The sequence below is a fragment of the Triturus cristatus genome, chromosome 8 (assembly GCF_964204655.1).
Source record: "Triturus cristatus chromosome 8, aTriCri1.1, whole genome shotgun sequence".
Taxonomy (NCBI): domain Eukaryota; kingdom Metazoa; phylum Chordata; class Amphibia; order Caudata; family Salamandridae; genus Triturus; species Triturus cristatus.
This window is the reverse complement of record NC_140591.1, coordinates 761,341,834-761,630,191: the sequence shown is the minus strand read 5'-3', so window position 1 is coordinate 761,630,191 and position 288,358 is coordinate 761,341,834.

Sequence of the window (288,358 nt, the reverse complement as noted above, 5' to 3'; positions counted from 1 at the left end):
CAAAAAACAAAACATAAAAAAATTTCCATTTCTGACCATTTGGAGGACGTTCGACAGGTCACGGGTCATCGTTTTTCATCAGAAAATTGATTTTTTGGACTGTAGAAAAATTGATTCAAAATGTCATTTGGATTGTGCCTCATGTTGAATAACTACTTTTTGAAGCCTCAATGTCACCAAAATTGCCATTTTTACAGACTTTTTCTCCTACTCAGAAGCTTCTATTTCGACCAATTTCAGGCATTAAAATGACTCTAAACACACGTATTTTAGTTCCAAAAGTGATAATTCACATGCAATAGTCATTTACAGTCAAAAAACTTAAACATTAAATAATTTCCATTTCTGACCATTTGGAGGAAGTTCGACAGGTCACGGGTCATCGTTTTTCATCAGAAAATTGATTTTTTGGACTGTAGAAAAATTGATTCAAAATGTAATTTTGATTGTGCCTCATGTTTAATAACTAATTTTTGGAGCCTCAATGTGAACAAAATTGCCATTTTTACAGACTTTTCTCCTACTCAGAAGCTTCTATTTCCACCAATCTCAGGCATTAAAATGACTCTAAACACACTTATTTTAGTTCTAATAGTTCTAATTCACATGCAATAGTCATTTACAGTCAAAAAACAAAACATTAAATAATTTCCATTTCTGACCATTTGGAGGAAGTTCGAAAGGTCACGGGCCATCGTTTTTCATCAGAAAATTGATTTTTTGGACTGTAGAAAAATTGATTCAAAATGTCATTTGGATTGTGCCTCATGTTGAATAACTACTTTTTGAAGCCTCAATGTGACCAAAATTGCCATTTTTACAGACTTTTTCTCCTACTCAGAAGCTTCTATTTCGACCAATTTCAGGCATTAAAATGACTCTAAACACACGTATTTTAGTTCCAAAAGTGATAATTCACATGCAATAGTCATTTACAGTCAAAAAATTAAACATTAAAAAATTACCATTTCTGTCCATCTGGAGAAAGTTCGACAGGTCACGGGTCATCGTTTTTCATCAGAAAATTGATTTTTTGGACTGTAGAAAAATTGATTCAAAATGTAATTTTGATTGTGCCTCATGTTAAATAACTAATTTTTGGAGCCTCAATGTGAACAAAATTGCCATTTTTACAGACTTTTCTCCTACTCAGAAGCTTCTATTTCGACCAATTTCAGGCATTAAAATGACTCTAAACACACTTATTTTAGTTCTAATAGTCCCAATTCATATGCAATAGTCATTTACAGTCAAAAAACAAAACATTAAAAAATTTCCATTTCTGACCATTTGGAGGAAGTTCGACAGGTCACGGGTCATCGTTTTTCATCAGAAAATTGATTTTTTGGACTGTAGAAAAATTGATTCAAAATGTCATTTGGATTGTGCCTCATGTTGAATAACTACTTTTTGAAGCCTCAATGTGACCAAAATTGCCATTTTTACAGACTTTTTCTCCTACTCAGAAGCTTCTATTTCGACAAATTTCAGGCATTAAAATGACTCTAAACTCACTTATTTTAGTTCTAATAGTTCTAGTTCACATGCAATAGTCATTTACAGTCAAAAAACAAAGCATTAAAAAATTTCCATTTCTGACCATTTGGAGGAAGTTCGACAGGTCACGGGTCATCGTTTTTCATCAGAAAATTGATTTTTTGGACTGTAGAAAAATTGATTCAAAATGTCATTTGGATTGTGCCTCATGTTGAATAACTACTTTTTGGAGCCTCAATGTGATCAAAATTGCCATTTTTACAGACTTTTTCTCCTACTCAGAAGCTTCTGTTTCGACCGATTTCAGGCATTAAAATGACTCTAAACACACGTATTTTAGTTCCAAAAGTGATAATTCACATGCAATAGTCATTTACAGTCAAAAATTTAAACAGTAAAAAATTACCATTTCTGTCCATCTGGAGAAAGTTCGACAGGTCACGGGTCATCGTTTTTCATCAGAAAATTGATTTTTTGGACTGTAGAAAAATTGATTCAAAATGTAATTTTGATTGTGCCTCATGTTTAATAACTAATTTTTGGAGCCTCAATGTGAACAAAATTGCCATTTTTACAGACTTTTCTCCTACTCAGAAGCTTCTATTTCGACCAATCTCAGGCATTAAAATGACTCTAAACACACCTATTTTAGTTCTAATAGTTCTAATTCACATGCAATAGTCATTTACAGTCAAAAAACAAAACATTAAATAATTTCCATTTCTGACCATTTGGAGGAAGGTCGACAGGTCACGGGTCATCGTTTTTCATCAGAAAATTGATTTTTTGGACTGTAGAAAAATTGATTCAAAATGTCATTTGGATTGTGCCTCATGTTGAATAACTACTTTTTGAAGCCTCAATGTGACCAAAATTGCCATTTTTACAGACTTTTTCTCCTACTCAGAAGCTTCTTTTCGACCAATTTCAGGCATTAAAATGACTCTAAACACACGTATTTTAGTTCCAAAAGTGATAATTCACATGCAATAGTCATTTACAGTCAAAAAATTAAACATTAAATAATTTCCATTTCTGACCATTTGGAGGAAGTTCGACAGGTCACGGGTCATCGTTTTTCATCAGAAAATTGATTTTTTGGACTGTAGAAAAATTGATTCAAAATGTAATTTTGATTGTGCCTCATGTTAAATAACTAATTTTTGGAGCCTCAATGTGAACAAAATTGCCATTTTTACAGACTTTTCTCCTACTCAGAAGCTTCTATTTCGACCAATTTCAGGCATTAAAATGACTCTAAACACACTTATTTTAGTTCTAATAGTTCCAATTCATATGCAATAGTCATTTACAGTCAAAAAACAAAACATTAAAAAATTTCCATTTCTGACCATTTGGAGGAAGTTCGACAGGTCACGGGTCATCGTTTTTCATCAGAAAATTGATTTTTTGGACTGTAGAAAAATTTATTCAAAATGTCATTTGGATTGTGCCTCATGTTGAATAACTACTTTTTGAAGCCTCAATGTGACCAAAATTTCCATTTTTACAGACTTTTTCTCCTACTCAGAAGCTTCTATTTCGACCGATTTCAGGCATTAAAATGACTCTAAACACACGTATTTTAGTTCCAAAAGTGATAATTCACATGCAATAGTCATTTACAGTCAAAAATTTAAACAGTAAAAAATTACCATTTCTGTCCATCTGCAGAAAGTTCGACAGGTCACGGGTCATCGTTTTTCATCAGAAAATTGATTTTTTGGACTGTAGAAAAATTGATTCAAAATGTAATTTTGATTGTGCCTCATGTTTAATAACTAATTTTTGGAGCCTCAATGTGAACAAAATTGCCATTTTTACAGACTTTTCTCCTACTCAGAAGCTTCTATTTCGACCAATCTCAGGCATTAAAATGACTCTAAACACACTTATTTTAGTTCTAATAGTTCTAATTCACATGCAATAGTCATTTACAGTCAAAAAACAAAACATTAAATAATTTCCATTTCTGACCATTTGGAGGAAGTTCGACAGGTCACGGGTCATCGTTTTTCATCAGAAAATTGATTTTTTGGACTGTAGAAAAATTGATTCAAAATGTCATTTGGATTGTGCCTCATGTTGAATAACTACTTTTTGAAGCCTCAATGTGACCAAAATTGCCATTTTTACAGACTTTTTCTCCTACTCAGAAGCTTCTATTTCGACCAATTTCAGGCATTAAAATGACTCTAAACACACGTATTTTAGTTCCAAAAGTGATAATTCACATGCAATAGTCATTTACAGTCAAAAAATTAAACATTAAAAAATTACCATTTCTGTCCATCTGGAGAAAGTTCGACAGGTCACGGGTCATCGTTTTTCATCAGAAAATTGATTTTTTGGACTGTAGAAAAATTGATTCAAAATGTAATTTTGATTGTGCCTCATGTTAAATAACTAATTTTTGGAGCCTCAATGTGAACAAAATTGCCATTTTTACAGACTTTTCTCCTACTCAGAAGCTTCTATTTCGACCAATTTCAGGCATTAAAATGACTCTAAACACACTTATTTTAGTTCTAATAGTCCCAATTCATATGCAATAGTCATTTACAGTCAAAAAACAAAACATTAAAAAATTTCCATTTCTGACCATTTGGAGGAAGTTCGACAGGTCACGGGTCTTCGTTTTTCATCAGAAAATTGATTTTTTGGACTGTAGAAAAATTGATTCAAAATGTCATTTGGATTGTGCCTCATGTTGAATAACTACTTTTTGAAGCCTCAATGTGACCAAAATTTCCATTTTTACAGACTTTTTCTACTACTCAGAAGCTTCGATTTCGACAAATTTCAGGCATTAAAATGACTCTAAACTCACTTATTTTAGTTCTAATAGTTCTAATTCACATGCAATAGTCATTTACAGTCAAAAAACAAAACATAAAAAAATTTCCATTTCTGACCATTTGGAGGACGTTCGACAGGTCACGGGTCATCGTTTTTCATCAGAAAATTGATTTTTTGGACTGTAGAAAAATTGATTCAAAATGTCATTTGGATTGTGCCTCATGTTGAATAACTACTTTTTGAAGCCTCAATGTGACCAAAATTGCCATTTTTACAGACTTTTTCTCCTACTCAGAAGCTTCTATTTCGACCGATTTCAGGCATTAAAATGACTCTAAACACACGTATTTTAGTTCCAAAAGTGATAATTCACATGCAATAGTCATTTACAGTCAAAAATTTAAACAGTAAAAAATTACCATTTCTGTCCATCTGGAGAAAGTTCGACAGGTCACGGGTCATCGTTTTTCATCAGAAAATTGATTTTTTGGACTGTAGAAAAATTGATTCAAAATGTAATTTTGATTGTGCCTCATGTTTAATAACTAATTTTTGGAGCCTCAATGTGAACAAAATTGCCATTTTTACAGACTTTTCTCCTACTCAGAAGCTTCTATTTCGACCAATCTCAGGCATTAAAATGACTCTAAACACACTTATTTTAGTTCTAATAGTTCTAATTCACATGCAATAGTCATTTACAGTCAAAAAACAAAACATTAAATAATTTCCATTTCTGACCATTTGGAGGAAGTTCGACAGGTCACGGGTCATCGTTTTTCATCAGAAAATTGATTTTTTGGACTGTAGAAAAATTGATTCAAAATGTCATTTGGATTGTGCCTCATGTTGAATAACTACTTTTTGAAGCCTCAATGTGACCAAAATTGCCATTTTTACAGACTTTTTCTCCTACTCAGAAGCTTCTATTTCGACCAATTTCAGGCATTAAAATGACTCTAAACACACGTATTTTAGTTCCAAAAGTGATAATTCACATGCAATAGTCATTTACAGTCAAAAAATTAAACATTAAATAATTTCCATTTCTGACCATTTGGAGGAAGTTCGACAGGTCACGGGTCATCGTTTTTCATCAGAAAATTGATTTTTTGGACTGTAGAAAAATTGATTCAAAATGTAATTTTTGATTGTGCCTCATGTTAAATAACTAATTTTTGGAGCCTCAATGTGAACAAAATTGCCATTTTTACAGACTTTTCTCCTACTCAGAAGCTTCTATTTCGACCAATTTCAGGCATTAAAATGACTCTAAACACACTTATTTTAGTTCTAATAGTTCCAATTCATATGCAATAGTCATTTACAGTCAAAAAACAAAACATTAAAAAATTTCCATTTCTGACCATTTGGAGGAAGTTCGACAGGTCACGGGTCATCGTTTTTCATCAGAAAATTGATTTTTTGGACTGTAGAAAAATTGATTCAAAATGTCATTTGGATTGTGCCTCATGTTGAATAACTACTTTTTGAAGCCTCAATGTGACCAAAATTGCCATTTTTACAGACTTTTTCTCCTACTCAGAAGCTTCTATTTCGACAAATTTCAGGCATTAAAATGACTCTAAACTCACTTATTTTAGTTCTAATAGTTCTAATTCACATGCAATAGTCATTTACAGTCAAAAAACAAAACATAAAAAAAATTCCATTTCTGACCATTTGGAGGACGTTCGACAGGTCACGGGTCATCGTTTTTCATCAGAAAATTGATTTTTTGGACTGTAGAAAAATTGATTCAAAATGTCATTTGGATTGTGCCTCATGTTGAATAACTACTTTTTGAAGCCTCAATGTGACCAAAATTGCCATTTTTACAGACTTTTTCTCCTACTCAGAAGCTTCTATTTCGACCGATTTCAGGCATTAAAATGACTCTAAACACACGTATTTTAGTTCCAAAAGTGATAATTCACATGCAATAGTCATTTACAGTCAAAAATTTAAACAGTAAAAAATTACCATTTCTGTCCATCTGGAGAAAGTTCGACAGGTCACGGGTCATCGTTTTTCATCAGAAAATTGATTTTTTGGACTGTAGAAAAATTGATTCAAAATGTAATTTTGATTGTGCCTCATGTTTAATAACTAATTTTTGGAGCCTCAATGTGAACAAAATTGCCATTTTTACAGACTTTTCTCCTACTCAGAAGCTTCTATTTCGACCAATCTCAGGCATTAAAATGACTCTAAACACACTTATTTTAGTTCTAATAGTTCTAATTCACATGCAATAGTCATTTACAGTCAAAAACCAAAACATTAAATAATTTCCATTTCTGACCATTTGGAGGAAGTTCGACAGGTCACGGGTCATCGTTTTTCATCAGAAAATTGATTTTTTGGACTGTAGAAAAATTGATTCAAAATGTAATTTTGATTGTGCCTCGTGTTTAATAACTAATTTTTGGAGCCTCAATGTGAACAAAATTGCCATTTTTACAGACTTTTCTCCTACTCAGAAGCTTCTATTTCGACCAATTTCAGGCATTAAAATGACTCTAAACACACTTATTTTAGTTCTAATAGTTCTAATTCACATGCAATAGTCATTTACAGTCAAAAAACAAAACATTAAATAATTTCCATTTCTGACCATTTGGAGGAAGTTCGACAGGTCACGGGTCATCGTTTTTCATCAGAAAATTGATTTTTTGGACTGTAGAAAAATTGATTCAAAATGTAATTTTGATTGTGCCTCATGTTAAATAACTAATTTTTAGAGCCTCAATGTGAACAAAATTGCCATTTTTACAGACTTTTCTCCTACTCAGAAGCTTCTATTTCGACCAATTTCAGGCATTAAAATGACTCTAAACACACTTATTTTAGTTCTAATAGTTCCAATTCATATGCAATAGTCATTTACAGTCAAAAAACAAAACATTAAAAAATTTCCATTTCTGACCATTTGGAGGAAGTTCGACAGGTCACGGGTCATCGTTTTTCATCAGAAAATTGATTTTTTGGACTGTAGAAAAATTGATTCAAAATGTCATTTGGATTGTGCCTCATGTTGAATAACTACTTTTTGAAGCCTCAATGTGACCAAAATTGCCATTTTTACAGACTTTTTCTCCTACTCAGAAGCTTCTGTTTCGACCGATTTCAGGCATTAAAATGACTCTAAACACACGTATTTTAGTTCCAAAAGTGATAATTCACATGCAATAGTCATTTACAGTCAAAAATTTAAACAGTAAAAAATTACCATTTCTGTCCATCTGGAGAAAGTTCGACAGGTCACGGGTCATCGTTTTTCATCAGAAAATTGATTTTTTGGACTGTAGAAAAATTGATTCAAAATGTAATTTTGATTGTGCCTCATGTTTAATAACTAATTTTTGGAGCCTCAATGTGAACAAAATTGCCATTTTTACAGACTTTTCTCCTACTCAGAAGCTTCTATTTCGACCAATCTCAGGCATTAAAATGACTCTAAACACACCTATTTTAGTTCTAATAGTTCTAATTCACATGCAATAGTCATTTACAGTCAAAAAACAAAACATTAAATAATTTCCATTTCTGACCATTTGGAGGAAGGTCGACAGGTCACGGGTCATCGTTTTTCATCAGAAAATTGATTTTTTGGACTGTAGAAAAATTGATTCAAAATGTCATTTGGATTGTGCCTCATGTTGAATAACTACTTTTTGAAGCCTCAATGTGACCAAAATTGCCATTTTTACAGACTTTTTCTCCTACTCAGAAGCTTCTTTTCGACCAATTTCAGGCATTAAAATGACTCTAAACACACGTATTTTAGTTCCAAAAGTGATAATTCACATGCAATAGTCATTTACAGTCAAAAAATTAAACATTAAATAATTTCCATTTCTGACCATTTGGAGGAAGTTCGACAGGTCACGGGTCATCGTTTTTCATCAGAAAATTGATTTTTTGGACTGTAGAAAAATTGATTCAAAATGTAATTTTGATTGTGCCTCATGTTAAATAACTAATTTTTGGAGCCTCAATGTGAACAAAATTGCCATTTTTACAGACTTTTCTCCTACTCAGAAGCTTCTATTTCGACCAATTTCAGGCATTAAAATGACTCTAAACACACTTATTTTAGTTCTAATAGTTCCAATTCATATGCAATAGTCATTTACAGTCAAAAAACAAAACATTAAAAAATTTCCATTTCTGACCATTTGGAGGAAGTTCGACAGGTCACGGGTCATCGTTTTTCATCAGAAAATTGATTTTTTGGACTGTAGAAAAATTTATTCAAAATGTCATTTGGATTGTGCCTCATGTTGAATAACTACTTTTTGAAGCCTCAATGTGACCAAAATTTCCATTTTTACAGACTTTTTCTCCTACTCAGAAGCTTCTATTTCGACCGATTTCAGGCATTAAAATGACTCTAAACACACGTATTTTAGTTCCAAAAGTGATAATTCACATGCAATAGTCATTTACAGTCAAAAATTTAAACAGTAAAAAATTACCATTTCTGTCCATCTGCAGAAAGTTCGACAGGTCACGGGTCATCGTTTTTCATCAGAAAATTGATTTTTTGGACTGTAGAAAAATTGATTCAAAATGTAATTTTGATTGTGCCTCATGTTTAATAACTAATTTTTGGAGCCTCAATGTGAACAAAATTGCCATTTTTACAGACTTTTCTCCTACTCAGAAGCTTCTATTTCGACCAATCTCAGGCATTAAAATGACTCTAAACACACTTATTTTAGTTCTAATAGTTCTAATTCACATGCAATAGTCATTTACAGTCAAAAAACAAAACATTAAATAATTTCCATTTCTGACCATTTGGAGGAAGTTCGACAGGTCACGGGTCATCGTTTTTCATCAGAAAATTGATTTTTTGGACTGTAGAAAAATTGATTCAAAATGTCATTTGGATTGTGCCTCATGTTGAATAACTACTTTTTGAAGCCTCAATGTGACCAAAATTGCCATTTTTACAGACTTTTTCTCCTACTCAGAAGCTTCTATTTCGACCAATTTCAGGCATTAAAATGACTCTAAACACACGTATTTTAGTTCCAAAAGTGATAATTCACATGCAATAGTCATTTACAGTCAAAAAATTAAACATTAAAAAATTACCATTTCTGTCCATCTGGAGAAAGTTCGACAGGTCACGGGTCATCGTTTTTCATCAGAAAATTGATTTTTTGGACTGTAGAAAAATTGATTCAAAATGTAATTTTGATTGTGCCTCATGTTAAATAACTAATTTTTGGAGCCTCAATGTGAACAAAATTGCCATTTTTACAGACTTTTCTCCTACTCAGAAGCTTCTATTTCGACCAATTTCAGGCATTAAAATGACTCTAAACACACTTATTTTAGTTCTAATAGTCCCAATTCATATGCAATAGTCATTTACAGTCAAAAAACAAAACATTAAAAAATTTCCATTTCTGACCATTTGGAGGAAGTTCGACAGGTCACGGGTCTTCGTTTTTCATCAGAAAATTGATTTTTTGGACTGTAGAAAAATTGATTCAAAATGTCATTTGGATTGTGCCTCATGTTGAATAACTACTTTTTGAAGCCTCAATGTGACCAAAATTTCCATTTTTACAGACTTTTTCTACTACTCAGAAGCTTCGATTTCGACAAATTTCAGGCATTAAAATGACTCTAAACTCACTTATTTTAGTTCTAATAGTTCTAATTCACATGCAATAGTCATTTACAGTCAAAAAACAAAACATAAAAAAATTTCCATTTCTGACCATTTGGAGGACGTTCGACAGGTCACGGGTCATCGTTTTTCATCAGAAAATTGATTTTTTGGACTGTAGAAAAATTGATTCAAAATGTCATTTGGATTGTGCCTCATGTTGAATAACTACTTTTTGAAGCCTCAATGTGACCAAAATTGCCATTTTTACAGACTTTTTCTCCTACTCAGAAGCTTCTATTTCGACCGATTTCAGGCATTAAAATGACTCTAAACACACGTATTTTAGTTCCAAAAGTGATAATTCACATGCAATAGTCATTTACAGTCAAAAATTTAAACAGTAAAAAATTACCATTTCTGTCCATCTGGAGAAAGTTCGACAGGTCACGGGTCATCGTTTTTCATCAGAAAATTGATTTTTTGGACTGTAGAAAAATTGATTCAAAATGTAATTTTGATTGTGCCTCATGTTTAATAACTAATTTTTGGAGCCTCAATGTGAACAAAATTGCCATTTTTACAGACTTTTCTCCTACTCAGAAGCTTCTATTTCGACCAATCTCAGGCATTAAAATGACTCTAAACACACTTATTTTAGTTCTAATAGTTCTAATTCACATGCAATAGTCATTTACAGTCAAAAAACAAAACATTAAATAATTTCCATTTCTGACCATTTGGAGGAAGTTCGACAGGTCACGGGTCATCGTTTTTCATCAGAAAATTGATTTTTTGGACTGTAGAAAAATTGATTCAAAATGTCATTTGGATTGTGCCTCATGTTGAATAACTACTTTTTGAAGCCTCAATGTGACCAAAATTGCCATTTTTACAGACTTTTTCTCCTACTCAGAAGCTTCTATTTCGACCAATTTCAGGCATTAAAATGACTCTAAACACACGTATTTTAGTTCCAAAAGTGATAATTCACATGCAATAGTCATTTACAGTCAAAAAATTAAACATTAAATAATTTCCATTTCTGACCATTTGGAGGAAGTTCGACAGGTCACGGGTCATCGTTTTTCATCAGAAAATTGATTTTTTGGACTGTAGAAAAATTGATTCAAAATGTAATTTTTGATTGTGCCTCATGTTAAATAACTAATTTTTGGAGCCTCAATGTGAACAAAATTGCCATTTTTACAGACTTTTCTCCTACTCAGAAGCTTCTATTTCGACCAATTTCAGGCATTAAAATGACTCTAAACACACTTATTTTAGTTCTAATAGTTCCAATTCATATGCAATAGTCATTTACAGTCAAAAAACAAAACATTAAAAAATTTCCATTTCTGACCATTTGGAGGAAGTTCGACAGGTCACGGGTCATCGTTTTTCATCAGAAAATTGATTTTTTGGACTGTAGAAAAATTGATTCAAAATGTCATTTGGATTGTGCCTCATGTTGAATAACTACTTTTTGAAGCCTCAATGTGACCAAAATTGCCATTTTTACAGACTTTTTCTCCTACTCAGAAGCTTCTATTTCGACAAATTTCAGGCATTAAAATGACTCTAAACTCACTTATTTTAGTTCTAATAGTTCTAATTCACATGCAATAGTCATTTACAGTCAAAAAACAAAACATAAAAAAAATTCCATTTCTGACCATTTGGAGGACGTTCGACAGGTCACGGGTCATCGTTTTTCATCAGAAAATTGATTTTTTGGACTGTAGAAAAATTGATTCAAAATGTCATTTGGATTGTGCCTCATGTTGAATAACTACTTTTTGAAGCCTCAATGTGACCAAAATTGCCATTTTTACAGACTTTTTCTCCTACTCAGAAGCTTCTATTTCGACCGATTTCAGGCATTAAAATGACTCTAAACACACGTATTTTAGTTCCAAAAGTGATAATTCACATGCAATAGTCATTTACAGTCAAAAATTTAAACAGTAAAAAATTACCATTTCTGTCCATCTGGAGAAAGTTCGACAGGTCACGGGTCATCGTTTTTCATCAGAAAATTGATTTTTTGGACTGTAGAAAAATTGATTCAAAATGTAATTTTGATTGTGCCTCATGTTTAATAACTAATTTTTGGAGCCTCAATGTGAACAAAATTGCCATTTTTACAGACTTTTCTCCTACTCAGAAGCTTCTATTTCGACCAATCTCAGGCATTAAAATGACTCTAAACACACTTATTTTAGTTCTAATAGTTCTAATTCACATGCAATAGTCATTTACAGTCAAAAACCAAAACATTAAATAATTTCCATTTCTGACCATTTGGAGGAAGTTCGACAGGTCACGGGTCATCGTTTTTCATCAGAAAATTGATTTTTTGGACTGTAGAAAAATTGATTCAAAATGTAATTTTGATTGTGCCTCGTGTTTAATAACTAATTTTTGGAGCCTCAATGTGAACAAAATTGCCATTTTTACAGACTTTTCTCCTACTCAGAAGCTTCTATTTCGACCAATTTCAGGCATTAAAATGACTCTAAACACACTTATTTTAGTTCTAATAGTTCTAATTCACATGCAATAGTCATTTACAGTCAAAAAACAAAACATTAAATAATTTCCATTTCTGACCATTTGGAGGAAGTTCGACAGGTCACGGGTCATCGTTTTTCATCAGAAAATTGATTTTTTGGACTGTAGAAAAATTGATTCAAAATGTAATTTTGATTGTGCCTCATGTTAAATAACTAATTTTTAGAGCCTCAATGTGAACAAAATTGCCATTTTTACAGACTTTTCTCCTACTCAGAAGCTTCTATTTCGACCAATTTCAGGCATTAAAATGACTCTAAACACACTTATTTTAGTTCTAATAGTTCCAATTCATATGCAATAGTCATTTACAGTCAAAAAACAAAACATTAAAAAATTTCCATTTCTGACCATTTGGAGGAAGTTCGACAGGTCACGGGTCATCGTTTTTCATCAGAAAATTGATTTTTTGGACTGTAGAAAAATTGATTCAAAATGTCATTTGGATTGTGCCTCATGTTGAATAACTACTTTTTGAAGCCTCAATGTGACCAAAATTGCCATTTTTACAGACTTTTTCTCCTACTCAGAAGCTTCTATTTCGACAAATTTCAGGCATTAAAATGACTCTAAACTCACTTATTTTAGTTCTAACAGTTCTAATTCACATGCAGTAGTCATTTACAGTCAAAAAACAAAACATAAAAAAATTTCCATTTCTGACCATTTGGAGGAAGTTCAACAGGTCACGGTTCATCGTTTTTCATCAGAAAATTGATTTTTTGGACTGTAGAAAAATTGATTCAAAATGTAATTTTGATTGTGCCTCATGTTGAATAACTACTTTTTGAAGCCTCAATGTGACCAAAATTGCCATTTTTACAGACTTTTTCTCCTACTCAGAAGCTTCTATTTCGACCGATTTCAGGCATTAAAATGACTCTAAACACACGTATTTCAGTTCCAAAAGTGATAATTCACATGCAATAGTCATTTACAGTCAAAAAATTAAACATTAAATAATTTCCATTTCTGACCATTTGGAGAAAGTTCGACAGGTCACGGGTCATCGTTTTTCATCAGAAAATTGATTTTTTGGACTGTAGAAAAATTGATTCAAAATGTAATTTTGATTGTGCCTCATGTTTAATAACTAATTTTTGGAGCCTCAATGTGAACAAAATTGCCATTTTTACAGACTTTTCTCCTACTCAGAAGCTTCTATTTCGACCAATCTCAGGCATTAAAATGACTCTAAACACACTTATTTTAGTTCTAATAGTTCTAATTCACATGCAATAGTCATTTACAGTCAAAAAACAAAACATTAAATAATTTCCATTTCTGACCATTTGGAGAAAGTTCGACAGGTCACGGGTCATCGTTTTTCATCAGAAAATTGATTTTTTGGACTGTAGAAAAATTGATTCAAAATGTAATTTTGATTGTGCCTCATGTTTAATACCTAATTTTTGGAGCCTCAATGTGAACAAAATTGCCATTTTTACAGACTTTTCTCCTACTCAGAAGCTTCTATTTCGACCAATCTCAGGCATTAAAATGACTCTAAACACACTTATTTTAGTTCTAATAGTTCTAATTCACATGCAATAGTCATTTACAGTCAAAAAACAAAACATTAAATAATTTCCATTTCTGACCATTTGGAGGAAGTTCGACAGGTCACGGGTCATCGTTTTTCATCAGAAAATTGATTTTTTGGACTGTAGAAAAATTGATTCAAAATGTCATTTGGATTGTGCCTCATGTTGAATAACTACTTTTTGAAGCCTCAATGTGACCAAAATTGCCATTTTTACAGACTTTTTCTCCTACTCAGAAGCTTCTTTTCGACCAATTTCAGGCATTAAAATGACTCTAAACACACGTATTTTAGTTCCAAAAGTGATAATTCACATGCAATAGTCATTTACAGTCAAAAAATTAAACATTAAATAATTTCCATTTCTGACCATTTGGAGGAAGTTCGACAGGTCACGGGTCATCGTTTTTCATCAGAAAATTGATTTTTTGGACTGTAGAAAAATTGATTCAAAATGTAATTTTGATTGTGCCTCATGTTAAATAACTAATTTTTGGAGCCTCAATGTGAACAAAATTGCCATTTTTACAGACTTTTCTCCTACTCAGAAGCTTCTATTTCGACCAATTTCAGGCATTAAAATGACTCTAAACACACTTATTTTAGTTCTAATAGTTCCAATTCATATGCAATAGTCATTTACAGTCAAAAAACAAAACATTAAAAAATTTCCATTTCTGACCATTTGGAGGAAGTTCGACAGGTCACGGGTCATCGTTTTTCATCAGAAAATTGATTTTTTGGACTGTAGAAAAATTGATTCAAAATGTCATTTGGATTGTGCCTCATGTTGAATAACTACTTTTTGAAGCCTCAATGTGACCAAAATTTCCATTTTTACAGACTTTTTCTCCTACTCAGAAGCTTCTATTTCGACAAATTTCAGGCATTAAAATGACTCTAAACTCACTTATTTTAGTTCTAATAGTTCTAATTCACATGCAATAGTCATTTACAGTCAAAAAACAAAACATAAAAAAATTTCCATTTCTGACCATTTGGAGGACGTTCGACAGGTCACGGGTCATCGTTTTTCATCAGAAAATTGATTTTTTGGACTGTAGAAAAATTGATTCAAAATGTCATTTGGATTGTGCCTCATGTTGAATAACTACTTTTTGAAGCCTCAATGTCACCAAAATTGCCATTTTTACAGACTTTTTCTCCTACTCAGAAGCTTCTATTTCGACCAATTTCAGGCATTAAAATGACTCTAAACACACGTATTTTAGTTCCAAAAGTGATAATTCACATGCAATAGTCATTTACAGTCAAAAAACTTAAACATTAAATAATTTCCATTTCTGACCATTTGGAGGAAGTTCGACAGGTCACGGGTCATCGTTTTTCATCAGAAAATTGATTTTTTGGACTGTAGAAAAATTGATTCAAAATGTAATTTTGATTGTGCCTCATGTTTAATAACTAATTTTTGGAGCCTCAATGTGAACAAAATTGCCATTTTTACAGACTTTTCTCCTACTCAGAAGCTTCTATTTCCACCAATCTCAGGCATTAAAATGACTCTAAACACACTTATTTTAGTTCTAATAGTTCTAATTCACATGCAATAGTCATTTACAGTCAAAAAACAAAACATTAAATAATTTCCATTTCTGACCATTTGGAGGAAGTTCGAAAGGTCACGGGCCATCGTTTTTCATCAGAAAATTGATTTTTTGGACTGTAGAAAAATTGATTCAAAATGTCATTTGGATTGTGCCTCATGTTGAATAACTACTTTTTGAAGCCTCAATGTGACCAAAATTGCCATTTTTACAGACTTTTTCTCCTACTCAGAAGCTTCTATTTCGACCAATTTCAGGCATTAAAATGACTCTAAACACACGTATTTTAGTTCCAAAAGTGATAATTCACATGCAATAGTCATTTACAGTCAAAAAATTAAACATTAAAAAATTACCATTTCTGTCCATCTGGAGAAAGTTCGACAGGTCACGGGTCATCGTTTTTCATCAGAAAATTGATTTTTTGGACTGTAGAAAAATTGATTCAAAATGTAATTTTGATTGTGCCTCATGTTAAATAACTAATTTTTGGAGCCTCAATGTGAACAAAATTGCCATTTTTACAGACTTTTCTCCTACTCAGAAGCTTCTATTTCGACCAATTTCAGGCATTAAAATGACTCTAAACACACTTATTTTAGTTCTAATAGTCCCAATTCATATGCAATAGTCATTTACAGTCAAAAAACAAAACATTAAAAAATTTCCATTTCTGACCATTTGGAGGAAGTTCGACAGGTCACGGGTCATCGTTTTTCATCAGAAAATTGATTTTTTGGACTGTAGAAAAATTGATTCAAAATGTCATTTGGATTGTGCCTCATGTTGAATAACTACTTTTTGAAGCCTCAATGTGACCAAAATTGCCATTTTTACAGACTTTTTCTCCTACTCAGAAGCTTCTATTTCGACAAATTTCAGGCATTAAAATGACTCTAAACTCACTTATTTTAGTTCTAATAGTTCTAGTTCACATGCAATAGTCATTTACAGTCAAAAAACAAAACATTAAATAATTTCCATTTCTGACCATTTGGAGGAAGTTCGACAGGTCACGGGTCATCGTTTTTCATCAGAAAATTGATTTTTTGGACTGTAGAAAAATTGATTCAAAATGTAATTTTGATTGTGCCTCATGTTTAATACCTAATTTTTGGAGCCTCAATGTGAACAAAATTGCCATTTTTACAGACTTTTCTCCTACTCAGAAGCTTCTATTTCGACCAATCTCAGGCATTAAAATGACTCTAAACACACTTATTTTAGTTCTAATAGTTCTAATTCACATGCAATAGTCATTTACAGTCAAAAAACAAAACATTAAATAATTTCCATTTCTGACCATTTGGAGGAAGTTCGACAGGTCACGGGTCATCGTTTTTCATCAGAAAATTGATTTTTTGGACTGTAGAAAAATTGATTCAAAATGTCATTTGGATTGTGCCTCATGTTGAATAACTACTTTTTGAAGCCTCAATGTGACCAAAATTGCCATTTTTACAGACTTTTTCTCCTACTCAGAAGCTTCTTTTCGACCAATTTCAGGCATTAAAATGACTCTAAACACACGTATTTTAGTTCCAAAAGTGATAATTCACATGCAATAGTCATTTACAGTCAAAAAATTAAACATTAAATAATTTCCATTTCTGACCATTTGGAGGAAGTTCGACAGGTCACGGGTCATCGTTTTTCATCAGAAAATTGATTTTTTGGACTGTAGAAAAATTGATTCAAAATGTAATTTTGATTGTGCCTCATGTTAAATAACTAATTTTTGGAGCCTCAATGTGAACAAAATTGCCATTTTTACAGACTTTTCTCCTACTCAGAAGCTTCTATTTCGACCAATTTCAGGCATTAAAATGACTCTAAACACACTTATTTTAGTTCTAATAGTTCCAATTCATATGCAATAGTCATTTACAGTCAAAAAACAAAACATTAAAAAATTTCCATTTCTGACCATTTGGAGGAAGTTCGACAGGTCACGGGTCATCGTTTTTCATCAGAAAATTGATTTTTTGGACTGTAGAAAAATTGATTCAAAATGTCATTTGGATTGTGCCTCATGTTGAATAACTACTTTTTGAAGCCTCAATGTGACCAAAATTTCCATTTTTACAGACTTTTTCTCCTACTCAGAAGCTTCTATTTCGACAAATTTCAGGCATTAAAATGACTCTAAACTCACTTATTTTAGTTCTAATAGTTCTAATTCACATGCAATAGTCATTTACAGTCAAAAAACAAAACATAAAAAAATTTCCATTTCTGACCATTTGGAGGACGTTCGACAGGTCACGGGTCATCGTTTTTCATCAGAAAATTGATTTTTTGGACTGTAGAAAAATTGATTCAAAATGTCATTTGGATTGTGCCTCATGTTGAATAACTACTTTTTGAAGCCTCAATGTCACCAAAATTGCCATTTTTACAGACTTTTTCTCCTACTCAGAAGCTTCTATTTCGACCAATTTCAGGCATTAAAATGACTCTAAACACACGTATTTTAGTTCCAAAAGTGATAATTCACATGCAATAGTCATTTACAGTCAAAAAACTTAAACATTAAATAATTTCCATTTCTGACCATTTGGAGGAAGTTCGACAGGTCACGGGTCATCGTTTTTCATCAGAAAATTGATTTTTTGGACTGTAGAAAAATTGATTCAAAATGTAATTTTGATTGTGCCTCATGTTTAATAACTAATTTTTGGAGCCTCAATGTGAACAAAATTGCCATTTTTACAGACTTTTCTCCTACTCAGAAGCTTCTATTTCCACCAATCTCAGGCATTAAAATGACTCTAAACACACTTATTTTAGTTCTAATAGTTCTAATTCACATGCAATAGTCATTTACAGTCAAAAAACAAAACATTAAATAATTTCCATTTCTGACCATTTGGAGGAAGTTCGAAAGGTCACGGGCCATCGTTTTTCATCAGAAAATTGATTTTTTGGACTGTAGAAAAATTGATTCAAAATGTCATTTGGATTGTGCCTCATGTTGAATAACTACTTTTTGAAGCCTCAATGTGACCAAAATTGCCATTTTTACAGACTTTTTCTCCTACTCAGAAGCTTCTATTTCGACCACTTTCAGGCATTAAAATGACTCTAAACACACGTATTTTAGTTCCAAAAGTGATAATTCACATGCAATAGTCATTTACAGTCAAAAAATTAAACATTAAAAAATTACCATTTCTGTCCATCTGGAGAAAGTTCGACAGGTCACGGGTCATCGTTTTTCATCAGAAAATTGATTTTTTGGACTGTAGAAAAATTGATTCAAAATGTAATTTTGATTGTGCCTCATGTTAAATAACTAATTTTTGGAGCCTCAATGTGAACAAAATTGCCATTTTTACAGACTTTTCTCCTACTCAGAAGCTTCTATTTCGACCAATTTCAGGCATTAAAATGACTCTAAACACACTTATTTTAGTTCTAATAGTCCCAATTCATATGCAATAGTCATTTACAGTCAAAAAACAAAACATTAAAAAATTTCCATTTCTGACCATTTGGAGGAAGTTCGACAGGTCACGGGTCATCGTTTTTCATCAGAAAATTGATTTTTTGGACTGTAGAAAAATTGATTCAAAATGTCATTTGGATTGTGCCTCATGTTGAATAACTACTTTTTGAAGCCTCAATGTGACCAAAATTGCCATTTTTACAGACTTTTTCTCCTACTCAGAAGCTTCTATTTCGACAAATTTCAGGCATTAAAATGACTCTAAACTCACTTATTTTAGTTCTAATAGTTCTAGTTCACATGCAATAGTCATTTACAGTCAAAAAACAAAGCATTAAAAAATTTCCATTTCTGACCATTTGGAGGAAGTTCGACAGGTCACGGGTCATCGTTTTTCATCAGAAAATTGATTTTTTGGACTGTAGAAAAATTGATTCAAAATGTCATTTGGATTGTGCCTCATGTTGAATAACTACTTTTTGGAGCCTCAATGTGATCAAAATTGCCATTTTTACAGACTTTTTCTCCTACTCAGAAGCTTCTGTTTCGACCGATTTCAGGCATTAAAATGACTCTAAACACACGTATTTTAGTTCCAAAAGTGATAATTCACATGCAATAGTCATTTACAGTCAAAAATTTAAACAGTAAAAAATTACCATTTCTGTCCATCTGGAGAAAGTTCGACAGGTCACGGGTCATCGTTTTTCCTCAGAAAATTGATTTTTTGGACTGTAGAAAAATTGATTCAAAATGTAATTTTGATTGTGCCTCATGTTTAATAACTAATTTTTGGAGCCTCAATGTGAACAAAATTGCCATTTTTACAGACTTTTCTCCTACTCAGAAGCTTCTATTTCGACCAATCTCAGGCATTAAAATGACTCTAAACACACTTATTTTAGTTCTAATAGTTCTAATTCACATGCAATAGTCATTTACAGTCAAAAAACAAAACATTAAATAATTTCCATTTCTGACCATTTGGAGGAAGGTCGACAGGTCACGGGTCATCGTTTTTCATCAGAAAATTGATTTTTTGGACTGTAGAAAAATTGATTCAAAATGTCATTTGGATTGTGCCTCATGTTGAATAACTACTTTTTGAAGCCTCAATGTGACCAAAATTGCCATTTTTACAGACTTTTTCTCCTACTCAGAAGCTTCTTTTCGACCAATTTCAGGCATTAAAATGACTCTAAACACACGTATTTTAGTTCCAAAAGTGATAATTCACATGCAATAGTCATTTACAGTCAAAAAATTAAACATTAAATAATTTCCATTTCTGACCATTTGGAGGAAGTTCGACAGGTCACGGGTCATCGTTTTTCATCAGAAAATTGATTTTTTGGACTGTAGAAAAATTGATTCAAAATGTAATTTTGATTGTGCCTCATGTTAAATAACTAATTTTTGGAGCCTCAATGTGAACAAAATTGCCATTTTTACAGACTTTTCTCCTACTCAGAAGCTTCTATTTCGACCAATTTCAGGCATTAAAATGACTCTAAACACACTTATTTTAGTTCTAATAGTTCCAATTCATATGCAATAGTCATTTACAGTCAAAAAACAAAACATTAAAAAATTTCCATTTCTGACCATTTGGAGGAAGTTCGACAGGTCACGGGTCATCGTTTTTCATCAGAAAATTGATTTTTTGGACTGTAGAAAAATTTATTCAAAATGTCATTTGGATTGTGCCTCATGTTGAATAACTACTTTTTGAAGCCTCAATGTGACCAAAATTGCCATTTTTACAGACTTTTTCTCCTACTCAGAAGCTTCTTTTCGACCAATTTCAGGCATTAAAATGACTCTAAACACACGTATTTTAGTTCCAAAAGTGATAATTCACATGCAATAGTCATTTACAGTCAAAAAATTAAACATTAAATAATTTCCATTTCTGACCATTTGGAGGAAGTTCGACAGGTCACGGGTCATCGTTTTTCATCAGAAAATTGATTTTTTGGACTGTAGAAAAATTGATTCAAAATGTAATTTTGATTGTGCCTCATGTTAAATAACTAATTTTTGGAGCCTCAATGTGAACAAAATTGCCATTTTTACAGACTTTTCTCCTACTCAGAAGCTTCTATTTCGACCAATTTCAGGCATTAAAATGACTCTAAACACACTTATTTTAGTTCTAATAGTTCCAATTCATATGCAATAGTCATTTACAGTCAAAAAACAAAACATTAAAAAATTTCCATTTCTGACCATTTGGAGGAAGTTCGACAGGTCACGGGTCATCGTTTTTCATCAGAAAATTGATTTTTTGGACTGTAGAAAAATTGATTCAAAATGTCATTTGGATTGTGCCTCATGTTGAATAACTACTTTTTGAAGCCTCAATGTGACCAAAATTTCCATTTTTACAGACTTTTTCTCCTACTCAGAAGCTTCTATTTCGACCGATTTCAGGCATTAAAATGACTCTAAACACACGTATTTTAGTTCCAAAAGTGATAATTCACATGCAATAGTCATTTACAGTCAAAAATTTAAACAGTAAAAAATTACCATTTCTGTCCATCTGGAGAAAGTTCGACAGGTCACGGGTCATCGTTTTTCATCAGAAAATTGATTTTTTGGACTGTAGAAAAATTGATTCAAAATGTAATTTTGATTGTGCCTCATGTTTAATAACTAATTTTTGGAGCCTCAATGTGAACAAAATTGCCATTTTTACAGACTTTTCTCCTACTCAGAAGCTTCTATTTCGACCAATCTCAGGCATTAAAATGACTCTAAACACACTTATTTTAGTTCTAATAGTTCTAATTCACATGCAATAGTCATTTACAGTCAAAAAACAAAACATTAAATAATTTCCATTTCTGACCATTTGGAGGAAGTTCGACAGGTCACGGGTCATCGTTTTTCATCAGAAAATTGATTTTTTGGACTGTAGAAAAATTGATTCAAAATGTCATTTGGATTGTGCCTCATGTTGAATAACTACTTTTTGAAGCCTCAATGTGACCAAAATTGCCATTTTTACAGACTTTTTCTCCTACTCAGAAGCTTCTATTTCGACCAATTTCAGGCATTAAAATGACTCTAAACACACGTATTTTAGTTCCAAAAGTGATAATTCACATGCAATAGTCATTTACAGTCAAAAAATTAAACATTAAAAAATTACCATTTCTGTCCATCTGGAGAAAGTTCGACAGGTCACGGGTCATCGTTTTTCATCAGAAAATTGATTTTTTGGACTGTAGAAAAATTGATTCAAAATGTAATTTTGATTGTGCCTCATGTTAAATAACTAATTTTTGGAGCCTCAATGTGAACAAAATTGCCATTTTTACAGACTTTTCTCCTACTCAGAAGCTTCTATTTCGACCAATTTCAGGCATTAAAATGACTCTAAACACACTTATTTTAGTTCTAATAGTCCCAATTCATATGCAATAGTCATTTACAGTCAAAAAACAAAACATTAAAAAATTTCCATTTCTGACCATTTGGAGGAAGTTCGACAGGTCACGGGTCTTCGTTTTTCATCAGAAAATTGATTTTTTGGACTGTAGAAAAATTGATTCAAAATGTCATTTGGATTGTGCCTCATGTTGAATAACTACTTTTTGAAGCCTCAATGTGACCAAAATTGCCATTTTTACAGACTTTTTCTCCTACTCAGAAGCTTCTATTTCGACAAATTTCAGGCATTAAAATGACTCTAAACTCACTTATTTTAGTTCTAATAGTTCTAGTTCACATGCAATAGTCATTTACAGTCAAAAAACAAAGCATTAAAAAATTTCCATTTCTGACCATTTGGAGGAAGTTCGACAGGTCACGGGTCATCGTTTTTCATCAGAAAATTGATTTTTTGGACTGTAGAAAAATTGATTCAAAATGTCATTTGGATTGTGCCTCATGTTGAATAACTACTTTTTGGAGCCTCAATGTGATCAAAATTGCCATTTTTACAGACTTTTTCTCCTACTCAGAAGCTTCTGTTTCGACCGATTTCAGGCATTAAAATGACTCTAAACACACGTATTTTAGTTCCAAAAGTGATAATTCACATGCAATAGTCATTTACAGTCAAAAATTTAAACAGTAAAAAATTACCATTTCTGTCCATCTGGAGAAAGTTCGACAGGTCACGGGTCATCGTTTTTCATCAGAAAATTGATTTTTTGGACTGTAGAAAAATTGATTCAAAATGTAATTTTGATTGTGCCTCATGTTTAATAACTAATTTTTGGAGCCTCAATGTGAACAAAATTGCCATTTTTACAGACTTTTCTCCTACTCAGAAGCTTCTATTTCGACCAATCTCAGGCATTAAAATGACTCTAAACACACTTATTTTAGTTCTAATAGTTCTAATTCACATGCAATAGTCATTTACAGTCAAAAAACAAAACATTAAATAATTTCCATTTCTGACCATTTGGAGGAAGGTCGACAGGTCACGGGTCATCGTTTTTCATCAGAAAATTGATTTTTTGGACTGTAGAAAAATTGATTCAAAATGTCATTTGGATTGTGCCTCATGTTGAATAACTACTTTTTGAAGCCTCAATGTGACCAAAATTGCCATTTTTACAGACTTTTTCTCCTACTCAGAAGCTTCTATTTCGACCAATTTCAGGCATTAAAATGACTCTAAACACACGTATTTTAGTTCCAAAAGTGATAATTCACATGCAATAGTCATTTACAGTCAAAAAATTAAACAGTAAAAAATTACCATTTCTGTCCATCTGGAGAAAGTTCGACAGGTCACGGGTCATCGTTTTTCATCAGAAAATTGATTTTTTGGACTGTAGAAAAATTGATTCAAAATGTCATTTGGATTGTGCCTCATGTTGAATAACTACTTTTTGAAGCCTCAATGTGACCAAAATTGCCATTTTTACAGACTTTTTCTCCTACTCAGAAGCTTCTATTTCGACAAATTTCAGGCATTAAAATGACTCTAAACTCACTTATTTTAGTTCTAATAGTTCTAGTTCACATGCAATAGTCATTTACAGTCAAAAAACAAAGCATTAAAAAATTTCCATTTCTGACCATTTGGAGGAAGTTCGACAGGTCACGGGTCATCGTTTTTCATCAGAAAATTGATTTTTTGGACTGTAGAAAAATTGATTCAAAATGTCATTTGGATTGTGCCTCATGTTGAATAACTACTTTTTGGAGCCTCAATGTGATCAAAATTGCCATTTTTACAGACTTTTTCTCCTACTCAGAAGCTTCTGTTTCGACCGATTTCAGGCATTAAAATGACTCTAAACACACGTATTTTAGTTCCAAAAGTGATAATTCACATGCAATAGTCATTTACAGTCAAAAATTTAAACAGTAAAAAATTACCATTTCTGTCCATCTGGAGAAAGTTCGACAGGTCACGGGTCATCGTTTTTCATCAGAAAATTGATTTTTTGGACTGTAGAAAAATTGATTCAAAATGTAATTTTGATTGTGCCTCATGTTTAATAACTAATTTTTGGAGCCTCAATGTGAACAAAATTGCCATTTTTACAGACTTTTCTCCTACTCAGAAGCTTCTATTTCGACCAATCTCAGGCATTAAAATGACTCTAAACACACTTATTTTAGTTCTAATAGTTCTAATTCACATGCAATAGTCATTTACAGTCAAAAAACAAAACATTAAATAATTTCCATTTCTGACCATTTGGAGGAAGGTCGACAGGTCACGGGTCATCGTTTTTCATCAGAAAATTGATTTTTTGGACTGTAGAAAAATTGATTCAAAATGTCATTTGGATTGTGCCTCATGTTGAATAACTACTTTTTGAAGCCTCAATGTGACCAAAATTGCCATTTTTACAGACTTTTTCTCCTACTCAGAAGCTTCTTTTCGACCAATTTCAGGCATTAAAATGACTCTAAACACACGTATTTTAGTTCCAAAAGTGATAATTCACATGCAATAGTCATTTACAGTCAAAAAATTAAACATTAAATAATTTCCATTTCTGACCATTTGGAGGAAGTTCGACAGGTCACGGGTCATCGTTTTTCATCAGAAAATTGATTTTTTGGACTGTAGAAAAATTGATTCAAAATGTAATTTTGATTGTGCCTCATGTTAAATAACTAATTTTTGGAGCCTCAATGTGAACAAAATTGCCATTTTTACAGACTTTTCTCCTACTCAGAAGCTTCTATTTCGACCAATTTCAGGCATTAAAATGACTCTAAACACACTTATTTTAGTTCTAATAGTTCCAATTCATATGCAATAGTCATTTACAGTCAAAAAACAAAACATTAAAAAATTTCCATTTCTGACCATTTGGAGGAAGTTCGACAGGTCACGGGTCATCGTTTTTCATCAGAAAATTGATTTTTTGGACTGTAGAAAAATTGATTCAAAATGTCATTTGGATTGTGCCTCATGTTGAATAACTACTTTTTGAAGCCTCAATGTGACCAAAATTTCCATTTTTACAGACTTTTTCTCCTACTCAGAAGCTTCTATTTCGACAAATTTCAGGCATTAAAATGACTCTAAACTCACTTATTTTAGTTCTAATAGTTCTAATTCACATGCAATAGTCATTTACAGTCAAAAAACAAAACATAAAAAAATTTCCATTTCTGACCATTTGGAGGACGTTCGACAGGTCACGGGTCATCGTTTTTCATCAGAAAATTGATTTTTTGGACTGTAGAAAAATTGATTCAAAATGTCATTTGGATTGTGCCTCATGTTGAATAACTACTTTTTGAAGCCTCAATGTCACCAAAATTGCCATTTTTACAGACTTTTTCTCCTACTCAGAAGCTTCTATTTCGACCAATTTCAGGCATTAAAATGACTCTAAACACACGTATTTTAGTTCCAAAAGTGATAATTCACATGCAATAGTCATTTACAGTCAAAAAACTTAAACATTAAATAATTTCCATTTCTGACCATTTGGAGGAAGTTCGACAGGTCACGGGTCATCGTTTTTCATCAGAAAATTGATTTTTTGGACTGTAGAAAAATTGATTCAAAATGTAATTTTGATTGTGCCTCATGTTTAATAACTAATTTTTGGAGCCTCAATGTGAACAAAATTGCCATTTTTACAGACTTTTCTCCTACTCAGAAGCTTCTATTTCCACCAATCTCAGGCATTAAAATGACTCTAAACACACTTATTTTAGTTCTAATAGTTCTAATTCACATGCAATAGTCATTTACAGTCAAAAAACAAAACATTAAATAATTTCCATTTCTGACCATTTGGAGGAAGTTCGAAAGGTCACGGGCCATCGTTTTTCATCAGAAAATTGATTTTTTGGACTGTAGAAAAATTGATTCAAAATGTCATTTGGATTGTGCCTCATGTTGAATAACTACTTTTTGAAGCCTCAATGTGACCAAAATTGCCATTTTTACAGACTTTTTCTCCTACTCAGAAGCTTCTATTTCGACCAATTTCAGGCATTAAAATGACTCTAAACACACGTATTTTAGTTCCAAAAGTGATAATTCACATGCAATAGTCATTTACAGTCAAAAAATTAAACATTAAAAAATTACCATTTCTGTCCATCTGGAGAAAGTTCGACAGGTCACGGGTCATCGTTTTTCATCAGAAAATTGATTTTTTGGACTGTAGAAAAATTGATTCAAAATGTAATTTTGATTGTGCCTCATGTTAAATAACTAATTTTTGGAGCCTCAATGTGAACAAAATTGCCATTTTTACAGACTTTTCTCCTACTCAGAAGCTTCTATTTCGACCAATTTCAGGCATTAAAATGACTCTAAACACACTTATTTTAGTTCTAATAGTCCCAATTCATATGCAATAGTCATTTACAGTCAAAAAACAAAACATTAAAAAATTTCCATTTCTGACCATTTGGAGGAAGTTCGACAGGTCACGGGTCATCGTTTTTCATCAGAAAATTGATTTTTTGGACTGTAGAAAAATTGATTCAAAATGTCATTTGGATTGTGCCTCATGTTGAATAACTACTTTTTGAAGCCTCAATGTGACCAAAATTGCCATTTTTACAGACTTTTTCTCCTACTCAGAAGCTTCTATTTCGACAAATTTCAGGCATTAAAATGACTCTAAACTCACTTATTTTAGTTCTAATAGTTCTAGTTCACATGCAATAGTCATTTACAGTCAAAAAACAAAGCATTAAAAAATTTCCATTTCTGACCATTTGGAGGAAGTTCGACAGGTCACGGGTCATCGTTTTTCATCAGAAAATTGATTTTTTGGACTGTAGAAAAATTGATTCAAAATGTCATTTGGATTGTGCCTCATGTTGAATAACTACTTTTTGGAGCCTCAATGTGATCAAAATTGCCATTTTTACAGACTTTTTCTCCTACTCAGAAGCTTCTGTTTCGACCGATTTCAGGCATTAAAATGACTCTAAACACACGTATTTTAGTTCCAAAAGTGATAATTCACATGCAATAGTCATTTACAGTCAAAAATTTAAACAGTAAAAAATTACCATTTCTGTCCATCTGGAGAAAGTTCGACAGGTCACGGGTCATCGTTTTTCATCAGAAAATTGATTTTTTGGACTGTAGAAAAATTGATTCAAAATGTAATTTTGATTGTGCCTCATGTTTAATAACTAATTTTTGGAGCCTCAATGTGAACAAAATTGCCATTTTTACAGACTTTTCTCCTACTCAGAAGCTTCTATTTCGACCAATCTCAGGCATTAAAATGACTCTAAACACACTTATTTTAGTTCTAATAGTTCTAATTCACATGCAATAGTCATTTACAGTCAAAAAACAAAACATTAAATAATTTCCATTTCTGACCATTTGGAGGAAGGTCGACAGGTCACGGGTCATCGTTTTTCATCAGAAAATTGATTTTTTGGACTGTAGAAAAATTGATTCAAAATGTCATTTGGATTGTGCCTCATGTTGAATAACTACTTTTTGAAGCCTCAATGTGACCAAAATTGCCATTTTTACAGACTTTTTCTCCTACTCAGAAGCTTCTTTTCGACCAATTTCAGGCATTAAAATGACTCTAAACACACGTATTTTAGTTCCAAAAGTGATAATTCACATGCAATAGTCATTTACAGTCAAAAAATTAAACATTAAATAATTTCCATTTCTGACCATTTGGAGGAAGTTCGACAGGTCACGGGTCATCGTTTTTCATCAGAAAATTGATTTTTTGGACTGTAGAAAAATTGATTCAAAATGTAATTTTGATTGTGCCTCATGTTAAATAACTAATTTTTGGAGCCTCAATGTGAACAAAATTGCCATTTTTACAGACTTTTCTCCTACTCAGAAGCTTCTATTTCGACCAATTTCAGGCATTAAAATGACTCTAAACACACTTATTTTAGTTCTAATAGTTCCAATTCATATGCAATAGTCATTTACAGTCAAAAAACAAAACATTAAAAAATTTCCATTTCTGACCATTTGGAGGAAGTTCGACAGGTCACGGGTCATCGTTTTTCATCAGAAAATTGATTTTTTGGACTGTAGAAAAATTTATTCAAAATGTCATTTGGATTGTGCCTCATGTTGAATAACTACTTTTTGAAGCCTCAATGTGACCAAAATTGCCATTTTTACAGACTTTTTCTCCTACTCAGAAGCTTCTTTTCGACCAATTTCAGGCATTAAAATGACTCTAAACACACGTATTTTAGTTCCAAAAGTGATAATTCACATGCAATAGTCATTTACAGTCAAAAAATTAAACATTAAATAATTTCCATTTCTGACCATTTGGAGGAAGTTCGACAGGTCACGGGTCATCGTTTTTCATCAGAAAATTGATTTTTTGGACTGTAGAAAAATTGATTCAAAATGTAATTTTGATTGTGCCTCATGTTAAATAACTAATTTTTGGAGCCTCAATGTGAACAAAATTGCCATTTTTACAGACTTTTCTCCTACTCAGAAGCTTCTATTTCGACCAATTTCAGGCATTAAAATGACTCTAAACACACTTATTTTAGTTCTAATAGTTCCAATTCATATGCAATAGTCATTTACAGTCAAAAAACAAAACATTAAAAAATTTCCATTTCTGACCATTTGGAGGAAGTTCGACAGGTCACGGGTCATCGTTTTTCATCAGAAAATTGATTTTTTGGACTGTAGAAAAATTGATTCAAAATGTCATTTGGATTGTGCCTCATGTTGAATAACTACTTTTTGAAGCCTCAATGTGAACAAAATTGCCATTTTTACAGACTTTTCTCCTACTCAGAAGCTTCTATTTCGACCAATCTCAGGCATTAAAATGACTCTAAACACACTTATTTTAGTTCTAATAGTTCTAATTCACATGCAATAGTCATTTACAGTCAAAAAACAAAACATTAAATAATTTCCATTTCTGACCATTTGGAGGAAGTTCGACAGGTCACGGGTCATCGTTTTTCATCAGAAAATTGATTTTTTGGACTGTAGAAAAATTGATTCAAAATGTCATTTGGATTGTGCCTCATGTTGAATAACTACTTTTTGAAGCCTCAATGTGACCAAAATTGCCATTTTTACAGACTTTTTCTCCTACTCAGAAGCTTCTATTTCGACCAATTTCAGGCATTAAAATGACTCTAAACACACGTATTTTAGTTCCAAAAGTGATAATTCACATGCAATAGTCATTTACAGTCAAAAAATTAAACATTAAAAAATTACCATTTCTGTCCATCTGGAGAAAGTTCGACAGGTCACGGGTCATCGTTTTTCATCAGAAAATTGATTTTTTGGACTGTAGAAAAATTGATTCAAAATGTAATTTTGATTGTGCCTCATGTTAAATAACTAATTTTTGGAGCCTCAATGTGAACAAAATTGCCATTTTTACAGACTTTTCTCCTACTCAGAAGCTTCTATTTCGACCAATTTCAGGCATTAAAATGACTCTAAACACACTTATTTTAGTTCTAATAGTCCCAATTCATATGCAATAGTCATTTACAGTCAAAAAACAAAACATTAAAAAATTTCCATTTCTGACCATTTGGAGGAAGTTCGACAGGTCACGGGTCTTCGTTTTTCATCAGAAAATTGATTTTTTGGACTGTAGAAAAATTGATTCAAAATGTCATTTGGATTGTGCCTCATGTTGAATAACTACTTTTTGAAGCCTCAATGTGACCAAAATTGCCATTTTTACAGACTTTTTCTCCTACTCAGAAGCTTCTATTTCGACAAATTTCAGGCATTAAAATGACTCTAAACTCACTTATTTTAGTTCTAATAGTTCTAGTTCACATGCAATAGTCATTTACAGTCAAAAAACAAAGCATTAAAAAATTTCCATTTCTGACCATTTGGAGGAAGTTCGACAGGTCACGGGTCATCGTTTTTCATCAGAAAATTGATTTTTTGGACTGTAGAAAAATTGATTCAAAATGTCATTTGGATTGTGCCTCATGTTGAATAACTACTTTTTGGAGCCTCAATGTGATCAAAATTGCCATTTTTACAGACTTTTTCTCCTACTCAGAAGCTTCTGTTTCGACCGATTTCAGGCATTAAAATGACTCTAAACACACGTATTTTAGTTCCAAAAGTGATAATTCACATGCAATAGTCATTTACAGTCAAAAATTTAAACAGTAAAAAATTACCATTTCTGTCCATCTGGAGAAAGTTCGACAGGTCACGGGTCATCGTTTTTCATCAGAAAATTGATTTTTTGGACTGTAGAAAAATTGATTCAAAATGTAATTTTGATTGTGCCTCATGTTTAATAACTAATTTTTGGAGCCTCAATGTGAACAAAATTGCCATTTTTACAGACTTTTCTCCTACTCAGAAGCTTCTATTTCGACCAATCTCAGGCATTAAAATGACTCTAAACACACTTATTTTAGTTCTAATAGTTCTAATTCACATGCAATAGTCATTTACAGTCAAAAAACAAAACATTAAATAATTTCCATTTCTGACCATTTGGAGGAAGGTCGACAGGTCACGGGTCATCGTTTTTCATCAGAAAATTGATTTTTTGGACTGTAGAAAAATTGATTCAAAATGTCATTTGGATTGTGCCTCATGTTGAATAACTACTTTTTGAAGCCTCAATGTGACCAAAATTGCCATTTTTACAGACTTTTTCTCCTACTCAGAAGCTTCTATTTCGACCAATTTCAGGCATTAAAATGACTCTAAACACACGTATTTTAGTTCCAAAAGTGATAATTCACATGCAATAGTCATTTACAGTCAAAAAATTAAACAGTAAAAAATTACCATTTCTGTCCATCTGGAGAAAGTTCGACAGGTCACGGGTCATCGTTTTTCATCAGAAAATTGATTTTTTGGACTGTAGAAAAATTGATTCAAAATGTCATTTGGATTGTGCCTCATGTTGAATAACTACTTTTTGAAGCCTCAATGTGACCAAAATTGCCATTTTTACAGACTTTTTCTCCTACTCAGAAGCTTCTATTTCGACAAATTTCAGGCATTAAAATGACTCTAAACTCACTTATTTTAGTTCTAATAGTTCTAGTTCACATGCAATAGTCATTTACAGTCAAAAAACAAAGCATTAAAAAATTTCCATTTCTGACCATTTGGAGGAAGTTCGACAGGTCACGGGTCATCGTTTTTCATCAGAAAATTGATTTTTTGGACTGTAGAAAAATTGATTCAAAATGTCATTTGGATTGTGCCTCATGTTGAATAACTACTTTTTGGAGCCTCAATGTGATCAAAATTGCCATTTTTACAGACTTTTTCTCCTACTCAGAAGCTTCTGTTTCGACCGATTTCAGGCATTAAAATGACTCTAAACACACGTATTTTAGTTCCAAAAGTGATAATTCACATGCAATAGTCATTTACAGTCAAAAATTTAAACAGTAAAAAATTACCATTTCTGTCCATCTGGAGAAAGTTCGACAGGTCACGGGTCATCGTTTTTCATCAGAAAATTGATTTTTTGGACTGTAGAAAAATTGATTCAAAATGTAATTTTGATTGTGCCTCATGTTTAATAACTAATTTTTGGAGCCTCAATGTGAACAAAATTGCCATTTTTACAGACTTTTCTCCTACTCAGAAGCTTCTATTTCGACCAATCTCAGGCATTAAAATGACTCTAAACACACTTATTTTAGTTCTAATAGTTCTAATTCACATGCAATAGTCATTTACAGTCAAAAAACAAAACATTAAATAATTTCCATTTCTGACCATTTGGAGGAAGGTCGACAGGTCACGGGTCATCGTTTTTCATCAGAAAATTGATTTTTTGGACTGTAGAAAAATTGATTCAAAATGTCATTTGGATTGTGCCTCATGTTGAATAACTACTTTTTGAAGCCTCAATGTGACCAAAATTGCCATTTTTACAGACTTTTTCTCCTACTCAGAAGCTTCTTTTCGACCAATTTCAGGCATTAAAATGACTCTAAACACACGTATTTTAGTTCCAAAAGTGATAATTCACATGCAATAGTCATTTACAGTCAAAAAATTAAACATTAAATAATTTCCATTTCTGACCATTTGGAGGAAGTTCGACAGGTCACGGGTCATCGTTTTTCATCAGAAAATTGATTTTTTGGACTGTAGAAAAATTGATTCAAAATGTAATTTTGATTGTGCCTCATGTTAAATAACTAAGTTTTGGAGCCTCAATGTGAACAAAATTGCCATTTTTACAGACTTTTCTCCTACTCAGAAGCTTCTATTTCGACCAATTTCAGGCATTAAAATGACTCTAAACACACTTATTTTAGTTCTAATAGTTCCAATTCATATGCAATAGTCATTTACAGTCAAAAAACAAAACATTAAAAAATTTCCATTTCTGACCATTTGGAGGAAGTTCGACAGGTCACGGGTCATCGTTTTTCATCAGAAAATTGATTTTTTGGACTGTAGAAAAATTTATTCAAAATGTCATTTGGATTGTGCCTCATGTTGAATAACTACTTTTTGAAGCCTCAATGTGACCAAAATTTCCATTTTTACAGACTTTTTCTCCTACTCAGAAGCTTCTATTTCGACCGATTTCAGGCATTAAAATGACTCTAAACACACGTATTTTAGTTCCAAAAGTGATAATTCACATGCAATAGTCATTTACAGTCAAAAATTTAAACAGTAAAAAATTACCATTTCTGTCCATCTGGAGAAAGTTCGACAGGTCACGGGTCATCGTTTTTCATCAGAAAATTGATTTTTTGGACTGTAGAAAAATTGATTCAAAATGTAATTTTGATTGTGCCTCATGTTTAATAACTAATTTTTGGAGCCTCAATGTGAACAAAATTGCCATTTTTACAGACTTTTCTCCTACTCAGAAGCTTCTATTTCGACCAATCTCAGGCATTAAAATGACTCTAAACACACTTATTTTAGTTCTAATAGTTCTAATTCACATGCAATAGTCATTTACAGTCAAAAAACCAAACATTAAATAATTTCCATTTCTGACCATTTGGAGGAAGTTCGACAGGTCACGGGTCATCGTTTTTCATCAGAAAATTGATTTTTTGGACTGTAGAAAAATTGATTCAAAATGTCATTTGGATTGTGCCTCATGTTGAATAACTACTTTTTGAAGCCTCAATGTGACCAAAATTGCCATTTTTACAGACTTTTTCTCCTACTCAGAAGCTTCTATTTCGACCAATTTCAGGCATTAAAATGACTCTAAACACACGTATTTTAGTTCCAAAAGTGATAATTCACATGCAATAGTCATTTACAGTCAAAAAATTAAACATTAAAAAATTACCATTTCTGTCCATCTGGAGAAAGTTCGACAGGTCACGGGTCATCGTTTTTCATCAGAAAATTGATTTTTTGGACTGTAGAAAAATTGATTCAAAATGTAATTTTGATTGTGCCTCATGTTAAATAACTAATTTTTGGAGCCTCAATGTGAACAAAATTGCCATTTTTACAGACTTTTCTCCTACTCAGAAGCTTCTATTTCGACCAATTTCAGGCATTAAAATGACTCTAAACACACTTATTTTAGTTCTAATAGTCCCAATTCATATGCAATAGTCATTTACAGTCAAAAAACAAAACATTAAAAAATTTCCATTTCTGACCATTTGGAGGAAGTTCGACAGGTCACGGGTCTTCGTTTTTCATCAGAAAATTGATTTTTTGGACTGTAGAAAAATTGATTCAAAATGTCATTTGGATTGTGCCTCATGTTGAATAACTACTTTTTGAAGCCTCAATGTGACCAAAATTGCCATTTTTACAGACTTTTTCTCCTACTCAGAAGCTTCTATTTCGACAAATTTCAGGCATTAAAATGACTCTAAACTCACTTATTTTAGTTCTAATAGTTCTAGTTCACATGCAATAGTCATTTACAGTCAAAAAACAAAGCATTAAAAAATTTCCATTTCTGACCATTTGGAGGAAGTTCGACAGGTCACGGGTCATCGTTTTTCATCAGAAAATTGATTTTTTGGACTGTAGAAAAATTGATTCAAAATGTCATTTGGATTGTGCCTCATGTTGAATAACTACTTTTTGGAGCCTCAATGTGATCAAAATTGCCATTTTTACAGACTTTTTCTCCTACTCAGAAGCTTCTGTTTCGACCGATTTCAGGCATTAAAATGACTCTAAACACACGTATTTTAGTTCCAAAAGTGATAATTCACATGCAATAGTCATTTACAGTCAAAAATTTAAACAGTAAAAAATTACCATTTCTGTCCATCTGGAGAAAGTTCGACAGGTCACGGGTCATCGTTTTTCATCAGAAAATTGATTTTTTGGACTGTAGAAAAATTGATTCAAAATGTAATTTTGATTGTGCCTCATGTTTAATAACTAATTTTTGGAGCCTCAATGTGAACAAAATTGCCATTTTTACAGACTTTTCTCCTACTCAGAAGCTTCTATTTCGACCAATCTCAGGCATTAAAATGACTCTAAACACACTTATTTTAGTTCTAATAGTTCTAATTCACATGCAATAGTCATTTACAGTCAAAAAACAAAACATTAAATAATTTCCATTTCTGACCATTTGGAGGAAGGTCAACAGGTCACGGGTCATCGTTTTTCATCAGAAAATTGATTTTTTGGACTGTAGAAAAATTGATTCAAAATGTCATTTGGATTGTGCCTCATGTTGAATAACTACTTTTTGAAGCCTCAATTTGACCAAAATTGCCATTTTTACAGACTTTTTCTCCTACTCAGAAGCTTCTATTTCGACCAATTTCAGGCATTAAAATGACTCTAAACACACGTATTTTAGTTCCAAAAGTGATAATTCACATGCAATAGTCATTTACAGTCAAAAAATTAAACAGTAAAAAATTACCATTTCTGTCCATCTGGAGAAAGTTCGACAGGTCACGGGTCATCGTTTTTCATCAGAAAATTGATTTTTTGGACTGTAGAAAAATTGATTCAAAATGTCATTTGGATTGTGCCTCATGTTGAATAACTACTTTTTGAAGCCTCAATGTGACCAAAATTGCCATTTTTACAGACTTTTTCTCCTACTCAGAAGCTTCTATTTCGACAAATTTCAGGCATTAAAATGACTCTAAACTCACTTATTTTAGTTCTAATAGTTCTAGTTCACATGCAATAGTCATTTACAGTCAAAAAACAAAGCATTAAAAAATTTCCATTTCTGACCATTTGGAGGAAGTTCGACAGGTCACGGGTCATCGTTTTTCATCAGAAAATTGATTTTTTGGACTGTAGAAAAATTGATTCAAAATGTCATTTGGATTGTGCCTCATGTTGAATAACTACTTTTTGGAGCCTCAATGTGATCAAAATTGCCATTTTTACAGACTTTTTCTCCTACTCAGAAGCTTCTGTTTCGACCGATTTCAGGCATTAAAATGACTCTAAACACACGTATTTTAGTTCCAAAAGTGATAATTCACATGCAATAGTCATTTACAGTCAAAAATTTAAACAGTAAAAAATTACCATTTCTGTCCATCTGGAGAAAGTTCGACAGGTCACGGGTCATCGTTTTTCATCAGAAAATTGATTTTTTGGACTGTAGAAAAATTGATTCAAAATGTAATTTTGATTGTGCCTCATGTTTAATAACTAATTTTTGGAGCCTCAATGTGAACAAAATTGCCATTTTTACAGACTTTTCTCCTACTCAGAAGCTTCTATTTCGACCAATCTCAGGCATTAAAATGACTCTAAACACACTTATTTTAGTTCTAATAGTTCTAATTCACATGCAATAGTCATTTACAGTCAAAAAACAAAACATTAAATAATTTCCATTTCTGACCATTTGGAGGAAGGTCGACAGGTCACGGGTCATCGTTTTTCATCAGAAAATTGATTTTTTGGACTGTAGAAAAATTGATTCAAAATGTCATTTGGATTGTGCCTCATGTTGAATAACTACTTTTTGAAGCCTCAATGTGACCAAAATTGCCATTTTTACAGACTTTTTCTCCTACTCAGAAGCTTCTTTTCGACCAATTTCAGGCATTAAAATGACTCTAAACACACGTATTTTAGTTCCAAAAGTGATAATTCACATGCAATAGTCATTTACAGTCAAAAAATTAAACATTAAATAATTTCCATTTCTGACCATTTGGAGGAAGTTCGACAGGTCACGGGTCATCGTTTTTCATCAGAAAATTGATTTTTTGGACTGTAGAAAAATTGATTCAAAATGTAATTTTGATTGTGCCTCATGTTAAATAACTAAGTTTTGGAGCCTCAATGTGAACAAAATTGCCATTTTTACAGACTTTTCTCCTACTCAGAAGCTTCTATTTCGACCAATTTCAGGCATTAAAATGACTCTAAACACACTTATTTTAGTTCTAATAGTTCCAATTCATATGCAATAGTCATTTACAGTCAAAAAACAAAACATTAAAAAATTTCCATTTCTGACCATTTGGAGGAAGTTCGACAGGTCACGGGTCATCGTTTTTCATCAGAAAATTGATTTTTTGGACTGTAGAAAAATTTATTCAAAATGTCATTTGGATTGTGCCTCATGTTGAATAACTACTTTTTGAAGCCTCAATGTGACCAAAATTTCCATTTTTACAGACTTTTTCTCCTACTCAGAAGCTTCTATTTCGACCGATTTCAGGCATTAAAATGACTCTAAACACACGTATTTTAGTTCCAAAAGTGATAATTCACATGCAATAGTCATTTACAGTCAAAAATTTAAACAGTAAAAAATTACCATTTCTGTCCATCTGGAGAAAGTTCGACAGGTCACGGGTCATCGTTTTTCATCAGAAAATTGATTTTTTGGACTGTAGAAAAATTGATTCAAAATGTAATTTTGATTGTGCCTCATGTTTAATAACTAATTTTTGGAGCCTCAATGTGAACAAAATTGCCATTTTTACAGACTTTTCTCCTACTCAGAAGCTTCTATTTCGACCAATCTCAGGCATTAAAATGACTCTAAACACACTTATTTTAGTTCTAATAGTTCTAATTCACATGCAATAGTCATTTACAGTCAAAAAACCAAACATTAAATAATTTCCATTTCTGACCATTTGGAGGAAGTTCGACAGGTCACGGGTCATCGTTTTTCATCAGAAAATTGATTTTTTGGACTGTAGAAAAATTGATTCAAAATGTCATTTGGATTGTGCCTCATGTTGAATAACTACTTTTTGAAGCCTCAATGTGACCAAAATTGCCATTTTTACAGACTTTTTCTCCTACTCAGAAGCTTCTATTTCGACCAATTTCAGGCATTAAAATGACTCTAAACACACGTATTTTAGTTCCAAAAGTGATAATTCACATGCAATAGTCATTTACAGTCAAAAAATTAAACATTAAAAAATTACCATTTCTGTCCATCTGGAGAAAGTTCGACAGGTCACGGGTCATCGTTTTTCATCAGAAAATTGATTTTTTGGACTGTAGAAAAATTGATTCAAAATGTAATTTTGATTGTGCCTCATGTTAAATAACTAATTTTTGGAGCCTCAATGTGAACAAAATTGCCATTTTTACAGACTTTTCTCCTACTCAGAAGCTTCTATTTCGACCAATTTCAGGCATTAAAATGACTCTAAACACACTTATTTTAGTTCTAATAGTCCCAATTCATATGCAATAGTCATTTACAGTCAAAAAACAAAACATTAAAAAATTTCCATTTCTGACCATTTGGAGGAAGTTCGACAGGTCACGGGTCTTCGTTTTTCATCAGAAAATTGATTTTTTGGACTGTAGAAAAATTGATTCAAAATGTCATTTGGATTGTGCCTCATGTTGAATAACTACTTTTTGAAGCCTCAATGTGACCAAAATTGCCATTTTTACAGACTTTTTCTCCTACTCAGAAGCTTCTATTTCGACAAATTTCAGGCATTAAAATGACTCTAAACTCACTTATTTTAGTTCTAATAGTTCTAGTTCACATGCAATAGTCATTTACAGTCAAAAAACAAAGCATTAAAAAATTTCCATTTCTGACCATTTGGAGGAAGTTCGACAGGTCACGGGTCATCGTTTTTCATCAGAAAATTGATTTTTTGGACTGTAGAAAAATTGATTCAAAATGTCATTTGGATTGTGCCTCATGTTGAATAACTACTTTTTGGAGCCTCAATGTGATCAAAATTGCCATTTTTACAGACTTTTTCTCCTACTCAGAAGCTTCTGTTTCGACCGATTTCAGGCATTAAAATGACTCTAAACACACGTATTTTAGTTCCAAAAGTGATAATTCACATGCAATAGTCATTTACAGTCAAAAATTTAAACAGTAAAAAATTACCATTTCTGTCCATCTGGAGAAAGTTCGACAGGTCACGGGTCATCGTTTTTCATCAGAAAATTGATTTTTTGGACTGTAGAAAAATTGATTCAAAATGTAATTTTGATTGTGCCTCATGTTTAATAACTAATTTTTGGAGCCTCAATGTGAACAAAATTGCCATTTTTACAGACTTTTCTCCTACTCAGAAGCTTCTATTTCGACCAATCTCAGGCATTAAAATGACTCTAAACACACTTATTTTAGTTCTAATAGTTCTAATTCACATGCAATAGTCATTTACAGTCAAAAAACAAAACATTAAATAATTTCCATTTCTGACCATTTGGAGGAAGGTCGACAGGTCACGGGTCATCGTTTTTCATCAGAAAATTGATTTTTTGGACTGTAGAAAAATTGATTCAAAATGTCATTTGGATTGTGCCTCATGTTGAATAACTACTTTTTGAAGCCTCAATGTGACCAAAATTGCCATTTTTACAGACTTTTTCTCCTACTCAGAAGCTTCTTTTCGACCAATTTCAGGCATTAAAATGACTCTAAACACACGTATTTTAGTTCCAAAAGTGATAATTCACATGCAATAGTCATTTACAGTCAAAAAATTAAACATTAAATAATTTCCATTTCTGACCATTTGGAGAAAGTTCGACAGGTCACGGGTCATCGTTTTTCATCAGAAAATTGATTTTTTGGACTGTAGAAAAATTGATTCAAAATGTAATTTTGATTGTGCCTCATGTTAAATAACTAATTTTTGGAGCCTCAATGTGAACAAAATTGCCATTTTTACAGACTTTTCTCCTACTCAGAAGCTTCTATTTCGACCGATTTCAGGCATTAAAATGACTCTAAACACACGTATTTTAGTTCCAAAAGTGATAATTCACATGCAATAGTCATTTACAGTCAAAAATTTAAACAGTAAAAAATTACCATTTCTGTCCATCTGGAGAAAGTTCGACAGGTCACGGGTCATCGTTTTTCATCAGAAAATTGATTTTTTGGACTGTAGAAAAATTGATTCAAAATGTAATTTTGATTGTGCCTCATGTTTAATAACTAATTTTTGGAGCCTCAATGTGAACAAAATTGCCATTTTTACAGACTTTTCTCCTACTCAGAAGCTTCTATTTCGACCAATCTCAGGCATTAAAATGACTCTAAACACACTTATTTTAGTTCTAATAGTTCTAATTCACATGCAATAGTCATTTACAGTCAAAAAACAAAACATTAAATAATTTCCATTTCTGACCATTTGGAGGAAGTTCGACAGGTCACGGGTCATCGTTTTTCATCAGAAAATTGATTTTTTGGACTGTAGAAAAATTGATTCAAAATGTCATTTGGATTGTGCCTCATGTTGAATAACTACTTTTTGAAGCCTCAATGTGACCAAAATTGCCATTTTTACAGACTTTTTCTCCTACTCAGAAGCTTCTATTTCGACCAATTTCAGGCATTAAAATGACTCTAAACACACGTATTTTAGTTCCAAAAGTGATAATTCACATGCAATAGTCATTTACAGTCAAAAAATTAAACAGTAAAAAATTACCATTTCTGTCCATCTGGAGAAAGTTCGACAGGTCACGGGTCATCGTTTTTCATCAGAAAATTGATTTTTTGGACTGTAGAAAAATTGATTCAAAATGTCATTTGGATTGTGCCTCATGTTGAATAACTACTTTTTGAAGCCTCAATGTGACCAAAATTGCCATTTTTACAGACTTTTTCTCCTACTCAGAAGCTTCTATTTCGACAAATTTCAGGCATTAAAATGACTCTAAACTCACTTATTTTAGTTCTAATAGTTCTAGTTCACATGCAATAGTCATTTACAGTCAAAAAACAAAGCATTAAAAAATTTCCATTTCTGACCATTTGGAGGAAGTTCGACAGGTCACGGGTCATCGTTTTTCATCAGAAAATTGATTTTTTGGACTGTAGAAAAATTGATTCAAAATGTCATTTGGATTGTGCCTCATGTTGAATAACTACTTTTTGGAGCCTCAATGTGATCAAAATTGCCATTTTTACAGACTTTTTCTCCTACTCAGAAGCTTCTGTTTCGACCGATTTCAGGCATTAAAATGACTCTAAACACACGTATTTTAGTTCCAAAAGTGATAATTCACATGCAATAGTCATTTACAGTCAAAAATTTAAACAGTAAAAAATTACCATTTCTGTCCATCTGGAGAAAGTTCGACAGGTCACGGGTCATCGTTTTTCATCAGAAAATTGATTTTTTGGACTGTAGAAAAATTGATTCAAAATGTAATTTTGATTGTGCCTCATGTTTAATAACTAATTTTTGGAGCCTCAATGTGAACAAAATTGCCATTTTTACAGACTTTTCTCCTACTCAGAAGCTTCTATTTCGACCAATCTCAGGCATTAAAATGACTCTAAACACACTTATTTTAGTTCTAATAGTTCTAATTCACATGCAATAGTCATTTACAGTCAAAAAACAAAACATTAAATAATTTCCATTTCTGACCATTTGGAGGAAGGTCGACAGGTCACGGGTCATCGTTTTTCATCAGAAAATTGATTTTTGGACTGTAGAAAAATTGATTCAAAATGTCATTTGGATTGTGCCTCATGTTGAATAACTACTTTTTGAAGCCTCAATGTGACCAAAATTGCCATTTTTACAGACTTTTTCTCCTACTCAGAAGCTTCTTTTCGACCAATTTCAGGCATTAAAATGACTCTAAACACACGTATTTTAGTTCCAAAAGTGATAATTCACATGCAATAGTCATTTACAGTCAAAAAATTAAACATTAAATAATTTCCATTTCTGACCATTTGGAGGAAGTTCGACAGGTCACGGGTCATCGTTTTTCATCAGAAAATTGATTTTTTGGACTGTAGAAAAATTGATTCAAAATGTAATTTTGATTGTGCCTCATGTTAAATAACTAATTTTTGGAGCCTCAATGTGAACAAAATTGCCATTTTTACAGACTTTTCTCCTACTCAGAAGCTTCTATTTCGACCAATTTCAGGCATTAAAATGACTCTAAACACACTTATTTTAGTTCTAATAGTTCCAATTCATATGCAATAGTCATTTACAGTCAAAAAACAAAACATTAAAAAATTTCCATTTCTGACCATTTGGAGGAAGTTCGACAGGTCACGGGTCATCGTTTTTCATCAGAAAATTGATTTTTTGGACTGTAGAAAAATTTATTCAAAATGTCATTTGGATTGTGCCTCATGTTGAATAACTACTTTTTGAAGCCTCAATGTGACCAAAATTGCCATTTTTACAGACTTTTTCTCCTACTCAGAAGCTTCTTTTCGACCAATTTCAGGCATTAAAATGACTCTAAACACACGTATTTTAGTTCCAAAAGTGATAATTCACATGCAATAGTCATTTACAGTCAAAAAATTAAACATTAAATAATTTCCATTTCTGACCATTTGGAGGAAGTTCGACAGGTCACGGGTCATCGTTTTTCATCAGAAAATTGATTTTTTGGACTGTAGAAAAATTGATTCAAAATGTAATTTTGATTGTGCCTCATGTTAAATAACTAATTTTTGGAGCCTCAATGTGAACAAAATTGCCATTTTTACAGACTTTTCTCCTACTCAGAAGCTTCTATTTCGACCAATTTCAGGCATTAAAATGACTCTAAACACACTTATTTTAGTTCTAATAGTTCCAATTCATATGCAATAGTCATTTACAGTCAAAAAACAAAACATTAAAAAATTTCCATTTCTGACCATTTGGAGGAAGTTCGACAGGTCACGGGTCATCGTTTTTCATCAGAAAATTGATTTTTTGGACTGTAGAAAAATTGATTCAAAATGTCATTTGGATTGTGCCTCATGTTGAATAACTACTTTTTGAAGCCTCAATGTGACCAAAATTTCCATTTTTACAGACTTTTTCTCCTACTCAGAAGCTTCTATTTCGACCGATTTCAGGCATTAAAATGACTCTAAACTCACTTATTTTAGTTCTAATAGTTCTAATTCACATGCAATAGTCATTTACAGTCAAAAAACAAAACATAAAAAAATTTCCATTTCTGACCATTTGGAGGACGTTCGACAGGTCACGGGTCATCGTTTTTCATCAGAAAATTGATTTTTTGGACTGTAGAAAAATTGATTCAAAATGTCATTTGGATTGTGCCTCATGTTGAATAACTACTTTTTGAAGCCTCAATGTGACCAAAATTGCCATTTTTACAGACTTTTTCTCCTACTCAGAAGCTTCTATTTCGACTAATTTCAGGCATTAAAATGACTCTAAACACACGTATTTTAGTTCCAAAAGTGATAATTCACATGCAATAGTCATTTACAGTCAAAAAACTTAAACATTAAATAATTTCCATTTCTGACCATTTGGAGGAAGTTCGACAGGTCACGGGTCATCGTTTTTCATCAGAAAATTGATTTTTTGGACTGTAGAAAAATTGATTCAAAATGTAATTTTGATTGTGCCTCATGTTTAATAACTAATTTTTGGAGCCTCAATGTGAACAAAATTGCCATTTTTACAGACTTTTCTCCTACTCAGAAGCTTCTATTTCGACCAATCTCAGGCATTAAAATGACTCTAAACACACTTATTTTAGTTCTAATAGTTCTAATTCACATGCAATAGTCATTTACAGTCAAAAAACAAAACATTAAATAATTTCCATTTCTGACCATTTGGAGGAAGTTCGACAGGTCACGGGTCATCGTTTTTCATCAGAAAATTGATTTTTTGGACTGTAGAAAAATTGATTCAAAATGTCATTTGGATTGTGCCTCATGTTGAATAACTACTTTTTGAAGCCTCAATGTGACCAAAATTTCAATTTTTACAGACTTTTTCTCCTACTCAGAAGCTTCTATTTCGACAAATTTCAGGCATTAAAATGACTCTAAACTCACTTATTTTAGTTCTAATAGTTCTAATTCACATGCAATAGTCATTTACAGTCAAAAAACAAAACATAAAAAATTTTCCATTTCTGACCATTTGGAGGACGTTCGACAGGTCACGGGTCATCGTTTTTCATCAGAAAATTGATTTTTTGGACTGTAGAAAAATTGATTCAAAATGTCATTTGGATTGTGCCTCATGTTGAATAACTACTTTTTGAAGCCTCAATGTCACCAAAATTGCCATTTTTACAGACTTTTTCTCCTACTCAGAAGCTTCTATTTCGACCAATTTCAGGCATTAAAATGACTCTAAACACACGTATTTTAGTTCCAAAAGTGATAATTCACATGCAATAGTCATTTACAGTCAAAAAACTTAAACATTAAATAATTTCCATTTCTGACCATTTGGAGGAAGTTCGACAGGTCACGGGTCATCGTTTTTCATCAGAAAATTGATTTTTTGGACTGTAGAAAAATTGATTCAAAATGTAATTTTGATTGTGCCTCATGTTTAATAACTAATTTTTGGAGCCTCAATGTGAACAAAATTGCCATTTTTACAGACTTTTCTCCTACTCAGAAGCTTCTATTTCCACCAATCTCAGGCATTAAAATGACTCTAAACACACTTATTTTAGTTCTAATAGTTCTAATTCACATGCAATAGTCATTTACAGTCAAAAAACAAAACATTAAATAATTTCCATTTCTGACCATTTGGAGGAAGTTCGAAAGGTCACGGGCCATCGTTTTTCATCAGAAAATTGATTTTTTGGACTGTAGAAAAATTGATTCAAAATGTCATTTGGATTGTGCCTCATGTTGAATAACTACTTTTTGAAGCCTCAATGTGACCAAAATTGCCATTTTTACAGACTTTTTCTCCTACTCAGAAGCTTCTATTTCGACCAATTTCAGGCATTAAAATGACTCTAAACACACGTATTTTAGTTCCAAAAGTGATAATTCACATGCAATAGTCATTTACAGTCAAAAAATTAAACGTTAAAAAATTACCATTTCTGTCCATCTGGAGAAAGTTCGACAGGTCACGGGTCATCGTTTTTCATCAGAAAATTGATTTTTTGGACTGTAGAAAAATTGATTCAAAATGTAATTTTGATTGTGCCTCATGTTAAATAACTAATTTTTGGAGCCTCAATGTGAACAAAATTGCCATTTTTACAGACTTTTCTCCTACTCAGAAGCTTCTATTTCGACCAATTTCAGGCATTAAAATGACTCTAAACACACTTATTTTAGTTCTAATAGTCCCAATTCATATGCAATAGTCATTTACAGTCAAAAAACAAAACATTACAAAATTTCCATTTCTGACCATTTGGAGGAAGTTCGACAGGTCACGGGTCATCGTTTTTCATCAGAAAATTGATTTTTTGGACTGTAGAAAAATTGATTCAAAATGTCATTTGGATTGTGCCTCATGTTGAATAACTACTTTTTGAAGCCTCAATGTGACCAAAATTGCCATTTTTACAGACTTTTTCTCCTACTCAGAAGCTTCTATTTCGACAAATTTCAGGCATTAAAATGACTCTAAACTCACTTATTTTAGTTCTAATAGTTCTAGTTCACATGCAATAGTCATTTACAGTCAAAAAACAAAACATAAAAAAAATTCCATTTCTGACCATCTGGAGGACGTTCGACAGGTCACGGGTCATCGTTTTTCATCAGAAAATTGATTTTTTGGACTGTAGAAAAATTGATTCAAAATGTCATTTGGATTGTGCCTCATGTTGAATAACTACTTTTTGAAGCCTCAATGTGACCAAAATTGCCATTTTTACAGACTTTTTCTCCTACTCAGAAGCTTCTATTTCGACCGATTTCAGGCATTAAAATGACTCTAAACACACGTATTTTAGTTCCAAAAGTGATAATTCACATGCAATAGTCATTTACAGTCAAAAATTTAAACAGTAAAAAATTACCATTTCTGTCCATCTGGAGAAAGTTCGACAGGTCACGGGTCATCGTTTTTCATCAGAAAATTGATTTTTTGGACTGTAGAAAAATTGATTCAAAATGTAATTTTGATTGTGCCTCATGTTAAATAACTAATTTTTGGAGCCTCAATGTGAACAAAATTGCCATTTTTACAGACTTTTCTCCTACTCAGAAGCTTCTATTTCGACCAATTTCAGGCATTAAAATGACTCTAAACACACTTATTTTAGTTCTAATAGTTCCAATTCATATGCAATAGTCATTTACAGTCAAAAAACAAAACATTAAAAAATTTCCATTTCTGACCATTTGGAGGAAGTTCGACAGGTCACGGGTCATCGTTTTTCATCAGAAAATTGATTTTTTGGACTGTAGAAAAATTGATTCAAAATGTAATTTTGATTGTGCCTCGTGTTTAATAACTAATTTTTGGAGCCTCAATGTGAACAAAATTGCCATTTTTACAGACTTTTCTCCTACTCAGAAGCTTCTATTTCGACCAATTTCAGGCATTAAAATGACTCTAAACACACTTATTTTAGTTCTAATAGTTCTAATTCACATGCAATAGTCATTTACAGTCAAAAAACAAAACATTAAATAATTTCCATTTCTGACCATTTGGAGGAAGTTCGACAGGTCACGGGTCATCGTTTTTCATCAGAAAATTGATTTTTTGGACTGTAGAAAAATTGATTCAAAATGTAATTTTGATTGTGCCTCATGTTAAATAACTAATTTTTAGAGCCTCAATGTGAACAAAATTGCCATTTTTACAGACTTTTCTCCTACTCAGAAGCTTCTATTTCGACCAATTTCAGGCATTAAAATGACTCTAAACACACTTATTTTAGTTCTAATAGTTCCAATTCATATGCAATAGTCATTTACAGTCAAAAAACAAAACATTAAAAAATTTCCATTTCTGACCATTTGGAGGAAGTTCGACAGGTCACGGTTCATCGTTTTTCATCAGAAAATTGATTTTTTGGACTGTAGAAAAATTGATTCAAAATGTAATTTTGATTGTGCCTCATGTTGAATAACTACTTTTTGAAGCCTCAATGTGACCAAAATTGCCATTTTTACAGACTTTTTCTCCTACTCAGAAGCTTCTATTTCGACAAATTTCAGGCATTAAAATGACTCTAAACTCACTTATTTTAGTTCTAACAGTTCTAATTCACATGCAGTAGTCATTTACAGTAAAAAAACAAAACATAAAAAAATTTCCATTTCTGACCATTTGGAGGAAGTTCAACAGGTCACGGTTCATCGTTTTTCATCAGAAAATTGATTTTTTGGACTGTAGAAAAATTGATTCAAAATGTAATTTTGATTGTGCCTCATGTTGAATAACTACTTTTTGAAGCCTCAATGTGACCAAAATTGCCATTTTTACAGACTTTTTCCCCTACTCAGAAGCTTCTATTTCGACCGATTTCAGGCATTAAAATGACTCTAAACACACGTATTTTAGTTCCAAAAGTGATAATTCACATGCAATAGTCATTTACAGTCAAAAAATTAAACATTAAATAATTTCCATTTCTGACCATTTGGAGAAAGTTCGACAGGTCACGGGTCATCGTTTTTCATCAGAAAATTGATTTTTTGGACTGTAGAAAAATTGATTCAAAATGTAATTTTGATTGTGCCTCATGTTTAATAACTAATTTTTGGAGCCTCAATGTGAACAAATTGCCATTTTTACAGACTTTTCTCCTACTCAGAAGCTTCTATTTCGACCAATCTCAGGCATTAAAATGACTCTAAACACACTTATTTTAGTTCTAATAGTTCTAATTCACATGCAATAGTCATTTACAGTCAAAAAACAAAACATTAAATAATTTCCATTTCTGACCATTTGGAGGAAGTTCGACAGGTCACGGGTCATCGTTTTTCATCAGAAAATTGATTTTTTGGACTGTAGAAAAATTGATTCAAAATGTCATTTGGATTGTGCCTCATGTTGAATAACTACTTTTTGAAGCCTCAATGTGACCAAAATTGCCATTTTTACAGACTTTTTCTCCTACTCAGAAGCTTCTTTTCGACCAATTTCAGGCATTAAAATGACTCTAAACACACGTATTTTAGTTCCAAAAGTGATAATTCACATGCAATAGTCATTTACAGTCAAAAAATTAAACATTAAATAATTTCCATTTCTGACCATTTGGAGGAAGTTCGACAGGTCACGGGTCATCGTTTTTCATCAGAAAATTGATTTTTTGGACTGTAGAAAAATTGATTCAAAATGTAATTTTGATTGTGCCTCATGTTAAATAACTAATTTTTGGAGCCTCAATGTGAACAAAATTGCCATTTTTACAGACTTTTCTCCTACTCAGAAGCTTCTATTTCGACCAATTTCAGGCATTAAAATGACTCTAAACACACTTATTTTAGTTCTAATAGTTCCAATTCATATGCAATAGTCATTTACAGTCAAAAAACAAAACATTAAAAAATTTCCATTTCTGACCATTTGGAGGAAGTTCGACAGGTCACGGGTCATCGTTTTTCATCAGAAAATTGATTTTTTGGACTGTAGAAAAATTGATTCAAAATGTCATTTGGATTGTGCCTCATGTTGAATAACTACTTTTTGAAGCCTCAATGTGACCAAAATTTCCATTTTTACAGACTTTTTCTCCTACTCAGAAGCTTCTATTTCGACAAATTTCAGGCATTAAAATGACTCTAAACTCACTTATTTTAGTTCTAATAGTTCTAATTCACATGCAATAGTCATTTACAGTCAAAAAACAAAACATAAAAAAATTTCCATTTCTGACCATTTGGAGGACGTTCGACAGGTCACGGGTCATCGTTTTTCATCAGAAAATTGATTTTTTGGACTGTAGAAAAATTGATTCAAAATGTCATTTGGATTGTGCCTCATGTTGAATAACTACTTTTTGAAGCCTCAATGTGACCAAAATTGCCATTTTTACAGACTTTTTCTCCTACTCAGAAGCTTCTATTTCGACCAATTTCAGGCATTAAAATGACTCTAAACACACGTATTTTAGTTCCAAAAGTGATAATTCACATGCAATAGTCATTTACAGTCAAAAAACTTAAACATTAAATAATTTCCATTTCTGACCATTTGGAGGAAGTTCGACAGGTCACGGGTCATCGTTTTTCATCAGAAAATTGATTTTTTGGACTGTAGAAAAATTGATTCAAAATGTAATTTTGATTCTGCCTCATGTTTAATAACTAATTTTTGGAGCCTCAATGTGAACAAAATTGCCATTTTTACAGACTTTTCTCCTACTCAGAAGCTTCTATTTCCACCAATCTCAGGCATTAAAATGACTCTAAACACACTTATTTTAGTTCTAATAGTTCTAATTCACATGCAATAGTCATTTACAGTCAAAAAACAAAACATTAAATAATTTCCATTTCTGACCATTTGGAGGAAGTTCGAAAGGTCACGGGCCATCGTTTTTCATCAGAAAATTGATTTTTTGGACTGTAGAAAAATTGATTCAAAATGTCATTTGGATTGTGCCTCATGTTGAATAACTACTTTTTGAAGCCTCAATGTGACCAAAATTGCCATTTTTACAGACTTTTTCTCCTACTCAGAAGCTTCTATTTCGACCAATTTCAGGCATTAAAATGACTCTAAACACACGTATTTTAGTTCCAAAAGTGATAATTCACATGCAATAGTCATTTACAGTCAAAAAATTAAACATTAAAAAATTACCATTTCTGTCCATCTGGAGAAAGTTCGACAGGTCACGGGTCATCGTTTTTCATCAGAAAATTGATTTTTTGGACTGTAGAAAAATTGATTCAAAATGTAATTTTGATTGTGCCTCATGTTAAATAACTAATTTTTGGAGCCTCAATGTGAACAAAATTGCCATTTTTACAGACTTTTCTCCTACCCAGAAGCTTCTATTTCGACCAATTTCAGGCATTAAAATGACTCTAAACACACCTATTTTAGTTCTAATAGTCCCAATTCATATGCAATAGTCATTTACAGTCAAAAAACAAAACATTAAAAAATTTCCATTTCTGACCATTTGGAGGAAGTTCGACAGGTCACGGGTCATCGTTTTTCATCAGAAAATTGATTTTTTGGACTGTAGAAAAATTGATTCAAAATGTCATTTGGATTGTGCCTCATGTTGAATAACTACTTTTTGAAGCCTCAATGTGACCAAAATTGCCATTTTTACAGACTTTTTCTCCTACTCAGAAGCTTCTATTTCGACAAATTTCAGGCATTAAAATGACTCTAAACTCACTTATTTTAGTTCTAATAGTTCTAGTTCACATTCAATAGTCATTTACAGTCAAAAAACAAAGCATTAAAAAATTTCCATTTCTGACCATTTGGAGGAAGTTCGACAGGTCACGGGTCATCGTTTTTCATCAGAAAATTGATTTTTTGGACTGTAGAAAAATTGATTCAAAATGTCATTTGGATTGTGCCTCATGTTGAATAACTACTTTTTGGAGCCTCAATGTGATCAAAATTGCCATTTTTACAGACTTTTTCTCCTACTCAGAAGCTTCTGTTTCGACCGATTTCAGGCATTAAAATGACTCTAAACACACGTATTTTAGTTCCAAAAGTGATAATTCACATGCAATAGTCATTTACAGTCAAAAATTTAAACAGTAAAAAATTACCATTTCTGTCCATCTGGAGAAAGTTCGACAGGTCACGGGTCATCGTTTTTCATCAGAAAATTGATTTTTTGGACTGTAGAAAAATTGATTCAAAATGTAATTTTGATTGTGCCTCATGTTTAATAACTAATTTTTGGAGCCTCAATGTGAACAAAATTGCCATTTTTACAGACTTTTCTCCTACTCAGAAGCTTCTATTTCGACCAATCTCAGGCATTAAAATGACTCTAAACACACTTATTTTAGTTCTAATAGTTCTAATTCACATGCAATAGTCATTTACAGTCAAAAAACAAAACATTAAATAATTTCCATTTCTGACCATTTGGAGGAAGTTCGACAGGTCACGGGTCATCGTTTTTCATCAGAAAATTGATTTTTTGGACTGTAGAAAAATTGATTCAAAATGTCATTTGGATTGTGCCTCATGTTGAATAACTACTTTTTGAAGCCTCAATGTGACCAAAATTTCCATTTTTACAGACTTTTTCTCCTACTCAGAAGCTTCTATTTCGACAAATTTCAGGCATTAAAATGACTCTAAACTCACTTATTTTAGTTCTAATAGTTCTAATTCACATGCAATAGTCATTTACAGTCAAAAAACAAAACATAAAAATTTTCCATTTCTGACCATTTGGAGGACGTTCGACAGGTCACGGGTCATCGTTTTTCATCAGAAAATTGATTTTTTGGACTGTAGAAAAATTGATTCAAAATGTCATTTGGATTGTGCCTCATGTTGAATAACTACTTTTTGAAGCCTCAATGTCACCAAAATTGCCATTTTTACAGACTTTTTCTCCTACTCAGAAGCTTCTATTTCGACCAATTTCAGGCCTTAAAATGACTCTAAACACACGTATTTTAGTTCCAAAAGTGATAATTCACATGCAATAGTCATTTACAGTCAAAAAACTTAAACATTAAATAATTTCCATTTCTGACCATTTGGAGGAAGTTCGACAGGTCACGGGTCATCGTTTTTCATCAGAAAATTGATTTTTTGAACTGTAGAAAAATTGATTCAAAATGTAATTTTGATTGTGCCTCATGTTTAATAACTAATTTTTGGAGCCTCAATGTGAACAAAATTGCCATTTTTACAGACTTTTCTCCTACTCAGAAGCTTCTATTTCCACCAATCTCAGGCATTAAAATGACTCTAAACACACTTATTTTAGTTCTAATAGTTCTAATTCACATGCAATAGTCATTTACAGTCAAAAAACAAAACATTAAATAATTTCCATTTCTGACCATTTGGAGGAAGTTCGAAAGGTCACGGGCCATCGTTTTTCATCAGAAAATTGATTTTTTGGACTGTAGAAAAATTGATTCAAAATGTCATTTGGATTGTGCCTCATGTTGAATAACTACTTTTTGAAGCCTCAATGTGACCAAAATTGCCATTTTTACAGACTTTTTCTCCTACTCAGAAGCTTCTATTTCGACCAATTTCAGGCATTAAAATGACTCTAAACACACGTATTTTAGTTCCAAAAGTGATAATTCACATGCAATAGTCATTTACAGTCAAAAAATTAAACGTTAAAAAATTACCATTTCTGTCCATCTGGAGAAAGTTCGACAGGTCACGGGTCATCGTTTTTCATCAGAAAATTGATTTTTTGGACTGTAGAAAAATTGATTCAAAATGTAATTTTGATTGTGCCTCATGTTAAATAACTAATTTTTGGAGCCTCAATGTGAACAAAATTGCCATTTTTACAGACTTTTCTCCTACTCAGAAGCTTCTATTTCGACCAATTTCAGGCATTAAAATGACTCTAAACACACTTATTTTAGTTCTAATAGTCCCAATTCATATGCAATAGTCATTTACAGTCAAAAAACAAAACATTAAAAAATTTCCATTTCTGACCATTTGGAGGAAGTTCGACAGGTCACGGGTCATCGTTTTTCATCAGAAAATTGATTTTTTGGACTGTAGAAAAATTGATTCAAAATGTCATTTGGATTGTGCCTCATGTTGAATAACTACTTTTTGAAGCCTCAATGTGACCAAAATTGCCATTTTTACAGACTTTTTCTCCTACTCAGAAGCTTCTATTTCGACAAATTTCAGGCATTAAAATGACTCTAAACTCACTTATTTTAGTTCTAATAGTTCTAGTTCACATGCAATAGTCATTTACAGTCAAAAAACAAAACATAAAAAAATTTCCATTTCTGACCATCTGGAGGACGTTCGACAGGTCACGGGTCATCGTTTTTCATCAGAAAATTGATTTTTTGGACTGTAGAAAAATTGATTCAAAATGTCATTTGGATTGTGCCTCATGTTGAATAACTACTTTTTGAAGCCTCAATGTGACCAAAATTGCCATTTTTACAGACTTTTTCTCCTACTCAGAAGCTTCTATTTCGACCGATTTCAGGCATTAAAATGACTCTAAACACACGTATTTTAGTTCCAAAAGTGATAATTCACATGCAATAGTCATTTACAGTCAAAAATTTAAACAGTAAAAAATTACCATTTCTGTCCATCTGGAGAAAGTTCGACAGGTCACGGGTCATCGTTTTTCATCAGAAAATTGATTTTTTGGACTGTAGAAAAATTGATTCAAAATGTAATTTTGATTGTGCCTCATGTTAAATAACTAATTTTTGGAGCCTCAATGTGAACAAAATTGCCATTTTTACAGACTTTTCTCCTACTCAGAAGCTTCTATTTCGACCAATTTCAGGCATTAAAATGACTCTAAACACACTTATTTTAGTTCTAATAGTTCCAATTCATATGCAATAGTCATTTACAGTCAAAAAACAAAACATTAAAAAATTTCCATTTCTGACCATTTGGAGGAAGTTCGACAGGTCACGGGTCATCGTTTTTCATCAGAAAATTGATTTTTTGGACTGTAGAAAAATTGATTCAAAATGTCATTTGGATTGTGCCTCATGTTGAATAACTACTTTTTGAAGCCTCAATGTGACCAAAATTGCCATTTTTACAGACTTTTTCTCCTACTCAGAAGCTTCTATTTCGACAAATTTCAGGCATTAAAATGACTCTAAACTCACTTATTTTAGTTCTAATAGTTCTAGTTCACATTCAATAGTCATTTACAGTCAAAAAACAAAGCATTAAAAAATTTCCATTTCTGACCATTTGGAGGAAGTTCGACAGGTCACGGGTCATCGTTTTTCATCAGAAAATTGATTTTTTGGACTGTAGAAAAATTGATTCAAAATGTAATTTTGATTGTGCCTCATGTTGAATAACTACTTTTTGAAGCCTCAATGTGACCAAAATTGCCATTTTTACAGACTTTTTCTCCTACTCAGAAGCTTCTATTTCGACAAATTTCAGGCATTAAAATGACTCTAAACTCACTTATTTTAGTTCTAACAGTTCTAATTCACATGCAGTAGTCATTTACAGTAAAAAAACAAAACATAAAAAAATTTCCATTTCTGACCATTTGGAGGAAGTTCAACAGGTCACGGTTCATCGTTTTTCATCAGAAAATTGATTTTTTGGACTGTAGAAAAATTGATTCAAAATGTAATTTTGATTGTGCCTCATGTTGAATAACTACTTTTTGAAGCCTCAATGTGACCAAAATTGCCATTTTTACAGACTTTTTCCCCTACTCAGAAGCTTCTATTTCGACCGATTTCAGGCATTAAAATGACTCTAAACACACGTATTTTAGTTCCAAAAGTGATAATTCACATGCAATAGTCATTTACAGTCAAAAAATTAAACATTAAATAATTTCCATTTCTGACCATTTGGAGAAAGTTCGACAGGTCACGGGTCATCGTTTTTCATCAGAAAATTGATTTTTTGGACTGTAGAAAAATTGATTCAAAATGTAATTTTGATTGTGCCTCATGTTTAATAACTAATTTTTGGAGCCTCAATGTGAACAAATTGCCATTTTTACAGACTTTTCTCCTACTCAGAAGCTTCTATTTCGACCAATCTCAGGCATTAAAATGACTCTAAACACACTTATTTTAGTTCTAATAGTTCTAATTCACATGCAATAGTCATTTACAGTCAAAAAACAAAACATTAAATAATTTCCATTTCTGACCATTTGGAGGAAGTTCGACAGGTCACGGGTCATCGTTTTTCATCAGAAAATTGATTTTTTGGACTGTAGAAAAATTGATTCAAAATGTCATTTGGATTGTGCCTCATGTTGAATAACTACTTTTTGAAGCCTCAATGTGACCAAAATTGCCATTTTTACAGACTTTTTCTCCTACTCAGAAGCTTCTTTTCGACCAATTTCAGGCATTAAAATGACTCTAAACACACGTATTTTAGTTCCAAAAGTGATAATTCACATGCAATAGTCATTTACAGTCAAAAAATTAAACATTAAATAATTTCCATTTCTGACCATTTGGAGGAAGTTCGACAGGTCACGGGTCATCGTTTTTCATCAGAAAATTGATTTTTTGGACTGTAGAAAAATTGATTCAAAATGTAATTTTGATTGTGCCTCATGTTAAATAACTAATTTTTGGAGCCTCAATGTGAACAAAATTGCCATTTTTACAGACTTTTCTCCTACTCAGAAGCTTCTATTTCGACCAATTTCAGGCATTAAAATGACTCTAAACACACTTATTTTAGTTCTAATAGTTCCAATTCATATGCAATAGTCATTTACAGTCAAAAAACAAAACATTAAAAAATTTCCATTTCTGACCATTTGGAGGAAGTTCGACAGGTCACGGGTCATCGTTTTTCATCAGAAAATTGATTTTTTGGACTGTAGAAAAATTGATTCAAAATGTCATTTGGATTGTGCCTCATGTTGAATAACTACTTTTTGAAGCCTCAATGTGACCAAAATTTCCATTTTTACAGACTTTTTCTCCTACTCAGAAGCTTCTATTTCGACAAATTTCAGGCATTAAAATGACTCTAAACTCACTTATTTTAGTTCTAATAGTTCTAATTCACATGCAATAGTCATTTACAGTCAAAAAACAAAACATGAAAAAATTTCCATTTCTGACCATTTGGAGGACGTTCGACAGGTCACGGGTCATCGTTTTTCATCAGAAAATTGATTTTTTGGACTGTAGAAAAATTGATTCAAAATGTCATTTGGATTGTGCCTCATGTTGAATAACTACTTTTTGAAGCCTCAATGTGACCAAAATTGCCATTTTTACAGACTTTTTCTCCTACTCAGAAGCTTCTATTTCGACCAATTTCAGGCATTAAAATGACTCTAAACACACGTATTTTAGTTCCAAAAGTGATAATTCACATGCAATAGTCATTTACAGTCAAAAAACTTAAACATTAAATAATTTCCATTTCTGACCATTTGGAGGAAGTTCGACAGGTCACGGGTCATCGTTTTTCATCAGAAAATTGATTTTTTGGACTGTAGAAAAATTGATTCAAAATGTAATTTTGATTCTGCCTCATGTTTAATAACTAATTTTTGGAGCCTCAATGTGAACAAAATTGCCATTTTTACAGACTTTTCTCCTACTCAGAAGCTTCTATTTCCACCAATCTCAGGCATTAAAATGACTCTAAACACACTTATTTTAGTTCTAATAGTTCTAATTCACATGCAATAGTCATTTACAGTCAAAAAACAAAACATTAAATAATTTCCATTTCTGACCATTTGGAGGAAGTTCGAAAGGTCACGGGCCATCGTTTTTCATCAGAAAATTGATTTTTTGGACTGTAGAAAAATTGATTCAAAATGTCATTTGGATTGTGCCTCATGTTGAATAACTACTTTTTGAAGCCTCAATGTGACCAAAATTGCCATTTTTACAGACTTTTTCTCCTACTCAGAAGCTTCTATTTCGACCAATTTCAGGCATTAAAATGACTCTAAACACACGTATTTTAGTTCCAAAAGTGATAATTCACATGCAATAGTCATTTACAGTCAAAAAATTAAACATTAAAAAATTACCATTTCTGTCCATCTGGAGAAAGTTCGACAGGTCACGGGTCATCGTTTTTCATCAGAAAATTGATTTTTTGGACTGTAGAAAAATTGATTCAAAATGTAATTTTGATTGTGCCTCATGTTAAATAACTAATTTTTGGAGCCTCAATGTGAACAAAATTGCCATTTTTACAGACTTTTCTCCTACCCAGAAGCTTCTATTTCGACCAATTTCAGGCATTAAAATGACTCTAAACACACCTATTTTAGTTCTAATAGTCCCAATTCATATGCAATAGTCATTTACAGTCAAAAAACAAAACATTAAAAAATTTCCATTTCTGACCATTTGGAGGAAGTTCGACAGGTCACGGGTCATCGTTTTTCATCAGAAAATTGATTTTTTGGACTGTAGAAAAATTGATTCAAAATGTCATTTGGATTGTGCCTCATGTTGAATAACTACTTTTTGAAGCCTCAATGTGACCAAAATTGCCATTTTTACAGACTTTTTCTCCTACTCAGAAGCTTCTATTTCGACAAATTTCAGGCATTAAAATGACTCTAAACTCACTTATTTTAGTTCTAATAGTTCTAGTTCACATTCAATAGTCATTTACAGTCAAAAAACAAAGCATTAAAAAATTTCCATTTCTGACCATTTGGAGGAAGTTCGACAGGTCACGGGTCATCGTTTTTCATCAGAAAATTGATTTTTTGGACTGTAGAAAAATTGATTCAAAATGTCATTTGGATTGTGCCTCATGTTGAATAACTACTTTTTGGAGCCTCAATGTGATCAAAATTGCCATTTTTACAGACTTTTTCTCCTACTCAGAAGCTTCTGTTTCGACCGATTTCAGGCATTAAAATGACTCTAAACACACGTATTTTAGTTCCAAAAGTGATAATTCACATGCAATAGTCATTTACAGTCAAAAATTTAAACAGTAAAAAATTACCATTTCTGTCCATCTGGAGAAAGTTCGACAGGTCACGGGTCATCGTTTTTCATCAGAAAATTGATTTTTTGGACTGTAGAAAAATTGATTCAAAATGTAATTTTGATTGTGCCTCATGTTTAATAACTAATTTTTGGAGCCTCAATGTGAACAAAATTGCCATTTTTACAGACTTTTCTCCTACTCAGAAGCTTCTATTTCGACCAATCTCAGGCATTAAAATGACTCTAAACACACTTATTTTAGTTCTAATAGTTCTAATTCACATGCAATAGTCATTTACAGTCAAAAAACAAAACATTAAATAATTTCCATTTCTGACCATTTGGAGGAAGTTCGACAGGTCACGGGTCATCGTTTTTCATCAGAAAATTGATTTTTTGGACTGTAGAAAAATTGATTCAAAATGTCATTTGGATTGTGCCTCATGTTGAATAACTACTTTTTGAAGCCTCAATGTGACCAAAATTTCCATTTTTACAGACTTTTTCTCCTACTCAGAAGCTTCTATTTCGACAAATTTCAGGCATTAAAATGACTCTAAACTCACTTATTTTAGTTCTAATAGTTCTAATTCACATGCAATAGTCATTTACAGTCAAAAAACAAAACATAAAAAATTTTCCATTTCTGACCATTTGGAGGACGTTCGACAGGTCACGGGTCATCGTTTTTCATCAGAAAATTGATTTTTTGGACTGTAGAAAAATTGATTCAAAATGTCATTTGGATTGTGCCTCATGTTGAATAACTACTTTTTGAAGCCTCAATGTCACCAAAATTGCCATTTTTACAGACTTTTTCTCCTACTCAGAAGCTTCTATTTCGACCAATTTCAGGCCTTAAAATGACTCTAAACACACGTATTTTAGTTCCAAAAGTGATAATTCACATGCAATAGTCATTTACAGTCAAAAAACTTAAACATTAAATAATTTCCATTTCTGACCATTTGGAGGAAGTTCGACAGGTCACGGGTCATCGTTTTTCATCAGAAAATTGATTTTTTGAACTGTAGAAAAATTGATTCAAAATGTAATTTTGATTGTGCCTCATGTTTAATAACTAATTTTTGGAGCCTCAATGTGAACAAAATTGCCATTTTTACAGACTTTTCTCCTACTCAGAAGCTTCTATTTCCACCAATCTCAGGCATTAAAATGACTCTAAACACACTTATTTTAGTTCTAATAGTTCTAATTCACATGCAATAGTCATTTACAGTCAAAAAACAAAACATTAAATAATTTCCATTTCTGACCATTTGGAGGAAGTTCGAAAGGTCACGGGCCATCGTTTTTCATCAGAAAATTGATTTTTTGGACTGTAGAAAAATTGATTCAAAATGTCATTTGGATTGTGCCTCATGTTGAATAACTACTTTTTGAAGCCTCAATGTGACCAAAATTGCCATTTTTACAGACTTTTTCTCCTACTCAGAAGCTTCTATTTCGACCAATTTCAGGCATTAAAATGACTCTAAACACACGTATTTTAGTTCCAAAAGTGATAATTCACATGCAATAGTCATTTACAGTCAAAAAATTAAACGTTAAAAAATTACCATTTCTGTCCATCTGGAGAAAGTTCGACAGGTCACGGGTCATCGTTTTTCATCAGAAAATTGATTTTTTGGACTGTAGAAAAATTGATTCAAAATGTAATTTTGATTGTGCCTCATGTTAAATAACTAATTTTTGGAGCCTCAATGTGAACAAAATTGCCATTTTTACAGACTTTTCTCCTACTCAGAAGCTTCTATTTCGACCAATTTCAGGCATTAAAATGACTCTAAACACACTTATTTTAGTTCTAATAGTCCCAATTCATATGCAATAGTCATTTACAGTCAAAAAACAAAACATTAAAAAATTTCCATTTCTGACCATTTGGAGGAAGTTCGACAGGTCACGGGTCATCGTTTTTCATCAGAAAATTGATTTTTTGGACTGTAGAAAAATTGATTCAAAATGTCATTTGGATTGTGCCTCATGTTGAATAACTACTTTTTGAAGCCTCAATGTGACCAAAATTGCCATTTTTACAGACTTTTTCTCCTACTCAGAAGCTTCTATTTCGACAAATTTCAGGCATTAAAATGACTCTAAACTCACTTATTTTAGTTCTAATAGTTCTAGTTCACATGCAATAGTCATTTACAGTCAAAAAACAAAACATAAAAAAATTTCCATTTCTGACCATCTGGAGGACGTTCGACAGGTCACGGGTCATCGTTTTTCATCAGAAAATTGATTTTTTGGACTGTAGAAAAATTGATTCAAAATGTCATTTGGATTGTGCCTCATGTTGAATAACTACTTTTTGAAGCCTCAATGTGACCAAAATTGCCATTTTTACAGACTTTTTCTCCTACTCAGAAGCTTCTATTTCGACCGATTTCAGGCATTAAAATGACTCTAAACACACGTATTTTAGTTCCAAAAGTGATAATTCACATGCAATAGTCATTTACAGTCAAAAATTTAAACAGTAAAAAATTACCATTTCTGTCCATCTGGAGAAAGTTCGACAGGTCACGGGTCATCGTTTTTCATCAGAAAATTGATTTTTTGGACTGTAGAAAAATTGATTCAAAATGTAATTTTGATTGTGCCTCATGTTAAATAACTAATTTTTGGAGCCTCAATGTGAACAAAATTGCCATTTTTACAGACTTTTCTCCTACTCAGAAGCTTCTATTTCGACCAATTTCAGGCATTAAAATGACTCTAAACACACTTATTTTAGTTCTAATAGTTCCAATTCATATGCAATAGTCATTTACAGTCAAAAAACAAAACATTAAAAAATTTCCATTTCTGACCATTTGGAGGAAGTTCGACAGGTCACGGGTCATCGTTTTTCATCAGAAAATTGATTTTTTGGACTGTAGAAAAATTGATTCAAAATGTCATTTGGATTGTGCCTCATGTTGAATAACTACTTTTTGAAGCCTCAATGTGACCAAAATTGCCATTTTTACAGACTTTTTCTCCTACTCAGAAGCTTCTATTTCGACAAATTTCAGGCATTAAAATGACTCTAAACTCACTTATTTTAGTTCTAATAGTTCTAGTTCACATTCAATAGTCATTTACAGTCAAAAAACAAAGCATTAAAAAATTTCCATTTCTGACCATTTGGAGGAAGTTCGACAGGTCACGGGTCATCGTTTTTCATCAGAAAATTGATTTTTTGGACTGTAGAAAAATTGATTCAAAATGTAATTTTGATTGTGCCTCATGTTGAATAACTACTTTTTGAAGCCTCAATGTGACCAAAATTGCCATTTTTACAGACTTTTTCTCCTACTCAGAAGCTTCTATTTCGACAAATTTCAGGCATTAAAATGACTCTAAACTCACTTATTTTAGTTCTAACAGTTCTAATTCACATGCAGTAGTCATTTACAGTAAAAAAACAAAACATAAAAAAATTTCCATTTCTGACCATTTGGAGGAAGTTCAACAGGTCACGGTTCATCGTTTTTCATCAGAAAATTGATTTTTTGGACTGTAGAAAAATTGATTCAAAATGTAATTTTGATTGTGCCTCATGTTGAATAACTACTTTTTGAAGCCTCAATGTGACCAAAATTGCCATTTTTACAGACTTTTTCCCCTACTCAGAAGCTTCTATTTCGACCGATTTCAGGCATTAAAATGACTCTAAACACACGTATTTTAGTTCCAAAAGTGATAATTCACATGCAATAGTCATTTACAGTCAAAAAATTAAACATTAAATAATTTCCATTTCTGACCATTTGGAGAAAGTTCGACAGGTCACGGGTCATCGTTTTTCATCAGAAAATTGATTTTTTGGACTGTAGAAAAATTGATTCAAAATGTAATTTTGATTGTGCCTCATGTTTAATAACTAATTTTTGGAGCCTCAATGTGAACAAATTGCCATTTTTACAGACTTTTCTCCTACTCAGAAGCTTCTATTTCGACCAATCTCAGGCATTAAAATGACTCTAAACACACTTATTTTAGTTCTAATAGTTCTAATTCACATGCAATAGTCATTTACAGTCAAAAAACAAAACATTAAATAATTTCCATTTCTGACCATTTGGAGGAAGTTCGACAGGTCACGGGTCATCGTTTTTCATCAGAAAATTGATTTTTTGGACTGTAGAAAAATTGATTCAAAATGTCATTTGGATTGTGCCTCATGTTGAATAACTACTTTTTGAAGCCTCAATGTGACCAAAATTGCCATTTTTACAGACTTTTTCTCCTACTCAGAAGCTTCTTTTCGACCAATTTCAGGCATTAAAATGACTCTAAACACACGTATTTTAGTTCCAAAAGTGATAATTCACATGCAATAGTCATTTACAGTCAAAAAATTAAACATTAAATAATTTCCATTTCTGACCATTTGGAGGAAGTTCGACAGGTCACGGGTCATCGTTTTTCATCAGAAAATTGATTTTTTGGACTGTAGAAAAATTGATTCAAAATGTAATTTTGATTGTGCCTCATGTTAAATAACTAATTTTTGGAGCCTCAATGTGAACAAAATTGCCATTTTTACAGACTTTTCTCCTACTCAGAAGCTTCTATTTCGACCAATTTCAGGCATTAAAATGACTCTAAACACACTTATTTTAGTTCTAATAGTTCCAATTCATATGCAATAGTCATTTACAGTCAAAAAACAAAACATTAAAAAATTTCCATTTCTGACCATTTGGAGGAAGTTCGACAGGTCACGGGTCATCGTTTTTCATCAGAAAATTGATTTTTTGGACTGTAGAAAAATTGATTCAAAATGTCATTTGGATTGTGCCTCATGTTGAATAACTACTTTTTGAAGCCTCAATGTGACCAAAATTTCCATTTTTACAGACTTTTTCTCCTACTCAGAAGCTTCTATTTCGACAAATTTCAGGCATTAAAATGACTCTAAACTCACTTATTTTAGTTCTAATAGTTCTAATTCACATGCAATAGTCATTTACAGTCAAAAAACAAAACATAAAAAAATTTCCATTTCTGACCATTTGGAGGACGTTCGACAGGTCACGGGTCATCGTTTTTCATCAGAAAATTGATTTTTTGGACTGTAGAAAAATTGATTCAAAATGTCATTTGGATTGTGCCTCATGTTGAATAACTACTTTTTGAAGCCTCAATGTGACCAAAATTGCCATTTTTACAGACTTTTTCTCCTACTCAGAAGCTTCTATTTCGACCAATTTCAGGCATTAAAATGACTCTAAACACACGTATTTTAGTTCCAAAAGTGATAATTCACATGCAATAGTCATTTACAGTCAAAAAACTTAAACATTAAATAATTTCCATTTCTGACCATTTGGAGGAAGTTCGACAGGTCACGGGTCATCGTTTTTCATCAGAAAATTGATTTTTTGGACTGTAGAAAAATTGATTCAAAATGTAATTTTGATTCTGCCTCATGTTTAATAACTAATTTTTGGAGCCTCAATGTGAACAAAATTGCCATTTTTACAGACTTTTCTCCTACTCAGAAGCTTCTATTTCCACCAATCTCAGGCATTAAAATGACTCTAAACACACTTATTTTAGTTCTAATAGTTCTAATTCACATGCAATAGTCATTTACAGTCAAAAAACAAAACATTAAATAATTTCCATTTCTGACCATTTGGAGGAAGTTCGAAAGGTCACGGGCCATCGTTTTTCATCAGAAAATTGATTTTTTGGACTGTAGAAAAATTGATTCAAAATGTCATTTGGATTGTGCCTCATGTTGAATAACTACTTTTTGAAGCCTCAATGTGACCAAAATTGCCATTTTTACAGACTTTTTCTCCTACTCAGAAGCTTCTATTTCGACCAATTTCAGGCATTAAAATGACTCTAAACACACGTATTTTAGTTCCAAAAGTGATAATTCACATGCAATAGTCATTTACAGTCAAAAAATTAAACATTAAAAAATTACCATTTCTGTCCATCTGGAGAAAGTTCGACAGGTCACGGGTCATCGTTTTTCATCAGAAAATTGATTTTTTGGACTGTAGAAAAATTGATTCAAAATGTAATTTTGATTGTGCCTCATGTTAAATAACTAATTTTTGGAGCCTCAATGTGAACAAAATTGCCATTTTTACAGACTTTTCTCCTACCCAGAAGCTTCTATTTCGACCAATTTCAGGCATTAAAATGACTCTAAACACACTTATTTTAGTTCTAATAGTCCCAATTCATATGCAATAGTCATTTACAGTCAAAAAACAAAACATTAAAAAATTTCCATTTCTGACCATTTGGAGGAAGTTCGACAGGTCACGGGTCATCGTTTTTCATCAGAAAATTGATTTTTTGGACTGTAGAAAAATTGATTCAAAATGTCATTTGGATTGTGCCTCATGTTGAATAACTACTTTTTGAAGCCTCAATGTGACCAAAATTGCCATTTTTACAGACTTTTTCTCCTACTCAGAAGCTTCTATTTCGACAAATTTCAGGCATTAAAGTGACTCTAAACTCACTTATTTTAGTTCTAATAGTTCTAGTTCACATTCAATAGTCATTTACAGTCAAAAAACAAAGCATTAAAAAATTTCCATTTCTGACCATTTGGAGGAAGTTCGACAGGTCACGGGTCATCGTTTTTCATCAGAAAATTGATTTTTTGGACTGTAGAAAAATTGATTCAAAATGTCATTTGGATTGTGCCTCATGTTGAATAACTACTTTTTGGAGCCTCAATGTGATCAAAATTGCCATTTTTACAGACTTTTTCTCCTACTCAGAAGCTTCTGTTTCGACCGATTTCAGGCATTAAAATGACTCTAAACACACGTATTTTAGTTCCAAAAGTGATAATTCACATGCAATAGTCATTTACAGTCAAAAATTTAAACAGTAAAAAATTACCATTTCTGTCCATCTGGAGAAAGTTCGACAGGTCACGGGTCATCGTTTTTCATCAGAAAATTGATTTTTTGGACTGTAGAAAAATTGATTCAAAATGTAATTTTGATTGTGCCTCATGTTTAATAACTAATTTTTGGAGCCTCAATGTGAACAAAATTGCCATTTTTACAGACTTTTCTCCTACTCAGAAGCTTCTATTTCGACCAATCTCAGGCATTAAAATGACTCTAAACACACTTATTTTAGTTCTAATAGTTCTAATTCACATGCAATAGTCATTTACAGTCAAAAAACAAAACATTAAATAATTTCCATTTCTGACCATTTGGAGGAAGGTCGACAGGTCACGGGTCATCGTTTTTCATCAGAAAATTGATTTTTTGGACTGTAGAAAAATTGATTCAAAATGTCATTTGGATTGTGCCTCATGTTGAATAACTACTTTTTGAAGCCTCAATGTGACCAAAATTGCCATTTTTACAGACTTTTTCTCCTACTCAGAAGCTTCTTTTCGACCAATTTCAGGCATTAAAATGACTCTAAACACACGTATTTTAGTTCCAAAAGTGATAATTCACATGCAATAGTCATTTACAGTCAAAAAATTAAACATTAAATAATTTCCATTTCTGACCATTTGGAGGAAGTTCGACAGGTCACGGGTCATCGTTTTTCATCAGAAAATTGATTTTTTGGACTGTAGAAAAATTGATTCAAAATGTAATTTTGATTGTGCCTCATGTTAAATAACTAATTTTTGGAGCCTCAATGTGAACAAAATTGCCATTTTTACAGACTTTTCTCCTACTCAGAAGCTTCTATTTCGACCAATTTCAGGCATTAAAATGACTCTAAACACACTTATTTTAGTTCTAATAGTTCCAATTCATATGCAATAGTCATTTACAGTCAAAAAACAAAACATTAAAAAATTTCCATTTCTGACCATTTGGAGGAAGTTCGACAGGTCACGGGTCATCGTTTTTCATCAGAAAATTGATTTTTTGGACTGTAGAAAAATTTATTCAAAATGTCATTTGGATTGTGCCTCATGTTGAATAACTACTTTTTGAAGCCTCAATGTGACCAAAATTTCCATTTTTACAGACTTTTTCTACTACTCAGAAGCTTCTATTTCGACAAATTTCAGGCATTAAAATGACTCTAAACTCACTTATTTTAGTTCTAATAGTTCTAATTCACATGCAATAGTCATTTACAGTCAAAAAACAAAACATAAAAAAATTTCCATTTCTGACCATTTGGAGGACGTTCGACAGGTCACGGGTCATCGTTTTTCATCAGAAAATTGATTTTTTGGACTGTAGAAAAATTGATTCAAAATGTCATTTGGATTGTGCCTCATGTTGAATAACTACTTTTTGAAGCCTCAATGTGACCAAAATTGCCATTTTTACAGACTTTTTCTCCTACTCAGAAGCTTCTATTTCGACCAATTTCAGGCATTAAAATGACTCTAAACACACGTATTTTAGTTCCAAAAGTGATAATTCACATGCAATAGTCATTTACAGTCAAAAAACTTAAACATTAAATAATTTCCATTTCTGACCATTTGGAGGAAGTTCGACAGGTCACGGGTCATCGTTTTTCATCAGAAAATTGATTTTTTGGACTGTAGAAAAATTGATTCAAAATGTAATTTTGATTGTGCCTCATGTTTAATAACTAATTTTTGGAGCCTCAATGTGAACAAAATTGCCATTTTTACAGACTTTTCTCCTACTCAGAAGCTTCTATTTCGACCAATCTCAGGCATTAAAATGACTCTAAACACACTTATTTTAGTTCTAATAGTTCTAATTCACATGCAATAGTCATTTACAGTCAAAAAACAAAACATTAAATAATTTCCATTTCTGACCATTTGGAGGAAGTTCGACAGGTCACGGGTCATCGTTTTTCATCAGAAAATTGATTTTTTGGACTGTAGAAAAATTGATTCAAAATGTCATTTGGATTGTGCCTCATGTTGAATAACTACTTTTTGAAGCCTCAATGTGACCAAAATTGCCATTTTTACAGACTTTTTCTCCTACTCAGAAGCTTCTTTTCGACCAATTTCAGGCATTAAAATGACTCTAAACACACGTATTTTAGTTCCAAAAGTGATAATTCACATGCAATAGTCATTTACAGTCAAAAAATTAAACATTAAATAATTTCCATTTCTGACCATTTGGAGGAAGTTCGACAGGTCACGGGTCATCGTTTTTCATCAGAAAATTGATTTTTTGGACTGTAGAAAAATTGATTCAAAATGTAATTTTGATTGTGCCTCATGTTAAATAACTAATTTTTGGAGCCTCAATGTGAACAAAATTGCCATTTTTACAGACTTTTCTCCTACTCAGAAGCTTCTATTTCGACCAATTTCAGGCATTAAAATGACTCTAAACACACTTATTTTAGTTCTAATAGTTCCAATTCATATGCAATAGTCATTTACAGTCAAAAAACAAAACATTAAAAAATTTCCATTTCTGACCATTTGGAGGAAGTTCGACAGGTCACGGGTCATCGTTTTTCATCAGAAAATTGATTTTTTGGACTGTAGAAAAATTTATTCAAAATGTCATTTGGATTGTGCCTCATGTTGAATAACTACTTTTTGAAGCCTCAATGTGACCAAAATTTCCATTTTTACAGACTTTTTCTACTACTCAGAAGCTTCTATTTCGACAAATTTCAGGCATTAAAATGACTCTAAACTCACTTATTTTAGTTCTAATAGTTCTAATTCACATGCAATAGTCATTTACAGTCAAAAAACAAAACATAAAAAAATTTCCATTTCTGACCATTTGGAGGACGTTCGACAGGTCACGGGTCATCGTTTTTCATCAGAAAATTGATTTTTTGGACTGTAGAAAAATTGATTCAAAATGTCATTTGGATTGTGCCTCATGTTGAATAACTACTTTTTGAAGCCTCAATGTGACCAAAATTGCCATTTTTACAGACTTTTTCTCCTACTCAGAAGCTTCTATTTCGACCAATTTCAGGCATTAAAATGACTCTAAACACACGTATTTTAGTTCCAAAAGTGATAATTCACATGCAATAGTCATTTACAGTCAAAAAACTTAAACATTAAATAATTTCCATTTCTGACCATTTGGAGGAAGTTCGACAGGTCACGGGTCATCGTTTTTCATCAGAAAATTGATTTTTTGGACTGTAGAAAAATTGATTCAAAATGTAATTTTGATTGTGCCTCATGTTTAATAACTAATTTTTGGAGCCTCAATGTGAACAAAATTGCCATTTTTACAGACTTTTCTCCTACTCAGAAGCTTCTATTTCGACCAATCTCAGGCATTAAAATGACTCTAAACACACTTATTTTAGTTCTAATAGTTCTAATTCACATGCAATAGTCATTTACAGTCAAAAAACAAAACATTAAATAATTTCCATTTCTGACCATTTGGAGGAAGTTCGAAAGGTCACGGGCCATCGTTTTTCATCAGAAAATTGATTTTTTGGACTGTAGAAAAATTGATTCAAAATGTCATTTGGATTGTGCCTCATGTTGAATAACTACTTTTTGAAGCCTCAATGTGACCAAAATTGCCATTTTTACAGACTTTTTCTCCTACTCAGAAGCTTCTATTTCGACCAATTTCAGGCATTAAAATGACTCTAAACACACGTATTTTAGTTCCAAAAGTGATAATTCACATGCAATAGTCATTTACAGTCAAAAAATTAAACATTAAAAAATTACCATTTCTGTCCATCTGGAGAAAGTTCGACAGGTCACGGGTCATCGTTTTTCATCAGAAAATTGATTTTTTGGACTGTAGAAAAATTGATTCAAAATGTAATTTTGATTGTGCCTCATGTTAAATAACTAATTTTTGGAGCCTCAATGTGAACAAAATTGCCATTTTTACAGACTTTTCTCCTACTCAGAAGCTTCTATTTCGACCAATTTCAGGCATTAAAATGACTCTAAACACACTTATTTTAGTTCTAATAGTCCCAATTCATATGCAATAGTCATTTACAGTCAAAAAACAAAACATTAAAAAATTTCCATTTCTGACCATTTGGAGGAAGTTCGACAGGTCACGGGTCATCGTTTTTCATCAGAAAATTGATTTTTTGGACTGTAGAAAAATTGATTCAAAATGTCATTTGGATTGTGCCTCATGTTGAATAACTACTTTTTGAAGCCTCAATGTGACCAAAATTGCCATTTTTACAGACTTTTTCTCCTACTCAGAAGCTTCTATTTCGACAAATTTCAGGCATTAAAATGACTCTAAACTCACTTATTTTAGTTCTAATAGTTCTAGTTCACATGCAATAGTCATTTACAGTCAAAAAACAAAACATAAAAAAATTTCCATTTCTGACCATCTGGAGGACGTTCGACAGGTCACGGGTCATCGTTTTTCATCAGAAAATTGATTTTTTGGACTGTAGAAAAATTGATTCAAAATGTCATTTGGATTGTGCCTCATGTTGAATAACTACTTTTTGAAGCCTCAATGTGACCAAAATTGCCATTTTTACAGACTTTTTCTCCTACTCAGAAGCGTCTATTTCGACCGATTTCAGGCATTAAAATGACTCTAAACACACGTATTTTAGTTCCAAAAGTGATAATTCACATGCAATAGTCATTTACAGTCAAAAATTTAAACAGTAAAAAATTACCATTTCTGTCCATCTGGAGAAAGTTCGACAGGTCACGGGTCATCGTTTTTCATCAGAAAATTGATTTTTTGGACTGTAGAAAAATTGATTCAAAATGTAATTTTGATTGTGCCTCATGTTAAATAACTAATTTTTGGAGCCTCAATGTGAACAAAATTGCCATTTTTACAGACTTTTCTCCTACTCAGAAGCTTCTATTTCGACCAATTTCAGGCATTAAAATGACTCTAAACACACTTATTTTAGTTCTAATAGTTCCAATTCATATGCAATAGTCATTTACAGTCAAAAAACAAAACATTAAAAAATTTCCATTTCTGACCATTTGGAGGAAGTTCGACAGGTCACGGGTCATCGTTTTTCATCAGAAAATTGATTTTTTGGACTGTAGAAAAATTGATTCAAAATGTCATTTGGATTGTGCCTCATGTTGAATAACTACTTTTTGAAGCCTCAATGTGACCAAAATTGCCATTTTTACAGACTTTTTCTCCTACTCAGAAGCTTCTATTTCGACAAATTTCAGGCATTAAAATGACTCTAAACTCACTTATTTTAGTTCTAATAGTTCTAATTCACATGCAATAGTCATTTACAGTCAAAAAACAAAACATAAAAAAATTTCCATTTCTGACCATTTGGAGGACGTTCGACAGGTCACGGGTCATCGTTTTTCATCAGAAAATTGATTTTTTGGACTGTAGAAAAATTGATTCAAAATGTCATTTGGATTGTGCCTCATGTTGAATAACTACTTTTTGAAGCCTCAATGTGACCAAAATTGCCATTTTTACAGCCTTTTTCTCCTACTCAGAAGCTTCTATTTCGACCGATTTCAGGCATTAAAATGACTCTAAACACACGTATTTTAGTTCCAAAAGTGATAATTCACATGCAATAGTCATTTACAGTCAAAAATTTAAACAGTAAAAAATTACCATTTCTGTCCATCTGGAGAAAGTTCGACAGGTCACGGGTCATCGTTTTTCATCAGAAAATTGATTTTTTGGACTGTAGAAAAATTGATTCAAAATGTAATTTTGATTGTGCCTCATGTTTAATAACTAATTTTTGGAGCCTCAATGTGAACAAAATTGCCATTTTTACAGACTTTTCTCCTACTCAGAAGCTTCTATTTCGACCAATCTCAGGCATTAAAATGACTCTAAACACACTTATTTTAGTTCTAATAGTTCTAATTCACATGCAATAGTCATTTACAGTCAAAAACCAAAACATTAAATAATTTCCATTTCTGACCATTTGGAGGAAGTTCGACAGGTCACGGGTCATCGTTTTTCATCAGAAAATTGATTTTTTGGACTGTAGAAAAATTGATTCAAAATGTAATTTTGATTGTGCCTCGTGTTTAATAACTAATTTTTGGAGCCTCAATGTGAACAAAATTGCCATTTTTACAGACTTTTCTCCTACTCAGAAGCTTCTATTTCGACCAATTTCAGGCATTAAAATGACTCTAAACACACTTATTTTAGTTCTAATAGTTCTAATTCACATGCAATAGTCATTTACAGTCAAAAAACAAAACATTAAATAATTTCCATTTCTGACCATTTGGAGGAAGTTCGACAGGTCACGGGTCATCGTTTTTCATCAGAAAATTGATTTTTTGGACTGTAGAAAAATTGATTCAAAATGTAATTTTGATTGTGCCTCATGTTAAATAACTAATTTTTAGAGCCTCAATGTGAACAAAATTGCCATTTTTACAGACTTTTCTCCTACTCAGAAGCTTCTATTTCGACCAATTTCAGGCATTAAAATGACTCTAAACACACTTATTTTAGTTCTAATAGTTCCAATTCATATGCAATAGTCATTTACAGTCAAAAAACAAAACATTAAAAAATTTCCATTTCTGACCATTTGGAGGAAGTTCGACAGGTCACGGGTCATCGTTTTTCATCAGAAAATTGATTTTTTGGACTGTAGAAAAATTGATTCAAAATGTCATTTGGATTGTGCCTCATGTTGAATAACTACTTTTTGAAGCCTCAATGTGACCAAAATTGCCATTTTTACAGACTTTTTCTCCTACTCAGAAGCTTCTATTTCGACAAATTTCAGGCATTAAAATGACTCTAAACTCACTTATTTTAGTTCTAACAGTTCTAATTCACATGCAGTAGTCATTTACAGTCAAAAAACAAAACATAAAAAAATTTCCATTTCTGACCATTTGGAGGAAGTTCAACAGGTCACGGTTCATCGTTTTTCATCAGAAAATTGATTTTTTGGACTGTAGAAAAATTGATTCAAAATGTAATTTTGATTGTGCCTCATGTTGAATAACTACTTTTTGAAGCCTCAATGTGACCAAAATTGCCATTTTTACAGACTTTTTCTCCTACTCAGAAGCTTCTATTTCGACCGATTTCAGGCATTAAAATGACTCTAAACACACGTATTTCAGTTCCAAAAGTGATAATTCACATGCAATAGTCATTTACAGTCAAAAAATTAAACATTAAATAATTTCCATTTCTGACCATTTGGAGAAAGTTCGACAGGTCACGGGTCGTCGTTTTTCATCAGAAAATTGATTTTTTGGACTGTAGAAAAATTGATTCAAAATGTAATTTTGATTGTGCCTCATGTTTAATAACTAATTTTTGGAGCCTCAATGTGAACAAAATTGCCATTTTTACAGACTTTTCTCCTACTCAGAAGCTTCTATTTCGACCAATCTCAGGCATTAAAATGACTCTAAACACACTTATTTTAGTTCTAATAGTTCTAATTCACATGCAATAGTCATTTACAGTCAAAAAACAAAACATTAAATAATTTCCATTTCTGACCATTTGGAGAAAGTTCGACAGGTCACGGGTCATCGTTTTTCATCAGAAAATTGATTTTTTGGACTGTAGAAAAATTGATTCAAAATGTAATTTTGATTGTGCCTCATGTTTAATAACTAATTTTTGGAGCCTCAATGTGAACAAAATTGCCATTTTTATAGACTTTTCTCCTACTCAGAAGCTTCTATTTCGACCAATCTCAGGCATTAAAATGACTCTAAACACACTTATTTTAGTTCTAATAGTTCTAATTCACATGCAATAGTCATTTACAGTCAAAAAACAAAACATTAAATAATTTCCATTTCTGACCATTTGGAGGAAGTTCGACAGGTCACGGGTCATCGTTTTTCATCAGAAAATTGATTTTTTGGACTGTAGAAAAATTGATTCAAAATGTCATTTGGATTGTGCCTCATGTTGAATAACTACTTTTTGAAGCCTCAATGTGACCAAAATTGCCATTTTTACAGACTTTTTCTCCTACTCAGAAGCTTCTTTTCGACCAATTTCAGGCATTAAAATGACTCTAAACACACGTATTTTAGTTCCAAAAGTGATAATTCACATGCAATAGTCATTTACAGTCAAAAAATTAAAAATTAAATAATTTCCATTTCTGACCATTTGGAGGAAGTTCGACAGGTCACGGGTCATCGTTTTTCATCAGAAAATTGATTTTTTGGACTGTAGAAAAATTGATTCAAAATGTAATTTTGATTGTGCCTCATGTTAAATAACTAATTTTTGGAGCCTCAATGTGAACAAAATTGCCATTTTTACAGACTTTTCTCCTACACAGAAGCTTCTATTTCGACCAATTTCAGGCATTAAAATGACTCTAAACACACTTATTTTAGTTCTAATAGTTCCAATTCATATGCAATAGTCATTTACAGTCAAAAAACAAAACATTAAAAAATTTCCATTTCTGACCATTTGGAGGAAGTTCGACAGGTCACGGGTCATCGTTTTTCATCAGAAAATTGATTTTTTGGACTGTAGAAAAATTGATTCAAAATGTCATTTGGATTGTGCCTCATGTTGAATAACTACTTTTTGAAGCCTCAATGTGACCAAAATTTCCATTTTTACAGACTTTTTCTCCTACTCAGAAGCTTCTATTTCGACAAATTTCAGGCATTAAAATGACTCTAAACTCACTTATTTTAGTTCTAATAGTTCTAATTCACATGCAATAGTCATTTACAGTCAAAAAACAAAACATAAAAAAATTTCCATTTCTGACCATTTGGAGGACGTTCGACAGGTCACGGGTCATCGTTTTTCATCAGAAAATTGATTTTTTGGACTGTAGAAAAATTGATTCAAAATGTCATTTGGATTGTGCCTCATGTTGAATAACTACTTTTTGAAGCCTCAATGTCACCAAAATTGCCATTTTTACAGACTTTTTCTCCTACTCAGAAGCTTCTATTTCAACCAATTTCAGGCATTAAAATGACTCTAAACACACGTATTTTAGTTCCAAAAGTGATAATTCACATGCAATAGTCATTTACAGTCAAAAAACTTAAACATTAAATAATTTCCATTTCTGACCATTTGGAGGAAGTTCGACAGGTCACGGGTCATCGTTTTTCATCAGAAAATTGATTTTTTGGACTGTAGAAAAATTGATTCAAAATGTAATTTTGATTGTGCCTCATGTTTAATAACTAATTTTTGGAGCCTCAATGTGAACAAAATTGCCATTTTTACAGACTTTTCTCCTACTCAGAAGCTTCTATTTCCACCAATCTCAGGCATTAAAATGACTCTAAACACACTTATTTTAGTTCTAATAGTTCTAATTCACATGCAATAGTCATTTACAGTCAAAAAACAAAACATTAAATAATTTCCATTTCTGACCATTTGGAGGAAGTTCGAAAGGTCACGGGCCATCGTTTTTCATCAGAAAATTGATTTTTTGGACTGTAGAAAAATTGATTCAAAATGTCATTTGGATTGTGCCTCATGTTGAATAACTACTTTTTGAAGCCTCAATGTGACCAAAATTGCCATTTTTACAGACTTTTTCTCCTACTCAGAAGCTTCTATTTCGACCAATTTCAGGCATTAAAATGACTCTAAACACACGTATTTTAGTTCCAAAAGTGATAATTCACATGCAATAGTCATTTACAGTCAAAAAATTAAACATTAAAAAATTACCATTTCTGTCCATCTGGAGAAAGTTCGACAGGTCACGGGTCATCGTTTTTCATCAGAAAATTGATTTTTTGGACTGTAGAAAAATTGATTCAAAATGTAATTTTGATTGTGCCTCATGTTAAATAACTAATTTTTGGAGCCTCAATGTGAACAAAATTGCCATTTTTACAGACTTTTCTCCTACTCAGAAGCTTCTATTTCGACCAATTTCAGGCATTAAAATGACTCTAAACACACTTATTTTAGTTCTAATAGTCCCAATTCATATGCAATAGTCATTTACAGTCAAAAAACAAAACATTAAAACATTTCCATTTCTGACCATTTGGAGGAAGTTCGACAGGTCACGGGTCATCGTTTTTCATCAGAAAATTGATTTTTTGGACTGTAGAAAAATTGATTCAAAATGTCATTTGGATTGTGCCTCATGTTGAATAACTACTTTTTGAAGCCTCAATGTGACCAAAATTGCCATTTTTACAGACTTTTTCTCCTACTCAGAAGCTTCTATTTCGACAAATTTCAGGCATTAAAATGACTCTAAACTCACTTATTTCAGTTCTAATAGTTCTAGTTCACATGCAATAGTCATTTACAGTCAAAAAACAAAGCATTAAAAAATTTCCATTTCTGACCATTTGGAGGAAGTTCGACAGGTCACGGGTCATCGTTTTTCATCAGAAAATTGATTTTTTGGACTGTAGAAAAATTGATTCAAAATGTCATTTGGATTGTGCCTCATGTTGAATAACTACTTTTTGAAGCCTCAATGTCACCAAAATTGCCATTTTTACAGACTTTTTCTCCTACTCAGAAGCTTCTATTTCAACCAATTTCAGGCATTAAAATGACTCTAAACACACGTATTTTAGTTCCAAAAGTGATAATTCACATGCAATAGTCATTTACAGTCAAAAAACTTAAACATTAAATAATTTCCATTTCTGACCATTTGGAGGAAGTTCGACAGGTCACGGGTCATCGTTTTTCATCAGAAAATTGATTTTTTGGACTGTAGAAAAATTGATTCAAAATGTAATTTTGATTGTGCCTCATGTTTAATAACTAATTTTTGGAGCCTCAATGTGAACAAAATTGCCATTTTTACAGACTTTTCTCCTACTCAGAAGCTTCTATTTCCACCAATCTCAGGCATTAAAATGACTCTAAACACACTTATTTTAGTTCTAATAGTTCTAATTCACATGCAATAGTCATTTACAGTCAAAAAACAAAACATTAAATAATTTCCATTTCTGACCATTTGGAGGAAGTTCGAAAGGTCACGGGCCATCGTTTTTCATCAGAAAATTGATTTTTTGGACTGTAGAAAAATTGATTCAAAATGTCATTTGGATTGTGCCTCATGTTGAATAACTACTTTTTGAAGCCTCAATGTGACCAAAATTGCCATTTTTACAGACTTTTTCTCCTACTCAGAAGCTTCTATTTCGACCAATTTCAGGCATTAAAATGACTCTAAACACACGTATTTTAGTTCCAAAAGTGATAATTCACATGCAATAGTCATTTACAGTCAAAAAATTAAACATTAAAAAATTACCATTTCTGTCCATCTGGAGAAAGTTCGACAGGTCACGGGTCATCGTTTTTCATCAGAAAATTGATTTTTTGGACTGTAGAAAAATTGATTCAAAATGTAATTTTGATTGTGCCTCATGTTAAATAACTAATTTTTGGAGCCTCAATGTGAACAAAATTGCCATTTTTACAGACTTTTCTCCTACTCAGAAGCTTCTATTTCGACCAATTTCAGGCATTAAAATGACTCTAAACACACTTATTTTAGTTCTAATAGTCCCAATTCATATGCAATAGTCATTTACAGTCAAAAAACAAAACATTAAAACATTTCCATTTCTGACCATTTGGAGGAAGTTCGACAGGTCACGGGTCATCGTTTTTCATCAGAAAATTGATTTTTTGGACTGTAGAAAAATTGATTCAAAATGTCATTTGGATTGTGCCTCATGTTGAATAACTACTTTTTGGAGCCTCAATGTGATCAAAATTGCCATTTTTACAGACTTTTTCTCCTACTCAGAAGCTTCTGTTTCGACCGATTTCAGGCATTAAAATGACTCTAAACACACGTATTTTAGTTCCAAAAGTGATAATTCACATGCAATAGTCATTTACAGTCAAAAATTTAAACAGTAAAAAATTACCATTTCTGTCCATCTGGAGAAAGTTCGACAGGTCACGGGTCATCGTTTTTCATCAGAAAATTGATTTTTTGGACTGTAGAAAAATTGATTCAAAATGTAATTTTGATTGTGCCTCATGTTTAATAACTAATTTTTGGAGCCTCAATGTGAACAAAATTGCCATTTTTACAGACTTTTCTCCTACTCAGAAGCTTCTATTTCGACCAATCTCAGGCATTAAAATGACTCTAAACACACGTATTTTAGTTCCAAAAGTGATAATTCACATGCAATAGTCATTTACAGTCAAAAAATTAAACATTAAATAATTTCCATTTCTGACCATTTGGAGGAAGTTCGACAGGTCACGGGTCATCGTTTTTCATCAGAAAATTGATTTTTTGGACTGTAGAAAAATTGATTCAAAATGTAATTTTGATTGTGCCTCATGTTAAATAACTAATTTTTGGAGCCTCAATGTGAACAAAATTGCCATTTTTACAGACTTTTCTCCTACTCAGAAGCTTCTATTTCGACCAATTTCAGGCATTAAAATGACTCTAAACACACTTATTTTAGTTCTAATAGTTCCAATTCATATGCAATAGTCATTTACAGTCAAAAAACAAAACATTAAAAAATTTCCATTTCTGACCATTTGGAGGAAGTTCGACAGGTCACGGGTCATCGTTTTTCATCAGAAAATTGATTTTTTGGACTGTAGAAAAATTTATTCAAAATGTCATTTGGATTGTGCCTCATGTTGAATAACTACTTTTTGAAGCCTCAATGTGACCAAAATTTCCATTTTTACAGACTTTTTCTCCTACTCAGAAGCTTCTATTTCGACCGATTTCAGGCATTAAAATGACTCTAAACACACGTATTTTAGTTCCAAAAGTGATAATTCACATGCAATAGTCATTTACAGTCAAAAATTTAAACAGTAAAAAATTACCATTTCTGTCCATCTGGAGAAAGTTCGACAGGTCACGGGTCATCGTTTTTCATCAGAAAATTGATTTTTTGGACTGTAGAAAAATTGATTCAAAATGTAATTTTGATTGTGCCTCATGTTTAATAACTAATTTTTGGAGCCTCAATGTGAACAAAATTGCCATTTTTACAGACTTTTCTCCTACTCAGAAGCTTCTATTTCGACCAATCTCAGGCATTAAAATGACTCTAAACACACTTATTTTAGTTCTAATAGTTCTAATTCACATGCAATAGTCATTTACAGTCAAAAAACAAAACATTAAATAATTTCCATTTCTGACCATTTGGAGGAAGTTCGACAGGTCACGGGTCATCGTTTTTCATCAGAAAATTGATTTTTTGGACTGTAGAAAAATTGATTCAAAATGTCATTTGGATTGTGCCTCATGTTGAATAACTACTTTTTGAAGCCTCAATGTGACCAAAATTGCCATTTTTACAGACTTTTTCTCCTACTCAGAAGCTTCTATTTCGACCAATTTCAGGCATTAAAATGACTCTAAACACACGTATTTTAGTTCCAAAAGTGATAATTCACATGCAATAGTCATTTACAGTCAAAAAATTAAACATTAAAAAATTACCATTTCTGTCCATCTGGAGAAAGTTCGACAGGTCACGGGTCATCGTTTTTCATCAGAAAATTGATTTTTTGGACTGTAGAAAAATTGATTCAAAATGTAATTTTGATTGTGCCTCATGTTAAATAACTAATTTTTGGAGCCTCAATGTGAACAAAATTGCCATTTTTACAGACTTTTCTCCTACTCAGAAGCTTCTATTTCGACCAATTTCAGGCATTAAAATGACTCTAAACACACTTATTTTAGTTCTAATAGTCCCAATTCATATGCAATAGTCATTTACAGTCAAAAAACAAAACATTAAAAAATTTCCATTTCTGACCATTTGGAGGAAGTTCGACAGGTCACGGGTCTTCGTTTTTCATCAGAAAATTGATTTTTTGGACTGTAGAAAAATTGATTCAAAATGTCATTTGGATTGTGCCTCATGTTGAATAACTACTTTTTGAAGCCTCAATGTGACCAAAATTGCCATTTTTACAGACTTTTTCTCCTACTCAGAAGCTTCTATTTCGACAAATTTCAGGCATTAAAATGACTCTAAACTCACTTATTTTAGTTCTAATAGTTCTAGTTCACATGCAATAGTCATTTACAGTCAAAAAACAAAGCATTAAAAAATTTCCATTTCTGACCATTTGGAGGAAGTTCGACAGGTCACGGGTCATCGTTTTTCATCAGAAAATTGATTTTTTGGACTGTAGAAAAATTGATTCAAAATGTCATTTGGATTGTGCCTCATGTTGAATAACTACTTTTTGGAGCCTCAATGTGATCAAAATTGCCATTTTTACAGACTTTTTCTCCTACTCAGAAGCTTCTGTTTCGACCGATTTCAGGCATTAAAATGACTCTAAACACACGTATTTTAGTTCCAAAAGTGATAATTCACATGCAATAGTCATTTACAGTCAAAAATTTAAACAGTAAAAAATTACCATTTCTGTCCATCTGGAGAAAGTTCGACAGGTCACGGGTCATCGTTTTTCATCAGAAAATTGATTTTTTGGACTGTAGAAAAATTGATTCAAAATGTAATTTTGATTGTGCCTCATGTTTAATAACTAATTTTTGGAGCCTCAATGTGAACAAAATTGCCATTTTTACAGACTTTTCTCCTACTCAGAAGCTTCTATTTCGACCAATCTCAGGCATTAAAATGACTCTAAACACACTTATTGTAGTTCTAATAGTTCTAATTCACATGCAATAGTCATTTACAGTCAAAAAACAAAACATTAAATAATTTCCATTTCTGACCATTTGGAGGAAGGTCGACAGGTCACGGGTCATCGTTTTTCATCAGAAAATTGATTTTTTGGACTGTAGAAAAATTGATTCAAAATGTCATTTGGATTGTGCCTCATGTTGAATAACTACTTTTTGAAGCCTCAATGTGACCAAAATTGCCATTTTTACAGACTTTTTCTCCTACTCAGAAGCTTCTTTTCGACCAATTTCAGGCATTAAAATGACTCTAAACACACGTATTTTAGTTCCAAAAGTGATAATTCACATGCAATAGTCATTTACAGTCAAAAAATTAAACATTAAATAATTTCCATTTCTGACCATTTGGAGGAAGTTCGACAGGTCACGGGTCATCGTTTTTCATCAGAAAATTGATTTTTTGGACTGTAGAAAAATTGATTCAAAATGTAATTTTGATTGTGCCTCATGTTAAATAACTAATTTTTGGAGCCTCAATGTGAACAAAATTGCCATTTTTACAGACTTTTCTCCTACTCAGAAGCTTCTATTTCGACCGATTTCAGGCATTAAAATGACTCTAAACACACGTATTTTAGTTCCAAAAGTGATAATTCACATGCAATAGTCATTTACAGTCAATAATTTAAACAGTAAAAAATTACCATTTCTGTCCATCTGGAGAAAGTTCGACAGGTCACGGGTCATCGTTTTTCATCAGAAAATTGATTTTTTGGACTGTAGAAAAATTGATTCAAAATGTAATTTTGATTGTGCCTCATGTTTAATAACTAATTTTTGGAGCCTCAATGTGAACAAAATTGCCATTTTTACAGACTTTTCTCCTACTCAGAAGCTTCTATTTCGACCAATTTCAGGCATTAAAATGACTCTAAACACACTTATTTTAGTTCTAATATTCCCAATTCATATGCAATAGTCATTTACAGTCAAAAAACAAAACATTAAAAAATTTCCATTTCTGACCATTTGGAGGAAGTTCGACAGGTCACGGGTCATCGTTTTTCATCAGAAAATTGATTTTTTGGACTGTAGAAAAATTGATTCAAAATGTCATTTGGATTGTGCCTCATGTTGAATAACTACTTTTTGAAGCCTCAATGTGACCAAAATTGCCATTTTTACAGACTTTTTCTCCTACTCAGAAGCTTCTATTTCGACAAATTTCAGGCATTAAAATGACTCTAAACTCACTTATTTTAGTTCTAATAGTTCTAGTTCACATGCAATAGTCATTTACAGTCAAAAAACAAAGCATTAAAAAATTTCCATTTCTGACCATTTGGAGGAAGTTCGACAGGTCACGGGTCATCGTTTTTCATCAGAAAATTGATTTTTTGGACTGTAGAAAAATTGATTCAAAATGTCATTTGGATTGTGCCTCATGTTGAATAACTACTTTTTGGAGCCTCAATGTGATCAAAATTGCCATTTTTACAGACTTTTTCTCCTACTCAGAAGCTTCTGTTTCGACCGATTTCAGGCATTAAAATGACTCTAAACACACGTATTTTAGTTCCAAAAGTGATAATTCACATGCAATAGTCATTTACAGTCAAAAATTTAAACAGTAAAAAATTACCATTTCTGTCCATCTGGAGAAAGTTCGACAGGTCACGGGTCATCGTTTTTCATCAGAAAATTGATTTTTTGGACTGTAGAAAAATTGATTCAAAATGTAATTTTGATTGTGCCTCATGTTTAATAACTAATTTTTGGAGCCTCAATGTGAACAAAATTGCCATTTTTACAGACTTTTCTCCTACTCAGAAGCTTCTATTTCGACCAATTTCAGGCATTAAAATGACTCTAAACACACTTATTTTAGTTCTAATAGTCCCAATTCATATGCAATAGTCATTTACAGTCAAAAAACAAAACATTAAAAAATTTCCATTTCTGACCATTTGGAGGAAGTTCGACAGGTCACGGGTCATCGTTTTTCATCAGAAAATTGATTTTTTGAACTGTAGAAAAATTGATTCAAAATGTCATTTGGATTGTGCCTCATGTTGAATAACTACTTTTTGAAGCCTCAATGTGACCAAAATTGCCATTTTTACAGACTTTTTCTCCTACTCAGAAGCTTCTATTTCGACAAATTTCAGGCATTAAAATGACTCTAAACTCACTTATTTTAGTTCTAATAGTTCTAGTTCACATGCAATAGTCATTTACAGTCAAAAAACAAAGCATTAAAAAATTTCCATTTCTGACCATTTGGAGGAAGTTCGACAGGTCACGGGTCATCGTTTTTCATCAGAAAATTGATTTTTTGGACTGTAGAAAAATTGATTCAAAATGTCATTTGGATTGTGCCTCATGTTGAATAACTACTTTTTGGAGCCTCAATGTGATCAAAATTGCCATTTTTACAGACTTTTTCTCCTACTCAGAAGCTTCTGTTTCGACCGATTTCAGGCATTAAAATGACTCTAAACACACGTATTTTAGTTCCAAAAGTGATAATTCACATGCAATAGTCATTTACAGTCAAAAATTTAAACAGTAAAAAATTACCATTTCTGTCCATCTGGAGAAAGTTCGACAGGTCACGGGTCATCGTTTTTCATCAGAAAATTGATTTTTTGGACTGTAGAAAAATTGATTCAAAATGTAATTTTGATTGTGCCTCATGTTTAATAACTAATTTTTGGAGCCTCAATGTGAACAAAATTGCCATTTTTACAGACTTTTCTCCTACTCAGAAGCTTCTATTTCGACCAATCTCAGGCATTAAAATGACTCTAAACACACTTATTTTAGTTCTAATAGTTCTAATTCACATGCAATAGTCATTTACAGTCAAAAAACAAAACATTAAATAATTTCCATTTCTGACCATTTGGAGGAAGTTCGAAAGGTCACGGGCCATCGTTTTTCATCAGAAAATTGATTTTTTGGACTGTAGAAAAATTGATTCAAAATGTCATTTGGATTGTGCCTCATGTTGAATAACTTCTTTTTGAAGCCTCAATGTGACCAAAATTGCCATTTTTACAGACTTTTTCTCCTACTCAGAAGCTTCTATTTCGACCAATTTCAGGCATTAAAATGACTCTAAACACACGTATTTTAGTTCCAAAAGTGATAATTCACATGCAATAGTCATTTACAGTCAAAAAATTAAACATTAAAAAATTACCATTTCTGTCCATCTGGAGAAAGTTCGACAGGTCACGGGTCATCGTTTTTCATCAGAAAATTGATTTTTTGGACTGTAGAAAAATTGATTCAAAATGTAATTTTGATTGTGCCTCATGTTAAATAACTAATTTTTGGAGCCTCAATGTGAACAAAATTGCCATTTTTACAGACTTTTCTCCTACTCAGAAGCTTCTATTTCGACCAATTTCAGGCATTAAAATGACTCTAAACACACTTATTTTAGTTCTAATAGTTCCAATTCATATGCAATAGTCATTTACAGTCAAAAAACAAAACATTAAAAAATTTCCATTTCTGACCATTTGGAGGAAGTTCGACAGGTCACGGGTCATCGTTTTTCATCAGAAAATTGATTTTTTGGACTGTAGAAAAATTGATTCAAAATGTCATTTGGATTGTGCCTCATGTTGAATAACTACTTTTTGAAGCCTCAATGTGACCAAAATTGCCATTTTTACAGACTTTTTCTACTACTCAGAAGCTTCTATTTCGACAAATTTCAGGCATTAAAATGACTCTAAACTCACTTATTTTAGTTCTAATAGTTCTAATTCACATGCAATAGTCATTTACAGTCAAAAAACAAAACATAAAAAAATTTCCATTTCTGACCATTTGGAGGACGTTCGACAGGTCACGGGTCATCGTTTTTCATCAGAAAATTGATTTTTTGGACTGTAGAAAAATTGATTCAAAATGTCATTTGGATTGTGCCTCATGTTGAATAACTACTTTTTGAAGCCTCAATGTGACCAAAATTGCCATTTTTACAGACTTTTTCTCCTACTCAGAAGCTTCTATTTCGACCAATTTCAGGCATTAAAATGACTCTAAACACACGTATTTTAGTTCCAAAAGTGATAATTCACATGCAATAGTCATTTACAGTCAAAAAACAAAACATTAAATAATTTCCATTTCTGACCATTTGGAGAAAGTTCGACAGGTCACGGGTCATCGTTTTTCATCAGAAAATTGATTTTTTGGACTGTAGAAAAATTGATTCAAAATGTAATTTTGATTGTGCCTCATGTTTAATAACTAATTTTTGGAGCCTCAATGTGAACAAAATTGCCATTTTTACAGACTTTTCTCCTACTCAGAAGCTTCTATTTCGACCAATCTCAGGCATTAAAATGACTCTAAACACACTTATTTTAGTTCTAATAGTTCTAATTCACATGCAATAGTCATTTACAGTCAAAAAACAAAACATTAAATAATTTCCATTTCTGACCATTTGGAGGAAGTTCGAAAGGTCACGGGCCATCGTTTTTCATCAGAAAATTGATTTTTTGGACTGTAGAAAAATTGATTCAAAATGTCATTTGGATTGTGCCTCATGTTGAATAACTACTTTTTGAAGCCTCAATGTGACCAAAATTGCCATTTTTACAGACTTTTTCTCCTACTCAGAAGCTTCTATTTCGACCAATTTCAGGCATTAAAATGACTCTAAACACACGTATTTTAGTTCCAAAAGTGATAATTCACATGCAATAGTCATTTACAGTCAAAAAATTAAACATTAAAAAATTACCATTTCTGTCCATCTGGAGAAAGTTCGACAGGTCACGGGTCATCGTTTTTCATCAGAAAATTGATTTTTTGGACTGTAGAAAAATTGATTCAAAATGTAATTTTGATTGTGCCTCATGTTAAATAACTAATTTTTGGAGCCTCAATGTGAACAAAATTGCCATTTTTACAGACTTTTCTCCTACTCAGAAGCTTCTATTTCGACCAATTTCAGGCATTAAAATGACTCTAAACACACTTATTTTAGTTCTAATAGTTCCAATTCATATGCAATAGTCATTTACAGTCAAAAAACAAAACATTAAAAAATTTCCATTTCTGACCATTTGGAGGAAGTTCGACAGGTCACGGGTCATCGTTTTTCATCAGAAAATTGATTTTTTGGACTGTAGAAAAATTGATTCAAAATGTCATTTGGATTGTGCCTCATGTTGAATAACTACTTTTTGAAGCCTCAATGTGACCAAAATTGCCATTTTTACAGACTTTTTCTCCTACTCAGAAGCTTCTATTTCGACAAATTTCAGGCATTAAAATGACTCTAAACTCACTTATTTTAGTTCTAATAGTTCTAGTTCACATGCAATAGTCATTTACAGTCAAAAAACAAAACATAAAAAAATTTCCATTTCTGACCATCTGGAGGACGTTCGACAGGTCACGGGTCATCGTTTTTCATCAGAAAATTGATTTTTTGGACTGTAGAAAAATTGATTCAAAATGTCATTTGGATTGTGCCTCATGTTGAATAACTACTTTTTGAAGCCTCAATGTGACCAAAATTGCCATTTTTACAGACTTTTTCTCCTACTCAGAAGCTTCTATTTCGACCGATTTCAGGCATTAAAATGACTCTAAACACACGTATTTTAGTTCCAAAAGTGATAATTCACATGCAATAGTCATTTACAGTCAAAAATTTAAACAGTAAAAAATTACCATTTCTGTCCATCTGGAGAAAGTTCGACAGGTCACGGGTCATCGTTTTTCATCAGAAAATTGATTTTTTGGACTGTAGAAAAATTGATTCAAAATGTAATTTTGATTGTGCCTCATGTTAAATAACTAATTTTTGGAGCCTCAATGTGAACAAAATTGCCATTTTTACAGACTTTTCTCCTACTCAGAAGCTTCTATTTCGACCAATTTCAGGCATTAAAATGACTCTAAACACACTTATTTTAGTTCTAATAGTTCCAATTCATATGCAATAGTCATTTACAGTCAAAAAACAAAACATTAAAAAATTTCCATTTCTGACCATTTGGAGGAAGTTCGACAGGTCACGGGTCATCGTTTTTCATCAGAAAATTGATTTTTTGGACTGTAGAAAAATTGATTCAAAATGTCATTTGGATTGTGCCTCATGTTGAATAACTACTTTTTGAAGCCTCAATGTGACCAAAATTGCCATTTTTACAGACTTTTTCTCCTACTCAGAAGCTTCTATTTCGACAAATTTCAGGCATTAAAATGACTCTAAACTCACTTATTTTAGTTCTAATAGTTCTAATTCACATGCAATAGTCATTTACAGTCAAAAAACAAAACATAAAAAAATTTCCATTTCTGACCATTTGGAGGACGTTCGACAGGTCACGGGTCATCGTTTTTCATCAGAAAATTGATTTTTTGGACTGTAGAAAAATTGATTCAAAATGTCATTTGGATTGTGCCTCATGTTGAATAACTACTTTTTGAAGCCTCAATGTGACCAAAATTGCCATTTTTACAGACTTTTTCTCCTACTCAGAAGCTTCTATTTCGACCGATTTCAGGCATTAAAATGACTCTAAACACACGTATTTTAGTTCCAAAAGTGATAATTCACATGCAATAGTCATTTACAGTCAAAAATTTAAACAGTAAAAAATTACCATTTCTGTCCATCTGGAGAAAGTTCGACAGGTCACGGGTCATCGTTTTTCATCAGAAAATTGATTTTTTGGACTGTAGAAAAATTGATTCAAAATGTAATTTTGATTGTGCCTCATGTTTAATAACTAATTTTTGGAGCCTCAATGTGAACAAAATTGCCATTTTTACAGACTTTTCTCCTACTCAGAAGCTTCTATTTCGACCAATCTCAGGCATTAAAATGACTCTAAACACACTTATTTTAGTTCTAATAGTTCTAATTCACATGCAATAGTCATTTACAGTCAAAAACCAAAACATTAAATAATTTCCATTTCTGACCATTTGGAGGAAGTTCGACAGGTCACGGGTCATCGTTTTTCATCAGAAAATTGATTTTTTGGACTGTAGAAAAATTGATTCAAAATGTAATTTTGATTGTGCCTCGTGTTTAATAACTAATTTTTGGAGCCTCAATGTGAACAAAATTGCCATTTTTACAGACTTTTATCCTACTCAGAAGCTTCTATTTCGACCAATTTCAGGCATTAAAATGACTCTAAACACACTTATTTTAGTTCTAATAGTTCTAATTCACATGCAATAGTCATTTACAGTCAAAAAACAAAACATTAAATAATTTCCATTTCTGACCATTTGGAGGAAGTTCGACAGGTCACGGGTCATCGTTTTTCATCAGAAAATTGATTTTTTGGACTGTAGAAAAATTGATTCAAAATGTAATTTTGATTGTGCCTCATGTTAAATAACTAATTTTTAGAGCCTCAATGTGAACAAAATTGCCATTTTTACAGACTTTTCTCCTACTCAGAAGCTTCTATTTCGACCAATTTCAGGCATTAAAATGACTCTAAACACACTTATTTTAGTTCTAATAGTTCCAATTCATATGCAATAGTCATTTACAGTCAAAAAACAAAACATTAAAAAATTTCCATTTCTGACCATTTGGAGGAAGTTCGACAGGTCACGGGTCATCGTTTTTCATCAGAAAATTGATTTTTTGGACTGTAGAAAAATTGATTCAAAATGTCATTTGGATTGTGCCTCATGTTGAATAACTACTTTTTGAAGCCTCAATGTGACCAAAATTGCCATTTTTACAGACTTTTTCTCCTACTCAGAAGCTTCTATTTCGACAAATTTCAGGCATTAAAATGACTCTAAACTCACTTATTTTAGTTCTAACAGTTCTAATTCACATGCAGTAGTCATTTACAGTAAAAAAACAAAACATAAAAAATTTTCCATTTCTGACCATTTGGAGGAAGTTCAACAGGTCACGGTTCATCGTTTTTCATCAGAAAATTGATTTTTTGGACTGTAGAAAAATTGATTCAAAATGTAATTTTGATTGTGCCTCATGTTGAATAACTACTTTTTGAAGCCTCAATGTGACCAAAATTGCCATTTTTACAGACTTTTTCCCCTACTCAGAAGCTTCTATTTCGACCGATTTCAGGCATTAAAATGACTCTAGGAGGAGGAGCCTAGCGCGCAACCAAGATGGCCGCGTAGGTGCGAGGCTCCCGAGGACCACCGCGACCTCCTGAATTAATCCTGGCTATATCCTGTCCTTGTTGAGGGGACTGCATCGGTGAACTCGAGCTGAGGCGCCATCCGTTTTTTCTTTTCGAATCGGACCCCGGACACCGGTGGGAGCACCGATTGAAGGTTGCGGCCTTCTCCGCGCTGGCCCCCCGGATTGGAGTAGTGGGGCGATCCGGGGACAAAGCGAACAACAGCGGCGGGCAGGGCTGGGCGACTCGCGTACCCCGTGCTTTCACTTTCGCTTTCGCGCTCTCCTTGCCCTCAAGCGAGGTAGGGTTGCGGAGCGGGGTGCGGTGGTGTGGCCTTGTCCAGGTGCCCGGCTGACCCGCCGGCCGCGAGTCGTCCCGCGGCCCAGTGGTCGCCCTCCCCCCCCCGGAACCCGTGAACTGGTTTATCGGCCCTTTCGAGGAGATTGGCACGACGGTGGGAGAGCAGGCATGTCCACCAAACAAGATGGCGACCGGGCGAAGGTGAAGACGACCCGCCGCGGCCCGGCGCCTCAATCCAACAGTATGGACCGCTACACCCTCCAGAAGGGATCTCCGGAGACATCGCGCACATCCCCGGCGGGCCCGACGGAGGCATCTGCTCAACCGGTGGATCTGACCCTCCGGGACGTCATGGGCGCCATCGCAGAGATGAAGGCCTCGGTGGACCAGCGCTTCGACACCCTAGCGCAAAAGATAGACTCGGTCCTGGTGGATGTTAGCCTTGTGAGGGCTGACTTGTCCAAAACCAACGACCGGGTCGATTCCCTGGCCCACACCACAACGAGCCTCACGACGGACGTGGTGGCCCTCCAAAAGGAGGTGCGCCGGCTTGGCCAGGCGAGCGCCCTGATGGACCGGCGACTGGAGGATTCCGAGGGTCGGGCCCGGAGGAATAACGTTCGCATTGTGGGAGTGCCGGAGGGACGAGAGGCGGAGGCGGCAGATCTTTTTGTGGAAGAATTGATCCTTACCCATCTCCAGCCCCGGGGGCTGAGTAAGCTTTTTGCGGTGGAACGTGCTCACCGGGTCCCTGGGGGCAGACCTAAGGCCGGTGCCCCGCCGCGGCCTCTCATTGCCCGGATTTTTAATTTTCGGGACAGAGACGCTATCCTGCAGACCTCCAGGCAACAGGGACCGGTCAAGCTTGATAACATGGATGTGCATTTCTACCCAGACTTTACTCCGGCGGTCCAAAAACTGAGATTGAGTTTTCTCGGAGTTAAACGTCGCCTACGGGACCTGAACCTTAAGTATTCAATGCTTTTTCCAGCTAAGCTAAGGGTGGAGGTGGATGGACGCACGCACTTTTTTGACCAACCCGAGGCGGCTGGGGACTGGTTGGACACTCTACCTGGAGATCGGGGCCGAGGGGGTGGGGGGGGTGCGGTTGGCGGGGAGGGCCCGCCGGATCAGAACTGAGGGGTGAAGAATAGGCCTTGCTCTGGACAACATTCCTTTACCATTTACTGATCGTTTAGGTTCCCCTCCGATGGAGGTCGTGTGGGGTCTGTTGGGGGCTTCCCTCCTCCTCTGGGGGACTAGTTAGTTTTCATCTATGGGGCGACAGGCACACTGCACTTTGGGGGGGCTGTCTGGGCTCATGCAGGGGTGCAGGGAGGGGGGAGTTCTGTTGGGATGGGGGGGTGGGGGGGGTGTGTTGTTTGTTTGCACCGCAAGGCAAGCCCTTTACTGTATTGTTGCTCTCGAGAGGCTCTGTGGGGGACGACTGATTGCTTCTACGTATGATGGGGGGTAGGGATTTGACTGTGTTGTCATGGAATGTTAACGGCCTGGGGGACAGGATTAAGCGTGGTGTGGTCCTGCAGTACCTGAAACGTATCTCACCAGATGTTATCTTCCTGCAGGAGACACACCTTATAGGTAACTCCTTCCATGCCATGAATCGGCGAGGCTATCGTTTGGTGGCCCACTCGGGCTTCACCTCGGGCTCGCGGGGGGTGGGTATCATGATTAAGAACTCGCTCCCGTTGGAGATTGATGAGGTGCGCCATGATGAGAGGGGACGCTACACTGTTCTGGTGGGTAGAATGGAGGGTAGAGTGTTTGTTTTTATATCAGTGTACGTCCCGCCTGGGTTACAATCTACTACATTTGCGGATTTGGGGCGCCTCCTCCTGGACCTCCCGGGTGGCCTGCTGGTGGTTGGGGGGGACTTTAATGCGGTAGTTTCTGGGTCTATGGATCGCCATCCCCCTAGGGACCTCCCCCGGGCACAGGCCTGGCTGTCCGGCCTTTTAGATACTTTGGGCCTGGTGGATTGCTGGCGACTAAAGCATCCCGCACAGCGGCAATACACCTTCCACTCGGGTGCCCATGGTAGCCTCTCGCGGCTTGATTATATCCTTGTCCCGGCGGCCTATGCTGGGAGGGTGGGAGAGGTGTGCCATCTGGCGCGGGGCATTTCAGATCACTCCCCAGTACTGTTACACTTCGATGTCTTCCCTAGGGGGGAGGGCAGGGTGGCTCCAATCAATGCTTGGTACTTGCGTAACCCCACTATTCGTGCCGACTTGATCAAATCCTTACAGCGATATTTTGATGAGAATGTGGGGTCTGTCCCTTCGGCCATCTCCCTGTGGGAGGCTTTTAAGGTAGTTCTCAGAGGGGAGGCCCTCTCCTCTATCTCCCATGCCAGGAGGCGCGAGCGGGAGGAGGTAACCCGGGTGGAGGCCGAGATTGCGGAGCTGGAGGGTGACCTGGGGAGCGGGGTAACAGACGCCAAGTTGCATGTTCTGCACCTCAAGCAGGCGGCCTATAGGGCCCTCGTCACGGAGGCGGCCAGGGGCCTCAGTAGAGAGCAACAGGGGCGACTGTATGATGTGGGTGATAAGGCTGGTAAATTGATTGCGTGGTTGGACAAGAGGGAGAGAGCGAGTCGTGTGGTTCCTTTGATTGAGGGGATGGATGGTGTGCCTGTCACCGAGCCGGAAGCCATTGTCTCCTGCTTCGCGGATTACTTCCGCGAGGTGTACTCCCCGGTTTCTCCCTGCTCGGAGGAAGATTCCCATGCCCTGCTTCGGGACATCGCGCTGCCCTCCCTTACGGTGGAGGACAGGGATTTGTTGGACGCTCCTCCCACCTCGGACGAAATTGCCCTGGCTATTCGCTCGGTCGCATCCGGCAAGGCCATGGGCCCCAATGGTATCCCCATCGAGCTTTACAAGCTGCGACCGGATGTACTGGCGCCCCACCTGCGCGCCATGTTCCTGGCGGCCCACTCGCAGGGTTCCCTCCCGCCGGACCAGCGTCTGGCTACAATCGTGGTGATCCACAAAGAGGGGAGACCCCGTGAGCGGGTTACATCCTATAGGCCTATCTCGCTCTTGAACGCGGAACCCAAAATCCTCGCCAAGGTACTGGCCAACCGGCTGGTTGGCGTGGTGGGGGATTTGGTCCACCAAGACCAATCCGGCTTTATACCCCATCGCAACACGGCTCTTAATCTGCGACGCTTGCATGGGGTGCTCGCGCGTGTCCCGTTTGTGCGGGAGCCGGCCATCTTGGCGTCCTTGGACGCCACCATGGCGTTTGACACACTTGAATGGCCATACATCTGGGCGATGCTGGCGAAATTTGGATTTGGACCGGGATTCATTAGCTGGGTCAAATTGTTGTATTCGGGCCCATTGGCGCAGGTGGTGGTGAATGGGCGAGTCTCGGCCCCCTTTGCGCTGGGGCGGGGCACGCGTCAGGGTTGCCCCTTGTCACCGCTCCTGTTTGCATTGGCCTTGGAGCCCTTGGCGGAGTGGCTGCGGTGGCACCCCTCCATCCGTGGTCTCCGCTGGACCCCCGAGCATGAGGACCGCGTGTCCCTCTACGCCGATGATATCCTTTTGTATCTCGCCTCCCCGCGTAACTCGCTGATTGTCCTGGTTGATGTTTTGCGCTCCTTCGGTCGTAACTCAGGCCTTGTCATCAACTGGGCGAAATCCTGCGTGTATGTGCTCTCCGGGGAGGCTCCGGCCCTACCACGGGACTGCCCGATCCAGATTGCCTCCCAGGGGTTCCGGTACCTGGGTATATATATTACTCTAGACCCGGAGGCCCGCTACGAGCGGAACTTGCTACCCCCCCTCCAGCGCTTGCGGGAGGACGTTGCGCGCTGGCGGCGTCTTCCGCTTTCGCCGCTTGGCCGAGCGGCCTTGTTTAAGATGATGTCCTTGCCGCGCTTTCTGTATGCGCTTCAGAACACTATGGACTTGGTTCTGGCGCGCTACTTCCGTGAGGTGGAGAGCCTGCAGCGGCGCCTGTTCTGGGACGGGAGGCCGCGTATTGCTCTGGCTAAATTGACGCTCCCGTGGTACGATGGGGGGGTTGCCCTCCCGGACATTAAACGGTATTACTGGGCCTCCCAGCTAGCTGCGATTAATCATGGCCTTTACGGGCCCGCCCTGAACCCGGCATTTGAAATGGACAAGATGCTCCTGCCCGGTGGCGACTACAATCGAGCGCTCTACTCTGGCGCGCCCGACTCCCGTCTGACGGGACCGACGCGTGTCATGGTGCGTGTCTGGCACGCGGCTAATGCAGCGATGGGGTGGAAGGACCGTTTGACCCGGGCGACACCGCTATATGCGTCTGAGAGGTTGGGCTCCCTGTGGACATCGAAGGGCTTCGAGAAGTGGGACACGATCGGAATCAGCACAGTGGGAGACCTCTGGACAAGGGGTGGATTTAAAACTTTTGAGACGCTGCGGACGGAATTTCAGCTGCAAGGCAGTGAGTACTTTCGGTACTTACAAGTCCGCCACGCGCTGGGCTCCGTCTTCCCTGATGTCGCGTCCGTTCCGGAGTCTTCCCCCCTGGAGGACAGAGTGCTGGATGGCCATGTCCCAGACAGCACGATCTCCCTTATATATAAAAAACTGATCAACGACAGATCGTGCCTGCTGACTAGTCTCCGCGAGGCCTGGGTTGCCGACGGGCTGGAACTGGACGACGAGGACTGGATTTCCGCGGTGGCCTCTCCGAAGGAGGTGGCCATCCCGGCTCGCCTTCGCTTCGTCCAGCTTAAGATCCTCCACCGGGTTTACGTGACGGGGCCAAGGCTTCTACGTATGGGCTTTGTTGGTGACGGATTGTGTAAGCGTGGCTGTGGTGCTTTGGCAACTTTCATGCATATTCTGTGGGAATGCCCACAGGTGGAGCGATTCTGGCGTGGTGTGCATGAGGTCCTGCGTGTGGTGACGCGTGTTGCGCTGTTGCCTGAAGCGAGGAGATGCTTGCTGAATGTGTGGGAACCAAATGACTATTCGGTCCCGCAGACGCGGTGGGTGACTCTGGGATACATGATAGCTAAGCGTGACATTGCTCAATTGTGGGGATCCCAGAGACCCCCGGCGGTGTCGGCCTGGAAAGAACACATGGATTGGTGTATGTTTCGTGAAAAGGTGGTGTATGTTGTGAGGGGTAAGCCTGGGGCGTGGGTGAAAATCTGGGGCCCCTGGAACGCCTATCGCGGGGGTATTTGTGAGCCGCCACTGCTACCGGCCGCCTCACCGGCTCCGTCCCCTTAGCCGACCCCCTCCCCCAGCCGCGGGCATGTGGTTCCCCTGTCCCTGATCTATTCCCATTCCCCTCTTCAGAGTTTGGCTGCTGGTTGGGATCCCCCACTTAAGGAGCACGTGCCGTCACTTTGGATGGCGGGTTGCCTTGCGGGTGTGGTTTTTTGTGTTGTTCTGTTTGGAAAAAGGAAACCGTATTGTGGGCTTGGAGTTATGGGGCCTGCGCTATTGATATCTCCTGATTTACCGATCTGCACCGCCAAGAGACTCTTACTGTAGGTATGTCATATGCTTCTGCCACTCTAGCGGCCGGCCGGATGGTTGTAGGCCCATACTTGTAACCTTTTTTAACATGTAATAAACGGTTTAAAAAAAAAAAAAAAAAAAAAAAAAAAAATGACTCTAAACACACGTATTTTAGTTCCAAAAGTGATAATTCACATGCAATAGTCATTTACAGTCAAAAAATTAAACATTAAATAATTTCCATTTCTGACCATTTGGAGAAAGTTCGACAGGTCACGGGTCATCGTTTTTCATCAGAAAATTGATTTTTTGGACTGTAGAAAAATTGATTCAAAATGTAATTTTGATTGTGCCTCATGTTTAATAACTAATTTTTGGAGCCTCAATGTGAACAAAATTGCCATTTTTACAGACTTTTCTCCTACTCAGAAGCTTCTATTTCGACCAATCTCAGGCATTAAAATGACTCTAAACACACTTATTTTAGTTCTAATAGTTCTAATTCACATGCAATAGTCATTTACAGTCAAAAAACAAAACATTAAATAATTTCCATTTCTGACCATTTGGAGGAAGTTCGACAGGTCACGGGTCATCGTTTTTCATCAGAAAATTGATTTTTTGGACTGTAGAAAAATTGATTCAAAATGTCATTTGGATTGTGCCTCATGTTGAATAACTACTTTTTGAAGCCTCAATGTGACCAAAATTGCCATTTTTACAGACTTTTTCTCCTACTCAGAAGCTTCTTTTCGACCAATTTCAGGCATTAAAATGACTCTAAACACACGTATTTTAGTTCCAAAAGTGATAATTCACATGCAATAGTCATTTACAGTCAAAAAATTAAACATTAAATAATTTCCATTTCTGACCATTTGGAGGAAGTTCGACAGGTCACGGGTCATCGTTTTTCATCAGAAAATTGATTTTTTGGACTGTAGAAAAATTGATTCAAAATGTAATTTTGATTGTGCCTCATGTTAAATAACTAATTTTTGGAGCCTCAATGTGAACAAAATTGCCATTTTTACAGACTTTTCTCCTACTCAGAAGCTTCTATTTCGACCAATTTCAGGCATTAAAATGACTCTAAACACACTTATTTTAGTTCTAATAGTTCCAATTCATATGCAATAGTCATTTACAGTCAAAAAACAAAACATTAAAAAATTTCCATTTCTGACCATTTGGAGGAAGTTCGACAGGTCACGGGTCATCGTTTTTCATCAGAAAATTGATTTTTTGGACTGTAGAAAAATTGATTCAAAATGTCATTTGGATTGTGCCTCATGTTGAATAACTACTTTTTGAAGCCTCAATGTGACCAAAATTTCCATTTTTACAGACTTTTTCTCCTACTCAGAAGCTTCTATTTCGACAAATTTCAGGCATTAAAATGACTCTAAACTCACTTATTTTAGTTCTAATAGTTCTAATTCACATGCAATAGTCATTTACAGTCAAAAAACAAAACATAAAAAAATTTCCATTTCTGACCATTTGGAGGACGTTCGACAGGTCACGGGTCATCGTTTTTCATCAGAAAATTGATTTTTTGGACTGTAGAAAAATTGATTCAAAATGTCATTTGGATTGTGCCTCATGTTGAATAACTACTTTTTGAAGCCTCAATGTGACCAAAATTGCCATTTTTACAGACTTTTTCTCCTACTCAGAAGCTTCTATTTCGACCAATTTCAGGCATTAAAATGACTCTAAACACACGTATTTTAGTTCCAAAAGTGATAATTCACATGCAATAGTCATTTACAGTCAAAAAATTAAACATTAAAAAATTACCATTTCTGTCCATCTGGAGAAAGTTCGACAGGTCACGGGTCATCGTTTTTCATCAGAAAATTGATTTTTTGGACTGTAGAAAAATTGATTCAAAATGTAATTTTGATTGTGCCTCATGTTAAATAACTAATTTTTGGAGCCTCAATGTGAACAAAATTGCCATTTTTACAGACTTTTCTCCTACCCAGAAGCTTCTATTTCGACCAATTTCAGGCATTAAAATGACTCTAAACACACTTATTTTAGTTCTAATAGTCCCAATTCATATGCAATAGTCATTTACAGTCAAAAAACAAAACATTAAAAAATTTCCATTTCTGACCATTTGGAGGAAGTTCGACAGGTCACGGGTCATCGTTTTTCATCAGAAAATTGATTTTTTGGACTGTAGAAAAATTGATTCAAAATGTCATTTGGATTGTGCCTCATGTTGAATAACTACTTTTTGAAGCCTCAATGTGACCAAAATTGCCATTTTTACAGACTTTTTCTCCTACTCAGAAGCTTCTATTTCGACAAATTTCAGGCATTAAAATGACTCTAAACTCACTTATTTTAGTTCTAATAGTTCTAGTTCACATTCAATAGTCATTTACAGTCAAAAAACAAAGCATTAAAAAATTTCCATTTCTGACCATTTGGAGGAAGTTCGACAGGTCACGGGTCATCGTTTTTCATCAGAAAATTGATTTTTTGGACTGTAGAAAAATTGATTCAAAATGTCATTTGGATTGTGCCTCATGTTGAATAACTACTTTTTGGAGCCTCAATGTGATCAAAATTGCCATTTTTACAGACTTTTTCTCCTACTCAGAAGCTTCTGTTTCGACCGATTTCAGGCATTAAAATGACTCTAAACACACGTATTTTAGTTCCAAAAGTGATAATTCACATGCAATAGTCATTTACAGTCAAAAATTTAAACAGTAAAAAATTACCATTTCTGTCCATCTGGAGAAAGTTCGACAGGTCACGGGTCATCGTTTTTCATCAGAAAATTGATTTTTTGGACTGTAGAAAAATTGATTCAAAATGTAATTTTGATTGTGCCTCATGTTTAATAACTAATTTTTGGAGCCTCAATGTGAACAAAATTGCCATTTTTACAGACTTTTCTCCTACTCAGAAGCTTCTATTTCGACCAATCTCAGGCATTAAAATGACTCTAAACACACTTATTTTAGTTCTAATAGTTCTAATTCACATGCAATAGTCATTTACAGTCAAAAAACAAAACATAAATAAATTTCCATTTCTGACCATTTGGAGGACGTTCGACAGGTCACGGGTCATCGTTTTTCATCAGAAAATTGATTTTTTGGACTGTAGAAAAATTGATTCAAAATGTCATTTGGATTGTGCCTCATGTTGAATAACTACTTTTTGAAGCCTCAATGTGACCAAAATTGCCATTTTTACAGACTTTTTCTCCTACTCAGAAGCTTCTATTTCGACCAATTTCAGGCATTAAAATGACTCTAAACACACGTATTTTAGTTCCAAAAGTGATAATTCACATGCAATAGTCATTTACAGTCAAAAAACTTAAACATTAAATAATTTCCATTTCTGACCATTTGGAGGAAGTTCGACAGGTCACGGGTCATCGTTTTTCATCAGAAAATTGATTTTTTGGACTGTAGAAAAATTGATTCAAAATGTAATTTTGATTGTGCCTCATGTTTAATAACTAATTTTTGGAGCCTCAATGTGAACAAAATTGCCATTTTTACAGACTTTTCTCCTACTCAGAAGCTTCTATTTCGACCAATCTCAGGCATTAAAATGACTCTAAACACACTTATTTTAGTTCTAATAGTTCTAATTCACATGCAATAGTCATTTACAGTCAAAAAACAAAACATTAAATAATTTCCATTTCTGACCATTTGGAGGAAGTTCGAAAGGTCACGGGCCATCGATTTTCATCAGAAAATTGATTTTTTGGACTGTAGAAAAATTGATTCAAAATGTCATTTGGATTGTGCCTCATGTTGAATAACTACTTTTTGAAGCCTCAATGTGACCAAAATTGCCATTTTTACAGACTTTTTCTCCTACTCAGAAGCTTCTATTTCGACCAATTTCAGGCATTAAAATGACTCTAAACACACGTATTTTAGTTCCAAAAGTGATAATTCACATGCAATAGTCATTTACAGTCAAAAAACTTAAACATTAAAAAATTACCATTTCTGTCCATCTGGAGAAAGTTCGACAGGTCACGGGTCATCGTTTTTCATCAGAAAATTGATTTTTTGGACTGTAGAAAAATTGATTCAAAATGTAATTTTGATTGTGCCTCATGTTAAATAACTAATTTTTGGAGCCTCAATGTGAACAAAATTGCCATTTTTACAGACTTTTCTCCTACTCAGAAGCTTCTATTTCGACCAATTTCAGGCATTAAAATGACTCTAAACACACTTATTTTAGTTCTAATAGTCCCAATTCATATGCAATAGTCATTTACAGTCAAAAAACAAAACATTAAAAAATTTCCATTTCTGACCATTTGGAGGAAGTTCGACAGGTCACGGGTCATCGTTTTTCATCAGAAAATTGATTTTTTGGACTGTAGAAAAATTGATTCAAAATGTCATTTGGATTGTGCCTCATGTTGAATAACTACTTTTTGAAGCCTCAATGTGACCAAAATTGCCATTTTTACAGACTTTTTCTCCTACTCAGAAGCTTCTATTTCGACAAATTTCAGGCATTAAAATGACTCTAAACTCACTTATTTTAGTTCTAATAGTTCTAGTTCACATGCAATAGTCATTTACAGTCAAAAAACAAAACATAAAAAAATTTCCATTTCTGACCATCTGGAGGACGTTCGACAGGTCACGGGTCATCGTTTTTCATCAGAAAATTGATTTTTTGGACTGTAGAAAAATTGATTCAAAATGTCATTTGGATTGTGCCTCATGTTGAATAACTACTTTTTGAAGCCTCAATGTGACCAAAATTGCCATTTTTACAGACTTTTTCTCCTACTCAGAAGCTTCTATTTCGACCGATTTCAGGCATTAAAATGACTCTAAACACACGTATTTTAGTTCCAAAAGTGATAATTCACATGCAATAGTCATTTACAGTCAAAAATTTAAACAGTAAAAAATTACCATTTCTGTCCATCTGGAGAAAGTTCGACAGGTCACGGGTCATCGTTTTTCATCAGAAAATTGATTTTTTGGACTGTAGAAAAATTGATTCAAAATGTAATTTTGATTGTGCCTCATGTTAAATAACTAATTTTTGGAGCCTCAATGTGAACAAAATTGCCATTTTTACAGACTTTTCTCCTACTCAGAAGCTTCTATTTCGACCAATTTCAGGCATTAAAATGACTCTAAACACACTTATTTTAGTTCTAATAGTTCCAATTCATATGCAATAGTCATTTACAGTCAAAAAACAAAACATTAAAAAATTTCCATTTCTGACCATTTGGAGGAAGTTCGACAGGTCACGGGTCATCGTTTTTCATCAGAAAATTGATTTTTTGGACTGTAGAAAAATTGATTCAAAATGTCATTTGGATTGTGCCTCATGTTGAATAACTACTTTTTGAAGCCTCAATGTGACCAAAATTGCCATTTTTACAGACTTTTTCTCCTACTCAGAAGCTTCTATTTCGACAAATTTCAGGCATTAAAATGACTCTAAACTCACTTATTTTAGTTCTAATAGTTCTAATTCACATGCAATAGTCATTTACAGTCAAAAAACAAAACATAAAAAAATTTCCATTTCTGACCATTTGGAGGACGTTCGACAGGTCACGGGTCATCGTTTTTCATCAGAAAATTGATTTTTTGGACTGTAGAAAAATTGATTCAAAATGTCATTTGGATTGTGCCTCATGTTGAATAACTACTTTTTGAAGCCTCAATGTGACCAAAATTGCCATTTTTACAGACTTTTTCTCCTACTCAGAAGCTTCTATTTCGACCGATTTCAGGCATTAAAATGACTCTAAACACACGTATTTTAGTTCCAAAAGTGATAATTCACATGCAATAGTCATTTACAGTCAAAAATTTAAACAGTAAAAAATTACCATTTCTGTCCATCTGGAGAAAGTTCAACAGGTCACGGGTCATCGTTTTTCATCAGAAAATTGATTTTTTGGACTGTAGAAAAATTGATTCAAAATGTAATTTTGATTGTGCCTCATGTTTAATAACTAATTTTTGGAGCCTCAATGTGAACAAAATTGCCATTTTTACAGACTTTTCTCCTACTCAGAAGCTTCTATTTCGACCAATCTCAGGCATTAAAATGACTCTAAACACACTTATTTTAGTTCTAATAGTTCTAATTCACATGCAATAGTCATTTACAGTCAAAAACCAAAACATTAAATAATTTCCATTTCTGACCATTTGGAGGAAGTTCGACAGGTCACGGGTCATCGTTTTTCATCAGAAAATTGATTTTTTGGACTGTAGAAAAATTGATTCAAAATGTCATTTGGATTGTGCCTCATGTTGAATAACTACTTTTTGAAGCCTCAATGTGACCAAAATTGCCATTTTTACAGACTTTTTCTCCTACTCAGAAGCTTCTATTTCGACCAATTTCAGGCATTAAAATGACTCTAAACACACGTATTTTAGTTCCAAAAGTGATAATTCACATGCAATAGTCATTTACAGTCAAAAAATTAAACATTAAAAAATTACCATTTCTGTCCATCTGGAGAAAGTTCGACAGGTCACGGGTCATCGTTTTTCATCAGAAAATTGATTTTTTGGACTGTAGAAAAATTGATTCAAAATGTAATTTTGATTGTGCCTCATGTTAAATAACTAATTTTTGGAGCCTCAATGTGAACAAAATTGCCATTTTTACAGACTTTTCTCCTACTCAGAAGCTTCTATTTCGACCAATTTCAGGCATTAAAATGACTCTAAACACACTTATTTTAGTTCTAATAGTCCCAATTCATATGCAATAGTCATTTACAGTCAAAAAACAAAACATTAAAAAATTTCCATTTCTGACCATTTGGAGGAAGTTCGACAGGTCACGGGTCATCGTTTTTCATCAGAAAATTGATTTTTTGGACTGTAGAAAAATTGATTCAAAATGTCATTTGGATTGTGCCTCATGTTGAATAACTACTTTTTGAAGCCTCAATGTGACCAAAATTGCCATTTTTGCAGACTTTTTCTCCTACTCAGAAGCTTCTATTTCGACAAATTTCATGCATTAAAATGACTCTAAACTCACTTATTTTAGTTCTAATAGTTCTAGTTCACATGCAATAGTCATTTACAGTCAAAAAACAAAACATAAAAAAATTTCCATTTCTGACCATCTGGAGGACGTTCGACAGGTCACGGGTCATCGTTTTTCATCAGAAAATTGATTTTTTGGACTGTAGAAAAATTGATTCAAAATGTCATTTGGATTGTGCCTCATGTTGAATAACTACTTTTTGAAGCCTCAATGTGACCAAAATTGCCATTTTTACAGACTTTTTCTCCTACTCAGAAGCGTCTATTTCGACCGATTTCAGGCATTAAAATGACTCTAAACACACGTATTTTAGTTCCAAAAGTGATAATTCACATGCAATAGTCATTTACAGTCAAAAATTTAAACAGTAAAAAATTACCATTTCTGTCCATCTGGAGAAAGTTCGACAGGTCACGGGTCATCGTTTTTCATCAGAAAATTGATTTTTTGGACTGTAGAAAAATTGATTCAAAATGTAATTTTGATTGTGCCTCATGTTAAATAACTAATTTTTGGAGCCTCAATGTGAACAAAATTGCCATTTTTACAGACTTTTCTCCTACTCAGAAGCTTCTATTTCGACCAATTTCAGGCATTAAAATGACTCTAAACACACTTATTTTAGTTCTAATAGTTCCAATTCATATGCAATAGTCATTTACAGTCAAAAAACAAAACATTAAAAAATTTCCATTTCTGACCATTTGGAGGAAGTTCGACAGGTCACGGGTCATCGTTTTTCATCAGAAAATTGATTTTTTGGACTGTAGAAAAATTGATTCAAAATGTCATTTGGATTGTGCCTCATGTTGAATAACTACTTTTTGAAGCCTCAATGTGACCAAAATTGCCATTTTTACAGACTTTTTCTCCTACTCAGAAGCTTCTATTTCGACAAATTTCAGGCATTAAAATGACTCTAAACTCACTTATTTTAGTTCTAATAGTTCTAATTCACATGCAATAGTCATTTACAGTCAAAAAACAAAACATAAAAAAATTTCCATTTCTGACCATTTGGAGGACGTTCGACAGGTCACGGGTCATCGTTTTTCATCAGAAAATTGATTTTTTGGACTGTAGAAAAATTGATTCAAAATGTCATTTGGATTGTGCCTCATGTTGAATAACTACTTTTTGAAGCCTCAATGTGACCAAAATTGCCATTTTTACAGACTTTTTCTCCTACTCAGAAGCTTCTATTTCGACCGATTTCAGGCATTAAAATGACTCTAAACACACGTATTTTAGTTCCAAAAGTGATAATTCACATGCAATAGTCATTTACAGTCAAAAATTTAAACAGTAAAAAATTACCATTTCTGTCCATCTGGAGAAAGTTCGACAGGTCACGGGTCATCGTTTTTCATCAGAAAATTGATTTTTTGGACTGTAGAAAAATTGATTCAAAATGTAATTTTGATTGTGCCTCATGTTTAATAACTAATTTTTGGAGCCTCAATGTGAACAAAATTGCCATTTTTACAGACTTTTCTCCTACTCAGAAGCTTCTATTTCGACCAATCTCAGGCATTAAAATGACTCTAAACACACTTATTTTAGTTCTAATAGTTCTAATTCACATGCAATAGTCATTTACAGTCAAAAACCAAAACATTAAATAATTTCCATTTCTGACCATTTGGAGGAAGTTCGACAGGTCACGGGTCATCGTTTTTCATCAGAAAATTGATTTTTTGGACTGTAGAAAAATTGATTCAAAATGTAATTTTGATTGTGCCTCGTGTTTAATAACTAATTTTTGGAGCATCAATGTGAACAAAATTGCCATTTTTACAGACTTTTCTCCTACTCAGAAGCTTCTATTTCGACCAATTTCAGGCATTAAAATGACTCTAAACACACTTATTTTAGTTCTAATAGTTCTAATTCACATGCAATAGTCATTTACAGTCAAAAAACAAAACATTAAATAATTTCCATTTCTGACCATTTGGAGGAAGTTCGACAGGTCACGGGTCATCGTTTTTCATCAGAAAATTGATTTTTTGGACTGTAGAAAAATTGATTCAAAATGTAATTTTGATTGTGCCTCATGTTAAATAACTAATTTTTAGAGCCTCAATGTGAACAAAATTGCCATTTTTACAGACTTTTCTCCTACTCAGAAGCTTCTATTTCGACCAATTTCAGGCATTAAAATGACTCTAAACACACTTATTTTAGTTCTAATAGTTCCAATTCATATGCAATAGTCATTTACAGTCAAAAAACAAAACATTAAAAAATTTCCATTTCTGACCATTTGGAGGAAGTTCGACAGGTCACGGGTCATCGTTTTTCATCAGAAAATTGATTTTTTGGACTGTAGAAAAATTGATTCAAAATGTCATTTGGATTGTGCCTCATGTTGAATAACTACTTTTTGAAGCCTCAATGTGACCAAAATTGCCATTTTTACAGACTTTTTCTCCTACTCAGAAGCTTCTATTTCGACAAATTTCAGGCATTAAAATGACTCTAAACTCACTTATTTTAGTTCTAACAGTTCTAATTCACATGCAGTAGTCATTTACAGTCAAAAAACAAAACATAAAAAAATTTCCATTTCTGACCATTTGGAGGAAGTTCAACAGGTCACGGTTCATCGTTTTTCATCAGAAAATTGATTTTTTGGACTGTAGAAAAATTGATTCAAAATGTAATTTTGATTGTGCCTCATGTTGAATAACTACTTTTTGAAGCCTCAATGTGACCAAAATTGCCATTTTTACAGACTTTTTCTCCTACTCAGAAGCTTCTATTTCGACCGATTTCAGGCATTAAAATGACTCTAAACACACGTATTTCAGTTCCAAAAGTGATAATTCACATGCAATAGTCATTTACAGTCAAAAAATTAAACATTAATTAATTTCCATTTCTGACCATTTGGAGAAAGTTCGACAGGTCACGGGTCATCGTTTTTCATCAGAAAATTGATTTTTTGGACTGTAGAAAAATTGATTCAAAATGTAATTTTGATTGTGCCTCATGTTTAATAACTAATTTTTGGAGCCTCAATGTGAACAAAATTGCCATTTTTACAGACTTTTCTCCTACTCAGAAGCTTCTATTTCGACCAATCTCAGGCATTAAAATGACTCTAAACACACTTATTTTAGTTCTAATAGTTCTAATTCACATGCAATAGTCATTTACAGTCAAAAAACAAAACATTAAATAATTTCCATTTCTGACCATTTGGAGAAAGTTCGACAGGTCACGGGTCATCGTTTTTCATCAGAAAATTGATTTTTTGGACTGTAGAAAAATTGATTCAAAATGTAATTTTGATTGTGCCTCATGTTTAATAACTAATTTTTGGAGCCTCAATGTGAACAAAATTGCCATTTTTACAGACTTTTCTCCTACTCAGAAGCTTCTATTTCGACCAATCTCAGGCATTAAAATGACTCTAAACACACTTATTTTAGTTCTAATAGTTCTAATTCACATGCAATAGTCATTTACAGTCAAAAAACAAAACATTAAATAATTTCCATTTCTGACCATTTGGAGGAAGTTCGACAGGTCACGGGTCATCGTTTTTCATCAGAAAATTGATTTTTTGGACTGTAGAAAAATTGATTCAAAATGTCATTTGGATTGTGCCTCATGTTGAATAACTACTTTTTGAAGCCTCAATGTGAACAAAATTGCCATTTTTACAGACTTTTTCTCCTACTCAGAAGCTTCTTTTCGACCAATTTCAGGCATTAAAATGACTCTAAACACACGTATTTCAGTTCCAAAAGTGATAATTCACATGCAATAGTCATTTACAGTCAAAAAATTAAACATTAAATAATTTCCATTTCTGACCATTTGGAGAAAGTTCGACAGGTCACGGGTCATCGTTTTTCATCAGAAAATTGATTTTTTGGACTGTAGAAAAATTGATTCAAAATGTAATTTTGATTGTGCCTCATGTTTAATAACTAATTTTTGGAGCCTCAATGTGAACAAAATTGCCATTTTTACAGACTTTTCTCCTACTCAGAAGCTTCTATTTCGACCAATCTCAGGCATTAAAATGACTCTAAACACACTTATTTTAGTTCTAATAGTTCTAATTCACATGCAATAGTCATTTACAGTCAAAAAACAAAACATTAAATAATTTCCATTTCTGACCATTTGGAGAAAGTTCGACAGGTCACGGGTCATCGTTTTTCATCAGAAAATTGATTTTTTGGACTGTAGAAAAATTGATTCAAAATGTAATTTTGATTGTGCCTCATGTTTAATAACTAATTTTTGGAGCCTCAATGTGAACAAAATTGCCATTTTTACAGACTTTTCTCCTACTCAGAAGCTTCTATTTCGACCAATCTCAGGCATTAAAATGACTCTAAACACACTTATTTTAGTTCTAATAGTTCTAATTCACATGCAATAGTCATTTACAGTCAAAAAACAAAACATTAAATAATTTCCATTTCTGACCATTTGGAGGAAGTTCGACAGGTCACGGGTCATCGTTTTTCATCAGAAAATTGATTTTTTGGACTGTAGAAAAATTGATTCAAAATGTCATTTGGATTGTGCCTCATGTTGAATAACTACTTTTTGAAGCCTCAATGTGACCAAAATTGCCATTTTTACAGACTTTTTCTCCTACTCAGAAGCTTCTTTTCGACCAATTTCAGGCATTAAAATGACTCTAAACACACGTATTTTAGTTCCAAAAGTGATAATTCACATGCAATAGTCATTTACAGTCAAAAAATTAAACATTAAATAATTTCCATTTCTGACCATTTGGAGGAAGTTCGACAGGTCACGGGTCATCGTTTTTCATCAGAAAATTGATTTTTTGGACTGTAGAAAAATTGATTCAAAATGTAATTTTGATTGTGCCTCATGTTAAATAACTAATTTTTGGAGCCTCAATGTGAACAAAATTGCCATTTTTACAGACTTTTCTCCTACTCAGAAGCTTCTATTTCGACCAATTTCAGGCATTAAAATGACTCTAAACACACTTATTTTAGTTCTAATAGTTCCAATTCATATGCAATAGTCATTTACAGTCAAAAAACAAAACATTAAAAAATTTCCATTTCTGACCATTTGGAGGAAGTTCGACAGGTCACGGGTCATCGTTTTTCATCAGAAAATTGATTTTTTGGACTGTAGAAAAATTGATTCAAAATGTCATTTGGATTGTGCCTCATGTTGAATAACTACTTTTTGAAGCCTCAATGTGACCAAAATTTCCATTTTTACAGACTTTTTCTCCTACTCAGAAGCTTCTATTTCGACAAATTTCAGGCATTAAAATGACTCTAAACTCACTTATTTTAGTTCTAATAGTTCTAATTCACATGCAATAGTCATTTACAGTCAAAAAACAAAACATAAAAAAATTTCCATTTCTGACCATTTGGAGGACGTTCGACAGGTCACGGGTCATCGTTTTTCATCAGAAAATTGATTTTTTGGACTGTAGAAAAATTGATTCAAAATGTCATTTGGATTGTGCCTCATGTTGAATAACTACTTTTTGAAGCCTCAATGTCACCAAAATTGCCATTTTTACAGACTTTTTCTCCTACTCAGAAGCTTCTATTTCGACCAATTTCAGGCATTAAAATGACTCTAAACACACGTATTTTAGTTCCAAAAGTGATAATTCACATGCAATAGTCATTTACAGTCAAAAAACTTAAACATTAAATAATTTCCATTTCTGACCATTTGGAGGAAGTTCGACAGGTCACGGGTCATCGTTTTTCATCAGAAAATTGATTTTTTGGACTGTAGAAAAATTGATTCAAAATGTAATTTTGATTGTGCCTCATGTTTAATAACTAATTTTTGGAGCCTCAATGTGAACAAAATTGCCATTTTTACAGACTTTTCTCCTACTCAGAAGCTTCTATTTCCACCAATCTCAGGCATTAAAATGACTCTAAACACACTTATTTTAGTTCTAATAGTTCTAATTCACATGCAATAGTCATTTACAGTCAAAAAACAAAACATTAAATAATTTCCATTTCTGACCATTTGGAGGAAGTTCGAAAGGTCACGGGCCATCGTTTTTCATCAGAAAATTGATTTTTTGGACTGTAGAAAAATTGATTCAAAATGTCATTTGGATTGTGCCTCATGTTGAATAACTACTTTTTGAAGCCTCAATGTGACCAAAATTGCCATTTTTACAGACTTTTTCTCCTACTCAGAAGCTTCTATTTCGACCAATTTCAGGCATTAAAATGACTCTAAACACACGTATTTTAGTTCCAAAAGTGATAATTCACATGCAATAGTCATTTACAGTCAAAAAATTAAACATTAAAAAATTACCATTTCTGTCCATCTGGAGAAAGTTCGACAGGTCACGGGTCATCGTTTTTCATCAGAAAATTGATTTTTTGGACTGTAGAAAAATTGATTCAAAATGTAATTTTGATTGTGCCTCATGTTAAATAACTAATTTTTGGAGCCTCAATGTGAACAAAATTGCCATTTTTACAGACTTTTCTCCTACTCAGAAGCTTCTATTTCGACCAATTTCAGGCATTAAAATGACTCTAAACACACTTATTTTAGTTCTAATAGTCCCAATTCATATGCAATAGTCATTTACAGTCAAAAAACAAAACATTAAAAAATTTCCATTTCTGACCATTTGGAGGAAGTTCGACAGGTCACGGGTCATCGTTTTTCATCAGAAAATTGATTTTTTGGACTGTAGAAAAATTGATTCAAAATGTCATTTGGATTGTGCCTCATGTTGAATAACTACTTTTTGAAGCCTCAATGTGACCAAAATTGCCATTTTTACAGACTTTTTCTCCTACTCAGAAGCTTCTATTTCGACAAATTTCAGGCATTAAAATGACTCTAAACTCACTTATTTTAGTTCTAATAGTTCTAGTTCACATGCAATAGTCATTTACAGTCAAAAAACAAAGCATTAAAAAATTTCCATTTCTGACCATTTGGAGGAAGTTCGACAGGTCACGGGTCATCGTTTTTCATCAGAAAATTGATTTTTTGGACTGTAGAAAAATTGATTCAAAATGTCATTTGGATTGTGCCTCATGTTGAATAACTACTTTTTGGAGCCTCAATGTGATCAAAATTGCCATTTTTACAGACTTTTTCTCCTACTCAGAAGCTTCTGTTTCGACCGATTTCAGGCATTAAAATGACTCTAAACACACGTATTTTAGTTCCAAAAGTGATAATTCACATGCAATAGTCATTTACAGTCAAAAATTTAAACAGTAAAAAATTACCATTTCTGTCCATCTGGAGAAAGTTCGACAGGTCACGGGTCATCGTTTTTCATCAGAAAATTGATTTTTTGGACTGTAGAAAAATTGATTCAAAATGTAATTTTGATTGTGCCTCATGTTTAATAACTAATTTTTGGAGCCTCAATGTGAACAAAATTGCCATTTTTACAGACTTTTCTCCTACTCAGAAGCTTCTATTTCGACCAATCTCAGGCATTAAAATGACTCTAAACACACTTATTTTAGTTCTAATAGTTCTAATTCACATGCAATAGTCATTTACAGTCAAAAAACAAAACATTAAATAATTTCCATTTCTGACCATTTGGAGGAAGGTCGACAGGTCACGGGTCATCGTTTTTCATCAGAAAATTGATTTTTTGGACTGTAGAAAAATTGATTCAAAATGTCATTTGGATTGTGCCTCATGTTGAATAACTACTTTTTGAAGCCTCAATGTGACCAAAATTGCCATTTTTACAGACTTTTTCTCCTACTCAGAAGCTTCTTTTCGACCAATTTCAGGCATTAAAATGACTCTAAACACACGTATTTTAGTTCCAAAAGTGATAATTCACATGCAATAGTCATTTACAGTCAAAAAATTAAACATTAAATAATTTCCATTTCTGACCATTTGGAGGAAGTTCGACAGGTCACGGGTCATCGTTTTTCATCAGAAAATTGATTTTTTGGACTGTAGAAAAATTGATTCAAAATGTAATTTTGATTGTGCCTCATGTTAAATAACTAATTTTTGGAGCCTCAATGTGAACAAAATTGCCATTTTTACAGACTTTTCTCCTACTCAGAAGCTTCTATTTCGACCAATTTCAGGCATTAAAATGACTCTAAACACACTTATTTTAGTTCTAATAGTTCCAATTCATATGCAATAGTCATTTACAGTCAAAAAACAAAACATTAAAAAATTTCCATTTCTGACCATTTGGAGGAAGTTCGACAGGTCACGGGTCATCGTTTTTCATCAGAAAATTGATTTTTTGGACTGTAGAAAAATTTATTCAAAATGTCATTTGGATTGTGCCTCATGTTGAATAACTACTTTTTGAAGCCTCAATGTGACCAAAATTTCCATTTTTACAGACTTTTTCTCCTACTCAGAAGCTTCTATTTCGACCGATTTCAGGCATTAAAATGACTCTAAACACACGTATTTTAGTTCCAAAAGTGATAATTCACATGCAATAGTCATTTACAGTCAAAAATTTAAACAGTAAAAAATTACCATTTCTGTCCATCTGGAGAAAGTTCGACAGGTCACGGGTCATCGTTTTTCATCAGAAAATTGATTTTTTGGACTGTAGAAAAATTGATTCAAAATGTAATTTTGATTGTGCCTCATGTTTAATAACTAATTTTTGGAGCCTCAATGTGAACAAAATTGCCATTTTTACAGACTTTTCTCCTACTCAGAAGCTTCTATTTCGACCAATCTCAGGCATTAAAATGACTCTAAACACACTTATTGTAGTTCTAATAGTTCTAATTCACATGCAATAGTCATTTACAGTCAAAAAACAAAACATTAAATAATTTCCATTTCTGACCATTTGGAGGAAGTTCGACAGGTCACGGGTCATCGTTTTTCATCAGAAAATTGATTTTTTGGACTGTAGAAAAATTGATTCAAAATGTCATTTGGATTGTGCCTCATGTTGAATAACTACTTTTTGAAGCCTCAATGTGACCAAAATTGCCATTTTTACAGACTTTTTCTCCTACTCAGAAGCTTCTATTTCGACCAATTTCAGGCATTAAAATGACTCTAAACACACGTATTTTAGTTCCAAAAGTGATAATTCACATGCAATAGTCATTTACAGTCAAAAAATTAAACATTAAAAAATTACCATTTCTGTCCATCTGGAGAAAGTTCGACAGGTCACGGGTCATCGTTTTTCATCAGAAAATTGATTTTTTGGACTGTAGAAAAATTGATTCAAAATGTAATTTTGATTGTGCCTCATGTTAAATAACTAATTTTTGGAGCCTCAATGTGAACAAAATTGCCATTTTTACAGACTTTTCTCCTACTCAGAAGCTTCTATTTCGACCAATTTCAGGCATTAAAATGACTCTAAACACACTTATTTTAGTTCTAATAGTCCCAATTCATATGCAATAGTCATTTACAGTCAAAAAACAAAACATTAAAAAATTTCCATTTCTGACCATTTGGAGGAAGTTCGACAGGTCACGGGTCTTCGTTTTTCATCAGAAAATTGATTTTTTGGACTGTAGAAAAATTGATTCAAAATGTCATTTGGATTGTGCCTCATGTTGAATAACTACTTTTTGAAGCCTCAATGTGACCAAAATTGCCATTTTTACAGACTTTTTCTCCTACTCAGAAGCTTCTATTTCGACAAATTTCAGGCATTAAAATGACTCTAAACTCACTTATTTTAGTTCTAATAGTTCTAGTTCACATGCAATAGTCATTTACAGTCAAAAAACAAAGCATTAAAAAATTTCCATTTCTGACCATTTGGAGAAAGTTCGACAGGTCACGGGTCATCGTTTTTCATCAGAAAATTGATTTTTTGGACTGTAGAAAAATTGATTCAAAATGTCATTTGGATTGTGCCTCATGTTGAATAACTACTTTTTGGAGCCTCAATGTGATCAAAATTGCCATTTTTACAGACTTTTTCTCCTACTCAGAAGCTTCTGTTTCGACCGATTTCAGGCATTAAAATGACTCTAAACACACGTATTTTAGTTCCAAAAGTGATAATTCACATGCAATAGTCATTTACAGTCAAAAATTTAAACAGTAAAAAATTACCATTTCTGTCCATCTGGAGAAAGTTCGACAGGTCACGGGTCATCGTTTTTCATCAGAAAATTGATTTTTTGGACTGTAGAAAAATTGATTCAAAATGTAATTTTGATTGTGCCTCATGTTTAATAACTAATTTTTGGAGCCTCAATGTGAACAAAATTGCCATTTTTACAGACTTTTCTCCTACTCAGAAGCTTCTATTTCGACCAATCTCAGGCATTAAAATGACTCTAAACACACTTATTTTAGTTCTAATAGTTCTAATTCACATGCAATAGTCATTTACAGTCAAAAAACAAAACATTAAATAATTTCCATTTCTGACCATTTGGAGGAAGGTCGACAGGTCACGGGTCATCGTTTTTCATCAGAAAATTGATTTTTTGGACTGTAGAAAAATTGATTCAAAATGTCATTTGGATTGTGCCTCATGTTGAATAACTACTTTTTGAAGCCTCAATGTGACCAAAATTGCCATTTTTACAGACTTTTTCTCCTACTCAGAAGCTTCTTTTCGACCAATTTCAGGCATTAAAATGACTCTAAACACACGTATTTTAGTTCCAAAAGTGATAATTCACATGCAATAGTCATTTACAGTCAAAAAATTAAACATTAAATAATTTCCATTTCTGACCATTTGGAGGAAGTTCGACAGGTCACGGGTCATCGTTTTTCATCAGAAAATTGATTTTTTGGACTGTAGAAAAATTGATTCAAAATGTAATTTTGATTGTGCCTCATGTTAAATAACTAATTTTTGGAGCCTCAATGTGAACAAAATTGCCATTTTTACAGACTTTTCTCCTACTCAGAAGCTTCTATTTCGACCGATTTCAGGCATTAAAATGACTCTAAACACACGTATTTTAGTTCCAAAAGTGATAATTCACATGCAATAGTCATTTACAGTCAATAATTTAAACAGTAAAAAATTACCATTTCTGTCCATCTGGAGAAAGTTCGACAGGTCACGGGTCATCGTTTTTCATCAGAAAATTGATTTTTTGGACTGTAGAAAAATTGATTCAAAATGTAATTTTGATTGTGCCTCATGTTTAATAACTAATTTTTGGAGCCTCAATGTGAACAAAATTGCCATTTTTACAGACTTTTCTCCTACTCAGAAGCTTCTATTTCGACCAATCTCAGGCATTAAAATGACTCTAAACACACTTATTTTAGTTCTAATAGTTCTAATTCACATGCAATAGTCATTTACAGTCAAAAAACAAAACATTAAATAATTTCCATTTCTGACCATTTGGAGGAAGTTCGACAGGTCACGGGTCATCGTTTTTCATCAGAAAATTGATTTTTTGGACTGTAGAAAAATTGATTCAAAATGTCATTTGGATTGTGCCTCATGTTGAATAACTACTTTTTGAAGCCTCAATGTGACCAAAATTGCCATTTTTACAGACTTTTTCTCCTACTCAGAAGCTTCTATTTCGACCAATTTCAGGCATTAAAATGACTCTAAACACACGTATTTTAGTTCCAAAAGTGATAATTCACATGCAATAGTCATTTACAGTCAAAAAATTAAACATTAAAAAATTACCATTTCTGTCCATCTGGAGAAAGTTCGACAGGTCACGGGTCATCGTTTTTCATCAGAAAATTGATTTTTTGGACTGTAGAAAAATTGATTCAAAATGTAATTTTGATTGTGCCTCATGTTAAATAACTAATTTTTGGAGCCTCAATGTGAACAAAATTGCCATTTTTACAGACTTTTTCTCCTACTCAGAAGCGTCTATTTCGACCGATTTCAGGCATTAAAATGACTCTAAACACACTTATTTTAGTTCTAATAGTCCCAATTCATATGCAATAGTCATTTACAGTCAAAAAACAAAACATTAAAAAATTTCCATTTCTGACCATTTGGAGGAAGTTCGACAGGTCACGGGTCATCGTTTTTCATCAGAAAATTGATTTTTTGGACTGTAGAAAAATTGATTCAAAATGTCATTTGGATTGTGCCTCATGTTGAATAACTACTTTTTGGAGCCTCAATGTGATCAAAATTGCCATTTTTACAGACTTTTTCTCCTACTCAGAAGCTTCTGTTTCGACCGATTTCAGGCATTAAAATGACTCTAAACACACGTATTTTAGTTCCAAAAGTGATAATTCACATGCAATAGTCATTTACAGTCAAAAATTTAAACAGTAAAAAATTACCATTTCTGTCCATCTGGAGAAAGTTCGACAGGTCACGGGTCATCGTTTTTCATCAGAAAATTGATTTTTTGGACTGTAGAAAAATTGATTCAAAATGTAATTTTGATTGTGCCTCATGTTTAATAACTAATTTTTGGAGCCTCAATGTGAACAAAATTGCCATTTTTACAGACTTTTCTCCTACTCAGAAGCTTCTATTTCGACCAATCTCAGGCATTAAAATGACTCTAAACACACTTATTTTAGTTCTAATAGTTCTAATTCACATGCAATAGTCATTTACAGTCAAAAAACAAAACATTAAATAATTTCCATTTCTGACCATTTGGAGGAAGGTCGACAGGTCACGGGTCATCGTTTTTCATCAGAAAATTGATTTTTTGGACTGTAGAAAAATTGATTCAAAATGTCATTTGGATTGTGCCTCATGTTGAATAACTACTTTTTGAAGCCTCAATGTGACCAAAATTGCCATTTTTACAGACTTTTTCTCCTACTCAGAAGCTTCTTTTCGACCAATTTCAGGCATTAAAATGACTCTAAACACACGTATTTTAGTTCCAAAAGTGATAATTCACATGCAATAGTCATTTACAGTCAAAAAATTAAACATTAAATAATTTCCATTTCTGACCATTTGGAGGAAGTTCGACAGGTCACGGGTCATCGTTTTTCATCAGAAAATTGATTTTTTGGACTGTAGAAAAATTGATTCAAAATGTAATTTTGATTGTGCCTCATGTTAAATAACTAATTTTTGGAGCCTCAATGTGAACAAAATTGCCATTTTTACAGACTTTTCTCCTACTCAGAAGCTTCTATTTCGACCAATTTCAGGCATTAAAATGACTCTAAACACACTTATTTTAGTTCTAATAGTTCCAATTCATATGCAATAGTCATTTACAGTCAAAAAACAAAACATTAAAAAATTTCCATTTCTGACCATTTGGAGGAAGTTCGACAGGTCACGGGTCATCGTTTTTCATCAGAAAATTGATTTTTTGGACTGTAGAAAAATTTATTCAAAATGTCATTTGGATTGTGCCTCATGTTGAATAACTACTTTTTGAAGCCTCAATGTGACCAAAATTTCCATTTTTACAGACTTTTTCTCCTACTCAGAAGCTTCTATTTCGACCGATTTCAGGCATTAAAATGACTCTAAACACACGTATTTTAGTTCCAAAAGTGATAATTCACATGCAATAGTCATTTACAGTCAAAAATTTAAACAGTAAAAAATTACCATTTCTGTCCATCTGGAGAAAGTTCGACAGGTCACGGGTCATCGTTTTTCATCAGAAAATTGATTTTTTGGACTGTAGAAAAATTGATTCAAAATGTAATTTTGATTGTGCCTCATGTTTAATAACTAATTTTTGGAGCCTCAATGTGAACAAAATTGCCATTTTTACAGACTTTTCTCCTACTCAGAAGCTTCTATTTCGACCAATCTCAGGCATTAAAATGACTCTAAACACACTTATTGTAGTTCTAATAGTTCTAATTCACATGCAATAGTCATTTACAGTCAAAAAACAAAACATTAAATAATTTCCATTTCTGACCATTTGGAGGAAGTTCGACAGGTCACGGGTCATCGTTTTTCATCAGAAAATTGATTTTTTGGACTGTAGAAAAATTGATTCAAAATGTCATTTGGATTGTGCCTCATGTTGAATAACTACTTTTTGAAGCCTCAATGTGACCAAAATTGCCATTTTTACAGACTTTTTCTCCTACTCAGAAGCTTCTTTTCGACCAATTTCAGGCATTAAAATGACTCTAAACACACGTATTTTAGTTCCAAAAGTGATAATTCACATGCAATAGTCATTTACAGTCAAAAAATTAAACATTAAAAAATTACCATTTCTGTCCATCTGGAGAAAGTTCGACAGGTCACAGGTCATCGTTTTTCATCAGAAAATTGATTTTTTGGACTGTAGAAAAATTGATTCAAAATGTAATTTTGATTGTGCCTCATGTTAAATAACTAATTTTTGGAGCCTCAATGTGAACAAAATTGCCATTTTTACAGACTTTTCTCCTACTCAGAAGCTTCTATTTCGACCAATTTCAGGCATTAAAATGACTCTAAACACACTTATTTTAGTTCTAATAGTCCCAATTCATATGCAATAGTCATTTACAGTCAAAAAACAAAACATTAAAAAATTTCCATTTCTGACCATTTGGAGGAAGTTCGACAGGTCACGGGTCTTCGTTTTTCATCAGAAAATTGATTTTTTGGACTGTAGAAAAATTGATTCAAAATGTCATTTGGATTGTGCCTCATGTTGAATAACTACTTTTTGAAGCCTCAATGTGACCAAAATTGCCATTTTTACAGACTTTTTCTCCTACTCAGAAGCTTCTATTTCGACAAATTTCAGGCATTAAAATGACTCTAAACTCACTTATTTTAGTTCTAATAGTTCTAGTTCACATGCAATAGTCATTTACAGTCAAAAAACAAAGCATTAAAAAATTTCCATTTCTGACCATTTGGAGGAAGTTCGACAGGTCACGGGTCATCGTTTTTCATCAGAAAATTGATTTTTTGGACTGTAGAAAAATTGATTCAAAATGTCATTTGGATTGTGCCTCATGTTGAATAACTACTTTTTGGAGCCTCAATGTGATCAAAATTGCCATTTTTACAGACTTTTTCTCCTACTCAGAAGCTTCTGTTTCGACCAATTTCAGGCATTAAAATGACTCTAAACACACGTATTTTAGTTCCAAAAGTGATAATTCACATGCAATAGTCATTTACAGTCAAAAATTTAAACAGTAAAAAATTACCATTTCTGTCCATCTGGAGAAAGTTCGACAGGTCACGGGTCATCGTTTTTCATCAGAAAATTGATTTTTTGGACTGTAGAAAAATTGATTCAAAATGTAATTTTGATTGTGCCTCATGTTTAATAACTAATTTTTGGAGCCTCAATGTGAACAAAATTGCCATTTTTACAGACTTTTCTCCTACTCAGAAGCTTCTATTTCGACCAATCTCAGGCATTAAAATGACTCTAAACACACTTATTTTAGTTCTAATAGTTCTAATTCACATGCAATAGTCATTTACAGTCAAAAAACAAAACATTAAATAATTTCCATTTCTGACCATTTGGAGGAAGGTCGACAGGTCACGGGTCATCGTTTTTCATCAGAAAATTGATTTTTTGGACTGTAGAAAAATTGATTCAAAATGTCATTTGGATTGTGCCTCATGTTGAATAACTACTTTTTGAAGCCTCAATGTGACCAAAATTGCCATTTTTACAGACTTTTTCTCCTACTCAGAAGCTTCTTTTCGACCAATTTCAGGCATTAAAATGACTCTAAACACACGTATTTTAGTTCCAAAAGTGATAATTCACATGCAATAGTCATTTACAGTCAATAATTTAAACAGTAAAAAATTACCATTTCTGTCCATCTGGAGAAAGTTCGACAGGTCACGGGTCATCGTTTTTCATCAGAAAATTGATTTTTTGGACTGTAGAAAAATTGATTCAAAATGTAATTTTGATTGTGCCTCATGTTTAATAACTAATTTTTGGAGCCTCAATGTGAACAAAATTGCCATTTTTACAGACTTTTCTCCTACTCAGAAGCTTCTATTTCGACCAATCTCAGGCATTAAAATGACTCTAAACACACTTATTTTAGTTCTAATAGTTCTAATTCACATGCAATAGTCATTTACAGTCAAAAAACAAAACATTAAATAATTTCCATTTCTGACCATTTGGAGGAAGTTCGACAGGTCACGGGTCATCGTTTTTCATCAGAAAATTGATTTTTTGGACTGTAGAAAAATTGATTCAAAATGTCATTTGGATTGTGCCTCATGTTGAATAACTACTTTTTGAAGCCTCAATGTGACCAAAATTGCCATTTTTACAGACTTTTTCTCCTACTCAGAAGCTTCTATTTCGACCAATTTCAGGCATTAAAATGACTCTAAACACACGTATTTTAGTTCCAAAAGTGATAATTCACATGCAATAGTCATTTACAGTCAAAAAATTAAACATTAAAAAATTACCATTTCTGTCCATCTGGAGAAAGTTCGACAGGTCACGGGTCATCGTTTTTCATCAGAAAATTGATTTTTTGGACTGTAGAAAAATTGATTCAAAATGTAATTTTGATTGTGCCTCATGTTAAATAACTAATTTTTGGAGCCTCAATGTGAACAAAATTGCCATTTTTACAGACTTTTCTCCTACTCAGAAGCTTCTATTTCGACCAATTTCAGGCATTAAAATGACTCTAAACACACTTATTTTAGTTCTAATAGTCCCAATTCATATGCAATAGTCATTTACAGTCAAAAAACAAAACATTAAAACATTTCCATTTCTGACCATTTGGAGGAAGTTCGACAGGTCACGGGTCATCGTTTTTCATCAGAAAATTGATTTTTTGGACTGTAGAAAAATTGATTCAAAATGTCATTTGGATTGTGCCTCATGTTGAATAACTACTTTTTGAAGCCTCAATGTGACCAAAATTGCCATTTTTACAGACTTTTTCTCCTACTCAGAAGCTTCTATTTCGACAAATTTCAGGCATTAAAATGACTCTAAACTCACTTATTTTAGTTCTAATAGTTCTAGTTCACATGCAATAGTCATTTACAGTCAAAAAACAAAGCATTAAAAAATTTCCATTTCTGACCATTTGGAGGAAGTTCGACAGGTCACGGGTCATCGTTTTTCATCAGAAAATTGATTTTTTGGACTGTAGAAAAATTGATTCAAAATGTCATTTGGATTGTGCCTCATGTTGAATAACTACTTTTTGGAGCCTCAATGTGATCAAAATTGCCATTTTTACAGACTTTTTCTCCTACTCAGAAGCTTCTGTTTCGACCGATTTCAGGCATTAAAATGACTCTAAACACACGTATTTTAGTTCCAAAAGTGATAATTCACATGCAATAGTCATTTACAGTCAAAAATTTAAACAGTAAAAAATTACCATTTCTGTCCATCTGGAGAAAGTTCGACAGGTCACGGGTCATCGTTTTTCATCAGAAAATTGATTTTTTGGACTGTAGAAAAATTGATTCAAAATGTAATTTTGATTGTGCCTCATGTTTAATAACTAATTTTTGGAGCCTCAATGTGAACAAAATTGCCATTTTTACAGACTTTTCTCCTACTCAGAAGCTTCTATTTCGACCAATCTCAGGCATTAAAATGACTCTAAACACACTTATTTTAGTTCTAATAGTTCTAATTCACATGCAATAGTCATTTACAGTCAAAAAACAAAACATTAAATAATTTCCATTTCTGACCATTTGGAGGAAGGTCGACAGGTCACGGGTCATCGTTTTTCATCAGAAAATTGATTTTTTGGACTGTAGAAAAATTGATTCAAAATGTCATTTGGATTGTGCCTCATGTTGAATAACTACTTTTTGAAGCCTCAATGTGACCAAAATTGCCATTTTTACAGACTTTTTCTCCTACTCAGAAGCTTCTTTTCGACCAATTTCAGGCATTAAAATGACTCTAAACACACGTATTTTAGTTCCAAAAGTGATAATTCACATGCAATAGTCATTTACAGTCAAAAAATTAAACATTAAATAATTTCCATTTCTGACCATTTGGAGGAAGTTCGACAGGTCACGGGTCATCGTTTTTCATCAGAAAATTGATTTTTTGGACTGTAGAAAAATTGATTCAAAATGTAATTTTGATTGTGCCTCATGTTAAATAACTAATTTTTGGAGCCTCAATGTGAACAAAATTGCCATTTTTACAGACTTTTCTCCTACTCAGAAGCTTCTATTTCGACCAATTTCAGGCATTAAAATGACTCTAAACACACTTATTTTAGTTCTAATAGTTCCAATTCATATGCAATAGTCATTTACAGTCAAAAAACAAAACATTAAAAAATTTCCATTTCTGACCATTTGGAGGAAGTTCGACAGGTCACGGGTCATCGTTTTTCATCAGAAAATTGATTTTTTGGACTGTAGAAAAATTTATTCAAAATGTCATTTGGATTGTGCCTCATGTTGAATAACTACTTTTTGAAGCCTCAATGTGACCAAAATTTCCATTTTTACAGACTTTTTCTACTACTCAGAAGCTTCTATTTCGACAAATTTCAGGCATTAAAATGACTCTAAACTCACTTATTTTAGTTCTAATAGTTCTAATTCACATGCAATAGTCATTTACAGTCAAAAAACAAAACATAAAAATTTTTCCATTTCTGACCATTTGGAGGACGTTCGACAGGTCACGGGTCATCGTTTTTCATCAGAAAATTGATTTTTTGGACTGTAGAAAAATTGATTCAAAATGTCATTTGGATTGTGCCTCATGTTGAATAACTACTTTTTGAAGCCTCAATGTGACCAAAATTGCCATTTTTACAGACTTTTTCTCCTACTCAGAAGCTTCTATTTCGACCAATTTCAGGCATTAAAATGACTCTAAACACACGTATTTTAGTTCCAAAAGTGATAATTCACATGCAATAGTCATTTACAGTCAAAAAACTTAAACATTAAATAATTTCCATTTCTGACCATTTGGAGGAAGTTCGACAGGTCACGGGTCATCGTTTTTCATCAGAAAATTGATTTTTTGGACTGTAGAAAAATTGATTCAAAATGTAATTTTGATTGTGCCTCATGTTTAATAACTAATTTTTGGAGCCTCAATGTGAACAAAATTGCCATTTTTACAGACTTTTCTCCTACTCAGAAGCTTCTATTTCGACCAATCTCAGGCATTAAAATGACTCTAAACACACTTATTTTAGTTCTAATAGTTCTAATTCACATGCAATAGTCATTTACAGTCAAAAAACAAAACATTAAATAATTTCCATTTCTGACCATTTGGAGGAAGTTCGAAAGGTCACGGGCCATCGTTTTTCATCAGAAAATTGATTTTTTGGACTGTAGAAAAATTGATTCAAAATGTCATTTGGATTGTGCCTCATGTTGAATAACTACTTTTTGAAGCCTCAATGTGACCAAAATTGCCATTTTTACAGACTTTTTCTCCTACTCAGAAGCTTCTATTTCGACCAATTTCAGGCATTAAAATGACTCTAAACACACGTATTTTAGTTCCAAAAGTGATAATTCACATGCAATAGTCATTTACAGTCAAAAAATTAAACATTAAAAAATTACCATTTCTGTCCATCTGGAGAAAGTTCGACAGGTCACGGGTCATCGTTTTTCATCAGAAAATTGATTTTTTGGACTGTAGAAAAATTGATTCAAAATGTAATTTTGATTGTGCCTCATGTTAAATAACTAATTTTTGGAGCCTCAATGTGAACAAAATTGCCATTTTTACAGACTTTTCTCCTACTCAGAAGCTTCTATTTCGACCAATTCCAGGCATTAAAATGACTCTAAACACACTTATTTTAGTTCTAATAGTCCCAATTCATATGCAATAGTCATTTACAGTCAAAAAACAAAACATTAAAAAATTTCCATTTCTGACCATTTGGAGGAAGTTCGACAGGTCACGGGTCATCGTTTTTCATCAGAAAATTGATTTTTTGGACTGTAGAAAAATTGATTCAAAATGTCATTTGGATTGTGCCTCATGTTGAATAACTACTTTTTGAAGCCTCAATGTGACCAAAATTGCCATTTTTACAGACTTTTTCTCCTACTCAGAAGCTTCTATTTCGACAAATTTCAGGCATTAAAATGACTCTAAACTCACTTATTTTAGTTCTAATAGTTCTAGTTCACATGCAATAGTCATTTACAGTCAAAAAACAAAACATAAAAAAATTTCCATTTCTGACCATCTGGAGGACGTTCGACAGGTCACGGGTCATCGTTTTTCATCAGAAAATTGATTTTTTCGACTGTAGAAAAATTGATTCAAAATGTCATTTGGATTGTGCCTCATGTTGAATAACTACTTTTTGAAGCCTCAATGTGACCAAAATTGCCATTTTTACAGACTTTTTCTCCTACTCAGAAGCTTCTATTTCGACCGATTTCAGGCATTAAAATGACTCTAAACACACGTATTTTAGTTCCAAAAGTGATAATTCACATGCAATAGTCATTTACAGTCAAAAATTTAAACAGTAAAAAATTACCATTTCTGTCCATCTGGAGAAAGTTCGACAGGTCACGGGTCATCGTTTTTCATCAGAAAATTGATTTTTTGGACTGTAGAAAAATTGATTCAAAATGTAATTTTGATTGTGCCTCATGTTAAATAACTAATTTTTGGAGCCTCAATGTGAACAAAATTGCCATTTTTACAGACTTTTCTCCTACTCAGAAGCTTCTATTTCGACCAATTTCAGGCATTAAAATGACTCTAAACACACTTATTTTAGTTCTAATAGTTCCAATTCATATGCAATAGTCATTTACAGTCAAAAAACAAAACATTAAAAAATTTCCATTTCTGACCATTTGGAGGAAGTTCGACAGGTCACGGGTCATCGTTTTTCATCAGAAAATTGATTTTTTGGACTGTAGAAAAATTGATTCAAAATGTCATTTGGATTGTGCCTCATGTTGAATAACTACTTTTTGAAGCCTCAATGTGACCAAAATTGCCATTTTTACAGACTTTTTCTCCTACTCAGAAGCTTCTATTTCGACAAATTTCAGGCATTAAAATGACTCTAAACTCACTTATTTTAGTTCTAATAGTTCTAATTCACATGCAATAGTCATTTACAGTCAAAAAACAAAACATAAAAAAATTTCCATTTCTGACCATTTGGAGGACGTTCGACAGGTCACGGGTCATCGTTTTTCATCAGAAAATTGATTTTTTGGACTGTAGAAAAATTGATTCAAAATGTCATTTGGATTGTGCCTCATGTTGAATAACTACTTTTTGAAGCCTCAATGTGACCAAAATTGCCATTTTTACAGACTTTTTCTCCTACTCAGAAGCTTCTATTTCGACCGATTTCAGGCATTAAAATGACTCTAAACACACGTATTTTAGTTCCAAAAGTGATAATTCACATGCAATAGTCATTTACAGTCAAAAATTTAAACAGTAAAAAATTACCATTTCTGTCCATCTGGAGAAAGTTCGACAGGTCACGGGTCATCGTTTTTCATCAGAAAATTGATTTTTTGGACTGTAGAAAAATTGATTCAAAATGTAATTTTGATTGTGCCTCATGTTTAATAACTAATTTTTGGAGCCTCAATGTGAACAAAATTGCCATTTTTACAGACTTTTCTCCTACTCAGAAGCTTCTATTTCGACCAATCTCAGGCATTAAAATGACTCTAAACACACTTATTTTAGTTCTAATAGTTCTAATTCACATGCAATAGTCATTTACAGTCAAAAACCAAAACATTAAATAATTTCCATTTCTGACCATTTGGAGGAAGTTCGACAGGTCACGGGTCATCGTTTTTCATCAGAAAATTGATTTTTTGGACTGTAGAAAAATTGATTCAAAATGTAATTTTGATTGTGCCTCGTGTTTAATAACTAATTTTTGGAGCCTCAATGTGAACAAAATTGCCATTTTTACAGACTTTTCTCCTACTCAGAAGCTTCTATTTCGACCAATTTCAGGCATTAAAATGACTCTAAACACACTTATTTTAGTTCTAATAGTTCTAATTCACATGCAATAGTCATTTACAGTCAAAAAACAAAACATTAAATAATTTCCATTTCTGACCATTTGGAGGAAGTTCGACAGGTCACGGGTCATCGTTTTTCATCAGAAAATTGATTTTTTGGACTGTAGAAAAATTGATTCAAAATGTAATTTTGATTGTGCCTCATGTTAAATAACTAATTTTTAGAGCCTCAATGTGAACAAAATTGCCATTTTTACAGACTTTTCTCCTACTCAGAAGCTTCTATTTCGACCAATTTCAGGCATTAAAATGACTCTAAACACACTTATTTTAGTTCTAATAGTTCCAATTCATATGCAATAGTCATTTACAGTCAAAAAACAAAACATTAAAAAATTTCCATTTCTGACCATTTGGAGGAAGTTCGACAGGTCACGGGTCATCGTTTTTCATCAGAAAATTGATTTTTTGGATTGTAGAAAAATTGATTCAAAATGTCATTTGGATTGTGCCTCATGTTGAATAACTACTTTTTGAAGCCTCAATGTGACCAAAATTGCCATTTTTACAGACTTTTTCTCCTACTCAGAAGCTTCTATTTCGACAAATTTCAGGCATTAAAATGACTCTAAACTCACTTATTTTAGTTCTAACAGTTCTAATTCACATGCAGTAGTCATTTACAGTAAAAAAACAAAACATAAACAAATTTCCATTTCTGACCATTTGGAGGAAGTTCAACAGGTCACGGTTCATCGTTTTTCATCAGAAAATTGATTTTTTGGACTGTAGAAAAATTGATTCAAAATGTAATTTTGATTGTGCCTCATGTTGAATAACTACTTTTTGAAGCCTCAATGTGACCAAAATTGCCATTTTTACAGACTTTTTCCCCTACTCAGAAGCTTCTATTTCGACCGATTTCAGGCATTAAAATGACTCTAAACACGTATTTTAGTTCCAAAAGTGATAATTCACATGCAATAGTCATTTACAGTCAAAAAATTAAACATTAAATAATTTCCATTTCTGACCATTTGGAGAAAGTTCGACAGGTCACAGGTCATCGTTTTTCATCAGAAAATTGATTTTTTGGACTGTAGAAAAATTGATTCAAAATGTAATTTTGATTGTGCCTCATGTTTAATAACTAATTTTTGGAGCCTCAATGTGAACAAAATTGCCATTTTTACAGACTTTTCTCCTACTCAGAAGCTTCTATTTCGACCAATCTCAGGCATTAAAATGACTCTAAACACACTTATTTTAGTTCTAATAGTTCTAATTCACATGCAATAGTCATTTACAGTCAAAAAACAAAACATTAAATAATTTCCATTTCTGACCATTTGGAGGAAGTTCGACAGGTCACGGGTCATCGTTTTTCATCAGAAAATTGATTTTTTGGACTGTAGAAAAATTGATTCAAAATGTCATTTGGATTGTGCCTCATGTTGAATAACTACTTTTTGAAGCCTCAATGTGACCAAAATTGCCATTTTTACAGACTTTTTCTCCTACTCAGAAGCTTCTTTTCGACCAATTTCAGGCATTAAAATGACTCTAAACACACGTATTTTAGTTCCAAAAGTGATAATTCACATGCAATAGTCATTTACAGTCAAAAAATTAAACATTAAATAATTTCCATTTCTGACCATTTGGAGGAAGTTCGACAGGTCACGGGTCATCGTTTTTCATCAGAAAATTGATTTTTTGGACTGTAGAAAAATTGATTCAAAATGTAATTTTGATTGTGCCTCATGTTAAATAACTAATTTTTGGAGCCTCAATGTGAACAAAATTGCCATTTTTACAGACTTTTCTCCTACTCAGAAGCTTCTATTTCGACCAATTTCAGGCATTAAAATGACTCTAAACACACTTATTTTAGTTCTAATAGTTCCAATTCATATGCAATAGTCATTTACAGTCAAAAAACAAAACATTAAAAAATTTCCATTTCTGACCATTTGGAGGAAGTTCGACAGGTCACGGGTCATCGTTTTTCATCAGAAAATTGATTTTTTGGACTGTAGAAAAATTGATTCAAAATGTCATTTGGATTGTGCCTCATGTTGAATAACTACTTTTTGAAGCCTCAATGTGACCAAAATTTCCATTTTTACAGACTTTTTCTCCTACTCAGAAGCTTCTATTTCGACAAATTTCAGGCATTAAAATGACTCTAAACTCACTTATTTTAGTTCTAATAGTTCTAATTCACATGCAATAGTCATTTACAGTCAAAAAACAAAACATAAAAAAATTTCCATTTCTGACCATTTGGAGGACGTTCGACAGGTCACGGGTCATCGTTTTTCATCAGAAAATTGATTTTTTGGACTGTAGAAAAATTGATTCAAAATGTCATTTGGATTGTGCCTCATGTTGAATAACTACTTTTTGAAGCCTCAATGTGACCAAAATTGCCATTTTTACAGACTTTTTCTCCTACTCAGAAGATTCTATTTCGACCAATTTCAGGCATTAAAATGACTCTAAACACACGTATTTTAGTTCCAAAAGTGATAATTCACATGCAATAGTCATTTACAGTCAAAAAACTTAAACATTAAATAATTTCCATTTCTGACCATTTGGAGGAAGTTCGACAGGTCACGGGTCATCGTTTTTCATCAGAAAATTGATTTTTTGGACTGTAGAAAAATTGATTCAAAATGTAATTTTGATTGTGCCTCATGTTTAATAACTAATTTTTGGAGCCTCAATGTGAACAAAATTGCCATTTTTACAGACTTTTCTCCTACTCAGAAGCTTCTATTTCCACCAATCTCAGGCATTAAAATGACTCTAAACACACTTATTTTAGTTCTAATAGTTCTAATTCACATGCAATAGTCATTTACAGTCAAAAAACAAAACATTAAATAATTTCCATTTCTGACCATTTGGAGGAAGTTCGAAAGGTCACGGGCCATCGTTTTTCATCAGAAAATTGATTTTTTGGACTGTAGAAAAATTGATTCAAAATGTCATTTGGATTGTGCCTCATGTTGAATAACTACTTTTTGAAGCCTCAATGTGACCAAAATTGCCATTTTTACAGACTTTTTCTCCTACTCAGAAGCTTCTATTTCGACCAATTTCAGGCATTAAAATGACTCTAAACACACGTATTTTAGTTCCAAAAGTGATAATTCACATGCAATAGTCATTTACAGTCAAAAAATTAAACATTAAAAAATTACCATTTCTGTCCATCTGGAGAAAGTTCGACAGGTCACGGGTCATCGTTTTTCATCAGAAAATTGATTTTTTGGACTGTAGAAAAATTGATTCAAAATGTAATTTTGATTGTGCCTCATGTTAAATAACTAATTTTTGGAGCCTCAATGTGAACAAAATTGCCATTTTTACAGACTTTTCTCCTACCCAGAAGCTTCTATTTCGACCAATTTCAGGCATTAAAATGACTCTAAACACACTTATTTTAGTTCTAATAGTCCCAATTCATATGCAATAGTCATTTACAGTCAAAAAACAAAACATTAACAAATTTCCATTTCTGACCATTTGGAGGAAGTTCGACAGGTCACGGGTCATCGTTTTTCATCAGAAAATTGATTTTTTGGACTGTAGAAAAATTGATTCAAAATGTCATTTGGATTGTGCCTCATGTTGAATAACTACTTTTTGAAGCCTCAATGTGACCAAAATTGCCATTTTTACAGACTTTTTCTCCTACTCAGAAGCTTCTATTTCGACAAATTTCAGGCATTAAAATGACTCTAAACTCACTTATTTTAGTTCTAATAGTTCTAGTTCACATTCAATAGTCATTTACAGTCAAAAAACAAAGCATTAAAAAATTTCCATTTCTGACCATTTGGAGGAAGTTCGACAGGTCACGGGTCATCGTTTTTCATCAGAAAATTGATTTTTTGGACTGTAGAAAAATTGATTCAAAATGTCATTTGGATTGTGCCTCATGTTGAATAACTACTTTTTGGAGCCTCAATGTGATCAAAATTGCCATTTTTACAGACTTTTTCTCCTACTCAGAAGCTTCTGTTTCGACCGATTTCAGGCATTAAAATGACTCTAAACACACGTATTTTAGTTCCAAAAGTGATAATTCACATGCAATAGTCATTTACAGTCAAAAATTTAAACAGTAAAAAATTACCATTTCTGTCCATCTGGAGAAAGTTCGACAGGTCACGGGTCATCGTTTTTCATCAGAAAATTGATTTTTTGGACTGTAGAAAAATTGATTCAAAATGTAATTTTGATTGTGCCTCATGTTTAATAACTAATTTTTGGAGCCTCAATGTGAACAAAATTGCCATTTTTACAGACTTTTCTCCTACTCAGAAGCTTCTATTTCGACCAATCTCAGGCGTTAAAATGACTCTAAACACACTTATTTTAGTTCTAATAGTTCTAATTCACATGCAATAGTCATTTACAGTCAAAAAACAAAACATTAAATAATTTCCATTTCTGACCATTTGGAGGAAGTTCGACAGGTCACGGGTCATCGTTTTTCATCAGAAAATTGATTTTTTGGACTGTAGAAAAATTGATTCAAAATGTCATTTGGATTGTGCCTCATGTTGAATAACTACTTTTTGAAGCCTCAATGTGACCAAAATTGCCATTTTTACAGACTTTTTCTCCTACTCAGAAGCTTCTTTTCGACCAATTTCAGGCATTAAAATGACTCTAAACACACGTATTTTAGTTCCAAAAGTGATAATTCACATGCAATAGTCATTTACAGTCAAAAAATTAAACATTAAATAATTTCCATTTCTGACCATTTGGAGGAAGTTCGACAGGTCACGGGTCATCGTTTTTCATCAGAAAATTGATTTTTTGGACTGTAGAAAAATTGATTCAAAATGTAATTTTGATTGTGCCTCATGTTTAATAACTAATTTTTGGAGCCTCAATGTGAACAAAATTGCCATTTTTACAGACTTTTCTCCTACTCAGAAGCTTCTATTTCGACCAATCTCAGGCATTAAAATGACTCTAAACACACTTATTTTAGTTCTAATAGTTCTAATTCACATGCAATAGTCATTTACAGTCAAAAAACAAAACATTAAATAATTTCCATTTCTGACCATTTGGAGGAAGTTCGACAGGTCACGGGTCATCGTTTTTCATCAGAAAATTGATTTTTTGGACTGTAGAAAAATTGATTCAAAATGTCATTTGGATTGTGCCTCATGTTGAATAACTACTTTTTGAAGCCTCAATGTGACCAAAATTGCCATTTTTACAGACTTTTTCTCCTACTCAGAAGCTTCTTTTCGACCAATTTCAGGCATTAAAATGACTCTAAACACACGTATTTTAGTTCCAAAAGTGATAATTCACATGCAATAGTCATTTACAGTCAAAAAATTAAACATTAAATAATTTCCATTTCTGACCATTTGGAGGAAGTTCGACAGGTCACGGGTCATCGTTTTTCATCAGAAAATTGATTTTTTGGACTGTAGAAAAATTGATTCAAAATGTAATTTTGATTGTGCCTCATGTTAAATAACTAATTTTTGGAGCCTCAATGTGAACAAAATTGCCATTTTTACAGACTTTTCTCCTACTCAGAAGCTTCTATTTCGACCAATTTCAGGCATTAAAATGACTCTAAACACACTTATTTTAGTTCTAATAGTTCCAATTCATATGCAATAGTCATTTACAGTCAAAAAACAAAACATTAAAAAATTTCCATTTCTGACCATTTGGAGGAAGTTCGACAGGTCACGGGTCATCGTTTTTCATCAGAAAATTGATTTTTTGGACTGTAGAAAAATTTATTCAAAATGTCATTTGGATTGTGCCTCATGTTGAATAACTACTTTTTGAAGCCTCAATGTGACCAAAATTTCCATTTTTACAGACTTTTTCTACTACTCAGAAGCTTCTATTTCGACAAATTTCAGGCATTAAAATGACTCTAAACTCACTTATTTTAGTTCTAATAGTTCTAATTCACATGCAATAGTCATTTACAGTCAAAAAACAAAACATAAAAAAATTTCCATTTCTGACCATTTGGAGGACGTTCGACAGGTCACGGGTCATCGTTTTTCATCAGAAAATTGATTTTTTGGACTGTAGAAAAATTGATTCAAAATGTCATTTGGATTGTGCCTCATGTTGAATAACTACTTTTTGAAGCCTCAATGTGACCAAAATTGCCATTTTTACAGACTTTTTCTCCTACTCAGAAGCTTCTATTTCGACCAATTTCAGGCATTAAAATGACTCTAAACACACGTATTTTAGTTCCAAAAGTGATAATTCACATGCAATAGTCATTTACAGTCAAAAAACTTAAACATTAAATATTTTCCATTTCTGACCATTTGGAGGAAGTTCGACAGGTCACGGGTCATCGTTTTTCATCAGAAAATTGATTTTTTGGACTGTAGAAAAATTGATTCAAAATGTAATTTTGATTGTGCCTCATGTTTAATAACTAATTTTTGGAGCCTCAATGTGAACAAAATTGCCATTTTTACAGACTTTTCTCCTACTCAGAAGCTTCTATTTCGACCAATCTCAGGCATTAAAATGACTCTAAACACACTTATTTTAGTTCTAATAGTTCTAATTCACATGCAATAGTAATTTACAGTCAAAAAACAAAACATTAAATAATTTCCATTTCTGACCATTTGGAGGAAGTTCGAAAGGTCACGGGCCATCGTTTTTCATCAGAAAATTGATTTTTTGGACTGTAGAAAAATTGATTCAAAATGTCATTTGGATTGTGCCTCATGTTGAATAACTACTTTTTGAAGCCTCAATGTGACCAAAATTGCCATTTTTACAGACTTTTTCTCCTACTCAGAAGCTTCTATTTCGACCAATTTCAGGCATTAAAATGACTCTAAACACACGTATTTTAGTTCCAAAAGTGATAATTCACATGCAATAGTCATTTACAGTCAAAAAATTAAACATTAAAAAATTACCATTTCTGTCCATCTGGAGAAAGTTCGACAGGTCACGGGTCATCGTTTTTCATCAGAAAATTGATTTTTTGGACTGTAGAAAAATTGATTCAAAATGTAATTTTGATTGTGCCTCATGTTAAATAACTAATTTTTGGAGCCTCAATGTGAACAAAATTGCCATTTTTACAGACTTTTCTCCTACTCAGAAGCTTCTATTTCGACCAATTTCAGGCATTAAAATGACTCTAAACACACTTATTTTAGTTCTAATAGTCCCAATTCATATGCAATAGTCATTTACAGTCAAAAAACAAAACATTAAAAAATTTCCATTTCTGACCATTTGGAGGAAGTTCGACAGGTCACGGGTCATCGTTTTTCATCAGAAAATTGATTTTTTGGACTGTAGAAAAATTGATTCAAAATGTCATTTGGATTGTGCCTCATGTTGAATAACTACTTTTTGAAGCCTCAATGTGACCAAAATTGCCATTTTTACAGACTTTTTCTCCTACTCAGAAGCTTCTATTTCGACAAATTTCAGGCATTAAAATGACTCTAAACTCACTTATTTTAGTTCTAATAGTTCTAGTTCACATGCAATAGTCATTTACAGTCAAAAAACAAAACATAAAAAAATTTCCATTTCTGACCATCTGGAGGACGTTCGACAGGTCACGGGTCATCGTTTTTCATCAGAAAATTGATTTTTTGGACTGTAGAAAAATTGATTCAAAATGTCATTTGGATTGTGCCTCATGTTGAATAACTACTTTTTGAAGCCTCAATGTGACCAAAATTGCCATTTTTACAGACTTTTTCTCCTACTCAGAAGCTTCTATTTCGACCGATTTCAGGCATTAAAATGACTCTAAACACACGTATTTTAGTTCCAAAAGTGATAATTCACATGCAATAGTCATTTACAGTCAAAAATTTAAACAGTCAAAAATTACCATTTCTGTCCATCTGGAGAAAGTTCGACAGGTCACGGGTCATCGTTTTTCATCAGAAAATTGATTTTTTGGACTGTAGAAAAATTGATTCAAAATGTAATTTTGATTGTGCCTCATGTTTAATAACTAATTTTTGGAGCCTCAATGTGAACAAAATTGCAGTTTTTACAGACTTTTCTCCTACTCAGAAGCTTCTATTTCGACCAATCTCAGGCATTAAAATGACTCTAAACACACTTATTTTAGTTCTAATAGTTCTAATTCACATGCAATAGTCATTTACAGTCAAAAAACAAAACATTAAATAATTTCCATTTCTGACCATTTGGAGGAAGTTCGACAGGTCACGGGTCATCGTTTTTCATCAGAAAATTGATTTTTTGGACTGTAGAAAAATTGATTCAAAATGTCATTTGGATTGTGCCTCATGTTGAATAACTACTTTTTGAAGCCTCAATGTGACCAAAATTGCCATTTTTACAGACTTTTCTCCTACTCAGAAGCTTCTATTTCGACCAATTTCAGGCATTAAAATGACTCTAAACACACGTATTTTAGTTCCAAAAGTGTTAATTCACATGCAATAGTCATTTACAGTCAAAAAATTAAACATTAAATAATTTCCATTTCTGACCATTTGGAGGAAGTTCGACAGGTCACGGGTCATCGTTTTTCATCAGAAAATTGATTTTTTGGACTGTAGAAAAATTGATTCAAAATGTAATTTTGATTGTGCCTCATGTTAAATAACTAATTTTTGGAGCCTCAATGTGAACAAAATTGCCATTTTTACAGACTTTTCTCCTACTCAGAAGCTTCTATTTCGACCAATTTCAGGCATTAAAATGACTCTAAACACACTTATTTTAGTTCTAATAGTTCCAATTCATATGCAATAGTCATTTACAGTCAAAAAACAAAACATTAAAAAATTTCCATTTCTGACCATTTGGAGGAAGTTTGACAGGTCACGGGTCATCGTTTTTCATCAGAAAATTGATTTTTTGGACTGTAGAAAAATTGATTCAAAATGTCATTTGGATTGTGCCTCATGTTGAATAACTACTTTTTGAAGCCTCAATGTGACCAAAATTGCCATTTTTACAGACTTTTTCTCCTACTCAGAAGCTTCTATTTCGACAAATTTCAGGCATTAAAATGACTCTAAACTCACTTATTTTAGTTCTAATAGTTCTAATTCACATGCAATAGTCATTTACAGTCAAAAAACAAAACATAAAAAAATTTCCATTTCTGACCATTTGGAGGACGTTCGACAGGTCACGGGTCATCGTTTTTCATCAGAAAATTGATTTTTTGGACTGTAGAAAAATTGATTCAAAATGTCATTTGGATTGTGCCTCATGTTGAATAACTACTTTTTGAAGCCTCAATGTGACCAAAATTGCCATTTTTACAGACTTTTTCTCCTACTCAGAAGCTTCTATTTCGACCGATTTCAGGCATTAAAATGACTCTAAACACACGTATTTTAGTTCCAAAAGTGATAATTCACATGCAATAGTCATTTACAGTCAAAAAACTTAAACATTAAATAATTTCCATTTCTGACCATTTGGAGGAAGTTCGACAGGTCACGGGTCATCGTTTTTCATCAGAAAATTGATTTTTTGGACTGTAGAAAAATTGATTCAAAATGTTATTTTGATTGTGCCTCATGTTTAATAACTAATTTTTGGAGCCTCAATGTGAACAAAATTGCCATTTTTACAGACTTTTCTCCTACTCAGAAGCTTCTATTTCCACCAATCTCAGGCATTAAAATGACTCTAAACACACTTATTTTAGTTCTAATAGTTCTAATTCACATGCAATAGTCATTTACAGTCAAAAAACAAAACATTAAATAATTTCCATTTCTGACCATTTGGAGGAAGTTCGAAAGGTCACGGGCCATCGTTTTTCATCAGAAAATTGATTTTTTGGACTGTAGAAAAATTGATTCAAAATGTCATTTGGATTGTGCCTCATGTTGAATAACTACTTTTTGAAGCCTCAATGTGACCAAAATTTCCATTTTTACAGACTTTTTCTCCTACTCAGAAGCTTCTATTTCGACCAATTTCAGGCATTAAAATGAATCTAAACACACGTATTTTAGTTCCAAAAGTGATAATTCACATGCAATAGTCATTTACAGTCAAAAACAAAACATAAAAAAATTTCCATTTCTGACCATTTGGAGGACGTTCGACAGGTCACGGGTCATCGTTTTTCATCAGAAAATTGATTTTTTGGACTGTAGAAAAATTGATTCAAAATGTCATTTGGATTGTGCCTCATGTTGAATAACTACTTTTTGAAGCCTCAATGTGACCAAAATTGCCATTTTTACAGACTTTTTCTCCTACTCAGAAGCTTCTATTTCGACCAATTTCAGGCATTAAAATGACTCTAAACACACGTATTTTAGTTCCAAAAGTGATAATTCACATGCAATAGTCATTTACAGTCAAAAAACTTAAACATTAAATAATTTCCATTTCTGACCATTTGGAGGAAGTTCGACAGGTCACGGGTCATCGTTTTTCATCAGAAAATTGATTTTTTGGACTGTAGAAAAATTGATTCAAAATGTAATTTTGATTGTGCCTCATGTTTAATAACTAATTTTTGGAGCCTCAATGTGAACAAAATTGCCATTTTTACAGACTTTTCTCCTACTCAGAAGCTTCTATTTCGACCAATCTCAGGCATTAAAATGACTCTAAACACACTTATTTTAGTTCTAATAGTTCTAATTCACATGCAATAGTCATTTACAGTCAAAAAACAAAACATTAAATATTTTCCATTTCTGACCATTTGGAGGAAGTTCGAAAGGTCACGGGCCATCGTTTTTCATCAGAAAATTGATTTTTTGGACTGTAGAAAAATTGATTCAAAATGTCATTTGGATTGTGCCTCATGTTGAATAACTACTTTTTGAAGCCTCAATGTGACCAAAATTGCCATTTTTACAGACTTTTTCTCCTACTCAGAAGCTTCTATTTCGACCAATTTCAGGCATTAAAATGACTCTAAACACACGTATTTTAGTTCCAAAAGTGATAATTCACATGCAATAGTCATTTACAGTCAAAAAATTAAACATTAAAAAATTACCATTTCTGTCCATCTGGAGAAAGTTCGACAGGTCACGGGTCATCGTTTTTCATCAGAAAATTGATTTTTTGGACTGTAGAAAAATTGATTCAAAATGTAATTTTGATTGTGCCTCATGTTAAATAACTAATTTTTGGAGCCTCAATGTGAACAAAATTGCCATTTTTACAGACTTTTCTCCTACTCAGAAGCTTCTATTTCGACCAATTTCAGGCATTAAAATGACTCTAAACACACTTATTTTAGTTCTAATAGTCCCAATTCATATGCAATAGTCATTTACAGTCAAAAAACAAAACATTAAAAAATTTCCATTTCTGACCATTTGGAGGAAGTTCGACAGGTCACGGGTCATCATTTTTCATCAGAAAATTGATTTTTTGGACTGTAGAAAAATTGATTCAAAATGTCATTTGGATTGTGCCTCATGTTGAATAACTACTTTTTGAAGCCTCAATGTGACCAAAATTGCCATTTTTACAGACTTTTTCTCCTACTCAGAAGCTTCTATTTCGACAAATTTCAGGCATTAAAATGACTCTAAACTCACTTATTTTAGTTCTAATAGTTCTAGTTCACATGCAATAGTCATTTACAGTCAAAAAACAAAACATAAAAAAATTTCCATTTCTGACCATCTGGAGGACGTTCGACAGGTCACGGGTCATCGTTTTTCATCAGAAAATTGATTTTTTGGACTGTAGAAAAATTGATTCAAAATGTCATTTGGATTGTGCCTCATGTTGAATAACTACTTTTTGAAGCCTCAATGTGACCAAAATTGCCATTTTTACAGACTTTTTCTCCTACTCAGAAGCTTCTATTTCGACCGATTTCAGGCATTAAAATGACTCTAAACACACGTATTTTAGTTCCAAAAGTGATAATTCACATGCAATAGTCATTTACAGTCAAAAACTTAAACAGTAAAAAATTACCATTTCTGTCCATCTGGAGAAAGTTCGACAGGTCACGGGTCATCGTTTTTCATCAGAAAATTGATTTTTTGGACTGTAGAAAAATTGATTCAAAATGTCATTTGGATTGTGCCTCATGTTGAATAACTACTTTTTGAAGCCTCAATGTGACCAAAATTGCCATTTTTACAGACTTTTCTCCTACTCAGAAGCTTCTATTTCGACCAATTTCAGGCATTAAAATGACTCTAAACACACGTATTTTAGTTCCAAAAGTGTTAATTCACATGCAATAGTCATTTACAGTCAAAAAATTAAACATTAAATAATTTCCATTTCTGACCATTTGGAGGAAGTTCGACAGGTCACGGGTCATCGTTTTTCATCAGAAAATTGATTTTTTGGACTGTAGAAAAATTGATTCAAAATGTAATTTTGATTGTGCCTCATGTTAAATAACTAATTTTTGGAGCCTCAATGTGAACAAAATTGCCATTTTTACAGACTTTTCTCCTACTCAGAAGCTTCTATTTCGACCAATTTCAGGCATTAAAATGACTCTAAACACACTTATTTTAGTTCTAATAGTTCCAATTCATATGCAATAGTCATTTACAGTCAAAAAACAAAACATTAAAAAATTTCCATTTCTGACCATTTGGAGGAAGTTTGACAGGTCACGGGTCATCGTTTTTCATCAGAAAATTGATTTTTTGGACTGTAGAAAAATTGATTCAAAATGTCATTTGGATTGTGCCTCATGTTGAATAACTACTTTTTGAAGCCTCAATGTGACCAAAATTGCCATTTTTACAGACTTTTTCTTCTACTCAGAAGCTTCTATTTCGACAAATTTCAGGCATTAAAATGACTCTAAACTCACTTATTTTAGTTCTAATAGTTCTAATTCACATGCAATAGTCATTTACAGTCAAAAAACAAAACATAAAAAAATTTCCATTTCTGACCATTTGGAGGACGTTCGACAGGTCACGGGTCATCGTTTTTCATCAGAAAATTGATTTTTTGGACTGTAGAAAAATTGATTCAAAATGTCATTTGGATTGTGCCTCATGTTGAATAACTACTTTTTGAAGCCTCAATGTGACCAAAATTGCCATTTTTACAGACTTTTTCTCCTACTCAGAAGCTTCTATTTCGACCGATTTCAGGCATTAAAATGACTCTAAACACACGTATTTTAGTTCCAAAAGTGATAATTCACATGCAATAGTCATTTACAGTCAAAAAACTTAAACATTAAATAATTTCCATTTCTGACCATTTGGAGGAAGTTCGACAGGTCACGGGTCATCGTTTTTCATCAGAAAATTGATTTTTTGGACTGTAGAAAAATTGATTCAAAATGTAATTTTGATTGTGCCTCATGTTTAATAACTAATTTTTGGAGCCTCAATGTGAACAAAATTGCCATTTTTACAGACTTTTCTCCTACTCAGAAGCTTCTATTTCCACCAATCTCAGGCATTAAAATGACTCTAAACACACTTATTTTAGTTCTAATAGTTCTAATTCACATGCAATAGTCATTTACAGTCAAAAAACAAAACATTAAATAATTTCCATTTCTGACCATTTGGAGGAAGTTCGAAAGGTCACGGGCCATCGTTTTTCATCAGAAAATTGATTTTTTGGACTGTAGAAAAATTGATTCAAAATGTCATTTGGATTGTGCCTCATGTTGAATAACTACTTTTTGAAGCCTCAATGTGACCAAAATTGCCATTTTTACAGACTTTTTCTCCTACTCAGAAGCTTCTATTTCGACCAATTTCAGGCATTAAAATGACTCTAAACACACGTATTTTAGTTCCAAAAGTGATAATTCACATGCAATAGTCATTTACAGTCAAAAATTTAAACAGTAAAAAATTACCATTTCTGTCCATCTGGAGAAAGTTCGACAGGTCACGGGTCATCGTTTTTCATCAGAAAATTGATTTTTTGGACTGTAGAAAATTGATTCAAAATGTAATTTTGATTGTGCCTCATGTTTAATAACTAATTTTTGGAGCCTCAATGTGAACAAAATTGCCATTTTTACAGACTTTTCTCCTACTCAGAAGCTTCTATTTCGACCAATCTCAGGCATTAAAATGACTCTAAACACACTTATTTTAGTTCTAATAGTTCTAATTCACATGCAATAGTCATTTACAGTCAAAAAACAAAACATTAAATAATTTCCATTTCTGACCATTTGGAGGAAGTTCGACAGGTCACGGGTCATCGTTTTTCATCAGAAAATTGATTTTTTGGACTGTAGAAAAATTGATTCAAAATGTCATTTGGATTGTGCCTCATGTTGAATAACTACTTTTTGAAGCCTCAATGTGACCAAAATTGCCATTTTTACAGACTTTTTCTCCTACTCAGAAGCTTCTTTTCGACCAATTTCAGGCATTAAAATGACTCTAAACACACGTATTTTAGTTCCAAAAGTGATAATTCACATGCAATAGTCATTTACAGTCAAAAAATTAAACATTAAATAATTTCCATTTCTGACCATTTGGAGGAAGTTCGACAGGTCACGGGTCATCGTTTTTCATCAGAAAATTGATTTTTTGGACTGTAGAAAAATTGATTCAAAATGTAATTTTGATTGTGCCTCATGTTAAATAACTAATTTTTGGAGCCTCAATGTGAACAAAATTGCCATTTTTACAGACTTTTCTCCTACTCAGAAGCTTCTATTTCGACCAATTTCAGGCATTAAAATGACTCTAAACACACTTATTTTAGTTCTAATAGTTCCAATTCATATGCAATAGTCATTTACAGTCAAAAAACAAAACATTAAAAAATTTCCATTTCTGACCATTTGGAGGAAGTTAGACAGGTCACGGGTCATCGTTTTTCATCAGAAAATTGATTTTTTGGACTGTAGAAAAATTTATTCAAAATGTCATTTGGATTGTGCCTCATGTTGAATAACTACTTTTTGAAGCCTCAATGTGACCAAAATTTCCATTTTTACAGACTTTTTCTACTACTCAGAAGCTTCTATTTCGACAAATTTCAGGCATTAAAATGACTCTAAACTCACTTATTTTAGTTCTAATAGTTCTAATTCACATGCAATAGTCATTTACAGTCAAAAAACAAAACATAAAAAATTTTCCATTTCTGACCATTTGGAGGACGTTCGACAGGTCACGGGTCATCGTTTTTCATCAGAAAATTGATTTTTTGGACTGTAGAAAAATTGATTCAAAATGTCATTTGGATTGTGCCTCATGTTGAATAACTACTTTTTGAAGCCTCAATGTGACCAAAATTGCCATTTTTACAGACTTTTTCTCCTACTCAGAAGCTTCTATTTCGACCAATTTCAGGCATTAAAATGACTCTAAACACACGTATTTTAGTTCCAAAAGTGATAATTCACATGCAATAGTCATTTACAGTCAAAAAACTTAAACATTAAATAATTTCCATTTCTGACCATTTGGAGGAAGTTCGACAGGTCACGGGGTCATCGTTTTTCATCAGAAAATTGATTTTTTGGACTGTAGAAAAATTGATTCAAAATGTAATTTTGATTGTGCCTCATGTTTAATAACTAATTTTTGGAGCCTCAATGTGAACAAAATTGCCATTTTTACAGACTTTTCTCCTACTCAGAAGCTTCTATTTCGACCAATCTCAGGCATTAAAATGACTCTAAACACACTTATTTTAGTTCTAATAGTTCTAATTCACATGCAATAGTCATTTACAGTCAAAAAACAAAACATTAAATAATTTCCATTTCTGACCATTTGGAGGAAGTTCGAAAGGTCACGGGCCATCGTTTTTCATCAGAAAATTGATTTTTTGGACTGTAGAAAAATTGATTCAAAATGTCATTTGGATTGTGCCTCATGTTGAATAACTACTTTTTGAAGCCTCAATGTGACCAAAATTGCCATTTTTACAGACTTTTTCTCCTACTCAGAAGCTTCTATTTCGACCAATTTCAGGCATTAAAATGACTCTAAACACACGTATTTTAGTTCCAAAAGTGATAATTCACATGCAATAGTCATTTACAGTCAAAAAATTAAACATTAAAAAATTACCATTTCTGTCCATCTGGAGAAAGTTCGACAGGTCACGGGTCATCGTTTTTCATCAGAAAATTGATTTTTTGGACTGTAGAAAAATTGATTCAAAATGTAATTTTGATTGTGCCTCATGTTAAATAACTAATTTTTGGAGCCTCAATGTGAACAAAATTGCCATTTTTACAGACTTTTCTCCTACTCAGAAGCTTCTATTTCGACCAATTTCAGGCATTAAAATGACTCTAAACACACTTATTTTAGTTCTAATAGTCCCAATTCATATGCAATAGTCATTTACAGTCAAAAAACAAAACATTAAATAATTTCCATTTCTGACCATTTGGAGGAAGTTCGACAGGTCACGGGTCATCGTTTTTCATCAGAAAATTGATTTTTTGGACTGTAGAAAAATTGATTCAAAATGTCATTTGGATTGTGCCTCATGTTGAATAACTACTTTTTGAAGCCTCAATGTGACCAAAATTGCCATTTTTACAGACTTTTTCTCCTACTCAGAAGCTTCTATTTCGACAAATTTCAGGCATTAAAATGACTCTAAACTCACTTATTTTAGTTCTAATAGTTCTAGTTCACATGCAATAGTCATTTACAGTCAAAAAACAAAACATAAAACAATTTCCATTTCTGACCATCTGGAGGACGTTCGACAGGTCACGGGTCATCGTTTTTCATCAGAAAATTGATTTTTTGGACTGTAGAAAAATTGATTCAAAATGTCATTTGGATTGTGCCTCATGTTGAATAACTACTTTTTGAAGCCTCAATGTGACCAAAATTGCCATTTTTACAGACTTTTTCTCCTACTCAGAAGCTTCTATTTCGACCGATTTCAGGCATTAAAATGACTCTAAACACACGTATTTTAGTTCCAAAAGTGATAATTCACATGCAATAGTCATTTACAGTCAAAAATTTAAACAGTAAAAAATTACCATTTCCGTCCATCTTTAGAAAGTTCGACAGGTCACGGGTCATCGTTTTTCATCAGAAAATTGATTTTTTGGACTGTAGAAAAATTGATTCAAAATGTAATTTTGATTGTGCCTCATGTTTAATAACTAATTTTTGGAGCCTCAATGTGAACAAAATTGCCATTTTTACAGACTTTTCTCCTACTCAGAAGCTTCTATTTCGACCAATCTCAGGCATTAAAATGACTCTAAACACACTTATTTTAGTTCTAATAGTTCTAATTCACATGCAATAGTCATTTACAGTCAAAAAACAAAACATTAAATAATTTCCATTTCTGACCATTTGGAGGAAGTTCGACAGGTCACGGGTCATCGTTTTTCATCAGAAAATTGATTTTTTGGACTGTAGAAAAATTGATTCAAAATGTCATTTGGATTGTGCCTCATGTTGAATAACTACTTTTTGAAGCCTCAATGTGACCAAAATTGCCATTTTTACAGACTTTTCTCCTACTCAGAAGCTTCTATTTCGACCAATTTCAGGCATTAAAATGACTCTAAACACACGTATTTTAGTTCCAAAAGTGTTAATTCACATGCAATAGTCATTTACAGTCAAAAAATTAAACATTAAATAATTTCCATTTCTGACCATTTGGAGGAAGTTCGACAGGTCACGGGTCATCGTTTTTCATCAGAAAATTGATTTTTTGGACTGTAGAAAAATTGATTCAAAATGTAATTTTGATTGTGCCTCATGTTAAATAACTAATTTTTGGAGCCTCAATGTGAACAAAATTGCCATTTTTACAGACTTTTCTCCTACTCAGAAGCTTCTATTTCGACCAATTTCAGGCATTAAAATGACTCTAAACACACTTATTTTAGTTCTAATAGTTCCAATTCATATGCAATAGTCATTTACAGTCAAAAAACAAAACATTAAAAAATTTCCATTTCTGACCATTTGGAGGAAGTTTGACAGGTCACGGGTCATCGTTTTTCATCAGAAAATTGATTTTTTGGACTGTAGAAAAATTGATTCAAAATGTCATTTGGATTGTGCCTCATGTTGAATAACTACTTTTTGAAGCCTCAATGTGACCAAAATTGCCATTTTTACAGACTTTTTCTCCTACTCAGAAGCTTCTATTTCGACAAATTTCAGGCATTAAAATGACTCTAAACTCACTTATTTTAGTTCTAATAGTTCTAATTCACATGCAATAGTCATTTACAGTCAAAAAACAAAACATAAAAAAAATTCCATTTCTGACCATTTGGAGGACGTTCGACAGGTCACGGGTCATCGTTTTTCATCAGAAAATTGATTTTTTGGACTGTAGAAAAATTGATTCAAAATGTCATTTGGATTGTGCCTCATGTTGAATAACTACTTTTTGAAGCCTCAATGTGACCAAAATTGCCATTTTTACAGACTTTTTCTCCTACTCAGAAGCTTCTATTTCGACCGATTTCAGGCATTAAAATGACTCTAAACACACGTATTTTAGTTCCAAAAGTGATAATTCACATGCAATAGTCATTTACAGTCAAAAATTTAAACAGTAAAAAATTACCATTTCTGTCCATCTGGAGAAAGTTCGACAGGTCACGGGTCATCGTTTTTCATCAGAAAATTGATTTTTTGGACTGTAGAAAAATTGATTCAAAATGTAATTTTGATTGTGCCTCATGTTTAATAACTAATTTTTGGAGCCTCAATGTGAACAAAATTGCCATTTTTACAGACTTTTCTCCTACTCAGAAGCTTCTATTTCGACCAATCTCAGGCATTAAAATGACTCTAAACACACTTATTTTAGTTCTAATAGTTCTAATTCACATGCAATAGTCATTTACAGTCAAAAAACAAAACATTAAATAATTTCCATTTCTGACCATTTGGAGGAAGTTCGACAGGTCACGGGTCATCGTTTTTCATCAGAAAATTGATTTTTTGGACTGTAGAAAAATTGATTCAAAATGTCATTTGGATTGTGCCTCATGTTGAATAACTACTTTTTGAAGCCTCAATGTGACCAAAATTGCCATTTTTACAGACTTTTTCTCCTACTCAGAAGCTTCTATTTCGACCAATTTCAGGCATTAAAATGACTCTAAACACACGTATTTTAGTTCCAAAAGTGATAATTCACATGCAATAGTCATTTACAGTCAAAAAATTAAACATTAAATAATTTCCATTTCTGACCATTTGGAGGAAGTTCGACAGGTCACGGGTCATCGTTTTTCATCAGAAAATTGATTTTTTGGACTGTAGAAAAATTGATTCAAAATGTCATTTGGATTGTGCCTCATGTTGAATAACTACTTTTTGAAGCCTCAATGTGACCAAAATTGCCATTTTTACAGACTTTTTCTCCTACTCAGAAGCTTCTATTTCGACAAATTTCAGGCATTAAAATGACTCTAAACTCACTTATTTTAGTTCTAATAGTTCTAATTCACATGCAATAGTCATTTACAGTCAAAAAACAAAACATAAAAAATTTTCCATTTCTGTCCATCTGGAGAAAGTTCGACAGGTCACGGGTCATCGTTTTTCATCAGAAAATTGATTTTTTGGACTGTAGAAAAATTGATTCAAAATGTAATTTTGATTGTGCCTCATGTTTAATAACTAATTTTTGGAGTCTCAATGTGAACAAAATTGCCATTTTTACAGACTTTTCTCCTACTCAGAAGCTTCTATTTCGACCAATCTCAGGCATTAAAATGACTCTAAACACACTTATTTTAGTTCTAATAGTTCTAATTCACATGCAATAGTCATTTACAGTCAAAAACCAAAACATTAAATAATTTCCATTTCTGACCATTTGGAGGAAGTTCGACAGGTCACGGGTCATCGTTTTTCATCAGAAAATTGATTTTTTGGACTGTAGAAAAATTGATTCAAAATGTAATTTTGATTGTGCCTCGTGTTTAATAACTAATTTTTGGAGCCTCAATGTGAACAAAATTGCCATTTTTACAGACTTTTCTCCTACTCAGAAGCTTCTATTTCGACCAATTTCAGGCATTAAAATGACTCTAAACACACTTATTTTAGTTCTAATAGTTCTAATTCACATGCAATAGTCATTTACAGTCAAAAAACAAAACATTAAATAATTTCCATTTCTGACCATTTGGAGGAAGTTCGACAGGTCACGGGTCATCGTTTTTCATCAGAAAATTGATTTTTTGGACTGTAGAAAAATTGATTCAAAATGTAATTTTGATTGTGCCTCATGTTAAATAACTAATTTTTAGAGCCTCAATGTGAACAAAATTGCCATTTTTACAGACTTTTCTCCTACTCAGAAGCTTCTATTTCGACCAATTTCAGGCATTAAAATGACTCTAAACACACTTATTTTAGTTCTAATAGTTCCAATTCATATGCAATAGTCATTTACAGTCAAAAAACAAAACATTAAAAAATTTCCATTTCTGACCATTTGGAGGAAGTTCGACAGGTCACGGGTCATCGTTTTTCATCAGAAAATTGATTTTTTGGACTGTAGAAAAATTGATTCAAAATGTCATTTGGATTGTGCCTCATGTTGAATAACTACTTTTTGAAGCCTCAATGTGACCAAAATTGCCATTTTTACAGACTTTTTCTCCTACTCAGAAGCTTCTATTTCGACAAATTTCAGGCATTAAAATGACTCTAAACTCACTTATTTTAGTTCTAACAGTTCTAATTCACATGCAGTAGTCATTTACAGTCAAAAAACAAAACATAAAAAAATTTCCATTTCTGACCATTTGGAGGAAGTTCAACAGGTCACGGTTCATCGTTTTTCATCAGAAAATTGATTTTTTGGACTGTAGAAAAATTGATTCAAAATGTAATTTTGATTGTGCCTCATGTTGAATAACTACTTTTTGAAGCCTCAATGTGACCAAAATTGCCATTTTTACAGACTTTTTCTCCTACTCAGAAGCTTCTATTTCGACCGATTTCAGGCATTAAAATGACTCTAAACACACGTATTTTAGTTCCAAAAGTGATAATTCACATGCAATAGTCATTTACAGTCAAAAAATTAAACATTAAATAATTTCCATTTCTGACCATTTGGAGGAAGTTCGACAGGTCACGGGTCATCGTTTTTCATCAGAAAATTGATTTTTTGGACTGTAGAAAAATTGATTCAAAATGTAATTTTGATTGTGCCTCATGTTAAATAACTACTTTTTGAAGCCTCAATGTGACCAAAATTGCTATTTTTACAGACTTTTTCTCCTACTCAGAAGCTTCTTTTCGACCAATTTCAGGCATTAAAATGACTCTAAACACACGTATTTTAGTTCCAAAAGTGATAATTCACATGCAATAGTCATTTACAGTCAAAAAATTAAACATTAAATAATTTCCATTTCTGACCATTTGGAGGAAGTTCGACAGGTCACGGGTCATCGTTTTTCATCAGAAAATTGATTTTTTGGACTGTAGAAAAATTGATTCAAAATGTAATTTTGATTGTGCCTCATGTTAAATAACTAATTTTTGGAGCCTCAATGTGAACAAAATTGCCATTTTTACAGACTTTTCTCCTACTCAGAAGCTTCTATTTCGACCAATTTCAGGCATTAAAATGACTCTAAACACACTTATTTTAGTTCTAATAGTTCCAATTCATATGCAATAGTCATTTACAGTCAAAAAACAAAACATTAAAAAATTTCCATTTCTGACCATTTGGAGGAAGTTCGACAGGTCACGGGTCATCGTTTTTCATCAGAAAATTGATTTTTTGGACTGTAGAAAAATTGATTCAAAATGTCATTTGGATTGTGCCTCATGTTGAATAACTACTTTTTGAAGCCTCAATGTGACCAAAATTTCCATTTTTACAGACTTTTTCTCCTACTCAGAAGCTTCTATTTCGACAAATTTCAGGCATTAAAATGACTCTAAATTCACTTATTTTAGTTCTAATAGTTCTAATTCACATGCAATAGTCATTTACAGTCAAAAAACAAAACATAAAAAAATTTCCATTTCTGACCATTTGGAGGACGTTCGACAGGTCACGGGTCATCGTTTTTCATCAGAAAATTGATTTTTTGGACTGTAGAAAAATTGATTCAAAATGTAATTTTGATTGTGCCTCATGTTTAATAACTAATTTTTGGAGCCTCAATGTGAACAAAATTGCCATTTTTACAGACTTTTTCTCCTACTCAGAAGCTTCTATTTCGACCGATTTCAGGCATTAAAATGACTCTAAACACACGTGTTTTAGTTCCAAAAGTGATAATTCACATGCAATAGTCATTTACAGTCAAAAATTTAAACAGTAAAAAATTACCATTTCTGTCCATCTGGAGAAAGTTCGACAGGTCACGGGTCATCGTTTTTCATCAGAAAATTGATTTTTTGGACTGTAGAAAAATTGATTCAAAATGTCATTTGGATTGTGCCTCATGTTGAATAACTACTTTTTGAAGCCTCAATGTGACCAAAATTGCCATTTTTACAGACTTTTCTCCTACTCAGAAGCTTCTATTTCGACCAATTTCAGGCATTAAAATGACTCTAAACACACTTATTTTAGTTCTAATAGTCCCAATTCATATGCAATAGTCATTTACAGTCAAAAAACAAAACATTAAAAAATTTCCATTTCTGACCATTTGGAGGAAGTTCGACAGGTCACGGGTCATCGTTTTTCATCAGAAAATTGATTTTTTGGACTGTAGAAAAATTGATTCAAAATGTCATTTGGATTGTGCCTCATGTTGAATAACTACTTTTTGAAGCCTCAATGTGACCAAAATTGCCATTTTTACAGACTTTTTTCCTACTCAGGAGCTTCTATTTCGACAAATTTCAGGCATTAAAATGACTCTAAACTCACTTATTTTAGTTCTAATAGTTCTAGTTCACATGCAATAGTCATTTACAGTCAAAAAACAAAACATAAAAAAATTTCCATTTCTGACCATTTGGAGGACGTTCGACAGGTCACGGGTCATCGTTTTTCATCAGAAAATTGATTTTTTGGACTGTAGAAAAATTGATTCAAAATGTCATTTGGATTGTGCCTCATGTTGAATAACTACTTTTTGAAGCCTCAATGTGACCAAAATTGCCATTTTTACAGACTTTTTCTCCTACTCAGAAGCTTCTATTTCGACAAATTTCAGGCATTAAAATGACTCTAAATTCACTTATTTTAGTTCTAATAGTTCTAATTCACATGCAATAGTCATTTACAGTCAAAAAACAAAACATAAAAAAATTTCCATTTCTGACCATTTGGAGGACGTTCGACAGGTCACGGGTCATCGTTTTTCATCAGAAAATTGATTTTTTGGACTGTAGAAAAATTGATTCAAAATGTCATTTGGATTGTGCCTCATGTTGAATAACTACTTTTTGAAGCCTCAATGTGACCAAAATTGCCATTTTTACAGACTTTTTCTCCTACTCAGAAGCTTCTATTTCGACCAATTTCAGGCATTAAAATGACTCTAAACACACGTATTTTAGTTCCAAAAGTGATAATTCACATGCAATAGTCATTTACAGTAAAAAAACTTAAACATTAAATAATTTCCATTTCTGACCATTTGGAGGAAGTTCGACAGGTCACGGGTCATCGTTTTTCATCAGAAAATTGATTTTTTGGACTGTAGAAAAATTGATTCAAAATGTAATTTTGATTGTGCCTCATGTTTAATAACTAATTTTTGGAGCCTCAATGTGAACAAAATTGCCATTTTTACAGACTTTTCTCCTACTCAGAAGCTTCTATTTCGACCAATCTCAGGCATTAAAATGACTCTAAACACACTTATTTTAGTTCTAATAGTTCTAATTCACATGCAATAGTCATTTACAGTCAAAAAACAAAACATTAAATAATTTCCATTTCTGACCATTTGGAGGAAGTTCGAAAGGTCACGGGCCATCGTTTTTCATCAGAAAATTGATTTTTTGGACTGTAGAAAAATTGATTCAAAATGTCATTTGGATTGTGCCTCATGTTGAATAACTACTTTTTGAAGCCTCAATGTGACCAAAATTGCCATTTTTACAGACTTTTTCTCCTACTCAGAAGCTTCTATTTCGACCAATTTCAGGCATTAAAATGACTCTAAACACACGTATTTTAGTTCCAAAAGTGATAATTCACATGCAATAGTCATTTACAGTCAAAAAATTAAACATTAAAAAATTACCATTTCTGTCCATCTGGAGAAAGTTCGACAGGTCACGGGTCATCGTTTTTCATCAGAAAATTGATTTTTTGGACTGTAGAAAAATTGATTCAAAATGTAATTTTGATTGTGCCTCATGTTTAATAACTAATTTTTGGAGCCTCAATGTGAACAAAATTGCCATTTTTACAGACTTTTTCTCCTACTCAGAAGCTTCTATTTCGACCGATTTCAGGCATTAAAATGACTCTAAACACACGTGTTTTAGTTCCAAAAGTGATAATTCACATGCAATAGTCATTTACAGTCAAAAATTTAAACAGTAAAAAATTACCATTTCTGTCCATCTGGAGAAAGTTCGACAGGTCACGGGTCATCGTTTTTCATCAGAAAATTGATTTTTTGGACTGTAGAAAAATTGATTCAAAATGTCATTTGGATTGTGCCTCATGTTGAATAACTACTTTTTGAAGCCTCAATGTGACCAAAATTGCCATTTTTACAGACTTTTCTCCTACTCAGAAGCTTCTATTTCGACCAATTTCAGGCATTAAAATGACTCTAAACACACTTATTTTAGTTCTAATAGTCCCAATTCATATGCAATAGTCATTTACAGTCAAAAAACAAAACATTAAAAAATTTCCATTTCTGACCATTTGGAGGAAGTTCGACAGGTCACGGGTCATCGTTTTTCATCAGAAAATTGATTTTTTGGACTGTAGAAAAATTGATTCAAAATGTCATTTGGATTGTGCCTCATGTTGAATAACTACTTTTTGAAGCCTCAATGTGACCAAAATTGCCATTTTTACAGACTTTTTTCCTACTCAGGAGCTTCTATTTCGACAAATTTCAGGCATTAAAATGACTCTAAACTCACTTATTTTAGTTCTAATAGTTCTAGTTCACATGCAATAGTCATTTACAGTCAAAAAACAAAACATAAAAAAATTTCCATTTCTGACCATTTGGAGGACGTTCGACAGGTCACGGGTCATCGTTTTTCATCAGAAAATTGATTTTTTGGACTGTAGAAAAATTGATTCAAAATGTCATTTGGATTGTGCCTCATGTTGAATAACTACTTTTTGAAGCCTCAATGTGACCAAAATTGCCATTTTTACAGACTTTTTCTCCTACTCAGAAGCTTCTATTTCGACCGATTTCAGGCATTAAAATGACTCTAAACACACGTATTTTAGTTCCAAAAGTGATAATTCACATGCAATAGTCATTTACAGTCAAAAATTTAAACAGTAAAAAATTACCATTTCTGTCCATCTGGAGAAAGTTCGACAGGTCACGGGTCATCGTTTTTCATCAGAAAATTGATTTTTTGGACTGTAGAAAAATTGATTCAAAATGTAATTTTGATTGTGCCTCATGTTTAATAACTAATTTTTGGAGCCTCAATTTGAACAAAATTGCCATTTTTACAGACTTTTCTCCTACTCAGAAGCTTCTATTTCGACCAATCTCAGGCATTAAAATGACTCTAAACACACTTATTTTAGTTCTAATAGTTCTAATTCACATGCAATAGTCATTTACAGTCAAAAAACAAAACATTAAATAATTTCCATTTCTGACCATTTGGAGGAAGTTCGAAAGGTCACGGGCCATCGTTTTTCATCAGAAAATTGATTTTTTGGACTGTAGAAAAATTGATTCAAAATGTCATTTGGATTGTGCCTCATGTTGAATAACTACTTTTTGAAGCCTCAATGTGACCAAAATTGCCATTTTTACAGACTTTTTCTCCTACTCAGAAGCTTCTATTTCGACCAATTTCAGGCATTAAAATGACTCTAAACACACGTATTTTAGTTCCAAAAGTGATAATTCACATGCAATAGTCATTTACAGTCAAAAAATTAAACATTAAAAAATTACCATTTCTGTCCATCTGGAGAAAGTTCGACAGGTCACGGGTCATCGTTTTTCATCAGAAAATTGATTTTTTGGACTGTAGAAAAATTGATTCAAAATGTAATTTTGATTGTGCCTCATGTTAAATAACTAATTTTTGGAGCCTCAATGTGAACAAAATTGCCATTTTTACAGACTTTTCTCCTACTCAGAAGCTTCTATTTCGACCAATTTCAGGCATTAAAATGACTCTAAACACACTTATTTTAGTTCTAATAGTCCCAATTCATATGCAATAGTCATTTACAGTCAAAAAACAAAACATTAAAAAATTTCCATTTCTGACCATTTGGAGGAAGTTCGACAGGTCACGGGTCATCGTTTTTCATCAGAAAATTGATTTTTTGGACTGTAGAAAAATTGATTCAAAATGTCATTTGGATTGTGCCTCATGTTGAATAACTACTTTTTGAAGCCTCAATGTGACCAAAATTGCCATTTTTACAGACTTTTTTCCTACTCAGGAGCTTCTATTTCGACCAATTTCAGGCATTAAAATGACTCTAAACACACCTATTTGAGTTCTAATAGCTCTAATTCACATGCAATAGTCATTTACAGTCAAAAAACAAAACATTAAATAATTTCCATTTTTGACCATTTGGAGGAAGTTCGACAGGTCACGGGTCATCGTTTTTCATCAGAAAATTGATTTTTTGGACTGTAGAAAAATTGATTCAAAATGTCATTTGGATTGTGCCTCATGTTGAATAAGTACTTTTTGAAGCCTCAATGTGATCAAAATTGCCATTTTTACAGACTTTTTCTCCTACTCAGAAGCTTCTATTTCGACAAATTTCATGCATTAAAATGACTCTAAACTCACTTATTTTAGTTCTAATAGTTCTAGTTCACATGCAATAGTCATTTACAGTCAAAAAACAAAACATAAAAAAATTTCCATTTCTGACCATTTGGAGGACGTTCGACAGGTCACGGGTCATCGTTTTTCATCAGAAAATTAATTTTTTGGACTGTAGAAAAATTGATTCAAAATGTCATTTGGATTGTGCCTCATGTTGAATAACTACTTTTTGAAGCCTCAATGTGACCAAAATTGCCATTTTTACAGACTTTTTCTCCTACTCAGAAGCTTCTATTTCGACCGATTTCAGGCATTAAAATGACTCTAAACACACGTATTTTAGTTCCAAAAGTGATAATTCACATGCAATAGTCATTTACAGTCAAAAATTTAAACAGTAAAAAATTACCATTTCTGTCCATCTGGAGAAAGTTCGACAGGTCACGGGTCATCGTTTTTCATCAGAAAATTGATTTTTTGGACTGTAGAAAAATTGATTCAAAATGTAATTTTGATTGTGCCTCATGTTTAATAACTAATTTTTGGAGCCTCAATGTGAACAAAATTGCCATTTTTACAGACTTTTCTCCTACTCAGAAGCTTCTATTTCGACCAATCTCAGGCATTAAAATGACTCTAAACACACTTATTTTAGTTCTAATAGTTCTAATTCACATGCAATAGTCATTTACAGTCAAAAAACAAAACATTAAATAATTTCCATTTCTGACCATTTGGAGGAAGTTCGACAGGTCACGGGTCATCGTTTTTCATCAGAAAATTGATTTTTTGGACTGTAGAAAAATTGATTCAAAATGTCATTTGGATTGTGCCTCATGTTGAATAACTACTTTTTGAAGCCTCAATGTGACCAAAATTGCCATTTTTACAGACTTTTCTCCTACTCAGAAGCTTCTATTTCGACCAATTTCAGGCATTAAAATGACTCTAAACACACGTATTTTAGTTCCAAAAGTGTTAATTCACATGCAATAGTCATTTACAGTCAAAAAATTAAACATTAAATAATTTCCATTTCTGACCATTTGGAGGAAGTTCGACAGGTCACGGGTCATCGTTTTTCATCAGAAAATTGATTTTTTGGACTGTAGAAAAATTGATTCAAAATGTAATTTTGAATGTGCCTCATGTTAAATAACTAATTTTTGGAGCCTCAATGTGAACAAAATTGCCATTTTTACAGACTTTTCTCCTACTCAGAAGCTTCTATTTCGACCAATTTCAGGCATTAAAATGACTCTAAACACACTTATTTTAGTTCTAATAGTTCCAATTCATATGCAATAGTCATTTACAGTCAAAAAACAAAACATTAAAAAATTTCCATTTCTGACCATTTGGAGGAAGTTCGACAGGTCACGGGTCATCGTTTTTCATCAGAAAATTGATTTTTTGGACTGTAGAAAAATTGATTCAAAATGTCATTTGGATTGTGCCTCATGTTGAATAACTACTTTTTGAAGCCTCAATGTGACCAAAATTGCCATTTTTACAGACTTTTTCTCCTACTCAGAAGCTTCTATTTCGACAAATTTCAGGCATTAAAATGACTCTAAACTCACTTATTTTAGTTCTAATAGTTCTAATTCACATGCAATAGTCATTTACAGTCAAAAAACAAAACATAAAAAAATTTCCATTTCTGACCATTTGGAGGACGTTCGACAGGTCACGGGTCATCGTTTTTCATCAGAAAATTGATTTTTTGGACTGTAGAAAAATTGATTCAAAATGTCATTTGGATTGTGCCTCATGTTGAATAACTACTTTTTGAAGCCTCAATGTGACCAAAATTGCCATTTTTACAGACTTTTTCTCCTACTCAGAAGCTTCTATTTCGACCGATTTCAGGCATTAAAATGACTCTAAACACACGTATTTTAGTTCCAAAAGTGATAATTCACATGCAATAGTCATTTACAGTCAAAAATTTAAACAGTAAAAAATTACCATTTCTGTCCATCTGGAGAAAGTTCGACAGGTCACGAGTCATCGTTTTTCATCAGAAAATAGATTTTTTGGACTGTAGAAAAATTGATTCAAAATGTAATTTTGGGTGGAGGAGCCTAGCGCGCAACCAAGATGGCCGCGTAGGTGCGAGGCTCCCGAGGACCACCACGACCTCCTGAATTAATCCTGGCTATATCCTGTCCTTGTTGAGGGGACTGCATCGGTGAACTCGAGCTGAGGCGCCATCCGTTTTTTCTTTTCGAATCGGACCCCGGACACCGGTGGGAGCACCGATTGAAGGTTGCGGCCTTCTCCGCGCTGGCCCCCCGGATTGGAGTAGTGGGGCGATCCGGGGACAAAGCGGACAACAGCGGCGGGCAGGGCTGGGCGACTCGCGTACCCCGTGCTTTCACTTTCGCTTTCGCGCTCTCCTTGCCCTCAAGCGAGGTAGGGTTGCGGAGCGGGGTGCGGTGGTGTGGCCTTGTCCAGGTGCCCGGCTGACCCGCCGGCCGCGAGTCGTCCCGCGGCCCAGTGGTCGCCCTCCCCCCCCCGGAACCCGTGAACTGGTTTATCGGCCCTTTCGAGGAGATTGGCACGACGGTGGGAGAGCAGGCATGTCCACCAAACAAGATGGCGACCGGGCGAAGGTGAAGACGACCCGCCGCGGCCCGGCGCCTCAATCCAACAGTATGGACCGCTACACCCTCCAGAAGGGATCTCCGGAGACATCGCGCACATCCCCGGCGGGCCCGACGGAGGCATCTGCTCAACCGGTGGATCTGACCCTCCGGGACGTCATGGGCGCCATCGCAGAGATGAAGGCCTCGGTGGACCAGCGCTTCGACACCCTAGCGCAAAAGATAGACTCGGTCCTGGTGGATGTTAGCCTTGTGAGGGCTGACTTGTCCAAAACCAACGACCGGGTCGATTCCCTGGCCCACACCACAACGAGCCTCACGACGGACGTGGTGGCCCTCCAAAAGGAGGTGCGCCGGCTTGGCCAGGCGAGTGCCCTGATGGACCGGCGACTGGAGGATTCCGAGGGTCGGGCCCGGAGGAATAACGTTCGCATTGTGGGAGTGCCGGAGGGACGAGAGGCGGAGGCGGCAGATCTTTTTGTGGAAGAATTGATCCTTACCCATCTCCAGCCCCGGGGGCTGAGTAAGCTTTTTGCGGTGGAACGTGCTCACCGGGTCCCTGGGGGCAGACCTAAGGCCGGTGCCCCGCCGCGGCCTCTCATTGCCCGGATTTTTAATTTTCGGGACAGAGACGCTATCCTGCAGACCTCCAGGCAACAGGGACCGGTCAAGCTTGATAACATGGATGTGCATTTCTACCCAGACTTTACTCCGGCGGTCCAAAAACTGAGATTGAGTTTTCTCGGAGTTAAACGTCGCCTACGGGACCTGAACCTTAAGTATTCAATGCTTTTTCCAGCTAAGCTAAGGGTGGAGGTGGATGGACGCACGCACTTTTTTGACCAACCCGAGGCGGCTGGGGACTGGTTGGACACTCTACCTGGAGATCGGGGCCGAGGGGGTGGGGGGGGTGCGGTTGGCGGGGAGGGCCCGCCGGATCAGAACTGAGGGGTGAAGAATAGGCCTTGCTCTGGACAACATTCCTTTACCATTTACTGATCGTTTAGGTTCCCCTCCGATGGAGGTCGTGTGGGGTCTGTTGGGGGCTTCCCTCCTCCTCTGGGGGACTAGTTAGTTTTCATCTATGGGGCGACAGGCACACTGCACTTTGGGGGGGCTGTCTGGGCTCATGCAGGGGTGCAGGGAGGGGGGAGTTCTGTTGGGATGGGGGGGTGGGGGGGGTGTGTTGTTTGTTTGCACCGCAAGGCAAGCCCTTTACTGTATTGTTGCTCTCGAGAGGCTCTGTGGGGGACGACTGATTGCTTCTACGTATGATGGGGGGTAGGGATTTGACTGTGTTGTCATGGAATGTTAACGGCCTGGGGGACAGGATTAATCGCGGTGTGGTCCTGCAGTACCTGAAACGTATCTCACCAGATGTTATCTTCCTGCAGGAGACACACCTTATAGGTAACTCCTTCCATGCCATGAATCGGCGAGGCTATCGTTTGGTGGCCCACTCGGGCTTCACCTCGGGCTCGCGGGGGGTGGGTATCATGATTAAGAACTCGCTCCCGTTGGAGATTGATGAGGTGCGCCATGATGAGAGGGGACGCTACACTGTTCTGGTGGGTAGAATGGAGGGTAGAGTGTTTGTTTTTATATCAGTGTACGTCCCGCCTGGGTTACAATCTACTACATTTGCGGATTTGGGGCGCCTCCTCCTGGACCTCCCGGGTGGCCTGCTGGTGGTTGGGGGGGACTTTAATGCGGTAGTTTCTGGGTCTATGGATCGCCATCCCCCTAGGGACCTCCCCCGGGCACAGGCCTGGCTGTCCGGCCTTTTAGATACTTTGGGCCTGGTGGATTGCTGGCGACTAAAGCATCCCGCACAGCGGCAATACACCTTCCACTCGGGTGCCCATGGTAGCCTCTCGCGGCTTGATTATATCCTTGTCCCGGCGGCCTATGCTGGGAGGGTGGGAGAGGTGTGCCATCTGGCGCGGGGCATTTCAGATCACTCCCCAGTACTGTTACACTTCGATGTCTTCCCTAGGGGGGAGGGCAGGGTGGCTCCAATCAATGCTTGGTACTTGCGTAACCCCACTATTCGTGCCGACTTGATCAAATCCTTACAGCGATATTTTGATGAGAATGTGGGGTCTGTCCCTTCGGCCATCTCCCTGTGGGAGGCTTTTAAGGTAGTTCTCAGAGGGGAGGCCCTCTCCTCTATCTCCCATGCCAGGAGGCGCGAGCGGGAGGAGGTAACCTGGGTGGAGGCCGAGATTGCGGAGCTGGAGGGTGACCTGGGGAGCGGGGTAACAGACGCCAAGTTGCATGTTCTGCACCTCAAGCAGGCGGCCTATAGGGCCCTCGTCACGGAGGCGGCCAGGGGCCTCAGTAGAGAGCAACAGGGGCGACTGTATGATGTGGGTGATAAGGCTGGTAAATTGATTGCGTGGTTGGACAAGAGGGAGAGAGCGAGTCGTGTGGTTCCTTTGATTGAGGGGATGGATGGTGTGCCTGTCACCGAGCCGGAAGCCATTGTCTCCTGCTTCGCGGATTACTTCCGCGAGGTGTACTCCCCGGTTTCTCCCTGCTCGGAGGAAGATTCCCATGCCCTGCTTCGGGACATCGCGCTGCCCTCCCTTACGGTGGAGGACAGGGATTTGTTGGACGCTCCTCCCACCTCGGACGAAATTGCCCTGGCTATTCGCTCGGTCGCATCCGGCAAGGCCATGGGCCCCAATGGTATCCCCATCGAGCTTTACAGGCTGCGACCGGATGTACTGGCGCCCCACCTGCGCGCCATGTTCCTGGCGGCCCACTCGCAGGGTTCCCTCCCGCCGGACCAGCGTCTGGCTACAATCGTGGTGATCCACAAAGAGGGGAGACCCCGTGAGCGGGTTACATCCTATAGGCCTATCTCGCTCTTGAACGCGGAACCCAAAATCCTCGCCAAGGTACTGGCCAACCGGCTGGTTGGCGTGGTGGGGGATTTGGTCCACCAAGACCAATCCGGCTTTATACCCCATCGCAACACGGCTCTTAATCTGCGACGCTTGCATGGGGTGCTCGCGCGTGTCCCATTTGTGCGGGAGCCGGCCATCTTGGCGTCCTTGGACGCCACCATGGCGTTTGACACACTTGAATGGCCATACATCTGGGCGATGCTGGCGAAATTTGGATTTGGACCGGGATTCATTAGCTGGGTCAAATTGTTGTATTCGGGCCCATTGGCGCAGGTGGTGGTGAATGGGCGAGTCTCGGCCCCCTTTGCGCTGGGGCGGGGCACGCGTCAGGGTTGCCCTTGTCACCGCTCCTGTTTGCATTGGCCTTGGAGCCCTTGGCGGAGTGGCTGCGGTGGCACCCCTCCATCCGTGGTCTCCGCTGGACCCCCGAGCATGAGGACCGCGTGTCCCTCTACGCCGATGATATCCTTTTGTATCTCGCCTCCCCGCGTAACTCGCTGATTGTCCTGGTTGATGTTTTGCGCTCCTTCGGTCGTAACTCAGGCCTTGTCATCAACTGGGCGAAATCCTGCGTGTATGTGCTCTCCGGGGAGGCTCCGGCCCTACCACGGGACTGCCCGATCCAGATTGCCTCCCAGGGGTTCCGGTACCTGGGTATATATATTACTCTAGACCCGGAGGCCCGCTACGAGCGGAACTTGCTACCCCCCCTCCAGCGCTTGCGGGAGGACGTTGCGCACTGGCGGCGTCTTCCGCTTTCGCCGCTTGGCCGAGCGGCCTTGTTTAAGATGATGTCCTTGCCGCGCTTTCTGTATGCGCTTCAGAACACTATGGACTTGGTTCCGGCGCGCTACTTCCGTGAGGTGGAGAGCCTGCAGCGGCGCCTGTTCTGGGACGGGAGGCCGCGTATTGCTCTGGCTAAATTGACGCTCCCGTGGTACGATGGGGGGGTTGCCCTCCCGGACATTAAACGGTATTACTGGGCCTCCCAGCTAGCTGCGATTAATCATGGCCTTTACGGGCCCGCCCTGAACCCGGCATTTGAAATGGACAAGATGCTCCTGCCCGGTGGCGACTACAATCGAGCGCTCTACTCTGGCGCGCCCGACTCCCGTCTGACGGGACCGACGCGTGTCATGGTGCGTGTCTGGCACGCGGCTAATGCAGCGATGGGGTGGAAGGACCGTTTGACCCGGGCGACACCGCTATATGCGTCTGAGAGGTTGGGCTCCCTGTGGACATCGAAGGGCTTCGAGAAGTGGGACACGATCGGAATCAGCACAGTGGGAGACCTCTGGACAAGGGGTGGATTTAAAACTTTTGAGACGCTGCGGACGGAATTTCAGCTGCAAGGCAGTGAGTACTTTCGGTACTTACAAGTCCGCCACGCGCTGGGCTCCGTCTTCCCTGATGTCGCGTCCATTCCGGAGTCTTCCCCCCTGGAGGACAGAGTGCTGGATGGCCATGTCCCAGACAGCACGATCTCCCTTATATATAAAAAACTGATCAACGACAGATCGTGCCTGCTGACTAGTCTCCGCGAGGCCTGGGTTGCCGACGGGCTGGAACTGGACGACGAGGACTGGATTTCCGCGGTGGCCTCTCCGAAGGAGGTGGCCATCCCGGCTCGCCTTCGCTTCGTCCAGCTTAAGATCCTCCACCGGGTTTACGTGACGGGGCCAAGGCTTCTACGTATGGGCTTCGTTGGTGACGGATTGTGTAAGCGTGGCTGTGGTGCCTTGGCAACTTTCATGCATATTCTGTGGGAATGCCCACAGGTGGAGCGATTCTGGCGTGGTGTGCATGAGGTCCTGCGTGTGGTGACGCGTGTTGCGCTGTTGCCTGAAGCGAGGAGATGCTTGCTGAATGTGTGGGAACCAAATGACTATTCGGTCCCGCAGACGTGGTGGGTGACTCTGGGATACATGATAGCTAAGCGTGACATTGCTCAATTGTGGGGATCCCAGAGACCCCCGGCGGTGTCGGCCTGGAAAGAACACATGGATTGGTGTATGTTTCGTGAAAAGGTGGTGTATGTTGCGAGGGGTAAGCCTGGGGCGTGGGTGAAAATCTGGGGCCCCTGGAACGCCTATCGCGGGGGTATTTGTGAGCCGCCACTGCTACCGGCCGCCTCACCGGCTCCGTCCCCTTAGCCGACCCCCTCCCCCAGCCGCGGGCATGTGGTTCCCCTGTCCCTGATCTATTCCCATTCCCCTCTTCAGAGTTTGGCTGCTGGTTGGGATCCCCCACTTAAGGAGCACGCGCCGTCACTTTGGATGGCGGGTTGCCTTGCGGGTGTGGTTTTTTGTGTTGTTCTGTTTGGAAAAAGGAAACCGTATTGTGGGCTTGGAGTTATGGGGCCTGCGCTATTGATATCTCCTGATTTACCGATCTGCACCGCCAAGAGACTCTTACTGTAGGTATGTCATATGCTTCTGCCACTCTAGCGGCCGGCCGGATGGTTGTAGGCCCATACTTGTAACCCTTTTTTAACATGTAATAAACGGTTTAAAAAAAAAAAAAAAAAAAAAAATGTAATTTTGATTGTGCCTCATGTTTAATAACTAATTTTTGGAGCCTCAATGTGAACAAAATTGCCATTTTTACAGACTTTTCTCCTACTCAGAAGCTTCTTTTTCGACCAATCTCAGGCATTAAAATGACTCTAAACACACTTATTTTAGTTCTAATAGTTCTAATTCACATGCAATAGTCATTTACAGTCAAAAAACAAAACATTAAATAATTTCCATTTCTGACCATTTGGAGGAAGTTCGACAGGTCACGGGTCATCGTTTTTCATCAGAAAATTGATTTTTTGGACTGTAGAAAAATTGATTCAAAATGTCATTTGGATTGTGCCTCATGTTGAATAACTACTTTTTGAAGCCTCAATGTGACCAAAATTGCCATTTTTACAGACTTTTTCTCCTACTCAGACGCTTCTTTTTCGACCAATTTCAGGCATTAAAATGACTCTAAACACACGTATTTTAGTTCCAAAAGTGATAATTCACATGCAATAGTCATTTACAGTCAAAAAATTAAACATTAAATAATTTCCATTTCTGACCATTTGGAGGAAGTTCGACAGGTCACGGGTCATCGTTTTTCATCAGAAAATTGATTTTTTGGACTGTAGAAAAATTGATTCAAAATGTAATTTTGATTGTGCCTCATGTTAAATAACTAATTTTTGGAGCCTCAATGTGAACAAAATTGCCATTTTTACAGACTTTTCTCCTACTCAGAAGCTTCTATTTCGACCAATTTCAGGCATTAAAATGACTCTAAACACACTTATTTTAGTTCTAATAGTTCCAATTCATATACAATAGTCATTTACAGTCAAAAAACAAAACATTAAAAAATTTCCATTTCTGAACATTTGGAGGAAGTTCGACAGGTCACGGGTCATCGTGTTTCATCAGAAAATTGATTTTTTGGACTGTAGAAAAATTGATTCAAAATGTCATTTGGATTGTGCCTCATGTTGAATAACTACTTTTTGAAGCCTCAATGTGACCAAAATTGCCATTTTTACAGACTTTTTCTCCTACTCAGAAGCTTCTATTTCGACAAATTTCAGGCATTAAAATGACTCAAAACTCACTTATTTTAGTTCTAATAGTTCTAATTCACATGCAATAGTCATTTACAGTCAAAAAACAAAACATAAAAAAATTTCCATTTCTGACCATTTGGAGGACGTTCGACAGGTCACGGGTCATCGTTTTTCATCAGAAAATTGATTTTTTGGACTGTAGAAAAATTGATTCAAAATGTCATTTGGATTGTGCCTCATGTTGAATAACTACTTTTTGAAGCCTCAATGTGACCAAAATTGCCATTTTTACAGACTTTTTCTCCTACTCAGAAGCTTCTATTTCGACCGATTTCAGGCATTAAAATGACTCTAAACACACGTATTTTAGTTCCAAAAGTGATAATTCACATGCAATAGTCATTTACAGTCAAAAATTTAAACAGTAAAAAATTACCATTTCTGTCCATCTGGAGAAAGTTCGACAGGTCACGGGTCATCGTTTTTCATCAGAAAATTGATTTTTTGGACTGTAGAAAAATTGATTCAAAATGTAATTTTGATTGTGCCTCATGTTTAATAACTAATTTTTGGAGCCTCAATGTGAACAAAATTGCCATTTTTACAGACTTTTCTCCTACTCAGAAGCTTCTATTTCGACCAATCTCAGGCATTAAAATGACTCTAAACACACTTATTTTAGTTCTAATAGTTCTAATTCACATGCAATAGTCATTTACAGTCAAAAAACAAAACATTAAATAATTTCCATTTCTGACCATTTGGAGGAAGTTCGACAGGTCACGGGTCATCGTTTTTCATCAGAAAATTGATTTTTTGGACTGTAGAAAAATTGATTCAAAATGTAATTTTGATTGTGCCTCGTGTTTAATAACTAATTTTTGGAGCCTCAATGTGAACAAAATTGCCATTTTTACAGACTTTTCTCCTACTCAGAAGCTTCTATTTCGACCAATTTCAGGCATTAAAATGACTCTAAACACACTTATTTTAGTTCTAATAGTTCCAATTCATATGCAATAGTCATTTACAGTCAAAAAACAAAACATTAAAAAATTTCCATTTCTGACCATTTGGAGGAAGTTCGACAGGTCACGGGTCATCGTTTTTCATCAGAAAATTGATTTTTTGGACTGTAGAAAAAGTGATTCAAAATGTCATTTGGATTGTGCCTCATGTTGAATAACTACTTTTTGAAGCCTCAATGTGACCAAAATTGCCATTTTTACAGACTTTTTCTCCTACTCAGAAGCTTCTATTTCGACAAATTTCAGGCATTAAAATGACTCTAAACTCACTTATTTTAGTTCTAACAGTTCTAATTCACATGCAGTAGTCATTTACAGTCAAAAAACAAAACATAAAAAAATTTCCATTTCTGACCATTTGGACGAAGTTCAACAGGTCACGGGTCATCGTTTTTCATCAGAAAATTGATTTTTTGGACTGTAGAAAAATTGATTCAAAATGTCATTTGGATTGTGCCTCATGTTGAATAACTACTTTTTGAAGCCTCAATGTGACCAAAATTGCCATTTTTACAGACTTTTTCTCCTACTCAGAAGCTTCTATTTCGACCGATTTCAGGCATTAAAATGACTCTAAACACACGTATTTTAGTTCCAAAAGTGATAATTCACATGCAATAGTCATTTACAGTCAAAAATTTAAACAGTAAAAAATAACCATTTCTGTCCATCTGGAGAAAGTTCGACAGGTCACGGGTCATCGTTTTTCATCAGAAAATTGATTTTTTGGACTGTAGAAAAATTGATTCAAAATGTAATTTTGATTGTGCCTCATGTTAAATAACTAATTTTTGGGGCCTCAATGTGAACAAAATTGCCATTTTTACAGACTTTTCTCCTACTCAGAAGCTTCTATTTCGACCAATTTCAGGCATTAAAATGACTCTAAACACACTTATTTTAGTTCTAATAGTTCCAATTCATATGCAATAGTCATTTACAGTCAAAAAACAAAACATTAAAAAATTTCCATTTCTGACCATTTGGAGGAAGTTCGACAGGTCACGGGTCATCGTTTTTCATCGGAAAATTGATTTTTTGGACTGTAGAAAAATTGATTCAAAATGTAATTTGGATTGTGCCTCATGTTGAATAACTACTTTTTGAAGCCTCAATGTGACCAAAATTGCCATTTTTACAGACTTTTTCTCCTGCTCAGAAGCTTCTATTTCGACAAATTTCAGGCATTAAAATGACTCTAAACTCACTTATTTTAGTTCTAATAGTTCTAGTTCACATGCAATAGTCATTTACAGTCAAAAAACAAAACATAAAAAAATTTCCATTTCTGACCATTTGGAGGACGTTCGACAGGTCACGGGTCATCGTTTTTCATCAGAAAATTGATTTTTTGGACAGTAGAAAAATTGATTCAAAATGTCATTTGGATTGTGCCTCATGTTGAATAAATACTTTTTGAAGCCTCAATGTGACCAAAATTGCCATTTTTACAGACTTTTTCTCCTACTCAGAAGCTTCTATTTCGACCGATTTCAGGCATTAAAATGACTCTAAACACACGTATTTTAGTTCCAAAAGTGATAATTCACATGCAATAGTCATTTACAGTCAAAAATTTAAACAGTAAAAAATTACCATTTCTGTCCATCTGGAGAAAGTTCGACAGGTCACGGGTCATCGTTTTTCATCAGAAAATTGATTTTTTGGACTGTAGAAAAATTGATTCAAAATGTAATTTTGATTGTGCCTCATGTTTAATAACTAATTTTTGGAGCCTCAATGTGAACAAAATTGCCATTTTTACAGACTTTTCTCCTACTCAGAAGCTTCTATTTCGACCAATCTCAGGCATTAAAATGACTCTAAACACACTTATTTTAGTTCTAATAGTTCTAATTCACATACAATAGTCATTTACAGTCAAAAAACAAAACATTAAATAATTTCCATTTCTGACCATTTGGAGGAAGTTCGACAGGTCACGGGTCATCGTTTTTCATCAGAAAATTGATTTTTTGGACTGTAGAAAAATTGATTCAAAATGTCATTTGGATTGTGCCTCATGTTGAATAACTACTTTTTGAAGCCTCAATGTGACCAAAATTGCCATTTTTACAGACTTTTCTCCTACTCAGAAGCTTCTATTTCGACCAATTTCAGGCATTAAAATGACTCTAAACACACGTATTTTAGTTCCAAAAGTGTTAATTCACATGCAATAGTCATTTACAGTCAAAAAATTAAACATTAAATAATTTCCATTTCTGACCATTTGGAGGAAGTTCGACAGGTCACGGGTCATCGTTTTTCATCAGAAAATTGATTTTTTGGACTGTAGAAAAATTGATTCAAAATGTCATTTGGATTGTGCCTCATGTTGAATAACTACTTTTTGAAGCCTCAATGTGACCAAAATTGCCATTTTTACAGACTTTTTCTCCTACTCAGAAGCTTCTATTTCGACAAATTTCAGGCATTAAAATGACTCTAAACTCAATTATTTTAGTTCTAATAGTTCTAATTCACATGCAATAGTCATTTACAGTCAAAAAACAAAATATAAAAAAATTTCCATTTCTGACCATTTGGAGGACGTTCGACAGGTCACGGGTCATCGTTTTTCATCAGAAAATTGATTTTTTGGACTGTAGAAAAATTGATTCAAAATGTCATTTGGATTGTGCCTCATGTTGAATAACTACTTTTTGAAGCCTCAATGTGACCAAAATTGCCATTTTTACAGACTTTTTCTCCTACTCAGAAGCTTCTATTTCGACCGATTTCAGGCATTAAAATGACTCTAAACACACGTATTTTAGTTCCAAAAGTGATAATTCACATGCAATAGTCATTTACAGTCAAAAATTTAAACAGTAAAAAATTACCATTTCTGTCCATCTGGAGAAAGTTCGACAGGTCACGGGTCATCGTTTTTCATCAGAAAATTGATTTTTTGGACTGTAGAAAAATTTATTCAAAATGTAATTTTGATTGTGCCTCATGTTTAATAACTAATTTTTGGAGCCTCAATTTGAACAAAATTGCCATTTTTACAGACTTTTCTCCTACTCAGAAGCTTCTATTTCGACCAATCTCAGGCATTAAAATGACTCTAAACACACTTATTTTAGTTCTAATAGTTCTAATTCACATGCAATAGTCATTTACAGTCAAAAAACAAAACATTAAATAATTTCCATTTCTGACCATTTGGAGGAAGTTCGACAGGTCACGGGTCATCGTTTTTCATCAGAAAATTGATTTTTTGGACTGTAGAAAAATTGATTCAAAATGTCATTTGGATTGTGCCTCATGTTGAATAACTACTTTTTGAAGCCTCAATGTGACCAAAATTGCCATTTTTACAGACTTTTTCTCCTACTCAGAAGCTTCTATTTCGACCAATTTCAGGCATTAAAATGACTCTAAACACACGTATTTTAGTTCCAAAAGTGATAATTCACATGCAATAGTCATTTACAGTCAAAAAATTAAACATTAAATAATTTCCATTTCTGACCATTTGGAGGAAGTTCGACAGGTCACGGGTCATCGTTTTTCATCAGAAAATTGATTTTTTGGACTGTAGAAAAATTGATTCAAAATGTAATTTTGATTGTGCCTCATGTTAAATAACTAATTTTTGGAGCCTCAATGTGAACAAAATTGCCATTTTTACAGACTTTTCTCCTACTCAGAAGCTTCTATTTCGACCAATTTCAGGCATTAAAATGACTCTAAACACACTTATTTTAGTTCTAATAGTTCCAATTCATATACAATAGTCATTTACAGTCAAAAAACAAAACATTAAAAAATTTCCATTTCTGAACATTTGGAGGAAGTTCGACAGGTCACGGGTCATCGTTTTTCATCAGAAAATTGATTTTTTGGACTGTAGAAAAATTGATTCAAAATGTCATTTGGATTGTGCCTCATGTTGAATAACTACTTTTTGAAGCCTCAATGTGACCAAAATTGCCATTTTTACAGACTTTTTCTCCTACTCAGAAGCTTCTATTTCGACAAATTTCAGGCATTAAAATGACTCAAAACTCACTTATTTTAGTTCTAATAGTTCTAATTCACATGCAATAGTCATTTACAGTCAAAAAACAAAACATAAAAAAATTTCCATTTCTGACCATTTGGAGGACGTTCGACAGGTCACGGGTCATCGTTTTTCATCAGAAAATTGATTTTTTGGACTGTAGAAAAATTGATTCAAAATGTCATTTGGATTGTGCCTCATGTTGAATAACTACTTTTTGAAGCCTCAATGTGACCAAAATTGCCATTTTTACAGACTTTTTCTCCTACTCAGAAGCTTCTATTTCGACCGATTTCAGGCATTAAAATGACTCTAAACACACGTATTTTAGTTCCAAAAGTGATAATTCACATGCAATAGTCATTTACAGTCAAAAATTTAAACAGTAAAAAATTACCATTTCTGTCCATCTGGAGAAAGTTCGACAGGTCACGGGTCATCGTTTTTCATCAGAAAATTGATTTTTTGGACTGTAGAAAAATTGATTCAAAATGTAATTTTGATTGTGCCTCATGTTTAATAACTAATTTTTGGAGCCTCAATGTGAACAAAATTGCCATTTTTACAGACTTTTCTCCTACTCAGAAGCTTCTATTTCGACCAATCTCAGGCATTAAAATGACTCTAAACACACGTATTTTAGTTCTAATAGTTCTAATTCACATGCAATAGTCATTTACAGTCAAAAAACAAAACATTAAATAATTTCCATTTCTGACCATTTGGAGGAAGTTCGACAGGTCACGGGTCATCGTTTTTCATCAGAAAATTGATTTTTTGGACTGTAGAAAAATTGATTCAAAATGTAATTTTGATTGTGCCTCGTGTTTAATAACTAATTTTTGGAGCCTCAATGTGAACAAAATTGCCATTTTTACAGACTTTTCTCCTACTCAGAAGCTTCTATTTCGACCAATTTCAGGCATTAAAATGACTCTAAACACACTTATTTTAGTTCTAATAGTTCCAATTCATATGCAATAGTCATTTACAGTCAAAAAACAAAACATTAAAAAATTTCCATTTCTGACCATTTGGAGGAAGTTCGACAGGTCACGGGTCATCGTTTTTCATCAGAAAATTGATTTTTTGGACTGTAGAAAAAGTGATTCAAAATGTCATTTGGATTGTGCCTCATGTTGAATAACTACTTTTTGAAGCCTCAATGTGACCAAAATTGCCATTTTTACAGACTTTTTCTCCTACTCAGAAGCATCTATTTCGACAAATTTCAGGCATTAAAATGACTCTAAACTCACTTATTTTAGTTCTAACAGTTCTAATTCACATGCAGTAGTCATTTACAGTCAAAAAACAAAACATAAAAAAATTTCCATTTCTGACCATTTGGACGAAGTTCAACAGGTCACGGGTCATCGTTTTTCATCAGAAAATTGATTTTTTGGACTGTAGAAAAATTGATTCAAAATGTCATTTGGATTGTGCCTCATGTTGAATAACTACTTTTTGAAGCCTCAATGTGAACAAAATTGCCATTTTTACAGACTTTTTCTCCTACTCAGAAGCTTCTATTTTGACCGATTTCAGGCATTAAAATGACTCTAAACACACGTATTTTAGTTCCAAAAGTGATAATTCACATGCAATAGTCATTTACAGTCAAAAATTTAAACAGTAAAAAATAACCATTTCTGTCCATCTGGAGAAAGTTCGACAGGTCACGGGTCATCGTTTTTCATCAGAAAATTGATTTTTTGGACTGTAGAAAAATTGATTCAAAATGTAATTTTGATTGTGCCTCATGTTTAATAACTAATTTTTGGAGCCTCAATGTGAACAAAATTGCCATTTTTACAGACTTTTCTCCTACTCAGAAGCTTCTATTTCGACCAATCTCAGGCATTAAAATGACTCTAAACACACTTATTTTAGTTCTAATAGTTCTAATTCACATGCAATAGTCATTTACAGTCAAAAAACAAAACATTAAATAATTTCCATTTCTGACCATTTGGAGGAAGTTCGACAGGTCACGGGTCATCGTTTTTCATCAGAAAATTGATTTTTTGGACTGTAGAAAAATTGATTCAAAATGTCATTTGGATTGTGCCTCATGTTGAATAACTACTTTTTGAAGCCTCAATGTGACCAAAATTGCCATTTTTACAGACTTTTTCTCCTACTCAGAAGCTTCTTTTCGACCAATTTCAGGCATTAAAATGACTCTAAACACACGTATTTTAGTTCCAAAAGTGATAATTCACATGCAATAGTCATTTACAGTCAAAAAATTAAACATTAAATAATTTCCATTTCTGACCATTTGGAGGAAGTTCGACAGGTCACGGGTCATCGTTTTTCATCAGAAAATTGATTTTTTGGACTGTAGAAAAATTGATTCAAAATGTAATTTTGATTGTGCCTCATGTTAAATAACTAATTTTTGGGGCCTCAATGTGAACAAAATTGCCATTTTTACAGACTTTTCTCCTACTCAGAAGCTTCTATTTCGACCAATTTCAGGCATTAAAATGACTCTAAACACACTTATTTTAGTTCTAATAGTTCCAATTCATATGCAATAGTCATTTACAGTCAAAAAACAAAACATTAAAAAATTTCCATTTCTGACCATTTGGAGGAAGTTCGACAGGTCACGGGTCATCGTTTTTCATCAGAAAATTGATTTTTTGGACTGTAGAAAAATTGATTCAAAATGTAATTTGGATTGTGCCTCATGTTGAATAACTACTTTTTGAAGCCTCAATGTGACCAAAATTGCCATTTTTACAGACTTTTTCTCCTGCTCAGAAGCTTCTATTTCGACAAATTTCAGGCATTAAAATGACTCTAAACTCACTTATTTTAGTTCTAATAGTTCTAGTTCACATGCAATAGTCATTTACAGTCAAAAAACAAAACATAAAAAAATTTCCATTTCTGACCATTTGGAGGACGTTCGACAGGTCACGGGTCATCGTTTTTCATCAGAAAATTGATTTTTTGGACAGTAGAAAAATTGATTCAAAATGTCATTTGGATTGTGCCTCATGTTGAATAAATACTTTTTGAAGCCTCAATGTGACCAAAATTGCCATTTTTACAGACTTTTTCTCCTACTCAGAAGCTTCTATTTCGACCGATTTCAGGCATTAAAATGACTCTAAACACACGTATTTTAGTTCCAAAAGTGATAATTCACATGCAATAGTCATTTACAGTCAAAAATTTAAACAGTAAAAAATTACCATTTCTGTCCATCTGGAGAAAGTTCGACAGGTCACGGGTCATCGTTTTTCATCAGAAAATTGATTTTTTGGACTGTAGAAAAATTGATTCAAAATGTAATTTTGATTGTGCCTCATGTTTAATAACTAATTTTTGGAGCCTCAATGTGAACAAAATTGCCATTTTTACAGACTTTTCTCCTACTCAGAAGCTTCTATTTCGACCAATCTCAGGCATTAAAATGACTCTAAACACACTTATTTTAGTTCTAATAGTTCTAATTCACATGCAATAGTCATTTACAGTCAAAAAACAAAACATTAAATAATTTCCATTTCTGACCATTTGGAGGAAGTTCGACAGGTCACGGGTCATCGTTTTTCATCAGAAAATTGATTTTTTGGACTGTAGAAAAATTGATTCAAAATGTCATTTGGATTGTGCCTCATGTTGAATAACTACTTTTTGAAGCCTCAATGTGACCAAAATTGCCATTTTTACAGACTTTTCTCCTACTCAGAAGCTTCTATTTCGACCAATTTCAGGCATTAAAATGACTCTAAACACACGTATTTTAGTTCCAAAAGTGTTAATTCACATGCAATAGTCATTTACAGTCAAAAAATTAAACATTAAATAATTTCCATTTCTGACCATTTGGAGGAAGTTCGACAGGTCACGGGTCATCGTTTTTCATCAGAAAATTGATTTTTTGGACTGTAGAAAAATTGATTCAAAATGTCATTTGGATTGTGCCTCATGTTGAATAACTACTTTTTGAAGCCTCAATGTGACCAAAATTGCCATTTTTACAGACTTTTTCTCCTACTCAGAAGCTTCTATTTCGACAAATTTCAGGCATTAAAATGACTCTAAACTCAATTATTTTAGTTCTAATAGTTCTAATTCACATGCAATAGTCATTTACAGTCAAAAAACAAAACATAAAAAAATTTCCATTTCTGACCATTTGGAGGACGTTCGACAGGTCACGGGTCATCGTTTTTCATCAGAAAATTGATTTTTTGGACTGTAGAAAAATTGATTCAAAATGTCATTTGGATTGTGCCTCATGTTGAATAACTACTTTTTGAAGCCTCAATGTGACCAAAATTGCCATTTTTACAGACTTTTTCTCCTACTCAGAAGCTTCTATTTCGACCGATTTCAGGCATTAAAATGACTCTAAACACACGTATTTTAGTTCCAAAAGTGATAATTCACATGCAATAGTCATTTACAGTCAAAAATTTAAACAGTAAAAAATTACCATTTCTGTCCATCTGGAGAAAGTTCGACAGGTCACGGGTCATCGTTTTTCATCAGAAAATTGATTTTTTGGACTGTAGAAAAATGTATTCAAAATGTAATTTTGATTGTGCCTCATGTTTAATAACTAATTTTTGGAGCCTCAATTTGAACAAAATTGCCATTTTTACAGACTTTTCTCCTACTCAGAAGCTTCTATTTCGACCAATCTCAGGCATTAAAATGACTCTAAACACACTTATTTTAGTTCTAATAGTTCTAATTCACATGCAATAGTCATTTACAGTCAAAAAACAAAACATTAAATAATTTCCATTTCTGACCATTTGGAGGAAGTTCGACAGGTCACGGGTCATCGTTTTTCATCAGAAAATTGATTTTTTGGACTGTAGAAAAATTGATTCAAAATGTCATTTGGATTGTGCCTCATGTTGAATAACTACTTTTTGAAGCCTCAATGTGACCAAAATTGCCATTTTTACAGACTTTTTTCCTACTCAGAAGCTTCTATTTCGACCAATTTCAGGCATTAAAATGACTCTAAACACACGTATTTTAGTTCCAAAAGTGATAATTCACATGCAATAGTCATTTACAGTCAAAAAATTAAACATTAAATAATTTCCATTTCTGACCATTTGGAGGAAGTTCGACAGGTCACGGGTCATCGTTTTTCATCAGAAAATTGATTTTTTGGACTGTAGAAAAATTTATTCAAAATGTAATTTTGATTGTGCCTCATGTTAAATAACTAATTTTTGGAGCCTCAATGTGAACAAAATTGCCATTTTTACAGACTTTTCTCCTACTCAGAAGCTTCTATTTCGACCAATTTCAGGCATTAAAATGACTCTAAACACACTTATTTTAGTTCTAATAGTTCCAATTCATATACAATAGTCATTTACAGTCAAAAAACAAAACATTAAAAAATTTCCATTTCTGAACATTTGGAGGAAGTTCGACAGGTCACGGGTCATCGTTTTTCATCAGAAAATTGATTTTTTGGACTGTAGAAAAATTGATTCAAAATGTCATTTGGATTGTGCCTCATGTTGAATAACTACTTTTTGAAGCCTCAATGTGACCAAAATTGCCATTTTTACAGACTTTTTCTCCTACTCAGAAGCTTCTATTTCGACAAATTTCAGGCATTAAAATGACTCTAAACTCACTTATTTTAGTTCTAATAGTTCTAGTTCACATGCAATAGTCATTTACAGTCAAAAAACAAAACATAAAAAAATTTCCATTTCTGACCATTTGGAGGATGTTCAACAGGTCACGGGTCATCGTTTTTCATCAGAAAATTGATTTTTTGGACTGTAGAAAAATTGATTCAAAATGTCATTTGGATTGTGCCTCATGTTGAATAAATACTTTTTGAAGCCTCAATGTGACCAAAATTGCCATTTTTACAGACTTTTTCTCCTACTCAGAAGCTTCTATTTCGACCGATTTCAGGCATTAAAATGACTCTAAACACACGTATTTTAGTTCCAAAAGTGATAATTCACATGCAATAGTCATTTACAGTCAAAAATTTAAACAGTAAAAAATTACCATTTCTGTCCATCTGGAGAAAGTTCGACAGGTCACGGGTCATCGTTTTTCATCAGAAAATTGATTTTTTTGGACTGTAGAAAAATTGATTCAAAATGTAATTTTGATTGTGCCTCATGTTTAATAACTAATTTTTGGAGCCTCAATGTGAACAAAATTGCCATTTTTACAGACTTTTCTCCTACTCAGAAGCTTCTATTTCGACCAATCTCAGGCATTAAAATGACTCTAAACACACTTATTTTAGTTCTAATAGTTCTAATTCACATGCAATAGTCATTTACAGTCAAAAAACAAAACATTAAATAATTTCCATTTCTGACCATTTGGAGGAAGTTCGACAGGTCACGGGTCATCGTTTTTCATCAGAAAATTGATTTTTTGGACTGTAGAAAAATTGATTCAAAATGTCATTTGGATTGTGCCTCATGTTGAATAACTACTTTTTGAAGCCTCAATGTGACCAAAATTGCCATTTTTACAGACTTTTTCTCCTACTCAGAAGCTTCTATTTCGACCAATTTCAGGCATTAAAATGACTCTAAACACACGTATTTTAGTTCCAAAAGTGATAATTCACATGCAATAGTCATTTACAGTCAAAAAATTAAACATTAAATAATTTCCATTTCTGACCATTTGGAGGAAGTTCGACAGGTCACGGGTCATCGTTTTTCATCAGAAAATTGATTTTTTGGACTGTAGAAAAATTGATTCAAAATGTAATTTTGATTGTGCCTCATGTTAAATAACTAATTTTTAGAGCCTCAATGTGAACAAAATTGCCATTTTTACAGACTTTTCTCCTACTCAGAAGCTTCTATTTCGACCAATTTCAGGCATTAAAATGACTCTAAACACACTTATTTTAGTTCTAATAGTTCCAATTCATATGCAATAGTCATTTATAGTCAAAAAACAAAACATTAAAAAATTTCCATTTCTGACCATTTGGAGGAAGTTCGACAGGTCACGGGTCATCGATTTTCATCAGAAAATTGATTTTTTGGACTGTAGAAAAATTGATTCAAAATGTCATTTGGATTGTGCCTCATGTTGAATAACTACTTTTTGAAGCCTCAATGTGACCAAAATTGCCATTTTTACAGACTTTTTCTCCTACTCAGAAGCTTCTATTTCGACAAATTTCAGGCATTAAAATGACTCTAAACTCACTTATTTTAGTTCTAATAGTTCTAATTCACATGCAATAGTCATTTACAGTCAAAAAACAAAACATAAAAAAAATTCCATTTCTGACCATTTGGAGGACGTTCGACAGGTCACGGGTCATCGTTTTTCATCAGAAAATTGATTTTTTGGACTGTAGAAAAATTGATTCAAAATGTCATTTGGATTGTGCCTCATGTTGAATAACTACTTTTTGATGCCTCAATGTGACCAAAATTGCCATTTTTACAGACTTTTTCTCCTACTCAGAAGCTTCTATTTCGACCGATTTCAGGCATTAAAATGACTCTAAACACACGTATTTTAGTTCCAAAAGTGATAATTCACATGCAATTGTCATTTACAGTCAAAAATTTAAACAGTAAAAAATTACCATTTCTGTCCATCTGGAGAAAGTTCGACAGGTCACGGGTCATCGTTTTTCATCAGAAAATTGATTTTTTGGACTGTAGAAAAATTGATTCAAAATGTAATTTTGATTGTGCCTCGTGTTTAATAACTAATTTTTGGAGCCTCAATGTGAACAAAATTGCCATTTTTACAGACTTTTCTCCTACTCAGAAGCTTCTATTTCGACCAATTTCAGGCATTAAAATGACTCTAAACACACTTATTTTAGTTCTAATAGTTCTAATTCACATGCAATAGTAATTTACAGTCAAAAAACAAAACATTAAATAATTTCCATTTCTGACCATTTGGAGGAAGTTCGAGAGGTCACGGGTCATCGTTTTTCATCAGAAAATTGATTTTTTGGACTGTAGAAAAATTGATTCAAAATGTAATTTTGATTGTGCCTCATGTTAAATAACTAATTTTTAGAGCCTCAATGTGAACAAAATTGCCATTTTTACAGACTTTTCTCCTACTCAGAAGCTTCTATTTCGACCAATTTCAGGCATTAAAATGACTCTAAACACACTTATTTTAGTTCTAATAGTTCCAATTCATATGCAATAGTCATTTACAGTCAAAAAACAAAACATTAAAAAATTTCCATTTCTGACCATTTGGAGGAAGTTCGACAGGTCACGGGTCATCGTTTTTCATCAGAAAATTGATTTTTTGGACTGTAGAAAAATTGATTCAAAATGTCATTTGGATTGTGCCTCATGTTGAATAACTACTTTTTGAAGCCTCAATGTGACCAAAATTGCCATTTTTACAGACTTTTTCTCCTACTCAGAAGCTTCTATTTCGACAAATTTCAGGCATTAAAATGACTCTAAACTCACTTATTTTAGTTCTAACAGTTCTAATTCACATGCAGTAGTCATTTACAGTCAAAAAACAAAACATAAAAAAATTTCCATTTCTGACCATTTGGAGGAAGTTCAACAGGTCACGGGTCATCGTTTTTCATCAGAAAATTGATTTTTTGGACTGTAGAAAAATTGATTCAAAATGTAATTTTGATTGTGCCTCATGTTGAATAACTACTTTTTGAAGCCTCAATGTGACCAAAATTGCCATTTTTACAGACTTTTTCTCCTACTCAGAAGCTTCTATTTCGACCGATTTCAGGCATTAAAATGACTCTAAACACACGTATTTTAGTTCCAAAAGTGATAATTCACATGCAATAGTCATTTACAGTCAAAAATTTAAACAGTAAAAAATTACCATTTCTGTCCATCTGGAGAAAGTTCGACAGGTCACGGGTCATCGTTTTTCATCAGAAAATTGATTTTTTGGACTGTAGAAAAATTGATTCAAAATGTAATTTTGATTGTGCCTCATGTTTAATAACTAATTTTTGGAGCCTCAATGTGAACAAAATTGCCATTTTTACAGACTTTTCTCCTACTCTGAAGCTTCTATTTCGACCAATCTCAGGCATTAAAATGACTCTAAACACACTTATTTTAGTTCTAATAGTTCCAATTCATATGCAATAGTCATTTACAGTCAAAAAACAAAACATTAAAAAATTTCCATTTCTGACCATTTGGAGGAAGTTCGACAGGTCACGGGTCATCGTTTTTCATCAGAAAATTGATTTTTTGGACTGTAGAAAAATTGATTCAAAATGTCATTTGGATTGTGCCTCATGTTGAATAACTACTTTTTGAAGCCTCAATGTGACCAAAATTGCCATTTTTACAGACTTTTTCTCCTACTCAGAAGCTTCTATTTCGACCGATTTCAGGCATTAAAATGACTCTAAACACATGTATTTTAGTTCCAAAAGTGATAATTCACATGCAATAGTCATTTACAGTCAAAAATTTAAACAGTAAAAAATTACCATTTCTGTCCATTCTGGAGAAAGTTCGACAGGTCACGGGTCATCGTTTTTCATCAGAAAATTGATTTTTTGGACTGTAGAAAAATTGATTCAAAATGTAATTTTGATTGTGCCTCGTGTTTAATAACTAATTTTTGGAGCCTCAATGTGAACAAAATTGCCATTTTTACAGACTTTTCTCCTACTCAGAAGCTTCTATTTCGACCAATTTCAGGCATTAAAATGACTCTAAACACACTTATTTTAGTTCTAATAGTTCTAATTCACATGCAATAGTCATTTACAGTCAAAAAACAAAACATTAAATAATTTCCATTTCTGACCATTTGGAGGAAGTTCGACAGGTCACGGGTCATCGTTTTTCATCAGAAAATTTATTTTTTGGACTGTAGAAAAATTGATTCAAAATGTCATTTGGATTGTGCCTCATGTTGAATAACTACTTTTTGAAGCCTCAATGTGACCAAAATTGCCATTTTTACAGACTTTTTCTCCTACTCAGAAGCTTCTATTTCGACAAATTTCAGGCATTAAAATGACTCTAAACTCACTTATTTTAGTTCTAATAGTTCTAGTTCACATGCAATAGTCATTTACAGTCAAAAAACAAAACATAAAAATTTTTCCATTTCTGACCATTTGGAGGACGTTCGACAGGTCACGGGTCATCTTTTTTCATCAGAAAATTGATTTTTTGGACTGTAGAAAAATTGATTCAAAATGTCATTTGGATTGTGCCTCATGTTTAATAACTAATTTTTGGAGCCTCAATGTGAACAAAATTGCCATTTTTACAGACTTTTCTCCTACTCAGAAGCTTCTATTTCGACCAATCTCAGGCATTAAAATGACTCTAAACACACTTATTTTAGTTCTAATAGTTCTAATTCACATGCAATAGTCATTTACAGTCAAAAAACAAAACATTAAATAATTTCCATTTCTGACCATTTGGAGGAAGTTCGACAGGTCACGGGTCATCGTTTTTCATCAGAAAATTGATTTTTTGGACTGTAGAAAAATTGATTCAAAATGTCATTTGGATTGTGCCTCATGTTGAATAACTACTTTTTGAAGCCTCAATGTGACCAAAATTGCCATTTTTACAGACTTTTTCTCCTACTCAGAAGCTTCTTTTCGACCAATTTCAGGCATTAAAATGACTCTAAACACACGTATTTTAGTTCCAAAAGTGATAATTCACATGCAATAGTCATTTAGAGTCAAAAAATTAAACATTAAATAATTTCCATTTCTGACCATTTGGAGGAAGTTCGACAGGTCACGGGTCATCGTTTTTCATCAGAAAATTGATTTTTTGGACTGTAGAAAAATTGATTCAAAATGTAATTTTGATTGTGCCTCATGTTAAATAACTAATTTTTGGGGCCTCAATGTGAACAAAATTGCCATTTTTACAGACTTTTCTCCTACTCAGAAGCTTCTATTTCGACCAATTTCAGGCATTAAAATGACTCTAAACACACTTATTTTAGTTCTAATAGTTCCAATTCATATGCAATAGTCATTTACAGTCAAAAAACAAAACATTAAAAAATTTCCATTTCTGACCATTTGGAGGAAGTTCGACAGGTCACGGGTCATCGTTTTTCATCAGAAAATTGATTTTTTGGACTGTAGAAAAATTGATTCAAAATGTAATTTGGATTGTGCCTCATGTTGAATAACTACTTTTTGAAGCCTCAATGTGACCAAAATTGCCATTTTTACAGACTTTTTCTCCTACTCAGAAGCTTCTATTTCGACAAATTTCAGGCATTAAAATGACTCTAAACTCACTTATTTTAGTTCTAATAGTTCTAGTTCACATGCAATAGTCATTTACAGTCAAAAAACAAAACATAAAAAAATTTCCATTTCTGACCATTTGGAGGACGTTCGACAGGTCACGGGTCATCGTTTTTCATCAGAAAATTGATTTTTTGGACTGTAGAAAAATTGATTCAAAATGTCATTTGGATTGTGCCTCATGTTGAATAAATACTTTTTGAAGCCTCAATGTGACCAAAATTGCCATTTTTACAGACTTTTTCTCCTACTCAGAAGCTTCTATTTCGACCGATTTCAGGCATTAAAATGACTCTAAACACACGTATTTTAGTTCCAAAAGTGATAATTCACATGCAATAGTCATTTACAGTCAAAAATTTAAACAGTAAAAAATTACCATTTCTGTCCATCTGGAGAAAGTTCGACAGGTCACGGGTCATCGTTTTTCATCAGAAAATTGATTTTTTGGACTGTAGAAAAATTGATTCAAAATGTAATTTTGATTGTGCCTCATGTTTAATAACTAATTTTTGGAGCCTCAATGTGAACAAAATTGCCATTTTTACAGACTTTTCTCCTACTCAGAAGCTTCTATTTCGACCAATCTCAGGCATTAAAATGACTCTAAACACACTTATTTTAGTTCTAATAGTTCTAATTCACATGCAATAGTCATTTACAGTCAAAAAACAAAACATTAAATAATTTCCATTTCTGACCATTTGGAGGAAGTTCGACAGGTCACGGGTCATCGTTTTTCATCAGAAAATTGATTTTTTGGACTGTAGAAAAATTGATTCAAAATGTCATTTGGATTGTGCCTCATGTTGAATAACTACTTTTTGAAGCCTCAATGTGACCAAAATTGCCATTTTTACAGACTTTTCTCCTACTCAGAAGCTTCTATTTCGACCAATTTCAGGCATTAAAATGACTCTAAACACACGTATTTTAGTTCCAAAAGTGTTAATTCACATGCAATAGTCATTTACAGTCAAAAAATTAAACATTAAATAATTTCCATTTCTGACCATTTGGAGGAAGTTCGACAGGTCACGGGTCATCGTTTTTCATCAGAAAATTGATTTTTTGGACTGTAGAAAAATTGATTCAAAATGTAATTTTGATTGTGCCTCATGTTAAATAACTAATTTTTGGAGCCTCAATGTGAACAAAATTGCCATTTTTACAGACTTTTCTCCTACTCAGAAGCTTCTATTTAGACCAATTTCAGGCATTAAAATGACTCTAAACACACTTATTTTAGTTCTAATAGTTCCAATTCATATGCAATAGTCATTTACAGTCAAAAAACAAAACATTAAAAAATTTCCATTTCTGACCATTTGGAGGAAGTTCGACAGGTCACGGGTCATCGTTTTTCATCAGAAAATTGATTTTTTGGACTGTAGAAAAATTGATTCAAAATGTCATTTGGATTGTGCCTCATGTTGAATAACTACTTTTTGAAGCCTCAATGTGACCAAAATTGCCATTTTTACAAACTTTTTCTCCTACTCAGAAGCTTCTATTTCGACAAATTTCAGGCATTAAAATGACTCTAAACTCACTTATTTTAGTTCTGATAGTTCTAATTCACATGCAATAGTCATTTACAGTCAAAAAACAAAACATAAAAAAATTTCCATTTCTGACCATTTGGAGGACGTTCGACAGGTCACGGGTCATCGTTTTTCATCAGAAAATTGATTTTTTGGACTGTAGAAAAATTGATTCAAAATGTCATTTGGATTGTGCCTCATGTTGAATAACTACTTTTTGAAGCCTCAATGTGACCAAAATTGCCATTTTTACAGACTTTTTCTCCTACTCAGAAGCTTCTATTTCGACCGATTTCAGGCATTAAAATGACTCTAAACACACGTATTTTAGTTCCAAAAGTGATAATTCACATGCAATAGTCATTTACAGTCAAAAATTTAAACAGTAAAAAATTACCATTTCTGTCCATCTGGAGAAAGTTCGACAGGTCACGGGTCATCGTTTTTCATCAGAAAATTGATTTTTTTGGACTGTAGAAAAATTGATTCAAAATGTAATTTTGATTGTGCCTCATGTTTAATAACTAATTTTTGGAGCCTCAATGTGAACAAAATTGCCATTTTTACAGACTTTTCTCCTACTCAGAAGCTTCTATTTCGACCAATCTCAGGCATTAAAATGACTCTAAACACACTTATTTTAGTTCTAATAGTTCTAATTCACATGCAATAGTCATTTACAGTCAAAAAACAAAACATTAAATAATTTCCATTTCTGACCATTTGGAGGAAGTTCGACAGGTCACGGGTCATCGTTTTTCATCAGAAAATTGATTTTTTGGACTGTAGAAAAATTGATTCAAAATGTCATTTGGATTGTGCCTCATGTTGAATAACTACTTTTTGAAGCCTCAATGTGACCAAAATTGCCATTTTTACAGACTTTTTCTCCTACTCAGAAGCTTCTATTTCGACCAATTTCAGGCATTAAAATGACTCTAAACACACGTATTTTAGTTCCAAAAGTGATAATTCACATGCAATAGTCATTTACAGTCAAAAAATTAAACATTAAATAATTTCCATTTCTGACCATTTGGAGGAAGTTCGACAGGTCACGGGTCATCGTTTTTCATCAGAAAATTGATTTTTTGGACTGTAGAAAAATTGATTCAAAATGTAATTTTGATTGTGCCTCATGTTAAATAACTAATTTTTGGAGCCTCAATGTGAACAAAATTGCCATTTTTACAGACTTTTCTCCTACTCAGAAGCTTCTATTTCGACCAATTTCAGGCATTAAAATGACTCTAAACACACTTATTTTAGTTCTAATAGTTCCAATTCATATGCAATAGTCATTTACAGTCAAAAAACAAAACATTAAAAAATTTCCATTTCTGACCATTTGGAGGAAGTTCGACAGGTCACGGGTCATCGTTTTTCATCAGAAAATTGATTTTTTGGACTGTAGAAAAATTGATTCAAAATGTCATTTGGATTGTGCCTCATGTTGAATAACTACTTTTTGAAGCCTCAATGTGACCAAAATTGCCATTTTTACAGACTTTTTCTCCTACTCAGAAGCTTCTATTTCGACAAATTTCAGGCATTAAAATGACTCTAAACTCACTTATTTTAGTTCTAATAGTTCTAGTTCACATGCAATAGTCATTTACAGTCAAAAAACAAAACATAAAAAAATTTCCATTTCTGACCATTTGGAGGACGTTCGACAGGTCACGGGTCATCGTTTTTCATCAGAAAATTGATTTTTTGGACTGTAGAAAAATTGATTCAAAATGTCATTTGGATTGTGCCTCATGTTGAATAAATACTTTTTGAAGCCTCAATGTGACCAAAATTGCCATTTTTACAGACTTTTTCTCCTACTCAGAAGCTTCTATTTCGACCGATTTCAGGCATTAAAATGACTCTAAACACACGTATTTTAGTTCCAAAAGTGATAATTCACATGCAATAGTCATTTACAGTCAAAAATTTAAACAGTAAAAAATTACCATTTCTGTCCATCTGGAGAAAGTTCGACAGGTCACGGGTCATCGTTTTTCATCAGAAAATTGATTTTTTGGACTGTAGAAAAATTGATTCAAAATGTAATTTTGATTGTGCCTCATGTTTAATAACTAATTTTTGGAGCCTCAATGTGAACAAAATTGCCATTTTTACAGACTTTTCTCCTACTCAGAAGCTTCTATTTCGACCAATCTCAGGCATTAAAATGACTCTAAACACACTTATTTTAGTTCTAATAGTTCTAATTCACATGCAATAGTCATTTACAGTCAAAAAACAAAACATTAAATAATTTCCATTTCTGACCATTTGGAGGAAGTTCGACAGGTCACGGGTCATCGTTTTTCATCAGAAAATTGATTTTTTGGACTGTAGAAAAATTGATTCAAAATGTCATTTGGATTGTGCCTCATGTTGAATAACTACTTTTTGAAGCCTCAATGTGACCAAAATTGCCATTTTTACAGACTTTTTCTCCTACTCAGAAGCTTCTATTTCGACCGATTTCAGGCATTAAACTGACTCTAAACACACGTATTTTAGTTCCAAAAGTGATAATTCACATGCAATAGTCATTTACAGTCAAAAATTTAAACAGTAAAAAATTACCATTTCTGTCCATCTGGAGAAAGTTCGACAGGTCACGGGTCATCGTTTTTCATCAGAAAATTGATTTTTTGGACTGTAGAAAAATTGATTCAAAATGTAATTTTGATTGTGCCTCATGTTTAATAACTAATTTTTGGAGCCTCAATGTGAACAAAATTGCCATTTTTACAGACTTTTCTCCTACTCAGAAGCTTCTATTTCGACCAATCTCAGGCATTAAAATGACTCTAAACACACTTATTTTAGTTCTAATAGTTCTAATTCACATGCAATAGTCATTTACAGTCAAAAAACAAAACATTAAATAATTTCCATTTCTGACCATTTGGAGGAAGTTCGACAGGTCACGGGTCATCGTTTTTCATCAGAAAATTGATTTTTTGGACTGTAGAAAAATTGATTCAAAATGTAATTTTGATTGTGCCTCGTGTTTAATAACTAATTTTTGGAGCCTCAATGTGAACAAAATTGCCATTTTTACAGACTTTTCTCCTACTTAGAAGCTTCTATTTCGACCAATTTCAGGCATTAAAATGACTCTAAACACACTTATTTTAGTTCTAATAGTTCTAATTCACATGCAATAGTCATTTACAGTCAAAAAACAAAACATTAAATAATTTCCATTTCTGACCATTTGGAGGAAGTTCGACAGGTCACGGGTCATCGTTTTTCATCAGAAAATTGATTTTTTGGACTGTAGAAAAATTGATTCAAAATGTAATTTTGATTGTGCCTCATGTTAAATAACTAATTTTTAGAGCCTCAATGTGAACAAAATTGCCATTTTTACAGACTTTTCTCCTACTCAGAAGCTTCTATTTCGACCAATTTCAGGCATTAAAATGACTCTAAACACACTTATTTTAGTTCTAATAGTTCCAATTCATATGCAATAGTCATTTACAGTCAAAAAACAAAACATTAAAAAATTTCCATTTCTGACCATTTGGAGGAAGTTCGACAGGTCACGGGTCATCGTTTTTCATCAGAAAATTGATTTTTTGGACTGTAGAAAAATTGATTCAAAATGTCATTTGGATTGTGCCTCATGTTGAATAACTACTTTTTGAAGCCTCAATGTGACCAAAATTGCCATTTTTACAGACTTTTTCTCCTACTCAGAAGCTTCTATTTCGACAAATTTCAGGCATTAAAATGACTCTAAACTCACTTATTTTAGTTCTAACAGTTCTAATTCACATGCAGTAGTCATTTACAGTCAAAAAACAAAACATAAAATTTTTTCCATTTCTGACCATTTGGAGGAAGTTCAACAGGTCACGGGTCATCGTTTTTCATCAGAAAATTGATTTTTGGGACTGTAGAAAAATTGATTCAAAATGTAATTTTGATTGTGCCTCATGTTGAATAACTACTTTTTGAAGCCTCAATGTGACCAAAATTGCCATTTTTACAGACTTTTTCTCCTACTCAGAAGCTTCTATTTCGACCGATTTCAGGCATTAAAATGACTCTAAACACACGTATTTTAGTTCCAAAAGTGATAATTCACATGCAATAGTCATTTACAGTCAAAAATTTAAACAGTAAAAAATTACCATTTCTGTCCATCTGGAGAAAGTTCGACAGGTCACGGGTCATCGTTTTTCATCAGAAAATTGATTTTTTGGACTGTAGAAAAATTGATTCAAAATGTAATTTTGATTGTGCCTCATGTTTAATAACTAATTTTTGGAGCCTCAATGTGAACAAAATTGCCATTTTTACAGACTTTTCTCCTACTCTGAAGCTTCTATTTCGACCAATCTCAGGCATTAAAATGACTCTAAACACACTTATTTTAGTTCTAATAGTTCTAATTCACATGCAATAGTCATTTACAGTCAAAAAACAAAACATTAAATAATTTCCATTTCTGACCATTTGGAGGAAGTTCGACAGGTCACGGGTCATCGTTTTTCATCAGAAAATTGATTTTTTGGACTGTAGAAAAATTGATTCAAAATGTCATTTGGATTGTGCCTCATGTTGAATAACTACTTTTTGAAGCCTCAATGTGACCAAAATTGCCATTTTTACAGACTTTTTCTCCTACTCAGAAGCTTCTATTTCGACCAATTTCAGGCATTAAAATGACTCTAAACACACGTATTTTAGTTCCAAAAGTGATAATTCACATGCAATAGTCATTTACAGTCAAAAAATTAAACATTAAATAACTTCCATTTCTGACCATTTGGAGGAAGTTCGACAGGTCACGGGTCATCGTTTTTCATCAAAAAATTGATTTTTTGGACTGTAGAAAAATTGATTCAAAATGTAATTTTGATTGTGCCTCATGTTAAATAACTAATTTTTGGAGCCTCAATGTGAACAAAATTGCCATTTTTACAGACTTTTCTCCTACTCAGAAGCTTTTATTTCAACCAATTTCAGGCATTAAAATGACTCTAAACACACTTATTTTAGTTCTAATAGTTCCAATTCATATGCAATAGTCATTTACAGTCAAAAAACAAAACATTAAAAAATTTCCATTTCTGACCATTTGGAGGAAGTTCGACAGGTCACGGGTCATCGTTTTTCATCAGAAAATTGATTTTTTGGACTGTAGAAAAATTGATTCAAAATGTCATTTGGATTGTGCCTCATGTTGAATAACTACTTTTTGAAGCCTCAATGTGACCAAAATTGCCATTTTTACAGACTTTTTCTCCTACTCAGAAGCTTCTATTTCGACAAATTTCAGGCATTAAAATGACTCTAAACTCACTTATTTTAGTTCTAATAGTTCTAGTTCACATGCAATAGTCATTTACAGTCAAAAAACAAAACATAAAAAAATTTCCATTTCTGACCATTTGGAGGACGTTCGACAGGTCACGGGTCATCGTTTTTCATCAGAAAATAGATTTTTTGGACTGTAGAAAATTGATTCAAAATGTCATTTGGATTGTGCCTCATGTTGAATAAATACTTTTTGAAGCCTCAATGTGACCAAAATTGCCATTTATACAGACTTTTTCTCCTACTCAGAAGCTTCTATTTCGACCGATTTCAGGCATTAAAATGACTCTAAACACACGTATTTTAGTTCCAAAAGTGATAATTCACATGCAATAGTCATTTACAGTCAAAAATTTAAACAGTAAAAAATTACCATTTCTGTCCATCTGGAGAAAGTTCGACAGGTCACGGGTCATCGTTTTTCATCAGAAAATTGATTTTTTGGACTGTAGAAAAATTGATTCAAAATGTAATTTTGATTGTGCCTCATGTTTAATAACTAATTTTTGGAGCCTCAATGTGAACAAAATTGCCATTTTTACAGACTTTTCTCCTACTCAGAAGCTTCTATTTCGACCAATCTCAGGCATTAAAATGACTCTAAACACACTTATTTTAGTTCTAATAGTTCTAATTCACATGCAATAGTCATTTACAGTCAAAAAACAAAACATTAAATAATTTCCATTTCTGACCATTTGGAGGAAGTTCGACAGGTCACGGGTCATCGTTTTTCATCAGAAAATTGATTTTTTGGACTGTAGAAAAATTGATTCAAAATGTCATTTGGATTGTGCCTCATGTTGAATAACTACTTTTTGAAGCCTCAATGTGACCAAAATTGCCATTTTTACAGACTTTTTCTCCTACTCAGAAGCTTCTATTTCGACCAATTTCAGGCATTAAAATGACTCTAAACACACGTATTTTAGTTCCAAAAGTGATAATTCACATGCAATAGTCATTTACAGTCAAAAAATTAAACATTAAAAAATTACCATTTCTGTCCATCTGGAGAAAGTTCGACAGGTCAGGGGTCATCGTTTTTCATCAGAAAATTGATTTTTTGGACTGTAGAAAATTTGATTCAAAATTTCATTTGGATTGTGCCTCATTTTAAATAACTACTTTTTGAATCCTCAATGTGACCAAAATTGCCATTTTTACAGACTTTTTCTCCTACTCAGAAGCTTCTATTTCGACCAATTTCAGGCATTAAAATGACTCTAAACACACTTATTTTAGTTCTAATAGTTCTAATTCACATGCAAGAGTCATTTACAGTCAAAAAACAAAACATTAAAAAATTTCCATTTCTGACCATTTGGAGGAAGTTCGACAGGTCACGGGTCATCGTTTTTCATCAGAAAATTGATTTTTTGGACTGTAGAAAAATTGATTCAAAATGTCATTTGGATTGTGCCTCATGTTGAATAGCTACTTTTTGAAGCCTCAATGTGACCAAAATTGCCATTTTTACAGACTTTTTCTCCTACTCAGAAGCTTCTATTTCGACCAATTTCAGGCATTAAAATGACTCTAAACACACGTATTTTAGTTCCAAAAGTGATAATTCACATGCAATAGTCATTTACAGTCAAAAAATTAAACATTAAATAATTTCCATTTCTGACCATTTGGAGGAAGTTCGACAGGTCACGGGTCATCGTTTTTCATCAGAAAATTGATTTTTGGACTGTAGAAAAATTGATTCAAAATGTAATTTTGATTGTGCCTCATGTTAAATAACTAATTTTTGGAGCCTCAATGTGAACAAAATTGCCATTTTTACAGACTTTTCTCCTACTCAGAAGCTTCTATTTCGACCAATTTCAGGCATTAAAATGACTCTAAACACACTTATTTTAGTTCTAATAGTTCCAATTCATATGCAATAGTCATTTACAGTCAAAAAACAAAACATTAAAAAATTTCAATTTCTGACCATTTGGAGGAAGTTCGACAGGTCACGGGTCATCGTTTTTCATCAGAAAATTGATTTTTTGGACTGTAGAAAAATTGATTCAAAATGTCATTTGGATTGTGCCTCATGTTGAATAACTACTTTTTGAAGCCTCAATGTGACCAAAATTGCCATTTTTACAGACTTTTTCTCCTACTCAGAAGCTTCTATTTCGACAAATTTCAGGCATTAAAATGACTCTAAACTCACTTATTTTAGTTCTAATAGTTCTAGTTCACATGCAATAGTCATTTACAGTCAAAAAACAAAACATAAAAAAATTTCCATTTCTGACCATTTGGAGGACGTTCGACAGGTCACGGGTCATCGTTTTTCATCAGAAAATTGATTTTTTGGACTGTAGAAAAATTGATTCAAAATGTCATTTGGATTGTGCCTCATGTTGAATAAATACTTTTTGAAGCCTCAATGTGACCAAAATTGACATTTTTACAGACTTTTTCTCCTACTCAGAAGCTTCTATTTCGACCGATTTCAGGCATTAAAATGACTCTAAACACACGTATTTTAGTTCCAAAAGTGATAATTCACATGCAATAGTCATTTACAGTCAAAAATTTAAACAGTAAAAAATTACCATTTCTGTCCATCTGGAGAAAGTTCGACAGGTCACGGGTCATCGTTTTTCATCAGAAAATTGATTTTTTGGACTGTAGAAAAATTGATTCAAAATGTAATTTTGATTGTGCCTCATGTTTAATAACTAATTTTTGGAGCCTCAATGTGAACAAAATTGCCATTTTTACAGACTTTTCTCCTACTCAGAAGCTTCTATTTCGACCAATCTCAGGCATTAAAATGACTCTAAACACACTTATTTTAGTTCTAATAGTTCTAATTCACATGCAATAGTCATTTACAGTCAAAAAACAAAACATTAAATAATTTCCATTTCTGACCATTTGGAGGAAGTTCGACAGGTCACGGGTCATCGTTTTTCATCAGAAAATTGATTTTTTGGACTGTAGAAAAATTGATTCAAAATGTCATTTGGATTGTGCCTCATGTTGAATAACTACTTTTTGAAGCCTCAATGTGACCGAAATTGCCATTTTTACAGACTTTTTCTCCTACTCAGAAGCTTCTATTTCGACCGATTTCAGGCATTAAAATGACTCTAAACACACGTATTTTAGTTCCAAAAGTGATAATTCACATGCAATAGTCATTTACAGTCAAAAATTTAAACAGTAAAAAATTACCATTTCTGTCCATCTGGAGAAAGTTCGACAGGTCACGGGTCATCGTTTTTCATCAGAAAATTGATTTTTTGGACTGTAGAAAAATTTATTCAAAATGTAATTTTGATTGTGCCTCATGTTTAATAACTAATTTTTGGAGCCTCAATTTGAACAAAATTGCCATTTTTACAGACTTTTCTCCTACTCAGAAGCTTCTATTTCGACCAATCTCAGGCATTAAAATGACTCTAAACACACTTATTTTAGTTCTAATAGTTCTAATTCACATGCAATAGTCATTTACAGTCAAAAAACAAAACATTAAATAATTTCCATTTCTGACCATTTGGAGGAAGTTCGACAGGTCACGGGTCATCGTTTTTCATCAGAAAATTGATTTTTTGGACTATAGAAAAATTGATTCAAAATGTCATTTGGATTGTGCCTCATGTTGAATAACTACTTTTTGAAGCCTCAATGTGACCAAAATTGCCATTTTTACAGACTTTTTCTCCTACTCAGAAGCTTCTATTTCGACCAATTTCAGGCATTAAAATGACTCTAAACACACGTATTTTAGTTCCAAAAGTGATAATTCACATGCAATAGTCATTTACAGTCAAAAAATTAAACATTAAATAATTTCCATTTCTGACCATTTGGAGGAAGTTCGACAGGTCACGGGTCATCGTTTTTCATCAGAAAATTGATTTTTTGGACTGTAGAAAAATTGATTCAAAATGTCATTTGGATTGTGCCTCATGTTGAATAACTACTTTTTGAAGCCTCAATGTGACCAAAATTGCCATTTTTACAGACTTTTTCTCCTACTCAGAAGCTTCTATTTCGACAAATTTCAGGCATTAAAATGACTCTAAACTCACTTATTTTAGTTCTAATAGTTCTAGTTCACATGCAATAGTCATTTACAGTCAAAAAACAAAACATAAAAAAATTTCCATTTCTGACCATTTGGAGGACGTTCAACAGGTCACGGGTCATCGTTTTTCATCAGAAAATTGATTTTTTGGACTGTAGAAAAATTGATTCAAAATGTCATTTGGATTGTGCCTCATGTTGAATAAATACTTTTTGAAGCCTCAATGTGACCAAAATTGCCATTTTTACAGACTTTTTCTCCTACTCAGAAGCTTCTATTTCGACCGATTTCAGGCATTAAAATGACTCTAAACACACGTATTTTAGTTCCAAAAGTGATAATTCACATGCAATAGTCATTTACAGTCAAAAATTTAAACAGTAAAAAATTACCATTTCTGTCCATCTGGAGAAAGTTCGACAGGTCACGGGTCATCGTTTTTCATCAGAAAATTGATTTTTTTGGACTGTAGAAAAATTGATTCAAAATGTAATTTTGATTGTGCCTCATGTTTAATAACTAATTTTTGGAGCCTCAATGTGAACAAAATTGCCATTTTTACAGACTTTTCTCCTACTCAGAAGCTTCTATTTCGACCAATCTCAGGCATTAAAATGACTCTAAACACACTTATTTTAGTTCTAATAGTTCTAATTCACATGCAATAGTCATTTACAGTCAAAAAACAAAACATTAAATAATTTCCATTTCTGACCATTTGGAGGAAGTTCGACAGGTCACGGGTCATCGTTTTTCATCAGAAAATTGATTTTTTGTACTGTAGAAAAATTGATTCAAAATGTAATTTTGATTGTGCCTCATGTTAAATAACTAATTTTTGGAGCCTCAATGTGAACAAAATTGCCATTTTTACAGACTTTTCTCCTACTCAGAAGCTTCTATTTCGACCAATTTCAGGCATTAAAATGACTCTAAACACACTTATTTTAGTTCTAATAGTTCCAATTCATATACAATAGTCATTTACAGTCAAAAAACAAAACATTAAAAAATTTCCATTTCTGAACATTTGGAGGAAGCTCGACAGGTCACGGGTCATCGTTTTTCATCAGAAAATTGATTTTTTGGACTGTAGAAAAATTGATTCAAAATGTCATTTGGATTGTGCCTCATGTTGAATAACTACTTTTTGAAGCCTCAATGTGACCAAAATTGCCATTTTTACAGACTTTTTCTCCTACTCAGAAGCTTCTATTTCGACAAATTTCAGGCATTAAAATGACTCTAAACTCACTTATTTTAGTTCTAATAGTTCTAGTTCACATGCAATAGTCATTTACAGTCAAAAAACAAAACATAAAAAAATTTCCATTTCTGACCATTTGGAGGACGTTCAACAGGTCACGGGTCATCGTTTTTCATCAGAAAATTGATTTTTTGGACTGTAGAAAAATTGATTCAAAATGTCATTTGGATTGTGCCTCATGTTGAATAAATACTTTTTGAAGCCTCAATGTGACCAAAATTGCCATTTTTACAGACTTTTTCTCCTACTCAGAAGCTTCTATTTCGACCGATTTCAGGCATTAAAATGACTCTAAACACACGTATTTTAGTTCCAAAAGTGATAATTCACATGCAATAGTCATTTACAGTCAAAAATTTAAACAGTAAAAAATTACCATTTCTGTCCATCTGGAGAAAGTTCGACAGGTCACGGGTCATCGTTTTTCATCAGAAAATTGATTTTTTTGGACTGTAGAAAAATTGATTCAAAATGTAATTTTGATTGTGCCTCATGTTTAATAACTAATTTTTGGAGCCTCAATGTGAACAAAATTGCCATTTTTACAGACTTTTCTCCTACTCAGAAGCTTCTATTTCGACCAATCTCAGGCATTAAAATGACTCTAAACACACTTATTTTAGTTCTAATAGTTCTAATTCACATGCAATAGTCATTTACAGTCAAAAAACAAAACATTAAATAATTTCCATTTCTGACCATTTGGAGGAAGTTCGACAGGTCACGGGTCATCGTTTTTCATCAGAAAATTGATTTTTTGGACTGTAGAAAAATTGATTCAAAATGTCATTTGGATTGTGCCTCATGTTGAATAACTACTTTTTGAAGCCTCAATGTGACCAAAATTGCCATTTTTACAGACTTTTTCTCCTACTCAGAAGCTTCTATTTCGACCAATTTCAGGCATTAAAATGACTCTAAACACACGTATTTTAGTTCCAAAAGTGATAATTCACATGCAATAGTCATTTACAGTCAAAAAATTAAACATTAAATAATTTCCATTTCTGACCATTTGGAGGAAGTTCGACAGGTCACGGGTCATCGTTTTTCATCAGAAAATTGATTTTTGGACTGTAGAAAAATTGATTCAAAATGTAATTTTGATTGTGCCTCATGTTAAATAACTAATTTTTGGAGCCTCAATGTGAACAAAATTGCCATTTTTACAGACTTTTCTCCTACTCAGAAGCTTCTATTTCGACCAATTTCAGGCATTAAAATGACTCTAAACACACTTATTTTAGTTCTAATAGTTCCAATTCATATGCAATAGTCATTTACAGTCAAAAAACAAAACATTAAAAAATTTCAATTTCTGACCATTTGGAGGAAGTTCGACAGGTCACGGGTCATCGTTTTTCATCAGAAAATTGATTTTTTGGACTGTAGAAAAATTGATTCAAAATGTCATTTGGATTGTGCCTCATGTTGAATAACTACTTTTTGAAGCCTCAATGTGACCAAAATTGCCATTTTTTCAGACTTTTTCTCCTACTCAGAAGCTTCTATTTCGACAAATTTCAGGCATTAAAATGACTCTAAACTCACTTATTTTAGTTCTAATAGTTCTAGTTCACATGCAATAGTCATTTACAGTCAAAAAACAAAACATAAAAAAATTTCCATTTCTGACCATTTGGAGGACGTTCGACAGGTCACGGGTCATCGTTTTTCATCAGAAAATTGATTTTTTGGACTGTAGAAAAATTGATTCAAAATGTCATTTGGATTGTGCCTCATGTTGAATAAATACTTTTTGAAGCCTCAATGTGACCAAAATTGACATTTTTACAGACTTTTTCTCCTACTCAGAAGCTTCTATTTCGACCGATTTCAGGCATTAAAATGACTCTAAACACACGTATTTTAGTTCCAAAAGTGATAATTCACATGCAATAGTCATTTACAGTCAAAAATTTAAACAGTAAAAAATTACCATTTCTGTCCATCTGGAGAAAGTTCGACAGGTCACGGGTCATCGTTTTTCATCAGAAAATTGATTTTTTGGACTGTAGAAAAATTGATTCAAAATGTAATTTTGATTGTGCCTCATGTTTAATAACTAATTTTTGGAGCCTCAATGTGAACAAAATTGCCATTTTTACAGACTTTTCTCCTACTCAGAAGCTTCTATTTCGACCAATCTCAGGCATTAAAATGACTCTAAACACACTTATTTTAGTTCTAATAGTTCTAATTCACATGCAATAGTCATTTACAGTCAAAAAACAAAACATTAAATAATTTCCATTTCTGACCATTTGGAGGAAGTTCGACAGGTCACGGGTCATCGTTTTTCATCAGAAAATTGATTTTTTGGACTGTAGAAAAATTGATTCAAAATGTCATTTGGATTGTGCCTCATGTTGAATAACTACTTTTTGAAGCCTCAATGTAACCGAAGTTGCCATTTTTACAGACTTTTTCTCCTACTCAGAAGCTTCTATTTCGACCGATTTCAGGCATTAAAATGACTCTAAACACACGTATTTTAGTTCCAAAAGTGATAATTCACATGCAATAGTCATTTACAGTCAAAAATTTAAACAGTAAAAAATTACCATTTCTGTCCATCTGGAGAAAGTTCGACAGGTCACGGGTCATCGTTTTTCATCAGAAAATTGATTTTTTGGACTGTAGAAAAATTTATTCAAAATGTAATTTTGATTGTGCCTCATGTTTAATAACTAATTTTTGGAGCCTCAATTTGAACAAAATTGCCATTTTTACAGACTTTTCTCCTACTCAGAAGCTTCTATTTCGACCAATCTCAGGCATTAAAATGACTCTAAACACACTTATTTTAGTTCTAATAGTTCTAATTCACATGCAATAGTCATTTACAGTCAAAAAACAAAACATTAAATAATTTCCATTTCTGACCATTTGGAGGAAGTTCGACAGGTCACGGGTCATCGTTTTTCATCAGAAAATTGATTTTTTGGACTATAGAAAAATTGATTCAAAATGTCATTTGGATTGTGCCTCATGTTGAATAACTACTTTTTGAAGCCTCAATGTGACCAAAATTGCCATTTTTACAGACTTTTTCTCCTACTCAGAAGCTTCTATTTCGACCAATTTCAGGCATTAAAATGACTCTAAACACACGTATTTTAGTTCCAAAAGTGATAATTCACATGCAATAGTCATTTACAGTCAAAAAATTAAACATTAAATAATTTCCATTTCTGACCATTTGGAGGAAGTTCGACAGGTCACGGGTCATCGTTTTTCATCAGAAAATTGATTTTTTGGACTGTAGAAAAATTGATTCAAAATGTCATTTGGATTGTGCCTCATGTTGAATAACTACTTTTTGAAGCCTCAATGTGACCAAAATTGCCATTTTTACAGACTTTTTCTCCTACTCAGAAGCTTCTATTTCGACAAATTTCAGGCATTAAAATGACTCTAAACTCACTTATTTTAGTTCTAATAGTTCTAGTTCACATGCAATAGTCATTTACAGTCAAAAAACAAAACATAAAAAAATTTCCATTTCTGACCATTTGGAGGACGTTCAACAGGTCACGGGTCATCGTTTTTCATCAGAAAATTGATTTTTTGGACTGTAGAAAAATTGATTCAAAATGTCATTTGGATTGTGCCTCATGTTGAATAAATACTTTTTGAAGCCTCAATGTGACCAAAATTGCCATTTTTACAGACTTTTTCTCCTACTCAGAAGCTTCTATTTCGACCGATTTCAGGCATTAAAATGACTCTAAACACACGTATTTTAGTTCCAAAAGTGATAATTCACATGCAATAGTCATTTACAGTCAAAAATTTAAACAGTAAAAAATTACCATTTCTGTCCATCTGGAGAAAGTTCGACAGGTCACGGGTCATCGTTTTTCATCAGAAAATTGATTTTTTTGGACTGTAGAAAAATTGATTCAAAATGTAATTTTGATTGTGCCTCATGTTTAATAACTAATTTTTGGAGCCTCAATGTGAACAAAATTGCCATTTTTACAGACTTTTCTCCTACTCAGAAGCTTCTATTTCGACCAATCTCAGGCATTAAAATGACTCTAAACACACTTATTTTAGTTCTAATAGTTCTAATTCACATGCAATAGTCATTTACAGTCAAAAAACAAAACATTAAATAATTTCCATTTCTGACCATTTGGAGGAAGTTCGACAGGTCACGGGTCATCGTTTTTCATCAGAAAATTGATTTTTTGTACTGTAGAAAAATTGATTCAAAATGTAATTTTGATTGTGCCTCATGTTAAATAACTAATTTTTGGAGCCTCAATGTGAACAAAATTGCCATTTTTACAGACTTTTCTCCTACTCAGAAGCTTCTATTTCGACCAATTTCAGGCATTAAAATGACTCTAAACACACTTATTTTAGTTCTAATAGTTCCAATTCATATACAATAGTCATTTACAGTCAAAAAACAAAACATTAAAAAATTTCCATTTCTGAACATTTGGAGGAAGCTCGACAGGTCACGGGTCATCGTTTTTCATCAGAAAATTGATTTTTTGGACTGTAGAAAAATTGATTCAAAATGTCATTTGGATTGTGCCTCATGTTGAATAACTACTTTTTGAAGCCTCAATGTGACCAAAATTGCCATTTTTACAGACTTTTTCTCCTACTCAGAAGCTTCTATTTCGACAAATTTCAGGCATTAAAATGACTCTAAACTCACTTATTTTAGTTCTAATAGTTCTAGTTCACATGCAATAGTCATTTACAGTCAAAAAACAAAACATAAAAAAATTTCCATTTCTGACCATTTGGAGGACGTTCAACAGGTCACGGGTCATCGTTTTTCATCAGAAAATTGATTTTTTGGACTGTAGAAAAATTGATTCAAAATGTCATTTGGATTGTGCCTCATGTTGAATAAATACTTTTTGAAGCCTCAATGTGACCAAAATTGCCATTTTTACAGACTTTTTCTCCTACTCAGAAGCTTCTATTTCGACCGATTTCAGGCATTAAAATGACTCTAAACACACGTATTTTAGTTCCAAAAGTGATAATTCACATGCAATAGTCATTTACAGTCAAAAATTTAAACAGTAAAAAATTACCATTTCTGTCCATCTGGAGAAAGTTCGACAGGTCACGGGTCATCGTTTTTCATCAGAAAATTGATTTTTTTGGACTGTAGAAAAATTGATTCAAAATGTAATTTTGATTGTGCCTCATGTTTAATAACTAATTTTTGGAGCCTCAATGTGAACAAAATTGCCATTTTTACAGACTTTTCTCCTACTCAGAAGCTTCTATTTCGACCAATCTCAGGCATTAAAATGACTCTAAACACACTTATTTTAGTTCTAATAGTTCTAATTCACATGCAATAGTCATTTACAGTCAAAAAACAAAACATTAAATAATTTCCATTTCTGACCATTTGGAGGAAGTTCGACAGGTCACGGGTCATCGTTTTTCATCAGAAAATTGATTTTTTGGACTGTAGAAAAATTGATTCAAAATGTCATTTGGATTGTGCCTCATGTTGAATAACTACTTTTTGAAGCCTCAATGTGACCAAAATTGCCATTTTTACAGACTTTTCTCCTACTCAGAAGCTTCTATTTCGACCAATTTCAGGCATTAAAATGACTCTAAACACACGTATTTTAGTTCCAAAAGTGTTAATTCACATGCAATAGTCATTTACAGTCAAAAAATTAAACATTAAATAATTTCCATTTCTGACCATTTGGAGGAAGTTCGACAGGTCACGGGTCATCGTTTTTCATCAGAAAATTGATTTTTTGGACTGTAGAAAAATTGATTCAAAATGTCATTTGGATTGTGCCTCATGTTGAATAACTACTTTTTGAAGCCTCAATGTGACCAAAATTGCCATTTTTACAGACTTTTTCTCCTACTCAGAAGCTTCTATTTCGACAAATTTCAGGCATTAAAATGACTCTAAACTCAATTATTTTAGTTCTAATAGTTCTAATTCACATGCAATAGTCATTTACAGTCAAAAAACAAAACATAAAAAAATTTCCATTTCTGACCATTTGGAGGACGTTCGACAGGTCACGGGTCATCGTTTTTCATCAGAAAATTGATTTTTTGGACTGTAGAAAAATTGATTCAAAATGTCATTTGGATTGTGCCTCATGTTGAATAACTACTTTTTGAAGCCTCAATGTGACCAAAATTGCCATTTTTACAGACTTTTTCTCCTACTCAGAAGCTTCTATTTCGACCGATTTCAGGCATTAAAATGACTCTAAACACACGTATTTTAGTTCCAAAAGTGATAATTCACATGCAATAGTCATTTACAGTCAAAAATTTCAACAGTAAAAAATTACCATTTCTGTCCATCTGGAGAAAGTTCGACAGGTCACGGGTCATCGTTTTTCATCAGAAAATTGATTTTTTTGGACTGTAGAAAAATTGATTCAAAATGTAATTTTGATTGTGCCTCATGTTTAATAACTAATTTTTGGAGCCTCAATGTGAACAAAATTGCCATTTTTACAGACTTTTCTCCTACTCAGAAGCTTCTATTTCGACCAATCTCAGGCATTAAAATGACTCTAAACACACTTATTTTAGTTCTAATAGTTCTAATTCACATGCAATAGTCATTTACAGTCAAAAAACAAAACATTAAAAAATTTCCATTTCTGAACATTTGGAGGAAGCTCGACAGGTCACGGGTCATCGTTTTTCATCAGAAAATTGATTTTTTGGACTGTAGAAAAATTGATTCAAAATGTCATTTGGATTGTGCCTCATGTTGAATAACTACTTTTTGAAGCCTCAATGTGACCAAAATTGCCATTTTTACAGACTTTTTCTCCTACTCAGAAGCTTCTATTTCGACAAATTTCAGGCATTAAAATGACTCTAAACTCACTTATTTTAGTTCTAATAGTTCTAGTTCACATGCAATAGTCATTTACAGTCAAAAAACAAAACATAAAAAAATTTCCATTTCTGACCATTTGGAGGACGTTCAACAGGTCACGGGTCATCGTTTTTCATCAGAAAATTGATTTTTTGGACTGTAGAAAAATTGATTCAAAATGTCATTTGGATTGTGCCTCATGTTGAATAAATACTTTTTGAAGCCTCAATGTGACCAAAATTGCCATTTTTACAGACTTTTTCTCCTACTCAGAAGCTTCTATTTCGACCGATTTCAGGCATTAAAATGACTCTAAACACACGTATTTTAGTTCCAAAAGTGATAATTCACATGCAATAGTCATTTACAGTCAAAAATTTAAACAGTAAAAAATTACCATTTCTGTCCATCTGGAGAAAGTTCGACAGGTCACGGGTCATCGTTTTTCATCAGAAAATTGATTTTTTTGGACTGTAGAAAAATTGATTCAAAATGTAATTTTGATTGTGCCTCATGTTTAATAACTAATTTTTGGAGCCTCAATGTGAACAAAATTGCCATTTTTACAGACTTTTCTCCTACTCAGAAGCTTCTATTTCGACCAATCTCAGGCATTAAAATGACTCTAAACACACTTATTTTAGTTCTAATAGTTCTAATTCACATGCAATAGTCATTTACAGTCAAAAAACAAAACATTAAATAATTTCCATTTCTGACCATTTGGAGGAAGTTCGACAGGTCACGGGTCATCGTTTTTCATCAGAAAATTGATTTTTTGGACTGTAGAAAAATTGATTCAAAATGTCATTTGGATTGTGCCTCATGTTGAATAACTACTTTTTGAAGCCTCAATGTGACCAAAATTGCCATTTTTACAGACTTTTCTCCTACTCAGAAGCTTCTATTTCGACCAATTTCAGGCATTAAAATGACTCTAAACACACGTATTTTAGTTCCAAAAGTGTTAATTCACATGCAATAGTCATTTACAGTCAAAAAATTAAACATTAAATAATTTCCATTTCTGACCATTTGGAGGAAGTTCGACAGGTCACGGGTCATCGTTTTTCATCAGAAAATTGATTTTTTGGACTGTAGAAAAATTGATTCAAAATGTCATTTGGATTGTGCCTCATGTTGAATAACTACTTTTTGAAGCCTCAATGTGACCAAAATTGCCATTTTTACAGACTTTTTCTCCTACTCAGAAGCTTCTATTTCGACAAATTTCAGGCATTAAAATGACTCTAAACTCAATTATTTTAGTTCTAATAGTTCTAATTCACATGCAATAGTCATTTACAGTCAAAAAACAAAACATAAAAAAATTTCCATTTCTGACCATTTGGAGGACGTTCGACAGGTCACGGGTCATCGTTTTTCATCAGAAAATTGATTTTTTGGACTGTAGAAAAATTGATTCAAAATGTCATTTGGATTGTGCCTCATGTTGAATAACTACTTTTTGAAGCCTCAATGTGACCAAAATTGCCATTTTTACAGACTTTTTCTCCTACTCAGAAGCTTCTATTTCGACCGATTTCAGGCATTAAAATGACTCTAAACACACGTATTTTAGTTCCAAAAGTGATAATTCACATGCAATAGTCATTTACAGTCAAAAATTTCAACAGTAAAAAATTACCATTTCTGTCCATCTGGAGAAAGTTCGACAGGTCACGGGTCATCGTTTTTCATCAGAAAATTGATTTTTTGGACTGTAGAAAAATTTATTCAAAATGTAATTTTGATTGTGCCTCATGTTTAATAACTAATTTTTGGAGCCTCAATTTGAACAAAATTGCCATTTTTACAGACTTTTCTCCTACTCAGAAGCTTCTATTTCGACCAATCTCAGGCATTAAAATGACTCTAAACACACTTATTTTAGTTCTAATAGTTCTAATTCACATGCAATAGTCATTTACAGTCAAAAAACAAAACATTAAATAATTTCCATTTCTGACCATTTGGAGGAAGTTCGACAGGTCACGGGTCATCGTTTTTCATCAGAAAATTGATTTTTTGGACTGTAGAAAAATTGATTCAAAATGTCATTTGGATTGTGCCTCATGTTGAATAACTACTTTTTGAAGCCTCAATGTGACCAAAATTGCCATTTTTACAGACTTTTTCTCCTACTCAGAAGCTTCTATTTCGACCAATTTCAGGCATTAAAATGACTCTAAACACACGTATTTTAGTTCCAAAAGTGATAATTCACATGCAATAGTCATTTACAGTCAAAAAATTAAACATTAAATAATTTCCATTTCTGACCATTTGGAGGAAGTTCGACAGGTCACGGGTCATCGTTTTTCATCAGAAAATTGATTTTTTGGACTGTAGAAAAATTGATTCAAAATGTAATTTTGATTGTGCCTCATGTTAAATAACTAATTTTTGGAGCCTCAATGTGAACAAAATTGCCATTTTTACAGACTTTTCTCCTACTCAGAAGCTTCTATTTCGACCAATTTCAGGCATTAAAATGACTCTAAACACACTTATTTTAGTTCTAATAGTTCCAATTCATATACAATAGTCATTTACAGTCAAAAAACAAAACATTAAAAAATTTCCATTTCTGAACATTTGGAGGAAGTTCGACAGGTCACGGGTCATCGTTTTTCATCAGAAAATTGATTTTTTGGACTGTAGAAAAATTGATTCAAAATGTCATTTGGATTGTGCCTCATGTTGAATAACTACTTTTTGAAGCCTCAATGTGACCAAAATTGCCATTTTTACAGACTTTTTCTCCTACTCAGAAGCTTCTATTTCGACAAATTTCAGGCATTAAAATGACTCTAAACTCACTTATTTTAGTTCTAATAGTTCTAGTTCACATGCAATAGTCATTTACAGTCAAAAAACAAAACATAAAAAAATTTCCATTTCTGACCATTTGGAGGATGTTCAACAGGTCACGGGTCATCGTTTTTCATCAGAAAATTGATTTTTTGGACTGTAGAAAAATTGATTCAAAATGTCATTTGGATTGTGCCTCATGTTGAATAAATACTTTTTGAAGCCTCAATGTGACCAAAATTGCCATTTTTACAGACTTTTTCTCCTACTCAGAAGCTTCTATTTCGACCGATTTCAGGCATTAAAATGACTCTAAACACACGTATTTTAGTTCCAAAAGTGATAATTCACATGCAATAGTCATTTACAGTCAAAAATTTAAACAGTAAAAAATTACCATTTCTGTCCATCTGGAGAAAGTTCGACAGGTCACGGGTCATCGTTTTTCATCAGAAAATTGATTTTTTTGGACTGTAGAAAAATTGATTCAAAATGTAATTTTGATTGTGCCTCATGTTTAATAACTAATTTTTGGAGCCTCAATGTGAACAAAATTGCCATTTTTACAGACTTTTCTCCTACTCAGAAGCTTCTATTTCGACCAATCTCAGGCATTAAAATGACTCTAAACACACTTATTTTAGTTCTAATAGTTCTAATTCACATGCAATAGTCATTTACAGTCAAAAAACAAAACATTAAATAATTTCCATTTCTGACCATTTGGAGGAAGTTCGACAGGTCACGGGTCATCGTTTTTCATCAGAAAATTGATTTTTTGGACTGTAGAAAAATTGATTCAAAATGTCATTTGGATTGTGCCTCATGTTGAATAACTACTTTTTGAAGCCTCAATGTGACCAAAATTGCCATTTTTACAGACTTTTTCTCCTACTCAGAAGCTTCTATTTCGACCAATTTCAGGCATTAAAATGACTCTAAACACACGTATTTTAGTTCCAAAAGTGATAATTCACATGCAATAGTCATTTACAGTCAAAAAATTAAACATTAAATAATTTCCATTTCTGACCATTTGGAGGAAGTTCGACAGGTCACGGGTCATCGTTTTTCATCAGAAAATTGATTTTTTGGACTGTAGAAAAATTGATTCAAAATGTAATTTTGATTGTGCCTCATGTTAAATAACTAATTTTTAGAGCCTCAATGTGAACAAAATTGCCATTTTTACAGACTTTTCTCCTACTCAGAAGCTTCTATTTCGACCAATTTCAGGCATTAAAATGACTCTAAACACACTTATTTTAGTTCTAATAGTTCCAATTCATATGCAATAGTCATTTATAGTCAAAAAACAAAACATTAAAAAATTTCCATTTCTGACCATTTGGAGGAAGTTCGACAGGTCACGGGTCATCGATTTTCATCAGAAAATTGATTTTTTGGACTGTAGAAAAATTGATTCAAAATGTCATTTGGATTGTGCCTCATGTTGAATAACTACTTTTTGAAGCCTCAATGTGACCAAAATTGCCATTTTTACAGACTTTTTCTCCTACTCAGAAGCTTCTATTTCGACAAATTTCAGGCATTAAAATGACTCTAAACTCACTTATTTTAGTTCTAATAGTTCTAATTCACATGCAATAGTCATTTACAGTCAAAAAACAAAACATAAAAAAATTTCCATTTCTGACCATTTGGAGGACGTTCGACAGGTCACGGGTCATCGTTTTTCATCAGAAAATTGATTTTTTGGACTGTAGAAAAATTGATTCAAAATGTCATTTGGATTGTGCCTCATGTTGAATAACTACTTTTTGATGCCTCAATGTGACCAAAATTGCCATTTTTACAGACTTTTTCTCCTACTCAGAAGCTTCTATTTCGACCGATTTCAGGCATTAAAATGACTCTAAACACACGTATTTTAGTTCCAAAAGTGATAATTCACATGCAATAGTCATTTACAGTCAAAAATTTAAACAGTAAAAAATTACCATTTCTGTCCATCTGGAGAAAGTTCGACAGGTCACGGGTCATCGTTTTTCATCAGAAAATTGATTTTTTGGACTGTAGAAAAATTGATTCAAAATGTAATTTTGATTGTGCCTCATGTTTAATAACTAATTTTTGGAGCCTCAATGTGAACAAAATTGCCATTTTTACAGACTTTTCTCCTACTCAGAAGCTTCTATTTCGACCAATCTCAGGCATTAAAATGACTCTAAACACACTTATTTTAGTTCTAATAGTTCTAATTCACATGCAATAGTCATTTACAGTCAAAAAACAAAACATTAAATAATTTCCATTTCTGACCATTTGGAGGAAGTTCGACAGGTCACGGGTCATCGTTTTTCATCAGAAAATTGATTTTTTGGACTGTAGAAAAATTGATTCAAAATGTCATTTGGATTGTGCCTCATGTTGAATAACTACTTTTTGAAGCCTCAATGTGACCAAAATTGCCATTTTTACAGACTTTTTCTCCTACTCAGAAGCTTCTATTTCGACCAATTTCAGGCATTAAAATGACTCTAAACACACGTATTTTAGTTCCAAAAGTGATAATTCACATGCAATAGTCATTTACAGTCAAAAAATTAAACATTAAAAAATTACCATTTCTGTCCATCTGGAGAAAGTTCGACAGGTCAGGGGTCATCGTTTTTCATCAGAAAATTGATTTTTTGGACTGTAGAAAATTTGATTCAAAATTTCATTTGGATTGTGCCTCATTTTAAATAACTACTTTTTGAATCCTCAATGTGACCAAAATTGCCATTTTTACAGACTTTTTCTCCTACTCAGAAGCTTCTATTTCGACCAATTTCAGGCATTAAAATGACTCTAAACACACTTATTTTAGTTCTAATAGTTCTAATTCACATGCAAGAGTCATTTACAGTCAAAAAACAAAACATTAAAAAATTTCCATTTCTGACCATTTGGAGGAAGTTCGACAGGTCACGGGTCATCGTTTTTCATCAGAAAATTGATTTTTTGGACTGTAGAAAAATTGATTCAAAATGTCATTTGGATTGTGCCTCATGTTGAATAGCTACTTTTTGAAGCCTCAATGTGACCAAAATTGCCATTTTTACAGACTTTTTCTCCTACTCAGAAGCTTCTATTTCGACCAATTTCAGGCATTAAAATGACTCTAAACACACGTATTTTAGTTCCAAAAGTGATAATTCACATGCAATAGTCATTTACAGTCAAAAAATTAAACATTAAATAATTTCCATTTCTGACCATTTGGAGGAAGTTCGACAGGTCACGGGTCATCGTTTTTCATCAGAAAATTGATTTTTGGACTGTAGAAAAATTGATTCAAAATGTAATTTTGATTGTGCCTCATGTTAAATAACTAATTTTTGGAGCCTCAATGTGAACAAAATTGCCATTTTTACAGACTTTTCTCCTACTCAGAAGCTTCTATTTCGACCAATTTCAGGCATTAAAATGACTCTAAACACACTTATTTTAGTTCTAATAGTTCCAATTCATATGCAATAGTCATTTACAGTCAAAAAACAAAACATTAAAAAATTTCAATTTCTGACCATTTGGAGGAAGTTCGACAGGTCACGGGTCATCGTTTTTCATCAGAAAATTGATTTTTTGGACTGTAGAAAAATTGATTCAAAATGTCATTTGGATTGTGCCTCATGTTGAATAACTACTTTTTGAAGCCTCAATGTGACCAAAATTGCCATTTTTACAGACTTTTTCTCCTACTCAGAAGCTTCTATTTCGACAAATTTCAGGCATTAAAATGACTCTAAACTCACTTATTTTAGTTCTAATAGTTCTAGTTCACATGCAATAGTCATTTACAGTCAAAAAACAAAACATAAAAAAATTTCCATTTCTGACCATTTGGAGGACGTTCGACAGGTCACGGGTCATCGTTTTTCATCAGAAAATTGATTTTTTGGACTGTAGAAAAATTGATTCAAAATGTCATTTGGATTGTGCCTCATGTTGAATAAATACTTTTTGAAGCCTCAATGTGACCAAAATTGACATTTTTACAGACTTTTTCTCCTACTCAGAAGCTTCTATTTCGACCGATTTCAGGCATTAAAATGACTCTAAACACACGTATTTTAGTTCCAAAAGTGATAATTCACATGCAATAGTCATTTACAGTCAAAAATTTAAACAGTAAAAAATTACCATTTCTGTCCATCTGGAGAAAGTTCGACAGGTCACGGGTCATCGTTTTTCATCAGAAAATTGATTTTTTGGACTGTAGAAAAATTGATTCAAAATGTAATTTTGATTGTGCCTCATGTTTAATAACTAATTTTTGGAGCCTCAATGTGAACAAAATTGCCATTTTTACAGACTTTTCTCCTACTCAGAAGCTTCTATTTCGACCAATCTCAGGCATTAAAATGACTCTAAACACACTTATTTTAGTTCTAATAGTTCTAATTCACATGCAATAGTCATTTACAGTCAAAAAACAAAACATTAAATAATTTCCATTTCTGACCATTTGGAGGAAGTTCGACAGGTCACGGGTCATCGTTTTTCATCAGAAAATTGATTTTTTGGACTGTAGAAAAATTGATTCAAAATGTCATTTGGATTGTGCCTCATGTTGAATAACTACTTTTTGAAGCCTCAATGTGACCAAAATTGCCATTTTTACAGACTTTTTCTCCTACTCAGAAGCTTCTATTTCGACCGATTTCAGGCATTAAAATGACTCTAAACACACGTATTTTAGTTCCAAAAGTGATAATTCACATGCAATAGTCATTTACAGTCAAAAATTTAAACAGTAAAAAATTACCATTTCTGTCCATCTGGAGAAAGTTCGACAGGTCACGGGTCATCGTTTTTCATCAGAAAATTGATTTTTTGGACTGTAGAAAAATTTATTCAAAATGTAATTTTGATTGTGCCTCATGTTTAATAACTAATTTTTGGAGCCTCAATTTGAACAAAATTGCCATTTTTACAGACTTTTCTCCTACTCAGAAGCTTCTATTTCGACCAATCTCAGGCATTAAAATGACTCTAAACACACTTATTTTAGTTCTAATAGTTCTAATTCACATGCAATAGTCATTTACAGTCAAAAAACAAAACATTAAATAATTTCCATTTCTGACCATTTGGAGGAAGTTCGACAGGTCACGGGTCATCGTTTTTCATCAGAAAATTGATTTTTTGGACTGTAGAAAAATTGATTCAAAATGTCATTTGGATTGTGCCTCATGTTGAATAACTACTTTTTGAAGCCTCAATGTGACCAAAATTGCCATTTTTACAGACTTTTTCTCCTACTCAGAAGCTTCTATTTCGACCAATTTCAGGCATTAAAATGACTCTAAACACACGTATTTTAGTTCCAAAAGTGATAATTCACATGCAATAGTCATTTACAGTCAAAAAATTAAACATTAAATAATTTCCATTTCTGACCATTTGGAGGAAGTTCGACAGGTCACGGGTCATCGTTTTTCATCAGAAAATTGATTTTTTGGACTGTAGAAAAATTGATTCAAAATGTCATTTGGATTGTGCCTCATGTTGAATAACTACTTTTTGAAGCCTCAATGTGACCAAAATTGCCATTTTTACAGACTTTTTCTCCTACTCAGAAGCTTCTATTTCGACAAATTTCAGGCATTAAAATGACTCTAAACTCACTTATTTTAGTTCTAATAGTTCTAGTTCACATGCAATAGTCATTTACAGTCAAAAAACAAAACATAAAAAAATTTCCATTTCTGACCATTTGGAGGACGTTCGACAGGTCACGGGTCATCGTTTTTCATCAGAAAATTGATTTTTTGGACTGTAGAAAAATTGATTCAAAATGTCATTTGGATTGTGCCTCATGTTGAATAAATACTTTTTGAAGCCTCAATGTGACCAAAATTGACATTTTTACAGACTTTTTCTCCTACTCAGAAGCTTCTATTTCGACCGATTTCAGGCATTAAAATGACTCTAAACACACGTATTTTAGTTCCAAAAGTGATAATTCACATGCAATAGTCATTTACAGTCAAAAATTTAAACAGTAAAAAATTACCATTTCTGTCCATCTGGAGAAAGTTCGACAGGTCACGGGTCATCGTTTTTCATCAGAAAATTGATTTTTTGGACTGTAGAAAAATTGATTCAAAATGTAATTTTGATTGTGCCTCATGTTTAATAACTAATTTTTGGAGCCTCAATGTGAACAAAATTGCCATTTTTACAGACTTTTCTCCTACTCAGAAGCTTCTATTTCGACCAATCTCAGGCATTAAAATGACTCTAAACACACTTATTTTAGTTCTAATAGTTCTAATTCACATGCAATAGTCATTTACAGTCAAAAAACAAAACATTAAATAATTTCCATTTCTGACCATTTGGAGGAAGTTCGACAGGTCACGGGTCATCGTTTTTCATCAGAAAATTGATTTTTTGGACTGTAGAAAAATTGATTCAAAATGTCATCAGGATTGTGCCTCATGTTGAATAACTACTTTTTGAAGCCTCAATGTGACCGAAATTGCCATTTTTACAGACTTTTTCTCCTACTCAGAAGCTTCTATTTCGACCGATTTCAGGCATTAAAATGACTCTAAACACACGTATTTTAGTTCCAAAAGTGATAATTCACATGCAATAGTCATTTACAGTCAAAAATTTAAACAGTAAAAAATTACCATTTCTGTCCATCTGGAGAAAGTTCGACAGGTCACGGGTCATCGTTTTTCATCAGAAAATTGATTTTTTTGGACTGTAGAAAAATTGATTCAAAATGTAATTTTGATTGTGCCTCATGTTTAATAACTAATTTTTGGAGCCTCAATGTGAACAAAATTGCCATTTTTACAGACTTTTCTCCTACTCAGAAGCTTCTATTTCGACCAATCTCAGGCATTAAAATGACTCTAAACACACTTATTTTAGTTCTAATAGTTCTAATTCACATGCAATAGTCATTTACAGTCAAAAAACAAAACATTAAATAATTTCCATTGCTGACCATTTGGAGGAAGTTCGACAGGTCACGGGTCATCGTTTTTCATCAGAAAATTGATTTTTTGTACTGTAGAAAAATTGATTCAAAATGTAATTTTGATTGTGCCTCATGTTAAATAACTAATTTTTGGAGCCTCAATGTGAACAAAATTGCCATTTTTACAGACTTTTCTCCTACTCAGAAGCTTCTATTTCGACCAATTTCAGGCATTAAAATGACTCTAAACACACTTATTTTAGTTCTAATAGTTCCAATTCATATACAATAGTCATTTACAGTCAAAAAACAAAACATTAAAAAATTTCCATTTCTGAACATTTGGAGGAAGTTCGACAGGTCACGGGTCATCGTTTTTCATCAGAAAATTGATTTTTTGGACTGTAGAAAAATTGATTCAAAATGTCATTTGGATTGTGCCTCATGTTGAATAACTACTTTTTGAAGCCTCAATGTGACCAAAATTGCCATTTTTACAGACTTTTTCTCCTACTCAGAAGCTTCTATTTCGACAAATTTCAGGCATTAAAATGACTCTAAACTCACTTATTTTAGTTCTAATAGTTCTAGTTCACATGCAATAGTCATTTACAGTCAAAAAACAAAACATAAAAAATTTTCCATTTCTGACCATTTGGAGGACGTTCAACAGGTCACGGGTCATCGTTTTTCATCAGAAAATTGATTTTTTGGACTGTAGAAAAATTGATTCAAAATGTCATTTGGATTGTGCCTCATGTTGAATAAATACTTTTTGAAGCCTCAATGTGACCAAAATTGCCATTTTTACAGACTTTTTCTCCTACTCAGAAGCTTCTATTTCGACCGATTTCAGGCATTAAAATGACTCTAAACACACGTATTTTAGTTCCAAAAGTGATAATTCACATGCAATAGTCATTTACAGTCAAAAATTTAAACAGTAAAAAATTACCATTTCTGTCCATCTGGAGAAAGTTCGACAGGTCACGGGTCATCGTTTTTCATCAGAAAATTGATTTTTTTGGACTGTAGAAAAATTGATTCAAAATGTAATTTTGATTGTGCCTCATGTTTAATAACTAATTTTTGGAGCCTCAATGTGAACAAAATTGCCATTTTTACAGACTTTTCTCCTACTCAGAAGCTTCTATTTCGACCAATCTCAGGCATTAAAATGACTCTAAACACACTTATTTTAGTTCTAATAGTTCTAATTCACATGCAATAGTCATTTACAGTCAAAAAACAAAACATTAAATAATTTCCATTTCTGACCATTTGGAGGAAGTTCGACAGGTCACGGGTCATCGTTTTTCATCAGAAAATTGATTTTTTGGACTGTAGAAAAATTGATTCAAAATGTCATTTGGATTGTGCCTCATGTTGAATAACTACTTTTTGAAGCCTCAATGTGACCAAAATTGCCATTTTTACAGACTTTTCTCCTACTCAGAAGCTTCTATTTCGACCAATTTCAGGCATTAAAATGACTCTAAACACACGTATTTTAGTTCCAAAAGTGTTAATTCACATGCAATAGTCATTTACAGTCAAAAAATTAAACATTAAATAATTTCCATTTCTGACCATTTGGAGGAAGTTCGACAGGTCACGGGTCATCGTTTTTCATCAGAAAATTGATTTTTTGGACTGTAGAAAAATTGATTCAAAATGTCATTTGGATTGTGCCTCATGTTGAATAACTACTTTTTGAAGCCTCAATGTGACCAAAATTGCCATTTTTACAGACTTTTTCTCCTACTCAGAAGCTTCTATTTCGACAAATTTCAGGCATTAAAATGACTCTAAACTCACTTATTTTAGTTCTAATAGTTCTAATTCACATGCAATAGTCATTTACAGTCAAAAAACAAAACATAAAAAAATTTCCATTTCTGACCATTTGGAGGACGTTCGACAGGTCACGGGTCATCGTTTTTCATCAGAAAATTGATTTTTTGGACTGTAGAAAAATTGATTCAAAATGTCATTTGGATTGTGCCTCATGTTGAATAACTACTTTTTGATGCCTCAATGTGACCAAAATTGCCATTTTTACAGACTTTTTCTCCTACTCAGAAGCTTCTATTTCGACCGATTTCAGGCATTAAAATGACTCTAAACACACGTATTTTAGTTCCAAAAGTGATAATTCACATGCAATTGTCATTTACAGTCAAAAATTTAAACAGTAAAAAATTACCATTTCTGTCCATCTGGAGAAAGATCGACAGGTCACGGGTCATCGTTTTTCATCAGAAAATTGATTTTTTGGACTGTAGAAAAATTGATTCAAAATGTAATTTTGATTGTGCCTCATGTTTAATAACTAATTTTTGGAGCCTCAATGTGAACAAAATTGCCATTTTTACAGACTTTTCTCCTACTCAGAAGCTTCTATTTCGACCAATCTCAGGCATTAAAATGACTCTAAACACACTTATTTTAGTTCTAATAGTTCTAATTCACATGCAATAGTCATTTACAGTCAAAAAACAAAACATTAAATAATTTCCATTTCTGACCATTTGGAGGAAGTTCGACAGGTCACGGGTCATCGTTTTTCATCAGAAAATTGATTTTTTGGACTGTAGAAAAATTGATTCAAAATGTCATTTGGATTGTGCCTCATGTTGAATAACTACTTTTTGAAGCCTCAATGTGAACAAAATTGCCATTTTTACAGACTTTTCTCCTACTCAGAAGCTTCTATTTCGACCAATCTCAGGCATTAAAATGACTCTAAACACACTTATTTTAGTTCTAATAGTTCTAATTCACATGCAATAGTCATTTACAGTCAAAAAACAAAACATTAAATAATTTCCATTTCTGACCATTTGGAGGAAGTTCGACAGGTCACGGGTCATCGTTTTTCATCAGAAAATTGATTTTTTGGACTGTAGAAAAATTGATTCAAAATGTCATTTGGATTGTGCCTCATGTTGAATAACTACTTTTTGAAGCCTCAATGTGACCAAAATTGCCATTTTTACAGACTTTTTCTCCTACTCAGAAGCTTCTATTTCGACCAATTTCAGGCATTAAAATGACTCTAAACACACGTATTTTAGTTCCAAAAGTGATAATTCACATGCAATAGTCATTTACAGTCAAAAAATTAAACATTAAAAAATTACCATTTCTGTCCATCTGGAGAAAGTTCGACAGGTCACGGGTCATCGTTTTTCATCAGAAAATTGATTTTTTGGACTGTAGAAAAATTGATTCAAAATGTAATTTTGATTGTGCCTCATGTTAAATAACTAATTTTTGGAGCCTCAATGTGAACAAAATTGCCATTTTTACAGACTTTTCTCCTACTCAGAAGCTTCTATTTCGACCAATTTCAGGCATTAAAATGACTCTAAACACACTTATTTTAGTTCTAATAGTCCCAATTCATATGCAATAGTCATTTACAGTCAAAAAACAAAACATTAAAAAATTTCCATTTCTGACCATTTGGAGGAAGTTCGACAGGTCACGGGTCTTCGTTTTTCATCAGAAAATTGATTTTTTGGACTGTAGAAAAATTGATTCAAAATGTCATTTGGATTGTGCCTCATGTTGAATAACTACTTTTTGAAGCCTCAATGTGACCAAAATTGCCATTTTTACAGACTTTTTCTCCTACTCAGAAGCTTCTATTTCGACAAATTTCAGGCATTAAAATGACTCTAAACTCACTTATTTTAGTTCTAATAGTTCTAGTTCACATGCAATAGTCATTTACAGTCAAAAAACAAAGCATTAAAAAATTTCCATTTCTGACCATTTGGAGGAAGTTCGACAGGTCACGGGTCATCGTTTTTCATCAGAAAATTGATTTTTTGGACTGTAGAAAAATTGATTCAAAATGTCATTTGGATTGTGCCTCATGTTGAATAACTACTTTTTGGAGCCTCAATGTGATCAAAATTGCCATTTTTACAGACTTTTTCTCCTACTCAGAAGCTTCTGTTTCGACCGATTTCAGGCATTAAAATGACTCTAAACACACGTATTTTAGTTCCAAAAGTGATAATTCACATGCAATAGTCATTTACAGTCAAAAATTTAAACAGTAAAAAATTACCATTTCTGTCCATCTGGAGAAAGTTCGACAGGTCACGGGTCATCGTTTTTCATCAGAAAATTGATTTTTTGGACTGTAGAAAAATTGATTCAAAATGTAATTTTGATTGTGCCTCATGTTTAATAACTAATTTTTGGAGCCTCAATGTGAACAAAATTGCCATTTTTACAGACTTTTCTCCTACTCAGAAGCTTCTATTTCGACCAATCTCAGGCATTAAAATGACTCTAAACACACTTATTTTAGTTCTAATAGTTCTAATTCACATGCAATAGTCATTTACAGTCAAAAAACAAAACATTAAATAATTTCCATTTCTGACCATTTGGAGGAAGTTCGACAGGTCACGGGTCATCGTTTTTCATCAGAAAATTGATTTTTTGGACTGTAGAAAAATTGATTCAAAATGTCATTTGGATTGTGCCTCATGTTGAATAACTACTTTTTGAAGCCTCAATGTGACCAAAATTGCCATTTTTACAGACTTTTTCTCCTACTCAGAAGCTTCTATTTCGACCGATTTCAGGCATTAAAATGACTCTAAACACACGTATTTTAGTTCCAAAAGTGATAATTCACATGCAATAGTCATTTACAGTCAAAAATTTAAACAGTAAAAAATTACCATTTCTGTCCATCTGGAGAAAGTTCGACAGGTCACGGGTCATCGTTTTTCATCAGAAAATTGATTTTTTGGACTGTAGAAAAATTTATTCAAAATGTAATTTTGATTGTGCCTCATGTTTAATAACTAATTTTTGGAGCCTCAATTTGAACAAAATTGCCATTTTTACAGACTTTTCTCCTACTCAGAAGCTTCTATTTCGACCAATCTCAGGCATTAAAATGACTCTAAACACACTTATTTTAGTTCTAATAGTTCTAATTCACATGCAATAGTCATTTACAGTCAAAAAACAAAACATTAAATAATTTCCATTTCTGACCATTTGGAGGAAGTTCGACAGGTCACGGGTCATCGTTTTTCATCAGAAAATTGATTTTTTGGACTGTAGAAAAATTGATTCAAAATGTCATTTGGATTGTGCCTCATGTTGAATAACTACTTTTTGAAGCCTCAATGTGACCAAAATTGCCATTTTTACAGACTTTTTCTCCTACTCAGAAGCTTCTATTTCGACCAATTTCAGGCATTAAAATGACTCTAAACACACGTATTTTAGTTCCAAAAGTGATAATTCACATGCAATAGTCATTTACAGTCAAAAAATTAAACATTAAATAATTTCCATTTCTGACCATTTGGAGGAAGTTCGACAGGTCACGGGTCATCGTTTTTCATCAGAAAATTGATTTTTTGGACTGTAGAAAAATTGATTCAAAATGTCATTTGGATTGTGCCTCATGTTGAATAACTACTTTTTGAAGCCTCAATGTGACCAAAATTGCCATTTTTACAGACTTTTTCTCCTACTCAGAAGCTTCTATTTCGACAAATTTCAGGCATTAAAATGACTCTAAACTCACTTATTTTAGTTCTAATAGTTCTAGTTCACATGCAATAGTCATTTACAGTCAAAAAACAAAACATAAAAAAATTTCCATTTCTGACCATTTGGAGGACGTTCGACAGGTCACGGGTCATCGTTTTTCATCAGAAAATTGATTTTTTGGACTGTAGAAAAATTGATTCAAAATGTCATTTGGATTGTGCCTCATGTTGAATAAATACTTTTTGAAGCCTCAATGTGACCAAAATTGACATTTTTACAGACTTTTTCTCCTACTCAGAAGCTTCTATTTCGACCGATTTCAGGCATTAAAATGACTCTAAACACACGTATTTTAGTTCCAAAAGTGATAATTCACATGCAATAGTCATTTACAGTCAAAAATTTAAACAGTAAAAAATTACCATTTCTGTCCATCTGGAGAAAGTTCGACAGGTCACGGGTCATCGTTTTTCATCAGAAAATTGATTTTTTGGACTGTAGAAAAATTGATTCAAAATGTAATTTTGATTGTGCCTCATGTTTAATAACTAATTTTTGGAGCCTCAATGTGAACAAAATTGCCATTTTTACAGACTTTTCTCCTACTCAGAAGCTTCTATTTCGACCAATCTCAGGCATTAAAATGACTCTAAACACACTTATTTTAGTTCTAATAGTTCTAATTCACATGCAATAGTCATTTACAGTCAAAAAACAAAACATTAAATAATTTCCATTTCTGACCATTTGGAGGAAGTTCGACAGGTCACGGGTCATCGTTTTTCATCAGAAAATTGATTTTTTGGACTGTAGAAAAATTGATTCAAAATGTCATCAGGATTGTGCCTCATGTTGAATAACTACTTTTTGAAGCCTCAATGTGACCGAAATTGCCATTTTTACAGACTTTTTCTCCTACTCAGAAGCTTCTATTTCGACCGATTTCAGGCATTAAAATGACTCTAAACACACGTATTTTAGTTCCAAAAGTGATAATTCACATGCAATAGTCATTTACAGTCAAAAATTTAAACAGTAAAAAATTACCATTTCTGTCCATCTGGAGAAAGTTCGACAGGTCACGGGTCATCGTTTTTCATCAGAAAATTGATTTTTTTGGACTGTAGAAAAATTGATTCAAAATGTAATTTTGATTGTGCCTCATGTTTAATAACTAATTTTTGGAGCCTCAATGTGAACAAAATTGCCATTTTTACAGACTTTTCTCCTACTCAGAAGCTTCTATTTCGACCAATCTCAGGCATTAAAATGACTCTAAACACACTTATTTTAGTTCTAATAGTTCTAATTCACATGCAATAGTCATTTACAGTCAAAAAACAAAACATTAAATAATTTCCATTGCTGACCATTTGGAGGAAGTTCGACAGGTCACGGGTCATCGTTTTTCATCAGAAAATTGATTTTTTGTACTGTAGAAAAATTGATTCAAAATGTAATTTTGATTGTGCCTCATGTTAAATAACTAATTTTTGGAGCCTCAATGTGAACAAAATTGCCATTTTTACAGACTTTTCTCCTACTCAGAAGCTTCTATTTCGACCAATTTCAGGCATTAAAATGACTCTAAACACACTTATTTTAGTTCTAATAGTTCCAATTCATATACAATAGTCATTTACAGTCAAAAAACAAAACATTAAAAAATTTCCATTTCTGAACATTTGGAGGAAGTTCGACAGGTCACGGGTCATCGTTTTTCATCAGAAAATTGATTTTTTGGACTGTAGAAAAATTGATTCAAAATGTCATTTGGATTGTGCCTCATGTTGAATAACTACTTTTTGAAGCCTCAATGTGACCAAAATTGCCATTTTTACAGACTTTTTCTCCTACTCAGAAGCTTCTATTTCGACAAATTTCAGGCATTAAAATGACTCTAAACTCACTTATTTTAGTTCTAATAGTTCTAGTTCACATGCAATAGTCATTTACAGTCAAAAAACAAAACATAAAAAATTTTCCATTTCTGACCATTTGGAGGACGTTCAACAGGTCACGGGTCATCGTTTTTCATCAGAAAATTGATTTTTTGGACTGTAGAAAAATTGATTCAAAATGTCATTTGGATTGTGCCTCATGTTGAATAAATACTTTTTGAAGCCTCAATGTGACCAAAATTGCCATTTTTACAGACTTTTTCTCCTACTCAGAAGCTTCTATTTCGACCGATTTCAGGCATTAAAATGACTCTAAACACACGTATTTTAGTTCCAAAAGTGATAATTCACATGCAATAGTCATTTACAGTCAAAAATTTAAACAGTAAAAAATTACCATTTCTGTCCATCTGGAGAAAGTTCGACAGGTCACGGGTCATCGTTTTTCATCAGAAAATTGATTTTTTTGGACTGTAGAAAAATTGATTCAAAATGTAATTTTGATTGTGCCTCATGTTTAATAACTAATTTTTGGAGCCTCAATGTGAACAAAATTGCCATTTTTACAGACTTTTCTCCTACTCAGAAGCTTCTATTTCGACCAATCTCAGGCATTAAAATGACTCTAAACACACTTATTTTAGTTCTAATAGTTCTAATTCACATGCAATAGTCATTTACAGTCAAAAAACAAAACATTAAATAATTTCCATTTCTGACCATTTGGAGGAAGTTCGACAGGTCACGGGTCATCGTTTTTCATCAGAAAATTGATTTTTTGGACTGTAGAAAAATTGATTCAAAATGTCATTTGGATTGTGCCTCATGTTGAATAACTACTTTTTGAAGCCTCAATGTGACCAAAATTGCCATTTTTACAGACTTTTCTCCTACTCAGAAGCTTCTATTTCGACCAATTTCAGGCATTAAAATGACTCTAAACACACGTATTTTAGTTCCAAAAGTGTTAATTCACATGCAATAGTCATTTACAGTCAAAAAATTAAACATTAAATAATTTCCATTTCTGACCATTTGGAGGAAGTTCGACAGGTCACGGGTCATCGTTTTTCATCAGAAAATTGATTTTTTGGACTGTAGAAAAATTGATTCAAAATGTCATTTGGATTGTGCCTCATGTTGAATAACTACTTTTTGAAGCCTCAATGTGACCAAAATTGCCATTTTTACAGACTTTTTCTCCTACTCAGAAGCTTCTATTTCGACAAATTTCAGGCATTAAAATGACTCTAAACTCACTTATTTTAGTTCTAATAGTTCTAATTCACATGCAATAGTCATTTACAGTCAAAAAACAAAACATAAAAAAATTTCCATTTCTGACCATTTGGAGGACGTTCGACAGGTCACGGGTCATCGTTTTTCATCAGAAAATTGATTTTTTGGACTGTAGAAAAATTGATTCAAAATGTCATTTGGATTGTGCCTCATGTTGAATAACTACTTTTTGATGCCTCAATGTGACCAAAATTGCCATTTTTACAGACTTTTTCTCCTACTCAGAAGCTTCTATTTCGACCGATTTCAGGCATTAAAATGACTCTAAACACACGTATTTTAGTTCCAAAAGTGATAATTCACATGCAATTGTCATTTACAGTCAAAAATTTAAACAGTAAAAAATTACCATTTCTGTCCATCTGGAGAAAGATCGACAGGTCACGGGTCATCGTTTTTCATCAGAAAATTGATTTTTTGGACTGTAGAAAAATTGATTCAAAATGTAATTTTGATTGTGCCTCATGTTTAATAACTAATTTTTGGAGCCTCAATGTGAACAAAATTGCCATTTTTACAGACTTTTCTCCTACTCAGAAGCTTCTATTTCGACCAATCTCAGGCATTAAAATGACTCTAAACACACTTATTTTAGTTCTAATAGTTCTAATTCACATGCAATAGTCATTTACAGTCAAAAAACAAAACATTAAATAATTTCCATTTCTGACCATTTGGAGGAAGTTCGACAGGTCACGGGTCATCGTTTTTAATCAGAAAATTGATTTTTTGGACTGTAGAAAAATTGATTCAAAATGTAATTTTGATTGTGCCTCGTGTTTAATAACTAATTTTTGGAGCCTCAATGTGAACAAAATTGCCATTTTTACAGACTTTTCTCCTACTCAGAAGCTTCTATTTCGACCAATTTCAGGCATTAAAATGACTCTAAACACACTTATTTTAGTTCTAATAGTTCTAATTCACATGCAATAGTAATTTACAGTCAAAAAACAAAACATTAAATAATTTCCATTTCTGACCATTTGGAGGAAGTTCGACAGGTCACGGGTCATCGTTTTTCATCAGAAAATTGATTTTTTGGACTGTAGAAAAATTGATTCAAAATGTAATTTTGATTGTGCCTCATGTTAAATAACTAATTTTTAGAGCCTCAATGTGAACAAAATTGCCATTTTTACAGACTTTTCTCCTACTCAGAAGCTTCTATTTCGACCAATTTCAGGCATTAAAATGACTCTAAACACACTTATTTTAGTTCTAATAGTTCCAATTCATATGCAATAGTCATTTACAGTCAAAAAACAAAACATTAAAAAATTTCCATTTCTGACCATTTGGAGGAAGTTCGACAGGTCACGGGTCATCGTTTTTCATCAGAAAATTGATTTTTTGGACTGTAGAAAAATTGATTCAAAATGTCATTTGGATTGTGCCTCATGTTGAATAACTACTTTTTGAAGCCTCAATGTGACCAAAATTGCCATTTTTACAGACTTTTTCTCCTACTCAGAAGCTTCTATTTCGACAAATTTCAGGCATTAAAATGACTCTAAACTCACTTATTTTAGTTCTAACAGTTCTAATTCACATGCAGTAGTCATTTACAGTCAAAAAACAAAACATAAAAAAATTTCCATTTCTGACCATTTGGAGGAAGTTCAACAGGTCACGGGTCATCGTTTTTCATCAGAAAATTGATTTTTTGGACTGTAGAAAAATTGATTCAAAATGTAATTTTGATTGTGCCTCATGTTGAATAACTACTTTTTGAAGCCTCAATGTGACCAAAATTGCCATTTTTACAGACTTTTTCTCCTACTCAGAAGCTTCTATTTCGACCGATTTCAGGCATTAAAATGACTCTAAACACACGTATTTTAGTTCCAAAAGTGATAATTCACATGCAATTGTCATTTACAGTCAAAAATTTCAACAGTAAAAAATTACCATTTCTGTCCATCTGGAGAAAGTTCGACAGGTCACGGGTCATCGTTTTTCATCAGAAAATTGATTTTTTGGACTGTAGAAAAATTGATTCAAAATGTAATTTTGATTGTGCCTCATGTTTAATAACTAATTTTTGGAGCCTCAATGTGAACAAAATTGCCATTTTTACAGACTTTTCTCCTACTCAGAAGCTTCTATTTCGACCAATCTCAGGCATTAAAATGACTCTAAACACACTTATTTTAGTTCTAATAGTTCTAATTCACATGCAATAGTCATTTACAGTCAAAAAACAAAACATTAAATAATTTCCATTTCTGACCATTTGGAGGAAGTTCGACAGGTCACGGGTCATCGTTTTTAATCAGAAAATTGATTTTTTGGACTGTAGAAAAATTGATTCAAAATGTAATTTTGATTGTGCCTCGTGTTTAATAACTAATTTTTGGAGCCTCAATGTGAACAAAATTGCCATTTTTACAGACTTTTCTCCTACTCAGAAGCTTCTATTTCGACCAATTTCAGGCATTAAAATGACTCTAAACACACTTATTTTAGTTCTAATAGTTCTAATTCACATGCAATAGTAATTTACAGTCAAAAAACAAAACATTAAATAATTTCCATTTCTGACCATTTGGAGGAAGTTCGACAGGTCACGGGTCATCGTTTTTCATCAGAAAATTGATTTTTTGGACTGTAGAAAAATTGATTCAAAATGTAATTTTGATTGTGCCTCATGTTAAATAACTAATTTTTAGAGCCTCAATGTGAACAAAATTGCCATTTTTACAGACTTTTCTCCTACTCAGAAGCTTCTATTTCGACCAATTTCAGGCATTAAAATGACTCTAAACACACTTATTTTAGTTCTAATAGTTCCAATTCATATGCAATAGTCATTTACAGTCAAAAAACAAAACATTAAAAAATTTCCATTTCTGACCATTTGGAGGAAGTTCGACAGGTCACGGGTCATCGTTTTTCATCAGAAAATTGATTTTTTGGACTGTAGAAAAATTGATTCAAAATGTCATTTGGATTGTGCCTCATGTTGAATAACTACTTTTTGAAGCCTCAATGTGACCAAAATTGCCATTTTTACAGACTTTTTCTCCTACTCAGAAGCTTCTATTTCGACAAATTTCAGGCATTAAAATGACTCTAAACTCACTTATTTTAGTTCTAATAGTTCTAATTCACATGCAATAGTCATTTACAGTCAAAAAACAAAACATTAAATAATTTCCATTTCTGACCATTTGGAGGAAGTTCGACAGGTCACGGGTCATCGTTTTTAATCAGAAAATTGATTTTTTGGACTGTAGAAAAATTGATTCAAAATGTAATTTTGATTGTGCCTCGTGTTTAATAACTAATTTTTGGAGCCTCAATGTGAACAAAATTGCCATTTTTACAGACTTTTCTCCTACTCAGAAGCTTCTATTTCGACCAATTTCAGGCATTAAAATGACTCTAAACACACTTATTTTAGTTCTAATAGTTCTAATTCACATGCAATAGTAATTTACAGTCAAAAAACAAAACATTAAATAATTTCCATTTCTGACCATTTGGAGGAAGTTCGACAGGTCACGGGTCATCGTTTTTCATCAGAAAATTGATTTTTTGGACTGTAGAAAAATTGATTCAAAATGTAATTTTGATTGTGCCTCATGTTAAATAACTAATTTTTAGAGCCTCAATGTGAACAAAATTGCCATTTTTACAGACTTTTCTCCTACTCAGAAGCTTCTATTTCGACCAATTTCAGGCATTAAAATGACTCTAAACACACTTATTTTAGTTCTAATAGTTCCAATTCATATGCAATAGTCATTTACAGTCAAAAAACAAAACATTAAAAAATTTCCATTTCTGACCATTTGGAGGAAGTTCGACAGGTCACGGGTCATCGTTTTTCATCAGAAAATTGATTTTTTGGACTGTAGAAAAATTGATTCAAAATGTCATTTGGATTGTGCCTCATGTTGAATAACTACTTTTTGAAGCCTCAATGTGACCAAAATTGCCATTTTTACAGACTTTTTCTCCTACTCAGAAGCTTCTATTTCGACAAATTTCAGGCATTAAAATGACTCTAAACTCACTTATTTTAGTTCTAACAGTTCTAATTCACATGCAGTAGTCATTTACAGTCAAAAAACAAAACATAAAAAAATTTCCATTTCTGACCATTTGGAGGAAGTTCAACAGGTCACGGGTCATCGTTTTTCATCAGAAAATTGATTTTTTGGACTGTAGAAAAATTGATTCAAAATGTAATTTTGATTGTGCCTCATGTTGAATAACTACTTTTTGAAGCCTCAATGTGACCAAAATTGCCATTTTTACAGACTTTTTCTCCTACTCAGAAGCTTCTATTTCGACCGATTTCAGGCATTAAAATGACTCTAAACACACGTATTTTAGTTCCAAAAGTGATAATTCACATGCAATTGTCATTTACAGTCAAAAATTTAAACAGTAAAAAATTACCATTTCTGTCCATCTGGAGAAAGATCGACAGGTCACGGGTCATCGTTTTTCATCAGAAAATTGATTTTTTGGACTGTAGAAAAATTGATTCAAAATGTAATTTTGATTGTGCCTCATGTTTAATAACTAATTTTTGGAGCCTCAATGTGAACAAAATTGCCATTTTTACAGACTTTTCTCCTACTCAGAAGCTTCTATTTCGACCAATCTCAGGCATTAAAATGACTCTAAACACACTTATTTTAGTTCTAATAGTTCCAATTCATATGCAATAGTCATTTACAGTCAAAAAACAAAACATTAAAAAATTTCCATTTCTGACCATTTGGAGGAAGTTCGACAGGTCACGGGTCATCGTTTTTCATCAGAAAATTGATTTTTTGGACTGTAGAAAAATTGATTCAAAATGTCATTTGGATTGTGCCTCATGTTGAATAACTACTTTTTGAAGCCTCAATGTGACCAAAATTGCCATTTTTACAGACTTTTTCTCCTACTCAGAAGCTTCTATTTCGACCGATTTCAGGCATTAAAATGACTCTAAACACATGTATTTTAGTTCCAAAAGTGATAATTCACATGCAATAGTCATTTACAGTCAAAAATTTAAACAGTAAAAAATTACCATTTCTGTCCATCTGGAGAAAGTTCGACAGGTCACGGGTCATCGTTTTTCATCAGAAAATTGATTTTTTGGACTGTAGAAAAATTGATTCAAAATGTAATTTTGATTGTGCCTCGTGTTTAATAACTAATTTTTGGAGCCTCAATGTGAACAAAATTGCCATTTTTACAGACTTTTCTCCTACTCAGAAGCTTCTATTTCGACCAATTTCAGGCATTAAAATGACTCTAAACACACTTATTTTAGTTCTAATCGTTCTAATTCACATGCAATAGTCATTTACAGTCAAAAAACAAAACATTAAATAATTTCCATTTCTGACCATTTGGAGGAAGTTCGACAGGTCACGGGTCATCGTTTTTCATCAGAAAATTTATTTTTTGGACTGTAGAAAAATTGATTCAAAATGTCATTTGGATTGTGCCTCATGTTGAATAACTACTTTTTGAAGCCTCAATGTGACCAAAATTGCCATTTTTACAGACTTTTTCTCCTACTCAGAAGCTTCTATTTCGACAAATTTCAGGCATTAAAATGACTCTAAACTCACTTATTTTAGTTCTAATAGTTCTAGTTCACATGCAATAGTCATTTACAGTCAAAAAACAAAACATAAAAAAATTTCCATTTCTGACCATTTGGAGGACGTTCGACAGGTCACGGGTCATCTTTTTTCATCAGAAAATTGATTTTTTGGACTGTAGAAAAATTGATTCAAAATGTCATTTGGATTGTGCCTCATGTTGAATAACTACTTTTTGAAGCCTCAATGTGACCAAAATTGCCATTTTTACAGACTTTTTCTCCTACTCAGAAGCTTCTATTTCGACCGATTTCAGACATTAAAATGACTCTAAACACACGTATTTTAGTTCCAAAAGTGATAATTCACATGCAATAGTCATTTACAGTCAAAAATTTAAACAGTAAAAAATTACCATTTCTGTCCATCTGGAGAAAGTTCGACAGGTCACGGGTCATCGTTTTTCATCAGAAAATGGATTTTTTGGACTGTAGAAAAATTGATTCAAAATGTAATTTTGATTGTGCCTCATGTTTAATAACTAATTTTTGGAGCCTCAATGTGAACAAAATTGCCATTTTTACAGACTTTTCTCCTACTCAGAAGCTTCTATTTCGACCAATCTCAGGCATTAAAATGACTCTAAACACACTTATTTTAGTTCTAATAGTTCTAATTCACATGCAATAGTCATTTACAGTCAAAAAACAAAACATTAAATAATTTCCATTTCTGACCATTTGGAGGAAGTTCGACAGGTCACGGGTCATCGTTTTTCATCAGAAAATTGATTTTTTGGACTGTAGAAAAATTGATTCAAAATGTCATTTGGATTGTGCCTCATGTTGAATAACTACTTTTTGAAGCCTCAATGTGACCAAAATTGCCATTTTTACAGACTTTTTCTCCTACTCAGAAGCTTCTTTTCGACCAATTTCAGGCATTAAAATGACTCTAAACACACGTATTTTAGTTCCAAAAGTGATAATTCACATGCAATAGTCATTTACAGTCAAAAAATTAAACATTAAATAATTTCCATTTCTGACCATTTGGAGGAAGTTCGACAGGTCACGGGTCATCGTTTTTCATCAGAAAATTGATTTTTTGGACTGTAGAAAAATTGATTCAAAATGTAATTTTGATTGTGCCTCATGTTAAATAACTAATTTTTGGGGCCTCAATGTGAACAAAATTGCCATTTTTACAGACTTTTCTCCTACTCAGAAGCTTCTATTTCGACCAATTTCAGGCATTAAAATGACTCTAAACTCACTTATTTTAGTTCTAATAGTTCTAATTCACATGCAATAGTCATTTACAGTCAAAAAACAAAACATAAAAAAATTTCCATTTCTGACCATTTGGAGGACGTTCGACAGGTCACGGGTCATCGTTTTTCATCAGAAAATTGATTTTTTGGACTGTAGAAAAATTGATTCAAAATGTCATTTGGATTGTGCCTCATGTTGAATAACTACTTTTTGATGCCTCAATGTGACCAAAATTGCCATTTTTACAGACTTTTTCTCCTACTCAGAAGCTTCTATTTCGACCGATTTCAGGCATTAAACTGACTCTAAACACACTATTTTAGTTCCAAAAGTGATAATTCACATGCAATAGTCATTTACAGTCAAAAATTTAAACAGTAAAAAATTACCATTTCTGTCCATCTGGAGAAAGTTCGACAGGTCACGGGTCATCGTTTTTCATCAGAAAATTGATTTTTTGGACTGTAGAAAAATTGATTCAAAATGTAATTTTGATTGTGCCTCATGTTTAATAACTAATTTTTGGAGCCTCAATGTGAACAAAATTGCCATTTTTACAGACTTTTCTCCTACTCAGAAGCTTCTATTTCGACCAATTTCAGGCATTAAAATGACTCTAAACACACTTATTTTAGTTCTAATAGTTCTAATTCACATGCAATAGTCATTTACAGTCAAAAAACAAAACATTAAATAATTTCCATTTCTGACCATTTGGAGGAAGTTCGACAGGTCACGGGTCATCGTTTTTCATCAGAAAATTGATTTTTTGGACTGTAGAAAAATTGATTCAAAATGTAATTTTGATTGTGCCTCGTGTTTAATAACTAATTTTTGGAGCCTCAATGTGAACAAAATTGCCATTTTTACAGACTTTTCTCCTACTCAGAAGCTTCTATTTCGACCAATTTCAGGCATTAAAATGACTCTAAACACACTTATTTTAGTTCTAATAGTTCTAATTCACATGCAATAGTCATTTACAGTCAAAAAACAAAACATTAAATAATTTCCATTTCTGACCATTTGGAGGAAGTTCGACAGGTCACGGGTCATCGTTTTTCATCAGAAAATTGATTTTTTGGACTGTAGAAAAATTGATTCAAAATGTAATTTTGATTGTGCCTCATGTTAAATAACTAATTTTTAGAGCCTCAATGTGAACAAAATTGCCATTTTTACAGACTTTTCTCCTACTCAGAAGCTTCTATTTCGACCAATTTCAGGCATTAAAATGACTCTAAACACACTTATTTTAGTTCTAATAGTTCTAATTCACATGCAATAGTCATTTACAGTCAAAAAACAAAACATTAAATAATTTCCATTTCTGACCACTTGGAGGAAGTTCGACAGGTCACGGGTCATCGTTTTTCATCAGAAAATTGATTTTTTGGACTGTAGAAAAATTGATTCAAAATGTCATTTGGATTGTGCCTCATGTTGAATAACTACTTTTTGAAGCCTCAATGTGACCAAAATTGCCATTTTTACAGACTTTTTCTCCTACTCAGAAGCTTCTATTTCGACAAATTTCAGGCATTAAAATGACTCTAAACTCACTTATTTTAGTTCTAACAGTTCTAATTCACATGCAGTAGTCATTTACAGTCAAAAAACAAAACATAAAAAATTTTCCATTTCTGACCATTTGGAGGAAGTTCAACAGGTCACGGGTCATCGTTTTTCATCAGAAAATTGATTTTTGGGACTGTAGAAAAATTGATTCAAAATGTAATTTTGATTGTGCCTCATGTTGAATAACTACTTTTTGAAGCCTCAATGTCACCAAAATTGCCATTTTTACAGACTTTTTCTCCTACTCAGAAGCTTCTATTTCGACCGATTTCAGGCATTAAAATGACTCTAAACACACGTATTTTAGTTCCAAAAGTGATAATTCACATGCAATAGTCATTTACAGTCAAAAATTTAAACAGTAAAAAATTACCATTTCTGTCCATCTGGAGAAAGTACGACAGGTCACGGGTCATCGTTTTTCATCAGAAAATTGATTTTTTGGACTGTAGAAAAATTGATTCAAAATGTAATTTTGATTGTGCCTCATGTTTAATAACTAATTTTTGGAGCCTCAATGTGAACAAAATTGCCATTTTTACAGACTTTTCTCCTACTCTGAAGCTTCTATTTCGACCAATCTCAGGCATTAAAATGACTCTAAACACACTTATTTTAGTTCTAATAGTTCTAATTCACATGCAATAGTCATTTACAGTCAAAAAACAAAACATTAAATAATTTCCATTTCTGACCATTTGGAGGAAGTTCGACAGGTCACGGGTCATCGTTTTTCATCAGAAAATTGATTTTTTGGACTGTAGAAAAATTGATTCAAAATGTCATTTGGATTGTGCCTCATGTTGAATAACTACTTTTTGAAGCCTCAATGTGACCAAAATTGCCATTTTTACAGACTTTTTCTCCTACTCAGAAGCTTCTATTTCGACCAATTTCAGGCATTAAAATGACTCTAAACACACGTATTTTAGTTCCAAAAGTGATAATTCACATGCAATAGTCATTTACAGTCAAAAAATTAAACATTAAATAACTTCCATTTCTGACCATTTGGAGGAAGTTCGACAGGTCACGGGTCATCGTTTTTCATCAGAAAATTGATTTTTTGGACTGTAGAAAAATTGATTCAAAATGTAATTTTGATTGTGCCTCATGTTAAATAACTAATTTATGGAGCCTCAATGTGAACAAAATTGCCATTTTTACAGACTTTTCTCCTACTCAGAAGCTTTTATTTCAACCAATTTCAGGCATTAAAATGACTCTAAACACACTTATTTTAGTTCTAATAGTTCCAATTCATATGCAATAGTCATTTACAGTCAAAAAACAAAACATTAAAAAATTTCCATTTCTGACCATTTGGAGGAAGTTCGACAGGTCACGGGTCATCGTTTTTCATCAGAAAATTGATTTTTTGGACTGTAGAAAAATTGATTCAAAATGTCATTTGGATTGTGCCTCATGTTGAATAACTACTTTTTGAAGCCTCAATGTGACCAAAATTGCCATTTTTACAGACTTTTTCTCCTACTCAGAAGCTTCTATTTCGACAAATTTCAGGCATTAAAATGACTCTAAACTCACTTATTTTAGTTCTAATAGTTCTAGTTCACATGCAATAGTCATTTACAGTCAAAAAACAAAACATAAAAAAATTTCCATTTCTGACCATTTGGAGGACGTTCGACAGGTCACGGGTCATCGTTTTTCATCAGAAAATAGATTTTTTGGACTGTAGAAAATTGATTCAAAATGTCATTTGGATTGTGCCTCATGTTGAATAAATACTTTTTGAAGCCTCAATGTGACCAAAATTGCCATTTATACAGACTTTTTCTCCTACTCAGAAGCTTCTATTTCGACCGATTTCAGGCATTAAAATGACTCTAAACACACGTATTTTAGTTCCAAAAGTGATAATTCACATGCAATAGTCATTTACAGTCAAAAATTTAAACAGTAAAAAATTACCATTTCTGTCCATCTGGAGAAAGTTCGACAGGTCACGGGTCATCGTTTTTCATCAGAAAATTGATTTTTTGGACTGTAGAAAAATTGATTCAAAATGTAATTTTGATTGTGCCTCATGTTTAATAACTAATTTTTGGAGCCTCAATGTGAACAAAATTGCCATTTTTACAGACTTTTCTCCTACTCAGAAGCTTCTATTTCGACCAATCTCAGGCATTAAAATGACTCTAAACACACTTATTTTAGTTCTAATAGTTCTAATTCACATGCAATAGTCATTTACAGTCAAAAAACAAAACATTAAATAATTTCCATTTCTGACCATTTGGAGGAAGTTCGACAGGTCACGGGTCATCGTTTTTCATCAGAAAATTGATTTTTTGGACTGTAGAAAAATTGATTCAAAATGTCATTTGGATTGTGCCTCATGTTGAATAACTACTTTTTGAAGCCTCAATGTGACCAAAATTGCCATTTTTACAGACTTTTTCTCCTACTCAGAAGCTTCTATTTCGACCAATTTCAGGCATTAAAATGACTCTAAACACACGTATTTTAGTTCCAAAAGTGATAATTCACATGCAATAGTCATTTACAGTCAAAAAATTAAACATTAAAAAATTACCATTTCTGTCCATCTGGAGAAAGTTCGACAGGTCAGGGGTCATCGTTTTTCATCAGAAAATTGATTTTTTGGACTGTAGAAAATTTGATTCAAAATTTCATTTGGATTGTGCCTCATTTTAAATAACTACTTTTTGAATCCTCAATGTGACCAAAATTGCCATTTTTACAGACTTTTTCTCCTACTCAGAAGCTTCTATTTCGACCAATTTCAGGCATTAAAATGACTCTAAACACACTTATTTTAGTTCTAATAGTTCTAATTCACATGCAAGAGTCATTTACAGTCAAAAAACAAAACATTAAAAAATTTCCATTTCTGACCATTTGGAGGAAGTTCGACAGGTCACGGGTCATCGTTTTTCATCAGAAAATTGATTTTTTGGACTGTAGAAAAATTGATTCAAAATGTCATTTGGATTGTGCCTCATGTTGAATAGCTACTTTTTGAAGCCTCAATGTGACCAAAATTGCCATTTTTACAGACTTTTTCTCCTACTCAGAAGCTTCTATTTCGACCAATTTCAGGCATTAAAATGACTCTAAACACACGTATTTTAGTTCCAAAAGTGATAATTCACATGCAATAGTCATTTACAGTCAAAAAATTAAACATTAAATAATTTCCATTTCTGACCATTTGGAGGAAGTTCGACAGGTCACGGGTCATCGTTTTTCATCAGAAAATTGATTTTTGGACTGTAGAAAAATTGATTCAAAATGTAATTTTGATTGTGCCTCATGTTAAATAACTAATTTTTGGAGCCTCAATGTGAACAAAATTGCCATTTTTACAGACTTTTCTCCTACTCAGAAGCTTCTATTTCGACCAATTTCAGGCATTAAAATGACTCTAAACACACTTATTTTAGTTCTAATAGTTCCAATTCATATGCAATAGTCATTTACAGTCAAAAAACAAAACATTAAAAAATTTCAATTTCTGACCATTTGGAGGAAGTTCGACAGGTCACGGGTCATCGTTTTTCATCAGAAAATTGATTTTTTGGACTGTAGAAAAATTGATTCAAAATGTCATTTGGATTGTGCCTCATGTTGAATAACTACTTTTTGAAGCCTCAATGTGACCAAAATTGCCATTTTTACAGACTTTTTCTCCTACTCAGAAGCTTCTATTTCGACAAATTTCAGGCATTAAAATGACTCTAAACTCACTTATTTTAGTTCTAATAGTTCTAGTTCACATGCAATAGTCATTTACAGTCAAAAAACAAAACATAAAAAAATTTCCATTTCTGACCATTTGGAGGACGTTCGACAGGTCACGGGTCATCGTTTTTCATCAGAAAATTGATTTTTTGGACTGTAGAAAAATTGATTCAAAATGTCATTTGGATTGTGCCTCATGTTGAATAAATACTTTTTGAAGCCTCAATGTGACCAAAATTGACATTTTTACAGACTTTTTCTCCTACTCAGAAGCTTCTATTTCGACCGATTTCAGGCATTAAAATGACTCTAAACACACGTATTTTAGTTCCAAAAGTGATAATTCACATGCAATAGTCATTTACAGTCAAAAATTTAAACAGTAAAAAATTACCATTTCTGTCCATCTGGAGAAAGTTCGACAGGTCACGGGTCATTGTTTTTCATCAGAAAATTGATTTTTTGGACTGTAGAAAAATTGATTCAAAATGTAATTTTGATTGTGCCTCATGTTTAATAACTAATTTTTGGAGCCTCAATGTGAACAAAATTGCCATTTTTACAGACTTTTCTCCAACTCAGAAGCTTCTATTTCGACCAATCTCAGGCATTAAAATGACTCTAAACACACTTATTTTAGTTCTAATAGTTCTAATTCACATGCAATAGTCATTTACAGTCAAAAAACAAAACATTAAATAATTTCCATTTCTGACCATTTGGAGGAAGTTCGACAGGTCACGGGTCATCGTTTTTCATCAGAAAATTGATTTTTTGGACTGTAGAAAAATTGATTCAAAATGTCATTTGGATTGTGCCTCATGTTGAATAACTACTTTTTGAAGCCTCAATGTGACCAAAATTGCCATTTTTACAGACTTTTTCTCCTACTCAGAAGCTTCTATTTCGACCGATTTCAGGCCTTAAAATGACTCTAAACACACGTATTTTAGTTCCAAAAGTGATAATTCACATGCAATAGTCATTTACAGTCAAAAATTTAAACAGTAAAAAATTACCATTTCTGTCCATCTGGAGAAAGTTCGACAGGTCACGGGTCATCGTTTTTCATCAGAAAATTGATTTTTTGGACTGTAGAAAAATTTATTCAAAATGTAATTTTGATTGTGCCTCATGTTTAATAACTAATTTTTGGAGCCTCAATTTGAACAAAATTGCCATTTTTACAGACTTTTCTCCTACTCAGAAGCTTCTATTTCGACCAATCTCAGGCATTAAAATGACTCTAAACACACCTATTTTAGTTCTAATAGTTCTAATTCACATGCAATAGTCATTTACAGTCAAAAAACAAAACATTAAATAATTTCCATTTCTGACCATTTGGAGGAAGTTCGACAGGTCACGGGTCATCGTTTTTCATCAGAAAATTGATTTTTTGGACTGTAGAAAAATTGATTCAAAATGTCATTTGGATTGTGCCTCATGTTGAATAACTACTTTTTGAAGCCTCAATGTGACCAAAATTGCCATTTTTACAGACTTTTTCTCCTACTCAGAAGCTTCTATTTCGACCAATTTCAGGCATTAAAATGACTCTAAACACACGTATTTTAGTTCCAAAAGTGATAATTCACATGCAATAGTCATTTACAGTCAAAAAATTAAACATTAAATAATTTCCATTTCTGACCATTTGGAGGAAGTTCGACAGGTCACGGGTCATCGTTTTTCATCAGAAAATTGATTTTTTGGACTGTAGAAAAATTGATTCAAAATGTCATTTGGATTGTGCCTCATGTTGAATAACTACTTTTTGAAGCCTCAATGTGACCAAAATTGCCATTTTTACAGACTTTTTCTCCTACTCAGAAGCTTCTATTTCGACAAATTTCAGGCATTAAAATGACTCTAAACTCACTTATTTTAGTTCTAATAGTTCTAGTTCACATGCAATAGTCATTTACAGTCAAAAAACAAAACATAAAAAAATTTCCATTTCTGACCATTTGGAGGACGTTCGACAGGTCACGGGTCATCGTTTTTCATCAGAAAATTGATTTTTTGGACTGTAGAAAAATTGATTCAAAATGTCATTTGGATTGTGCCTCATGTTGAATAAATACTTTTTGAAGCCTCAATGTGACCAAAATTGACATTTTTACAGACTTTTTCTCCTACTCAGAAGCTTCTATTTCGACCGATTTCAGGCATTAAAATGACTCTAAACACACGTATTTTAGTTCCAAAAGTGATAATTCACATGCAATAGTCATTTACAGTCAAAAATTTAAACAGTAAAAAATTACCATTTCTGTCCATCTGGAGAAAGTTCGACAGGTCACGGGTCATTGTTTTTCATCAGAAAATTGATTTTTTGGACTGTAGAAAAATTGATTCAAAATGTAATTTTGATTGTGCCTCATGTTTAATAACTAATTTTTGGAGCCTCAATGTGAACAAAATTGCCATTTTTACAGACTTTTCTCCAACTCAGAAGCTTCTATTTCGACCAATCTCAGGCATTAAAATGACTCTAAACACACTTATTTTAGTTCTAATAGTTCTAATTCACATGCAATAGTCATTTACAGTCAAAAAACAAAACATTAAATAATTTCCATTTCTGACCATTTGGAGGAAGTTCGACAGGTCACGGGTCATCGTTTTTCATCAGAAAATTGATTTTTTGGACTGTAGAAAAATTGATTCAAAATGTCATTTGGATTGTGCCTCATGTTGAATAACTACTTTTTGAAGCCTCAATGTGACCAAAATTGCCATTTTTACAGACTTTTTCTCCTACTCAGAAGCTTCTATTTCGACCGATTTCAGGCCTTAAAATGACTCTAAACACACGTATTTTAGTTCCAAAAGTGATAATTCACATGCAATAGTCATTTACAGTCAAAAATTTAAACAGTAAAAAATTACCATTTCTGTCCATCTGGAGAAAGTTCGACAGGTCACGGGTCATCGTTTTTCATCAGAAAATTGATTTTTTGGACTGTAGAAAAATTTATTCAAAATGTAATTTTGATTGTGCCTCATGTTTAATAACTAATTTTTGGAGCCTCAATTTGAACAAAATTGCCATTTTTACAGACTTTTCTCCTACTCAGAAGCTTCTATTTCGACCAATCTCAGGCATTAAAATGACTCTAAACACACCTATTTTAGTTCTAATAGTTCTAATTCACATGCAATAGTCATTTACAGTCAAAAAACAAAACATTAAATAATTTCCATTTCTGACCATTTGGAGGAAGTTCGACAGGTCACGGGTCATCGTTTTTCATCAGAAAATTGATTTTTTGGACTGTAGAAAAATTGATTCAAAATGTCATTTGGATTGTGCCTCATGTTGAATAACTACTTTTTGAAGCCTCAATGTGACCAAAATTGCCATTTTTACAGACTTTTTCTCCTACTCAGAAGCTTCTATTTCGACCAATTTCAGGCATTAAAATGACTCTAAACACACGTATTTTAGTTCCAAAAGTGATAATTCACATGCAATAGTCATTTACAGTCAAAAAATTAAACATTAAATAATTTCCATTTCTGACCATTTGGAGGAAGTTCGACAGGTCACGGGTCATCGTTTTTCATCAGAAAATTGATTTTTTGGACTGTAGAAAAATTGATTCAAAATGTCATTTGGATTGTGCCTCATGTTGAATAACTACTTTTTGAAGCCTCAATGTGACCAAAATTGCCATTTTTACAGACTTTTTCTCCTACTCAGAAGCTTCTATTTCGACAAATTTCAGGCATTAAAATGACTCTAAACTCACTTATTTTAGTTCTAATAGTTCTAGTTCACATGCAATAGTCATTTACAGTCAAAAAACAAAACATAAAAAAATTTCCATTTCTGACCATTTGGAGGACGTTCAACAGGTCACGGGTCATCGTTTTTCATCAGAAAATTGATTTTTTGGACTGTAGAAAAATTGATTCAAAATGTCATTTGGATTGTGCCTCATGTTGAATAAATACTTTTTGAAGCCTCAATGTGACCAAAATTGCCATTTTTACAGACTTTTTCTCCTACTCAGAAGCTTCTATTTCGACCGATTTCAGGCATTAAAATGACTCTAAACACACGTATTTTAGTTCCAAAAGTGATAATTCACATGCAATAGTCATTTACAGTCAAAAATTTAAACAGTAAAAAATTACCATTTCTGTCCATCTGGAGAAAGTTCGACAGGTCACGGGTCATCGTTTTTCATCAGAAAATTGATTTTTTTGGACTGTAGAAAAATTGATTCAAAATGTAATTTTGATTGTGCCTCATGTTTAATAACTAATTTTTGGAGCCTCAATGTGAACAAAATTGCCATTTTTACAGACTTTTCTCCTACTCAGAAGCTTCTATTTCGACCAATCTCAGGCATTAAAATGACTCTAAACACACTTATTTTAGTTCTAATAGTTCTAATTCACATGCAATAGTCATTTACAGTCAAAAAACAAAACATTAAATAATTTCCATTTCTGACCATTTGGAGGAAGTTCGACAGGTCACGGGTCATCGTTTTTCATCAGAAAATTGATTTTTTGGACTGTAGAAAAATTGATTCAAAATGTAATTTTGATTGTGCCTCATGTTAAATAACTAATTTTTGGAGCCTCAATGTGAACAAAATTGCCATTTTTACAGACTTTTCTCCTACTCAGAAGCTTCTATTTCGACCAATTTCAGGCATTAAAATGACTCTAAACACACTTATTTTAGTTCTAATAGTTCCAATTCATATACAATAGTCATTTACAGTCAAAAAACAAAACATTAAAAAATTTCCATTTCTGAACATTTGGAGGAAGTTCGACAGGTCACGGGTCATCGTTTTTCATCAGAAAATTGATTTTTTGGACTGTAGAAAAATTGATTCAAAATGTCATTTGGATTGTGCCTCATGTTGAATAACTACTTTTTGAAGCCTCAATGTGACCAAAATTGCCATTTTTACAGACTTTTTCTCCTACTCAGAAGCTTCTATTTCGACAAATTTCAGGCATTAAAATGACTCTAAACTCACTTATTTTAGTTCTAATAGTTCTAGTTCACATGCAATAGTCATTTACAGTCAAAAAACAAAACATAAAAAAATTTCCATTTCTGACCATTTGGAGGACGTTCAACAGGTCACGGGTCATCGTTTTTCATCAGAAAATTGATTTTTTGGACTGTAGAAAAATTGATTCAAAATGTCATTTGGATTGTGCCTCATGTTGAATAAATACTTTTTGAAGCCTCAATGTGACCAAAATTGCCATTTTTACAGACTTTTTCTCCTACTCAGAAGCTTCTATTTCGACCGATTTCAGGCATTAAAATGACTCTAAACACACGTATTTTAGTTCCAAAAGTGATAATTCACATGCAATAGTCATTTACAGTCAAAAATTTAAACAGTAAAAAATTACCATTTCTGTCCATCTGGAGAAAGTTCGACAGGTCACGGGTCATCGTTTTTCATCAGAAAATTGATTTTTTTGGACTGTAGAAAAATTGATTCAAAATGTAATTTTGATTGTGCCTCATGTTTAATAACTAATTTTTGGAGCCTCAATGTGAACAAAATTGCCATTTTTACAGACTTTTCTCCTACTCAGAAGCTTCTATTTCGACCAATCTCAGGCATTAAAATGACTCTAAACACACTTATTTTAGTTCTAATAGTTCTAATTCACATGCAATAGTCATTTACAGTCAAAAAACAAAACATTAAATAATTTCCATTTCTGACCATTTGGAGGAAGTTCGACAGGTCACGGGTCATCGTTTTTCATCAGAAAATTGATTTTTTGGACTGTAGAAAAATTGATTCAAAATGTCATTTGGATTGTGCCTCATGTTGAATAACTACTTTTTGAAGCCTCAATGTGACCAAAATTGCCATTTTTACAGACTTTTCTCCTACTCAGAAGCTTCTATTTCGACCAATTTCAGGCATTAAAATGACTCTAAACACACGTATTTTAGTTCCAAAAGTGTTAATTCACATGCAATAGTCATTTACAGTCAAAAAATTAAACATTAAATAATTTCCATTTCTGACCATTTGGAGGAAGTTCGACAGGTCACGGGTCATCGTTTTTCATCAGAAAATTGATTTTTTGGACTGTAGAAAAATTGATTCAAAATGTCATTTGGATTGTGCCTCATGTTGAATAACTACTTTTTGAAGCCTCAATGTGACCAAAATTGCCATTTTTACAGACTTTTTCTCCTACTCAGAAGCTTCTATTTCGACAAATTTCAGGCATTAAAATGACTCTAAACTCAATTATTTTAGTTCTAATAGTTCTAATTCACATGCAATAGTCATTTACAGTCAAAAAACAAAACATAAAAAAATTTCCATTTCTGACCATTTGGAGGACGTTCGACAGGTCACGGGTCATCGTTTTTCATCAGAAAATTGATTTTTTGGACTGTAGAAAAATTGATTCAAAATGTCATTTGGATTGTGCCTCATGTTGAATAACTACTTTTTGAAGCCTCAATGTGACCAAAATTGCCATTTTTACAGACTTTTTCTCCTACTCAGAAGCTTCTATTTCGACCGATTTCAGGCATTAAAATGACTCTAAACACACGTATTTTAGTTCCAAAAGTGATAATTCACATGCAATAGTCATTTACAGTCAAAAATTTCAACAGTAAAAAATTACCATTTCTGTCCATCTGGAGAAAGTTCGACAGGTCACGGGTCATCGTTTTTCATCAGAAAATTGATTTTTTGGACTGTAGAAAAATTTATTCAAAATGTAATTTTGATTGTGCCTCATGTTTAATAACTAATTTTTGGAGCCTCAATTTGAACAAAATTGCCATTTTTACAGACTTTTCTCCTACTCAGAAGCTTCTATTTCGACCAATCTCAGGCATTAAAATGACTCTAAACACACTTATTTTAGTTCTAATAGTTCTAATTCACATGCAATAGTCATTTACAGTCAAAAAACAAAACATTAAATAATTTCCATTTCTGACCATTTGGAGGAAGTTCGACAGGTCACGGGTCATCGTTTTTCATCAGTAAATTGATTTTTTGGACTGTAGAAAAATTGATTCAAAATGTCATTTGGATTGTGCCTCATGTTGAATAACTACTTTTTGAAGCCTCAATGTGACCAAAATTGCCATTTTTACAGACTTTTTCTCCTACTCAGAAGCTTCTATTTCGACCAATTTCAGGCATTAAAATGACTCTAAACACACGTATTTTAGTTCCAAAAGTGATAATTCACATGCAATAGTCATTTACAGTCAAAAAATTAAACATTAAATAATTTCCATTTCTGACCATTTGGAGGAAGTTCGACAGGTCACGGGTCATGGTTTTTCATCAGAAAATTGATTTTTTGGACTGTAGAAAAATTGATTCAAAATGTAATTTTGATTGTGCCTCATGTTAAATAACTAATTTTTGGAGCCTCAATGTGAACAAAATTGCCATTTTTACAGACTTTTCTCCTACTCAGAAGCTTCTATTTCGACCAATTTCAGGCATTAAAATGACTCTAAACACACTTATTTTAGTTCTAATAGTTCCAATTCATATACAATAGTCATTTACAGTCAAAAAACAAAACATTAAAAAATTTCCATTTCTGAACATTTGGAGGAAGTTCGACAGGTCACGGGTCATCGTTTTTCATCAGAAAATTGATTTTTTGGACTGTAGAAAAATTGATTCAAAATGTCATTTGGATTGTGCCTCATGTTGAATAACTACTTTTTGAAGCCTCAATGTGACCAAAATTGCCATTTTTACAGACTTTTTCTCCTACTCAGAAGCTTCTATTTCGACAAATTTCAGGCATTAAAATGACTCTAAACTCACTTATTTTAGTTCTAATAGTTCTAGTTCACATGCAATAGTCATTTACAGTCAAAAAACAAAACATAAAAAAATTTCCATTTCTGACCATTTGGAGGATGTTCAACAGGTCACGGGTCATCGTTTTTCATCAGAAAATTGATTTTTTGGACTGTAGAAAAATTGATTCAAAATGTCATTTGGATTGTGCCTCATGTTGAATAAATACTTTTTGAAGCCTCAATGTGACCAAAATTGCCATTTTTACAGACTTTTTCTCCTACTCAGAAGCTTCTATTTCGACCGATTTCAGGCATTAAAATGACTCTAAACACACGTATTTTAGTTCCAAAAGTGATAATTCACATGCAATAGTCATTTACAGTCAAAAATTTAAACAGTAAAAAATTACCATTTCTGTCCATCTGGAGAAAGTTCGACAGGTCACGGGTCATCGTTTTTCATCAGAAAATTGATTTTTTTGGACTGTAGAAAAATTGATTCAAAATGTAATTTTGATTGTGCCTCATGTTTAATAACTAATTTTTGGAGCCTCAATGTGAACAAAATTGCCATTTTTACAGACTTTTCTCCTACTCAGAAGCTTCTATTTCGACCAATCTCAGGCATTAAAATGACTCTAAACACACTTATTTTAGTTCTAATAGTTCTAATTCACATGCAATAGTCATTTACAGTCAAAAAACAAAACATTAAATAATTTCCATTTCTGACCATTTGGAGGAAGTTCGACAGGTCACGGGTCATCGTTTTTCATCAGAAAATTGATTTTTTGGACTGTAGAAAAATTGATTCAAAATGTCATTTGGATTGTGCCTCATGTTGAATAACTACTTTTTGAAGCCTCAATGTGACCAAAATTGCCATTTTTACAGACTTTTTCTCCTACTCAGAAGCTTCTATTTCGACCAATTTCAGGCATTAAAATGACTCTAAACACACGTATTTTAGTTCCAAAAGTGATAATTCACATGCAATAGTCATTTACAGTCAAAAAATTAAACATTAAATAATTTCCATTTCTGACCATTTGGAGGAAGTTCGACAGGTCACGGGTCATCGTTTTTCATCAGAAAATTGATTTTTTGGACTGTAGAAAAATTGATTCAAAATGTAATTTTGATTGTGCCTCATGTTAAATAACTAATTTTTAGAGCCTCAATGTGAACAAAATTGCCATTTTTACAGACTTTTCTCCTACTCAGAAGCTTCTATTTCGACCAATTTCAGGCATTAAAATGACTCTAAACACACTTATTTTAGTTCTAATAGTTCCAATTCATATGCAATAGTCATTTATAGTCAAAAAACAAAACATTAAAAAATTTCCATTTCTGACCATTTGGAGGAAGTTCGACAGGTCACGGGTCATCGATTTTCATCAGAAAATTGATTTTTTGGACTGTAGAAAAATTGATTCAAAATGTCATTTGGATTGTGCCTCATGTTGAATAACTACTTTTTGAAGCCTCAATGTGACCAAAATTGCCATTTTTACAGACTTTTTCTCCTACTCAGAAGCTTCTATTTCGACAAATTTCAGGCATTAAAATGACTCTAAACTCACTTATTTTAGTTCTAATAGTTCTAATTCACATGCAATAGTCATTTACAGTCAAAAAACAAAACATAAAAAAATTTCCATTTCTGACCATTTGGAGGACGTTCGACAGGTCACGGGTCATCGTTTTTCATCAGAAAATTGATTTTTTGGACTGTAGAAAAATTGATTCAAAATGTCATTTGGATTGTGCCTCATGTTGAATAACTACTTTTTGATGCCTCAATGTGACCAAAATTGCCATTTTTACAGACTTTTTCTCCTACTCAGAAGCTTCTATTTCGACCGATTTCAGGCATTAAAATGACTCTAAACACACGTATTTTAGTTCCAAAAGTGATAATTCACATGCAATTGTCATTTACAGTCAAAAATTTAAACAGTAAAAAATTACCATTTCTGTCCATCTGGAGAAAGTTCGACAGGTCACGGGTCATCGTTTTTCATCAGAAAATTGATTTTTTGGACTGTAGAAAAATTGATTCAAAATGTAATTTTGATTGTGCCTCATGTTTAATAACTAATTTTTGGAGCCTCAATGTGAACAAAATTGCCATTTTTACAGACTTTTCTCCTACTCAGAAGCTTCTATTTCGACCAATCTCAGGCATTAAAATGACTCTAAACACACTTATTTTAGTTCTAATAGTTCTAATTCACATGCAATAGTCATTTACAGTCAAAAAACAAAACATTAAATAATTTCCATTTCTGACCATTTGGAGGAAGTTCGACAGGTCACGGGTCATCGTTTTTAATCAGAAAATTGATTTTTTGGACTGTAGAAAAATTGATTCAAAATGTAATTTTGATTGTGCCTCGTGTTTAATAACTAATTTTTGGAGCCTCAATGTGAACAAAATTGCCATTTTTACAGACTTTTCTCCTACTCAGAAGCTTCTATTTCGACCAATTTCAGGCATTAAAATGACTCTAAACACACTTATTTTAGTTCTAATAGTTCTAATTCACATGCAATAGTAATTTACAGTCAAAAAACAAAACATTAAATAATTTCCATTTCTGACCATTTGGAGGAAGTTCGACAGGTCACGGGTCATCGTTTTTCATCAGAAAATTGATTTTTTGGACTGTAGAAAAATTGATTCAAAATGTAATTTTGATTGTGCCTCATGTTAAATAACTAATTTTTAGAGCCTCAATGTGAACAAAATTGCCATTTTTACAGACTTTTCTCCTACTCAGAAGCTTCTATTTCGACCAATTTCAGGCATTAAAATGACTCTAAACACACTTATTTTAGTTCTAATAGTTCCAATTCATATGCAATAGTCATTTACAGTCAAAAAACAAAACATTAAAAAATTTCCATTTCTGACCATTTGGAGGAAGTTCGACAGGTCACGGGTCATCGTTTTTCATCAGAAAATTGATTTTTTGGACTGTAGAAAAATTGATTCAAAATGTCATTTGGATTGTGCCTCATGTTGAATAACTACTTTTTGAAGCCTCAATGTGACCAAAATTGCCATTTTTACAGACTTTTTCTCCTACTCAGAAGCTTCTATTTCGACAAATTTCAGGCATTAAAATGACTCTAAACTCACTTATTTTAGTTCTAACAGTTCTAATTCACATGCAGTAGTCATTTACAGTCAAAAAACAAAACATAAAAAAATTTCCATTTCTGACCATTTGGAGGAAGTTCAACAGGTCACGGGTCATCGTTTTTCATCAGAAAATTGATTTTTTGGACTGTAGAAAAATTGATTCAAAATGTAATTTTGATTGTGCCTCATGTTGAATAACTACTTTTTGAAGCCTCAATGTGACCAAAATTGCCATTTTTACAGACTTTTTCTCCTACTCAGAAGCTTCTATTTCGACCGATTTCAGGCATTAAAATGACTCTAAACACACGTATTTTAGTTCCAAAAGTGATAATTCACATGCAATAGTCATTTACAGTCAAAAATTTAAACAGTAAAAAAATTACCATTTCTGTCCATCTGGAGAAAGTTCGACAGGTCACGGGTCATCGTTTTTCATCAGAAAATTGATTTTTTGGACTGTAGAAAAATTGATTCAAAATGTAATTTTGATTGTGCCTCATGTTTAATAACTAATTTTTGGAGCCTCAATGTGAACAAAATTGCCATTTTTACAGACTTTTCTCCTACTCTGAAGCTTCTATTTCGACCAATCTCAGGCATTAAAATGACTCTAAACACACTTATTTTAGTTCTAATAGTTCCAATTCATATGCAATAGTCATTTACAGTCAAAAAACAAAACATTAAAAAATTTCCATTTCTGACCATTTGGAGGAAGTTCGACAGGTCACGGGTCATCGTTTTTCATCAGAAAATTGATTTTTTGGACTGTAGAAAAATTGATTCAAAATGTCATTTGGATTGTGCCTCATGTTGAATAACTACTTTTTGAAGCCTCAATGTGACCAAAATTGCCATTTTTACAGACTTTTTCTCCTACTCAGAAGCTTCTATTTCGACCGATTTCAGGCATTAAAATGACTCTAAACACATGTATTTTAGTTCCAAAAGTGATAATTCACATGCAATAGTCATTTACAGTCAAAAATTTAAACAGTAAAAAATTACCATTTCTGTCCATCTGGAGAAAGTTCGACAGGTCACGGGTCATCGTTTTTCATCAGAAAATTGATTTTTTGGACTGTAGAAAAATTGATTCAAAATGTAATTTTGATTGTGCCTCGTGTTTAATAACTAATTTTTGGAGCCTCAATGTGAACAAAATTGCCATTTTTACAGACTTTTCTCCTACTCAGAAGCTTCTATTTCGACCAATTTCAGGCATTAAAATGACTCTAAACACACTTATTTTAGTTCTAATAGTTCTAATTCACATGCAATAGTCATTTACAGTCAAAAAACAAAACATTAAATAATTTCCATTTCTGACCATTTGGAGGAAGTTCGACAGGTCACGGGTCATCGTTTTTCATCAGAAAATTTATTTTTTGGACTGTAGAAAAATTGATTCAAAATGTCATTTGGATTGTGCCTCATGTTGAATAACTACTTTTTGAAGCCTCAATGTGACCAAAATTGCCATTTTTACAGACTTTTTCTCCTACTCAGAAGCTTCTATTTCGACAAATTTCAGGCATTAAAATGACTCTAAACTCACTTATTTTAGTTCTAATAGTTCTAGTTCACATGCAATAGTCATTTACAGTCAAAAAACAAAACATAAAAAAATTTCCATTTCTGACCATTTGGAGGACGTTCGACAGGTCACGGGTCATCTTTTTTCATCAGAAAATTGATTTTTTGGACTGTAGAAAAATTGATTCAAAATGTCATTTGGATTGTGCCTCATGTTGAATAACTACTTTTTGAAGCCTCAATGTGACCAAAATTGCCATTTTTACAGACTTTTTCTCCTACTCAGAAGTTTCTATTTCGACCGATTTCAGGCATTAAAATGACTCTAAACACACGTATTTTAGTTCCAAAAGTGATAATTCACATGCAATAGTCATTTACAGTCAAAAATTTAAACAGTAAAAAATTACCATTTCTGTCCATCTGGAGAAAGTTCGACAGGTCACGGGTCATCGTTTTTCATCAGAAAATTGATTTTTTGGACTGTAGAAAAATTGATTCAAAATGTAATTTTGATTGTGCCTCATGTTTAATAACTAATTTTTGGAGCCTCAATGTGAACAAAATTGCCATTTTTACAGACTTTTCTCCTACTCAGAAGCTTCTATTTCGACCAATCTCAGGCATTAAAATGACTCTAAACACACTTATTTTAGTTCTAATAGTTCTAATTCACATGCAATAGTCATTTACAGTCAAAAAACAAAACATTAAATAATTTCCATTTCTGACCATTTGGAGGAAGTTCGACAGGTCACGGGTCATCGTTTTTCATCAGAAAATTGATTTTTTGGACTGTAGAAAAATTGATTCAAAATGTCATTTGGATTGTGCCTCATGTTGAATAACTACTTTTTGAAGCCTCAATGTGACCAAAATTGCCATTTTTACAGACTTTTTCTCCTACTCAGAAGCTTCTTTTCGACCAATTTCAGGCATTAAAATGACTCTAAACACACGTATTTTAGTTCCAAAAGTGATAATTCACATGCAATAGTCATTTACAGTCAAAAAATTAAACATTAAATAATTTCCATTTCTGACCATTTGGAGGAAGTTCGACAGGTCACGGGTCATCGTTTTTCATCAGAAAATTGATTTTTTGGACTGTAGAAAAATTGATTCAAAATGTAATTTTGATTGTGCCTCATGTTAAATAACTAATTTTTGGAGCCTCAATGTGAACAAAATTGCCATTTTTACAGACTTTTCTCCTACTCAGAAGCTTCTATTTCGACCAATTTCAGGCATTAAAATGACTCTAAACACACTTATTTTAGTTCTAATAGTTCCAATTCATATGCAATAGTCATTTACAGTCAAAAAACAAAACATTAAAAAATTTCCATTTCTGACCATTTGGAGGAAGTTCGACAGGTCACGGGTCATCGTTTTTCATCAGAAAATTGATTTTTTGGACTGTAGAAAAATTGATTCAAAATGTAATTTGGATTGTGCCTCATGTTGAATAACTACTTTTTGAAGCCTCAATGTGACCAAAATTGCCATTTTTACAGACTTTTTCTCCTACTCAGAAGCTTCTATTTCGACAAATTTCAGGCATTAAAATGACTCTAAACTCACTTATTTTAGTTCTAATAGTTCTAGTTCACATGCAATAGTCATTTACAGTCAAAAAACAAAACATAAAAAAATTTCCATTTCTGACCATTTGGAGGACGTTCGACAGGTCACGGGTCATCGTTTTTCATCAGAAAATTGATTTTTTGGACTGTAGAAAAATTGATTCAAAATGTCATTTGGATTGTGCCTCATGTTGAATAAATACTTTTTGAAGCCTCAATGTGACCAAAATTGCCATTTTTACAGACTTTTTCTCCTACTCAGAAGCTTCTATTTCGACCGATTTCAGGCATTAAAATGACTCTAAACACACGTATTTTAGTTCCAAAAGTGATAATTCACATGCAATAGTCATTTACAGTCAAAAATTTAAACAGTAAAAAATTACCATTTCTGTCCATCTGGAGAAAGTTCGACAGGTCACGGGTCATCGTTTTTCATCAGAAAATTGATTTTTGTGACTGTAGAAAAATTGATTCAAAATGTAATTTTGATTGTGCCTCATGTTTAATAACTAATTTTTGGAGCCTCAATGTGAACAAAATTGCCATTTTTACAGACTTTTCTCCTACTCAGAAGCTTCTATTTCGACCAATCTCAGGCATTAAAATGACTCTAAACACACTTATTTTAGTTCTAATAGTTCTAATTCACATGCAATAGTCATTTACAGTCAAAAAACAAAACATTAAATAATTTCCATTTCTGACCATTTGGAGGAAGTTCGACAGGTCACGGGTCATCGTTTTTCATCAGAAAATTGATTTTTTGGACTGTAGAAAAATTGATTCAAAATGTCATTTGGATTGTGCCTCATGTTGAATAACTACTTTTTGAAGCCTCAATGTGACCAAAATTGCCATTTTTACAGACTTTTCTCCTACTCAGAAGCTTCTATTTCGACCAATTTCAGGCATTAAAATGACTCTAAACACACGTATTTTAGTTCCAAAAGTGTTAATTCACATGCAATAGTCATTTACAGTCAAAAAATTAAACATTAAATAATTTCCATTTCTGACCATTTGGAGGAAGTTCGACAGGTCACGGGTCATCGTTTTTCATCAGAAAATTGATTTTTTGGACTGTAGAAAAATTGATTCAAAATGTAATTTTGATTGTGCCTCATGTTAAATAACTAATTTTTGGAGCCTCAATGTGAACAAAATTGCCATTTTTACAGACTTTTCTCCTACTCAGAAGCTTCTATTTAGACCAATTTCAGGCATTAAAATGACTCTAAACACACATATTTTAGTTCTAATAGTTCCAATTCATATGCAATAGTCATTTACAGTCAAAAAACAAAACATTAAAAAATTTCCATTTCTGACCATTTGGAGGAAGTTCGACAGGTCACGGGTCATCGTTTTTCATCAGAAAATTGATTTTTTGGACTGTAGAAAAATTGATTCAAAATGTCATTTGGATTGTGCCTCATGTTGAATAACTACTTTTTGAAGCCTCAATGTGACCAAAATTGCCATTTTTACAGACTTTTTCTCCTACTCAGAAGCTTCTATTTCGACAAATTTCAGGCATTAAAATGACTCTAAACTCACTTATTTTAGTTCTAATAGTTCTAATTCACATGCAATAGTCATTTACAGTCAAAAAACAAAACATAAAAAAATTTCCATTTCTGACCATTTGGAGGACGTTCGACAGGTCACGGGTCATCGTTTTTCATCAGAAAATTGATTTTTTGGACTGTAGAAAAATTGATTCAAAATGTCATTTGGATTGTGCCTCATGTTGAATAACTACTTTTTGAAGCCTCAATGTGACCAAAATTGCCATTTTTACAGACTTTTTCTCCTACTCAGAAGCTTCTATTTCGACCGATTTCAGGCATTAAAATGACTCTAAACACACGTATTTTAGTTCCAAAAGTGATAATTCACATGCAATAGTCATTTACAGTCAAAAATTTAAACAGTAAAAAATTACCATTTCTGTCCATCTGGAGAAAGTTCGACAGGTCACGGGTCATCGTTTTTCATCAGAAAATTGATTTTTTGGACTGTAGAAAAATTGATTCAAAATGTAATTTTGATTGTGCCTCATGTTTAATAACTAATTTTTGGAGCCTCAATGTGAACAAAATTGCCATTTTTACAGACTTTTTCTCCTACTCAGAAGCTTCTATTTCGACCAATCTCAGGCATTAAAATGACTCTAAACACACTTATTTTAGTTCTAATAGTTCTAATTCACATGCAATAGTCATTTACAGTCAAAAAACAAAACATTAAATAATTTCCATTTCTGACCATTTGGAGGAAGTTCGACAGGTCACGGGTCATCGTTTTTCATCAGAAAATTGATTTTTTGGACTGTAGAAAAATTGATTCAAAATGTCATTTGGATTGTGCCTCATGTTGAATAACTACTTTTTGAAGCCTCAATGTGACCAAAATTTCCATTTTTACAGACTTTTTCTCCTACTCAGAAGCTTCTTTTCGACCAATTTCAGGCATTAAAATGACTCTAAACACACGTATTTTAGTTCCAAAAGTGATAATTCACATGCAATAGTCATTTACAGTCAAAAAATTAAACATTAAATAATTTCCATTTCTGACCATTTGGAGGAAGTTCGACAGGTCACGGGTCATCGTTTTTCATCAGAAAATTGATTTTTTGGACTGTAGAAAAATTGATTCAAAATGTAATTTTGATTGTGCCTCATGTTAAATAACTAATTTTTGGGGCCTCAATGTGAACAAAATTGCCATTTTTACAGACTTTTCTCCTACTCAGAAGCTTCTATTTCGACCAATTTCAGGCATTAAAATGACTCTAAACACACTTATTTTAGTTCTAATAGTTCCAATTCATATGCAATAGTCATTTACAGTCAAAAAACAAAACATTAAAAAATTTCCATTTCTGACCATTTGGAGGAAGTTCGACAGGTCACGGGTCATCGTTTTTCATCAGAAAATTGATTTTTTGGACTGTAGAAAAATTGATTCAAAATGTAATTTGGATTGTGCCTCATGTTGAATAACTACTTTTTGAAGCCTCAATGTGACCAAAATTGCCATTTTTACAGACTTTTTCTCCTACTCAGAAGCTTCTATTTCGACAAATTTCAGGCATTAAAATGACTCTAAACTCACTTATTTTAGTTCTAATAGTTCTAGTTCACATGCAATAGTCATTTACAGTCAAAAAACAAAACATAAAAAAATTTCCATTTCTGACCATTTGGAGGACGTTCGACAGGTCACGGGTCATCGTTTTTCATCAGAAAATTGATTTTTTGGACTGTAGAAAAATTGATTCAAAATGTCATTTGGATTGTGCCTCATGTTGAATAAATACTTTTTGAAGCCTCAATGTGACCAAAATTGCCATTTTTACAGACTTTTTCTCCTACTCAGAAGCTTCTATTTCGACCGATTTCAGGCATTAAAATGACTCTAAACACACGTATTTTAGTTCCAAAAGTGATAATTCACATGCAATAGTCATTTACAGTCAAAAATTTAAACAGTAAAAAATTACCATTTCTGTCCATCTGGAGAAAGTTCGACAGGTCACGGGTCATCGTTTTTCATCAGAAAATTGATTTTTTGGACTGTAGAAAAATTGATTCAAAATGTAATTTTGATTGTGCCTCATGTTTAATAACTAATTTTTGGAGCCTCAATGTGAACAAAATTGCCATTTTTACAGACTTTTCTCCTACTCAGAAGCTTCTATTTCGACCAATCTCAGGCATTAAAATGACTCTAAACACACTTATTTTAGTTCTAATAGTTCTAATTCACATGCAATAGTCATTTACAGTCAAAAAACAAAACATTAAATAATTTCCATTTCTGACCATTTGGAGGAAGTTCGACAGGTCACGGGTCATCGTTTTTCATCAGAAAATTGATTTTTTGGACTGTAGAAAAATTGATTCAAAATGTCATTTGGATTGTGCCTCATGTTGAATAACTACTTTTTGAAGCCTCAATGTGACCAAAATTGCCATTTTTACAGACTTTTCTCCTACTCAGAAGCTTCTATTTCGACCAATTTCAGGCATTAAAATGACTCTAAACACACGTATTTTAGTTCCAAAAGTGTTAATTCACATGCAATAGTCATTTACAGTCAAAAAATTAAACATTAAATAATTTCCATTTCTGACCATTTGGAGGAAGTTCGACAGGTCACGGGTCATCGTTTTTCATCAGAAAATTGATTTTTTGGACTGTAGAAAAATTGATTCAAAATGTAATTTTGATTGTGCCTCATGTTAAATAACTAATTTTTGGAGCCTCAATGTGAACAAAATTGCCATTTTTACAGACTTTTCTCCTACTCAGAAGCTTCTATTTAGACCAATTTCAGGCATTAAAATGACTCTAAACACACTTATTTTAGTTCTAATAGTTCCAATTCATATGCAATAGTCATTTACAGTCAAAAAACAAAACATTAAAAAATTTCCATTTCTGACCATTTGGAGGAAGTTCGACAGGTCACGGGTCATCGTTTTTCATCAGAAAATTGATTTTTTGGACTGTAGAAAAATTGATTCAAAATGTCATTTGGATTGTGCCTCATGTTGAATAACTACTTTTTGAAGCCTCAATGTGACCAAAATTGCCATTTTTACAGACTTTTTCTCCTACTCAGAAGCTTCTATTTCGACAAATTTCAGGCATTAAAATGACTCTAAACTCACTTATTTTAGTTCTAATAGTTCTAATTCACATGCAATAGTCATTTACAGTCAAAAAACAAAACATAAAAAAATTTCCATTTCTGACCATTTGGAGGACGTTCGACAGGTCACGGGTCATCGTTTTTCATCAGAAAATTGATTTTTTGGACTGTAGAAAAATTGATTCAAAATGTCATTTGGATTGTGCCTCATGTTGAATAACTACTTTTTGAAGCCTCAATGTGACCAAAATTGCCATTTTTACAGACTTTTTCTCCTACTCAGAAGCTTCTATTTCGACCGATTTCAGGCATTAAAATGACTCTAAACACACGTATTTTAGTTCCAAAAGTGATAATTCACATGCAATAGTCATTTACAGTCAAAAATTTAAACAGTAAAAAATTACCATTTCTGTCCATCTGGAGAAAGTTCGACAGGTCACGGGTCATCGTTTTTCATCAGAAAATTGATTTTTTGGACTGTAGAAAAATTTATTCAAAATGTAATTTTGATTGTGCCTCATGTTTAATAACTAATTTTTGGAGCCTCAATTTGAACAAAATTGCCATTTTTACAGACTTTTCTCCTACTCAGAAGCTTCTATTTCGACCAATCTCAGGCATTAAAATGACTCTAAACACACTTATTTTAGTTCTAATAGTTCTAATTCACATGCAATAGTCATTTACAGTCAAAAAACAAAACATTAAATAATTTCCATTTCTGACCATTTGGAGGAAGTTCGACAGGTCACGGGTCATCGTTTTTCATCAGAAAATTGATTTTTTGGACTGTAGAAAAATTGATTCAAAATGTCATTTGGATTGTGCCTCATGTTGAATAACTACTTTTTGAAGCCTCAATGTGACCAAAATTGCCATTTTTACAGACTTTTTCTCCTACTCAGAAGCTTCTTTTCGACCAATTTCAGGCATTAAAATGACTCTAAACACACGTATTTTAGTTCCAAAAGTGATAATTCACATGCAATAGTCATTTACAGTCAAAAATTTAAACAGTAAAAAATTACCATTTCTGTCCATCTGGAGAAAGTTCGACAGGTCACGGGTCATCGTTTTTCATCAGAAAATTGATTTTTTGGACTGTAGAAAAATTTATTCAAAATGTAATTTTGATTGTGCCTCATGTTTAATAACTAATTTTTGGAGCCTCAATTTGAACAAAATTGCCATTTTTACAGACTTTTCTCCTACTCAGAAGCTTCTATTTCGACCAATCTCAGGCATTAAAATGACTCTAAACACACTTATTTTAGTTCTAATAGTTCTAATTCACATGCAATAGTCATTTACAGTCAAAAAACAAAACATTAAATAATTTCCATTTCTGACCATTTGGAGGAAGTTCGACAGGTCACGGGTCATCGTTTTTCATCAGAAAATTGATTTTTTGGACTGTAGAAAAATTGATTCAAAATGTCATTTGGATTGTGCCTCATGTTGAATAACTACTTTTTGAAGCCTCAATGTGACCAAAATTGCCATTTTTACAGACTTTTTCTCCTACTCAGAAGCTTCTTTTCGACCAATTTCAGGCATTAAAATGACTCTAAACACACGTATTTTAGTTCCAAAAGTGATAATTCACATGCAATAGTCATTTACAGTCAAAAAATTAAACATTAAATAATTTCCATTTCTGACCATTTGGAGGAAGTTCGACAGGTCACGGGTCATCGTTTTTCATCAGAAAATTGATTTTTTGGACTGTAGAAAAATTGATTCAAAATGTAATTTTGATTGTGCCTCATGTTAAATAACTAATTTTTGGGGCCTCAATGTGAACAAAATTGCCATTTTTACAGACTTTTCTCCTACTCAGAAGCTTCTATTTCGACCAATTTCAGGCATTAAAATGACTCTAAACACACTTATTTTAGTTCTAATAGTTCCAATTCATATGCAATAGTCATTTACAGTCAAAAAACAAAACATTAAAAAATTTCCATTTCTGACCATTTGGAGGAAGTTCGACAGGTCACGGGTCATCGTTTTTCATCAGAAAATTGATTTTTTGGACTGTAGAAAAATTGATTCAAAATGTAATTTGGATTGTGCCTCATGTTGAATAACTACTTTTTGAAGCCTCAATGTGACCAAAATTGCCATTTTTACAGACTTTTTCTCCTACTCAGAAGCTTCTATTTCGACAAATTTCAGGCATTAAAATGACTCTAAACTCACTTATTTTAGTTCTAATAGTTCTAGTTCACATGCAATAGTCATTTACAGTCAAAAAACAAAACATAAAAAAATTTCCATTTCTGACCATTTGGAGGACGTTCGACAGGTCACGGGTCATCGTTTTTCATCAGAAAATTGATTTTTTGGACTGTAGAAAAATTGATTCAAAATGTCATTTGGATTGTGCCTCATGTTGAATAAATACTTTTTGAAGCCTCAATGTGACCAAAATTGCCATTTTTACAGACTTTTTCTCCTACTCAGAAGCTTCTATTTCGACCGATTTCAGGCATTAAAATGACTCTAAACACACGTATTTTAGTTCCAAAAGTGATAATTCACATGCAATAGTCATTTACAGTCAAAAATTTAAACAGTAAAAAATTACCATTTCTGTCCATCTGGAGAAAGTTCGACAGGTCACGGGTCATCGTTTTTCATCAGAAAATTGATTTTTTGGACTGTAGAAAAATTGATTCAAAATGTAATTTTGATTGTGCCTCATGTTTAATAACTAATTTTTGGAGCCTCAATGTGAACAAAATTGCCATTTTTACAGACTTTTCTCCTACTCAGAAGCTTCTATTTCGACCAATCTCAGGCATTAAAATGACTCTAAACACACTTATTTTAGTTCTAATAGTTCTAATTCACATGCAATAGTCATTTACAGTCAAAAAACAAAACATTAAATAATTTCCATTTCTGACCATTTGGAGGAAGTTCGACAGGTCACGGGTCATCGTTTTTCATCAGAAAATTGATTTTTTGGACTGTAGAAAAATTGATTCAAAATGTCATTTGGATTGTGCCTCATGTTGAATAACTACTTTTTGAAGCCTCAATGTGACCAAAATTGCCATTTTTACAGACTTTTCTCCTACTCAGAAGCTTCTATTTCGACCAATTTCAGGCATTAAAATGACTCTAAACACACGTATTTTAGTTCCAAAAGTGTTAATTCACATGCAATAGTCATTTACAGTCAAAAAATTAAACATTAAATAATTTCCATTTCTGACCATTTGGAGGAAGTTCGACAGGTCACGGGTCATCGTTTTTCATCAGAAAATTGATTTTTTGGACTGTAGAAAAATTGATTCAAAATGTAATTTTGATTGTGCCTCATGTTAAATAACTAATTTTTGGAGCCTCAATGTGAACAAAATTGCCATTTTTACAGACTTTTCTCCTACTCAGAAGCTTCTATTTAGACCAATTTCAGGCATTAAAATGACTCTAAACACACTTATTTTAGTTCTAATAGTTCCAATTCATATGCAATAGTCATTTACAGTCAAAAAACAAAACATTAAAAAATTTCCATTTCTGACCATTTGGAGGAAGTTCGACAGGTCACGGGTCATCGTTTTTCATCAGAAAATTGATTTTTTGGACTGTAGAAAAATTGATTCAAAATGTCATTTGGATTGTGCCTCATGTTGAATAACTACTTTTTGAAGCCTCAATGTGACCAAAATTGCCATTTTTACAGACTTTTTCTCCTACTCAGAAGCTTCTATTTCGACAAATTTCAGGCATTAAAATGACTCTAAACACACGTATTTTAGTTCCAAAAGTGATAATTCACATGCAATAGTCATTTACAGTCAAAAATTTAAACAGTAAAAAATTACCATTTCTGTCCATCTGGAGAAAGTTCGACAGGTCACGGGTCATCGTTTTTCATCAGAAAATTGATTTTTTGGACTGTAGAAAAATTTATTCAAAATGTAATTTTGATTGTGCCTCATGTTTAATAACTAATTTTTGGAGCCTCAATTTGAACAAAATTGCCATTTTTACAGACTTTTCTCCTACTCAGAAGCTTCTATTTCGACCAATCTCAGGCATTAAAATGACTCTAAACACACTTATTTTAGTTCTAATAGTTCTAATTCACATGCAATAGTCATTTACAGTCAAAAAACAAAACATTAAATAATTTCCATTTCTGACCATTTGGAGGAAGTTCGACAGGTCACGGGTCATCGTTTTTCATCAGAAAATTGATTTTTTGGACTGTAGAAAAATTGATTCAAAATGTCATTTGGATTGTGCCTCATGTTGAATAACTACTTTTTGAAGCCTCAATGTGACCAAAATTGCCATTTTTACAGACTTTTTCTCCTACTCAGAAGCTTCTTTTCGACCAATTTCAGGCATTAAAATGACTCTAAACACACGTATTTTAGTTCCAAAAGTGATAATTCACATGCAATAGTCATTTACAGTCAAAAATTTAAACAGTAAAAAATTACCATTTCTGTCCATCTGGAGAAAGTTCGACAGGTCACGGGTCATCGTTTTTCATCAGAAAATTGATTTTTTGGACTGTAGAAAAATTTATTCAAAATGTAATTTTGATTGTGCCTCATGTTTAATAACTAATTTTTGGAGCCTCAATTTGAACAAAATTGCCATTTTTACAGACTTTTCTCCTACTCAGAAGCTTCTATTTCGACCAATCTCAGGCATTAAAATGACTCTAAACACACTTATTTTAGTTCTAATAGTTCTAATTCACATGCAATAGTCATTTACAGTCAAAAAACAAAACATTAAATAATTTCCATTTCTGACCATTTGGAGGAAGTTCGACAGGTCACGGGTCATCGTTTTTCATCAGAAAATTGATTTTTTGGACTGTAGAAAAATTGATTCAAAATGTCATTTGGATTGTGCCTCATGTTGAATAACTACTTTTTGAAGCCTCAATGTGACCAAAATTGCCATTTTTACAGACTTTTTCTCCTACTCAGAAGCTTCTTTTCGACCAATTTCAGGCATTAAAATGACTCTAAACACACGTATTTTAGTTCCAAAAGTGATAATTCACATGCAATAGTCATTTACAGTCAAAAAATTAAACATTAAATAATTTCCATTTCTGACCATTTGGAGGAAGTTCGACAGGTCACGGGTCATCGTTTTTCATCAGAAAATTGATTTTTTGGACTGTAGAAAAATTGATTCAAAATGTAATTTTGATTGTGCCTCATGTTAAATAACTAATTTTTGGGGCCTCAATGTGAACAAAATTGCCATTTTTACAGACTTTTCTCCTACTCAGAAGCTTCTATTTCGACCAATTTCAGGCATTAAAATGACTCTAAACACACTTATTTTAGTTCTAATAGTTCCAATTCATATGCAATAGTCATTTACAGTCAAAAAACAAAACATTAAAAAATTTCCATTTCTGACCATTTGGAGGAAGTTCGACAGGTCACGGGTCATCGTTTTTCATCAGAAAATTGATTTTTTGGACTGTAGAAAAATTGATTCAAAATGTAATTTGGATTGTGCCTCATGTTGAATAACTACTTTTTGAAGCCTCAATGTGACCAAAATTGCCATTTTTACAGACTTTTTCTCCTACTCAGAAGCTTCTATTTCGACAAATTTCAGGCATTAAAATGACTCTAAACTCACTTATTTTAGTTCTAATAGTTCTAGTTCACATGCAATAGTCATTTACAGTCAAAAAACAAAACATAAAAAAATTTCCATTTCTGACCATTTGGAGGACGTTCGACAGGTCACGGGTCATCGTTTTTCATCAGAAAATTGATTTTTTGGACTGTAGAAAAATTGATTCAAAATGTCATTTGGATTGTGCCTCATGTTGAATAAATACTTTTTGAAGCCTCAATGTGACCAAAATTGCCATTTTTACAGACTTTTTCTCCTACTCAGAAGCTTCTATTTCGACCGATTTCAGGCATTAAAATGACTCTAAACACACGTATTTTAGTTCCAAAAGTGATAATTCACATGCAATAGTCATTTACAGTCAAAAATTTAAACAGTAAAAAATTACCATTTCTGTCCATCTGGAGAAAGTTCGACAGGTCACGGGTCATCGTTTTTCATCAGAAAATTGATTTTTTGGACTGTAGAAAAATTGATTCAAAATGTAATTTTGATTGTGCCTCATGTTTAATAACTAATTTTTGGAGCCTCAATGTGAACAAAATTGCCATTTTTACAGACTTTTCTCCTACTCAGAAGCTTCTATTTCGACCAATCTCAGGCATTAAAATGACTCTAAACACACTTATTTTAGTTCTAATAGTTCTAATTCACATGCAATAGTCATTTACAGTCAAAAAACAAAACATTAAATAATTTCCATTTCTGACCATTTGGAGGAAGTTCGACAGGTCACGGGTCATCGTTTTTCATCAGAAAATTGATTTTTTGGACTGTAGAAAAATTGATTCAAAATGTCATTTGGATTGTGCCTCATGTTGAATAACTACTTTTTGAAGCCTCAATGTGACCAAAATTGCCATTTTTACAGACTTTTCTCCTACTCAGAAGCTTCTATTTCGACCAATTTCAGGCATTAAAATGACTCTAAACACACGTATTTTAGTTCCAAAAGTGTTAATTCACATGCAATAGTCATTTACAGTCAAAAAATTAAACATTAAATAATTTCCATTTCTGACCATTTGGAGGAAGTTCGACAGGTCACGGGTCATCGTTTTTCATCAGAAAATTGATTTTTTGGACTGTAGAAAAATTGATTCAAAATGTAATTTTGATTGTGCCTCATGTTAAATAACTAATTTTTGGAGCCTCAATGTGAACAAAATTGCCATTTTTACAGACTTTTCTCCTACTCAAAAGCTTCTATTTAGACCAATTTCAGGCATTAAAATGACTCTAAACACACTTATTTTAGTTCTAATAGTTCCAATTCATATGCAATAGTCATTTACAGTCAAAAAACAAAACATTAAAAAATTTCCATTTCTGACCATTTGGAGGAAGTTCGACAGGTCACGGGTCATCGTTTTTCATCAGAAAATTGATTTTTTGGACTGTAGAAAAATTGATTCAAAATGTCATTTGGATTGTGCCTCATGTTGAATAACTACTTTTTGAAGCCTCAATGTGACCAAAATTGCCATTTTTACAGACTTTTTCTCCTACTCAGAAGCTTCTATTTCGACAAATTTCAGGCATTAAAATGACTCTAAACTCACTTATTTTAGTTCTAATAGTTCTAATTCACATGCAATAGTCATTTACAGTCAAAAAACAAAACATAAAAAAATTTCCATTTCTGACCATTTGGAGGACGTTCGACAGGTCACGGGTCATCGTTTTTCATCAGAAAATTGATTTTTTGGACTGTAGAAAAATTGATTCAAAATGTCATTTGGATTGTGCCTCATGTTGAATAACTACTTTTTGAAGCCTCAATGTGACCAAAATTGCCATTTTTACAGACTTTTTCTCCTACTCAGAAGCTTCTATTTCGACCGATTTCAGGCATTAAAATGACTCTAAACACACGTATTTTAGTTCCAAAAGTGATAATTCACATGCAATAGTCATTTACAGTCAAAAATTTAAACAGTAAAAAATTACCTTTTCTGTCCATCTGGAGAAAGTTCGACAGGTCACGGGTCATCGTTTTTCATCAGAAAATTGATTTTTTGGACTGTAGAAAAATTTATTCAAAATGTAATTTTGATTGTGCCTCATGTTTAATAACTAATTTTTGGAGCCTCAATTTGAACAAAATTGCCATTTTTACAGACTTTTCTCCTACTCAGAAGCTTCTATTTCGACCAATCTCAGGCATTAAAATGACTCTAAACACACTTATTTTAGTTCTAATAGTTCTAATTCACATGCAATAGTCATTTACAGTCAAAAAACAAAACATTAAATAATTTCCATTTCTGACCATTTGGAGGAAGTTCGACAGGTCACGGGTCATCGTTTTTCATCAGAAAATTGATTTTTTGGACTGTAGAAAAATTGATTCAAAATGTCATTTGGATTGTGCCTCATGTTGAATAACTACTTTTTGAAGCCTCAATGTGACCAAAATTGCCATTTTTTCAAGACTTTTTCTCCTACTCAGAAGCTTCTATTTCGACCGATTTCAGGCATTAAAATGACTCTAAACACACGTATTTTAGTTCCAAAAGTGATAATTCACATGCAATAGTCATTTACAGTCAAAAATTTAAACAGTAAAACATTACCATTTCTGTCCATCTGGAGAAAGTTCGACAGGTCACGGGTCATCGTTTTTCATCAGAAAATGGATTTTTTGGACTGTAGAAAAATTGATTCAAAATGTAATTTTGATTGTGCCTCATGTTTAATAACTAATTTTTGGAGCCTCAATGTGAACAAAATTGCCATTTTTACAGACTTTTCTCCTACTCAGAAGCTTCTATTTCGACCAATCTCAGGCATTAAAATGACTCTAAACACACTTATTTTAGTTCTAATAGTTCTAATTCACATGCAATAGTCATTTACAGTCAAAAAACAAAACATTAAATAATTTCCATTTCTGACCATTTGGAGGAAGTTCGACAGGTCACGGGTCATCGTTTTTCATCAGAAAATTGATTTTTTGGACTGTAGAAAAATTGATTCAAAATGTCATTTGGATTGTGCCTCATGTTGAATAACTACTTTTTGAAGCCTCAATGTGACCAAAATTGCCATTTTTACAGACTTTTTCTCCTACTCAGAAGCTTCTTTTCGACCAATTTCAGGCATTAAAATGACTCTAAACACACGTATTTTAGTTCCAAAAGTGATAATTCACATGCAATAGTCATTTACAGTCAAAAAATTAAACATTAAATAATTTCCATTTCTGACCATTTGGAGGAAGTTCGACAGGTCACGGGTCATCGTTTTTCATCAGAAAATTGATTTTTTGGACTGTAGAAAAATTGATTCAAAATGTAATTTTGATTGTGCCTCATGTTAAATAACTAATTTTTGGGGCCTCAATGTGAACAAAATTGCCATTTTTACAGACTTTTCTCCTACTCAGAAGCTTCTATTTCGACCAATTTCAGGCATTAAAATGACTCTAAACTCACTTATTTTAGTTCTAATAGTTCTAATTCACATGCAATAGTCATTTACAGTCAAAAAACAAAACATAAAAATTTCCATTTCTGACCATTTGGAGGACGTTCGACAGGTCACGGGTCATCGTTTTTCATCAGAAAATTGATTTTTTGGACTGTAGAAAAATTGATTCAAAATGTCATTTGGATTGTGCCTCATGTTGAATAACTACTTTTTGATGCCTCAATGTGACCAAAATTGCCATTTTTACAGACTTTTTCTCCTACTCAGAAGCTTCTATTTCGACCGATTTCAGGCATTAAACTGACTCTAAACACACTATTTTAGTTCCAAAAGTGATAATTCACATGCAATAGTCATTTACAGTCAAAAATTTAAACAGTAAAAAATTACCATTTCTGTCCATCTGGAGAAAGTTCGACAGGTCACGGGTCATCGTTTTTCATCAGAAAATTGATTTTTTGGACTGTAGAAAAATTGATTCAAAATGTAATTTTGATTGTGCCTCATGTTTAATAACTAATTTTTGGAGCCTCAATGTGAACAAAATTGCCATTTTTACAGACTTTTCTCCTACTCAGAAGCTTCTATTTCGACCAATCTCAGGCATTAAAATGACTCTAAACACACTTATTTTAGTTCTAATAGTTCTAATTCACATGCAATAGTCATTTACAGTCAAAAAACAAAACATTAAATAATTTCCATTTCTGACCATTTGGAGGAAGTTCGACAGGTCACGGGTCATCGTTTTTCATCAGAAAATTGATTTTTTGGACTGTAGAAAAATTGATTCAAAATGTAATTTTGATTGTGCCTCGTGTTTAATAACTAATTTTTGGAGCCTCAATGTGAACAAAATTGCCATTTTTACAGACTTTTCTCCTACTCAGAAGCTTCTATTTCGACCAATTTCAGGCATTAAAATGACTCTAAACACACTTATTTTAGTTCTAATAGTTCTAATTCACATGCAATAGTCATTTACAGTCAAAAAACAAAACATTAAATAATTTCCATTTCTGACCATTTGGAGGAAGTTCGACAGGTCACGGGTCATCGTTTTTCATCAGAAAATTGATTTTTTGGACTGTAGAAAAATTGATTCAAAATGTAATTTTGATTGTGCCTCATGTTAAATAACTAATTTTTAGAGCCTCAATGTGAACAAAATTGCCATTTTTACAGACTTTTCTCCTACTCAGAAGCTTCTATTTCGACCAATTTCAGGCATTAAAATGACTCTAAACACACTTATTTTAGTTCTAATAGTTCTAATTCACATGCAATAGTCATTTACAGTCAAAAAACAAAACATTAAATAATTTCCATTTCTGACCATTTGGAGGAAGTTCGACAGGTCACGGGTCATCGTTTTTCATCAGAAAATTGATTTTTTGGACTGTAGAAAAATTGATTCAAAATGTCATTTGGATTGTGCCTCATGTTGAATAACTACTTTTTGAAGCCTCAATGTGACCAAAATTGCCATTTTTACAGACTTTTTCTCCTACTCAGAAGCTTCTATTTCGACAAATTTCAGGCATTAAAATGACTCTAAACTCACTTATTTTAGTTCTAACAGTTCTAATTCACATGCAGTAGTCATTTACAGTCAAAAAACAAAACATAAAAAATTTTCCATTTCTGACCATTTGGAGGAAGTTCAACAGGTCACGGGTCATCGTTTTTCATCAGAAAATTGATTTTTGGGACTGTAGAAAAATTGATTCAAAATGTAATTTTGATTGTGCCTCATGTTGAATAACTACTTTTTGAAGCCTCAATGTCACCAAAATTGCCATTTTTACAGACTTTTTCTCCTACTCAGAAGCTTCTATTTCGACCGATTTCAGGCATTAAAATGACTCTAAACACACGTATTTTAGTTCCAAAAGTGATAATTCACATGCAATAGTCATTTACAGTCAAAAATTTAAACAGTAAAAAATTACCATTTCTGTCCATCTGGAGAAAGTACGACAGGTCACGGGTCATCGTTTTTCATCAGAAAATTGATTTTTTGGACTGTAGAAAAATTGATTCAAAATGTAATTTTGATTGTGCCTCATGTTTAATAACTAATTTTTGGAGCCTCAATGTGAACAAAATTGCCATTTTTACAGACTTTGCTCCCACTCTGAAGCTTCTATTTCGACCAATCTCAGGCATTAAAATGGCTCTAAACACACTTATTTTAGTTCTAATAGTTCTAATTCACATGCAATAGTCATTTACAGTCAAAAAACAAAACATTAAATAATTTCCATTTCTGACCATTTGGAGGAAGTTCGACAGGTCACGGGTCATCGTTTTTCATCAGAAAATTGATTTTTTGGACTGTAGAAAAATTGATTCAAAATGTCATTTGGATTGTGCCTCATGTTGAATAACTACTTTTTGAAGCCTCAATGTGACCAAAATTGCCATTTTTACAGACTTTTTCTCCTACTCAGAAGCTTCTATTTCGACCAATTTCAGGCATTAAAATGACTCTAAACACACGTATTTTAGTTCCAAAAGTGATAATTCACATGCAATAGTCATTTACAGTCAAAAAATTAAACATTAAATAACTTCCATTTCTGACCATTTGGAGGAAGTTCGACAGGTCACGGGTCATCGTTTTTCATCAGAAAATTGATTTTTTGGACTGTAGAAAAATTGATTCAAAATGTAATTTTGATTGTGCCTCATGTTAAATAACTAATTTTTGGAGCCTCAATGTGAACAAAATTGCCATTTTTACAGACTTTTCTCCTACTCAGAAGCTTTTATTTCAACCAATTTCAGGCATTAAAATGACTCTAAACACACTTATTTTAGTTCTAATAGTTCCAATTCATATGCAATAGTCATTTACAGTCAAAAAACAAAACATTAAAAAATTTCCATTTCTGACCATTTGGAGGAAGTTCGACAGGTCACGGGTCATCGTTTTTCATCAGAAAATTGATTTTTTGGACTGTAGAAAAATTGATTCAAAATGTCATTTGGATTGTGCCTCATGTTGAATAACTACTTTTTGAAGCCTCAATGTGACCAAAATTGCCATTTTTACAGACTTTTTCTCCTACTCAGAAGCTTCTATTTCGACAAATTTCAGGCATTAAAATGACTCTAAACTCACTTATTTTAGTTCTAATAGTTCTAGTTCACATGCAATAGTCATTTACAGTCAAAAAACAAAACATAAAAAAATTTCCATTTCTGACCATTTGGAGGACGTTCGACAGGTCACGGGTCATCGTTTTTCATCAGAAAATAGATTTTTTGGACTGTAGAAAATTGATTCAAAATGTCATTTGGATTGTGCCTCATGTTGAATAAATACTTTTTGAAGCCTCAATGTGACCAAAATTGCCATTTATACAGACTTTTTCTCCTACTCAGAAGCTTCTATTTTGACCGATTTCAGGCATTAAAATGACTCTAAACACACGTATTTTAGTTCCAAAAGTGATAATTCACATGCAATAGTCATTTACAGTCAAAAATTTAAACAGTAAAAAATTACCATTTCTGTCCATCTGGAGAAAGTTCGACAGGTCACGGGTCATCGTTTTTCATCAGAAAATTGATTTTTTGGACTGTAGAAAAATTGATTCAAAATGTAATTTTGATTGTGCCTCATGTTTAATAACTAATTTTTGGAGCCTCAATGTGAACAAAATTGCCATTTTTACAGACTTTTCTCCTACTCAGAAGCTTCTATTTCGACCAATCTCAGGCATTAAAATGACTCTAAACACACTTATTTTAGTTCTAATAGTTCTAATTCACATGCAATAGTCATTTACAGTCAAAAAACAAAACATTAAATAATTTCCATTTCTGACCATTTGGAGGAAGTTCGACAGGTCACGGGTCATCGTTTTTCATCAGAAAATTGATTTTTTGGACTGTAGAAAAATTGATTCAAAATGTCATTTGGATTGTGCCTCATGTTGAATAACTACTTTTTGAAGCCTCAATGTGACCAAAATTGCCATTTTTACAGACTTTTTCTCCTACTCAGAAGCTTCTATTTCGACCAATTTCAGGCATTAAAATGACTCTAAACACACGTATTTTAGTTCCAAAAGTGATAATTCACATGCAATAGTCATTTACAGTCAAAAAATGAAACATTAAAAAATTACCATTTCTGTCCATCTGGAGAAAGTTCGACAGGTCAGGGGTCATCGTTTTTCATCAGAAAATTGATTTTTTGGACTGTAGAAAATTTGATTCAAAATTTCATTTGGATTGTGCCTCATTTTAAATAACTACTTTTTGAATCCTCAATGTGACCAAAATTGCCATTTTTACAGACTTTTTCTCCTACTCAGAAGCTTCTATTTCGACCAATTTCAGGCATTAAAATGACTCTAAACACACTTATTTTAGTTCTAATAGTTCTAATTCACATGCAAGAGTCATTTACAGTCAAAAAACAAAACATTAAAAAATTTCCATTTCTGACCATTTGGAGGAAGTTCGACAGGTCACGGGTCATCGTTTTTCATCAGAAAATTGATTTTTTGGACTGTAGAAAAATTGATTCAAAATGTCATTTGGATTGTGCCTCATGTTGAATAGCTACTTTTTGAAGCCTCAATGTGACCAAAATTGCCATTTTTACAGACTTTTTCTCCTACTCAGAAGCTTCTATTTCGACCAATTTCAGGCATTAAAATGACTCTAAACACACGTATTTTAGTTCCAAAAGTGATAATTCACATGCAATAGTCATTTACAGTCAAAAAATTAAACATTAAATAATTTCCATTTCTGACCATTTGGAGGAAGTTCGACAGGTCACGGGTCATCGTTTTTCATCAGAAAATTGATTTTTGGACTGTAGAAAAATTGATTCAAAATGTAATTTTGATTGTGCCTCATGTTAAATAACTAATTTTTGGAGCCTCAATGTGAACAAAATTGCCATTTTTACAGACTTTTCTCCTACTCAGAAGCTTCTATTTCGACCAATTTCAGGCATTAAAATGACTCTAAACACACTTATTTTAGTTCTAATAGTTCCAATTCATATGCAATAGTCATTTACAGTCAAAAAACAAAACATTAAAAAATTTCAATTTCTGACCATTTGGAGGAAGTTCGACAGGTCACGGGTCATCGTTTTTCATCAGAAAATTGATTTTTTGGACTGTAGAAAAATTGATTCAAAATGTCATTTGGATTGTGCCTCATGTTGAATAACTACTTTTTGAAGCCTCAATGTGACCAAAATTGCCATTTTTACAGACTTTTTCTCCTACTCAGAAGCTTCTATTTCGACAAATTTCAGGCATTAAAATGACTCTAAACTCACTTATTTTAGTTCTAATAGTTCTAGTTCACATGCAATAGTCATTTACAGTCAAAAAACAAAACATAAAAAAATTTCCATTTCTGACCATTTGGAGGACGTTCGACAGGTCACGGGTCATCGTTTTTCATCAGAAAATTGATTTTTTGGACTGTAGAAAAATTGATTCAAAATGTCATTTGGATTGTGCCTCATGTTGAATAAATACTTTTTGAAGCCTCAATGTGACCAAAATTGACATTTTTACAGACTTTTTCTCCTACTCAGAAGCTTCTATTTCGACCGATTTCAGGCATTAAAATGACTCTAAACACACGTATTTTAGTTCCAAAAGTGATAATTCACATGCAATAGTCATTTACAGTCAAAAATTTAAACAGTAAAAAATTACCATTTCTGTCCATCTGGAGAAAGTTCGACAGGTCACGGGTCATCGTTTTTCATCAGAAAATTGATTTTTTGGACTGTAGAAAAATTGATTCAAAATGTAATTTTGATTGTGCCTCATGTTTAATAACTAATTTTTGGAGCCTCAATGTGAACAAAATTGCCATTTTTACAGACTTTTCTCCAACTCAGAAGCTTCTATTTCGACCAATCTCAGGCATTAAAATGACTCTAAACACACTTATTTTAGTTCTAATAGTTCTAATTCACATGCAATAGTCATTTACAGTCAAAAAACAAAACATTAAATAATTTCCATTTCTGACCATTTGGAGGAAGTTCGACAGGTCACGGGTCATCGTTTTTCATCAGAAAATTGATTTTTTGGACTGTAGAAAAATTGATTCAAAATGTCATTTGGATTGTGCCTCATGTTGAATAACTACTTTTTGAAGCCTCAATGTGACCAAAATTGCCATTTTTACAGACTTTTTCTCCTACTCAGAAGCTTCTATTTCGACCGATTTCAGGCCTTAAAATGACTCTAAACACACGTATTTTAGTTCCAAAAGTGATAATTCACATGCAATAGTCATTTACAGTCAAAAATTTAAACAGTAAAAAATTACCATTTCTGTCCATCTGGAGAAAGTTCGACAGGTCACGGGTCATCGTTTTTCATCAGAAAATTGATTTTTTGGACTGTAGAAAAATTTATTCAAAATGTAATTTTGATTGTGCCTCATGTTTAATAACTAATTTTTGGAGCCTCAATTTGAACAAAATTGCCATTTTTACAGACTTTTCTCCTACTCAGAAGCTTCTATTTCGACCAATCTCAGGCATTAAAATGACTCTAAACACACTTATTTTAGTTCTAATAGTTCTAATTCACATGCAATAGTCATTTACAGTCAAAAAACAAAACATTAAATAATTTCCATTTCTGACCATTTGGAGGAAGTTCGACAGGTCACGGGTCATCGTTTTTCATCAGAAAATTGATTTTTTGGACTGTAGAAAAATTGATTCAAAATGTCATTTGGATTGTGCCTCATGTTGAATAACTACTTTTTGAAGCCTCAATGTGACCAAAATTGCCATTTTTACAGACTTTTTCTCCTACTCAGAAGCTTCTATTTCGACCAATTTCAGGCATTAAAATGACTCTAAACACACGTATTTTAGTTCCAAAAGTGATAATTCACATGCAATAGTCATTTACAGTCAAAAAATTAAACATTAAATAATTTCCATTTCTGACCATTTGGAGGAAGTTCGACAGGTCACGGGTCATCGTTTTTCATCAGAAAATTGATTTTTTGGACTGTAGAAAAATTGATTCAAAATGTCATTTGGATTGTGCCTCATGTTGAATAACTACTTTTTGAAGCCTCAATGTGACCAAAATTGCCATTTTTACAGACTTTTTCTCCTACTCAGAAGCTTCTATTTCGACAAATTTCAGGCATTAAAATGACTCTAAACTCACTTATTTTAGTTCTAATAGTTCTAGTTCACATGCAATAGTCATTTACAGTCAAAAAACAAAACATAAAAAAATTTCCATTTCTGACCATTTGGAGGACGTTCAACAGGTCACGGGTCATCGTTTTTCATCAGAAAATTGATTTTTTGGACTGTAGAAAAATTGATTCAAAATGTCATTTGGATTGTGCCTCATGTTGAATAAATACTTTTTGAAGCCTCAATGTGACCAAAATTGCCATTTTTACAGACTTTTTCTCCTACTCAGAAGCTTCTATTTCGACCGATTTCAGGCATTAAAATGACTCTAAACACACGTATTTTAGTTCCAAAAGTGATAATTCACATGCAATAGTCATTTACAGTCAAAAATTTAAACAGTAAAAAATTACCATTTCTGTCCATCTGGAGAAAGTTCGACAGGTCACGGGTCATCGTTTTTCATCAGAAAATTGATTTTTTTGGACTGTAGAAAAATTGATTCAAAATGTAATTTTGATTGTGCCTCATGTTTAATAACTAATTTTTGGAGCCTCAATGTGAACAAAATTGCCATTTTTACAGACTTTTCTCCTACTCAGAAGCTTCTATTTCGACCAATCTCAGGCATTAAAATGACTCTAAACACACTTATTTTAGTTCTAATAGTTCTAATTCACATGCAATAGTCATTTACAGTCAAAAAACAAAACATTAAATAATTTCCATTTCTGACCATTTGGAGGAAGTTCGACAGGTCACGGGTCATCGTTTTTCATCAGAAAATTGATTTTTTGGACTGTAGAAAAATTGATTCAAAATGTAATTTTGATTGTGCCTCATGTTAAATAACTAATTTTTGGAGCCTCAATGTGAACAAAATTGCCATTTTTACAGACTTTTCTCCTACTCAGAAGCTTCTATTTCGACCAATTTCAGGCATTAAAATGACTCTAAACACACTTATTTTAGTTCTAATAGTTCCAATTCATATACAATAGTCATTTACAGTCAAAAAACAAAACATTAAAAAATTTCCATTTCTGAACATTTGGAGGAAGTTCGACAGGTCACGGGTCATCGTTTTTCATCAGAAAATTGATTTTTTGGACTGTAGAAAAATTGATTCAAAATGTCATTTGGATTGTGCCTCATGTTGAATAACTACTTTTTGAAGCCTCAATGTGACCAAAATTGCCATTTTTACAGACTTTTTCTCCTACTCAGAAGCTTCTATTTCGACAAATTTCAGGCATTAAAATGACTCTAAACTCACTTATTTTAGTTCTAATAGTTCTAGTTCACATGCAATAGTCATTTACAGTCAAAAAACAAAACATAAAAAAATTTCCATTTCTGACCATTTGGAGGACGTTCAACAGGTCACGGGTCATCGTTTTTCATCAGAAAATTGATTTTTTGGACTGTAGAAAAATTGATTCAAAATGTCATTTGGATTGTGCCTCATGTTGAATAAATACTTTTTGAAGCCTCAATGTGACCAAAATTGCCATTTTTACAGACTTTTTCTCCTACTCAGAAGCTTCTATTTCGACCGATTTCAGGCATTAAAATGACTCTAAACACACGTATTTTAGTTCCAAAAGTGATAATTCACATGCAATAGTCATTTACAGTCAAAAATGTAAACAGTAAAAAATTACCATTTCTGTCCATCTGGAGAAAGTTCGACAGGTCACGGGTCATCGTTTTTCATCAGAAAATTGATTTTTTTGGACTGTAGAAAAATTGATTCAAAATGTAATTTTGATTGTGCCTCATGTTTAATAACTAATTTTTGGAGCCTCAATGTGAACAAAATTGCCATTTTTACAGACTTTTCTCCTACTCAGAAGCTTCTATTTCGACCAATCTCAGGCATTAAAATGACTCTAAACACACTTATTTTAGTTCTAATAGTTCTAATTCACATGCAATAGTCATTTACAGTCAAAAAACAAAACATTAAATAATTTCCATTTCTGACCATTTGGAGGAAGTTCGACAGGTCACGGGTCATCGTTTTTCATCAGAAAATTGATTTTTTGGACTGTAGAAAAATTGATTCAAAATGTCATTTGTTTTGTGCCTCATGTTGAATAACTACTTTTTGAAGCCTCAATGTGACCAAAATTGCCATTTTTACAGACTTTTCTCCTACTCAGAAGCTTCTATTTCGACCAATTTCAGGCATTAAAATGACTCTAAACACACGTATTTTAGTTCCAAAAGTGTTAATTCACATGCAATAGTCATTTACAGTCAAAAAATTAAACATTAAATAATTTCCATTTCTGACCATTTGGAGGAAGTTCGACAGGTCACGGGTCATCGTTTTTCATCAGAAAATTGATTTTTTGGACTGTAGAAAAATTGATTCAAAATGTCATTTGGATTGTGCCTCATGTTGAATAACTACTTTTTGAAGCCTCAATGTGACCAAAATTGCCATTTTTACAGACTTTTTCTCCTACTCAGAAGCTTCTATTTCGACAAATTTCAGGCATTAAAATGACTCTAAACTCAATTATTTTAGTTCTAATAGTTCTAATTCACATGCAATAGTCATTTACAGTCAAAAAACAAAACATAAAAAAATTTCCATTTCTGACCATTTGGAGGACGTTCGACAGGTCACGGGTCATCGTTTTTCATCAGAAAATTGATTTTTTGGACTGTAGAAAAATTGATTCAAAATGTCATTTGGATTGTGCCTCATGTTGAATAACTACTTTTTGAAGCCTCAATGTGACCAAAATTGCCATTTTTACAGACTTTTTCTCCTACTCAGAAGCTTCTATTTCGACCGATTTCAGGCATTAAAATGACTCTAAACACACGTATTTTAGTTCCAAAAGTGATAATTCACATGCAATAGTCATTTACAGTCAAAAATTTCAACAGTAAAAAATTACCATTTCTGTCCATCTGGAGAAAGTTCGACAGGTCACGGGTCATCGTTTTTCATCAGAAAATTGATTTTTTGGACTGTAGAAAAATTTATTCAAAATGTAATTTTGATTGTGCCTCATGTTTAATAACTAATTTTTGGAGCCTCAATTTGAACAAAATTGCCATTTTTACAGACTTTTCTCCTACTCAGAAGCTTCTATTTCGACCAATCTCAGGCATTAAAATGACTCTAAACACACTTATTTTAGTTCTAATAGTTCTAATTCACATGCAATAGTCATTTACAGTCAAAAAACAAAACATTAAATAATTTCCATTTCTGACCATTTGGAGGAAGTTCGACAGGTCACGGGTCATCGTTTTTCATCAGAAAATTGATTTTTTGGACTGTAGAAAAATTGATTCAAAATGTCATTTGGATTGTGCCTCATGTTGAATAACTACTTTTTGAAGCCTCAATGTGACCAAAATTGCCATTTTTACAGACTTTTTCTCCTACTCAGAAGCTTCTATTTCGACCAATTTCAGGCATTAAAATGACTCTAAACACACGTATTTTAGTTCCAAAAGTGATAATTCACATGCAATAGTCATTTACAGTCAAAAAATTAAACATTAAATAATTTCCATTTCTGACCATTTGGAGGAAGTTCGACAGGTCACGGGTCATCGTTTTTCATCAGAAAATTGATTTTTTGGACTGTAGAAAAATTGATTCAAAATGTAATTTTGATTGTGCCTCATGTTAAATAACTAATTTTTGGAGCCTCAATGTGAACAAAATTGCCATTTTTACAGACTTTTCTCCTACTCAGAAGCTTCTATTTCGACCAATTTCAGGCATTAAAATGACTCTAAACACACTTATTTTAGTTCTAATAGTTCCAATTCATATACAATAGTCATTTACAGTCAAAAAACAAAACATTAAAAAATTTCCATTTCTGAACATTTGGAGGAAGTTCGACAGGTCACGGGTCATCGTTTTTCATCAGAAAATTGATTTTTTGGACTGTAGAAAAATTGATTCAAAATGTCATTTGGATTGTGCCTCATGTTGAATAACTACTTTTTGAAGCCTCAATGTGACCAAAATTGCCATTTTTACAGACTTTTTCTCCTACTCAGAAGCTTCTATTTCGACAAATTTCAGGCATTAAAATGACTCTAAACTCACTTATTTTAGTTCTAATAGTTCTAGTTCACATGCAATAGTCATTTACAGTCAAAAAACAAAACATAAAAAAATTTCCATTTCTGACCATTTGGAGGATGTTCAACAGGTCACGGGTCATCGTTTTTCATCAGAAAATTGATTTTTTGGACTGTAGAAAAATTGATTCAAAATGTCATTTGGATTGTGCCTCATGTTGAATAAATACTTTTTGAAGCCTCAATGTGACCAAAATTGCCATTTTTACAGACTTTTTCTCCTACTCAGAAGCTTCTATTTCGACCGATTTCAGGCATTAAAATGACTCTAAACACACGTATTTTAGTTCCAAAAGTGATAATTCACATGCAATAGTCATTTACAGTCAAAAATTTAAACAGTAAAAAATTACCATTTCTGTCCATCTGGAGAAAGTTCGACAGGTCACGGGTCATCGTTTTTCATCAGAAAATTGATTTTTTTGGACTGTAGAAAAATTGATTCAAAATGTAATTTTGATTGTGCCTCATGTTTAATAACTAATTTTTGGAGCCTCAATGTGAACAAAATTGCCATTTTTACAGACTTTTCTCCTACTCAGAAGCTTCTATTTCGACCAATCTCAGGCATTAAAATGACTCTAAACACACTTATTTTAGTTCTAATAGTTCTAATTCACATGCAATAGTCATTTACAGTCAAAAAACAAAACATTAAATAATTTCCATTTCTGACCATTTGGAGGAAGTTCGACAGGTCACGGGTCATCGTTTTTCATCAGAAAATTGATTTTTTGGACTGTAGAAAAATTGATTCAAAATGTCATTTGGATTGTGCCTCATGTTGAATAACTACTTTTTGAAGCCTCAATGTGACCAAAATTGCCATTTTTACAGACTTTTTCTCCTACTCAGAAGCTTCTATTTCGACCAATTTCAGGCATTAAAATGACTCTAAACACACGTATTTTAGTTCCAAAAGTGATAATTCACATGCAATAGTCATTTACAGTCAAAAAATGAAACATTAAAAAATTACCATTTCTGTCCATCTGGAGAAAGTTCGACAGGTCAGGGGTCATCGTTTTTCATCAGAAAATTGATTTTTTGGACTGTAGAAAATTTGATTCAAAATTTCATTTGGATTGTGCCTCATTTTAAATAACTACTTTTTGAATCCTCAATGTGACCAAAATTGCCATTTTTACAGACTTTTTCTCCTACTCAGAAGCTTCTATTTCGACCAATTTCAGGCATTAAAATGACTCTAAACACACTTATTTTAGTTCTAATAGTTCTAATTCACATGCAAGAGTCATTTACAGTCAAAAAACAAAACATTAAAAAATTTCCATTTCTGACCATTTGGAGGAAGTTCGACAGGTCACAGGTCATCGTTTTTCATCAGAAAATTGATTTTTTGGACTGTAGAAAAATTGATTCAAAATGTCATTTGGATTGTGCCTCATGTTGAATAGCTACTTTTTGAAGCCTCAATGTGACCAAAATTGCCATTTTTACAGACTTTTTCTCCTACTCAGAAGCTTCTATTTCGACCAATTTCAGGCATTAAAATGACTCTAAACACACGTATTTTAGTTCCAAAAGTGATAATTCACATGCAATAGTCATTTACAGTCAAAAAATTAAACATTAAATAATTTCCATTTCTGACCATTTGGAGGAAGTTCGACAGGTCACGGGTCATCGTTTTTCATCAGAAAATTGATTTTTGGACTGTAGAAAAATTGATTCAAAATGTAATTTTGATTGTGCCTCATGTTAAATAACTAATTTTTGGAGCCTCAATGTGAACAAAATTGCCATTTTTACAGACTTTTCTCCTACTCAGAAGCTTCTATTTCGACCAATTTCAGGCATTAAAATGACTCTAAACACACTTATTTTAGTTCTAATAGTTCCAATTCATATGCAATAGTCATTTACAGTCAAAAAACAAAACATTAAAAAATTTCAATTTCTGACCATTTGGAGGAAGTTCGACAGGTCACGGGTCATCGTTTTTCATCAGAAAATTGATTTTTTGGACTGTAGAAAAATTGATTCAAAATGTCATTTGGATTGTGCCTCATGTTGAATAACTACTTTTTGAAGCCTCAATGTGACCAAAATTGCCATTTTTACAGACTTTTTCTCCTACTCAGAAGCTTCTATTTCGACAAATTTCAGGCATTAAAATGACTCTAAACTCACTTATTTTAGTTCTAATAGTTCTAGTTCACATGCAATAGTCATTTACAGTCAAAAAACAAAACATAAAAAAATTTCCATTTCTGACCATTTGGAGGACGTTCGACAGGTCACGGGTCATCGTTTTTCATCAGAAAATTGATTTTTTGGACTGTAGAAAAATTGATTCAAAATGTCATTTGGATTGTGCCTCATGTTGAATAAATACTTTTTGAAGCCTCAATGTGACCAAAATTGACATTTTTACAGACTTTTTCTCCTACTCAGAAGCTTCTATTTCGACCGATTTCAGGCATTAAAATGACTCTAAACACACGTATTTTAGTTCCAAAAGTGATAATTCACATGCAATAGTCATTTACAGTCAAAAATTTAAACAGTAAAAAATTACCATTTCTGTCCATCTGGAGAAAGTTCGACAGGTCACGGGTCATCGTTTTTCATCAGAAAATTGATTTTTTGGACTGTAGAAAAATTGATTCAAAATGTAATTTTGATTGTGCCTCATGTTTAATAACTAATTTTTGGAGCCTCAATGTGAACAAAATTGCCATTTTTACAGACTTTTCTCCAACTCAGAAGCTTCTATTTCGACCAATCTCAGGCATTAAAATGACTCTAAACACACTTATTTTAGTTCTAATAGTTCTAATTCACATGCAATAGTCATTTACAGTCAAAAAACAAAACATTAAATAATTTCCATTTCTGACCATTTGGAGGAAGTTCGACAGGTCACGGGTCATCGTTTTTCATCAGAAAATTGATTTTTTGGACTGTAGAAAAATTGATTCAAAATGTCATTTGGATTGTGCCTCATGTTGAATAACTACTTTTTGAAGCCTCAATGTGACCAAAATTGCCATTTTTACAGACTTTTTCTCCTACTCAGAAGCTTCTATTTCGACCGATTTCAGGCCTTAAAATGACTCTAAACACACGTATTTTAGTTCCAAAAGTGATAATTCACATGCAATAGTCATTTACAGTCAAAAATTTAAACAGTAAAAAATTACCATTTCTGTCCATCTGGAGAAAGTTCGACAGGTCACGGGTCATCGTTTTTCATCAGAAAATTGATTTTTTGGACTGTAGAAAAATTTATTCAAAATGTAATTTTGATTGTGCCTCATGTTTAATAACTAATTTTTGGAGCCTCAATTTGAACAAAATTGCCATTTTTACAGACTTTTCTCCTACTCAGAAGCTTCTATTTCGACCAATCTCAGGCATTAAAATGACTCTAAACACACTTATTTTAGTTCTAATAGTTCTAATTCACATGCAATAGTCATTTACAGTCAAAAAACAAAACATTAAATAATTTCCATTTCTGACCATTTGGAGGAAGTTCGACAGGTCACGGGTCATCGTTTTTCATCAGAAAATTGATTTTTTGGACTGTAGAAAAATTGATTCAAAATGTCATTTGGATTGTGCCTCATGTTGAATAACTACTTTTTGAAGCCTCAATGTGACCAAAATTGCCATTTTTACAGACTTTTTCTCCTACTCAGAAGCTTCTATTTCGACCAATTTCAGGCATTAAAATGACTCTAAACACACGTATTTTAGTTCCAAAAGTGATAATTCACATGCAATAGTCATTTACAGTCAAAAAATTAAACATTAAATAATTTCCATTTCTGACCATTTGGAGGAAGTTCGACAGGTCACGGGTCATCGTTTTTCATCAGAAAATTGATTTTTTGGACTGTAGAAAAATTGATTCAAAATGTCATTTGGATTGTGCCTCATGTTGAATAACTACTTTTTGAAGCCTCAATGTGACCAAAATTGCCATTTTTACAGACTTTTTCTCCTACTCAGAAGCTTCTATTTCGACAAATTTCAGGCATTAAAATGACTCTAAACTCACTTATTTTAGTTCTAATAGTTCTAGTTCACATGCAATAGTCATTTACAGTCAAAAAACAAAACATAAAAAAATTTCCATTTCTGACCATTTGGAGGACGTTCAACAGGTCACGGGTCATCGTTTTTCATCAGAAAATTGATTTTTTGGACTGTAGAAAAATTGATTCAAAATGTCATTTGGATTGTGCCTCATGTTGAATAAATACTTTTTGAAGCCTCAATGTGACCAAAATTGCCATTTTTACAGACTTTTTCTCCTACTCAGAAGCTTCTATTTCGACCGATTTCAGGCATTAAAATGACTCTAAACACACGTATTTTAGTTCCAAAAGTGATAATTCACATGCAATAGTCATTTACAGTCAAAAATTTAAACAGTAAAAAATTACCATTTCTGTCCATCTGGAGAAAGTTCGACAGGTCACGGGTCATCGTTTTTCATCAGAAAATTGATTTTTTTGGACTGTAGAAAAATTGATTCAAAATGTAATTTTGATTGTGCCTCATGTTTAATAACTAATTTTTGGAGCCTCAATGTGAACAAAATTGCCATTTTTACAGACTTTTCTCCTACTCAGAAGCTTCTATTTCGACCAATCTCAGGCATTAAAATGACTCTAAACACACTTATTTTAGTTCTAATAGTTCTAATTCACATGCAATAGTCATTTACAGTCAAAAAACAAAACATTAAATAATTTCCATTTCTGACCATTTGGAGGAAGTTCGACAGGTCACGGGTCATCGTTTTTCATCAGAAAATTGATTTTTTGGACTGTAGAAAAATTGATTCAAAATGTAATTTTGATTGTGCCTCATGTTAAATAACTAATTTTTGGAGCCTCAATGTGAACAAAATTGCCATTTTTACAGACTTTTCTCCTACTCAGAAGCTTCTATTTCGACCAATTTCAGGCATTAAAATGACTCTAAACACACTTATTTTAGTTCTAATAGTTCCAATTCATATACAATAGTCATTTACAGTCAAAAAACAAAACATTAAAAAATTTCCATTTCTGAACATTTGGAGGAAGTTCGACAGGTCACGGGTCATCGTTTTTCATCAGAAAATTGATTTTTTGGACTGTAGAAAAATTGATTCAAAATGTCATTTGGATTGTGCCTCATGTTGAATAACTACTTTTTGAAGCCTCAATGTGACCAAAATTGCCATTTTTACAGACTTTTTCTCCTACTCAGAAGCTTCTATTTCGACAAATTTCAGGCATTAAAATGACTCTAAACTCACTTATTTTAGTTCTAATAGTTCTAGTTCACATGCAATAGTCATTTACAGTCAAAAAACAAAACATAAAAAAATTTCCATTTCTGACCATTTGGAGGACGTTCAACAGGTCACGGGTCATCGTTTTTCATCAGAAAATTGATTTTTTGGACTGTAGAAAAATTGATTCAAAATGTCATTTGGATTGTGCCTCATGTTGAATAAATACTTTTTGAAGCCTCAATGTGACCAAAATTGCCATTTTTACAGACTTTTTCTCCTACTCAGAAGCTTCTATTTCGACCGATTTCAGGCATTAAAATGACTCTAAACACACGTATTTTAGTTCCAAAAGTGATAATTCACATGCAATAGTCATTTACAGTCAAAAATTTAAACAGTAAAAAATTACCATTTCTGTCCATCTGGAGAAAGTTCGACAGGTCACGGGTCATCGTTTTTCATCAGAAAATTGATTTTTTTGGACTGTAGAAAAATTGATTCAAAATGTAATTTTGATTGTGCCTCATGTTTAATAACTAATTTTTGGAGCCTCAATGTGAACAAAATTGCCATTTTTACAGACTTTTCTCCTACTCAGAAGCTTCTATTTCGACCAATCTCAGGCATTAAAATGACTCTAAACACACTTATTTTAGTTCTAATAGTTCTAATTCACATGCAATAGTCATTTACAGTCAAAAAACAAAACATTAAATAATTTCCATTTCTGACCATTTGGAGGAAGTTCGACAGGTCACGGGTCATCGTTTTTCATCAGAAAATTGATTTTTTGGACTGTAGAAAAATTGATTCAAAATGTCATTTGTTTTGTGCCTCATGTTGAATAACTACTTTTTGAAGCCTCAATGTGACCAAAATTGCCATTTTTACAGACTTTTCTCCTACTCAGAAGCTTCTATTTCGACCAATTTCAGGCATTAAAATGACTCTAAACACACGTATTTTAGTTCCAAAAGTGTTAATTCACATGCAATAGTCATTTACAGTCAAAAAATTAAACATTAAATAATTTCCATTTCTGACCATTTGGAGGAAGTTCGACAGGTCACGGGTCATCGTTTTTCATCAGAAAATTGATTTTTTGGACTGTAGAAAAATTGATTCAAAATGTCATTTGGATTGTGCCTCATGTTGAATAACTACTTTTTGAAGCCTCAATGTGACCAAAATTGCCATTTTTACAGACTTTTTCTCCTACTCAGAAGCTTCTATTTCGACAAATTTCAGGCATTAAAATGACTCTAAACTCAATTATTTTAGTTCTAATAGTTCTAATTCACATGCAATAGTCATTTACAGTCAAAAAACAAAACATAAAAAAATTTCCATTTCTGACCATTTGGAGGACGTTCGACAGGTCACGGGTCATCGTTTTTCATCAGAAAATTGATTTTTTGGACTGTAGAAAAATTGATTCAAAATGTCATTTGGATTGTGCCTCATGTTGAATAACTACTTTTTGAAGCCTCAATGTGACCAAAATTGCCATTTTTACAGACTTTTTCTCCTACTCAGAAGCTTCTATTTCGACCGATTTCAGGCATTAAAATGACTCTAAACACACGTATTTTAGTTCCAAAAGTGATAATTCACATGCAATAGTCATTTACAGTCAAAAATTTCAACAGTAAAAAATTACCATTTCTGTCCATCTGGAGAAAGTTCGACAGGTCACGGGTCATCGTTTTTCATCAGAAAATTGATTTTTTGGACTGTAGAAAAATTTATTCAAAATGTAATTTTGATTGTGCCTCATGTTTAATAACTAATTTTTGGAGCCTCAATTTGAACAAAATTGCCATTTTTACAGACTTTTCTCCTACTCAGAAGCTTCTATTTCGACCAATCTCAGGCATTAAAATGACTCTAAACACACTTATTTTAGTTCTAATAGTTCTAATTCACATGCAATAGTCATTTACAGTCAAAAAACAAAACATTAAATAATTTCCATTTCTGACCATTTGGAGGAAGTTCGACAGGTCACGGGTCATCGTTTTTCATCAGAAAATTGATTTTTTGGACTGTAGAAAAATTGATTCAAAATGTCATTTGGATTGTGCCTCATGTTGAATAACTACTTTTTGAAGCCTCAATGTGACCAAAATTGCCATTTTTACAGACTTTTTCTCCTACTCAGAAGCTTCTATTTCGACCAATTTCAGGCATTAAAATGACTCTAAACACACGTATTTTAGTTCCAAAAGTGATAATTCACATGCAATAGTCATTTACAGTCAAAAAATTAAACATTAAATAATTTCCATTTCTGACCATTTGGAGGAAGTTCGACAGGTCACGGGTCATCGTTTTTCATCAGAAAATTGATTTTTTGGACTGTAGAAAAATTGATTCAAAATGTAATTTTGATTGTGCCTCATGTTAAATAACTAATTTTTGGAGCCTCAATGTGAACAAAATTGCCATTTTTACAGACTTTTCTCCTACTCAGAAGCTTCTATTTCGACCAATTTCAGGCATTAAAATGACTCTAAACACACTTATTTTAGTTCTAATAGTTCCAATTCATATACAATAGTCATTTACAGTCAAAAAACAAAACATTAAAAAATTTCCATTTCTGAACATTTGGAGGAAGTTCGACAGGTCACGGGTCATCGTTTTTCATCAGAAAATTGATTTTTTGGACTGTAGAAAAATTGATTCAAAATGTCATTTGGATTGTGCCTCATGTTGAATAACTACTTTTTGAAGCCTCAATGTGACCAAAATTGCCATTTTTACAGACTTTTTCTCCTACTCAGAAGCTTCTATTTCGACAAATTTCAGGCATTAAAATGACTCTAAACTCACTTATTTTAGTTCTAATAGTTCTAGTTCACATGCAATAGTCATTTACAGTCAAAAAACAAAACATAACAAAATTTCCATTTCTGACCATTTGGAGGATGTTCAACAGGTCACGGGTCATCGTTTTTCATCAGAAAATTGATTTTTTGGACTGTAGAAAAATTGATTCAAAATGTCATTTGGATTGTGCCTCATGTTGAATAAATACTTTTTGAAGCCTCAATGTGACCAAAATTGCCATTTTTACAGACTTTTTCTCCTACTCAGAAGCTTCTATTTCGACCGATTTCAGGCATTAAAATGACTCTAAACACACGTATTTTAGTTCCAAAAGTGATAATTCACATGCAATAGTCATTTACAGTCAAAAATTTAAACAGTAAAAAATTACCATTTCTGTCCATCTGGAGAAAGTTCGACAGGTCACGGGTCATCGTTTTTCATCAGAAAATTGATTTTTTTGGACTGTAGAAAAATTGATTCAAAATGTAATTTTGATTGTGCCTCATGTTTAATAACTAATTTTTGGAGCCTCAATGTGAACAAAATTGCCATTTTTACAGACTTTTCTCCTACTCAGAAGCTTCTATTTCGACCAATCTCAGGCATTAAAATGACTCTAAACACACTTATTTTAGTTCTAATAGTTCTAATTCACATGCAATAGTCATTTACAGTCAAAAAACAAAACATTAAATAATTTCCATTTCTGACCATTTGGAGGAAGTTCGACAGGTCACGGGTCATCGTTTTTCATCAGAAAATTGATTTTTTGGACTGTAGAAAAATTGATTCAAAATGTCATTTGGATTGTGCCTCATGTTGAATAACTACTTTTTGAAGCCTCAATGTGACCAAAATTGCCATTTTTACAGACTTTTTCTCCTACTCAGAAGCTTCTATTTCGACCAATTTCAGGCATTAAAATGACTCTAAACACACGTATTTTAGTTCCAAAAGTGATAATTCACATGCAATAGTCATTTACAGTCAAAAAATTAAACATTAAATAATTTCCATTTCTGACCATTTGGAGGAAGTTCGACAGGTCACGGGTCATCGTTTTTCATCAGAAAATTGATTTTTTGGACTGTAGAAAAATTGATTCAAAATGTAATTTTGATTGTGCCTCATGTTAAATAACTAATTTTTAGAGCCTCAATGTGAACAAAATTGCCATTTTTACAGACTTTTCTCCTACTCAGAAGCTTCTATTTCGACCAATTTCAGGCATTAAAATGACTCTAAACACACTTATTTTAGTTCTAATAGTTCCAATTCATATGCAATAGTCATTTATAGTCAAAAAACAAAACATTAAAAAATTTCCATTTCTGACCATTTGGAGGAAGTTCGACAGGTCACGGGTCATCGATTTTCATCAGAAAATTGATTTTTTGGACTGTAGAAAAATTGATTCAAAATGTCATTTGGATTGTGCCTCATGTTGAATAACTACTTTTTGAAGCCTCAATGTGACCAAAATTGCCATTTTTACAGACTTTTTCTCCTACTCAGAAGCTTCTATTTCGACAAATTTCAGGCATTAAAATGACTCTAAACTCACTTATTTTAGTTCTAATAGTTCTAATTCACATGCAATAGTCATTTACAGTCAAAAAACAAAACATAAAAAAATTTCCATTTCTGACCATTTGGAGGACGTTCGACAGGTCACGGGTCATCGTTTTTCATCAGAAAATTGATTTTTTGGACTGTAGAAAAATTGATTCAAAATGTCATTTGGATTGTGCCTCATGTTGAATAACTACTTTTTGATGCCTCAATGTGACCAAAATTGCCATTTTTACAGACTTTTTCTCCTACTCAGAAGCTTCTATTTCGACCGATTTCAGGCATTAAAATGACTCTAAACACACGTATTTTAGTTCCAAAAGTGATAATTCACATGCAATTGTCATTTACAGTCAAAAATTTAAACAGTAAAAAATTACCATTTCTGTCCATCTGGAGAAAGTTCGACAGGTCACGGGTCATCGTTTTTCATCAGAAAATTGATTTTTTGGACTGTAGAAAAATTGATTCAAAATGTAATTTTGATTGTGCCTCATGTTTAATAACTAATTTTTGGAGCCTCAATGTGAACAAAATTGCCATTTTTACAGACTTTTCTCCTACTCAGAAGCTTCTATTTCGACCAATCTCAGGCATTAAAATGACTCTAAACACACTTATTTTAGTTCTAATAGTTCTAATTCACATGCAATAGTCATTTACAGTCAAAAAACAAAACATTAAATAATTTCCATTTCTGACCATTTGGAGGAAGTTCGACAGGTCACGGGTCATCGTTTTTAATCAGAAAATTGATTTTTTGGACTGTAGAAAAATTGATTCAAAATGTAATTTTGATTGTGCCTCGTGTTTAATAACTAATTTTTGGAGCCTCAATGTGAACAAAATTGCCATTTTGACAGACTTTTCTCCTACTCAGAAGCTTCTATTTCGACCAATTTCAGGCATTAAAATGACTCTAAACACACTTATTTTAGTTCTAATAGTTCTAATTCACATGCAATAGTAATTTACAGTCAAAAAACAAAACATTAAATAATTTCCATTTCTGACCATTTGGAGGAAGTTCGACAGGTCACGGGTCATCGTTTTTCATCAGAAAATTGATTTTTTGGACTGTAGAAAAATTGATTCAAAATGTAATTTTGATTGTGCCTCATGTTAAATAACTAATTTTTAGAGCCTCAATGTGAACAAAATTGCCATTTTTACAGACTTTTCTCCTACTCAGAAGCTTCTATTTCGACCAATTTCAGGCATTAAAATGACTCTAAACACACTTATTTTAGTTCTAATAGTTCCAATTCATATGCAATAGTCATTTACAGTCAAAAAACAAAACATTAAAAAATTTCCATTTCTGACCATTTGGAGGAAGTTCGACAGGTCACGGGTCATCGTTTTTCATCAGAAAATTGATTTTTTGGACTGTAGAAAAATTGATTCAAAATGTCATTTGGATTGTGCCTCATGTTGAATAACTACTTTTTGAAGCCTCAATGTGACCAAAATTGCCATTTTTACAGACTTTTTCTCCTACTCAGAAGCTTCTATTTCGACAAATTTCAGGCATTAAAATGACTCTAAACTCACTTATTTTAGTTCTAACAGTTCTAATTCACATGCAGTAGTCATTTACAGTCAAAAAACAAAACATAAAAAAATTTCCATTTCTGACCATTTGGAGGAAGTTCAACAGGTCACGGGTCATCGTTTTTCATCAGAAAATTGATTTTTTGGACTGTAGAAAAATTGATTCAAAATGTAATTTTGATTGTGCCTCATGTTGAATAACTACTTTTTGAAGCCTCAATGTGACCAAAATTGCCATTTTTACAGACTTTTTCTCCTACTCAGAAGCTTCTATTTCGACCGATTTCAGGCATTAAAATGACTCTAAACACACGTATTTTAGTTCCAAAAGTGATAATTCACATGCAATAGTCATTTACAGTCAAAAATTTAAACAGTAAAAAAATTACCATTTCTGTCCATCTGGAGAAAGTTCGACAGGTCACGGGTCATCGTTTTTCATCAGAAAATTGATTTTTTGGACTGTAGAAAAATTGATTCAAAATGTAATTTTGATTGTGCCTCATGTTTAATAACTAATTTTTGGAGCCTCAATGTGAACAAAATTGCCATTTTTACAGACTTTTCTCCTACTCTGAAGCTTCTATTTCGACCAATTTCAGGCATTAAAATGACTCTAAACACACTTATTTTAGTTCTAATAGTTCCAATTCATATGCAATAGTCATTTACAGTCAAAAAACAAAACATTAAAAAATTTCCATTTCTGACCATTTGGAGGAAGTTCGACAGGTCACGGGTCATCGTTTTTCATCAGAAAATTGATTTTTTGGACTGTAGAAAAATTGATTCAAAATGTCATTTGGATTGTGCCTCATGTTGAATAACTACTTTTTGAAGCCTCAATGTGACCAAAATTGCCATTTTTACAGACTTTTTCTCCTACTCAGAAGCTTCTATTTCGACAAATTTCAGGCATTAAAATGACTCTAAACTCACTTATTTTAGTTCTAACAGTTCTAATTCACATGCTGTAGTCATTTACAGTCAAAAAACAAAACATAAAAAAATTTCCATTTCTGACCATTTGGAGGAAGTTCAACAGGTCACGGGTCATCGTTTTTCATCAGAAAATTGATTTTTTGGACTGTAGAAAAATTGATTCAAAATGTAATTTTGATTGTGCCTCATGTTGAATAACTACTTTTTGAAGCCTCAATGTGACCAAAATTGCCATTTTTACAGACTTTTTCTCCTACTCAGAAGCTTCTATTTCGACCGATTTCAGGCATTAAAATGACTCTAAACACACGTATTTTAGTTCCAAAAGTGATAATTCACATGCAATAGTCATTTACAGTCAAAAATTTAAACAGTAAAAAAATTACCATTTCTGTCCATCTGGAGAAAGTTCGACAGGTCACGGGTCATCGTTTTTCATCAGAAAATTGATTTTTTGGACTGTAGAAAAATTGATTCAAAATGTAATTTTGATTGTGCCTCATGTTTAATAACTAATTTTTGGAGCCTCAATGTGAACAAAATTGCCATTTTTACAGACTTTTCTCCTACTCTGAAGCTTCTATTTCGACCAATCTCAGGCATTAAAATGACTCTAAACACACTTATTTTAGTTCTAATAGTTCCAATTCATATGCAATAGTCATTTACAGTCAAAAAACAAAACATTAAAAAATTTCCATTTCTGACCATTTGGAGGAAGTTCGACAGGTCACGGGTCATCGTTTTTCATCAGAAAATTGATTTTTTGGACTGTAGAAAAATTGATTCAAAATGTAATTTGGATTGTGCCTCATGTTGAATAACTACTTTTTGAAGCCTCAATGTGACCAAAATTGCCATTTTTACAGACTTTTTCTCCTACTCAGAAGCTTCTATTTCGACCGATTTCAGGCATTAAAATGACTCTAAACACATGTATTTTAGTTCCAAAAGTGATAATTCACATGCAATAGTCATTTACAGTCAAAAATTTAAACAGTAAAAAATTACCATTTCTGTCCATCTGGAGAAAGTTCGACAGGTCACGGGTCATCGTTTTTCATCAGAAAATTGATTTTTTGGACTGTAGAAAAATTGATTCAAAATGTAATTTTGATTGTGCCTCGTGTTTAATAACTAATTTTTGGAGCCTCAATGTGAACAAAATTGCCATTTTTACAGACTTTTCTCCTACTCAGAAGCTTCTATTTCGACCAATTTCAGGCATTAAAATGACTCTAAACACACTTATTTTAGTTCTAATAGTTCTAATTCACATGCAATAGTCATTTACAGTCAAAAAAAAAAAAAATTAAATAATTTCCATTTCTGACCATTTGGAGGAAGTTCGACAGGTCACGGGTCATCGTTTTTCATCAGAAAATTTATTTTTTGGACTGTAGAAAAATTGATTCAAAATGTCATTTGGATTGTGCCTCATGTTGAATAACTACTTTTTGAAGCCTCAAGGTGACCAAAATTGCCATTTTTACAGACTTTTTCTCCTACTCAGAAGCTTCTATTTCGACAAATTTCAGGCATTAAAATGACTCTAAACTCACTTATTTTAGTTCTAATAGTTCTAGTTCACATGCAATAGTCATTTACAGTCAAAAAACAAAACATAAAAAAATTTCCATTTCTGACCATTTGGAGGACGTTCGACAGGTCACGGGTCATCTTTTTTCATCAGAAAATTGATTTTTTGGACTGTAGAAAAATTGATTCAAAATGTCATTTGGATTGTGCCTCATGTTGAATAACTACTTTTTGAAGCCTCAATGTGACCAAAATTGCCATTTTTACAGACTTTTTCTCCTACTCAGAAGTTTCTATTTCGACCGATTTCAGGCATTAAAATGACTCTAAACACACGTATTTTAGTTCCAAAAGTGATAATTCACATGCAATAGTCATTTACAGTCAAAAATTTAAACAGTAAAAAATTACCATTTCTGTCCATCTGGAGAAAGTTCGACAGGTCACGGGTCATCGTTTTTCATCAGAAAATTGATTTTTTGGACTGTAGAAAAATTGATTCAAAATGTAATTTTGATTGTGCCTCATGTTTAATAACTAATTTTTGGAGCCTCAATGTGAACAAAATTGCCATTTTTACAGACTTTTCTCCTACTCAGAAGCTTCTATTTCGACCAATCTCAGGCATTAAAATGACTCTAAACACACTTATTTTAGTTCTAATAGTTCTAATTCACATGCAATAGTCATTTACAGTCAAAAAACAAAACATTAAATAATTTCCATTTCTGACCATTTGGAGGAAGTTCGACAGGTCACGGGTCATCGTTTTTCATCAGAAAATTGATTTTTTGGACTGTAGAAAAATTGATTCAAAATGTCATTTGGATTGTGCCTCATGTTGAATAACTACTTTTTGAAGCCTCAATGTGACCAAAATTGCCATTTTTACAGACTTTTTCTCCTACTCAGAAGCTTCTTTTCGACCAATTTCAGGCATTAAAATGACTCTAAACACACGTATTTTAGTTCCAAAAGTGATAATTCACATGCAATAGTCATTTACAGTCAAAAAATTAAACATTAAATAATTTCCATTTCTGACCATTTGGAGGAAGTTCGACAGGTCACGGGTCATCGTTTTTCATCAGAAAATTGATTTTTTGGACTGTAGAAAAATTGATTCAAAATGTAATTTTGATTGTGCCTCATGTTAAATAACTAATTTTTGGAGCCTCAATGTGAACAAAATTGCCATTTTTACAGACTTCTCTCCTACTCAGAAGCTTCTATTTCGACCAATTTCAGGCATTAAAATGACTCTAAACACACTTATTTTAGTTCTAATAGTTCCAATTCATATGCAATAGTCATTTACAGTCAAAAAACAAAACATTAAAAAATTTCCATTTCTGACCATTTGGAGGAAGTTCGACAGGTCACGGGTCATCGTTTTTCATCAGAAAATTGATTTTTTGGACTGTAGAAAAATTGATTCAAAATGTAATTTGGATTGTGCCTCATGTTGAATAACTACTTTTTGAAGCCTCAATGTGACCAAAATTGCCATTTTTACAGACTTTTTCTCCTACTCAGAAGCTTCTATTTCGACAAATTTCAGGCATTAAAATGACTCTAAACTCACTTATTTTAGTTCTAATAGTTCTAGTTCACATGCAATAGTCATTTACAGTCAAAAAACAAAACATAAAAAAATTTCCATTTCTGACTATTTGGAGGACGTTCGACAGGTCACGGGTCATCGTTTTTCATCAGAAAATTGATTTTTTGGACTGTAGAAAAATTGATTCAAAATGTCATTTGGATTGTGCCTCATGTTGAATAAATACTTTTTGAAGCCTCAATGTGACCAAAATTGCCATTTTTACAGACTTTTTCTCCTACTCAGAAGCTTCTATTTCGACCGATTTCAGGCATTAAAATGACTCTAAACACACGTATTTTAGTTCCAAAAGTGATAATTCACATGCAATAGTCATTTACAGTCAAAAATTTAAACAGTAAAAAATTACCATTTCTGTCCATCTGGAGAAAGTTCGACAGGTCACGGGTCATCGTTTTTCATCAGAAAATTGATTTTTGTGACTGTAGAAAAATTGATTCAAAATGTAATTTTGATTGTGCCTCATGTTTAATAACTAATTTTTGGAGCCTCAATGTGAACAAAATTGCCATTTTTACAGACTTTTCTCCTACTCAGAAGCTTCTATTTCGACCAATCTCAGGCATTAAAATGACTCTAAACACACTTATTTTAGTTCTAATAGTTCTAATTCACATGCAATAGTCATTTACAGTCAAAAAACAAAACATTAAATAATTTCCATTTCTGACCATTTGGAGGAAGTTCGACAGGTCACGGGTCATCGTTTTTCATCAGAAAATTGATTTTTTGGACTGTAGAAAAATTGATTCAAAATGTCATTTGGATTGTGCCTCATGTTGAATAACTACTTTTTGAAGCCTCAATGTGACCAAAATTGCCATTTTTACAGACTTTTCTCCTACTCAGAAGCTTCTATTTCGACCAATTTCAGGCATTAAAATGACTCTAAACACACGTATTTTAGTTCCAAAAGTGTTAATTCACATGCAATAGTCATTTACAGTCAAAAAATTAAACATTAAATAATTTCCATTTCTGACCATTTGGAGGAAGTTCGACAGGTCACGGGTCATCGTTTTTCATCAGAAAATTGATTTTTTGGACTGTAGAAAAATTGATTCAAAATGTAATTTTGATTGTGCCTCATGTTAAATAACTAATTTTTGGAGCCTCAATGTGAACAAAATTGCCATTTTTACAGACTTTTCTCCTACTCAGAAGCTTCTATTTCGACCAATTTCAGGCATTAAAATGACTCTAAACACACTTATTTTAGTTCTAATAGTTCCAATTCATATGCAATAGTCATTTACAGTCAAAAAACAAAACATTAAAAAATTTCCATTTCTGACCATTTGGAGGAAGTTCGACAGGTCACGGGTCATCGTTTTTCATCAGAAAATTGATTTTTTGGACTGTAGAAAAATTGATTCAAAATGTCATTTGGATTGTGCCTCATGTTGAATAACTACTTTTTGAAGCCTCAATGTGACCAAAATTGCCATTTTTACAGACTTTTTCTCCTACTCAGAAGCTTCTATTTCGACAAATTTCAGGCATTAAAATGACTCTAAACTCACTTATTTTAGTTCTAATAGTTCTAATTCACATGCAATAGTCATTTACAGTCAAAAAACAAAACATAAAAAAATTTCCATTTCTGACCATTTGGAGGACGTTCGACAGGTCACGGGTCATCGTTTTTCATCAGAAAATTGATTTTTTGGACTGTAGAAAAATTGATTCAAAATGTCATTTGGATTGTGCCTCATGTTGAATAACTACTTTTTGAAGCCTCAATGTGACCAAAATTGCCATTTTTACAGACTTTTTCTCCTACTCAGAAGCTTCTATTTCGACCGATTTCAGGCATTAAAATGACTCTAAACACACGTATTTTAGTTCCAAAAGTGATAATTCACATGCAATAGTCATTTACAGTCAAAAATTTAAACAGTAAAAAATTACCATTTCTGTCCATCTGGAGAAAGTTTGACAGGTCACGGGTCATCGTTTTTCATCAGAAAATTGATTTTTTGGACTGTAGAAAAATTTATTCAAAATGTAATTTTGATTGTGCCTCATGTTTAATAACTAATTTTTGGAGCCTCAATGTGAACAAAATTGCCATTTTTACAGACTTTTTCTCCTACTCAGAAGCTTCTATTTCGACCAATCTCAGGCATTAAAATGACTCTAAACACACTTATTTTAGTTCTAATAGTTCTAATTCACATGCAATAGTCATTTACAGTCAAAAAACAAAACATTAAATAATTTCCATTTCTGACCATTTGGAGGAAGTTCGACAGGTCACGGGTCATCGTTTTTCATCAGAAAATTGATTTTTTGGACTGTAGAAAAATTGATTCAAAATGTCATTTGGATTGTGCCTCATGTTGAATAACTACTTTTTGAAGCCTCAATGTGACCAAAATTGCCATTTTTACAGACTTTTTCTCCTACTCAGAAGCTTCTTTTCGACCAATTTCAGGCATTAAAATGACTCTAAACACACGTATTTTAGTTCCAAAAGTGATAATTCACATGCAATAGTCATTTACAGTCAAAAAATTAAACATTAAATAATTTCCATTTCTGACCATTTGGAGGAAGTTCGACAGGTCACGGGTCATCGTTTTTCATCAGAAAATTGATTTTTTGGACTGTAGAAAAATTGATTCAAAATGTAATTTTGATTGTGCCTCATGTTAAATAACTAATTTTTGGGGCCTCAATGTGAACAAAATTGCCATTTTTACAGACTTTTCTCCTACTCAGAAGCTTCTATTTCGACCAATTTCAGGCATTAAAATGACTCTAAACACACTTATTTTAGTTCTAATAGTTCCAATTCATATGCAATAGTCATTTACAGTCAAAAAACAAAACATTAAAAAATTTCCATTTCTGACCATTTGGAGGAAGTTCGACAGGTCACGGGTCATCGTTTTTCATCAGAAAATTGATTTTTTGGACTGTAGAAAAATTGATTCAAAATGTAATTTGGATTGTGCCTCATGTTGAATAACTACTTTTTGAAGCCTCAATGTGACCAAAATTGCCATTTTTACAGACTTTTTCTCCTACTCAGAAGCTTCTATTTCGACAAATTTCAGGCATTAAAATGACTCTAAACTCACTTATTTTAGTTCTAATAGTTCTAGTTCACATGCAATAGTCATTTACAGTCAAAAAACAAAACATAAAAAAATTTCCATTTCTGACCATTTGGAGGACGTTCGACAGGTCACGGGTCATCGTTTTTCATCAGAAAATTGATTTTTTGGACTGTAGAAAAATTGATTCAAAATGTAATTTTGATTGTGCCTCATGTTTAATAACTAATTTTTGGAGCCTCAATGTGAACAAAATTGCCATTTTTACAGACTTTTCTCCTACTCAGAAGCTTCTATTTCGACCAATCTCAGGCATTAAAATGACTCTAAACACACTTATTTTAGTTCTAATAGTTCTAATTCACATGCAATAGTCATTTACAGTCAAAAAACAAAACATTAAATAATTTCCATTTCTGACCATTTGGAGGAAGTTCGACAGGTCACGGGTCATCGTTTTTAATCAGAAAATTGATTTTTTGGACTGTAGAAAAATTGATTCAAAATGTAATTTTGATTGTGCCTCGTGTTTAATAACTAATTTTTGGAGCCTCAATGTGAACAAAATTGCCATTTTGACAGACTTTTCTCCTACTCAGAAGCTTCTATTTCGACCAATTTCAGGCATTAAAATGACTCTAAACACACTTATTTTAGTTCTAATAGTTCTAATTCACATGCAATAGTAATTTACAGTCAAAAAACAAAACATTAAATAATTTCCATTTCTGACCATTTGGAGGAAGTTCGACAGGTCACGGGTCATCGTTTTTCATCAGAAAATTGATTTTTTGGACTGTAGAAAAATTGATTCAAAATGTAATTTTGATTGTGCCTCATGTTAAATAACTAATTTTTAGAGCCTCAATGTGAACAAAATTGCCATTTTTACAGACTTTTCTCCTACTCAGAAGCTTCTATTTCGACCAATTTCAGGCATTAAAATGACTCTAAACACACTTATTTTAGTTCTAATAGTTCCAATTCATATGCAATAGTCATTTACAGTCAAAAAACAAAACATTAAAAAATTTCCATTTCTGACCATTTGGAGGAAGTTCGACAGGTCACGGGTCATCGTTTTTCATCAGAAAATTGATTTTTTGGACTGTAGAAAAATTGATTCAAAATGTCATTTGGATTGTGCCTCATGTTGAATAACTACTTTTTGAAGCCTCAATGTGACCAAAATTGCCATTTTTACAGACTTTTTCTCCTACTCAGAAGCTTCTATTTCGACAAATTTCAGGCATTAAAATGACTCTAAACTCACTTATTTTAGTTCTAACAGTTCTAATTCACATGCAGTAGTCATTTACAGTCAAAAAACAAAACATAAAAAAATTTCCATTTCTGACCATTTGGAGGAAGTTCAACAGGTCACGGGTCATCGTTTTTCATCAGAAAATTGATTTTTTGGACTGTAGAAAAATTGATTCAAAATGTAATTTTGATTGTGCCTCATGTTGAATAACTACTTTTTGAAGCCTCAATGTGACCAAAATTGCCATTTTTACAGACTTTTTCTCCTACTCAGAAGCTTCTATTTCGACCGATTTCAGGCATTAAAATGACTCTAAACACACGTATTTTAGTTCCAAAAGTGATAATTCACATGCAATAGTCATTTACAGTCAAAAATTTAAACAGTAAAAAAATTACCATTTCTGTCCATCTGGAGAAAGTTCGACAGGTCACGGGTCATCGTTTTTCATCAGAAAATTGATTTTTTGGACTGTAGAAAAATTGATTCAAAATGTAATTTTGATTGTGCCTCATGTTTAATAACTAATTTTTGGAGCCTCAATGTGAACAAAATTGCCATTTTTACAGACTTTTCTCCTACTCTGAAGCTTCTATTTCGACCAATTTCAGGCATTAAAATGACTCTAAACACACTTATTTTAGTTCTAATAGTTCCAATTCATATGCAATAGTCATTTACAGTCAAAAAACAAAACATTAAAAAATTTCCATTTCTGACCATTTGGAGGAAGTTCGACAGGTCACGGGTCATCGTTTTTCATCAGAAAATTGATTTTTTGGACTGTAGAAAAATTGATTCAAAATGTCATTTGGATTGTGCCTCATGTTGAATAACTACTTTTTGAAGCCTCAATGTGACCAAAATTGCCATTTTTACAGACTTTTTCTCCTACTCAGAAGCTTCTATTTCGACAAATTTCAGGCATTAAAATGACTCTAAACTCACTTATTTTAGTTCTAACAGTTCTAATTCACATGCTGTAGTCATTTACAGTCAAAAAACAAAACATAAAAAAATTTCCATTTCTGACCATTTGGAGGAAGTTCAACAGGTCACGGGTCATCGTTTTTCATCAGAAAATTGATTTTTTGGACTGTAGAAAAATTGATTCAAAATGTAATTTTGATTGTGCCTCATGTTGAATAACTACTTTTTGAAGCCTCAATGTGACCAAAATTGCCATTTTTACAGACTTTTTCTCCTACTCAGAAGCTTCTATTTCGACCGATTTCAGGCATTAAAATGACTCTAAACACACGTATTTTAGTTCCAAAAGTGATAATTCACATGCAATAGTCATTTACAGTCAAAAATTTAAACAGTAAAAAAATTACCATTTCTGTCCATCTGGAGAAAGTTCGACAGGTCACGGGTCATCGTTTTTCATCAGAAAATTGATTTTTTGGACTGTAGAAAAATTGATTCAAAATGTAATTTTGATTGTGCCTCATGTTTAATAACTAATTTTTGGAGCCTCAATGTGAACAAAATTGCCATTTTTACAGACTTTTCTCCTACTCTGAAGCTTCTATTTCGACCAATCTCAGGCATTAAAATGACTCTAAACACACTTATTTTAGTTCTAATAGTTCCAATTCATATGCAATAGTCATTTACAGTCAAAAAACAAAACATTAAAAAATTTCCATTTCTGACCATTTGGAGGAAGTTCGACAGGTCACGGGTCATCGTTTTTCATCAGAAAATTGATTTTTTGGACTGTAGAAAAATTGATTCAAAATGTAATTTGGATTGTGCCTCATGTTGAATAACTACTTTTTGAAGCCTCAATGTGACCAAAATTGCCATTTTTACAGACTTTTTCTCCTACTCAGAAGCTTCTATTTCGACCGATTTCAGGCATTAAAATGACTCTAAACACATGTATTTTAGTTCCAAAAGTGATAATTCACATGCAATAGTCATTTACAGTCAAAAATTTAAACAGTAAAAAATTACCATTTCTGTCCATCTGGAGAAAGTTCGACAGGTCACGGGTCATCGTTTTTCATCAGAAAATTGATTTTTTGGACTGTAGAAAAATTGATTCAAAATGTAATTTTGATTGTGCCTCGTGTTTAATAACTAATTTTTGGAGCCTCAATGTGAACAAAATTGCCATTTTTACAGACTTTTCTCCTACTCAGAAGCTTCTATTTCGACCAATTTCAGGCATTAAAATGACTCTAAACACACTTATTTTAGTTCTAATAGTTCTAATTCACATGCAATAGTCATTTACAGTCAAAAAAAAAAAAAATTAAATAATTTCCATTTCTGACCATTTGGAGGAAGTTCGACAGGTCACGGGTCATCGTTTTTCATCAGAAAATTTATTTTTTGGACTGTAGAAAAATTGATTCAAAATGTCATTTGGATTGTGCCTCATGTTGAATAACTACTTTTTGAAGCCTCAAGGTGACCAAAATTGCCATTTTTACAGACTTTTTCTCCTACTCAGAAGCTTCTATTTCGACAAATTTCAGGCATTAAAATGACTCTAAACTCACTTATTTTAGTTCTAATAGTTCTAGTTCACATGCAATAGTCATTTACAGTCAAAAAACAAAACATAAAAAAATTTCCATTTCTGACCATTTGGAGGACGTTCGACAGGTCACGGGTCATCTTTTTTCATCAGAAAATTGATTTTTTGGACTGTAGAAAAATTGATTCAAAATGTCATTTGGATTGTGCCTCATGTTGAATAACTACTTTTTGAAGCCTCAATGTGACCAAAATTGCCATTTTTACAGACTTTTTCTCCTACTCAGAAGTTTCTATTTCGACCGATTTCAGGCATTAAAATGACTCTAAACACACGTATTTTAGTTCCAAAAGTGATAATTCACATGCAATAGTCATTTACAGTCAAAAATTTAAACAGTAAAAAATTACCATTTCTGTCCATCTGGAGAAAGTTCGACAGGTCACGGGTCATCGTTTTTCATCAGAAAATTGATTTTTTGGACTGTAGAAAAATTGATTCAAAATGTAATTTTGATTGTGCCTCATGTTTAATAACTAATTTTTGGAGCCTCAATGTGAACAAAATTGCCATTTTTACAGACTTTTCTCCTACTCAGAAGCTTCTATTTCGACCAATCTCAGGCATTAAAATGACTCTAAACACACTTATTTTAGTTCTAATAGTTCTAATTCACATGCAATAGTCATTTACAGTCAAAAAACAAAACATTAAATAATTTCCATTTCTGACCATTTGGAGGAAGTTCGACAGGTCACGGGTCATCGTTTTTCATCAGAAAATTGATTTTTTGGACTGTAGAAAAATTGATTCAAAATGTCATTTGGATTGTGCCTCATGTTGAATAACTACTTTTTGAAGCCTCAATGTGACCAAAATTGCCATTTTTACAGACTTTTTCTCCTACTCAGAAGCTTCTTTTCGACCAATTTCAGGCATTAAAATGACTCTAAACACACGTATTTTAGTTCCAAAAGTGATAATTCACATGCAATAGTCATTTACAGTCAAAAAATTAAACATTAAATAATTTCCATTTCTGACCATTTGGAGGAAGTTCGACAGGTCACGGGTCATCGTTTTTCATCAGAAAATTGATTTTTTGGACTGTAGAAAAATTGATTCAAAATGTAATTTTGATTGTGCCTCATGTTAAATAACTAATTTTTGGAGCCTCAATGTGAACAAAATTGCCATTTTTACAGACTTCTCTCCTACTCAGAAGCTTCTATTTCGACCAATTTCAGGCATTAAAATGACTCTAAACACACTTATTTTAGTTCTAATAGTTCCAATTCATATGCAATAGTCATTTACAGTCAAAAAACAAAACATTAAAAAATTTCCATTTCTGACCATTTGGAGGAAGTTCGACAGGTCACGGGTCATCGTTTTTCATCAGAAAATTGATTTTTTGGACTGTAGAAAAATTGATTCAAAATGTAATTTGGATTGTGCCTCATGTTGAATAACTACTTTTTGAAGCCTCAATGTGACCAAAATTGCCATTTTTACAGACTTTTTCTCCTACTCAGAAGCTTCTATTTCGACAAATTTCAGGCATTAAAATGACTCTAAACTCACTTATTTTAGTTCTAATAGTTCTAGTTCACATGCAATAGTCATTTACAGTCAAAAAACAAAACATAAAAAAATTTCCATTTCTGACTATTTGGAGGACGTTCGACAGGTCACGGGTCATCGTTTTTCATCAGAAAATTGATTTTTTGGACTGTAGAAAAATTGATTCAAAATGTCATTTGGATTGTGCCTCATGTTGAATAAATACTTTTTGAAGCCTCAATGTGACCAAAATTGCCATTTTTACAGACTTTTTCTCCTACTCAGAAGCTTCTATTTCGACCGATTTCAGGCATTAAAATGACTCTAAACACACGTATTTTAGTTCCAAAAGTGATAATTCACATGCAATAGTCATTTACAGTCAAAAATTTAAACAGTAAAAAATTACCATTTCTGTCCATCTGGAGAAAGTTCGACAGGTCACGGGTCATCGTTTTTCATCAGAAAATTGATTTTTGTGACTGTAGAAAAATTGATTCAAAATGTAATTTTGATTGTGCCTCATGTTTAATAACTAATTTTTGGAGCCTCAATGTGAACAAAATTGCCATTTTTACAGACTTTTCTCCTACTCAGAAGCTTCTATTTCGACCAATCTCAGGCATTAAAATGACTCTAAACACACTTATTTTAGTTCTAATAGTTCTAATTCACATGCAATAGTCATTTACAGTCAAAAAACAAAACATTAAATAATTTCCATTTCTGACCATTTGGAGGAAGTTCGACAGGTCACGGGTCATCGTTTTTCATCAGAAAATTGATTTTTTGGACTGTAGAAAAATTGATTCAAAATGTCATTTGGATTGTGCCTCATGTTGAATAACTACTTTTTGAAGCCTCAATGTGACCAAAATTGCCATTTTTACAGACTTTTCTCCTACTCAGAAGCTTCTATTTCGACCAATTTCAGGCATTAAAATGACTCTAAACACACGTATTTTAGTTCCAAAAGTGTTAATTCACATGCAATAGTCATTTACAGTCAAAAAATTAAACATTAAATAATTTCCATTTCTGACCATTTGGAGGAAGTTCGACAGGTCACGGGTCATCGTTTTTCATCAGAAAATTGATTTTTTGGACTGTAGAAAAATTGATTCAAAATGTAATTTTGATTGTGCCTCATGTTAAATAACTAATTTTTGGAGCCTCAATGTGAACAAAATTGCCATTTTTACAGACTTTTCTCCTACTCAGAAGCTTCTATTTCGACCAATTTCAGGCATTAAAATGACTCTAAACACACTTATTTTAGTTCTAATAGTTCCAATTCATATGCAATAGTCATTTACAGTCAAAAAACAAAACATTAAAAAATTTCCATTTCTGACCATTTGGAGGAAGTTCGACAGGTCACGGGTCATCGTTTTTCATCAGAAAATTGATTTTTTGGACTGTAGAAAAATTGATTCAAAATGTCATTTGGATTGTGCCTCATGTTGAATAACTACTTTTTGAAGCCTCAATGTGACCAAAATTGCCATTTTTACAGACTTTTTCTCCTACTCAGAAGCTTCTATTTCGACAAATTTCAGGCATTAAAATGACTCTAAACTCACTTATTTTAGTTCTAATAGTTCTAATTCACATGCAATAGTCATTTACAGTCAAAAAACAAAACATAAAAAAATTTCCATTTCTGACCATTTGGAGGACGTTCGACAGGTCACGGGTCATCGTTTTTCATCAGAAAATTGATTTTTTGGACTGTAGAAAAATTGATTCAAAATGTCATTTGGATTGTGCCTCATGTTGAATAACTACTTTTTGAAGCCTCAATGTGACCAAAATTGCCATTTTTACAGACTTTTTCTCCTACTCAGAAGCTTCTATTTCGACCGATTTCAGGCATTAAAATGACTCTAAACACACGTATTTTAGTTCCAAAAGTGATAATTCACATGCAATAGTCATTTACAGTCAAAAATTTAAACAGTAAAAAATTACCATTTCTGTCCATCTGGAGAAAGTTTGACAGGTCACGGGTCATCGTTTTTCATCAGAAA